Source organism: Populus nigra, chromosome 1 (assembly GCF_951802175.1).
Source record: "Populus nigra chromosome 1, ddPopNigr1.1, whole genome shotgun sequence".
NCBI lineage: Eukaryota > Viridiplantae > Streptophyta > Magnoliopsida > Malpighiales > Salicaceae > Populus > Populus nigra.
Window position 1 is genome coordinate 33,407,643 of NC_084852.1, and position 267,026 is coordinate 33,674,668.

General features: G+C 32.9%; 14 protein-coding genes, 2 long non-coding RNA genes and 2 pseudogenes across 29 annotated transcripts; 8 read left to right on the forward strand and 10 right to left on the reverse strand.

Annotated features, from left to right (window-relative positions):
• Positions 1–38,899: 38,899 nt before the first annotated feature.
• Positions 38,900–44,658, forward strand: LOC133688557 (peroxisome biogenesis protein 2-like). 2 transcript variants are annotated; one of them, XM_062108069.1, is made up of 8 exons: positions 38,900–39,331; positions 39,652–39,765; positions 39,876–40,029; positions 41,258–41,394; positions 41,480–41,592; positions 41,904–42,021; positions 43,716–43,882; positions 44,318–44,658. In XM_062108069.1, the coding sequence occupies exons 1-8, from the start codon at positions 39,227–39,229 to the stop codon at positions 44,445–44,447; spliced, it is 1,038 nt and encodes a 345-aa protein (XP_061964053.1). In that variant the 5' UTR covers positions 38,900–39,226; the 3' UTR covers positions 44,448–44,658. The 2 variants fall into 2 exon arrangements, with proteins under 2 accessions (XP_061964053.1, XP_061964061.1); XM_062108077.1 differs by having other exon boundaries at positions 38,914–39,331; positions 41,492–41,592.
• A 26,957-nt stretch (positions 44,659–71,615) lies between these two features.
• Positions 71,616–75,261, forward strand: LOC133703150 (transcription factor bHLH68-like). 2 transcript variants are annotated; one of them, XM_062127954.1, is made up of 9 exons: positions 71,616–71,834; positions 71,933–72,137; positions 72,539–72,860; positions 73,034–73,105; positions 73,348–73,413; positions 73,653–73,718; positions 73,895–73,954; positions 74,109–74,153; positions 74,788–75,261. In XM_062127954.1, exons 2-9 carry the CDS (start codon positions 71,959–71,961, stop codon positions 74,914–74,916), a joined length of 939 nt encoding a protein of 312 aa, XP_061983938.1. In that variant the 5' UTR covers positions 71,616–71,834; positions 71,933–71,958; the 3' UTR covers positions 74,917–75,261. The 2 variants fall into 2 exon arrangements, with proteins under 2 accessions (XP_061983938.1, XP_061984675.1); XM_062128691.1 differs by lacking the exon at positions 74,109–74,153 and having other exon boundaries at positions 71,617–72,137.
• A 10,304-nt stretch (positions 75,262–85,565) lies between these two features.
• LOC133681446 (probable inactive nicotinamidase At3g16190) lies at positions 85,566–87,273 on the forward strand (annotated as a pseudogene).
• Positions 87,274–99,795: 12,522 nt separating this feature from the next.
• LOC133671307 (protein NRT1/ PTR FAMILY 1.2-like) lies at positions 99,796–103,523 on the forward strand. Its single transcript, XM_062092028.1, has 4 exons — positions 99,796–100,074; positions 100,183–100,400; positions 101,796–102,346; positions 102,436–103,523. The coding sequence occupies exons 1-4, from the start codon at positions 99,966–99,968 to the stop codon at positions 103,346–103,348; spliced, it is 1,791 nt and encodes a 596-aa protein (XP_061948012.1). The 5' UTR covers positions 99,796–99,965; the 3' UTR covers positions 103,349–103,523.
• A 12,158-nt stretch (positions 103,524–115,681) lies between these two features.
• Positions 115,682–122,370, reverse strand: LOC133671332 (3-isopropylmalate dehydrogenase, chloroplastic-like). 3 transcript variants are annotated; one of them, XM_062092066.1, is made up of 12 exons: positions 122,028–122,370; positions 121,287–121,416; positions 121,083–121,194; positions 120,274–120,349; positions 120,092–120,180; positions 119,034–119,120; positions 117,388–117,504; positions 117,149–117,256; positions 116,933–116,986; positions 116,524–116,676; positions 116,147–116,230; positions 115,682–116,043 (listed from the first exon to the last, which is right to left on the reverse strand). In XM_062092066.1, exons 1-11 carry the CDS (start codon positions 122,248–122,250, stop codon positions 116,156–116,158), a joined length of 1,224 nt encoding a protein of 407 aa, XP_061948050.1. In that variant the 5' UTR covers positions 122,251–122,370; the 3' UTR covers positions 115,682–116,043; positions 116,147–116,155. The 3 variants fall into 3 exon arrangements, with proteins under 3 accessions (XP_061948050.1, XP_061948042.1, XP_061948060.1); XM_062092058.1 differs by having other exon boundaries at positions 115,682–116,072; XM_062092076.1 differs by having other exon boundaries at positions 115,682–116,086.
• A 3,821-nt stretch (positions 122,371–126,191) lies between these two features.
• On the reverse strand, positions 126,192–134,747 carry LOC133671316 (probable CoA ligase CCL8). 2 transcript variants are annotated; one of them, XM_062092040.1, is made up of 17 exons: positions 134,360–134,747; positions 133,931–134,100; positions 133,445–133,618; positions 132,784–132,946; positions 132,531–132,619; positions 131,737–131,808; positions 131,541–131,591; positions 131,314–131,421; positions 130,642–130,740; positions 130,306–130,398; positions 130,143–130,220; positions 129,957–130,058; positions 128,999–129,089; positions 127,946–128,019; positions 127,609–127,788; positions 126,889–126,942; positions 126,192–126,786 (listed from the first exon to the last, which is right to left on the reverse strand). In XM_062092040.1, the coding sequence occupies exons 1-17, from the start codon at positions 134,535–134,537 to the stop codon at positions 126,745–126,747; spliced, it is 1,818 nt and encodes a 605-aa protein (XP_061948024.1). In that variant the 5' UTR covers positions 134,538–134,747; the 3' UTR covers positions 126,192–126,744. The 2 variants fall into 2 exon arrangements, with proteins under 2 accessions (XP_061948024.1, XP_061948031.1); XM_062092047.1 differs by lacking the exon at positions 134,360–134,747 and adding an exon at positions 134,240–134,288.
• Positions 134,748–160,230: 25,483 nt separating this feature from the next.
• Positions 160,231–168,016, reverse strand: LOC133692837 (probable plastidic glucose transporter 3). 2 transcript variants are annotated; one of them, XM_062113991.1, is made up of 15 exons: positions 167,736–168,015; positions 167,150–167,264; positions 166,663–166,774; positions 166,499–166,566; positions 166,279–166,411; positions 166,081–166,180; positions 165,843–165,955; positions 165,612–165,705; positions 164,220–164,373; positions 163,995–164,138; positions 163,834–163,907; positions 162,921–163,009; positions 162,443–162,557; positions 161,556–161,740; positions 160,231–160,583 (listed from the first exon to the last, which is right to left on the reverse strand). In XM_062113991.1, the coding sequence occupies exons 2-14, from the start codon at positions 167,238–167,240 to the stop codon at positions 161,558–161,560; spliced, it is 1,470 nt and encodes a 489-aa protein (XP_061969975.1). In that variant the 5' UTR covers positions 167,241–167,264; positions 167,736–168,015; the 3' UTR covers positions 160,231–160,583; positions 161,556–161,557. The 2 variants fall into 2 exon arrangements, with proteins under 2 accessions (XP_061969975.1, XP_061969981.1); XM_062113997.1 differs by lacking the exon at positions 161,556–161,740 and having other exon boundaries at positions 167,736–168,016.
• Positions 168,017–168,797: 781 nt separating this feature from the next.
• LOC133681455 (uncharacterized) lies at positions 168,798–169,477 on the forward strand. Its single transcript, XM_062104508.1, has 2 exons — positions 168,798–169,352; positions 169,436–169,477. Exons 1-2 carry the CDS (start codon positions 168,798–168,800, stop codon positions 169,475–169,477), a joined length of 597 nt encoding a protein of 198 aa, XP_061960492.1.
• A 430-nt stretch (positions 169,478–169,907) lies between these two features.
• On the reverse strand, positions 169,908–181,516 carry LOC133674100 (golgin candidate 5-like). Of its 3 annotated transcripts, none has more exons than XM_062095088.1 (20): positions 181,370–181,516; positions 181,013–181,226; positions 179,652–180,616; positions 178,790–178,861; positions 178,049–178,123; positions 176,711–176,825; positions 176,333–176,394; positions 176,166–176,213; positions 173,802–174,086; positions 173,645–173,704; positions 173,460–173,543; positions 173,083–173,148; positions 172,899–172,997; positions 172,600–172,818; positions 171,990–172,104; positions 171,690–171,910; positions 171,407–171,466; positions 171,173–171,286; positions 170,386–170,460; positions 169,908–170,240 (listed from the first exon to the last, which is right to left on the reverse strand). In XM_062095088.1, the coding sequence occupies exons 2-20, from the start codon at positions 181,164–181,166 to the stop codon at positions 170,205–170,207; spliced, it is 2,925 nt and encodes a 974-aa protein (XP_061951072.1). In that variant the 5' UTR covers positions 181,167–181,226; positions 181,370–181,516; the 3' UTR covers positions 169,908–170,204. The 3 variants fall into 3 exon arrangements, 2 of the variants coding, with proteins under 2 accessions (XP_061951072.1, XP_061951080.1); XM_062095096.1 differs by having other exon boundaries at positions 181,013–181,168; positions 181,370–181,502; XR_009835121.1 differs by lacking the exon at positions 169,908–170,240 and having other exon boundaries at positions 171,363–171,466.
• Positions 181,517–186,300: 4,784 nt separating this feature from the next.
• On the forward strand, positions 186,301–190,883 carry LOC133689542 (protein tesmin/TSO1-like CXC 6). Of its 2 annotated transcripts, XM_062109435.1 has the most exons (8): positions 186,301–186,612; positions 186,911–187,021; positions 187,290–187,467; positions 187,786–188,139; positions 188,551–188,633; positions 188,736–188,827; positions 189,447–189,821; positions 190,431–190,883. In XM_062109435.1, the coding sequence occupies exons 1-8, from the start codon at positions 186,410–186,412 to the stop codon at positions 190,484–190,486; spliced, it is 1,452 nt and encodes a 483-aa protein (XP_061965419.1). In that variant the 5' UTR covers positions 186,301–186,409; the 3' UTR covers positions 190,487–190,883. The 2 variants fall into 2 exon arrangements, with proteins under 2 accessions (XP_061965419.1, XP_061965410.1); XM_062109426.1 differs by having other exon boundaries at positions 189,447–190,883.
• On the reverse strand, positions 190,669–193,683 carry LOC133689549 (protein CURVATURE THYLAKOID 1C, chloroplastic-like). 2 transcript variants are annotated; one of them, XM_062109447.1, is made up of 8 exons: positions 193,560–193,683; positions 193,339–193,450; positions 192,480–192,574; positions 192,181–192,267; positions 191,547–191,609; positions 191,331–191,368; positions 191,138–191,215; positions 190,669–191,010 (listed from the first exon to the last, which is right to left on the reverse strand). In XM_062109447.1, exons 2-7 carry the CDS (start codon positions 193,439–193,441, stop codon positions 191,161–191,163), a joined length of 441 nt encoding a protein of 146 aa, XP_061965431.1. In that variant the 5' UTR covers positions 193,442–193,450; positions 193,560–193,683; the 3' UTR covers positions 190,669–191,010; positions 191,138–191,160. The 2 variants fall into 2 exon arrangements, with proteins under 2 accessions (XP_061965431.1, XP_061965438.1); XM_062109454.1 differs by lacking the exon at positions 193,560–193,683 and having other exon boundaries at positions 193,339–193,541.
• A 15,700-nt stretch (positions 193,684–209,383) lies between these two features.
• Positions 209,384–212,349, reverse strand: LOC133702750 (laccase-2-like). The gene is made up of 6 exons (XM_062127076.1): positions 212,099–212,349; positions 211,798–211,949; positions 211,403–211,647; positions 210,873–211,001; positions 209,820–210,761; positions 209,384–209,661 (listed from the first exon to the last, which is right to left on the reverse strand). Exons 1-6 carry the CDS (start codon positions 212,228–212,230, stop codon positions 209,531–209,533), a joined length of 1,731 nt encoding a protein of 576 aa, XP_061983060.1. The 5' UTR covers positions 212,231–212,349; the 3' UTR covers positions 209,384–209,530.
• A 1,523-nt stretch (positions 212,350–213,872) lies between these two features.
• On the reverse strand, positions 213,873–214,534 carry LOC133702074 (uncharacterized). The gene is made up of 3 exons (XR_009843652.1): positions 214,446–214,534; positions 214,028–214,138; positions 213,873–213,908 (listed from the first exon to the last, which is right to left on the reverse strand). It is a non-coding gene; the product is annotated as an uncharacterized LOC133702074 (long non-coding RNA).
• Positions 214,535–216,203: 1,669 nt separating this feature from the next.
• Positions 216,204–218,549, reverse strand: LOC133705345 (uncharacterized). Its single transcript, XR_009844249.1, has 3 exons — positions 218,461–218,549; positions 216,650–216,741; positions 216,204–216,273 (listed from the first exon to the last, which is right to left on the reverse strand). It is a non-coding gene; the product is annotated as an uncharacterized LOC133705345 (long non-coding RNA).
• A 1,810-nt stretch (positions 218,550–220,359) lies between these two features.
• Positions 220,360–223,251, forward strand: LOC133681472 (BTB/POZ and MATH domain-containing protein 4-like; annotated as a pseudogene).
• Positions 223,252–249,040: 25,789 nt separating this feature from the next.
• LOC133671370 (homeobox-leucine zipper protein GLABRA 2-like) lies at positions 249,041–254,056 on the forward strand. 2 transcript variants are annotated; one of them, XM_062092119.1, is made up of 11 exons: positions 249,041–249,260; positions 249,621–249,898; positions 250,198–250,315; positions 250,432–250,629; positions 250,766–251,140; positions 251,249–251,350; positions 252,128–252,337; positions 252,547–252,721; positions 252,813–253,084; positions 253,218–253,304; positions 253,397–254,056. In XM_062092119.1, exons 1-11 carry the CDS (start codon positions 249,183–249,185, stop codon positions 253,778–253,780), a joined length of 2,277 nt encoding a protein of 758 aa, XP_061948103.1. In that variant the 5' UTR covers positions 249,041–249,182; the 3' UTR covers positions 253,781–254,056. The 2 variants fall into 2 exon arrangements, with proteins under 2 accessions (XP_061948103.1, XP_061948112.1); XM_062092128.1 differs by having other exon boundaries at positions 253,400–254,056.
• A 608-nt stretch (positions 254,057–254,664) lies between these two features.
• Positions 254,665–256,009, reverse strand: LOC133671381 (small ribosomal subunit protein uS17c). Of its 3 annotated transcripts, none has more exons than XM_062092155.1 (2): positions 255,475–256,009; positions 254,665–254,991 (listed from the first exon to the last, which is right to left on the reverse strand). In XM_062092155.1, exon 1 carries the CDS (start codon positions 255,958–255,960, stop codon positions 255,478–255,480), a length of 483 nt encoding a protein of 160 aa, XP_061948139.1. In that variant the 5' UTR covers positions 255,961–256,009; the 3' UTR covers positions 254,665–254,991; positions 255,475–255,477. The 3 variants fall into 3 exon arrangements, with proteins under 3 accessions (XP_061948139.1, XP_061948132.1, XP_061948124.1); XM_062092148.1 differs by having other exon boundaries at positions 254,665–254,959; positions 255,475–256,008; XM_062092140.1 differs by having other exon boundaries at positions 254,665–254,976; positions 255,475–256,008.
• A 2,694-nt stretch (positions 256,010–258,703) lies between these two features.
• Positions 258,704–261,976, reverse strand: LOC133681159 (rop guanine nucleotide exchange factor 12-like). Its single transcript, XM_062104311.1, has 8 exons — positions 261,629–261,976; positions 261,196–261,517; positions 260,892–261,008; positions 260,490–260,644; positions 260,312–260,386; positions 259,915–260,187; positions 259,492–259,812; positions 258,704–259,340 (listed from the first exon to the last, which is right to left on the reverse strand). Exons 2-8 carry the CDS (start codon positions 261,515–261,517, stop codon positions 258,930–258,932), a joined length of 1,674 nt encoding a protein of 557 aa, XP_061960295.1. The 5' UTR covers positions 261,629–261,976; the 3' UTR covers positions 258,704–258,929.
• Between the last annotated feature and the right edge of the window lie 5,050 nt (positions 261,977–267,026).

A 267,026-nucleotide genomic window follows, 5' to 3' on the forward strand; every position in this document is an offset into this window, starting at 1 on the left:
TGTGTTTTTTAATTTGGTCAATTTATTATAGTTGCTTTTTTTTTTATTATCTAATTAAAATAAGACCAACTTATTTAACCTAGCCAGGTCTATAATCCAAATACTAGATTTTTATTTCCTTTTTAAAACGCACTTGTGACACCTAGATATATTTTTTACAAAAAGAAATAATAATCCAACCCCTTAGATGTATAGAGCAATCCTTTTAGTCTACAATTAACTACATGAAGTTCAAAACTAAACATAAATTGCTATGTAGTGATCCTAATAAAGTAAATATCCGCATTCAAAATATTTATTATTCAAAAAAACAAAAATGCATTGCACGGATGCCACTCATAATTCTGAGCAAAGTTGATAAGATAGACCAAAAAATGCTGCAACAAACAAAGAAAGCAATCTTTTCGCAGCAGTCACTGATAAAAAGGACAAGATTTCTAGCATTGAGCCTTTTGAATGAACTGATCTTCTTTTCATTCACACTCTCCTTTCAATTTTTTATTTGTGTTAGCAAAGTGTTTTATAAGAGAAAAGTAGTTGAAGCTTTTTTCCTTGGGATAATAAACCTTTGGAAGTCACATTACATGTTTTAACGAAACCCAACAATATGAAAAGAAACAGCTCAAATGCAAGAAAAAATAGGAATGTAAAAGGACAATTGTAAAACCTAACCAAAAGAATTGAGAAAACATGAATCTCACATTATGTGCTCATGATCAAGGTTGTTAAAATTATGATTTTAACACGGCACGGAAAATACAATACAAACTCGGATCGTAAAAACGAATCGTAAAATCATAAGGAATTTTAAAATAAATTAATAAAAAATTCATGCTTCAAATAAAAATTCATAAATAGTTTAAGCACCTGAAAATACATGTTTCAAATAAAAATTCATACATAGTTCAAGCACCTTAAAATACATGCTTCAAAATAGTTCAAACATCTTAAAATACATGATTCAAATAAAAATTCATACATAATTTAAATAACTTTTCATTAGCCAATAATTAACAACCATCTTAAGAGGATTATTAGTTTACATGACACAATTTGCAACAACCAACTTGCTAACTGAAAAAAGAAAAATTAGCACATAAAGCAATATCAAATTGATCGGGTTAAATAAATGGTTAAAAATATAGTCGAAGTAATCAAATTTATTAAAATTAGTGTTTTTATTTGTATAAATTAAATTATGACACGAGTTAAGCTTTTAATTATGAGTTTCGTGAATCAACCTATTATAATAAATATGATTTTTTAAATTATCCCGTTACTATTTTTATATTTAATTTATATTTATAAAATCTCTTCTACTTGCTATCGTACTTTTAAAAAACATAAGTAATTTAAGGGGAATGAATATTAAAAGACATGGGGAAAAAATTTGAATTAAATTAGAATTTAATATTATTGCCTTGACGAATTTTGTTACATTCTATCTCTGCAGCCCTCTTAATTTCTGACATCCACTTCTTTATGGTATGCACTATGCAGACAAAATTCACATGTTCTGCAGCGAGTGAAGACCGCGTGACTTTGCATTTAATTGCACAACCAGTAGGCGCTGGACAGCTGGAGCAGGGGGAGACATTTTGCTTCAGTGTATGCGTTCTGTTAAAATCGTGAAATCGACCCTAAAATTATGATTTTTTACGATTTCACCCGATTTTAACGATTTCACCCGATTTTAACCCGATTTCATCCATTTTCGATTTTTTCAAACGATTCAGCACGTAAAACATGTTTTGACTCGTAAATTCGTACGATTTTACGAGTTAAAACGCGATTTTAACAACTTTGCTCATGATACAACAAGAAATCCAGTCAACAAAGAAACTGAGTATAAGAATATAGTTATGCGATGGAATATTACCTTTTTGTTGCTTTAATAATATAGCGTTTCTATTCATTGCCTTTTCGCTAATAAGGGCTCCTCAGTTAAAATTAACACATAACCATGCTATTTGGCTGGACTATTTATGCTTTAATGTCTCGGATTTGTCAACAATGGAAGGGCTAAAACTGCATAGATTTGAAACAAGGAAAAAAATAAATGGTTATATTGTCATTTGTGCATGACTGTTTAGAACAAAGTCAGCAAAATGAAATAAATGTGCTTTATTTTTTTTAGAAGCTTAATATTATTTCTTTTATATTTGAAACTATTTTGGGTCTTGTTTGAACCTGAAATGAATTAAAAATACAAAGAAAAGAAAAAAAAACTGAACATCTCCTTAACTAACATATATGCAAAGGTAAATCTTCGAAGTGTTTGAGTCTCGTGGCCAATCAACTCTCTAGATGAAGCTATAGATGTTGTTATGAGTGGAGATTCATGAGTCACTATATGCGGTCTAGCAATGTTTGGAGGGGTAGTAGGGTTCACTAACATGGGGGAATAAAAGATGTTGGTAAGAATATAGTAGAACTGATAAAACTTATAGGATCAAAGCCCTACTTGATGATGTTTTAAAATCTAGTATGCTTAGAAATGAGGTTTTTTTGGTATTCGGATAATGATTAATCATATGTTCATGTCGATATTCAATTATCCAGAGCTTAGAAAGTGAGTGATTAGTAGTACAATACCTAACACTTGTAAAATAAACCAATGTTCGCTTGAACTTAGCACGTAGCTGAACCCAAGAATGTTGGGTATGACACCTTACCAGATTTATGCTCGCTTGGGCTTAGCTCGTTATTGAATCCAAAGATGTTAGGTCTGGCACCTCGCCAGACCTATGTTTGTATGTGCTCAGCACATGACTGAACCCAAGGATGTTAGGTTTGGCTTCTCGCCAAACCCATGTCTGCTTGAGCTCCGTATATGGTTGAACTCAAGGACGTTAGGTTTGACAGCTTGTTAGGCCCATGTTTGTTTGGGCATAATATGTGGTCGAATCAAATGATGTTAGGTTTGATAGTTTACTAGACTTATGCCCATTTCGGTTCGGCTTAAGAGTGTTTGGCCTAGAAGCGAGCTACTTCCATATCTTTTGGGCCTGACATTCTGCTAAGTCTAGATATTTTAGGTATGGACGTAAGCCCTATCCACCTATAATCGGGTTATCACCCTACCTTTGAACCTTCTAAACAAAGATTTAAGCTCAAATTAATCTTTAAAAATATGTTCATCCATCAGTAGCCCCCCTATGTCTTTGTGTATTGAATACAAAAATATTTAAAAGGTTGTCAACTTTTGATGAGAGATTTTTTACCTTTCCTATATGATAGACTATCCCAAACATAATTATTATGATTCTTGTGATCAGGTGACTTGTCCTTATTGAAAGAAAGTCTTTTGGGAAGAAAAATAATGGAGTGCTTTTAATGTAGTAATTGATTAGGTTTCTAGAGATTTATGGTGTATCAAGGGTTATTCATCCAACGCTGGGAATGAAAAGTTATTTTTTTTACAACACTAATTACTCTCACTTTCATTCTTTTCTTTTATCTTCACTCTTGTAACTTCTTTGTTAAAAATAAATTGCTGAAGAAGCTTTGAGCGAGATTTGTTCTCATTAATAAGAAAAACTTTGTTATTTTAGGTATTCCCAACCATAAACTTCCTTATTATTCCTTCTTGCTATTTAGTTACAAAAAATACACTCTAGAAAAGTTATGTCTAATTGTAGGAGTAAAGATGTTGCTTTTTCGGGTGATGAATTTAGCTTCCAATGAAAAACTAGAGAGAGCAATAAAGGATGATAGTTTACTAGACTAGGCCCTAAAACTAGAACATGTGGAACACATCCAAGAGTTGTTATGAAAAAAGTCTAAGGTTGTGCCTATTATTGAAAACTTCTTTCCCTTGAGGTGAGTAACAAACCCCCTCTGAGCTCAATTGAGGAAGAAAGGTGTGTTATATTGGCTCAAACCTTAATAGAGTATGATATAAACAAGATGGCTAAATGGCATTATTAGCTCTTTTGTAAAGTATACAACTTTTTATATTTTATTTTTATGCATTTAAATATTCATCTCTGACTTTGTTTTTGTGCAAGTTTAACATTTGAAGAGGAAGGAGAATCTTCATCCCTTAACTTATCTGGAGTTAGGATAGAAAAAAAGATGGAAAGTAGCCCTATCAACATGGATGGACTTCTTGTATATAAAAAGATAATGAAGGGAGCCACTACTCTCATGGAGTTGGAGGCTAAAACTAGTAGAGGAAGTCGTTCTCTCCTAATTGGGGGTCAAACAGAGTGGAACCCTTATAAAGTGATCGTGGATATTGTTGCCTACTTCAAGAGATGAAGGGTCTCCACCCCTATAAAGTCTGGTGTTGTAGCCTCAGGCCTCTCCTATAATCTCATTGTTAATGCCCCCACCATTATTTTCAATTACAAATACCTCTTTGGTTGGGAAGACTTTTGCCCATGGTGGTCTACTAAGAGCTAGATAGCTTGGGATCAAGGATGATTTTTCCAACCTTGTCCTCAGTCAAGCCCCCTACACTTTCCCTGCATTATCTAAGGAGGAAAAGTAGGCCATAGAGGCTATCCTTGATGGGAGATCTAGCCTTAAAGACAAAGGCCTAGAGATGACACGGAGCCTGAAGAGGCTTTTGATGATTCATTTAGATGTCTAAACAATGTTTAATGAGAACTACAACCACCATTGAAACCATACTGGATAAATTAACTTCCACGTAAGAAAATTTTTGTGTCTAATCTTTTTATTTTATTTTTTTATTATTGTTTTTAATAATCATCATTTGCCTTTATTAGACTTTCATGATGTATGCCCATTTTAAAAGGCGTTGGATGGGTGAGAGAAGCCAAGTGAAAGAGGCCATCGCCAAGCATAGAGCATAACAAATTGCTCTTTAAAAGCTAAGAGATGAGAAGGCTATAGTGGATGCTGAGCTGAGGGAGCTCAAGATAGCCAATGCAACACTGAAGGATGACATGAAATGGTATGTCCTTTAGCTAAACTTTATTAAAAAAAAGCTTCGTCTAACTCATGATGAAATGGCATCCCTAAAGAAAAGGATGATAAAAATGAGGGAATCCCATGAGGCTTTGAGGGTTGAGCTCCTAGTAGCTAGAGAAAAAGCCTACAACTCTCATATGAGGATAAAGGCTTTAAGAAACTCTCCTAAGAAGTTTTAGGAGATGTTTGGAGGGTTTGCAACGTTAATTGAGATGATTGGGAACAAGATTTTCCTTTCCATGTTCAACTTATATTTCTTCAACTTGTTAAGATGAAATCAAGTGGATTTCATTACTGTTTTCCATCCAGTGCTCGTGCCTGACTTCATTCGATGTTTTTCATGCAAGGGTTGCAGCAGCTCAACGCAAAGTCTACCTTTTTAAGAAGCCTGCCCTTGATGTTTAGGCCTTATCTCTTTATTCCTTATAGCTTTGTACACAATCACAGTCTTGTGGGGTTTTTTTTAATTCTGTAACAAATATTTCTTTGTAAAAATTTAAAGCCTCTTGATAAAATTAAGACTTCTCTAAGTACTAGATATCATTGTACACTAAATAAACCTATACTTAGATTTTTTTTTATATATATTTTTGGTCCAATGCCTATATACAGCTTACGAGTTAGACTTATGTAGTCTAGATGAGTCAAACATCCATACTTAACAAAATTTTTATATAGACTTGTTGAAATCTAGAGGTATTTCATACACAGTCTAAATGGGTCCATTTCCCATAGACTAATGACAATTATAATAGGGGACATTAAAATCATTTTCCATGGGATATTTGTAGGTAGTTTGGATGGGTTCAACACCCATACTTAGGAAAAAAATAATCTTGGAGTAACTTTTTTAGGCAGTTTGTATGGGTCCAACACTTATACTTGGAAATTTTTTTAAATTTTGACGAGATTTAAACTTAAACTATCCTTCGTAGGCAGAACTCGCCCTCTACCTAGAATTAAGAGGAAATATAGGTTGCAGGTATACCCCATTATTATTTGGTTGTAATTCAGGAATTCATGCTTTAATCTGGCTATCTATTAGAGTATTCTTAGCGAATTGGTGAGAGACCCTTAAACATTGCCTGAAGAATGTTCTAGTTTATGACTACATTGGAGAATAGAGGATCCAAGATCAACCCCTTATGAATTGGTGAGAGGCCCTTTAGCATTACCTTAACAATATGTTGGTTCAAGACTGCATAGGAAAATTTTATATGCTCCCTCAACTTATTTTCTTATGTCCTCTCTCATTTTCTCATCCTTATTTTCTTACGTCCACCTTCGACTTCAATTGAATTTTTTTCTCTTAGCCGAATTTGAGTATTTTATATCCTCTCTCATTATTTTTTTAAGGCTCACTTTATTTTCACTCTTTAAACCTATAGCCTCACATGATTTATTTGTCTCATTGACTTTTCTTTCTCTTTCTAGCTTTAATTTGTCTTGTTCAAGCCCTAACAACACTGTATGAAAATATTAGGTGATAATAATTTAAGATAAGCATGCCTTACTAACCAATTCCATGCATATTCCGAAGTAAAAAAAAAATCAACGATCAATAAAATAAAATAGAAAAAATGAAACCTTGGATTTTCAGGAATGAACTCTCTTTTGTTTTTGAATCTCTGTCCACCCACCAAAACTTGTTTGATCGGCTACATAACTTTTAACTTACCCAAGACATCTTGCGCAAATGTGAATAAAAAAAATATGATACTTTTTTCATCATAAACTATATAAGAAACCTAGCTAAATCTCTTTTTACTCACAATATTGACAAAATTGAAGGATCAAACTTAAAAACCCTTATCTCTAATTTCTGAAGTCGATGAAAACCTCATAAGCGACAATCATATTTGTGAATTTGCTCTCATACGTGCAAAATATTTTTATTTTAAAGAGATTAGCCTCGACAACTCCCCCTAACAGTAATGGAATGTCCTGAGCAATTGTTGATCATTGTTTAGTGTCACCCTATCAAGAAAAAACTAAATGTTAGATCATTTGAGAAAACACAAGGGAAAGAAGGAAAAAAATTACAACACTATAACATATTAAGTGTTAGAGAATAATATAAATCATATCTTGAGACCTCATCTAACAACTTAAGCTATTGTATTGAGTTGATTTTTTGACATGGTATGAGAGCCTTGTTGATCAAGCGGTCATGAGTTCGAACTCATCATCCTTATTTATTTGATAAAAATTAAGCACAAGGTAGTGTGGACCTGTACAAGTTTCAAGCCTAAAGAACTTTTATTTGAAGAGCTGTGTTAGAAAATAATATAAATTATATTTTAAAACCTTACCTAACAGTTTAAACTATTAAATTAAGGTATTTCTTTGATATTAAAAGATCTATCATGCTAGTTATACTATAGTTTTAAAGATCTCTAAGAAGGTAAAAAAAAATATAGAGGATGCGCAAACATGATCGTCAACCAAGAAGATTTCAAAAAAATTAATTTAAAATTAATCGCAATTGAACTTACCCCTCAACCTTTTTTGGTTTGTTCTATGTTGTTACTGAAATGTCAACAACACAATTAAAATATATGCTTCTACGATTAATGCATAAAGTAGCAGACCTTTGGTAATTGTGGAAAAAACATCTTGCATATACAATATTTTTCATGAATTGGAAGGCTTTCTTTCATGTTAGCAGGCCTGGAATGTTTAGAAAATCAAAGCAGTCGTGTTGATCGCAAAAGCATCAAAATCCTAATTTTATTGTTTCAAGGCATATGAAACTTATTTGAAATTCCCAGTAGGCAGTTTCATCATTGCTTCATCAACTATGCTTTCATATATAGCCGGCGCATTTGAAACAAAAATCATCGATGCATAGTAACTCCATTTCTGAACCAAAGAGGTATTGGAATTCTTCTTATTTGATCGCGACCATTGTGGGTTGCCACCCTTTCCGAATCTTACTGTTACTCTCACACACATATGGTTAATTGAGCTGGTAGGGTTACCAGATGAATAAATACGTCAAGACCACATCCCTAACCAGCCCCCATTGGAGAAGTTGGCAATTTTGCCTGTTGGGTTCAGACCTAGCTCGCCTTTTGGTTTTCTAACAGTGGGGCACCCTGTTGAAAGTAAAGCAGATGCGGTATATTATCAATACAATAATGCAAGTTCAGAAACTCAAAAATAAAAATAAAAAATACTTTTATTAAGTGTTTTTATCTGAACTCTCTTTTCTAACAATGGAGCACTTTATTGAAAGAAAATAGGTGTGGAATAAGATCAATACAGCAACACAAGTTCAAAAACTTAAAAAAAAATAAAAATAAAAGAGAAATATAATGTTTCTTTTTAAACTCTCTTTTCCAACGATAGAGCACTCAGCCTCTCATAAGCCCACATGAATAATCTTTACTCCATGTGCTTTTGGTCTATGTTGGCAAGGACATAAATTAGAGATCAAGTGAAATTATTGGTGAGGCCCATGTGCATATTCCACACATATATACCATTCATTCAATTAAGGTTGCATGTACAGAGGGGGGTCTCTAACAAAGAGAGGACTTTCAATGGAAGATCACGTCAAGAATCTCTAGCCTTCTTAGAATGTGGCCAAAAATACCAAATCTGTAATGTCTGTAATGGAACAGGCACAGAGGTTAACAGAAACTCTCTAAGAGAATTGATCATTGGTTCATTCATATTTTATCAATCACTGACGTTCAAAGTGGAACAACGTAAAATGCCGTGAAACACAAGTTACCTTTTAATTGAGAATGTTCAGTCACTAATCTTGAAAGACAATGATGGAAACCTAATAATACTGCACTGGTTACTGATCCATATAATGGCATCCAGTATCATTTTATGTTCAGCAAGGCTAGACCACAAAACTATAATTGCAAGCAGTGTCAAAGCTATTAATTGACAACCAAACTAAAATTCTCTGCGATGTCCAAGATTTTTGGAAAGTTCAAACTTCAAAAGAACCACCTTGCTTGTTTGTGGAAAGTAATGCGAATAGGGCAACTCTACACTAATTACTGTTAATTACTACGTGTCGAAGTGTGGATTAAAGCACCAAAAATGCTTCTTAGTCAGCGGTTCTGCAACTGCATCAGCTAATTAATCTTCTAGCAGCAGACAAGTTTTTTGAAAATTTAGATCAATGCTTGCCACTTCAAATTCCCCATCAGCATATAATCCACAAGCAGTACTATTTCACCTTCTATTGTGGATTTATACGCATATTCGTAGTCTTCTCTCTTTTTCTTGGTGGAACAATCTGGTCCAGGCCTTCTGTACTGCCGAGCTGTTTGGTTGGCTCCACTCACTGTGTTGAAACATGAATAACCAGAATGCTTGACTAGGATCCAGTCCTTTTGGCGCATTTTCCAACCGTGTCAAAAACAGCCAGCATTAGTTACTCTATAAGGAAAAACTAGCTTTACAAATGAAAATACGTATGAGGCAAGTAATGTTGGTGAGATGTTATTAATTTCAGAATCTTTTTAAGCGCCAAAAGGTTGAAAAGGTGAATCGAAATTACAAGTCCACGTACTCGTCACCAATATATATATATATAATTTGTCAAGATATTATTGAGAGAAAGTCAATCAAGCAGCTTTGGAATTGAGTTGCACATCACTTTGAATTTGTTAGTTTTCCGATGTTGGTGTCGTAAGTGCTTGAAATTGGAGAACATGATAGGAGAAATGGCTTGAAAAATGTATGGTCAAAACACAATTGGCAAGTGCTCGAGCATTTTTCAGATCGACGACCTTCGAAGGTAGGTACGTAACATCCAAGAACCGCAGAGTTCAGTGTAGAAACCTTGATTAATATTGCATTTAATTAGATTGAGCAATGATGCAGATTGAGAATGAAACACATGAATTGGAAATTCCAACCTCCTGCTTAAAAGGTATGATCGATCCATATTAATTAGCCATTCCGCAGAATAAAATGAGACCAATCATGATCCCAGGAATGCCCATCAAGGAATATTTGAGGTCGTTCAAAATTTAATGAGAAGTTATGTCTCATTCCTTGATGGATTCACTGATAATGATGGAAACCTAATCATAACGTGCTGAGAAAGAAAGTTATGGCATGCATATAGAAGGCAAAACTAAACCACAAATCAAGATTACACTGTCAAATCATGGTATAGCTGTTGGTAATTAAGTTGCTGAGCTGGATTTACAAATAAGCAAATGCAGAAGATTGAAGGGAAAAGTTGACAGTAAAGGAGGAAAAGAAGAAGCTGAAGAAAGTTATTATGTAATGATTAGTTAGTTGTATTTCAGTTATTTGTAATTAACTAAGAAAAGAAAAAGTAATTAAATGCTTTTCTGTAGGCCTAGCTGTTAAAGGCTGTAAAAGATCACACAATACGTGTGTTCTCCCCAAATCAGTTTATAAGAGGCATTTTGTCAAGCATGTTGTGTGTGGAAAATATATACAAGAATTACCTTTTTTCTGCAACTCTCTCCATCTTCAACCTTCTGTGCAAACCTTTTTCTCCTACTTCCCAAATCAACAATCAACCTACAAATCATCAAATAAACACAATCAAACACAAGATTAAAAACTTGAACATGGTATCAGAGCAGTAACTTGATCAACAAGGGACTGAAAACACAAAATTCCAGAAAAGATGGTGTCCAGTGGAGATTTACGAACACCTCAGTTCAACGGTGTGAACTATGACTTTTGGGCAGTAAAGATGGAGACAATCCTCATAGCATTTGATCTATGGGATGTAGTTGAGTTTGGCATGAAATCAGGTTCAAGTGTGAAAGAAGAAGAATCTGAGAAAGAAGATAAGAAGAATGATGAAATCGAGAGCAAAGATGGTGAAACTAAGAGCAGCATAGCTGAAGAAGCTGTTTTCAGAGAAAACAAAATAAGAAATGCCAAGGCATTGAGCCTCATCCAAGGAGCCTTGACTGATGAACTTTTTCCTAGAATAAGGAATGAGAATACTGCACAAGGAGCATGGAATGTGCTGAAAAGAGAGTATAGAGGTGATAAGAAAGTGAGGTCTGTGAAATTGCAAGCTGTGAGGGCAGAGTTTGAATACATGAGAATGTCAGAAGGAGAAGGCTTAGAACACTATCTTTTTAAGTTTTTTGAAGCTATAAACAGTCTGAAATCTCTAGGAGAAGATGTACCTGAGATTAGGAATGTGCAGAAGCTCCTAATGAGTTTAAATAGGAGATACAAGTCCATTGTCTCTATCATTGAAGAGACAAGGGACCTTGATGTGCTGAAGGTGGAAGAAGTTATAGCCTCTATCAAAGTATTTGACAAGAGGGAAGACCTGCATGATGAACAAGATAAGATTACAAGGACTGAAAAGACATTTAGTAGTCTCAAAATGGGCTATAATCATGCTGCAAACAAGGCTATGCAAGGGAGATCTAGTCCAAGATGACAGGGACATGATCAAAGGCATGTGGGCTGGTCTCAAGGAAGAAATGTGAATAATCATCACAATTTCAGTCACAACACAAACTGGAATAACAGAACTGGAAGTAGCAGCAGCAGTTCACAGCACAGAGGTGGAGGTAATCAAACAAACACAAAGCCTCAATGTTCTGTATGTCAAAAATTTCATTTCGGAATATGTAGATATAAGGGGAAGCCTAAGTGTGGGAAATGCAGTCGGTTTGGACATTATTCCAAAGACTGTGACAGCAACAAGCAGCTAGCTAATAGTGCAAAGGAGGAAGATGTGTGCACAAGCACTATGTTTTATGCATGTCATGCTGCTAGCATAAAGAATGAAGATGTGTGGTTCATTGATAGTGCATGTAGTAATCATATGACCTCTCAAGAGGAGAATTTAATTGATGTTGATAGAAGTATCACTTGCAAGGTGAAAATGGGTTCAGGAGATTTGGTTCAATCCACTGGAAAAGGAACATTAGTTGTTGAAACCAAAAAGGGCAGAAGATACATAAATGAGGTGCTGCTAGTCTCAGGGTTGGATGAGAATCTACTTAGTGTAGGTCAAATGATGGAACATGGTTACTACATCTTGTTTGGGGGCAACAAGGCAGTAATATTTGATGATGAGAAGCTAGAGAATGTGCTTGCAAAAGTAATAATGAAGGGGAATAGATGTTTTCCCCTTGCACTGGAATCTTTAACTCCTGCAACTATGAAAGCATCAGTTAATGAAGATTCTTGGACATGGCATAGAAGGCTTGGCCATTTAAATTTTGCAAGTATGAAGAAGATGAAACAGGAAGAGATTGTGTATGGCTTACCTGTGATAGCAGATTCAAGGAATGTGTGTGAAGGCTGTGTAAAAGGGAAGCATCACCGAGAGAAATTTGATCAAGGGGAAGCATGGAGAGCCAAACATCCACTGGAACTTGTGCATACTGACCTCTGTGGACCAATGCAGGTAGAATCAATTGGTGGGAATAGGTACTTTCTTACTTTTATTGATGACTACTCTAGAATGTGTTGGGTATATTTCCTCCGAAATAAATCTGACACATTAAGTGTTTTCAAGAAATTTAAAATACTTGTTGAGACACAAAGTGGCTACTCTCTAAAAAAATTAAGAAGTGATAGAGGAGGAGAATATACCTACTATGAATTTCAGAATTATTGTGCAAGTCTGGGTGTGGAGAGGCAGCTCACAATAGCCTATTCTCCTCAGCAGAATGGAGTGGCTGAGAGGAGAAATAGGACCATAGGAGAAATGGCAAGATCAATGTTGATTGAGAAAGGAATACCCACTGAATTCTGGGGAGAGGCAGTGAATACTGTTGTGTATCTTCAAAATAAGTGTGTTACATCAGCTGTGGAGGGTAAGACACCATTTGAAGCCTTCACGGGAAGGAAGCCTGGAATTAAACACTTAAGGGTGTTTGGGTGTGAATGTTACACACTCATTCCAGCAGCACTAAGACAGAAACTGGACAGTAAGGCAGAGAAGGGAGTGTTTATGGGTTATGGAAGTTGTGAGAAAGGATATCGGGTGTATATTCTGGATTCAAAGAAGATAGTGCTGTCAAGAAGTGTTGTTTTTTATGAGAGCAGGTTCTGGAATTGGACTGAAAATCACATGGAATCAGTCACACAGCAACTAAGGTTTGAATGCAACAAAGAAGAGAGTGAAGTAGAAGAAACAAATGTAGATGCTGCACAGAATTATGATGGCATTGATCAGTTAAGCTCACCTGCAAATGGTTCAGTGACAGAATCAGTTGAGAATATTAGTCAAGGATCATCACCTAGTTCAACTCCAGTGAAGTTAAGGAGCATTGAAGACATTTATAATAGATGTCACATGAGCTTCATTGAACCAGAAAATTATCAAGAAGCAGCAAAGAGTAAAGACTGGCAGGATGCAATGAGAACTGAATTAGAGATGATAGAGAAAAATCATACCTGGGAGCTGATTGACAGACCTTCTGATGCGCCTGTGATAGGTGTGAAATGGGTCTTCAAGACAAAGCTCAATCTTGATGGGTCCATACACAAGCATAAGGCTAGACTTGTAGCCAAGGGATATGCTCAAAAACCAGGGGTGGATTACAATGAGACTTTTGCTCTAGTAGCAAGGTTGGATACTATAAGGACTCTCATTGCGTTGGTAGCTCAAAAGGGTTGGAAATTATTCCAACTAGATGTTAAGTCAGCATTTCTAAATGGAATGCTTGACGAGGAGGTGTATGTGGAGCAACCTGAGGGGTTTGAAGTGAAGGGGTCCAGCCACAAGGTGTATAAACTATACAAGGCTCTATATGGACTTAAACAAGCCCCTAGAGCCTGGTATAGTGAAATCGATGCTTATCTTACAAGTTGCAAATTTGAAAGGAGTGCAAGTGAAGCAACTTTGTACACCAGAAGTGATAGTGAAGGAGGCCAGATCATTATCTCAATATATGTTGATGATATAGTGTATACTGGAAGTAGTGAAAGGATGATGACTGAGTTTAAGAGGGAGATGATGCAGAGGTATGAAATGTCAGACCTAGGGCTTCTTCATCACTTTCTAGGGATTGGTGTATTGCAGACCAATCAAGGAGTTTTTATTCACCAAAGTAAGTATGCTAAGTCTCTACTTACTAAGTTCGGACTTGAGGACTGCAATCCAGTTGCAATTCCTCTAACCGTGGGTGAAAAATTAAAGAAGCAAGATGGCAGTGAACCTGCAGATGAAGGGTTGTATAGAAGGATAGTGGGAAGCTTGTTGTATTTGACAGCAACAAGGCCAGACCTAATGTATTTAGCAAGCTTACTATCAAGATTCATGAGTTGCCCTACAAAGAAACATATGGGGATTGCTAGAAGGGTATTGAGATATGTTCAAGGTACCCTAGACTATGGGATTGAGTACACAAGAGGCAAATCAGCTACTCTAATCGGTTATTGTGATGCTGATTGGGGGGGCAGTGAGGATGATAGCAGGAGTACCTCAGGCTATGCTTTTAGCTTTGGAAGTGGTGTGTTCTCTTGGGCTTCTGTAAAACAGAGCACAGTGGCTCTGTCAACAGCAGAAGCTGAGTATGTCTCAGCTTCTGAAGCCACGGCACAAGCCATTTGGCTTAGGTTTGTGCTTGAAGATTTTGGAGAGATGCAGGCTGAGGCAACTCCATTGTATTGTGACAACATGTCAGCAATATCGATGGCCAAAAATCCTGTTTTCCATCAGAAAACAAGACATATAAATAGGAGATATCACTTTATCAGGGAATCTTTGAAAGAAGGGTTGATCAACATGCAATTCTGTAGGGGTGAGGACCAGTTGGCTGATATATTCACCAAGGCTCTACCTAAAGACAGATTCAACTATCTAAGACTGACTCTTGGAGTTAAACCAGTCAGCAACTTAGGAGAGGCTGTTGGTAATTAAGTTGCTGAGCTGGATTTACAAATAAGCAAATGCAGAAGATTGAAGGGAAAAGTTGACAGTAAAGAAGGAGGAAAAGAAGAAGCTGAAGAAAGTTGTTATGTAATGATTAGTTAGTTGCATTTCAGTTATTTGTAACTAACTAAGAAAAGAAAAAGTAATTAAATGCTTTTCTGTAGGCCTAGCTGTTAAAAGCTGTAAAAGATCACACAGTACGTGTGTTCTCCCCAAATCAGTTTATAAGGGGCATTTTGTCAAGCATGTTGTGTGTGGAAAATATATACAATAATTACCTTTTTTCTGCAACTCTCTCCATTCTTCAACCTTCTGTGCAAACCTTTTTCTCCTACTACCCAAATCAACAATCAACCTATAAATCATCAAATAAACACAATCAAACACAAGATTAAAAACTTGAACAATAGCGTCCATATCCGGAGGATAGTCTTTACTGTTTAGTATATTACGATAAATTCATCATAAAAGAAGAAGAAGAAGAAAGAAACTAAAGATAAATTTAAAGGATAAATCATACTATCACAGCCTATAGTTTATTATCTATTTATAATTATAGATATTTCGATCTAAATCAATTCAACCATGGTATCTAATGAGGAAGTTGCAGACACATTTTGTTTGAGTAGATAAAAAGGTTGATTAGCTAGAGTTAATCATAGTCACAACCATAAAAGACAGGTTGGTGCTGGATCTTCAGTTTGCTCTCCATTGTTGATATCCTTGAATCAGTCCAGGAATGAATAATTATATTTCCACCATGTCTATCAAAGTTAATGAATGAAAGAGATGATGAAATAGTGATAGATACGTATGTAGCAGCCATCCTTTGTGTGTGTGTGTGTGTGTATATATATATATATATATATGTTTAGGGTTGTGTACAATAGTAATGGTGAAAAACACTACATAAGATAATTACAGTATGTATATGATAAGTTCTCCGTAATACGCCCTCTCAAGCTGAAGAGAGAGACTCCACTCGAAGCTTGGATTGAAAATACGCAAACAGTGTAGACGATAGAGGTTTGGTAAGGACATCGGCTAGTTGATCCTTCGAAGAGATGAACCGGACTTGAATCTCCTTCTTAGCAACTCGATCACGAACAAAATGGTAGTCAACCTCAACATATTTAGTACGAGCATGAAAGACAGGATTTATTGATAGAAACGTTGCCTCTAAATTATCACACCACAAAGTAGTCATAGGTGGAGAGGAAAGCTGGAGTTCTGACAATAACGAACGAATCCATAGGATTTCAGCGGTGCCATCAGCTAAGGCCTTATATTCGGCTTCTGTGGAGGATCTAGCAACAGTACGTTGTTTTCCAGATTTCTAAGAGATAGGAGTATTCCCGAGATATACCAGATAACCATCAGTAGATTTCTGATCATCAACACTGCCAGCCCAATCTGCATCAGTAAAGCCATGGAGGGATAGAGGAGATCCTCGAGTAACATGTAAACCATAAGATGTTGTAGCTTGAAGATACTGTAAAATACGTTTAACAACCGCCCAGTGGTCCTCAGTGGGAGCATGCATAAACTGACATACCTTATTGACAGCATAACAGATATCAGGTCTGGTAAAGGTAAGATACTGTAAAGCACTGACAATTTATCTATACTTGGTGGAATCAGAGTACGGGGAACCTGACAAGGTGGTCAATGCAGAAGAAGGGGATGAAGGAGTGTCAACCGATTTACAGGATGACAAACCTGCTCGTCTAATGATATCAATAGCATATTTCTGTTGACTCAGTAGAATGCCCATAGAGGTGGGTTTTACTTCAATGCCTAGAAAATAGTGCACCATACCTAAATCCCGAAGCTTGAATTCTGAGCTCAGTAAATTAATCAGTTTGTGGAGTAACTCAGAATTGCTCCCAGTCAACAAAATATCATCAACATACACAAGTAAATAAAATAGAGCACCACCATAAGAGAGGATGAACAGAGAAGTGTCAGCCTTGGAGGCTTGGAAACCAATAGAGAGCAGAAAATCATTTAATCGTTTGTACCAGGCCCGAGGTGCTTGCTTAATACCATATAAGGATTTATGAAGACGACACACATGAGTAGGAAAATCAGAATGAACAAAACCAGAGGGTTGATCCATGTATACCTCTTCCTGAAGGATGCCATTTAGGAAAGCATTGTGAACATCCAATTGATGGAGCGACCACCCATTCGAGATAACAATTGTGAGTACTAGCCGGACAGTTGTAGGCTTGATTACAGGACTAAATGTCTCAGAATAGTCAATCCCCTCTTGCTGAGTAAACCCCTGAGCCACCAGCCGGGCTTTGTATCTCTCAATACTACCATCGGCACGCCGTTTGATTTTATAAACCCATCGACTGCCAACCAAGTTCATAGAGGAATGGTATGGGACTAGGGTCCATGTACCATTATCATGCAAAGCTTGGATTTCCTCTTGCATAGCTTGTTTCCAGGGCAAGGAACGTTGTGCCTCCTGGAATGTGGACGGTTTATGAGCAGAGGAAGAGGAAGGCTCTAGAGCAGAGGTGACACTGTTATTGGCTGTCTTGGCTTTTCGTGGCCTAAGGACCATGGTGTGCTGGCGAGGGGCTAAAGGAGGAGATGCTAAAACATCACTGTCTGAGACCTGCTGAAGATCAAAATGCGAGAGATCAATGACTAAATTCAATGCAGGAGGAGAAACAGTAGGGAGACCTGTTGGGGAATTGGCCAAGTCTGAACCAGCCCGAGAGGAAGTATGCAGCAGTGGGGAAGTCAACACGGGAGAAGGCTGTTGCAACGCTACTGATTTTGGTGAAGCAGGATGAGATGCTGGAGCCACACCTGTACCTGGACACTGATCAACAAAAAGAGATGCATGTGGAGATAAAAGGGGCGGACTAGCGCTCATAATTGGAGTCAAAACAGGGGCTGGTGCAGGGGATGTAGGTGAGGCAGGGGAAACAGAGGCAGGAAACAGTGAGAAAAAGAAGAGGGCTGAGGGAGTGTGGCAAATAGTGGATGTAGAAATGTGCTGGTGGTTGATGGTGAGGGAGAGTTATTTTGTTCAGAAGTTGCTAGAGGGAAAGTGTGTTCGTGGAATCGGACATGACGGGCCATATAGATACGATTGAAAAATAAATTGAGACAACGATAACCTAAGTGGGAGGTGTTGTAACCAAGAAAGACACACGGAGAGGAACAAAAATCGAGTTTATGGACATTATAAGGATGAAGAAAAGAAAGGCAGAGACACTCAAAAGTACGAAGAAAACTATAGTCAGGAGCCGACCGGAAAAGACATTCAGAAGGTGACTTGTAATTAAGAACAGGAGTTGGCATACGATTTATTAAATAAACAAAAGTTTCAAATGCATAACACCAGAATTTTAAAGGGGCTTTACATTGACCTAGAAGCGGAAGACCGGTTTCAACAATATGGCAGTGTCGGCGTTCAACCATGCCATTCTGTTCATGAGTATGTGGGCAGATCAAACGATGGTGAATGCCAATAGATTTGAAAAATGTATTTAATTTTTGATACTCGCCACCTCAATCTGTTTGATCAGATTTAATTTTAACAGAAAACTGACGCTCAACTTGAGTTTGAAATTGATGAAAAATAGTGAAAACATCAGATTTTGCAACTAATGGAAACAATCAAATATACTTCAAATAGGCGTCAACAAATATAACAAAATACCGAAAACCATCAGAGGACAACATAGGGGAAGGTCCCCAAACATCACTATAAATTAATTCAAGAGGAGCCGACGTTTTGTGACCCGTGGGTCCTAAAGACAGACGCGATGATTTTCCTAAAGGACAAGCCTGACAGTCAAAATGAAATTGTTTTGACGTACATGACACTTTTTTATTTGATACTAATAATCTTAAAATTCGTGAACTAGGATGCCCAAGTCGACGGTGCCAGACATCAGCAGAAGTGGATCGACGTGCAGTCAAGAAAGCTTGAGGCAACGAGGTGGCAGAGGACTCAGACATAATGTAAAGACCATCTCTACTATGACCGGAAAGAAGCACCTCTTTGGTGATGAGGTCCTTAACATAAAACACAAATGAATGAAATTCAAAAAACACATTATTTTCTAAGCAGAACTTCTGAACAGATAACAAACGCTTTTTAATGTGAGGTACGTGTAGAATGTTGGATAAAGTGAATGTACGTTTAGGTGCGTGGATTTTAGAATGAGCAATATGAGAGATAGTCAGGCCCTTACCATCTCTAACATGTAGTTGATCAGTGTCAGTATAAGGTTCTGAGCTCGCCATATTTGAAATGTCGGGTGTCACATGCTGATTAGCACCTGTATCAGGAAACCAAGTAATAGGAGTATTTTCAGATTGAGTATTACACACCAGATTAGCATTGGCTTGCGTATTATGATTGGATAGTTGGGGGCATTACTGCACTGAATGCCTAAAACTATAGCAGAGTTGGCATTTTATTTTTCACGAATTTGACCACTGACTAGAGCCCCCAAAACGATTTCCTTGTTGTCCAAAATTCTGTACAGCAAACTGTCCAGACCCAAAACCATTACTGTGAATATTCTGACCAGAGTTATACCCATGAGAACCATGATTGAGATAGCCACGATTATGAGTCTTCCATCCTCCACGAAAGCGACCCCTGCGACCAGAATTTTGGTTATAGTGGTTACCTGGAGACCATGGCTGATGCTGTGAGAAGAAGGCTGAGGGAGGCTGAGATGGTGTTGGCAGCAGTGAGGCTGCCGCAACAGGTTGAAGAGAAGCTTTATGCAGAAACTCATGTGTGAGAAGAAGACTGTGTAGATCAGTGTACGAAACAGGTTCTGCTCTAGTGGAGAGGGTGGTAACTAGATCCCGAAACTCTTCTCTCATTCCACGGAATACATAGTGGTTAAAATCTTCCATGGACAGTGGTCTGCCGGCAGCAGCAAGCTCATCAAATAGCATCTTAGCTTGCTGCAAATAAGCACTGACAGTGCTATCATTCTGCCTTTGAGTCTTGGAAAGAACCATGAAGCTGCATTATTCGTGAATTAGATGGTGAAGCAAGGGCAGTGGTAAGAGTCGTCCACAACGCATGAGATGTCTGGCAATCAACGGCAAGATGTAACACTTCAGTAGACAAAGATGACAGAATGGCACTTATAATCAATTGATCTTGCTGTTTGCATGACAGATATGATGGATTAATGGTGGACAAGGCCATATCAGCAGATGGTATATACGCAGGAGGGCATGGGAAAGAACCATCAACATAGGAGTACACACCTTGGCCTAACAGGTAAGGTTTCATCTGCATTCTCCAGTATAAGAAATTTGTGTTTGATAGTTTAAGAGAGATTATTTGTTGAGTGTTTGAAAGAGGAACAATCATGTGAGGGAATTTTGCTGCTGCTGTGAAATCTGAGGAAAGAACCATTGCAGCAGAGTTGATGTTGAGGAAGGTAATAACCGTGGTGTTTTTGATGGCTGCAGCTGAAGAATGAACGTCAAGGGAGATTGATTCATTACCAGAGGAAGGAATGGCAACAACAGCTGATATTGTTGCAGCAGAAGTAGAGAAGACACCATCAGAAGGAAGATTATGTTCAGCAGGAGAGAAGCCCGGTGTAGCAGAGGAGAAAACCGGTGCAGCCATGTGAGAGTCCATATTTTAGGTGCTTGCAGAATCCATGAGGAAGGGAAATACCAAGTCTGCTCTGATACCAAGTTAATGAATGAAAGAGATGATGAAATAGTGATAGATGCATATGTAGCAGTCATCCTTTGTGTGTGTGTGTGTGTGTGTATAATTATACACACACAAGATAATTACACAAGATAATTACATGTTTAGGGTGGAAAACACTACACAAGATAATTACATGTTTAGGGTTGTGTACAATAGTAATGGTGGAAAACACTACACAAGATAATTACACTATGTATATGATAAGTTCTCCGTAATAATCAACAACATAAAAACCAATTTTTTTCTTCATTATTAAGGTTTTTGTAAAGTGAAATCATGCTAGAGAAATAATGTAATCTATTTTATCATTTATCTGTTAAATCACAAATGAACTAACTTGGTGAAAAGTGTCTACATAAAAGGACAAATTAAGGGTTATATATAGTATAGAAAGTTCTTCAAGACAACAACACTTCCATGTGAGATTTATTTGTCAATCACAAATCATAGGGATAAATTAGTAACCAATCCCTTAAAAAACATTTAGGCCCTGCTGATATTTCTAACATAAATAGTAATAACTTTAGATCTTAATTATCTATAGATCAAACTGAAATGTTCTAAAATATGCTATTTGAAAATGTTATTTTTTTCTTAGTTATGGTTTTAGAATTTATATATATAAAGAGAAAACTTGAACAAAAAAAGCAGAGCTTTAGTTACATAAATTGTAGCTTAGGTCTCAATCTAACTAAAAAAAAACAAACAAACAGCCCTACTAATATAGCAACAACAAAAAAAACCAAATGAAATAAGAACTTAAGCGGATCAAGTCTAAATACATTCGTGATTCTTATACAAATCGGCACTTGTATACTAAAATAAAGAATTCAGATTTCTGATCTAATCTGCAGCAAAGTAAAACAAATATCATAGGATATCTTTCTAGATAAACTGTTTTTCATCAAATATCAAATTGTTACTAGTATTTCTTCATATAGTATAAATTTTGATTGGTTATTTTGATTTAACTCTTATTTTAACTTTATCTAATTATTGAATTTTTTAGAGTGTTCTACCTACCTTATTCGTTATAGCATCATCAAGATAACATCATTTGAGTTCGTGAACCTGCACAATTAATTATGCTAAAAAGAAGCTATTTTGAAATGTTCTTTTCTTTTTAGCTATTTTTATATTATTTTTCTGAATAACTTACAAGAGGCTCGTATTTTACATTTCAAGAGTATCTTCGCGCGAGATATTTAAAAATTCTTTTAACAACACTAAGGCCCCGATTGTTTGCAGGAAAATAGTTTTCTTTTGGAAAGTAAATTATGGGGAAAGTGAATTCCACGAAAGTATTTTCCGATGTTTGGTAGTGTAATGGAAAATGAACTGGAAAACACTTTCCAGTGTTTGGTTATGTTATGAAAAATGATATGGAAAATAATTTATTAATGAATTAATTTTTTTTTAAATTTATCTAATAAATGAAAAATATTTAATATAAATATTTAATCACTTACAATAAAAGAATAAAATCTAAAAAGTGTAATGATGAATTTTTTTTAATTATATCTTATATTCATATATATCTTATTTTATAAAATATAACTATATATGTCATATAATATTATAGAGATATAACCTTGTGAATTGTTTCATAAATAAAACCTTTTTTTTTTTTTTCAATTTTAAAAGCTTAAAATATGTTTTTTTTTCATATGAAGAGAGCCAAATTAGTTTATGGTATTAAGATTTTTTTTAACCAAGTAAGAATTAGATATTTGAGTTTTTTGATATGAAGATTTTTTAAAAAAGATAAATAAATACAAAAATATTTTGATAGATTTTTTGGATAAAGATTGTTTTTTTTTAAGGGTATAGTCAATTATCCCTGTAATATCCCTTTAATATATATCAAAGAAGCATTAAGAAATAAATATAAATATCTTACATCAAACATAATCATATATAAATATTAAGTTTTAATGTAATACTCATACATGTTAGTTCAAATTAACAAACATAAACATCCTAGATCGAATTAAATAAGTAAACATATTTGTCAAATAACAAACATAAACTTTCTTATCATAGTGAAATCATCTTAGCAATCAGGCCTGTAGCTGTGTTAGTTCATAAAATTCTGAACCCAAATTTTTCTCAAATTAGCTTTTTTTACCATAAATATTTTTGCCAACATTTCATGTTGGACCAAGTGATCAAATGTATCCCCAAGAGTGATCTCATCAAAGTCTTCAATTTTCATCACTTTTGTATATAGCTCATTAACATCAAGTTGATTTTTACTGAGGCTTTGGATTGCAAATGCTACATCTCCAATATTTTTAGACAACCTTTCAACACTATCATCTTCATACATGCGATTTCTCTTCTTATGTTGCCTCTTTTGTGCATTAGAGGAAGATGTCCCTTTTCCTTTTGAAGTTTCTTCATATTCCCCTTCATTTTCAATTGAAATTGATTGCTCTTCAGTGTTCTCTTCCAAGTTGACATCAGCATATGATTTGGCATAATTTTCGGTTGCCATATATTTTCAAACAACAATTATCATTGCCTTGTACATATCAAGTTTTTTGTTAAGATACTTGTCATGATTGGGATGTGTCTGTTCATAAAGTTGAGAATATGAAAATTTTTAATTCCTTGTATAACATTTTGGAACAAAAGTAAATATAAAAATTACGAAGAGTATAATATTTATCATATCTTCACTTCTTCATTATAAATATCTTTCGAAACTGTAATCATCTTCAAACAAGCATCCCAACCAAAGCCATTTTTATTTTTAAGCTTGATTATTATTCCCCATTCTTTTTTCACATTTTTTAGATGATTGTCAACATGCTTAGGCTCACATTAAACGTTGAACTTTTGACTAATTTCTATAGCCACCTTAACAAAAGATTCTGCTCTGAACGAGGAAAAAAGTTTGTTTTCTTTAAGTGCCTCCCCAGCTAATATCTCAAGTAGCATGTGAGACATAGGCTTAGACCATGTAAAGTGCTTGCCCTTGCATTTTTCATTCTGTGTGGTACTCATTTCTACAAAAAAAAAAGTTACAAATTTATACAAAATATAATCATACAATATTTAGATTTAATAAATTAAATATAAAAACTACAATTAATATTTAAAAGCGAATACATAAAATACATAAGAAATTATAATAAAGTCAACAAATAATGCAAATACATAACAAAGATAATACAAACTCAAGCAAGACATAATAAAAAAAAACACATATAATTAACACTCAATTACTAGTTTTTTTTTAGTGTTATAAACATTCCACATGGTTGATGCAATCATTTCTCTTTTTGATATCCACTCCCTATTCTCTTCCCTCTCCTCCCATTGACTTAAGTTGATTGTTCATCTAATTAATTCACTTTCTGAACATATTTCTTCCATAAGAAAGTCATTTGGATCAACTCCCATAATGTGATTATGAATAATACAATATGTAAGCACAACATCTACTTGTGTTTCATAAGACCAAAAAGATTTTCCATCAATTGATCTAAAATGACTCTTTAAAATACCAAACCCTCGCTCAATAGCAGTTCTCAAAGAAGAGTGTCGAAGATTAAATAGCTCCTTTTCATTTTCTGATGAATGTTCTGTAAACTCGTTTAAGTGGTATCGAACTCCACGAAAAGTAGAAATGATTCATTTTCGAATACCATAACCATCATCACCAAGATAATATTTCCCTACAAATTAAAAAAAAAACCCTATTACTATCTTTAGCTAATTAAACATTTTATATGTTTATTGTATATAATAAATAATTTAGTATATACCTTCTGGAATTTTTAGACCACTAGGTCTTGATAATGCATCACCTAAAACCCGTGAATCATGTGCACTTCCTTCACAGCCAACTAAAACATATATAAACTTCAAATCAAAAGTTATTACTGCTAAAACATTTTGTGTTGTTTCTTCTTTTCGACCTCGAAACTTTTCTTGAATCTCAACAGGAACATTTGCAGGAACATGTGTATCATCAATTACTCCCACACAATCCTATATAAACATGAAAAAATAATTTATAACCTTTTCTTCTAGATGTAATTAATTAATGTATAAAAATATTGGTATTGTTCTCATACCTTAAAATAAGAATAGAATCTTCGATTATTCAATATCTCTGCAGGAATTGTATCGCCTAGGTCTTTAATTAGGTGTTTATATAACTTAAGAACTGCTTTTAAAACAATTCTAAAGTAACGATGGATAATTTTAACAGACCTATAGTATATACCACTAATAAAATGAAATCTTTGGTTTTGGCCTACAATTTGTAAGAACACAATTACTTGCTCCCTAATAGACACATTTTGAGTTGATCGTAATAGGTCATGACTTGTGAGAACATCACACAATTTATATAAGACAATTGGTTTCATACGAATTTGTTCAATGCAATGTTTATCACGTCGATTCAAAATGCTATCCATATAGAATTCTCATTGAGCAATTGCATTTATACGTGGTTCTCTTGGTATATAATTTCTATTTCTTTCTTGTTCAATAATAGCTACCCCTGTAGCTATAATAGTTATAGCTGCTCCCATATATGCTGCATGAATAATCTTACTATCCATAACAAAAAAGTAAAGTTTTTTTGCTAAAAAAACCTAAAAATTTAGGGAAATAAACATTAAAAAAGCATATAAAATACTTACATAATCAATATAATAAATTATGCTCAAAGAAGCTGATTCCCAACACAAACAATGCCTTAAAGGAAATAATTATATAATGAATTATGTATCCCAAAACAAATAATACAATAATTTATTAATGAATTATGTATATACATATTTAACGGACTCAAGTTTTCTACCTAAACCATTTCAGTTTTTTATAACTGTGTAATATTTCTACCCAACATCAATGCACATAATATTTCACTGTCTAATATTTCTACCCAAACCAATTCCCTTTTCACTACTATGCAGCATCATCCGTTGATTACTATCCTAACCATACACTCTTCACTTATCAAGCTTGGAACCCACATCTTCACCCGGCTTAACCACTATCTAATATTTCTACCTAACATCAACGGGTATAATATTTCACAGTCAAGATTTACCCAAACCAATTCCCCTTTCATCATCAGCATCATCAACACACACATTACTGTGCATCATCATCAACACACACATTACTGTGCATCATCATCATCATCAACGCACACATCACCGTGCATCATCATTAACGCACATACATCACGCCCAAAAAACACAGGAAACACACAAAGCATAGGAAACACATATCATTAACTCATCAATAGAGAAGGAAAATCACATCGGGCGGGTTGGGTTATACTGGAAGAGAAACAATTGAAGAAAAAGAGATGAAGATGAAGAGATGGAGGGGAATTGAAAGCATATGTTTTCGATTAAACAAAAAGAGAAACAGAGCATGGGTTTGCTGTGTTTTTTTCACAGAAACCAAACAAAACAATTTTGTTTTGTTTGGTTTCTGTGAAAAAAACACAACAAACCTGATTTCTGTGAAAAAAGCATAACATGGAAAAAATGGGTTTGGGTTTGGGTTTGCTGGGTATGAGTTGCTAGGTATGGGTTGCTGTGTATGGGTTTATTGTGAAAAATGCAGTGGTTTTGGTTTTCTATGTATGGGTTGCCTGGTGAAGAGGTGGATCGGTAGGGAAGGAAACGAGGTTGAAGGGTGCCTTCGGCTTAATGAAAGAATGGGTTTCTTTGAGTTTGCTGTGATAGCAACAGTGGTGAAACAAAGGAATGGTTTGGTTTTCTGTGTATGGGTCTGTGTTTGGTTTTTAGAAAAAAATTTGGGTTTGTTGTGGTTGATTTTTTCCAGGGATTTGGGTTTGTTGTGGTTGAATGGGTTGCCTTCCCAGGGGTTTGGGTTTACATAGAGCATGAGAGCATGGGTTGCAGTAAAATTAAAAAGATAAACAAGGAAAAAAAAACACAACAAATATATCACAAGATTTATGCTATTAACAAGAGAAAAATAAAAAAAGATGAAAACATAAGATAAATAGACATTTGAGGAAAAACAATTAGCTGGAAGAAAGCTGAGAGATGCTTCCAATTGATCTGTGTAAATTATTTAGGAGAGAAATAGAGTTTTTAGGGATTTGACAGTGCACGTTTTGTTAATAAAGAAAATGAAAGTGTTTTCCTTAGAATAAAGCCTCTTGTTTTCCTTTGACCTAAATTGAGTTTCCTTTGACCAATTTTCTTTATGTTCACCAAATATAAAAAAGTGGGGAAAATGGTTTCCAGGAATTCATTTTCCTAGAAACAAACAAGGCATAAGTTGTTTTTCAATAACTAGCTTGAAATCATACTTTGATATCTTTAAATATCAATCTCTTTACCATTTTTATCTTTATCCAGCTTGATGGTGGGTTTGTCTAGTATGCTTGAATTGTTTTACGAAAATTCCATGTTCAGTTTGTTTAATTTAATATCTAAGAAATGCATATATATTACTTGGTTTCAGCATAACATATTATGCTCTTACATGAAGTGGTATTTTGCTTAATTTTCTCATATTTTATAGCTTAATTTTCTCCTATTTATAGCATAATTTTCTCGTCTTTTAGGAAAGAAGAAAATCATTGAAAACAATTTCATAATTTAATTGAAGTTTAATTAACTCCTCAAAAAAGGAATGGTTGGGATAAAAAAGAGTATGAACAGACTACTAATGAAAATAAATTTGGTTTATTCACAATGAATTATGAGGGCGGTTTCATATCATATATATTAAAATATTTCTTTTAGTTGCATCTCATGTGCTTCGGAATCAAGGAATCCCTATTTTGATGGATTGAAATTTTAAAGTTGTAAGATGCACTTTTCAACAAATATATAAAGTTTAAAAGTTAGTTGTATGATATTTTACATCAAATAAACACAGAAACATTCAAAAAAAATTTAAAAAAATATTTTATGCAAAAAAAACTAATAAAACAACTTCAAAAATCTGACTTTTACTGTTGATCCCATCACAAGTCAATATAGATTCACATAGTGACTTGTTTTTTTTTTTTTTGACCTCTATTTTTCATGCAAGTGATAATTTGTTTTTTTATTATTTTATATATCCTCCTTGATGTTTGCTCCTCACCTTTTCGTTTTCAAATCAGCCATTTGACTTTTTTTTTATTTAGTCCGTGTTATTTTTATTACTATTTATTTATTTAAAATAATTTATATAATTTGAATTTTATTTGAATTTTATTCTTATTTAATTTTTTTATTTGTCAAATTTGATACCCCTTATTTTAATTGCTATTTATATAATTTGAGATAATTTTTAAAATTGGTTTTTTGCTTACGATTTTGTACTTAATTTTTTTGTATCAAATTCCATCCTCATTCTCTTATTTCTATTTTTTTTTGCTTTAAATTTTTTTTAGATTCATATTTTTTTTTTATGATTTCATCATTCAACATGAAATTGGTTTGGATTTGAGATTATTAGTTAAGCTCATGTCTAAGATTTCATAAGTTATAAATTTTGAGAAATTAACCTAACTTTAGGAGATTCAGTTGTGCTTGCTTAGGATTTTTTATCATTTTTAAGCTAATATATTTTTAAAAAAATTTCATCATTCAATATTTATTTAATTGGATATTGATCTCGCTTTTTTTATACGCTTTTTACATCCTTTGTTATATATCTTTTTTTTTAATTTAATTCAGTTATCTTGGGTCTTTTTATTCTTTGTTAAATTAAAAAAATAAATTTTATTCTTGAATTAAATAGAATTGATTGATTGAATATAGTCACGAGATGCTTACTTTATTATGTTTTGTTTAGTTTATTTTTCCAGGTAAGTGCTCTAATGACCCATGCGACTTTTTATGGTGTCATTGTGTAGCCTTTTGTAGCGAGATTTGAACTATTTTGACGAACTCTTTTGATGGTGGGTGATGTCCCTAGTGGAGTGACGATGAGTCTATAGTGGATTTTTTTTTTTGTCTTCTTGGGTATAATATTGACGGCTCATTTTTTTTAGTTAATTATTGCCAAATAATTTTTTTTCGCTCCCTTTAGTTTAGATCTTAAATGTTTTTGTCCAAGATTTTATTTTATTTGTATTTAGAAAGAAAGTCACTAGATAATAACAAATAAGAAAAAATTGTTGATTCTTCATATTCCAGCAATAGAAAAGAATGAATTTTGTATCAATAGATTCCATTCGACGAAAAAAAATTTCATTAAAGTATTTTTGAACCACAATCATACTAGAAAAGGTGTGTTTCTAGGTTAAATGGGTTGAAATATGGTTTATTATGTCCATAAACCCCTCTCCCCAATTTTCCACCCACCTCTATACTAGTCGAATTCTTTATAGGGTGATGACATGATGCCTAATGCAACGAGCAACATATCATTTTTGTTTTTTTTTTTAAAAAAATAAATACATTGTTCCTTTAAATTGAAATGGGCAGGCCCTAATGTATGGGTCAGCGCTAGCAAGTCCACGCATTTAGACTTATTTTTTAAGGCCTAAGCACTAGATCACATAGACCAACCTACTCTGTTATACTATTTTCTTTTCTTTTGTCAATAGTTTAGTTTTATTTAATTAATTAAAAAAAAATTTCTATATTACTTTATTAAATTCTTAAAGTAATTAGAAATATATTTAGATTTTATTTATTTGTAATTGTCTAATTTTTTTATGTTCTTAAAATTATACAAATCTTTTATTTTTTAATTAGAAAATGTTTGTTTTGTACACCTTAACATAATCATTTTTTTTGTCTAGATGGTTTCTTTCCTGCGAGCTTTAATTTTATATATCATATTATTAAATAAAATATTATTTTAAAAAAATTATTAAACTCAATCGAAGTCATAATCTAAATTGCGAGTTTGATAGTATAACAAGAATGACATGGGTTGCTTCGAGATTATGTCATCTTAATATTAAAAAAAATAAAATCTTGAAATATTTTTTTTAATCAAGCCAAGTTTTGAACAGTCATCTCTACTTGGTCATCTCTCTTTTGGATTGATTATCTTTATCTATGCATGTATTTTAACTTCATAACTTAGCATTTGGATAGCATTATAATCTCTTTTTTTTTAGTATTTATTTGCACATATAACCCTTAATCTTTTTTTTGGTTAAACATATGCATTAGATTTTGAATTTGAGATTAGATGTTTTTTGCTTAATAAAAAAACACGTTAACAATATTTAAATAATTTAATTTTTGCGTTCATAAAATTTTGCTTTAAGTCGTAGTATAGCATAGGTTAGGTCGCCACTGATTTAAGTACTTCATAAGTAAATTATCAATTAAGTTATATTCACAAACTAATAACATAAGTAAACTCATTTACTAACCAAGGTAAATTTTAAAAAATACTTAAAACTTTTTTATATCAATCCAACTTACATGGTTAATCAAAAGAAGGGAAAAAAAATAAAGTACCATGATTTATTTAGGGCATATGTATTAATTGTTACCAAAATCTCATTTGGCCTCCTTTAACATAAAACAAGAAATAAAAAAAATTATATTCAGAAAGGAAATTTCTTCTAACATGTTTTGCAAATTACAAATGAAGAACAAAAGAATTCAAACATGCAAAAACACATCTTTAATTTAATTGTCATTCTAAAGAACAGATAATTCAATATGTTCAAGTGATTAAGGAGACAATCTCGAAATCTATTATGATTTGCTTATACAGGTTCAAATGCTGTTGTTAGAGGTTGTTTATCCTTTAATTTCCCCCATCTTTTTTTAGCTACATCTTATAAGATCAGAATTATCTTTTAATACAATAAAAAAAACCTTCCCTCCCTCACCCGATCCCCATCGTCTCCTTTTCTTTTCCATGGCTTCCTCCTCGATTCGCTCAAACTTCTTCATCTCTCTCCTTTTTTTTTGTAATAGTCGAAAGTTTTATTAAAAAAAAGGCTACAAAGATAATAACCTAACTTACATTAGATGAACAAGTAGAGGAAGGGAAAGCACAAAAGTTGTTGCATGAAACAAGGGAGCGCAACAAATAGGGGAACAGAAAAATCATAAGAAACCAACTCCTCCCTACTGAACATTCTCTATATTAAGCTCTAAAGAGCTGGAATCAAGCCTCAACCATAAAATGTTACTTTAGCCCACCATGGAGAAACAAATTTGAAGGTTAGGGGCAGTGTCATTAAAAATGATGTCATTCCGGTGAAGTCAAAGATTCCAAACAACACATGAGAAACGAAGTTGCCATAAGAGATTCTACTGCTTGTATTTAACCATTGAAGACTATTGGTAGCACATATAATCAACAGATTTTGGAAAAACACTGCAAAAGCCCCGATTAGAAAGCAATTTCATCCATATATTTCAAGAGAAGTGGCGGTGAATGAATAGGTAACTTGAAGATTCCAAGCTTTTATTGTAGTGAATGAATATGTGACCTCTCTCCTTTTTTCCTTTCTCCAAAACCTAAAACTCTAACTTTGCAGCCCACACTCCAACTGTGGACATCTTGTCAGAGGTCACAATTAAGCAATTCAATCCCTCAAACCCTAAAACTCTAACCCTCTCAAAACCCTTCATTTTCATTCATATACTTTGAGGCCTAGGCTTTAATTATGGACCTTTTGTCAGAGGTCGCTTCTTAAGCATTAAAGCATCTATTTCCTCAAATATGCCCAAAATGATAAACCAAACCCCACTAAGAATCTCCCAAGTCTAGCTCACATGATATCCTCTCTATCATACACAAGCTTCTACTTCAAGACTTATGCTCCCTCGCTTTTCAAGTCCTCTCAACCCTCAAAGCAGAATACCCCTACCAAGGTGACCTTAATGTATATGCTGACATCATCTTCTCTCCATCTAATAATAAATTGTTTGATGATATTGACCATCTAATTAATGATTTGGAGGAAAGGGAAGGGTGGGTCAAGTGGGGGGAGTGATAAAGGGTTGCTGAGGATGATTAAGAGATTGTTTTTCATAAAAATTCAATTATATATATATATATATATATATATATAAATTTTTATATCGTTTTGATGTGTTGATGTCAAAAATAATTTTTAAAAAATAAAAAAAAATATTATTTTAATGCATTTTTAGATGAAAAACACTTCCAAACACACCCTAAAGGGTGGTAGAGGCTGGGAGGAAGGATGATAAGTATGTGGTCAAGGTGTTACGAAAGAGAATTTGGAAGGGTTTGTAAATGTGTGTTTGGAATTGGAATGTAAGGTGTTTTTTAAAAATTGTTTATTAATTGATAATTAATTAAAATAAAAAAATTGTATTTTTTTTTATATTAGTATATTAAAATTATTTAAAAATATCTAAAAAAACATCATTTTTTCCAGGTGTAAAGCAATTTAAAAAGTGCTTTGAAAAATAGGCTATGACACTAAAACAAACACTAAGGTGTTTTTCAATAAAATAAAACAATTTTCCCTTTTTATTTTTAATTTTCTTCTTTTCTCTGGCTTTTCTTTTCTAATTGAAAAACAAAAAATATATTCATTTCATTAACTTTCATAATATTTTTTCCTACTCATACAAATGAAAAATGTGTTCATATTATATTATTTTTTATTTGGAGAAAATAATAATGAAAATCATGTTCAGAAAACTTGTTTTCTAGGATATTCTTTATATATTAACATAATTTTTTTTTCTAATCCTAAGGGTAATGTTTACTTTTTATTTTTTTTATATTTGTTTTGTAAAAAAGATTTGTCAACCTAATTAAGTTGAATAACAATTTAAACAAAAAAAACTCTACTTATCTAGTTTTAAAGATGAGGAAATTCTTTTAATCATAGATTCACCCTCCTTTCAATGACATCCATTCTTTCAAGTAAATATAAACATTACTTGTTGATCAAAGTGGTGTTGTGCAGATAACAACTGATTTAAATGTTAATTATGAAGGACAAATCTACTTTCTCAATACTTTTTTTTTATTTTCTTGGAAAAATAGAGTAATACTTTGTTACTGAGCAAGCCCTTTTTAGCATGCTTATTTTTGTTTTTTTTAAGGGAATCATAGTGCAAATTTGTTAGCTAATATTTTTTTTTATGTGTAATGCTACGTAAAAAGAAAAGGAAAAGAAAAGAAAAGAAAGAGAGGGTGAGAGAGGGTTGCATATTAATATCAGTTAGGGTCTTTCTTCATGAAAATATTTTTTCATATTTTTTAATGAAAAAAATTGAAAAATATTTTTAATCACTAGAACAATATTATGACAATATTTCTTTACTACCAAGTAATCATTTTAATCTCAAGGAAGGAAAATATTTTGTTTTTTACTACCAAGTCCAATATCAATTAATGTTATAACTTAATCACTTCGACAACGACTACCAATCCAATTATCATCACCATTTCATTGCCAATCACCATTGTCAATGTCATGACATCTATCATCTTATTATCAATGTAGCCATCATTTTATCATAATCTTATCATAACCCTTTAACATCATCCCCGCAACCACTATCATGACGTATACGATGTCGAACGACGAATCTATTTTATAAGAGTGTTGTTAAGAGATTTTTGGTTTAATCATAAAATTATAATTATTGAAAAGGGTCATGAGATTATGTGAATTGGTTGAAACACATCGGTGTGAGGCCCTAAGATCACGTGTTTGAACAATATTCCACCTTTTATATAAAAAAAACAAATATTGGCCCAAACTTGCAGGCCTCCTATGTGTCCGTGCTTTGTTGTAACAAGCCATAAGGTTGCCCTCCATTTTTTATCTTTTTCTTTCTTTCAATTCTAACATTTGATATGGTTTTTTTAATTTTCTTTGGGTTTTCAGAACCTTTTTTTTATTTCTTTTAATGCCATGCCTGTGAATTTTTTAAAATGGCCTTGTAGTTTTTGTTTTTTGGTTTTTTTTCATAATTTGTTTTCTAGTCTCATCCTTTAATATTGAGTTTTTATTAAATTTTATTATTTAGTATTGGGTTTATTATGAATTGGTTTTTGTATTTTTTATTATATAATAAAGTAAAAAAAATAATCTAAGTTGTAGGTTTTCAGTTTGACTAGAGTGAACCTAGCCTATTTCGATTTGCTTTGTGAACCTACATGGTCAACAAAGTCATGTCTGAACAACTTCCAGACGATTTAATTTAAAACATGGGCTAAACAAAGAAATGGGTTAGGATTTTTCAAGTTTGAATTGTTATACTAAGTTTAATAACAATGCAAAAACATTTCTAGTAATCTAAATATTATTTTTTTACATTTAATGCTTTTTTATCCAAGTCGCAGTGATATTGTGGTCATTCAACTAGTTCATCTCTTATCTTAAGTGTTTCTTTTCATCTTGATTCAAAACAGCTTTCATTAAGACCACTAACTTGATTCAAAGTTCAAGAAAAACTAATCAACTCAACACATTAACAAAAGCTAAATTTCATTGGAAAAACATTTTTCACCCATACTCAGGAGTATTGTTTGTCAGAACAATGCAATGATGATTTTGCTTTTCCCAATTGAAATACTTAAACTTGTTATTTGAGGGTAGTATAGTTTTTGCACAAGGACTATTAGTCATTATCAGATTGTACAGGAGTAAGTCTTTTCACATTTATGATGTATAGTAAAACGACTAAAATACCCTTGAAAGCAAATATTTTAAAGTTGGCATCCACGGGTACTTTCATCTTTTCATACTTATTTTTTGTGTTATAATCAGATTAGATAATGAGAAATTTTTTATTTTAATAAATATGAAATATAATTAAAAAAAAAATTAGTTGGCGCATGCAAAATACATGTTAGCACGCTCACACACACCGCTTATTGGCAGCTAAAAATGTCTTTCCACCATGTTGGAATCTTCACCGCATCCTCTTCCTTTTAGGGAGATGCGTGTGGTTGATGGTGGTATCATTTTTTGTCGACAATGTTTTTTTTTTCCCTTGAAAATTTGTGTTGGGCATGAAAATGTTAGAGTTATCATCTTATTTAAAATGACTTAAACTTTGGTCCTTTTTTAATTTCTAATTTTTGTTCCTGAGCCTTTTGTAAAATTTAATTTTTATTTTATTTTCATCATTTAATCTCAATTTGTTATATATTATTTTTTATAATTTGGTCCTTATTTTTTTAATTTATTTTTCTTATTTATTTTTCTTTATAATTTCACCCTTTCATCAAAAATAAATTTATTTATTTTTATTTTTATTTTGATCCTCATTCTTTTAATTTTTATTTATGTTTTGTTTTGGGTCCTTTTGTATAATTAAAATTATTTTTTTAATTTTATCATTCAACATTTGATTGATTGAGAATTTAACTTAGTGATTTTTCCTAATAGGATGCTTTGGTCTAATTAGTCTGATCACAGATTTGAAAAGTTAACACAAGTTGACATCGTTTTTTTTACTTATTTTTTCCAGCTTTCATCATTCATTATTTTTTTTTTGAAAAAAATAGGCTTGGTGATTTTTATTTTATTTTATTTTCTATCGAGTTATCCTGATCTTATGTCTGAGCCACGAGTTTGATAAGATAACATAAGTTGACTCAACCTTAATTACTGAGGTTAGAAGTTTTTCATGTAAACTAGGATTGACTCAGGCTATTTTTTTTTTTATCTAATTTAAACCTCTCTTATTTAATAGGCTTGGAATTGAACTACATAATTTATCCTGTTTAGAAAAATATTTTTTTCATAAGTTATTATGATCTCTCTTTTTTTTTAATTTGGTTCTTTGTCTATTTTTTATTATCATCTAATTAAAATAAAACAAACTTATTCAATGTAGTCGGGTCTATGAACCGAGTCACATATTTGTATTCCTTATTTTAAAATGTGTTTATTGTACTTGAATATTATTTTTTACCAAATAAAAAATGAAAATTTAGCCATATAGCAGGATGTGAGTCCATAACTAGTTTTCTTACTATTTGAGGTAAAAGACTAAAAGTATTTAGGCATCATATAAATTTTGTTGCAAGGAACATTGATGTGAACTATTAGATATAGGGTAAAAAAAAAGAGTTGTTATTTAGTTTTTCAGAGGTTCTGGATAAAAAGCTGGTTATAAAATAGGAAAAATGATCATCACCTTATACATTCTATTTAAAGTAAATTATATTGTTGTTTGTTTTTAATGATAATGGTAGTCTAAAGATATCTTTTATTGTGGAATACAATAAAAATTCTAAAAAATTTAAGTTTTTGGATTAAAATAATTTTTTAACTTAACATTAAAGTTTTAATAACTAAGCAGTCACAAGTTTAAATTATATTATCACATTCTTATGTTAAAGAATCAATATAAAAATCATTACATTAATATCATTACAAAAGTTTCAATGAGCAAAAAAAGTTACAAATGTCAACCTTAAATTCACAATTTTATTCTATGAAAAATAAGTATATGATGGTTGCCCCTTTAAGAGGAATACAAGACCTTTAAATAGGCTAGAAAACTCTATCTTTAATAGAAAACAACTTAAAATCTAAAATATAAAGGAAATTAAAACATAATCTAATAGAAAAACTTCTTGTAGAACCATTTCAAAAACATTTGAACACGATCCAACGATAAGATATTTTGTTATCACAATTTTAAGTTACTAACTAGGTTTGACGCAACTTGACTCTTTTTTTTTCCAGCTTAGATTTGTCTTATTGGTTGATAAAAGCATTTACTAAGCTAACCTTATAATTTTTTTTAGTCAAATCATTATCTAGTTGTGTCAGATTCTTATCCAAATACTCAGAATCTTCAGTTTCTACATTCTAACTAGATCATAATAGATATGAATGTTTCATGTTTTAGGTATATACAAAATAAATATTCATACCCTATCTAATATTTATCGGATAAGAAATTTAAATAATTATACCTAATTTTTTAAGTTTTGGATAACTTGAGTACTGATTATTTTTATTATTCAACATAAAAAAATGTACGTATGTGTGGTGAAATTATAAATATTATACTTGTATATCTATATAATTTTAATATATATATATATATATATATATATATTTCATAATATTTATATATATTCATTACCCATCAAATTACTCATCAAGTAATAATTTCAAATCACTAGACCCAGCCCGAAATATTGACTATCCAAATAAAAAATCCATCTATCAAGTGAAAAAACACATTTGCATATCGAACATGCATTTCCAACCATTAAATGTTTTTTCAACATTCACTCTTTCTTGTCTTTTTTTAGTTCGCAACAATAAAAAAAACTTTTTAATTTTTATTTTCTTTGTGTGTGTGTGTATATATATATTTCATTTATTCTATATTTGTATTTATACTAGTTTTCTTTATTTTTTTTCCTACTTAGAATTCAGTTATTTACCTGATTCAAAATGTTTTTTTTTTTATGAAAATCCAAATCAAGATTTCTCTCTAAGAAAATAAAGACTTCAGTTTTCAATTAAATTTGTAGCAAATTAACAAGACAAACCACAAGTCACATCCAATATTCACTAGATAAAAATAAATAAAATCACAGGCCATTATTTTAAGTTTCACACGATTTTTTGGAAAGGAAAAGTAGTTCTTGTCTGATAATGAACAATTTTGCAATATCACCTTTTGTGGATTTTATTTGGTAGTAATTTTGCGTTTGGGTTATGATGGAGATAATCTTTACTTTTATCTATAAAGACATGCTTCGTTGAGTTTTATAGTCACACGGTGCAGTGGTTTACTAGCTTTCTAACTTGTGACTTGTGATTTGCTGATAAAAAATAAATATGTAAGAGTTTTAATGTATTTTTTTATATAAAAAAATCAGAATTGTAAATCAAAATGTTTAAAAATAAATTTAATTAAATAAATCAAGAATTAATTATATTAATAAATGTAAAACATAAAAAAATCTAATTAAAAATTAAACTAGAAAAATCAAAAGATAGGTGTGGATTGATCTCGCAATATGGCTCAGATAACTAGTTGTGTTTATTAAATTAATTTTTTATTTTAAAAAATAATAATTAAAAAAAAAGACTGCCGAAGAATGTAATTGAATAAAAGTGATTGAATAAAAGTAAATAAAGAAACTTAAGTAGTGCTACTTAGAAATAATGTCTCATAATATCATTAAAAAAAAATACTAAAATCTTATTTGTAAACTATATATGTAAAAATTAAATTGTATCACATTAAAAAAACATCATAAACATTTGTTAAAAATGTGTTAAAATTGAGAAAAAAAAGAGCCAATAAAAAAATTCAATAAAAATCGAATATCTAAGGATAAAATTTGTAGACAAAAAATAAAAATACAAAAAAAAAACCTAGACATGCAAGTCTGGCCTAGATGACCCAACATGTCTAGGTCTACGCACTTTGGCTGACTTTTTTTTTAAAAGGTATATGACATGTCGTCTTCTCCTAATATTTTTTTAAAAAGATAAGTAGGCGATGTGACGCTTACTTCTCCTCAATTCCCTACTACTTAGACAATAGAAAAATTAAGAGTGGTGGATTTTTTTATCTAAAAATTTATTTTTGACCTAAAATACCTATAAAACACTCCATATACCTTGATGAACTGTATGTAATTTCAAATAACTAAAAAACTACTCAAAATATCCAAAATCAAATCGAAACTAAAAAGATTTTCCAAGCTCAGATCTATCGTATTAGGTGATAGTAGTGCTAAAGAACACATAGGTGAAACTCTCCTCATCGAATGGATTTTATTGACATAGAAATCAACTTTTTTCATGGATAAAATTTAAGTCAACCAAGATTTTCTCTTTGTACAATCGAAATCCGATCATTTTTTCTCTCCTATTTGAAATATGGATTGAAAAATAAAGTTTTGTACCACAATTGAATTATTAAAGGACCAAAATATTATAATTTATAAAGTAAGTGGACCAAAATGAAATTTCCCCTATTTTTAAATCTGCCACCCTTTTTCTCCATGTTTTACACTTTGGTCCATTCTTTTGCAATTTTATCCCTCCTTGACAATTCTTGAGAAATTGGTAATGGATCTTGCATAAAAGGATGCAATTGAAGAAAAAAAAGTTTAAGGACTAAATTATAAAAAAACTATTATGAATTGTGATTGTAAAAACACCATGCAGTTTAATATCTTTCTAATCTAATAATTACTAATTTATAATAGAAAAAGGTTTTAGTGCAATGATGGAAGTCAAAATATAGGTTTTGATTTGAAATACCCTTCACCAAAAATATCTAAGATTTTGAGAGAGGAAGAAGAGAAAAAACCGCAAATAGACCAACGATGATAAAAATTAAGTTTTGAAAATTGAAAAAAAAGATTTTAGGACCATTAAATTCAAGAAAAGAAAATCTAATGGCTAGAAAGGCCGTTCCCTGCCGCTGACGTAAGTTTAGAATCTCGAAAGAACTTGAGATTCGAAAGATCAAGGAAGAAGACATAAGCACCTGTTTCAAGTTTAACAAACCAGCAATAAGACAGAAGTACCCTTCTAATCCGTAATTAATAACCGTCACGGCCCTCCCACATCGCCCCTCTGCTGAAAAACAGAGGTAATAATACTGTAGTTGGTGTAGCAGGAGCAGCCTGCCCACCTCTTTAGTTCCTGACTGTTTGTGAAGGTGCTGAGCATGATACAATACATCATCAATACTCTCTTTCAATCTCAAAGCTTCAGTTTTTGAAGCAATCAAGAAGAAGAGATACCATAGCTACTCATCATCATATATATAATGAGTAGTTCTAATCTTTCACAACAACCACCACCAGAGGATGAATGGATTCGCACTTACCTAAAATTGCTTCCTGAATGGCAGCCTCCTGCCCTTTATCACCAGGTACCCTCCTTTTAGTAACACATGTCATTTTAATTCATTAATTTTTGGTGTTACCTGAAGCTCCATCTTGGATTCTAGTTTCATTAATCTACCTGATAATTTAATTTTGATGCAAGAATATTAAGAATTTAATTTATTTGTTTTGCTATTTGGGTTCTAAAGTTGTCAAGATGCTAGTTTGCTATAGCTGAATCAAAATTACATTTCTTAATTTTGTTCAAAATTACATTAGTAAAGATTTTGTGCCACTTCAGTGCACGAATAATTGCCGTTTGGTTCTTTTTTTTTTTTTTTTCTGATTATCTTAATTTCTGTGGCAGTCGATGATACCAATTTCAATATCTAGAGTTAATCAATTTGATGCTGCAAGATTGGATATTGAAATGTCAGCTATGTTAAAGGAACAATTGGTTAAGGTCTTCTCTCTGATGAAGGTATCCTTTTTGGTTCACCTTTTGATTTCGGGACATGATTCCAGCGAATATATTGATCTGATGCTGCTGGTGTCAATCTTTAATTTGTTTCTACTATTTTTTGGGGTTAGCCAGGAATGTTATTTCAATATGAGCCAGAACTTGATGCTTTCCTTGAGTTTCTCATTTGGAGGTTCTCTATTTGGGTAGATAAGCCCACTCCAGGAAATGCTCTCATGAATCTGAGGTACAGAGATGAACGTGCAATGGATTCGATAGGAAAAGGTAGGCAGGTTTGCACATTCCATGCTTATGGCATTGCTTTGTGAAAGTAGCTCGGTGTTAGGTGATTGTTTGACTGATAGATTGGCCTCTATGGTTATGTCACTTGTGCAGATTTAGAAATGAAATATAGGCCTACTTCACAAATTTTGATTACATATCTTGATAGCATGTTTAAAGAATTTAGGAGGGATGGAAGGGAGGGGAAGGGAAATTAATTACCCTTCTTTTGTCTGGATTCTGAAGAGGGTATGGAATCTTATTCTCTCTTGCTTGTTTATTGGATTGAAGGGGAATGCATCAATTACAAGATTATGTGTATCTCTTAGAGGGTGGAAAGGCGAGATTGGTTTTTTATGAAGTAATGAGGTTACAGAAGGGAGTTAAGAAAGCAATTCCATTCATTTCCATTGAATAAAGAAGTTGGGGAGGGGCAGTTTAATGAGAATGGGTAGTAAATTCTTAGCCCTTGTTCCCCTTATCTTCTTACTAAAATAATTTCTTTAAACAAGGTTAATCATTAATCATTATATCTCATCCTGTCCCTTCCGTAATGTTCCATTCACCTCTCTCTCAAACAAATTGTAAGTGATGATGACATAAATTTTCTAAACTCTGTGATGCACTTCTAGTTTATTAGTAAATCAAAGATGCGGCTTGCTGCTTGCATATCACTATTTCCACTCACTCATTATAATTTGAACTTAATTTATGTGATAACAAAAGCTATATATATGTGTCTGTGTGTGTGTGTGTTTTGATGGCTCTCCTTTCTTGTTGAACTAGAATGCATTTTAAAATGTATTTCTGTCTACTTTGATTGCTAACTTTCATGTTGAGTACTGTTGGGTTTATAAATGCTCTTCTGGAAAATTGAATGGATGGAAATGACTGCCATGTCTATTTTTCTCTGTTATAGCTGTTAAATAAATTTTAACATACTTTTGCATGTTCTGTATTAACCATGGTCTCCTTTTCTGGGGCTCATGCTGGAATTGCAGAAGTTTGTGATCTGTTTGCCCCTTTGAAATGATATTCCATACATTTTCACAAACAAATCATGGTCTTTATATATTCTTAAACTAAACTTTCATAACTGATATGCAAAGGAGTGAAATGCTTCAAATTCTAGCTGAAGAAGGCACATATGAAGTTCCCTGATAATTCTTCATATCAGCATTGCTTGGCCATCTTTGTTTAACTTCCACTTGATGTATTATTTTGCTTACAGTTAGAACAGGTTTGGAAGGACCTGGACTGACCATTGCACAGAAAATTTGGTATTGCATTGCCACTGTTGGTGGTCAGTACACCTGGGCTCGCTTACAGTCATTCTCTGCCTTTCGTAGATGGGGTGATTCTGAACAGGTAGTACTATCATCAGTGTGCTTTTTTTTATCATCTAAAGAACAATTCACTGGAGCTGGTGGGGAGAAAAGTATTGATTTCTTAGTGTATTTTTCAGAGGCCACTGGCAAGGCGTGCATGGATTTTGATACAGCGTATTGAAGGACTTTATAAAGCTGCTTCATTTGGAAACCTACTAATATTTCTTTATACAGGACGGTATGTTGTATATGATGGTTTCTTGAATGTTATTTCCACAAGAACTGTTAGTATGAAGTGAAGCTGTGCATGTAAATTCTCTTCGTATGAGAGGAAACAAACACACAACTACTTGGGGAAAGGCATATTCAGTCATTATTTGATTGTTTAATTTCAATAACTGCTATTTTTATATCAGCCTAATTTAATGATCAAATCGATTGATTACTTTTGCATGAGATATCATGATGGGAGTACCCATTAAGATTATTCACTTAATCACGCTATTGGATTTGACGATTCTTCAATTTTTTTGTCTTTTTTTAATGCAGATTTAGAAACCTCATTGAAAGAGTCTTGCAAGCAAGGCTTGTATATGGAAGCCCTAATATGAACCGAGCAGTTAGCTTTGAGTATATGAATCGCCAATTAGTGTGGAATGAATTTTCGGTAACTTATTTTTCTTGTCACATTTAGCATCTCAGGTTTTTTGATCAGTATCTTTCTCCCACTTTTGATGATGTCTTGCTGTTGCTATGATGTCTTGTTTCCCTTTCCATTTGTGGTTGAATTCTTTAATTATTAATATCCAATAACACAAAGGGCAAGGAAATAGTGTGGGTTTTTCAAGAGTTATCTGAAGTGTCTTGTCATGCACTTCTCAAGTGCTGTTTAGTCTGTACTGCAATTTCAGTTTTGTCCTAAAGTAGCTCACATTTGAGCTTTTTTCAATGAAGTTGAACCCTCTCATATGCACCTGGCTGTTCATGGTGAAATTCTATCCCTTAGATATAAAGTTAAGATCAATGTGATGACTGAATTTTGTGTGCAAAGTTATTAATATTTTGAGCCAAGTTTTAGTAAATTTCTTTTCAACTGGATATTGTTGTGACCAAAGTCAAACTATGTGAGCTCACAATGGTGACCAGAATGAGGTTTGTTTGTATGGGTTGAGGAGGAGAAAGTAAAGGTGAAAAGAATAAATGACTAAAGTTTATTATAAAACTCTATTTTGGAGTTCCTGAAAAGATGGTGTATTACATAGAAACTCTTGCTCCATTATTATTTTTGGATTGTGCTCGGCCAAATTAAACATGATAATTTTATATCCCTTACAGAAAAAGGATAACCATTCTTGGGGGTTATGTCTTATAGAAAGAAAACAAACACTAACCTTGGAATTATAGGCTCACAATTAATTGAAGCCAAGGCTGTCTGGTCATGGCTTTTGGAATCAATGAACCACCCATGATAAATTGGCTGAACACTTCTTGTTGTATGTTCTTGAAGACAATGTAGAAAGTATATTGGGTAAACTATATTCTAACCCTTGTAGATTCTGCAATGCTCTACTTCAACCCTATAGTAAAAAATTTCCAATGTTGACCTTAAAGTTTCAAAAAAGTTTCAATGTGGCCCTTTTGCATCAAATAACTAATGGAAATTAATGGCAGGACCACCTTTTGAATTCTTTTGTTGAGTATTTTTGGACTTTTAAGGGTTTTGTGGAATACTAACTCATGTATGAGGTTATGGGAGTAAAATTTAAGAGAAAAAAGAAAATATGACTACGCAAAACTGAAAAAAGTGAGCATTCCATGAGATGCTGCTAGCTATATAACAGCTAGGGCCCAAATTAGAACTTTTGGGGAACTATAGAGTAAACAGTGGGAAATTTTGATCTATAGAGGCTGAACTGGAGTGGACGTGTCTGAACTGGAGTGGACGTATCTGATCAATGAATCCTCTTTCTGTGTGATTGACCAACTTCAAGCTGTATCCATTATCTGCGTTTTACTCCTAGTGTACTTTTCTTAGTTTCTCTGAATTAACAATGTTATGCTGTTTATTTGGAGTGCTATAGCTTGCGATGAACATTTTGGACAATAGATTCACAATTCTCAGTGGTATTTGTGTTAACTCCACATGGTTATGTGAATTAACAGTTAGTGATAATGCAGTTCCATTCCCAAAAAGTTTGTGTTTCTGAAGCAGAACCACCCATATTAAACAGGATAACGTTCTTGCTAGACATGATTGAAGTTTTGTCTTTTGGCTGCTGCTTGAATTGCCAAAGTTTATGTACCAGCCATAACACCATCTGCCCTGGTAATTTGTTATGTATTTCTTTGGCTTATGTGCAGGAGATGTTGCTGCTGCTACTACCTCTTCTTAACTCGTCGTCCATTAAAAAATTTCTTCGCCCATTTTCAAAGGATAAATCTTCAAGCTCCAAAGTAGATGCTGATACTTGCCCCATTTGCCAGGCAATTCCCACTATTCCATTTCTTGCTCTTCCCTGTCAGCACAGGTATACAACTCTTTTCCCCTTTGCTTTGATTACATCAACTTTTAGGCAACCACTTTTTGGGTAGGGCCTAAACAATGCAGATCACATTTTTTTACCAACTTTTTTTTCACACTGCATGACGAAAGCCTAGGGCTTAATTGCAATTTCTCCATCCTTGTAATCGTACTGGCGTTGTCAGTAAATACAGTTACAAATTGGAAAATCCTTAGCATTGGCCGCATTTCGGCATGCCTGGCTCAAATTTTGTTCTACCACAGGCCAAATCTACATTCTGCCTTATTTTTATCCCCAACACATGCCACCTCAATCAGATGTTTGTATAGAATACTCGTGCTAATTTGCTTGGTTTTGAAGTAGATTTTCCAGTTCGGCTGAATTTCTGTGGTGACCTTTATTCTTTTTTGCCTTAATAGACTGAATTTTTCTTGCTGTTAGGTACTGCTACTACTGCCTTAGCACACGATGTGCTGCAGCTACATCATTTCGCTGTCCCAGATGTGGCGAGCCAGTGGTTGCTATGCAGCGCCATAGCGGTTTAGCCAGTAATACAAGTCCCGATCAGTGATTTAGGGTAGTAGGAAGGAATTGTAGACTACTGTATAAAATATGCCTAGAAATAGGCATACAATATAATCAAGTAATCGAGATTTCTCTGTAGAAGTATTTATTCTCCTAATCAAGTTGGGGAATCATTCTTTGTCATCTTTATGTGACCACGAATATTCTTTTCAACGATAGGTCAATTCTTCAAAAACCAGGATTACGATTTCTTTCCTGATTACTGGTTCAAGTGTTCTCTTTTTGTTTCTCTTGGGTCCTTGGAGTTTCGTAATGCTTCTTCTTTTCGTTTTAAAACAAACGAGTCTCTATGAATGGCTGCAAACACCATATGATGTCAGCAATTTGTGGTCAAGGTGGTTGGTTTTGGTTGTTTTTTAAAGTGTTTTTTGTTTGAAAATATATTAAAATAATATTTTTTTTATTTTAATTTTTTTTAACATAAACATATCAAAATAATTTAAAAATATAAAAAAATATTAATTAAAAATAATTTTTTTAAAAAATATAAAAATAAACAGGTCTGTCTCCAATTCATGGTTTATGAGTGGAAGCGTCTGCACAATGTCATGCTATCTGTACCTTATCCAAGGCAAAGACAAGTTTGGGGAGATGGAAAAAATGGTGGGTGGGCTGGCCTCAAATTTTTTTAAAAAATAGAGGTACATTCGTACACTATGATTGCTAGAGTTATATAAAATACCATTGCACTGGCTCTTGAGGATATAATTTATTATTTTTTTTTATGAATTTATTGGTCAGATTTGATTGGGGGTATTTTAATTTTTATATTATTTTAGCACGATGTAATTATTCAATTATTCTTAGAAGCAATTTTCAATTCACTGTAGGTGTAAGAGTGTTTTTGTATTTTTTCTTTTTCCAGCTTATAAAGTTACTAAAATACCCTCAGAGTACAAATTTATTTAGCTAGCATACATGGACGTTTTTGTCTTTCAACATTTTTTTTTATCTATCAAGTTTAGTAAGAGGTGCTTTTGTAATTATTATTATTATTATTATCTTCAAAATTTATTTTATTTTCTAATTTCATCACTCATTGTTTTATTTTATTTTTTTATATTAGATTTGATCCCTATTATTTTAATTGCTATTTTTTTTAGTTTACAATGATTGAGAATTTTACTTTGTGATTTTTTCGGACCTGTCTTTTATAAGGTTATCTGGTCTTATGACTCGAGTTATGAGTTTAAAAAATTAGCTCAATTTGGGTTTTGTTTTTTTTTTTAGTTTTTTTTCTTTCTTAAATTGATTTTTTTAAAAAAAAATTATGTTTCAACATTAGACAATTCAGCTTCAGCCTTGTGAATTTTTTTTGTTTTTCTTTTTATAAGGTTATCTCAATGTTATATCTGAAGTCATGTCTAAGTTAAGTTAACCCGAGTTAACTCGAGATTTTTTTCTAATGTTTTTCTTAATTGATTGTTTTTAGTTTCCCTTTTCATTATTTTATTTGCCTGAGAGTTGACTTTTATTGTTTTATTTAATTTTTTCTACACGGAATCATTTTGGCCTTATAATCGACAACAAGTTTGACATGCTAACTATATTCAAGTGTTTTTTAATTTTTTTTTAATTCGTACTTGTGTTTAATTTGTTGGTGATTAAGTTATAGAATTTTTCTCTCATTTTATGAAGTTATCCCATTGTTATTTATTTTTTGCTTTGTTATCAGATAAAATTATTAGATTTTGTAAAAATATTTAAAGCGTATCTTTTGATAATATTGATAAACCTTTATTTTTTTAATTAGTCATTTTTATTTTTTATATATAATTATATTATTAAATTAACAATTAAATTTATTGAAATTATTCGAATGAATTTCGTAACAGAATCCCATAAATTTTTCGTACTCTTTTAAAAAAACTATAATCACATTAGTAGCATTACTAGAATATTTCTGACAGATAAATGACCAATCTATAGATTATGAGCCCCATGGCCTTACTTTCCAGTCAACAAGGTTCCCAAGAAGCTACAGTACTTGAGAAGAAATCAATGTCTGTTTTGCATCACATCTGGTCCAGAACTGTTATTCCTGACTAGCAAGTTTGTCAAATTATATAATTTTTGTCCATAGACATAGGCAAGTTTTAGAATTAACTATTTTTTTTCCCCCTAAGCTACGTTTGTATTATTTTTTTATAACCTTAAAAAAACATAAAAATGTTAGAATGAAAATAATTTGATGTATAATTGACGAAACCTTTTAAAATATTGCGGCGGTAGCATACTAGATAACATATTTTTTAAAAATATATTAAGATGTCGACAGCGTAAATTAACCAACGCCTATTTAACCTGTAATTCAGGATATGAGCTCGTGATAACTTCATGGAATCAAAATCAAAACAAAAACAAATTAGAAAACTCAATTCTAATTAACTAAATATTCAAAGCTTAAAATAAAAAAAAATTCAATTAAAGAAAAAACCCAAAAAATAAATCAAGCAAATCTAGATTAGAAGCCTATGCTATACAGTGACTCGGATTAAATTGATTCTAACATAAAAAAAGGATGCTCAGACGATGTCAATATATTCAAAGAAAATTTTTTTGAGACTCGAGTCATTGACCTGACTGGATCAATTAAGTTGAGTTAATTCAATAATATGATTAAAAAAAATAAAGAACAAAAAATAAAAATACTCGAAATAACCCGAGTTATTTTTAAAATTAGTAAAAAATCCTACAGAAAGCCAAAAAAAAATTATGGATCCCAATCTTCAAATAAATCAAATGTTAAAGGATGAAATTGAAAAAAAAAAACATGAGCTTAAAAAAAAACAAATGAATTTTTGCCTTACACTATGCCGTGAGCTAGATATTTTTGTTTAATCTTTAAAAAAAATGTAAAAAAAATGAAGATGGTGACATATTAAACACTATTTTTTTTTAATATTGAACAATCAATTTAATTTAATTCAAGAAAAAAATTCTTTAAAACAAAGATAAATCTAACAAATAACAACAAATAAAAAGAACTAGGATAACCCGGGTAATTTTTAAAATCAATGAAAAATCCTATATAAGAAAAAATAAAAATAAATTATGGAGTCCAATATCCAATCAAATCAAATGCTTAATGAAAAAACTGAAAAATATGAGTTTTAAAATAAATAAATAAATAAACTAGGGCGAATCTCCTATACATGAATTAAACTTTCAAATTCACATCTTCTTAAATCCTAAACCCGAGATCAATCAAAAAACTCAATTAATATTGAAAGATGAAATTAAAAAAAAAATTGAAAAAAACCTGGTAAGACACAACAAATAACAATAAAAAAATGAGGATAAAATTTGATATGTTAATATAATACATGAGGATGAAATTGTAAAAAAAATCAATTTTAAAAGTCATCCTAAATAAAATAAATAGAGATCAAAGTAATTGAGACCAAATTTAAAATTTAAAAAATAATGGAGGAAAAAATTGAAAAACAAATTCAATTCTATGTAAAATAAACAAAAATAACAATTAAAAGAACATTTATTAAATTCTAAGGACCAAACAAACTAAAAGGATGATGCGAAATGTGGCAAGGCTAGGCATGAAATCCAAGGAAGAAAAAGAAAAAGAAAGATAAAAAAAAAAGAGAAAGTCAATCGCCATCAAATCATAGATCATATTGTAACACACACCTTTCATAAAGGTTTTAACAACCGTGTGGAATTAGATAACACAAAAAAAAAACTTGTTTTTCACTTACGTGATCCAACACATGAACTATTCAAAGATGACAAGGTGATTCACTTGCTGGTATATTCATTCCATGAATATATCAACAACTTTACTTTTTTTAATTAAATTATTGAATCACCCTTGGGACCACATAATTATTGTAAAAAAAACCCAATGTAAAATAACTAATATGCCCTAAAGTCAAGCCTAAGAATTTCTTCCTTAAAGGGTAATAGAGTAATCACTCCATGCATGGTAAAAGAAATTATCGAAAAACCCCTATTGCTTTTAAGAATAATCAAGTAATCTAGCTGTTTAAAAATTATGAAAAGACTGAAATACCTGAATTAATTCTAGAAAGAAAAATGAACCCTATGAAAAGATTCTTTTACCCTTTAAGAGTAGCTCTTTGGTTTTTCTAGTGAAGAGAAAACATATTAGTTTACTATTATAATTCATAGAAAACAAAACTAAGTGTACAATACTTTTCTCACACCAAATAGTTTCTGTTACACAGTTTATTTTGGCGGCAGGTAATGAACTGACTATACCTCTTTTCTGGTTTATTTAGGCGTCGTTTGATAGACATGAAAAGTACAATCAAAAGGAAAATCACTTTAATCAAATATCATTTGCCCACAGAAGCATTCCCAACAACCATTGTATGGAGCCTGAAAGTGAAACTGACGTAGGAATTCGTATATCTATGGGATATTCTATCTTAGTAGGAATAACTACCTCTTTGTCCCAACTTCAAAAATATGCATGCATTTCCAAGGTGTTCTATGAAAAAACTTCTGATTATATATATTTATATTAAATAAATTAAAAATTATTCGTGCCAATAAAAAAAAAAAAAGATGTTAATGATAAATAAAAACTAAACTTGAAAAATTGAGAAATAAATATAGATTAAGATATTTGATTTCATAACACAGGCTATATAAATAGTTGTGTTTAGAAATTTTTTTTATTTAATCAAACAATTATCCGTGCCAATAAAACGTAAAAAAAACATTAATGATAACTAAATACTATACTTGAAAAATAAAAAAGACAGATGTAGATTAAGATATTTAATCTTGTAACAGGAGCCAAGCGTCTAATAACTTTCTTTTTAGAATAAATTTTTTATTTAATCAAACAATAATAGAATTGGCCCAAGCTACACCACACGTCAAAGCAATTTTTTTCAACACAAAAAAATATCTAGGCATCATTAACATGTTTTCTTAAAAAAAAAAAACAGATTTTAGCTATGAATTCAAAATCAATTGCATAGTGGGTGATATTTTTATTTAATATTATGATGAAAATATGTTGAATTTAACTAGGTTAACATGTGAAACTCGCAGGGATGATCTTGCAAAAAACAAATTGAAAAACTTAATTTTCAATTAACTCAAAGTTGAATAATAAAATTGGTACAAAGCAACACTTAATTAAAAAAAACAAAGTGAACTCAAGTCAACTAACCAAATTTATGACATAGGTCATATACATTATCAGATTTAATAAAATTTTGTATCCAAAAAATTATTTCTCATTTAATTATACGACAATAAAACACATAAGAGTGTTTTTGTATTAAATATTTTTTTAAAAGGAAATAAAAACCAGAACAAACACGTGAGACTGAGATAGCCAAAGTAGATCATTGATAAAAAATGATGAAATTGTATTTTTTCTAGTTTTAAGTTAAATAAAAAATAGATAATTGATAACAAAGGGTAAAATTGTATTTTTTAAATTGAGATTAAAAAAAAGCATTGAACAACGAAAAAGAAAAAAATAGCTAGATGATGTGATTTAACTTGTCAAACCTGTGATCCAGATTATAAACTTAACAAAGTTCAATAAAGTTTTTTCTTGAATTTATATTTAATCTAAATATAAAATAGAAAACATTTGAAAAAAACATAAAAAAGAGCCAAAAAAGAGCCCAAACATGTGGGTTTATAGCCTAACATGTTATAGGCCCCTTAAAAGGAAAAGCCCAAGTGTCTGGGCCTCCAAGCCCAGGCTCGCGTGCTTGGGCTTGGTTTTAGTTTTAAAGGGGTGGATGAAATTTTGAGAAAAGAAGAAGAAGAATCAAACACCACATCTCATGCAAAGGCAGACGACATATTGCTTGCTAGCTCAAATTCTGACCATTAACGTGGTGACCGAAAAATTAGGGCAATGAGTTGTTTTTTTTTAAAACCAATTTTTAAGCCATTTTAACCCAAAACTACCTTATCAAGACCTTTAGAACATCTATAAAACAATTCATTAACCCAAAAAAGGGTCTAAAAACTTGAAATCAAATTAAGTTCTATTTATCTTTCTCAACTTAAATATGTTGCTTTAGGCAACATTAAGGCTCCAAACAACGACCTTCAAACTTCATTTATCTCATGGAACTTATGGACACCAAGACCAACCATTTTAGTAGTTACAGTTTGCATGAACAATGACTTTTCCTCTCAACATTGGAATCTGAACATATTTGTCTCTCTTTTATTTAATCAAGTACTAAAAAATTATAAAAATCATTTTTTTACCAAAATTGAATTGCACAAAAACCTAGGAAATAAAAGGGTATAATTTGAAAAGATGAAGGACCAAATTGAGTTTTTTGCAAGAACTTTGAACCAACAACCCATTTTTAGTGTCTTTTCCACATTGATCCGCATTCTTTCAATCTTGACCTTAGTCAATAAATTTGAATTAATTGTCCTTTAACTTGGCCATAAAAGGATGCAATCACCTAATAAAAAGTTTAAGGATCAAAATAAAAAATTAGAAAACTTTTCAATAGTAAGTCTACAATTAAATACCGAATGTTTTAGTGTTTTCTATAATTATTTATGATCAAAGCCTCTACAAAATCAAGCAATGTCACATCTAACGACAATTGCAAATTCAACAAGATCACCACAATTGCTAAGAGAATTGATAATATCATGATCAATCCTTTTCCATTACTGTTGCTTGTGCACTCTTCCCCATTGAAGAACACTTTTGTAGGAAACATATCTCCAGCAGCAATATTTATTCCTGGTATACCTTTCTTAGTGCCTGTTTGTTTTTGCGTTTCAAAAGTACTTTTGAAAAAATTAAATTTTTTATTTACTTAAAATTAATATTTTTTTGGTGTTTCCAGATCATTTTGATTTGCTGATATCAAAAATAAATTTTAAAAAATAAAAATATTATTTTGATGTATTTCTGAGCGAAAAGCACTTGAAAAAGCAACCGCAACCACACTCTCAAATACCCTATTAGTAAATGAGATTACAATTTTTTGTTTCCTAGGAACCCTAGGATCCTTTTATGGGTTGGCTCTGGAAATTCGGGTATCACCCCCTCTTTTTTTATACACAAAATGTTAGAGTTTAAAAAAAGGATCATCATGCTTATATTTCAAATGTACTTTTTTATATTGTACATGACGTGTTTGATGAAATACAAAGTTTTAGTTGTTTTTGATTCGTAACAAAGTTATAATATTATTTTGATGAAAAAGTTATAATATTAATATTTAAAAGGCTCTTTAGTCATTAAAATAAATATAATAACAAACTTGTAAATAATTAATTTTTTATTTTTTTTAGGTGTAAGAGGTTGAGGATGTAAACTTTTATTTAATACGTAAACTCCAAGATATAAAGTATAATTCTCAAAGTACAGAGGAAAATTAAACGCGTGATCACACTATAGAAGGATTTTTTTGTTGTTGTAATTATCCCTTTCTAATCCAATCTTCATTCCTTTTCTTATAATTTTTTAGGTCTTTTTATAAATTATTTTTTTTTTCAATTTCATCTTTCGGTATAGGGTTGGTTGGGAATTGGACTTCATGTTTTTCCTCGATTGGGTGATCTCTGTTTCATGACCCAAATCGTAGATTTAAAAACTTTACCTGAATTAACATCATTAATTTTTTTATTAGGGTTTATTTTTTAAAACTATTTTCACTTCATTTTCATCCTTCCAAGTTTTTTTTTTAAATCAGGTTTCATGATTTTCTTTGATTTCCTTTCTATTCGGCTATCTCGATCTCATCACTAGGATCGCAAGTTTGTTAGGTTAGTCGCATTGACTTTAGTTCTTTTTCTAGGTTGTTGCTTTTTTAATTTAATAATTTTTCAATTTTATTCTTTAACAATGAGTTGCTTTAGAAATGAAAATCGTTATTTTTCCTAGTTTGCCTTCTATTAGGTTATTTCATTTGCATAATTTAGGTCACAGGGTTTGACAGGGTTGCTCGGTTTGCTTGTGCTTTTTTTTTTTCATGATTTTTTAAAATTGAATTTCTTTCAATTTCATGCTTCTGCATCAAATATTTTAGGAATTTGGCCTCATCATTTTTCTTATTTGCTTTCTCTAGGCTTATTCTGGTTCAATGAAACAGGATGCAGATTTTTCATGCTCGGTCAAGTTTAATTAGGTTGTCTTTTTCTTTTTTCATTTACCAATTTTGATATTCTATATTGGGTTGGGTTTTAACAAAGCTCCATCGTTTTCTCCTTTTGTTGATGATTTTTTTTCTTTAGGTTCTCATGAGTTTTCCATAATTGGTCAATTCAATATCGTTGCATTTGACCAATAGACAAATAGTCAATTGCTTTTTCTTGAAAGAAACACGAAATGATTTTGCACGGTCAAGGTAAAGATCACTCTTTTTTTTGTCACTCAATTTTTTTTTTCAATTTGATCTTTTCCCATTGACTTTATTTGGTATTGAACTAAACATTGTTTTTTTGTTGCCTAAATATAGAGATCCCACGATGTCAATTGAAACACGATTAAAATTTGGTTTTGAAAAATAAAGTTCAATTTTAGTGATTTAAAACAATTAAAGCTTGAGGGACCAAATATAAAATTGAAAACCATTATAGGGATTGGGGTCAACAAGCAGTGAAAAAAAGGCTAGTAAATGCATTGCATGCACCAACATGTGAAGGAAGCCAACGCGATCTGGTGTTGCACGTGTCTTCCTCCGGTCATCTTGGTGGTGCAACATGTATTTTTATAGAGGTGTGTGGAGGATCTATTTTGTTTTGTTTTTTTCCTTCTCCCATCTCTTTTATTTCTAAAAATAAGAAGGGGTATTGTCATTTTAATTTTATGTCAAATTTGTTTCTCATTCATATAATTGTTATTTATTTTTTATGTACTTTTTTAAATGGTTTTTTTTTAATTTCATATTATTTTTTTTCATTTTAATCTTTTAATATTTAGCTGGTTGGGGATTGCGCTTCATAATCTTTGAATTTTTTTTGTAAGGGGTTATCTCAATTATATGATTTGGTCTGCAAGTTTGGCAAGCTGCTCATGTTTTTTTCATCTTCTTTTTCTTAAAGTGGATTTTTTTTTTAGTTTCACCCTTTAACATTGGGTTGGTTTGGAATGTGAGATTCATAGTTATTTTCAAATTTTCTTTTACAAAGTTATCTTAGTCATGTGATCTGAGTCATGAGTTTGAAGAGTGAGCTCAGGTTGACTCTGGTAATTTCTTTCAGTATTTTTTAAATTTAATTTATTTTTAATTTTGATCTTCAACATTTAGTTGATTAGAAATTGGGTTTTGAGATTTTGTTTACTTGCTTTCAATTAAGTTATTCAAATCTCGTGACATGGGTCTCGGGTTTTCCGAGCTAATCTGGTTTGACTCGTTTTTTTTAAATTGTTTCTTCTTTTTTTTTTTTTTTATCCTTTAACAATTAGTTGGTTGAGAGCTGGGCTTCATAATTTCTTCTTCAATTTGCTTTTTATGGGATAATCTTATTCTTATGATTGACTCCCAAGTTTAGTTTGTTTAGAATTGAGCTTCGTGATTTTGTCAATTTTCTTTCTATTAAGTTATATTGGTATCAAGACCTGAGTTGCGAGTTTGCTAGATTGACTTAATTTTTTTTAATTATTTTTTTTATGATTTTATCCTTCAATGATGAGTTGGTTAATAAATGGGTTGCATAATTTTTTTTTCAATTTACTTTCTATAGGGTAATCTCATTTTCATGATTCGGCTTGCAAGTTTAGTTTGTTGAAAATTAAGCTTTGTGATTTTTTTTTATATTTTTTTTCTATTAAGTTATTCTAGTTTTATGACCTAAAATATAGGTTTGTTGGGTTAACCCGAGTTAACTCTAATTTTTTTTTTCATTTTTTAAAAATTACTTCGTTTTCAATTTATCCTTCAACAATGAGTTGGTTTATATATATATATATATATATATATATATATATATATATACATACACATGAATCTGGTCGTAGGTTTAACAAGTTTACCGGATTTTACTTGAGGTATTTTTTTTCTTTTTTAAAATTGAATATTTTTTTTTAATTTTCATCCTTTATAATTCTTGCTTATTAAGAATTTGGTTTTATAATTTATTTTGATTTGATTTTTTTATATGGTTATCATGATCTCATGACCTAAATTACTCATTTTGCAAGTTAGCTACGGTTAGTCTTTGTTGATCTGACATGTCATCATAATGATGTTGTCTAATATTCACCATTTAAGTATTTTAAAAAAGTGTTGCCCAATATGCATCAGAGTTTGAGTTAATGGTTGATTTCTTCATGATAAAAACACTTTAGCAATGTCTTTATATATGTAATAACTTGATCTGCTGCGTAGCGCTGATCAAGTATCTGGTCAAATCTATACCATTGACTATAAATGTTCAAAAACTAATTTTATATTAGCTCACTAGCACATCTTTTTATTAAAATCTCTCTATGTCTCATCACTATTTTATATTCTTTGATCAATAAAGTTATAATATCATGCCAAAAAACCACCTTAATCTATAATTTAAGATATTAAATAAGTTCTTAAAATAATTTTACATTAACTCACTAACAAATATTAAGTCTTAGTAAAAATCACATTTAATTACAAGGGATAGTAGATTTGGAATTGTAGCCACGTTTCTTTGAAATAACATGTTAAAATGATTTATTTGAATTCATGAAATAAAAAGAAGAAAAAAGGAATGATATATCTGAAAGACTGAAATCATGCATATACAAGAGCTTCTAATTTCTCATCCTCGAAAGTATTTCATTCAAGTAATTCCTTCTTTCATATTTTTGGTATATAATAAAAATAAAATAAAAAGGTTTTCTAAGAACGCATACCATGTATGATTTTATTAGAATCTCCTTATTAATTTGAATTAGAATCTCCTATGTGTATGCATGAAGTTAGAACGAGACCAAATCCATTCCTTAAGTGGCTGCAAAAGTCATCCAATTAACACACATTACAAATTCCTAGGGCTTTAATAGTGCCAAATAGAATAAACATCCATTTATTTTTCACGTAAGAAAAATTAGCAGAATGTTATCTCTCATATCAATTATATGGTATTTATGTATAAAAGTCATATATGTATTATAACTCTATCAAATAAGAGTTTTAGATTAAATTGGCTCTTCCAACTTAATCTTATAAAGTTTAGGCTCAATCATTTTAACTAATGCCTATTTGGACATTTATCAACATTTTCCACTTGTACATATTGGGCATTCAAAGCCACAGCCTCGTCCTTATGATAAGGTATCTCTCTTATTCCTTTATTCATATGGAAAATGGAACATGTAACCAAACAACAAAGGTATAGGTGAGGAATGTTATATTAAGCCACCATCAAACTACTATAACTCGATATTTTATTCATACCCCAAACTAATTAATCACACAAGATTAAGCATCTTTTATCCCTCTATATAATATCAAGAGCCATGCATGATCTCTAACTATGCGTATTTGTACTTATAGTTATGTCAAATACTTTTATTTAACATTATTGCCTGAACAATTAGTGACAAATCATTAGTGTGACTCAAAATAGTTTTCCCTTAGCCCCTCGTGTTAGTTAATTTTAGCTTACTTGCTTTCCTAGACATGCTATGCTGGACCGTATAATTCGTGACCTTTGCATAACATGCTAAAGTAATGACATCAAGTTTTCACATCATGACATGGTTCTATGTATCAAAGAGATGGATTCATCAAATCCATAGGAATCACATAGTGATGAAAAAATGATCTATTCCATCACTTCTTTTTTACAAATGTTCAAGCATATATAATATGATTGCATGCAAAAGTGGAGCTCTCACTATAAGGCATGACACACTCATATACTATACGAACCTTAGTTTAAAAGCTATAAAAATCTCATAACTTGAGTATCTTAAGATAATCACTTTTCTAGTATCTTTCTAAAATTCTCACGTTCGACTATATTACATGTATTATAGAGATGTGGATCACTCCACTTTTGACTAATAAGTCTCATCTTAGATTTAACTAAGGCGGAATACATAACATAAATGATTCCTTCCTAGCTCATTATGTGTTAAACATATAATGAGCGTTCTAATTGATGCATATAATGATAGGAATTTGTCTCACTTATTTACTATCTCAGTGATAAGATGATTGCCAGTATGAGAGGGCCAATCTTTGCATTGTGACATTAACATATAACAAGATATTATATGTTAATTAAAATTAATATAATTATGCAAAGAAAATACTCAATAATTCATTAATACAAAAAAGGTCAAAGATGTCCAATCATACAGTAAAGTAAGCATATCAAATCCTATATAAACCTAAATCTTTGATATGTCTAAGAAACATGTCTCTAGAAAGAGGTTTAGTAAATGGATTAACAATAATATCATGAGTGGAGATATGATTAAAGATAATCTGACTATCTGTAATGATGTCTTGAATACAATGGTATCTCGTATCAATAAGCTTTGATCTGCCATGGTATTTATAGTCCCTTAAATAAGCAATTTCAGAAGTGTTATCACAATAAATAATGATAGTTTCATATGCATGTACTGTAACATTCAAGCTTTATAAGAATAACCTTAGCTAGATTACATCTTGGACTGCAACTCTGCAAGCAATATATTTTGAATCCATCATGAAAAAGGAGACACAAGACTACTTCTACTGTAACATAAAATGGCCAAACCTCCTAAAATAAAAGCATATTTTAAGGTGAGTTTCCTCTCATCTCTATAAGTAGATCCATCAACATCACTATATCTAATCAATCTGAGATCACCACTATGGTAGTATAAGGAAAGATTTAATATATATATATATATATATATATATATAATCCTTTTAACTACTTGACAATACACAATATTAAGATTACTTTGATATCTACTAACCATGCCAATTACAAAGCATATATATAATCGAGTACACATTGTTGCCCATATCAAACTACTAATTACAAATGAATAAGGAACATTTGTCATTTTTTTTATTCTTTTCCTCTATCTTATAACAATGTTTAGTATTGAAAATGTAACCCTTTTTAATTAGAGTATCAATGGTTTTAGAATTATACATACAAAAGCATTCCAAAATTCTTTCAATGTAAGTCTCTTGAGAAAAACTTAAAAGCCTTTTAGATTGATCTCTTTGGATCTTAATTCCAAATACATAATCTACTTGACTCATATCCTTTATCTCAAATATAGAAAACCAATTTTGAGTGGTAACTATTAACTCTAAGTCATTTCCAACTAGTAAAATATTGTCCACATATAAAGAAAGAATAAAAACCTTTTTCTCAACCTTTTTTAGATACACGATCTTCCTTTATCATGACAAAACTAATCAAAATAATGTCTTAATGAGACAAATGATACCATTGCCTAGATGATTATTTCAAGCCATAGATAGAACGATTAAGGTGAAATACTTTACGCTCTTGTCCTTCTCCTATAAAATAAATTGATTAATCCATATAGATCTCTTCGTCTAATTCTCTATTGAGAAATTGATATAAAACCCGTGAATAAAAAGATCTTAAAACCTATAAGTAAGATTGACACAACCTTGAAAAGCTAAAATTCAAGTTTGTGATAGATAAACTTTGACCTAGAGATAACCTTGTATCTAAGAATCAAAGGTATTGGAAATTAAATTTACAACTATTGATTACAGAGAATCAAGAACACAAATTATGTAAAGACACCACAAAGTTAGTTATACTTTGATAAATCAAATTTTTTCTTTATCTCAATAAAGAGAAAAATGTTGTATCATACAAAATACAAGTTAATTCAAAACATCATAGTTGAAAAACAACAACTTAAGTACAAGCTAAATAAACCTATTTGTACTAGGTAAAAAAACCCTAAACAATATGAAAAAAAAAGAGTTCTAAATAAAATAGAAAAAAAATCCAAAATCTACTAGGAAACTAATACAAATTTTGCATAGTAGCTTCTGGACCTTATTTAAATGCCTTTTTGATGTCTGATTGATTTTGAATTTTAACCTAATATAAAAAAATGCCTCTAGAAACATTTGATAAAATTTTAGTCTAATCTAATGGTTGTATTGAAAATTATTCTTGTAAGTGTAAAATTATGCAATAGGAAAAAATCGCCCAAAACCAACTTTATCACTCCTAAATAAGCATGAAAATATTTATAATAGCGCATACCCCTTAGTTTCCTTGTAGAATATAGAAAAATCTAAAAACAAAATTGCTAAATATCCTTGTATTATTAATGTCATAACCCATTTCTGGGTTATTCCTCGAATATATCCTTTTTTTATTTCCAAAATAAAAAAAAAACAAATAAATAATAATAATAAGAGGACTGACGATGTGATAAAACTGGTCGAAGAAGATCCCAGGTATATATAGAAAAATCAGATTAAAATTATAAACAAATTTGGAGCAAAATTATACCCCGTTGTACCCAAGACTAAAAAGACAATGCAGATTCAAGGTCAAATCAAATTACTATTGGAAAAATCTGCATAAAAATTAAGCCTAAGGATATAATTAGATTTTTAATAAGACAATTTAATTTAATCATTGGCCAATTTAAAGTTTAATTATATTTAAGAATTAATTTGGGTTCAATTGAAGGATTGGTGAAAAATTAAGTTTGGGAGCCTAATTTGAGCTTAAATGAGAAAATTAGAATTATAGGAGACCAAATTTATTTTTTACCAAATTAATTGGTTGAAATCAAAATTTTAGGGTCAATAAGGTGTCAAATTAAAGAAATTCGTAGCCAATAACTATTTTTTAAAAAAGGTGTTGAACTTTAGAGATCCAATTGATTGAAATCAGGGGTGAAATTGAAAAAATTTTAAAGTTTAATGGTTAATTGAGAGTCAATTTGCATAAACTTTAGAGACCCAATTCGGGGTTGATGTTGAAGCTTTTCAGGGACAAAATTGGATAAAATTGAAAGTTTAAGGTCAGTTAGAGGTGCAATTAAATGAAATTAAAAGTCGAAGGAGCAAATTAAAATTTGGCCAAATCTCTAAATTAAAAACTTAAAATCAAAAAAATAATGTTGTTTCATTTAAATGAAACGGCGTGTTTTGACCAAAATAACATCGGTTTTTACCTAAACAGTAAAAAAAACAGACTAGACGACTTGTCGTGTGGTCTACTATTCATCTTCTTCTTTCTTTTCACCTGAAAAAGTTGTTCGGGTGGCTACTTTCAAGAGTATTTAATGCTTAATCTCTCAACCAACTCGACAAGCATACACCAACATGATGACTTAACTCTTGATCATACCATGATATGGTTTTTATTAGCCCATTGACACCACAACAGCCTAGGTGTCGCCCCAAAGTGACCATCTCAGGCAACTTTTAGCTGCCAAATTTGGCAGTTCATAATACTAACTTGAACCAACGGTTAGGATTCTTCCAGTTTGAATCAAGGGTCAAGATTTGACGACAATGAAGATAACATGTCCCTCCTTCACCCTTTATAAATAGGGGTGGACTCCAGGTATTGAGCATCAAGAAATCTGAGGCCAAAGTTAGGAAAAAATCAGCTCTTTTCCCCAGTTTTTTTCCTTCCTACTAGGCCACCTCTTTTGCCACAGCCTCATCCGTTGTTGCCACCACCAACTACACGCCGGTTGTAAATCCTGAGATAATCAAGACTATATTAAATTAAAGAAAATAAACTAAACTAAAAAGAAGTGGGGGCAAAACGAATACATTTAAAGAAAATGGGGCCTAAATGCAAATAAGAATAATTATAGAGCATAAATACCACTCTTCTTACTAAAAAAAAAACAAATCTGCAACTATCGTGAAGAAAGAAGAGAGGGAGTTTTGGTATCTATTTTTACAGATCAAGAGAGAAACACCAAATTTCAAGAACCCATTCAAGATTAAGGGCTATAGGTAAAAATAAACACTTGTAGGCAAGGGATTAACAAGAAAAATTGAACAAAAAGAGAAGAGGGGAGGGTCGACTGTCATTAGAAAAAAAAGGAGGGATCGAAACCTTGATTCGTATCGGGTAAGATATTCTAAATATGGTCTTACGAGTTGTTTTAAAGTCGATTATGAATTGATGCCTAGATGTTAAATTATAGATTTGAGTCCTATAACTCCAGATATAGTTAAAAATATGAGGAAAGGTCAGACAGTAACAGTTAAAAAACGAGACAGTAACAGTTGGACAGTAACAGTCCAAGTGTTTGTTGATGAGTGATTTTGACTATCTTAGAGGCAGAACTGGGTTCTCCTTAAATCATAGAACTTGTAGCCTCATGTCTTAGCTTTCCAACGACATAAATTTTGCTTGAATTGGAGTTTTAGAACTCTAGATATAGTTAAAAATCTAAAGAGAGGTTAGACAGTAACAGTTCAAAAATGAGATAGTAACAGTTGAACAGTAACAGTCCAAGTGTCTGTTGATGAGCGATTTTGACTATCTTAGAGCCAGATCTAGGTTCTCCTTAAGCATATAACTTCTAGCCTCATGTCTTATCTTTCCAACGACATAAATTTTGCTTGAATTGGAGTTCTATAACTCCAGATATAGCTAAAAATCTGAGAAGAGGTCAGACAGTAACAGTCCAAGTGTTTATTGATGAGCGATTTTGGCTATCATAGAGGCAGAACTAGGTTCTTCTTAAATCATAGAACTTGTAGTCTCATGTCTTATCTTTCCAATGAAATAAATTTAGCTTAAATCGGAGTTCTATAACTCTAGATATAGTTAAAAATATGAGGAGAGGTCATACAGTAACAGTTCAAAAATAAGACAGTAATAGTTAGACAGTAACAGTCCAAGTGTTTGTTGATGAGCGATTTTAACTATCATGAAAGCAGAAATGGGTTTTCCTTAAATCATAGAACTTGTAGTCTCATGTCTTAGCTTTCCAATGACATAAATTTTGCTTGAATCAGAGTTCTATAACTCCAGATATAGTTAGAAATCTGAGGAGATGTCAGACAGTAACAGTTCAAAAATGAGATAGTAACAGTTTAAGTGTTTGTTGATGACTGATTTTGACTTTCTTAGAGGCAGAACTAGGTTCTCCTTAAACATAGAACTTGTAACCTCATGTCTTAGCTTTCCAACGACATAAATTTTGCTTGAATCGAAGTTCTATAACTCAAGATATAGTAAAAAATCTGAGGAAAGGTCAGACAATAACAATTAAAAAACGAGACAGTAACAGTTGGACAGTAACAGTCCAAGTGTTTGTTGATGAGAAATTTTGACTATCATAGAGGTAGAGCTGGGTTCTCTTTCAACATAGAACTTGTAGTCTCATGTCTTAGCTTTCCGACATAAATTTGCCTGAATCAAAGTTCTATAACTCCAGATATGGTTCAAAATCTGAGGAGAGGTCAGACAGTAATAGTTAAAAAACGAGACAGTAACAGTTGGATAGTAACAGTCCAAGTGTTTGTTGATGAGTAGTTTTGACTATCTTAGAGGCAGAACTGGGTTCTCCTTAAATCATAGGACTTGTAGCCTCATGTCTTAGCTTTCCAACGACATAAATTTTGCTTGAATCGGAGCTCTATAACTCCAGATATAGTTAAAAATCTGAGGGGAGGTAAGACAGTAATAGTTCAAAAACGAGACGGTAACAGTTGGACAGTAACAGTCCAAGTGTCTGTTGATGAGCAATTTTTACTATCTTAGAGGCAGAACTAAGTTCTCTTTAAATCATAGAACTGTAGCCTAATGTTTTAACTTTCCAACGGTACTAATTTCACTTGAATCGGAGTTCTATAACTCCAGATATAGTTAAAAATCTAAGGAGAGGTCAGACAGTAACAGTTCAAAAATGAGGCAGTAACAGTTGGATAGTGACAGTCCAAATATAAAGAAATGAATGATAACTAGGATTGGATAAAGAACGACAATAATAATGAGTGAAATGAGAAAAACATAAGGTACTAAGAAATGACTGAAAGAAAGACTTATTAGTTGTTGATATGGTTATTATAAAACATATCCTTGAGTGAGGAAAATTTATGAGATAAACCTGTGATTTGTAGGAGGGACCTCAGGTGTGGTGCAACAGCAGCAACAAGGGAGCACGAGTAGAGCTTCTATTGCAGGTAGGTGAATCACACCTTTACTTTCTAGGTAAATTCCATGTTTTAATATATATTACTGATATGAAATGTGAATTACCGAATGTATGTGTACTCAAGGGGAAAGGTTGTTGTGTGAATTGCTAAGTGATGAAATTATCACTGACAAATGAAATACGATAAGTGTGAATTGAAGCGTAAACTAGCATACATTTAGTGTATATTAGGATCCCGGGTAAGGGGATCGCCATGTTTGGACTAGCATACATTTAGTGTATGTTAGGATCCCGAGTAAGAGGATCACCTTGCATCGACTCCTATGAGATGATGATGATGATACCAGTGAAAGGGGTATTGGTAATGGGTTAAACAAAAATAATCATGTTTAATCTTATAAAGTCTGGAATGGAGGTTAATAGTGAAAGAGGGAACGATTATTAATAATTTGAATAAGGAAGGGATTTTAATGAAAACCAGAAAGGAGAAGTGAACAAAATATGAATGCATGTTACCCTGTTGAAATTGTTTGATATTCGTGTTATTATTTTTTATGTGATAGTCACCTTTTAATAATATATATTTTGTTTCAGGAACATTATATGCACGACAAAAGTAGATCCTAACTTATGTTCCCTTTTTGTAATTTAGGTTATAGGGGGTATACTCTTATATTTTGTAAATATGAAAATGTTTGAATAACTTAATTTGTATAATTAATGTTTAAACTTGATTGAATGAACTTAATCTCTGTAGTTCATGTAACCATTTTTCATGTCTAAGTATTTACTTTTTATTTCATCCATAATGATATTTTGTTATATAATGTATATCATGAATATCGTGGGTAATAGGTGTGAGAATATTATGGAAATTGAAACCCAAGATGATTGGGTCGGGATTAAGTTATGAAATGCGAGTTATTAGAAGTGTAAACAGGTTACATGTCGATAACTTGGGACCTTCCGGTATAGAGGCGACTCCGTCGAAATTTCGGTAAATTTTAATTTGAAAACCATGAATATATATATATATATATATATATATATATAAAAGGGGAAAAAATTTACTCTGTTTTTGGTTGACATGAGTTGTTTTTATCCCAGAATGGGGGATGTTACACCGGTCTTCCTTACACCACCAGGAACGCTGCCAACAAATTTTCTCCTCTAGCCAAACAAGCTTTCCTCTTCTTTCCCCCCCCCCCCCCAAACATCCCTCTATAATCATTTGCATGCAAATGGCAAAATGCCATTAACAACAATGGGTTGGACCTATTTAGCCCAACCTAGATGGCTAGGCCGAGTCCAACCCAAACCCAAAAGAAAAAAAAAAGGGAAGAATATGTTGGGCCGCCAGTCAGCCCACCCTAACTAAGTTGGGGTGGACCCGTTTCAACCTAGCTCAAATGGATGGGCTAGGTCCAGCCCAATATATTTTATAATAGTATAAAAAAATACCCGGTTTTTCCAATGATTTTGTATAATATTGGATCGTATATTTACACTGTAAGATACAGACCCGATATTGAAAATACCCGGTTTTCTCCGAAATGTTTTTTTGAAAAAAAATTGAAAATTCAAAAAAATTTCAAATTAATTTCCTCTTTCCAAGAAAAATAAATTTTAATCTTTATGCATACAGCCAAATCCTTTCGAGCATATTTTTATAAATAACAAAAACTATATCTTTCTCTTGTGTTCAAATGCAAAATGGATATCATAACTAGTTTATAATTATCCATTAGGGTTTGACCAAAATACAAAAAAAAAAAAACCATAACAATTATTCTATTTGGAATGTTATAATTAGTTATATTTAGGAAATAAATGCGATGCTAAAATTTAGATTTTAGAACAGTTAGGTTTTAACTTAATAAAGTAAAGATCTCCTCACGAGAGAAGATCTGCCTTGAACGACGAGACCAACAAATAGAAATTTGATATAGAAAAACAATCAAACAATAATGCAGCTTACCTTAGGTAAGGTGCATTGGGGGTGATTTGTATTTTCCTTGCACAATCAGTCCCCTACCCGGACTCTCATAGACCATAGGTTTCCTAACACTAGGTGGCAACTTCTGAATCTTAAAATCATAATTTTATGATTATATCCAAAACCCTTTTTCACACACATCTTAGGAGGCAAACCCACCGTTCTTTCCACGCATGCCAGCATAACAATTAGGAAAAGAATCCTCTCTAAATAGGAATCCCACAAGTCAAAAGGCAACAAATAACAAAATCTATATTGTATCTGCTGACCTGTATTGTAAGACCTTACCGAACTACAATTGACATGATATTTTAATCCAAAGTATAAAAATATGTCAGGAATCTTCTGATATAATTTCATCCCGATCCAATTATTAGATTGAGAGTTATGTTTGATATTGCAAAACTGGACAATATGCATAATTACACTAGAATATTTATTTCTCTATTTAACCTTTTCTTGGATCGTACTAGAAATGCATTCTTTATATCCATTTGGAATAACTCCCAATCTAAATAGATAATGATAGCTAGAATAAGGTGAATAGAGGCCAATCTCACCACATGAAAGAATGTCTTTTCATAGTCTCTTCCTTCTTTTTAGGTATAACCTTTCACCACCAAACAAGCTTAATTTATACTTATCAATTGATCCAATGCATTGTATTTGATCTTATGGGCCTATTTATTTTCTATAAACTGACGCCTAGAAGGAAGATCAACTAACTTCTACGCGTTATTCTCAACCATTAAATCCATTTTATCTAAAAATGTACCATCATAGACATGACCATATCTAAAAGTGTACAATTTCTTTTCTCTACAACAATATTTTATTGTGGAGTGTAAGGAATTGTCAATTGCCTACGTATCCTTTTTTCCTCACATAGTTCTTTAAACTATTTTGATAAATAATCTCAAGTTATATCAGTGTGAAGAACCTTTAAGTTCTTCTCCTTTTGATTCTCAACTTCTATCAAAAACAATTTGAGATAATCTAAGGATTCTCACCGATGAGATAACAGATACACAACACCATAACATGAGTAATCATATATGAAAGTTAGGAAATAAAAGTGCCATGACATGCTCTTATATTCATAGGTCCACAAATATATGAATGGGCTAACTTTAATGGGTAACTTGCCATTTTAGCCTTACTTAAAGGCTTTCTATAAGATACTTTTCCTAAATATAGTTTACATAACGGCATGGTTACGTTAGTGAGTGAGCCCAATAAACCTTTTCTAGCTAATCTATCTTGTCCTATATGTTTTAACCTTGCATGCTATTTAGTTGAATTAGATATAATATCAGAAGAAAGAAAAGATGTCATCAAAGAAATATCATTGTTAAAATCCAAGTCAAATTCCAACATAAAAAAAACCTTTACCTAACTGACCAAGTCCAAAGAAATTCCCACCTAAATAAATATCTATTTGAGTACCTTTTAAGTGAAAAGAAAAACCTAAAGGAAATAAAGCTAAAACTAATAAGAGATTATAGTGAACATCTAGGGCATACAATATATTATATAAAAATAGGTTTCGCCCAGTACATATACTTAAATGTAATATGCTAACTCCAAGGACATGAACCTAAGTGTCATTACCCATAATAACATAATGGTTGTTTGATGGTAAAAGTTGGTAATCTATATATTTAACTTGATCTCTACTTATATATTTTATTGCTCTAATGTCTTCAATCCAATCAAAGATAATATGAGCAATAAATAAGTGTGAACATACATAAACAGTAAGAGAGTCAAGATAACGTTGTACCTTCTTTAGTTAAGAGCAATCTATATGAAGTGACCCATGTTTCCACAATCATAGGACTTGACCTTGGTCATGTTCTTTTTTTCATGTTTGTCCTTGTAACCCTTGGTTACTCTACCAACTCTTGGTGCTAAATTTATAGCATCACCTGTACAACTATATTGTCTAGTTTGGGTTGCTAAAATTATAGTACTATTCGTCTTTCTATGCTCCGTCTCAAGTTCAAGATGCTACCTAATATTTTTGTAGGTATTAGTACCCTCATTGTGCATTAACACCATTTTTGCATGGCCCTAAAAGGATTTAGGTAAGGACCTAATGAAAACCTAAACTTGTTCATTAGTGAGATTATTACTAGCTACTTGTAACTCTCTAATCATAGAGGACATCACCTTAAAGTGTTTCACCATATAGTGTTTTGGGTCCATTATATATTGATTAAACTTAAGGGTTAGGGCTCGCAACCTAGTTGTTATTGTGCCACCAAATTTTACCTTAAGTTGGTTCCATATTTCCTTAGCAGTTTGATAAATCTCAAACTTTTTAATTAGGTCATCCTATATAAATATCAAAATAGTAAAATGTATAGTCCTATCCTTATTGACCTAAGCCTTATAGGCTTGCAGATCACATTGGTGTTAGGTAGTTATCCCTTTCTAAAGTGAGTTCATACTATTGGTCAAGGTCTCAAGTATCTCTTTCTCCTTTAAATGATATCAAATTTTCCTATGCTAAACATTATAGTTCTTTGCATCAAATTTCTCATCCTTGATCAATTTAGATACCAAATTCTTGGAGGTCATTTTTCCATATTCATTGTACAATTTAAATTACACACATATCTTTCATTTATTCTCAATCTAATTAGGTAATAAAAATTTTCTTACATATTATTCTTTTTTTTTTGCAATGAAAGTTAGTAATCATCTCCCATATATTAAGTTAGAATATTATATCTAGATGATCAAGATTAAAATGTCAAGACCATTCTCTTTATCCATAATATTCCATACATCATTCCATACATCGTATACATTTATTTTGAGTCCCTTGTGGACTCCATTGGTATTTTGGCGCAACATACCAAAACAATTTAAGACTAGAATATTGATGTGAAAACACATAATCAATCATATGTGCGTCGAAAACATCCAATGTTATTTTATCCATTCTTTTAAAAACAATATACATTGATCAATTACAACAGAAAAAATCAGACTCACCTCCTAATGGAGTGGATAAAGACTCTCTTTCTAGAGTGATATAATTTTTTTTTCTAATTTAGCACCTCACATCAAGCAAATAAAATATGAAACATGTATAATGAATATACAAACTCAAATTAAAAAGCATAATTATTTATGAAATTAGAATGAGATCTACTAAGGTGTAGCATGTATTTCATTTAATATTTTTTTAAAAGAGATTCACATTGATATATTTACTAGTGATATAGTAGGACTAGAAGGGGGGAAATGTACTAGAGCACTTCTTGTTGACTAAACCTAAAACACATAGTTATTAAACCTGACTCAGGGTTAACCCACCTAAGGGGTCGGGTCTCTAATCACACAGGTTTACCTGAGTCAACTCAGGAAAATAAAAAAAAATATTTAAGGTTTTAATATCCCACATGAAAAAGTTAAGAAACAATCCATATATATATATATATATATATATATATATATATATATATTCTATGTTCATAAGAAAAAAATTGTGTTTTTTCAATGTGGAATAAGAAACGTTTTTTGTTTAAATACTTCAACTTAAAAAGAGAAGATAATATCTTTTCAATGTGAGATAAATCTTTTACACTTCATAATTTACAATATATATATATATATATAGGCTTACAATCTCATAATGAATTTTGATATGGGCTAGTAACTAATAAGGATAGAGTGGTAGACTTGCGTTTATAAGGTTGGGTCGAGCAAGAGAAAAATCTCTGATTACCTCCCTAGTATGCTTTTTGTACCTTCGATCTTCAGTAATAATTTATTTCTGCTCCTTAAACTAAAATCACTACTTTAACACTCATGCACTCTTTGTTTTTTAAAACACACAACCCATAAATATTTGTTCCACCTAGAAAAGTTGAGACATGCTATGAAAAAATGTAAAACCAGATATTCATAAATTACTTTTTAGGTTTATTAAAAAAAATATAGACATAATAAAAAGATATATACAAAAATAATCTCTTCTAGGTTACACCAAGTCATCCGATTACCATGTTGACATGATAAATTATTCAAGTTTCATCAAGTTAATTAAAAGCCTGAGTTTTGCCTACTTTGAACCTGGCCAAGACTCTAGATCTCATGTTAACTCATTAAGCTAGATTTAATTACTATACTAAAATATATCAAAAGAAAAGAAAGGAAAAAACTTCCAACGGAAATTAAGAGAAAAAAGAAGTGACACGTTCGAGACATGCACAAGGCCACAATCGCCAGTAGCTCAAATCAAGGGGGGCTAATATTGAAGCCTACTCTTCTGTCCTAACATGCTCTTTTTACAAATTAACAGCATAAACAAAAAGGCTAGGTTTCTTTCTTCTTTTTTTTTATTGTTCACAGTAACTAAAAAGGATGCATGGGCCAGTATTGCTATATGATCTGACAGTGTTTTGAGTTAATAATAGCAGTAATGCCACGCATATAGTCTTGAGTCTTGACGGAAAATTAAAAAAAACTCTTCCAATAATCGACTCCAGATGAAACTAAAGCAATTGCCACCCATGGAATCCAGCTTTATTCCATTTCATAATAAGAGTCCATAAGCTATAACTATTTATCTGACTATTTAACTGCTTCAATTTTCACATGAATTTTCAAAGATGGTTTTTTATATAGTAATAATAATATTGCTACATACATCATCAGATTTTTAAATATCAAAAATCTTATTAAGACATTTTAATTTTGATAATTTTTATGATTTTTCTTTTTAATTTTGGATTTCTTACTTATTTCAGATTTTATGTTCTTTTCTTTTGTAATTTTAGATTTTTGTTTTTGCTTTTTAGTTGAGGTAGAGTTTCTAACTTATTTAAGGCTTTATAACCCTTCTAAGAAGATAAATTTCATTTGTAATATTTTAGAGAAAATAAACTTGCGGATTTGAAGTTCATATTTGCAGCTCTTTTCGCCCTTTAAAATATTCTGTATTTTTTTGTTTAATTGTTATCTTTAATTTTTATCTACATTAAAAATCTTATGTAAAGATATTCTTATTATTTTTAGTAGATCATGAATTATATTTTTTTAATTTCTCCTTCTATTTATTTATTTCTTCAAAATGAACATAAGAGAGTAACAAATGTCACTAATTACTTCATGGATACCATAAATCTCCCCCACAAAAGTACATTTTCAACCAAAATGTTTATTTTTTGAAACAATTCTTTTAGAGTTTCCTCAACAAACATGTATTTATTTATTTTAATAAATATAAATTACTTTCACTATTTATCTTTTTTATAGGACATATCTTTTCACTATTGATCTCAATTTATTCAATAAAATCTTCTATAATTTCTCCCAAAAAAAAACTTTTCAATCAAAATGACTATTTTTAAGACAACTCTTTTAAGATTTCCTCATCAAATATGTTTTAAATTTTAATAATTAGAAATCAGTTTTGATATTTATCCTTTATAATAAGATATCATTCCATTAATAATCTCAATTTATTGAAAATTAATCTTTTATAACTTCTCCATAGAAAATACCTTTTCACCTGTAATAAGTATTTTCTTAAAACAATCATTTTAGAGTTTTCTCAACAAACAAGTTTTTAGTTTTTTAATAAATAGCAATTAGTTTCATTTATAGTTTTTAAGAAGAGATATCATTCCATTAATTATCTCAACTTATTAAATTGACTCTTTCATAACTTCTCCACAAACTTTATATATATATATATATATATATATATATATACATGAGTAATCATTGTAAGTAATCTTACTAAAAAATCTACAGGCAATGTCATAAAATTTAATTTATTAATAATATTAAATATCTTTTTGAAGGATTATATTTGAGAAGCTGCCCGCAACGTGCTGTTCATCAATTAGTGTGTGTGTGTGTACATATATAATCCACATGGGAGTAAATGTAATAATATCTGCACACCAATTTATGTCGCAGGTATTCTTATGTTTTGAATCGACCATATATTAATTAACCTGCTGCATCATTCTCATTCAAATTGTGGGCCTGCTGATGGTGGAATTGCATTGTTGTAAGATTTTCTTAAGTAGTCAAAGGATTATTGCCAATATCCTATGATCTTCACTGTTGCATTATCATTACATTGAATTCAACTGGGACAACAAAAAAGTTTTGTTCTCTGTTAAGAATTTTTCCATGCTACAAGGCAACAAATCATATGTTCCAAAATCACATGGCCATTTTCCATGGCTGAAAGCAGCATCCGCACTTCATTCTGTGCTTATCCTTTGTACGTACTGAATATATATATATATATATATATATATATATATATATATACCGATGAACGTGCTCTGGAGATCGCATTCTAATGTAATTTTCATTTCGAAAACGTAACCATTTTTTTTTATATAGAAAAAGGCTCCATTGTTAATTCATGACTTAAATTGTACGTACTTTAAAAAAATAATATCGTGTCCTCACAAAATGTAAAGCATAAAATGTAGGTTGAGCACACAGGTCTCTTACCAAAATCTCATTAAAAAAGAAGGTGCATGAGACATCTTTGATCTCAGAACATATATATAATTGTTGGTTTTGATTATACACAAATTTATGAAAATTCTTCGACTGAAACACACACTAGATCGATTAACAGTGTAAGTACACATATTTAAGGATATTCTTGTCACTTGTATTAGTTTCGAAATAACAGAACGCCCTGTCGTTTTCATCTTGGAAGCATGTGCACAAAGTGCAAATAAGCAACCTCAAAACACAACATAAAGCAGCTCAAAACATAGATATCATATGACATGTGTGGGGGTAAAAGCTTTTGCCAGTAAGCCTTTCGAATTATTGTGGAATTGTTGGGACTCCTTAGATTTGGTGTTTTTCCTTTTGCTCGCTTGCATTATTGCACTTATAAAGAGAAAGCATGGCAAATACTGTTCACACACCCTAATCCTACCCTAACTCTCCTATCTCTCAAAACAATCACAATGTACTGCCCCAAATCAAGGAAGGTGGTATTAATATAAGCTTGTAGAAAACCATTAATTAGTTTATGGTCTGAAAACACAAACCGCCAGCTTTTCTTGCCCCACTTTATAATAAAGGTAAAGCAGGGAATAAAAAAAGAATACTAAATGAATGAAAGAAAGAATTGAAGGAAAGAGAAGGAAACATATGCAGAGCTCCTTAACCCCACATCTCTATAAAAATTCTTTGAGGACTCAGACTCAAAGTTTCTTCAGCCTCATCTGAGAAAGCAAACAGGACACTCAAAGCTTTAAGCAAAGGGATTTTATGGGTGCATAAACAAGGAAATTTAACAAAGTGATCAAGAAAGAGATGTAAAAAAAAAAGAAAAAAAAAGAGAGAGAGCAAGGGGAATTTTCTTTTGTTTTTATGATTCTCTTTTGAAGCATGAATTGAAGTGTGTTTTTTGCAGAGGCCAAGCTCATCACTGCAAAGCTAATGATGGCAGGAAACCCTAGCTGGTGGAGCATGCATCCACCTTCACAGCAAACTTCTGCTTTATTATCTTCTTCTCCATCTATCTTCCCCTCCCAATATGTATTTGGATCTTCCTCATTCTCTTCGAATCCTTTGCCTGATAATCAAGAGCTTCCACTGTCATGGAGCCAACTACTTTTGTAACTCTCTCTCTCTCTCTCTCTCTCTCTCTCTCTCTCTCTCTCTCTGAGCAGTTCATCTTGTTAATACGTAACATGCTACACTTAATTCATAAGTTCATTTGACTTTTTAATCCGCAATTCATATTTCATTTTTGTTTTCATACTATCTTTCGTATCTCCCTTTTTTCTTGTTGATTCTTCTCCTTTGCTTGTCCTAAAAATTCAACGCCTTTCACATAGTACATGAGCTAATTTCCATAAAAAAAAAATTTATCTAGAAATTTAACTCCTTACGCCTTATTCTGTGTGCGTGTCTTCTTTGGAATTTTCCTTACATATAGCTGACAGTCATGCTAATATTTATAGATCATCTTGACTTGGGAGTTAATCTTTCAATAATTTGATTACTTGTTTTTCAGGGGTGGTTCTTCAGGAGATGAAGATAGGTACGGTATGAGTCAATTTCAGGCTAAAAAGTTGGAAAATTGGGAAGACCAAATCTTAAATCCATCTCCAAGTATTTCTGTAGTTGCTGATGTAAAGCAAGAGGTTTCCCACAATAGCAACTTATATGGTCATGGGGATGAAGACTTTCAGGCACTTAGGTCCCCAGCTTGGCCACAAGTGATGCCAGTCTCTTCCCCTAGGTCTTGCGTCACGAGTATAAGTAGTACTAATATATTAGACTTCTCTTACAACAAGGCTGATGGGGCGAATCAGCATCCCGATCAATCTTCCGAGGTAAGATATATGAAGTCTCCATGTTTCATAAAATGTGATCAACTGTTCTGCAATGAATAATTATCATGACATGATCAATTGTTGAATCATATAAATTCCAGCCAGCTAGCCTGCTTGGTGATTTATTCATCTGGGTTTCTCTAATTTATTCTGTTTTGCTCCTTTTCTGCTAGTGTAATAGCACCGCCACAGGTGGAGTATGTAAGAAGGCTAGGGTTCAGCCCTCTTCAAGCCAACCTCTCAAGGTGACAAGACACACAGCATCTCTCTCTCTCTCTCTCTCTCTCTCTCTCTCTGTATATGTGTGCGCCTGCCTGCCTGTGTCTGTGGGCGTTTAGTGTCTTTCTTGATTGTCTATTTCTTTGAGCATGTGTGATTCTTCTGCTATGTTTCATCTATTAAAAATATGATAGTCTTATATATATATATATAAACCTAGCTAGTGCTCTATAATTTACTAATATATATTTTGTTACCACGGAGTCAGGTGAGGAAGGAGAAGTTAGGTGATAGAATCACAGTTCTTCACCAAATGGTTTCCCCTTTTGGAAAGGTAAACAATCCCCTTCTTGATCTACAAACTAAACAGAAAGACTTGAGCAAACAGTTTTTTCTTTTCTTTTCTATGTCAAAACTCATAAAGTTTTTTTCTTTTAAATTTTGCCCTGACTAAACTTCTCTCTTTTTTACCAAAAAAAAAAAAATCGTCCTTTATCTTTAGTGATTTGGCTCTCTAACATTAGAGGATAAAAAAGATGACTTGGGGTGTGGTGATCTGTTGCTCTTTTGCAGACTGACACGGCTTCTGTCTTGTTAGAAGCCATTGGGTATATCAGATTCCTTCAGGGTCAAATTGAGGTGATGTTTCTTCCACATCTTACTTATACTCTCTGCAAGCAGCTCAGAATCAGTGAGGAGCGTGCAGTTAAAGTGTTCAATTATTCATTCTTTCTCTAACCATTCTTTAGTTATGGGAGTTCCAAAATCTTATTCTCTATTTTGTCTCTTCCATGCACCCCCCTTGATTTTTGCAGGCTCTTAGCTCCCCTTACTTGGGTACTGCCTCACCAAATATGAGGAACCATCAACAATCTGTAAGTACCTATACATAACTGTTCCTCATTTCCCAATGCAAGACCAAGATCCTCTCTCTCTCCCCCCCCCCCCCCCCCCCCCAGCATGCACATGACTGACTAGGCAAGTGTTGCGAATCGTGTTTAACTAACGAGGGGAGGAATTTCTTGTTAGGGTCAAGAAGAAAGAGTTAGTGCATTTTCTGAAGACATAGGCCAGGTATTGCTTTATTGGATCCACCACCTCTATAAAAAGCAACTAGGATGGTTTTGTTAAGTGGAAAGAAAGCATATATGCAAAAAAACTTAACAGTATTTTATCATTCATAAAAATAGCAATGAAAGAACAAGGTTCTTAGCTTTATGCACATTTATCTAGTTAAAAGCATAATTTGGGACTACTTTAGAGTTAATTATTAGTTGGGAATCAAAAAAGGGCTGGGAAAGATGGATAATGTTAATATTTTTTTCCTTTTCTTTAATTTTCCATTCAGCTGTTGAATGACATCTGCTTGAAAAGAAAAAGGAGCTCCTAACCAGGCACTTATTTTTCTCTGTCTAATATCTTTATGCTAATTAATAAACTTAATTTCCCCTAATTGTGCATTAATATACTATGTTTTAGTCTATATATTACTTCGCAATCATCACGATTATCCTCCTCATTATGACTCTTTAATTATTGGTTTTGTACGAAAGCTGGAACGTCGAGTTTACATACCTTTGGACATTGGAATTAGATTGCTTGAAGAGCTTGTTTATAAGAAAATGTCATTAATTAGTACCTCCGCTTCTTTTTCTTTTTTTTTCCCTCTGAACTTTATGTGTATATATGCATTTGATAATGTCTGCAGGATAATCGAGATAACCCAAAGGATTTGAGGAGTAGAGGACTGTGCTTGGTTCCTCTGTCTTGCACTCAGCATGTTGGAAGTGACAACGGCGCCGATTATTGGGCTCCGGCTATGGGAGGAGGGTTTTGATGGGTTCAATATTCCAAGGCTGATTCAAACTTTCAAAGAATGACATAACATCATGAGCAATCACTCTGCTGCAACATTCCAAGGGTAATTGCTCATGATGGTATGCAATTCTAATTAAAAATGGCCATTAATTGTTTCTGAACCCTCTAGCTAGCTAGTCTCACCCTTTCTGTCTGTTGATGTTTTGTTCGAGCTATATGTTATAGAGCTCCATGAAAATTGAAGTTTAATTAGCATTTTTCTTTCATCTGAAAATGCTTTATCCAGGATTGGCATTCTTTCTTCTTATATTATTGAAGAATAGAATGGTTTCTGCCGCTGTTTAATGTAACTTGTTTTCCTTGATCGTTTATGTTCTACTTAATTTCTCATTCCCATGAAGGACTTTGGAAGCTTACAAAGGTTTTTTACACCCATGATTCTGAAAAGATTAATCACAAAGATTCAAAAATCCAACAAAAACATTGTTGAAAAAACTAACAATAATTTTTAATATTTGAAATGATAATTAATGGCTATACCTACAAATTTTGATATTAAATAGTCTGTCAATAACTAATTAAAATCAACATGAGATCTGCAAAATGGTAAGAATTAACATAGAAAATTAAAAAAAAAATAAAAAATTGGATAGACAAAAAGGGTACAATATTGAAACTAGAGCTATCACGAAAGGATATGCATGCATTTCAAATCACTAAAATGGCTAAGAAGTTGGCCTTTAAAGGCAATTTTAACTTCAAAAATAGCTTTTGATAGCTTTAACGGGCCTTTGGATAAAAAGTTATGGCATATCAAAGTTATAGTATTCGTTTATAAAAGGGCATTTTCAAGTTGTGTCCTAAGTTGATTAAAAACAAAAATTATTTATATTTTGACTATATATAGATAAATCAAACCAAAGTAATAAAAAAAAATACATTTCTTGATAAGGTTTTTATATTACTGCACAATATTCACTGTAACATGTACATCTCAGCCACACCTATCTTATGGAATGCTAGTGCTTCGATCCCTAACATACATTTCTTGATAAGGTAGTGAAAATCTTTACCGAAAATGTGCTCCTTTTAGGTTGATTGAAGTGGATTATAATTGTAGAGAAATTGAGGTTCTTTGAACAATGAAAAACCTGCAAAACAAAGAGAAGTCCCTTGAAATGATAGGGCAATTCTTTGATGCTTAAGTTATTAATAATGATAGAGGAAAACATCCTTAGAAGGTTGTGTTGTTCGTGTTTATAATATAAAGCTTAAGGGATAAAAAGACATGTGGCTTGTCCAGCGGGATGCACAACCATTCAATTAACAAGGGATGCAAGGTTAATCGAGAGAGGTGATATAGATAGAACCAACACAACAAGCACAAGGAAATTATAATTATGCTGAGGGTCCCACACAAATTTTATTTTGAAATTTTATTATTAAATATTGTCTCTAATAAAAAATCTATATTACAATTTTTTTATGATGCTTATATATTAGGAAAACAAATTCTAAATAAAGATTAAAGAATTAAAATAAATAGGAAAAAAATTATATATCAACTAAAAAAATATTGCAAATTTGAAATAGTAAATTTTGAAGACCTTCAAATTACTACAAAATTTTAACCCTATAAAAAATAAAGCTTTTAAAATCTCTTGATAAAATTTTAACACAATCTAATTGTCAGAGTGAAAGTTATGCCCATTAATATAAAGTTATTTGTTAGGAAAAAAATAATTTTCTATATCAGTCTCTGCAGGTTGCAGAAAACTTGTTCTTGAATTCAAATTGCTCTAATACCAAATGACACATATAGAAACAATATATAAAAATAGCAAGAAAAATAACACAAGATTATGTCGAATAGGGTCATTATACGAAATTCTATTTGGAATTTTATCATTAAATATTTTCTCTTTAGGTAGTTTAATGAAATACAAAATACAAAACTCTATTTCTACTAGTTGTATGACAAGCTGAATAAGAAAAAATTAAATTTCTAAACTGATTCTTGAACCGAATAAAAAATATAACTAAGAAAATAAAATTTCAAAACTAAATATGAAGAATAAAAACACCATAAATAAAACTTTTTTCTAAAATAAATAGGAATAAAAATAACTAAAAAAACAAAAAGCTTATCCTATAATTCCTCATTTATCAGTTTCTTTGAGTTAGAAAGAACTTGTCTTCGAGTTCAAATTATTCTTACATTGATCTTATGAAATTCTAATCAAGACTCTTCAACCCCTTTTTTTTCACTTTAGGTGTATAATAATTTTAGATATTAACATCAATCCTTTCTTATTAAATTTCTCATAAGAAACAACAATTGATAAAAGATTTCTCTTCCACTACCTTCATAAAAAAAACAATAATTGTCAACCTTAAACTTGCTTGCTCAACATATAATGTATGCATTTAACCATTGAACAAATCTATCTTTATAATGATAGTAACTTACAATCATAATGATCAACATAACTTAAAATAAATTTTTTTAGCACCTTTCATATTCTCTTTTCATTCAAACTACTAACTTATCAATGAGAATACATCATCACTCACATCACTATCATTTTTTATGCTATAATTATTGTCATAATTATCATTGAAATAAAAATTATAAATTGACGGAGAAGACCAATTCATGTCTATTTTATTATAATCAGGATCCTTAAAATCTCCATGATACTTATCTTGATTTAAATGTTGCTTCCCCTAATCTAGGTTTTAAATGGGTTTTCTAGTTTAGCCATGAATCCATGATCACACTTCTCATGATTCTCTAGTTTTCTCTTCTTCATCTTTGCTAAACGATGAGATAATTCTTTAACTTGCCTCTGCAATTTTATCATCATTAATTAACAGGTTAACTATAACACCCTCTATTTTATATATGTCAAAATCGTTGAAAAAAATGGGATTTTTTTATATGCTTATATATATATATATATATATATATATATATCATGATCCCTGATCCCTAACTATCCAGACAAAAAATTTTAAGCTTATTATTATTATTTGGCTACCGAAATTTCGACAGAGTCTCCTCTGTAAATTGACCATCCCAAGTGTCGACATCAACCTAAAACACAATTTATCCTGCATATTTATGATCCAACCATTATAGGCTTCTTCAACAAAAATCTGATTTCTCATCACATTATCCACTTTAACTTGTATCTTCACCATTTTTCATTCTACCAGTAGTGTCATATATCTTTTCTCTTCACACATAATATCATTAAAACAAGCATATTATAAAATTATCTACATGCATACTAAAAATTCTTTAATGCCTACCCAAAAGAGATTTAATTAACTAACAAGTGGTATATGACTTAACACTAATTACAAGCCCAAAAGATAACTTTAAATTCTAGTGAACTAGAAAATTACATAATCCACATATCCAAAATATACCTAGTAAGTAACTATCCACAAAAGAAGAAAATCAAGGTTGTCCTGCAGTATGAGAAGGACCTCCAGCAAATACAACATAATTTATTTAATAATACTAATTTAATTTATTTACACACACACACACACACATATATATAGTTTACACTTCTTCTTCTTCTTCTTCTTTTTCCTTTTTACACCATAATTTCTAATACATTTTTTTGTAGACATATTCTTCAAATTTAATTACTTGAGATGACTTCTCCATTACCAAGCTCCATAGTTTGCTTGTAAAGCTTACTCTCTCTCTTCTTCTTCTTTTTTTTACCACCTTGGTCCCCATCTTAATGGAAGTCCAAGTAATAACACAATTAATCTAGGTCTTCCTCAATTCCTAATCAAATTCATTATCACCTTAGCCATTTTACACATGAATGACTAAGTTTTATAACCACACCTTAGTTTTCGTTCTTACGGATGACTAAGTCATTTTTCCATATCACCTTAGCCATGCCTTTGCAAATGGCTAAGTCAAATACTATTCACCTTAGCTTTCCACCACTTTGGAAAACTAAGTAATTTTATTCATCGAATAATTCTCTTCATTCTTAACCATGTGCTCTCATCATTCTCTTACAACCATGACACAGTTCAGTTCTAATCATTATCAAATGTAAATAACAAAGACAACCCAATTACATATAAGAAAAACAAAAGAACAACTATAGTAATTTTACATAGTTAAAGAGCGAAACACCTACCTGTAGCTCCAGGGGTTCGAGCTCGCTCCACTATGGTTCCATCCACGAATGCTCCTCCTATAAATATAAGGAAAGTATGCTTGTTACAATATTCATAGCCAGAATTGTAACACGTATATAATTTCATTGTCACGTTACATATTTCAACACTATATATACAATTAAATCAGGGTTGTAATTCTATAGTTGGATACCCTCTTGCACAATTAATTTGTTTGCACAAACACATGTTTTTCCACTATTTTGAAACTTTGTTGCAAGCTGTATTGATATGAAATGATTTGATAAGATTACCACCACCATGACAGTACCTACCAATAATGAATGCAAAATAAAAACACATTTTCAAAATCATGTATCAAAGCCCCTGCAGTAATATGGTGTCCTGAAATCAGTAAATCAAATAGCTTCACCAATGTAATTCACACAATTAATTATGCAAGCTTTATTACATTCCATGCTCCTTTTTTATTTCAAATGTAACCAGCATTGTTGTTTATATATATATATATATCTTCCATCCTTCATTATTTTACATCATTATCAACCCATCCTAACACAATATATCAATTTCATAATTTTCCCTAAATTCTCTCATAAGAACCCTAATTCAAGAAATATAAGAACAATGCATTAATCTATTTCTTTTCACCCAAACTTGTTTAAACAACTTAGAACTCATTACCCAACACTAAAATGAACTTCGAAAACTAACCTGGTGATGTTTTTCCTCCCCTTCAATTTTTCTTCTTTGCCATGACTTAGGACCCCTTTCTCACCCTTCTCCCTCACTTAGTTTTCTTCTTAAATCCTTGCTTGAGGAAGTGATTTGGTGATTTACACTTTTTAAATCCTTGATTCTACATAATTTCTACTCTTTCTCTCAAGGTAATTTTTTTTTTCATGCGTTTTTCCCTCCTTTTCTCTCCCTCCGTTTCATTCCTCTGTTACCTCTGTTTTCAGCCCTCTATTACCTCTGTTTCTGGCGTCAAAATAAGGAAGAATAAATTGCTGGACTTTGCCAGCTCATCATGTATTTACAAAACTGCCATTGGTGAATTTATGTTATTTACTATCCGACTATTAGCAATTTTTAAAATATCTTCCTGAACTCAAATTGCCCTAAAATTTTAATCATATGTAGAATTATATGTTATAAGATTCCTCCTAAAATTTTAGTTTGATCTAACGGTCGGATTGAGCGTCCTGCTTAAAAGCGTGAAACTATTCAATATGAGAAATATTTTTTCTTTATTTTTTTTTTCAGGGTTTCACATTAACTCTACAATCTATCCTTGCAAGTATTTTTATCACTAGTTTCTGAATGTCTTTTTTTCAAGAGATAATCTTCACATCCCCTCATACATAAGCATGTCTAGTTATGTGACCACCTTTTCCATTCATGATTATTTAACAACATACAAAAACAAACCATCAGGATTTGTTGGGCTCTAATATTAATTGACATAGATGAAAACAACACAAAAAAATACAATAAGCACAAGACAAAATTATAGCGAATATGATCATCACATAAAAATCTTAATTCAAGATTTTATTACTAAATACTTTCTCTAATCAAAACTATATATTACAACTATTCTAGGCTGCTTATATATTAGGAAAAATGTTCTAAAAAAGATAACAAGCACAAGTAACATAAAATTTTGTTGAATTGGATCACTACGCAAAAAGTCTTATTACAAATTTTATTACTAAATATTTTCTTTTTAAGTAGTCTACCTCTCTATGAGTAGAAAACCTGATCCTGGATAGGACTTGACCAGTAGAGAGGGTGCATGCTTATTCAAGATTTAGACCTATTAAGTTTTTTTATGAAGTTGAAATTTCATGTATCATCACTTTTATATAACATAAATTAATTAATTCATAAGAAATAAATGCTAATGATTTTGAGATCCTCTATCAACTAAAACAAATACAACTTATCAATACTTATGTTTGATAATTAAACTTACCATAAAGAAAACAATAAGAAAAAAAGAGATTAAAGCATTTTTTTTCCCTCTTTTCACTTAATTGTTTGGATTTTTTTTACCTAGTATAATTGCTAGCAAAAAATAGGGAAAAATAGTATGAATGACTTCCACTTTCCGTTCAATGTATATTTGTTCCTAACAAAAAATGTGCCAAAATAAAGTGGAAGAACAAAAAAAAGCTCTTTAATAATCATCCTGAAATGATTATGAAAAAAAAAATGGGAGTAAAATTAAGTTCTAGAGGGTGTTATAAGATAAAAAAGTGAATGAAGGAGAATGGATAAAAAATTTAGGAATATTTTAGTTTTTTTATCAAATTTTAAATTTAGTGTTGACCCGATTAATAAGGTGTAATTTTAAAACATGGATACAAAGTGTTATATTTTTTACAAATAAATAAATATATAAAGGAAAGAGAGTCTAAGTTGAATAAAATATTATGCATACCCACTTGATATTTATAAGAGTTGAATATCATGAAGAGATGAGCATGCAATCACTACCTCTTACATGGATAAAGAAAGAAGAAAAATAAACCATATATAATTTCGAAATAGGCGAGGAAGAATGAGAAAATGGTTGCCCCAATAGGCAAGTCTATTTATATTTTTAGGGGTATTTGACGCTACATTACATTATTTATTTCTTCTACGCACCCAATTTATTTTAATTTTTATGGGAGATTTTGATGTCCTTCTTTTATTTGTTTTTAGGCTTTGCATTTCTAGGAAAGAAGAAGTTGGCAAGGGGCTTATATTCAATTGTCTTGGTGGTCAAAAATGCACACATTCTCAATGTTTTGGGGGATTTTTGTAATCCTTTTAATTTTGAATGACATATAATTTAGATGTAATTAGTTTTTTAATTCACTAGGATGATTACTTTTTTTAATTTTGTATAACTGTTAATTTTATTGCTTAATTCTAATAATGATTGATATTAGTGGGAAAACTGAAGTTCATAATGCTTCTCTAGACTATGACTATGTGATGAGTCCTAAAATCTAATATGCTTAAGAATAAGACTAACGTGTTAGATAATTAACTAATCACTTATTTCAAGCAATTTGATTTATTTTTCATAGTTAAGGTATTCGGGGACTTGATATGGAAATCCTAGAAGGTTAGCAACTCGTAACAGTTGATGTCTGATAAGCCAGGTAACCAGTAGTTGATAGCTATAAAAGGTCCCCTTTGATAGACATGGGGATTTTCCGATGGTAAAGTTAATAACTTTATAAAGAGAGAAAGAATAATAATATTCTAGAAAGAGATGTTTTAAAAATATATATGCAGTAAAGAATGAAAAGATTATGAATCTTTGACTTGAAGAATTCATGGTGTATTTATAACCCCTAAATCTTATCTTTTTTGTGGGGAGAAATGGCTGGAGTATAATTTTTTTATTGTGAAATTTTGAGTTATATTTTACATAAAATAGTACATATTAGAACAATATAAAATATTGAGGAGCTTGGACCCAAACACGTTGAGCTCGAGGCATGCTCCATAACCCGAGCCCCCGAGGGAACTAGGGTGCACGCCCACGCTAAGTGTGCACCTTGTATGGGCTCTGGCTTCTTGCTCGAGCCCATGCTTCTTAGGTGTTAGGCACGAGCTACCATATCCGATCCCACTCTCACTGGGCCTTTTATTGTAATTTGGGCTTGGGATACTAAGCCCGAGCCCAAAGGGTGCTCTTGTTAGGTCTATTTTGGGGAAATATTTTTGGTCCATTTTGGGGTTTTTTTAGGTTCATTTTATTTGGATCAATTAGCAGTTCCACAAGTCTTTATGGTATTAATCTGTAAAGACTTGTAAAATTACTCAATTACCATAACAAGTTCGTTGAATTTTTTTTTTTACGAGAAGAGGGGTTCAAACTCCGGGTAATAAACCAGAGAGCCCTTGTGTAAGGGGATGCACCATATTTGAAAAAAATTATAAGTATATAAAGGGGAACTATGAAGGAACCCATACTTAGAAAAAAAAATTAAAAGGGTGAGGTGAGATATAAAAGATTTCATGCTTAGAAAAAGTTTTAAGTGGTTAGTGGAAACTCATGAAGGGTGAGCCTATACTTAGAAAAAATTTTAAAAGGGTTAGGAGAACCCAAAAAGCTTGGTGTTAACCCATGAAGGGTGACCCTTGATAATACCCATACTTATAAAAATTTCTAAAAAGCGGAGGGGAAAATCTATAGAGGGTGGTTTTATTACACCAAGAAAACCAAGTTCATCTCTTAAAGAGTGGTTGCACTAGAGTATGAGAGGTATGTAACCTCTCTAGATGACACGAGACATGAAAGCCTTTAATTAAAGAAAGATCTCACCAAAGAGTTAGAGGTCTGTAGCCTCATTGATGATGACATAAGGGTTTAGGAGCCCTTAAAAGGTCTGTAACCTTCTTTGTAAATGTATGGGGGCTTAAAATCCACTCACTGAAGAATAGTCAATGGTGTGGTGAGATATATGACCTCTTTATGATGGCATGAGAAATTAGGGCCCTCCACTTGATAGTGGTGCTAGTCTAAGACTACATTGAAGAAGTGGAAAATCCAAGATCAACCTCTGACGAATTAGTAAAAGGCCTCTAGGCATTACCTAGAGAATAAGGATCTCATATCAACGCTTGGTGAATTAATGAGAGGCCCCTAAGCACCACTTGAAAAAATAAGATCTTAGATCAACCCCTAACGAATTAGTGAGAGGCCTCTAGGCATCATCTGAAGAATATATCAGTATGATATTACAATAAAAAGTGGGGGATTTGAGATTAACCCTTGATGAATTGGTGAGAGGCCATTTGACATCACTTAAAGAATAAGGATCTTAGATCAATACCTGATGAATTGGTGAGAAGCCTCTAGGAATCAACTGGAGAATATGGATCCCAGATCAACCCTTGGTAAATTATTGAGAGGCTCCTAGGCATCACCTGGAGAAATAGAGGATCCTAGATCAACCCCTGATGAATTGGTGAGAAGACCCTTGGCATCACCTAGAGAATAAATGATCTCAGATAAACCCCTGATGAATTGGTGAGAGACCCCTAGGCATCACCTGAAAAATAGAGGATCCCGAATCAACTCCTAGAGAAGTGGTGAAAGGCCCGTAAGCATCACTCGGAGGATAAGGGATCCTGGATCAACCCTTGAAGAATTAGTGAAAGGCCTTTAGGCATTACCTAGAGAATATAGATCCCAGATTAACCTTTGGTGAATTGGAAAGGCCCTTAAGGAGATCAATGCAAACCCTACCTTGGAAAGTATCCGGAAGCCCTCACTAGAGATCTATAGATAGAGAATGTATGTCAAAGATACATTATTTTTATTTCAAAATTAAACTTACATTTCTATTTAGGATTATTCATCCTAAGATGATTTGAGTGATAGGTACAAGAAAGGTTTTTAGGAGTAACATATCTTGGAGGTGGTGCTAAAGTGTTTGTTTTGACTACCCTAAGAACTTCAAATGAGTGATCCTTAGGATACGCTAAATCACCATGGGTTAATCCCTCATGGTTCTTTCTTGAGCTTTTATTTCTACTAGGAGAATGATTTCACTTAGAAGATTCTTGGTTGTCCATATAATAAGGAAGGGCTCTATGTCATAGCAAATCAACCTCTTTACTCGTATATGATTTTTCATTACTTTTTTCACTTTGAGCAAACTTTTCTCTAATAAAGCATAAAGTTTTCTCTATATGACATGTTCCCTTACCCCTTTTATCAAGGTCTCTAAAACTACTGGCTTAAGCAATTCTTCCATCTTATGCATCTTCTTATTGAACCTTTTAAATTATGACCGTGTAGACTCGATCTCTTGTTAGGTAACACTAAATAGTTTCGTGGAGCTTTTCTTAGTAAGTATGCTGGTGTTAAAGCATGCCACTAGTTTAATACATAGGTTATTGAACCCATCAATGGAATTTGACTTCAAATTATTATACCATGCATGCACAGACCCCTAGAAGATTGTATGGATGATTTTGCACATTGAGTCACTATATTGGATGACCAACTCTAAGCTATCGTGTATTTTTTATACATGCTATCTTGGGTTAATCAAGTCATCATAATTTTCTAGACTTATTTTTATATACGGAAATGTAGTCCTTAGGGAGTCTATTGTTCAATACTCGTTTAGACAAGGGAGAAATCCTTCATTGATGGAGGCTGTGATCATTCTTCTAAGTATGCTCATGTATAGATCTTCTTTTAGTCCTTTATTTATTACCTTCGTGGGAGCCCTAAGAGTTTGACATGGAACGATGGTTATAGTAATTGGTGTCCATCTCACGGTAGCTAGGGGGAGGACGTTTGGAATATCGGTTCTAAACATGAGTATCGTAATTGTGCAAACAACCCATTAAGGGACTCCTAGGATTGTCATTATGTTTAGTCTTCTTTCAGTAATGTAATCATCTACGAGCACCTAGTGCAGCTGGTGGTGTTGGTACTGAGGCATTGTATGTTGTCGAAGGTTTCAAGATATGATAGAGTGGCAAGGTCTAATTTTGACCTTGGGTTGCCAACATGGTCTGAGTGAGATGTTGCACTTGATTGGTGAGTTGTTAAAGGTCTACCTGGGTAGAAATGTTCGTGATAACAAGTAGATTTGTCATGTATCCTGACGTAGATGTGTCTTGGTTGTGTGCCATGGAATGGCCTGAAAATGTCAAAAACAAGTTTTAGAAACTGAAGGTTTTTTTTATTAGTTTCCCATATACAATGCCAATTAATGAGTTCTAAAATCCAAGATGTTTAGGAATAAGGCTGATAAATTGAATAATTGGCTGATCTCTTAGTTCAAGAAATCTGTTTTATTCTCCATAGTTAAAGTATTTAGTGATTTAATATAAAAAGTCTAGAGGGTTGGCAACTGTAGCAAGTGATGTCTGGTAAGTCAGGTGACTGGTAGCTGTAAAAGATCTCCTTTAATGGATGTGGGGACTTTCCAATTGTAAACTCAATAACTTTATAAAGAGAAAAGATACAATAATATTCTAAAGAGAGATGTTCTGAAAATATATATGCAATAGAAAATGAAAAGATTGTGAACCTTTAACTTAAAAGATTGGTAGCCCATGAATCTTATCTATTTTTATGAAGAGGAGAAACTAAAGTGTAATTTCACCTTTGTAATCTTTTGGATTGTATTTTACTCAAAATAATACATATTAGATTAGTATAAAATATCAAGGAACCTGCGTGGGATCTCGAAAAAATCTCTGGTGAATATTGAGCTCGAACCTATTAGAGATGAAAAATGGATCGAGGCACACTGACTAGACTTCAACATTTTAGACTCGGGGTGCACTCTTGATCCCGAGCACATTGGGCTCGGGCTGCGTTCTCGATCCCAAACATGTTGGGCTCAGGCATGGAAGCCTGAACATGTTGGGCTTGAGTGTAGAAGCCCGAGCCCACAGCAGTAGCTCGAACCCAAACTCTTTGGGTGTTAGGCTCGAGCTACCATGCCCGAATCTAAACTTCTTAGCCCCTTTATTATATTTCAGGCTTAGGATATCAAACTCGAGTAGAAGAAATGTTTTTGTTGGATTTGAAGGAGTTTTGTTTTTTTTTTTTTGGTCTATTTTGAGGGGTTTTTATATCCATTTCACTAAGCGTTCATAATGCTTTTCTAGACTGTAACTAAGCAGTGAGCTTGAGCATATTTGGGTTTTGTTGCACCAGGTTCTCAGTGAACATGATCCACAAGGGCGAGATGTTGAAATTTTTCACCGGCATCTGTACTCTTCTGGAAATGTGGGTCCCACCTCTAAGGGAAGTGTGGGAGCGGAGCTGGCTGATGGCCTTGTAATCAAAGAAGGGGATTATAAGCTAGTGAAGACTTGTTTCAGTGCATTCTTCGCTACTCATCTCCATTCATTGCTTCGTTCCGAGGGAACTAAGAGTTTAGTAATTTCCGGTAAATGCAAATTTCGGGACTCATGAACCATATTACTAGTGTATTTTAACGATGATTGTTGAGTACATGAGATTCGAGTGATTTCTGCATGATAACAGTTCGTGATCCCTTAAAATTGTTCATGGAGGGGTTCGAACTCCGAATTGCATTAGACAGACTGTCTTTGATGCAATAGCTGTGGACTACCAGCCTGTCACTGTCATCTTTTTTATGCCACTGCTGCTGCTACACCTGACATACATGTTGGTATGTATTCATTGATAGCTTGAATACTAACTTATATTCATTTTTTATGCTCTCTAATGAATGTTTTCAAGAATTTACTACTATGTTGTTAAATGATTGGAACAACCTTGATAGGATTAAAAAAAAAAGGGACAAGAGAAGAAAAGAAAGAGAAAAGGAAAACCTTAAAATCAATAAAGCACAATAAGTTGGCTCTCCATTCTTTTTGAAACTGTGGATTTGAGAATAAGTATTGATTTCCTGAAGCTCGGTGGGGTCTCATAAAGAGTTCAATATCTTCTGCATTAGGAACTGTACCATGTAAGCTCGTCGAACATGCTGTTTGCCTTATCAGATTTATTGTCCAAAACTAAGAAATCATTTTGAAGGCAATAAGTATCCTGGAGACTTTTATTCTGGTTCTTGGAGTTTGGTACTATGTTAGGGTATGTATAGGCAAAAAATTATTGTATCAGGCTTCTTTTGCCTCAACAAACAAAATGGATGCTGAGAAAATGTAGGACTGTAGATGGTTGTTATTAGAGCAAGGGTTGTAGAATTTTGTGATTTAGGGACTTGGAAAAGGAAGACAGATGAGATATGTACATGAAATAAGAGGTAAACATGATAGAAAACCACTAGCCTCGTGCTATGAGTTTCAAGGAACTACTCTCTGAATGAACACATCATACTTTCATGAAACATAAACCGAACAGCTGAATTGTTCATTAGTTCACTGAGAATTGGAAAAAAACTGTCTCTGCTAGCTGGTCCCTTGTATAAATCTTAAGCTGGTTTATATCACCCTGGTATTTTAAGATCAAGGATGACAAGGGATTTTTTATTCATTTCAGATCGCGTACTCCTTTGTGATGTTAAAAGGAATTGGAAGTAAATATGTATCAGTGAAGCTCCGTCGTGGTGGCTTTAGCCTGAAATTTGATGTAGTAGAATTTGCAGTGCACTAGGGAGAGTTCAAGTCCATATATATATTTGTTAGCAGTATTGGGGAGTTTAAATGATATAGGACAAAGGATTTCATATCTGGCTCAAAATATATTCAAATGATGTGCCACTTAATGTAACAATCATCGATCACTATGCCGCAATCTTTTTGTTGAGGCCTCCCTATGATGATATTCACAGCATCACTGATCTCTCATATCTCAGCTATAAACTAGATGAAAACTTGCTATCTCCTTGTCTTGCGTGGCTCTCAATAATCCTGCAATTGAGAAAGGTGGATAGATCACTCTACAACATTTCACTATCTATGCTTGCAATAGTTAGCATCTTGCAACCGAACCATTAACTTCTGCTAAGCTAAAGCTTCTATGTTCTGCACGGTGCTTACAACATTATCCTGATACATTTACCCTGACAGTGCATGACATTAAACGTAAAAAGATTCTTAGAAAAAGCTCATTAATGGACGAAATTCTTCATTTCATTTTACATTGGTTTTGAAGAACTAAGATGGTGGTAACGCAAAACACACACGAACACTAGAAAAATCTTTTTTTTTTCTCTTCCTACGTTGATAAAATGGATTTCGTATTGTATTGATTGACTTTTAGAGCAATGCAAGATCAATTTCAGACTCATATTTATCTATTATATTTCTGGAGGTCAAAAGTAGCGTCCAACTTGGCGCCTCCTCTTACATAAAAGACATGGTTTGAAAAATTGAGATATTGAAGTTCCCAAAGGAGTACTTTTTCTTGTCAGGTCTGACAGATTTTAAAGGATTATAACTTTTTTTGCATGCTAGCTGTTATCTTTCTGTTGCTGTTGCCAAAGATTTCCGCATGAAATGGATTATGTCTGATTGGGTGTTTGATTGTTGATGTTTTTTTAAAGTGTATTTTATTTGAAAATGTATTAAAATAATATTTTTTTTATTGTTTAAAAAATTATTTTTAATATCAGTTTATGAAAATATTTAAAAATATTAAAAAATATTAATTTAAAAAAATAAAAAAATATTAATTTTTTTAAAAAATATTTTTAAAATACAAAAATAAATAAATCATATCTGATTACATATGCTCAAGCTCTCGCATTGAGTTATGCTGTTCATAAACAACGATAAAGCTATGAGCATAGATGAAATTAACGATCAGATTACAGAGACAGACCACTGGGATTAATAGCTTATAAAGCTATTAATTCTCTTAGCTTTCGTATTGTTGAAAATTAAGAAATATCAGGAGATTATTGAAATTAACAATCACTCTACATCAAAAAAATGACAATCAGCTAAACCCTAACAAAAAAAAAAAGGAATAAATCAGCTTGTACGTAGTAATAACAAAGGTCTGCCTGATTTGTTGCTACTCAATTATTACCAGCGAAGCTATAATTATAGTAGGTTATGAAGGCTTACCAGATTATTTAGAAACATTATGTTAAAAGTTACATTTTACTAATCTCTATATTAACGTGGATTCAATTTTTCCATTAGAACTTTAGTTTAATCTAATAAATTAACTCTCATATTAATATTTTCTAAATTAATAGCGTCGAAGTTATATCAATAAAAATTAATTTAATGAGACTCATATTATATACATACAAGCTTTTAGTCTCTAAGCTTATACACTAAAATATAATTAAGATTTTACCTTCTATATACACCATTAAATTTGAGTATATGAGCTTGGAAGTACTAATATCTTTAAAAATAAAAATAAAATCATTAGTGTTTTTTATTATTGACAAAAGATATATTTTGATTTATTTATTTATCCACATCAGATCTAAATGTAAATTATTTTATAAACATGTTTAGATCTATCAAATCTAACAGTTAATATCAAAGCCTATTACAATACCTTTTCCTTGATATCTATATTGATATATCTGTCCAAGAATTTGTTTGCTCAAATAAATTAATTAATTTGCTTATTTATATTTGTCAGAAAAAAATTTAATCCTCAATTTTTTTTTATTCCACCATGTTTTATCTGCCATGAAAATTTTAGGAACAACCTTAGTTTCCAAACTAAATTAATGATTAACTTGAGTTTATTTATTGATTGAAAAAGTTTAGTTTATGGTGGAATGAGTTCCAATAATTTTCATGAATATGATGCCTAGTAGCAAAGGAAATAATTGTCATAAGCCAGTAGCATAGGAACAAAGTGAAAACTATTGGTGCCAAAAATAAACATTTTAGAGTTTTTATTTTATGAGTTGTTTTTATGCTTTGTATTATTATAAATCATTAAAAAAACTTATTTCTAATCATTCAATGTTTGGACTTATTAGAGAATAATATAAATCATATCCTGGGACCTCACCTAAAAGCTTAAGCTATTGGGTTGAGATGATTCTTTGACATGGTATCAGAGCCTTGATGACCAAGCAGTCACGAGTTCGAATTTCACCATCCTCATTTATTTGATAAAAATTAAGCACAAGGTAATGTAGACCTGTGCAAGTTTCAAACCCAAAGAGCTTTCTCTTGAGGGGATGTGTTAGAGAATAATATAAATCATATCCTAGGACCTCACCTAGCAGCTTAAGCTATTGGGTTAAGATGGTTTCTTGACATGGTATCAAAGCCTTAATGATCAAGCGGTCACGAGTTCGAATCTCACCATCCCATTTATTTGATAAAAAATTAAGCATAGGGTAAAGTGGGTCTGTGCAAGTTTCAAGCCCAAAGGGCTTTCACTTGAAGGGATGTGTTAGAAAATAATATAAATCATATCCTGGGACCTCACTAAAAGCTTAAGCTATTGGGTTGAGTTGGTTCTTTGACAGGGCTATCCATTTTATTCTTAATTTTCATGGATGTCACTTTGATTTGTTTACGCGGTTTATTTCCATGGCTTTATTTTTGTTTTCTTTGGTGTTTCTTTTATAAATTAGGAAAAAGGAAAAATAAATTAGCATGTTATTTTATGTTATATAAAATTATGCCTTAACTTAATGTCTAGTGATTTGTATAATTTTAAATAATTAGGGATTAGCCACAATATCTTTAATTAAATAAAATTATATATTATGCTATGTTAGGATCACATAAATAATTATAAACAGTAATTATAATTAATGTTAAATATAATAAATATTATCCCACAGGAATTTGTCATTATATTTATATAATTGATTGGAATAAAATATCAAATTATTTTTAGAATATACCCACAAGAATTATAAATTAAATACATAATTTGATAGTTTTATTGTAAGGTTTAGGATAGAATATTAAATTATTCTCATAATATATACCCACAAAATCATGAATTAAGCGCATAATTTGATAATTTTTTCAAACGATATATTTGAATCTGTTTCAATTAAGAATTTAGCTCACAGGTAACTTTTATGTCATTAGATTCAATTTTAGCATGAATTACATTGGTAAAGCATGAAATTTTATTTATTCCTTGATTTTGACATAAGCATGTACTTTAAATTTGTTTTTACAATTATACAACCTACTAATTTCTCTGATATTCATTATAATATATTCATGATCTAAAGGATGATAACTATAAAGTATAAAAAGAAAGAATTCTCCTTCATTTAGGATGGATGGACATAGATTATGCAATCACGAAAGATAAACCACCTACTGTTACTAACATCTGTACTTCAGAGGATATTGCACCTTATAAACAATGAGAGCGATCTAATTACCTCAATATGATGTTATAAAAACTAGAATACTCGTTGGTATATGTGGTTTGGTTGATTAGCATGAGAAAGTCTGTAATTTGCTAAAAGTAATTGATGATCAATTTGTCACTTTAGATAAGGCACTAGCAAGCACCTTAATCATGAAGTTCTCATCCATGAGGCTCACAAGTGTAAGAGGTGTGCACAAGCACATCATGCAGATGAAAGACATTGTGGCTCAATTGAAGAATCTTGAGGTTGAAATGTTAGAATCTTTTTTTGTGCACTATATCACGAATACTTTTCCACAACAATATGGACCTTTCTTATACAACACATATAAAGACAAACAGTCAATCAATAAACTCATGACCATGTCTGTTAAGTAGGAATGGAGGTTGGTAATGGAACTAGGAGAAAATATAATGCTAGCAACCCGAGGGCAGGTCAAAACTTAAGCCAATAAAAAAGAGAAAGGTAAAATGCCTCCTCAAGCTGACATGAAGAAGGAATCCATATGTTTTTTCTATAATAAAAAAAATAGACACATGAAGAAGGAATGCACTAAATTTAAAAACTGGCTTGAAAAGAAAGGTATTCTAATCTCATTCGTTTGTTATAAGTCTAATATGGTTGATGTTAATTATAACACATGATGGATTGATTCTGGCTCTGTAATCCATATTTCAAATACCTTGTAGTGTATATGGAACTTCATTAATTTTTTTAAAACTTTCAATTTATTTTATAGATATGATAGTGCTAGAAATGGTATTTTGTCTAATGATGTTTATTGCATTAAATTATACAACAATGACACTTATAGTTCAATGCTTGTTCATACTAGCATTAAAAGATATGTTTCTAAGGTCTAAGAAAAGCCCTCCTCAGCAATGAGTTTCTTATCTCATCAAATTAAAACGTAGTCATTTTAAAGCCTAGAAAAGTATATCTAAAGTTTAAAAAAAGTCCTCCATAGTAAAGAGATTCTTATCTTATTATGTTAAAACCTAACTATCCTAAAGGCTAGGATAAAAAGGTTTTTATTTGAAATTTTGGTCAAATCCTAATGAATAATTACAAACTTATTGTCATACCTATTAACTAATTTTTTTTGTATTTTTTTTTAACTATGATGAAAATGCAATTTTAATTTTTTTATATAAAAATGCATGAAAATTTTTTAATCTAGCTATATGCAGACCAAATAAAATATATTTTTCATCATGTTGAAATGAGGAAAATATTTTAGAAATTTTTTGGTTTTTCTAAAAAATTTAGCGAAAATAAGTATTCTTAATATCGGGTCAATATCTTACGGTATAAGTCTACAACCCCATTATTAAGTGAAATCCTTTAAAGGAAACATATTTTTGTGTTTTTAAAATAAAGGATTATTTTTAGTTTTTGAATTTTTTAAAATATTTTTGGAGGAAAAATCAGGTATTTTTCATACCAGGTTTGTGTCTTACAATACAAGTCTACAGTTTGATATTGAGTAAAATTATTGAAAAAACATACGAGGGGCCTAAAAATAATTTCAAAATGGTCCCTGAATTTTTTTAGATATTTAAGGGTCTGTTTGACTAAACACACAAACATAGACAAATTAAAACTAAAAGAAAAAACTTAAGGCTTGTTTTCCTAACACACCTTTAACCTAAAATCATAGGCATAAAAAATATTTTAAGAACGCGTTTAGCAATCACCCTCTAAAAAGCCAAACAAGGCCTTATTTCTTAAGGGAAAAACAGGGTGGGCCAAACATGCCCTTAAGTCTAGTGTTGGGCTTGGCCCAACCACATGGGGTGGGTCGTTTGAGCTTGAGGCTCAAGCCCAAAAATATGGGTTGGGCCCCCTCATTTTGTTGAGCCGAGAAACAGCTCAAATAACTTCTTTTTTAGAGGTAGGTTGGACCAAGCCCAACCATATAGGTTGGGCTAAAGGTCCAGCCCATATAAGCACAACCATACGGTTTGGTGGGTTGATTTAGGTTGACTCTGATTTTTTTATCCCTTTTTAATTGGGCTTTGTAATTTTTTTAAATTTTTTTTATTGAGTTATTTCGATCTCATGACCCGAGTAATAAGTTTGGAAGGTTGACTCGAGCTGATGTTATTTTTTTTTTGTTATTTTTTAATTGATTTTGTTTTTCAATTTCACTAGTTAACAACTCAATCTTATTTTTTTATTTGTTTTTTATTTTAATTTTATATTTTAATATTAGATTATTAAAAAATTAAGATTCATATTTATTTTATATAGAGTGATACCGATCTTATCATAACAACAACATATGTAGTTAGTTGTCATGGTCAGAGATCCACCACAATCAACTCATTACTGTTAATGGACATGTTAGCATATAATTTTAAAAGAAGAAAAAAAGAAAAGCAAAAGATGTCCACTTCAATTCTACCCACATTATGCCAGTCTCAATCTAACGCCCTTACTATGCATACCAATTATAGAGGAGAAAGAAGATGCTGATTAATTTGTCAAAAACCATTTCTACTTTGGTTTCACAAAACCATCATACTTTTTTCACAATAAAAGGCTGTTTTTGGTCCAGAAAGACTCTTGACTTGGAATTTCTGTTGCGGAAAAACAAATGATATTCTATATTTTATGTAACCTTATTGCAATAATCTATTTATTTGTATTTACAGGGGGGAAAAAAAGAAGCAGAATTCACAATTTCTTTGAGAAATTCAAAACGAGAGCACTGCTGTGTGATGACTTCAAATTATCATAGCATTCTCTCCTCCATGAAATTATTGAAATGCAGCCCTAGGGCCACATTGCACCACACGCAAAGGCCTGAATAGAGGGGCATGAATGTCGTTATTCCCTTGGCTTCATGTCTGTTCAATAATGCATCTCAAAAACAATAAACCATTTGGACCCCACCTAAGAGGCTAAGGTTCAGAGAAAATTGACGTGCAGAAGAGTTAGTATTAGCAACATTTATTGAATTGATGAAGTGATTAATTAGGAGCCTTTTCTTCTTAATTGAATGAAAAAGTGAGGAGGGAGGAAACTGTTTTGGTTAGAGAAGGGTTCGTTTATGGGCACCGCCATTTTGCTTCAAGAAACCGCTTTAACTTTTTTTTTCCCTTTTCACTTTTCTTGGAAATGAAAGCATTAAAAAAATAAATTTCGAAGAATATGTAGAATTGTTTACTTGTTATATTCGTCATTGTCATGGAGCAAGAAGTTTGAGTCAGCATAATATGAGTCAGATTTTCTTAGATAATGTTGGTGCAGCGGTCAAATCTCTCTTTTCTCTACGTTTCACCTCAATCCAATTCACACGTCATTTTTCCCAACCACTGTTTTCTATCAAAATATAACACATAATGATGTATTACGCTAGCTCAAGGATATGAATAAACTGTTGGAAAATATCAGAGGAATTATTTCAATGAATTTGTCCTCTATGCAGCCCTGATGTAGGTTGGTTAAATTGCCAAGATCTACATGCATCCGTGCGTGTCTTAGGTTGGAGTTCTCATGGTGACTTGCATGTCTGTTTGCCTACGCTTCAAGTAGAAAAAGAAAAAAAAAACATCATTTCTTGTACATTTTAGCTTGGACGGCAGTTCTCACGACGCAGATAAAAGGCTCTAACTGTACAGAAAAGGGCAGCTTTAACATATTGCATTGCTACCGAACCAATCACCCTACCAGGCTTGTTGGGTTTGTGCCTTGTAGTGTTGAAAAAACAATGTACTTGATATGGTTATGGGCTTGCATTATGGTGGTGGTGCTTTATCAAGTAAAGTTTCTGGTGGTGGGGTTCTTATGATTTTGAAGATTTTTGTTATTGTTGAATAATTGATCAAAATGATTGATTTGATTTTGGTTGTAAGATCCTAGTTCTGTAAGCTACAATATGAACGTCGCGAAGATTTTGATTTTAATTTTATTTATGAACTTCATTCAAGTACCGTTCAATTCATGAACAAGTTGCTCGAAGACTAGCGACTAATGAAGGCAACCAGTGACGAGTTATTGCACTCTTTCTTTCTGTTTTTTTCCTTTTTAATAAACAAGTAGTAATAATTAAAGGAGCAATATTTTTTTAAAAAAAAAAGTTAAAAATTATCTGTGGACACAGACTCAGGATGATATTATGGATTCTAATACTATAATTATTATTTTTTCCCATCATTCCGTTTGAAAGCTTAGATGTTTTAGGAGGTCATTTTGGATTTTCTGATCAGTTCTGCACGATTTCTTTTTTTTTATTATTGGCGGCATGGCTTCTCCCTCCGCCACCGAGTTTTTATACTTCTTTTCCTCCTTTCATCTAAAGGAAAGCCATAAAAGCTCATGCTAAGTTTTTTACCACCCTTTCCGAGTTGAGAGATAGTAAAAAATCAACGGCAGAGATGGGAGGGAGGGACAGGATGAGGACCAGGGACCTCTAAGGGGAAGGAGGAGTTTTTCATTCTCAATATTTTACCACAGTTAGCAAGTGAAAGACATGGATGGAAAGAGGGAGGGTAAAAAAAGATGTAGATGGTAGGAGACCTGTTCAAGGATATGATTATAACCAAATGACGTGAAGGTACTGATTTAAGGTGGATTTCTCTAACTTTTAAATTAGATTCTTAATATGGGCTTTGATTCTTTCTATTTATAATAATGTTGAGAAATCTTGAGACCTTTATTTAAGAAAAGAAAGGTATAAAAAATGGAGAGTGAGAAATGTCATTTCTATATATAGTATCTATGTCCTATTGTTTATCATATCGATCGGGTTCATGGAGGGTTTTTTGTACGTTGATGTGATTTTTTCTATTCTAGCCTTTTTTCAGGTCAAGATTCTCAATTTATTTCATGCTCTCATCATCACTGATTTTCTTAGTTTGTTTTTGGTTATTTTGTATCCCTATGTATTTTTTTTTTTCGTATATATTATTTTCATTCTGTTTTTATTCTTTCAATCCTATATACTAAGTGGTTTGAGGGTGATCATTGCTAGATTTGTTGTGTAATCAATTTATTTCATGCTCTTTTCATCATTATTTTTCTCGGTTTTTATTTATTTATTTTGTATTCCTAGGTATTTTTTTCCTAATTAGTTTGTTTTTATTATTGCAGTGATTTGAGCATGATATTTGTTGCATTTGTTGTGTAATCGTTGTCTCTTATTTATTTAAAAATTATATCAAAAATTATTGGAAAAATAGAAACAAGTCTAGATATAATTTGATCACTATGAGCAAATCTAAAATCTTTATAGAAAGAGCTAATCATTAGTTCCAAACCATGACCTGGGGTGAATGGAATCCTATTGCTTAAATTATATGAGTTTATGTTATACAAGTTGTTCTAACCAATCCTTGTTGTTGGGTGTTTGTTTTTGATAGGTCTTAGAATTTTTCCTTTATTTAAAGAGTTGTTTACTTTGATATTGTAGTAGAAATTGTTTTTTTCATGAAATAAATTTTTGTTTTCTCCAATTAAATGTCACTTTGGGTTTGTTGTTTGATTCTCTTAGGAAAATGATTTAAAACCTGGTTTTATGAGATTTCTCGCCAGTAGTTCGCTTGAATTACTGTTGAAAACCGAACAATTAAACAACTTATGGTTTGCGACAATCAAACCTTTAAAGAATTATTCAAAACCGAAGAAGATTAGATCTTTAAATAATAAATCTCTAAACAATTCTAGATCTGTATTACAGGATTTCAGGGACTCTCGAATAATTTCATTTCATAGTTTCCACCGCGTGTATGATATTCGAAACCCAATACATGGTAATTGCTATGAATCATCTAATTTTCATGTAAATAAGGTTCTAGAATGAAAAACTAGCATACATGACCAAAGCATAGCATAGGTTAAAAAAGAAAAACGTCTTGATTACGTTGTGTTCGAAAGAGTAGTGGATTTGCCCCAACAATATACAACCTAGAGCTACCCATCTTATAGTAATTACTCCACCTTTATTCCTCTTCTTCTATTCCTTGCCACAAAGAAAGATACCCTTACTAGCCTTTGATCGTGATGGATAGGTTATGGTTACTCAACCACCTGCGCACTTTAAAAAAGGGCACTCAAAGCATTGATGACTAAAGAAATCATACCAGAACACTAGCTAGATTTCAAAGCTCGCAGGCCATAAACATTAAAGGTGATAAGACTCTTCAATATTTCTATGTTACGAATCAAGCCAAAGATTTCCAGATTACACACACACACATTGGCAGGGCCAAGCAACAGCCATACATTCATCTCTATAAAACAATGAACTTAATTGTGTACAGACCATATAATAATAATCCACTTGCACGTGCGCCATTATTAGCAACTCTTCAGCTCTTTCCATATATTGGGTATTTGCGTCTCCTTGGATTTCCATAACTGGCTTTTATAGCTTGAGATTGGTTGATTTCGTCATACGGCCATAGTCATTTGATTATATATTTGTAAAACCTGCATTTGTTTTTGTTTGATTGCGAATTGGTTACTGTTTTAAGTATTACATTTGGAAATTTAATCGATAACATACCTTTTAAATGGAGATAAATCCTCTTAAGTAAGGGTGTGTTTGTTTTGCACTTACTTTTGTGTTTGCAGTATAAAAAACACAGCAAAGCGTTTGATAACTGTAAAAATTGCATTTTATATTATAGGATCCACTAAAAAATTGAGTTTGAAACGCAGTTTTCATCAAGCAGTTTTTACATATTTTTTTAACTGAGTTTCGTAAAACACTATTTGTTTTTATGTTTCAAAACTATTTTTGAAAAAATTTGATAATTTTTTATTTTTTCTTTGCTTCAAATTAATTTTTTTTGTGTTTTTAGATAATTTTAATGCACTAATATCAAAAATAATTTTTAAAAAATAAAAAATACATTATTTTAATGCATTTTCAAGTAAAAAACACTTTAAAAAGCAACCGTGGCCACATAATTACCAAACATTTTATAAATGTTTTCTGCTACACATAAACATTAACCATAATTTTATCAAATACGTATCTAAATTCAATCTAAATCCAACTAACTACAGTTAATTATATTTTTTTAAAACTTATTTTTTTTAAATCATAACCACAAAAACTACCTTGAAAAAAACACAAACTAAAACTAGATGCTCACCGCAAATAAAATGTTGAACTCTGCCCCCCTTTCCCTTCAAAAACCAAAGAATGCATGCACCTCCATGTTTATATTGAATTTTGGTGCATGAGGAATGGTCACCATCTCCAACCCAGCTAAGGGATTGTGGATTCATTTTATATAAACACCTCTCTTTTTTGTCATTTCTTTTCAATATGGAATTTTATCCTGAAGGAATGGGACTGATTCTTTAAGAAAGCAGTAAGCCGACGACTACTTTTCAGTTACCCCATATAGTAGAAGTGTCTTCTTCGCGGATGCAGCAGTCGAGCCACATCGAGAGAGAGGAAAAAGGAACTGCGCCCTCTGTGCTCATGCTGATTGCTGACTTGATTTGGCTAACAAGTAAAAGCAAAAGGCAGCGTGGACCATCTGCCCACTGCCTGCATTGCAGCCTGCCACACGATATCCCAAAAGGGTAGTATGATTGGCTGTACCTTTTATTTTATATTTTGTTTGAGTTTCAGTGCTTTATTTATTAGTAATTATTTGTAAAAGTAGTGAAATTATCCTCTGAAAGAATGTGATAAAGATGTAATGAACTGCATGAAACCCGCGAGCAAAAAGGTGCTAGCTAGCTAGTATCGTGGTATGTTTTCTCTTCAATTATTATCTTGCTCAGAGACTTGCTTCTCTTTTTAGATTAGTTTTTCTGCAGGAAGCCACGCGCTTGGACTGTAGTAATAATTACGATCTACAAATAATATAATGTTTTTCGGATTTCTACCTTTTTCATAGTATTGGAATATATCGTGTAGTCCCGGCTAGTCATTTCAGCTGTCACAACTCACAACTCACAACTCGCTTGCAAAGTCATCTATTTTCTTTGTCCAAACTCCCCAGCTTATTATAAACTACGAAGCCCATGGGGACAAGAGATGTTATAAATCACTCACTCTACGGACTTCCTTCTTTGAGGGGGGGAGGGAAAGAGAGAACGAAAGAGAGCAGGCTAGAGCACTTCAACAATGGAGAAGAACATGGAAGAGCCCTTGTCAAGCCAAAGGGAAATGACCCACCAGCACACTACCCCCAAACATTCAAAGGGTGGTCTCATTACCATGCCATTCATTATTGGTACGTTTTCTGGTGAATCTGATGAGGGTTTGAAGTTTACTGGATGAACTTTCATGATGTTTAATTAGTCTTTGAATCTTGGGTTTTGGATTTTACTACTGCTGACAGCAAATGAGGCATTTGAGAAGGTAGCAAGCTATGGATTGATACCAAACATGATACTGTACCTGATGAGAGATTACAGCGTGGGAGTAGCGAAGGGGACCAGCATCCTCTTCCTCTGGACTGCTGGTACTAATTTCATGCCAATTTTGGGAGCTTTAATCTCTGATTCATACTTAGGTCGCTTCCTCACCATTGGCCTGGGTTCCATCTCCAGTCTCTTGGTACTTTTTTTCTCTTTTCATGTTTTTTTTTCCGATTCCTTTCATTTTCTGGGTCAATATCATCAATTATTTAAAAGTGAGATAGCATGATTGGTGTTAAAACTTAAAAGATGCTAGATGCTTTCATTGCTGTCTTGGATCTCTTAAAAGTGGATTTGCATCACATTCTTGTTTTGCTTACTTGCTTATGGACAACTAGAGGTTCCACTAAATTCCTGTTCTTGGTTAAAGACTTCGCAGCAGTACTTTACTGATATTCTGATACCATGTCTCCACAATATATTCATAAATGTACCAAAAGATTTCATTTTAGCTTGTTTTCCAAAAGACTTTTTTTTTTTTTTGGAAAAGGTTTTCCAAGAGATTAATTAATCTCTTATACAGCGTGTAGATAGCTCTTCACGACTGGTTTAAGCAAAATTGGGATCTTAATTAATTGAAATGCCCAGCCCCACCATAAAGTATGATAAGATAGAATATAATTAGACAAGGGAGGATGTCTTCTTGTTTCTGATATCATGTGTGTGTGTACAGGCAGGTCATGTGATTAGGTATGCACCTTTACCTTGTTGGCATCCAAAGTTAGAAGCTTTCTTACAAAAATAGCACAGTTGCCTCGCATCATCATCATGTGATTCTTACGTGGATAAAGTGTGCTTGGAAGTTGTATGAGAAAATAAAAAAAACAAAAAAAAAAAACAGCATGGTTTATGAATAATGCAAGCTGCAAGTTGAGAAAGAATTCAAACCTTGCTCTATGCAAGGAAGTGTAAACAGTGAAGGTAGACATCGTACAGTTTATTGATCTAGCTAGGATGGGGGACCAGCCTTGGGCTGGCTGTGCCCAACTTATATCATGGTGGGTTCGGCCAGTAGGCCTATAAATTTTGGGATTCTGCCGTCTCTATTGGGCCCAAAATAAAAAGGGTAGCGAGTTGGGGGGTTCTTCTGTTTTTTTTCCTGAATCATAGTGTTTTTGGGAATTTTGGGTCGAGAAAAAAGAGAACCCAAAAGGGACATCTTTTTAAGGGAAGACAGACAAAGATGGAAGGAAAAGGGAAAACAGAAAATTCTGCCAAGTTGAGCAAAGTTGCTATGGCTTGGTGGTCACCTGCACCGCACCTAGCTTTTGTTAAACATAATTTCATTTTTTTATGAATTAAAAAAGTTTTATTTATGAGCAGGTTGCTAAAGATTTGTGTGCCTGCATTAATTAATTAAGATTGCATATTGTCTCAGACCCTGGAGATTAGTTACAGTTGAAGCTGTTCTTAACATGGACAACATTTCTAAAATGCATGTATATTAGCCACTCTCACTCACTATGACCAATTCAGATATCATGTGCTTAGTATTATTATTATACTAATTGAGCACAAGTTTTGGATGATTCAGGGAATGATCCTACTGTGGTTAACAGCAATGGTTCCCAAAGTTAGGCCTCCTCCCTGTGACATAACAACTCAAAGCTGTAAAACCCCAACAACGGGCCAGATGACTCTGCTGTTGTCCTCCTTCGCATTGATGTCCATTGGAGCTGGTGGCGTTAGACCATGTTCCATAGCATTTGGTGCTGACCAATTGGACAACAAATCTAACCCGAAAAATGAAAGGGTCTTGGAGAGCTTCTTTGGCTGGTACTATGCCTCGGCAGCTATTTCTGTCTTGATTTCTCTGACGGCTATAGTTTATATTCAAGATCATCTTGGTTGGAAATTAGGATTTGGAGTTCCTGCAATCCTTATGTTCCTCTCTGCTTTGTTGTTCTTCTTTGCTTCTCCATTTTATGTAAAGCAAAAACCAAGTAAAAGCTTGTTCACTGGCTTTATACAAGTGCCTGTCGTTGCTTACAAGAACAGAAAACTCGCATTCCCGCCCAGAGACTCTGATGGTTGGTACCATCACAAGAGGGACTCAAAGTTTATTGCGCCAACCACCAAACTAAGGTATAATCATGTCATCATCCTCTTAATTAGCCTTTCGTTTTTGTGCATGAATGAAGCATTTACGATTTTATAAAATTTAATGCTACTAGGTTCTTGAACAAGGCTTGCATCATCAGAAATCCTGAACAAATAGCCTCAGATGGATCGGCATCAAATCCGTGGAGTCTATGCACAATAGAGCAAGTTGAAGAACTCAAGGCGCTTCTTAAAGTCATCCCATTGTGGTCCACTGGGATAATGATATCCATAAACATTAGCCAAAGCACTTTTCAATTGCTCCAAGCAAGTTCCATGGACCGACACATTTCTTCCAGCTTTCAAATCCCAGCTGGCTCTTTCGGTATGTTCACAATCATCTCTCTGGCAACATGGGTTATCCTCTATGATCGCGCTATCCTTCCCTTGGCATCTAAAATAAAGGGCAAGCCAGTGCAGTTAGGTGCTAAACTAAGGATGGGAATTGGCCTATTTCTCTCCTGCATGGCCATGGTAGTTTCCGCAATAGTTGAGAGCATTCGGCGAAGGAAAGCAATCAGGGAAGGGTATTTGAACAATGCTCATGCGGTATTGAATATGTCTGCAATGTGGCTTGTGCCGCAACATTGCTTGAATGGATTGGCTGAAGCCTTCAACGCAATAGGCCAAACAGAGTTTTATTACTCGGAGTTCCCTAAGAGCATGTCTAGTATTGCAGCTGCTCTATTCGGATTAGGAATGGCCGTGGCAAACTTATTAGCAAGTGCTATACTAAGCGCGGTTGATAAGCTCACTTCAAGAGGGGGCAAAGAGAGCTGGGTTTCAGATAACATTAACAAGGGTCATTATGATAACTACTACTGGCTTCTTGCCATAATGAGTTCTGTTAATTTGCTATATTTTCTAGTATGTAGCTGGGCTTACGGACCTTGTGTGGAGCGAGTAATAAAGGTCAGTGATGAGGGGAATGGCTTTAAGGAGGAAGCATTATCTAATATAAGCGCTATTGTTAAAGACGAAGTATAAGGCTTCGATCATGGAGATGAGTTATCTCTGAAGTTTAGAACTGGCTTGATTTGTTTTCAGTATTGTTGGTGTGATTGAAGTTATGAAATGTATACATACCTACATGGTGTGATAGTGGTTAGGATATATTATCATTTTTGCAATTAGCATAATATATATATTTCCTGTGTGTAAATGTTTACTCTTTATAATCCTATCTTACCATACTTGAACATGCATGTACCTTATCTTTTATATCAAAGAAATGCAGTGTCTTGAATTGAATGATTGAATTTGATCTTGATTTGTGCATGATTTCCTCATTGTATGAATGAAACCAAGTTTGATCGTTACATCATTTGAAAATCAATACAACATGGCCACCTTTCCAAGACCATTGTTCTGTCCCAGTGGCATCTATCAATCATAATTCACACCCCACGTTCATGGTGTAGCTAGCAATGCCAATAGTTATCTCTCTTCTTCTCTCTATTATGAAGAAGGTGTTTGAACTCAAGATGTTTTAACTGAGAAATGATACTAACATGAAACGAGTTGTGACTCGTAGGCTCTACGAGTCCTCCTTGTTGAATCATGCGAGACCTGCTATCAAAATTGATGAAAGCAGGAAAAACAAAACAGTTGCGTGGTATGCTTCTGACAGCCACAGACTGGTGAAAAAAATTGACAATTCATGGAGCCACTCCTGATGAACGTCTCCTCCTGTACCTGTACTGACCATTTTGAAGATTAATCAAAAGAAAAGGCGGAGTTATCAGTGTCATACTGAGGAGTAGGCCCTCTCTCTGATTATGACATTCTTCAATTATCATTATTATACGTCCCTGTCATATCTGTAGAAAATAAAGGTACCCACTTTCCGGTGTCCCCTTGATTTTTTTTTATTTTATTCTTTTTCAACTGATAGACACTGATTTTCATCATCACAGGACCTCCAAGCCACCATAGGCTTTAAGCCCAATTACTCTATGATTATATTACAATAGAAATATCAGGGTAATCAAAACCCAGCAAAGTGACAGTATTTCTTGTCAAGGCATTCAACATTACTCGAAAAAAAGTTTAGATATCGAATATTTTTGTATTTGGTAAGCTAAGAATTCTTAAATTTCCAAGAATTTGATATATCCGAGGATTTTTACTTTACTTGTAAGATAAAAAATGCAATTCCCTTCTACATCTAATACCAAAATAATTATTCATATCATGTAATTTGTTATTAGATTTATTGTTTTACTTGGAGATCATAATTTTCTAGAGTTAAACTTCATCATATACCAACGTGAATAATAATTTTTATTTTCAATATCAATCACAAATACTACGTGAATAATAATTTTTATTTTCAATATCAATCACAAATACTATCACATTTAAATAGTTATATTCCTAACAATCATATTTCAAGAAAACATCTTAGAATGCATGATAGAAACACCTCCTAAAAGGGGAGATTTTATGGACTAGTGATGAAACTGTAAAGAACTCTCGTTTCTCCTCCTCCTCCTTCTTCTTCTTTGTTCTTGTTTTTTTTTTTTTTTTTGGTTATTTCTATTAAATTAATCAAGTTTTCCGCTCGAGTGATTAGAATAGTACAGCATGTTGAAGGAAGGCAGTCCCAACAGACTAACTACGTACTAGCACCACTGAGTGGTGTTGCAGCTAGCGCAATGATCATGTTCTTCCTTAGCAGTGCATGATCATTTGGCACTTAAGATATTCAAGCACTAACCTGTGTCTGTATCTACCAACTCAACCATCATCGCTGAGTTTTATGCCGGTCCACTTCTACCAACCATCATTTCATCACTTGCTTGGGCTGCCAATAATGTTTTGAAAAGGAATTGTAGTATAATATGTATGACCAACTCACTCGAGAAATACAAAGCGGCAAACCGAGCATGAAAGAATATGAAGAAACTGTCCTTGAATGCTGCCAATATATTTGAATGAACTGTCCGTACAAGTTTAAAAGCTGAAAGAGAACTTTGTACAGATAGTCTCGCTAGTGCCAAAACATCTGCAATATGCTCATCTCAATGGAAGAATGCCTTTCATAATTGACTATCTTTTCGTACAAATGAAGGCAGCTGGACATATATTACTCTTCAAGTTGAAATTGAAAGATCTTAAAAGGAAAATGAAGTTTGAATCAAGTATAAATCACGTTTCAAAGTATCAAGAAGAGTTTATTATTTCTTTTATGTTGAATGAGGAATACAAGCAAATATATTTAGTATTGGAACAACCAACCAGTTCCTACAATTAAGCTATTCTGTCTATAATATTACTTCTGTAATTAGGAAAGAAATAGTATTGTTCCTCTAATTAATCTATCCTACCATATACATTAATACTAAGAAAGGAAAGAATTCTTCGGAACAGGAAACCTGTAGAAAGGGAAAGAATCATAAGGAAGAGGAAAGAATCATAATATTTCAACACTCCCCCTCGAGTTGGTGCATGGATATCCCACATGCCCAACTTGTCTAGAAATTTTGAGAATACTTGCTTTGAAACTGCCTTGGTTAGGATATCGGCTAATTGCTCATCGGTATGAATTTTTGGTAACTCCACAATTTTTCCATCCAACTTTTCTTTGATGAAGAATCTGTCCACCTCCACATGCTTGGTACAATCATGTTGTACTGGATTATGGGCAATGTCACATGCTGCTTTATTGTCACAATATAATCGAATTGGTTGTTCAGGAGGATAGCCCAAATCACTTAAGAGAAGTCTTAGCCATAATGCTTCACAAATTCCAAGAGACATACCTCTGAATTTAGCTTCTGCACTAGAACGTGCTACTACATTTTGTTTTTTGCTTCTCCATGTAACAAGATTGCCACCTACAAAGGTAAAATATCCTGAAGTAGATCATCTGTCATCTATTGATCCAGCCCAGTCAGCATCAGTATATGTATCTATATTTTGACAATCTATATTCTTTGTGAATAATATTCCTTTTCCAGGAGCAGCCTTCAAATACCTCAAAATTCACATAACTTCATTCATATGTTACTCTCCAGGATTATGCATAAATTGACTGATAATACTCAATGCATATGCAAGATCTGGCCTTGTGTGAGCTAAGTACATCAATCTTCCTACAAGTCTTTGGTACCTGCTTTTATCAACTGGTATCTGATTAGGATCAACATATAATTTCAAACCTTCTTCCACTGGTGTATCAGCTGGTTGACACGCTGACATACCGGTCTCTTGCAGTAAATCTAAAGTATATTTCCTTTGGGAAAGGAAGATACCCTCTCTAGATCTAGACACTTTGATTCCAAGGAAATATTTCAACGGTCCAAGATCCTTCATTTCGAATTCTTTGGATAAGTAATTCTGTAAATTCTTCCTCTCCTCGAGATCATTTCCCGTAACCACCATGTCATCCACATATACAATTAGTGCCGTGATTTTATCCTGTTTTCTCTTCAAGAATAATGTGTGATCTGAATTACTTTGGTGGTAACCAAAGTCTATCATAGATTTTGTAAATCTTCCAAACCATGCTCTTGGAGACTATTTTAATCCATACAATGATTTCTTTAATCTGCATACCTTTTGGCTATGTATTTCTGGTATCATGCATCCTGGTGGAAGATCCATGTAGACTTCTTCAGACAACTCGCCATGTAGGAAGGCGTTTTTCACATCAAACTGTTGTAATGGCCAATCCAAGTTCGCGACTAGGGATAACAAAACCCGGACTGTGTTGATTTTTGCTACTGGTGCAAATGTCTCTGTATAATCAATCCTATAGGTTTGAGTGTACCCCTTTGCCACCAATCTTGCTTTAAAACACTCAATTGTACCATTTGCTTTATACTTTATAGTAAAAATCCACCGACACCCAACTGGCTTTTTTCCAGGTGGACATTCAACCAGCTCCCATGTCTTATTTTTCAACAACGATTCTATCTCTTCATTCATGGTTGCTTTCCATCTTGGATCAGTTAAGGCTTCCTGCACACTGTTAGGAATAGATACAGTAGATAATTAATTTAAAAATGACATATTTGATTCAATCAAACGATGGTTAGACACATAATGACTCATGGGGTATTTGACTCTACTTGAAAGTTCAGGTTCATATGTAGGTTTAGGAACAGCTCTGGTATGGCGCTGTGGTAGTGTTTTAATTGACTCATTTATAGGAGCAACCTCGGCAGACAATTGGTTTGGTATGTTACTTTCATCCCTTTCTTGGCTGATCACCTTAGTTTGTGAGTCATCACTCCTAGTCTCCATGATACCCATATCTTGATTACAACATTCATTATTAGTATCTCTATATAGATCCACATTCATCCTTGTATCCACTGTACTACTCTCATCTTGGTTATTCAGCAGAACATCTGTAGGCATATGGATTTTATAGTCTAGAGTCTGAAGTTCATCCTGATACTCCCCTTAAAGTTCAAACTTAGAAAAATACATTGAGTCTTCATGAAAAACCACATCCAGTGTGATAAATGTTTTCTGAGTTGGGGGATGATAACAACGATAGTCTTTTTGATGAGTAGCATACCCAATAAAAACACACCTCAATGCCCGAGGTTGCAACTTGTTGCATTGATGTTTATGTAAATGGACGAATGCCACACATCCAAATACACAAGGAGGTAGGTTTAGGGTTGCTGGAGACACAACACCTTCTATAAGGGCTTCAGATGGTGTCTTGAAAGCAATAGTGCTAGAGGGAACCCGATTGATCAAATAGGCTGTAGATGTGAGAGCTTCTCCCCAATAGAACAATGGTAGATGAGCTTCTATTAATGAAGCACGGACTACCTCCAATAAGTGACGATTTTTTCTTTCAGCTACCCCATTTTGTTGGGGTGTATGTGGACAAGTCGTTTGGTGAATGATTCCATGGGTTCTCAAGTACTGCTGAAGTTCACAACCTATATATTCTCCACCATTGTCACTACGAAGAACCTGAATTTTTGCATTATATTGAGCACTCATCATTTTATGAAATTGTTGAAATAACACATTTACGTCACCCTTGGATTTCATCAAACACACCCAAGTCACCCTTGTACAGTCATCAATAAAGGTAACAAACCACCGAGATCCACTTAATGTAGGTACCTTGGATGGTCCCCAAACATCTGAATGTATTACCATAAAAGGAACTGAGCTTCTATTCAAACTTAGTGGAAATGAAGCACGATGGCTTTTTGCAAGTTCACAAACATCACACTTAAAGCTCAAAGTATCATATGTTGCAAATAAATTAGGAAATAATTTTTTTAAGTACCCAAACGAGACATGCCCCAATCGTCGGTGACACAACCAAATATCTGATGACTTCTTCTCTCCTTGAGAACCATCTACTGCCAAGGCTTGACGCAACTTATCTGAACTTTTTGACGTCAAGTCGAGGTAGTATAACATCCCTCGTTTAATACCATAACCAATCGTCTGCCTTGTTTGGATGTCCTTAAACACACAAGAGTTAGGCCAAAAAATAACAATACAAAATAAGGCAATGGTTATTTGGGAGACAGACAATAAATTATAGTTTAAAGAGGGAACAATTAAGACAGAATCTAAACTCAAGTCATTAGTAAGAGGTATTGATCCTTCCCCTCTAACCGGATTTAAAGTACCATTAGCAGTTGAGACACATTGTTTGGAGGATGGTTTGATTAATGATACTTGACTAGAATCAAATGTCATGTGGTCAGATGCACCAGAATCAATTATCCATGCACTATTAAAAACAGGTGTAGAAACATTAAAAAACTTACCGCTGTCATATGAAGCCTTCCCAGCAGTATTAATTTCGTCATGTGTTTCGACAGTTGTTGCAGTAGGAGTTGTCATCTTCGATGTCTTCTTTCGTGGATCGCGACTATGATCCCACCAATCTGGATATCCCACCAGTTCAAAGCATTTGCTTTTAGTATGACCATTTTGATCACAATGACTGTATTTGTATGCAGACTTATCAGCCCCATTCTTCTTATGATTATACCTTGTTCTCTCCTGCTAATATTTGCTAGATCAGTTTTGGGCCACCATTGCTGAGGTTTCAAAGTGTTTTGTTTCTCCATTCATCATTGTACGTCGGCTGGATTCACGACGGATTAGTGCATAACACTCTTCTAGTTCAGGAACTGGTTCCTTTCTCAGAATTTCTCCACGGATTTGTTCAAAGTCATCATCTAATCCAGCAAGAAAGATATGCACCCTCTGCCGCTAGACCAGTTTTCTATATAATTCAACATCTTTCTCACTCTCCATGATCACCTTATCGCGATGATCTAATTCACCAAAGATCTCAGTCAGTTCCCCATAATACATAGACAACGTTCTGCCCCTTTGTTTGGCAGAGAATGCTTTCTTGTTTAAGGCAAAAACTTGTAACTCATCTGTTCCATCATAGAAAGCTTTAGAGAGAGCCTTCCAAATATCACAAGCTGTAGGTAAGCGCAGGTATCTCTTCATTATTTCTGGAGACATAGACATCAAGAGCCACCTCTTGACCTTTTGATTGTCTGCATACCATTTTTCGTATCCCTCTTCTTCCTCTGCAGGTGTCTATGTGCCACGAATAAAGGAGAGTTTCTCCTTCTCAGCAATATGCATTTCAATTATTTGAGACCACATGTCATAGTTTGTTTCATTGAGTAGAATCCCTGCATTAAAAGAGGATCCTTCTGATTGAATAATAATTGGACCAAGTTTGTTACCAGAAGCTTCAACATCTGATCTGTTCATGGTGGTGTTTGAAAAAGAAAGAAGAAAAAAAGAAGAAGAAGAACCTTTAGGGTAGGCTCTGATACCAAGTTTGAGTCAAGTTTCAAAGTATCAAGAAGAGTTTATTATTTCTTTTATGTTGAATGAGGAATACAAACAAATATATATAGTACTGGAACAACCAACCAGTTCCTACAATTAAGTTATTCTGTCTATAATATTACTTCTGTAATTAGGAAAGAAATAATATTGTTCCTCTAATTAATCTATCCTACCATATACAGTAATACTAAGAAAGGAAAGAATTCTGCGGAACAGAAACCTGTAGAAAGGGAAAGAATCATAAGGAAGAGGAAAGAATCATAATATTTCAACAAATGAAAGAGGATTTTCTTGTCATATAGAAAACAGATAATGCAGGGCTACAATTGAAATCTTTAATGAGCTGAAACCTCATGACAACTCGGCTAGATTCATGCCAATAATAACAAAATGGCAAGACACAGACAATGGTTTCTTCCCACCTAATTAAGCTAAATTCTCTTGATTGGAAAGAACAAAAAATGCATATCAGTTGTAACTTGTCTAAAGTCAGCTTGCTGGCCGTATTTGTATCATTATGCGAGGCCATCCATTGCTTGCTCAGAGCAACAAGTTCCCCGGTACTATTCCCTGTAGCCTCAATGACCACTGATGCTATCCGTCCTATGTCCTCTAAAACATTTGCCTCTAATTCAACTTCTTCCTGCCAGTAGTGAATAAGAAGAAAAGAACTGAAGGAACACGCATTGCATTGTTTTCACTCTAACCTACTTCTCCAGAGTAACAAAAGTTTCTAGCTTTCGTCACACTGATAGAATTTCCTCCTAAAGTTTTGAAGATGAGACCAGGGCCCTTCTCGGGTGAAGTTGGGAATTTTGTTTAAAACATGATTAATTAATGATTATATTTTAGACCAAATTAAAAATGAAATATATTTATTTTTGGTGTTAAAATTTTATTGGGATTTAATCTAAAATATAAGTTTTTTTAACATGATTTAAACAAGTGATAAGTGGATGAGAAATTAATTTAAAAAATCTTGGTGGCTAAAAGGAAAATTGATCTCAAAAAATTTTTAATTGACATGAAAAAATTTAAAACCCTTTAAAAACTTTTATCTCAAATAAAAAAATAAAAATTTTGCTTGTTATTTATTTAGTGGACATGAAAAGGGTTAAAATTAGGTTAAAAAAGTACTCCAGCTCTTAGAAGCATAAAAATTTGGATTTAAACTCATACATGTGCATGGCTCGGCCTTGGCATAAGCTTTTGTTTGCTGCAAAATAATAATTTTTTTTAACTATAAAATATTGTTTTTTGTTAATCTAATTCATTTTTTCAGCTCAAAAAATCTTATTTAAAGTTAAAAAATTTCAAGTTTAATTATGATTTTATAAAAGGTAATCAAAGCTCATAATGAAGGGAATTCTATTGGTTTTGGTTTCTAAAATTCTATATAAAAAAGAGCTGAATAAGAGTATTTCTAGTTGATTTTTTCTGTACTATTTTGGACAAAGTTTCTACAAAAACTTTTACTCCTTTTCGACCCAATTTTCCAACATACTCCTTGTTTTGAGCTCTACCTATGCTCTTTTGTTTCTTGATAATCTAAAGTTAAGTTAAGTTAAGTTCTTATAGAGTATTACTAAGTTATAATTTCTTTGAGTTGGATTGATATTGTTTTGAAATACACCTAAATAAGATAGTATTATTAGAATTATGAAAGTCTTATTGAGATCGATCGAATCTTTTACATCAAATAAAAAGTGATAAATCTTTAAAAATAATTAATTAATTCTTGACAATAATAATAACTTTATATATTTATGGAGATTGAACAAGTATTTTATACTTAGTTTTTGTTTAAGTATGATTAGTGAATGTTAGGATTGTGTTTCAATTTATATATTAATTTACTTAGTAAGAATGATAGTTTTTATAATGGTTATAAAATTATCATATTTTTATAATAGTGCAGTGCATGATCATAAACTAAACATCTACACTAAATTGTCTAATTAATTTAATAATTTTTATACAACAAAATAAGTACTAGATAAAGAAAGTGAATTGGTTGAATCTTGGCGCCGTGGATAAAAAGGAAATGTTGAAATCAGTAGATGCTTTGACATGGCCACCACAGGAGTAAGCAGCAGTAGAGCGTGTTTGGCAGTGTGATTGTGGATGTTTTTCAAATAATTTTTCATGTTAAAATACATGTCAATGATATTTTTTTATTTTTTAAAAATTATTTTTAACATCAGCACATCAAAACGATCCAAAACATACAAACTATATTAAATTTTAGTCAAAAAACAAATTCAATTTTTTTGAAAACACAGCCGCAGCCGCGTTCCCAAACGGGACCATAAATCTATCAACGTTGCCATGGCTCCAACATGCCAGTTCCCATCTGCATCCTAACATAATAAATATTACACATGCAAATCACAATATATCTGTTTGTTAGGATATAAACTAAGAGAAAACAAGAGAGAACGCAAGTTCCAAGGCAACCCACTAAAAAATTTGACAGATAGCAACGACAACGCTGCCGGAATATTTTGGTATTTTAATTCTGATATAAATACCCATGAAAATTCTCATCTATAATTGCCAATGGAATTTGTTCCATTGATAATTTTTAATAAAAATTTTGATAAAATAAAGAAAATAAAAAATTAATAAAAATTTCATTGGGAATACCATCAGAAATTTGACATGTCAATATTTTCCAACGAATATTCTGTTGAGAAAATTAAATAAAATAAAACCTGAAAATTCCCTCACCCTTTTTCTTCTTCTTCCAACCTAAAAAAAAAAAAAAAGCCCCCTCCCCCCGTTTTCTCACAAATCTAGCCTTCATCCTCACAAATTTAGCCATCTCAAACCGTTAGCATCAATCTAAGTCTATAAATAGAGCCAACATCCCTTTTTCTTATTTAATTTCTTGTGAAGTTTTACCACACTGAGTAAAAGCAAACTTATTTATTTTTAAAAAAATTATTTATCTTTTAGGTTAATTTTTTGAAATTCTTTGTAGTTTGCTTGAATATTTAATTGTTTTAAGCTTTTTCGTAGAAAATTTTATTGTATTAATATATGATTTGTATGTTAAGGTTTGTTTGACATTTGAAGAAGATTTCATTTTTCATTTGATGAAATTAAATTTGTAATTGAAGAAATTATGGGTTATTTAAAGGGAATCAATTATATTTGGTCAGTTTTATTGTCAAGTTAAAAATTTAAAAAAATTGATTTTTTATGGAATTGATAATAATAAAAAGGTATTAATTTAGATTGAATAAGTCTGAATTGAACAAATAATGGATAATTAGCTGGTACCAATTATCTCTTGTTAATTTTATTTCTTAGTTCACATTTTGACATAAAATTAAATTTGTGTAGAAATAATAATTAGTTATTGGATTATAAATTCATTTTAAATAAAAAGTTGAATTTTGAATTGATAGTTATATTATTAATAAATATTGTCATTAATATTTTATATAGATTTCATAAGTAATGGATGATCATTCTTAGATATATCAAGATTTTTTTGGGTGGTTGTATAGGCAAGATTATCTTAAAAGGATTGGGAGTTTTATTAATTTTGTACTTTATAATATGAAGAATATTAGTAGAAATAAAATTAGATATCTATGTGCAAAGTGTAAGAATAAAAAATTTCATCATAAAGATGTTGTGACGATATATCTATTTAAAAAAAAAATCGTTAAGAAATACTTATGTTAGTTTGTACACAAAAAACCTTGTGTTCCTTACAAAACCATGGAAGAAATGATAATTGGCTCAACTTCTAGTTCAAACAACATACATAGGTTTACAAATAATAATAGTAATCATTATAGGAGTATGGTGATAAATGCAACGAGAATGAATTGTGATTATTTAGGTGAACATTCATGTAATATCCTTTTAGATAAAGAATACAATTGCAGATGCAACTAGGTTTTTTAAACTTTTAAAAGATTATGATGAACCAGAATAGGTGTAGAATTCACAAGAAATTGTCGGCTATTACACAAGTGTTTGTAATCAAGTTAGATTATGTGTCAAGTGATACCAGTTATGATAACATCCTAAAATGGGCAAAAAACATATTACCTAAAAAGAATAGACTGGAAAATAACTTCTATGTTGCAAAATCTATGAAGGAATCACTTGTCCTAAGATATGCAAAAATTGGTATGTGTCCAAACTTTTTCATGTTGTACAATAATATATATAAAAATTTTATCGAGTGCAAAACTTGTCAGCATATTCAGTATAAAGTCAATAATGAGTAAAGAAATGACACTTATAACATATAAAAAATTAAAATATTTCTTAATTACTTCTAGGCTGCCAATGTTATTTATATTTTCAAAAACTGTTGAGCATATGACATAGTCTCATTCATATAATGAGAGATGGTCTTATTCATATAATGAGATACATAGAGTCATGGTGCATTATTTTAATGGTGAAGTCTTAGTTTGAAACTCATTGATAAAATTTTGAAATGTGTTTCAATGCAAGTTTTAGTTTGAGGTATTTAATGTGCTTGATTTTTACTATATTTGTAGTTTTAATTTTATACTAATTTGTTTCTAATCTCTCTATTTTATATATTTTTATTTATATGTAAAAACAAATAAATTCATGGAATCATGTATGAGAAAAAATTATCATTCAATCCTGAATTTTAACTAAGCCTTAATCCTAATTGGATTTAGACTCCTCTTATTAAAGAAACCTATTTAGAATAATTAAATAAGAAAATTAACATTGAAGAGGTCTGGTTACCTTGTATACATGTTTTGGGAAAAGAAAAAAGAAAAGTGAAATTTTCTATAAATTTATTTATAAATAATTAAATAAGGAAATTAACATTGAAGAGGTTTGGTTACCTTGTATACATGTTTTGGGAAAAGAAAAAAGAAAAGTGAAATTTTCTATAAATTTATTTATAAATAATTAAATAAGGAAATTAACATTGAAGAGATATGGTTGACTTGTATACATGTTTTGGAAAAAAAAAATGAAATTTTCTATAAATTTATTTATAAATATTCAAATTAAGCGGTATTAGTAGCAAAAGAATGATAAGAAAAAAAAATAAAAATTTTCTCTATATATTGCTAGAACTAGAAATCAAGCCAACTATCATTTCTTCTATGATTTCATAAAGAACACAGTTTTTTGTGTGCAAACTAAGTATTTCTTAACAATAGAAAACTCATCTTGGTGGCCAAAAGTTGAGTGAACGACGACTCCCCCTCTCCTTTCTAACAGAAACGGAAAGATAACACAAATGAATTTATATATCAAAATGGATTTTTTAAAATTTAAAGGGACCTAAATTGTATATATTGCGTTATTTTTAAAGATAGAAGACAAAAGTGTATTTTTCATTTTAGTTCCCTTTCTTTCAACTTCACCCTTGACTAAGAATGCAGTCGTAAACAATTAAATCATATAAAATAAAAATTTAAGAACCAAAATGAATTGTTGAAAAATACATAGTATGTCCACGGTGCTTGTGAGTGTATGAACAATGTCAGCTCAACAGTAAACATCCCATGCCTTTTAGATTTTTACTTAATTTTTCCATAAATAATGATATTCATGTCACAACAAACCTCAATCAAGATGTAAAAAATATCTCAATGGGAGACGACCTAACATGGCATGCCATGTCATGCTGTCTTGACCTCATATCTATTTTCCTCTCGAGTTAATGGTTTAGCTTGGCAAAGGGATAAAAATGATGCAGTTTGCAAACCAAACAGAAACTTTGGAAATAGCATCATGTTATTTGGAGCCTAGATATACTCTTGGATAACAAATGATGATGTGACCATGCTGAGAGCTCTTATTTGGTTCTAACCTGGTTCCAGTTCAAATAGCTGCACATACCTGAGAGCCTACAAATCGAAGCATGTTTTCCCAATTACTGCACAAGTGTTACTGCTTAAAATCAATCACAATACGAGGAAAACGTCAAGAACAAGTATCAGTGGCGCTAACCGATTTAATTCAAACAGCAGCAGCAACTTGGGAGTCTACTGATTTCAGCACCTCTTCACCCATTTCCTTGCATCCTACTAATTTCTGTATAAAAGTTACCCGTTATAATAAATCAGAAAAGAAGGTCCTAAATATATATTGTAATCATAAAAATGCATTTCTTAGGAACTTTTTAGGGGCCAAGGTCGAAAGAACTTGTCATGATTAAAATTTTCCTATAATTAATATCAGCAGCAGCTTTTGTTGAAAATAGGCACCTCAGCCATTTTTGTTGTGAGGGTGTTAAACTTGAAATCAGTTGCATTTCTAGTTAATTATCAGTAAACAAACCCCCAGTTACACAATAAAAGCAATGGAATGGAGATGAAGGCACATACATTTCCAGCTGAGTAAATATCACCAGTTCGAAAACCCTTATTCAGGGTATCCAAGACTGCATTCTCAATTCTCTTGGCAGCATTTTCTTCCCCCAGACCATACTTCAAAAGCATTGCAGCACTCAGAACAGTTGCCAATGGGTTGGCCTTATCCTACATATTAGACCAGAACACTCCAAATTAAGAGTTACGTTCACCTTCTATCAATTCTTACTTTTCTTTCTTTTCTTCATTTCTCTTTTTCTATTTCCTCTTGTTTTCTTGCTTTAAAAAAAAAAATTGATATAAATAAACTCAGCATTTAAACTTCAACTCATAAGGGTTGCAAAAGCAAATTCACAATTTTCTTTTAGCATAAAGTACTTGAATAATAGCAAGATGTATTATTAAAGAGAAGAATGAACTCAACCTGGTTAGCAATGTCAGGAGCAGAACCATGTATTGGTTCAAAAAGTCCAGGTCCCTGTGCCATTTTCCAAATAAAAATTAGGTTTAATGTTTTGTCATGTAAAAGGAACACTAAAATTTCTTCAGAAAGGGAACTGAAAGGCACTGCAATAAATTCTTTAGAATGCGACCAAAACTTTGGATTAATTAAAAAGAAGATTTAAGTGATTTTCCATACTGATGAACCAAGACTAGCAGATGGAAGCATCCCAATACTTCCAGTAATCATTGAAGCCTCATCAGATAGTATATCGCCAAATATGTTGTTCGTCACTATTGTGTCAAACTGCAATGTCATTGTCAAACATTGTAAGGCTGCCAATTATCATCAGTTCAACAGCTTTACTTTCCAACCTTGTTCAAAGAGCATCAAATGAAAGTGCAGAGAGTTAATGCCAGTTGGTTCTAAAGGAAAACCTGTTTTGGATTGCGGACAAGCTGCATTGCGGCATTATCAACATACATGTGTGAAAGCTCAACATCAGGATATTCTGCCGCTATAGCGATCACTCGTTTTCTCCAAAACATTGATGCCTAAATTTTTTTTGAAACAATGGCACATTAACTACTGTTTGTAGCATATTTTTGCTTGTTAACTACAGAGATGAACATTCCAGTTGAAAAAGAAGATGCAATTCCAATTCACTGATTAGTGCCAAATAGGATATTGCAAATTACTATACCATAGTTCCAAATACAAACATCATCTGTGCCAAAAATGTGTCAGGTCGACTCAAAATTTTGTTTTTACAAAAATAATAAAGATGATTAACAGCAAAAGCAACACTTTGAAAACAGGTTGCATGAGCATAACATTATAAATAAAAAAATTTGGTGCATGCTTTGCTAAACCAATAAAGGTAATAAAAATTCCATAAATGTCTGAAATAAGAGTAAAATGCCAAAAGTTTAAGTCTTGTAACTGGAAATTATAACAACTAACCCAGACTTGTAAGCTGGAAATTGTAATAAGTAACCCAAAGTAGTATCGATGGATATGACAACCATTTCATGAAGTAGGTCATTGAACTTTGGCGACAATCATATTGGTTTAAGAATCAAACATCAAACTAGATTCATAGAAGTTTTTCCGAGCTCCCTAAACAATAATTTCAGGATATAATAATCATCTAGACATAGCGCCCGCGCACGAATAGGATACTACATGATGACCATTAACTACAATGTGCTTGAGACTGCATTGCAATCATAACCATACTTTGGCAAAAGCATTGACCTCCATGATTTTTCAAAGCAGAGTTGAGATTCTAGCGTATGCCCCAATACCTCATTCCAAACAAGAGCCAAGCCAATAAAAAAAAAATTGATAAAAAAATTGATAAAAGAAACAAAGGAACTGCTCTAAAGATGTGTCGGCCAACTGATGCATGAGCTTTTATGGAAAAATAAAAATTTACCTTGGTTATTTTAATATCTTCTTATTCACTTTAGGAATTTTATTTTGTCCTATTTCAAGAAAATAATTTTTCTATTTAGTTTTCCTATTTTATTTTTTCTATTCAGAATTATTAGGGTTTTCTAGTTTTCCTATATAAATAATTATAATAGCCTTTTAGTAAATGATACTTGGATGAATAAAAATTAAATATTTTGGAAGTCTTATTATGGTTATGATGTTCTTGGTCTTTGAAAGTTTTTGCTTTTACCAAACCCTGTTGATCTTTTAAATGTTTTGACTTATAACAAACCTGTTATCTTCACTCTTGGTTGGGTCACTAACTGATACCAACGCCCGTCATTTTATGCTTAGAAAAACGAGATTTCTCCAACTAACTTCTTGATAACTAATAGATTTAACAGCCCAAAGCTAACTGGGAAGTGATTGGGGGGGGGGGGGGGGGTTGGTTCATTTTCTATGAAAGCAAACACACTTGTGGTTTGCAAACAGAGATATTGATTTGGCTCCAAAAAAGTTGCAATTTGCTTAGAACATAAAACGATAGCCAAAGTTTTCAAGTCCCATGTGTTGCACCAAATTTCAGTACCCAAGATGAATTAAAATATATATATATAAAAGAAGAAAACAGCAGACTGTCACATACCTCCAAGACATTTGCTTTGTCAACTGAGCAAAGTTTTCCATGTCGCTTCCTAGCAGTCTCAAATGCAACACGTGCAATACGATCAACCTGGTTCAAGATTGTTTTTCATATTAGCCAATCATTTATGCAAAATTCAGAAGAAGCTGCTGGACAATAAGAAAGAGGTATCAACTTTCAACAAATGATATTATTTATGAGGCAAGAATTCACTCTGAAAGGGGAAAAAAAAAAGGGAGATTCAAATCTTATTGATGTAGCGGCTTGACATACCATCAGTTCAACAAATTAGGTGGATAAATCCAGACATCGCATCTTGCCAGTAGATTGAGCAAGCACATACATAATATGTGCATACATACATACATGTGTGCATGCCTGTATACATACATATGTCATGTATTTCTATCTTAATATTAATACAAGGGCACCTATAAAACAAAAACCTTTCAAAGGGACCTAAATGATGAACTGCATTGTATACATGCCAGGCCCGAGCAAAATGTATTTCAAATCTTTGTTTCATTTACTAATAAAAAGGAAAGTAGATGCACATCACATAACACAGACTTTTCAATTAAAGTATGAAAAGACTGTTACTATCAATGCCCCTCAACCTTATTTGTAAATTGAACTTAAGTTGGAAGTGCCACCACAACTAGCCTTTTTAACATTTCAGATACCAGAGACATCAGTTCGCAACCTCTTAGTTTCCCAATGTGAAATGATGATCTGATATCTTTGCGCAGATCAACTCAAAAATGCTTAGGAGAAAAAAAAATCATCAATAAATAGATTTTAGGCAATGGAGTTACAGATTGGAAAAATCATAGCTATTTACAATTTGACATAAGCATCATTAAATATATCAGGTCTAGTTGGTATTAACTAAACTGTTACCCAAATGTCATGATCTACAGCCTGAAAATTGAAAAATTCAGCAAAAGGAAAAGGAAAAACATGAAAGTAAATAGTAAATCCTTATGTATGGGCTTAAAAATGGGATAGAAAACCAGGCATTAATTAACTTTACCAGTAAGAGAAGTGTATCAGAAATCTACCTCGTATGTAGCATACACCTCGGTATTGAAGCCTATCTCTTCACCATCTTCATTGGTGCCAAAACCCCTTGGCTTCCCAAAATAAATACCTATTTCCAACAACAAAATAAGTTGCATGTTTACTAGACAAAATGATAAAGAGCCAATCTGTGTGATTCTGATTAAGTTCAAAGAGCACTGACCTCCAGTAAGCTCTCTTACAACCATTACATCAACACCTTCAGCAACCTCTTTCTTTAAAGTTGAAGCATCCACTAGCTGAAAGAAAGCACAAGATACAGTGTCAGATTCTAAATGGGGTCAGGCATACAATACCACCTCTCATAGCTATCCATTAATTCCATTTTTCTTTGATAACAAAAGCAACATTAGACAGTTACAAGGGGCCTAAAGGTAAGCCAGTCTTGATTTTTTCTCAAATGTTTCACATCCAGTAAGGCATGAATTCATTCCCCAGATATGAAGTTGCAGATTAACTCTTAATCATCCAAAAAAGGGTTTAGAAAGAAAAGGAGGACTTTTATCATCTGATATTCTAGTAAAATTTATAAAACAAAATGACTGGTGCCAAAGATTATCTTTTCTGGAGACAAGACTGATCACATACATTAAAGACCTTGAAAGAGTGGTTATTTAACAATGAAGCATGCTTCCACTTCATATATTGATGTGCCTAGCCTCCTTTTTACAAAACTACATCGCACTCCAGATTACTGTAAGATCTCTCACCCACAAAGAAGGCAAAAGGGACAAACAAGCAAACAAACACTTTTCGTATATTTATTTCCGAAACAAGCCAGCTACCATCAATGAATTCTGTAAATCAAAAGCCTGTTTTTTTATAGGAAATATTAGTTATGCCCTTAAGACCACATGCAGAAGACAAGAACTTAAACATGCTTCACTTGGAAGTGATAGAATCACAAACATGCCAGTGTAATACGAAGCAAAAAAAAAAAGTAAATTAAAATCATATCTAATAAAATGCTACCTGTGGCAAAACAGTTGCTGGCCTCAAATTCGCAAAGACCTCAAGACCTTCTCTAAGCTGAAGCAATCCAGTCTCTGGCTTCAGATGTTTTTCATTTTGATCCCATTTGTACCTTCAAGCCAACACATAACAAAGCAAAGCAATAATTTAACAACAATGAGAGAAATGAAAGCGAAAAGAGATAATTTAAAAAGAGATAAGCACCCTCCAATGGCTCCAAGAAGAACTGCGTCAGATTTCTTCGCTGCCAAAAGGGTTTCGTCCGGCAATGGAACTCCAACCAGATCCAAAGCAGATCCACCCATAGGCATTTCTTGAAAGTTAAATTCAATCCCTGAAATATGCAATAAAACAGTTAATTAGGGAAAACCCTAAACCATGGCCTATCAAAATCTTCTGTTAAAAACAGTAGGATAAAAAAGAAAACAAACAATCAAGACTAACCTGGTTAAGACGTGTAAAAAAATAACTTACCAGTCTCAAATAACCCTAATAACAACACATTTCTTTACATTTAATCTCTGTTCTTCAACTTCATTTTATCAGCAAGCCGATCCACACAGACATAGACATCAAACTTTAATTTTTATCTCTTTTCTTCTACTTCATTTTATCAGAAACCCGATACATACACATAGACATTGAACTTGAAAATCCAATCTCTTTAAGAAGCAATGAACATCTGATGGGCTACTTTAAGACTAATAATCAACCACTGATTCAACTAGCAACCAGTTGAAACCCAACTAAGCATAATATCCAACAGGCCATTAAAAAGTGCTATAAATCTCAATATATAAAGAAATGACAGGAAAAATCTGCATTGATGACTCCTTTAACCCAATAAGTACATTAATAAAAGTGTACATAATGGTGAATTAATTAAGATTAAAGTTTCAATTTTCTTCAAACAGAAAGTCGAGGCGCGGGCTAGCAGGTGTTAACCTTCAAGAGACCCAGCAAGGTTGAGTACGTTTTTGGCGACAGAGATGACTTCGGGACCAATGCCATCGCCAGGGAGAAGAGTGATGGAGTAGCGTTTGGATGGCTTGGTGGTGGCAGCGGCGCACCTGATTCTGCTTGGTCTCAGGGAGGCAGGTTTAAGAAGGAACATGGGTTTGATTGGATGCAGCGCATTAATCTGCATAGAGGAAGCAGAAGCAATCATTGGACAGTGAAAGAGGAAGCAACGACGCTACTGTAGTGGAAGAGAAGCAGGAGGGTTTTGTTTTGCCTTTGGGTCGGCTGGAAAAGAAATCGTGATCCCGGGGAAGTAAAGAACCCGCTTGTTTTTTTTTCATAGAAATGTTTTCAAAAGAATTTAAAATTTTTTATTTTTTTATTATTATAATATTTATATGTTAAAAATAAATTAAAAAAATAAAAAAATATTATTTATTGTATTTTGAAATAAAAAAATATAATAAATAATTCTCTTAACCCCATTTATATTAAATTAAACAATAAATAAATAAAAGCATATTTGATCTTCTCCTTTTTCAATCGATAATTTCTCTCTCTTTCTTAACACAAATCAAACACAAAAATCTTGTGAGGATATGAAATTATTGGATAAATAGTAAATCTTTACAAATTATAAGAACCAAATTTTCTGTCTCAAATTGAAGCTTAGAAAGAGCCATGATCCATTGATGTGTCTGTGGAATCCATGATGGTTGGTAAACTTGAAGCGAGTGGGAGATTGGATTTGTCCTGCTAATCGAGGTCCGGTCCGTCCACGGAGAACCGTCGTGTCCCTGAGCAAGAAGACGATTTCCGGCATAGATTAGTCTTCACAAGCCCATCCAATCTTATAAGCTTGACCGCGCCTGTTGGTGGCTCGGACTGGAGTTGCAAGCATGATACATGATTCGAGTACAAAAATTGAAGTAATTGGATACCAAATTATATAGTAAACCAATTACAAAAATTGAGTTGCGATATTAGTGTTGTTGCGCTAAACTACGACCTGCTATTTTCACTTAAATTTGTTTTTTTTTTTTTGTTTAAACTTTAATATTTAAATATTTACTAGATTTTAGTTAATTTGATCAAATCAAGTTGATTTATTAAAAAAAAAAATTCTTCCAATAATTATATATTCTGTATATAAAACTCACACTCCGTATCAAATGACTTGAAAATTGAAATAAAGCACCACCACTGATAAGCTTTATTGCCAAAAGAAAAAAATATATATAGTCGGTTTTTTTCATAGCAATGAAAAGATACTTAAATTAGTTGACTTGCCTAGTCTAGTATTCAGGATATGAATGCTAATATTAATTTGTGGATATGAACTTTATAATATATATTTTTAATATTAAATTATAAAAATTAATAACAATAAATATTATATATTAGTTATAAACTTTATTATTTGGGGATATAAAATTAATTATAATGTAGCCTGATAAAATAAAGATTTTCTTATGAAGAAAAATATGTCTTGAACTTTAAATGAGATTATCAAATAGAAACATGATATAAAAAAAATTATCAATCAATAATGTAGCTTGCTATAGGTAGGGTGTATTAGGGTGATGTATCTTTTCTTTGCACAACTAGTTTCTTTACTCAGACTCTCGTAGACCATTAAATTTTTTAGTCACCGTGATATTAGGTGGCGACTCTTTTAAAATCATAATTTTATGATTAATTCCATAACCCTTCAATTAAGGAAGAAAACCTACCATTCGATGCAGCGCACGCCTTGACACCCTTGTTCTCATAGTTTCTTATGGGTGTAACCATAACCTCATAGAAAATAAATAAAAAAATTATGAAGCCTAAATTTCAACTAACTCAATGTTAAAGAATGAAATATAAAAAATTAATTAGAAAAAAGGAAAAAATGACACGAACCAACTATGGTTATTCTGTTAAACTCGCGATATAAGTCATGAAATCATGACAAATTTATAGAAAACAAATCAAAAAAATCAAGAAACCCTACTTCTAATTTATTTAATTTTGAGTGTTTAAAATGATGGAAAAAATGAAATCCATGAGACTACATAGCCCAACAAAACAAAATTGAAAAAAAATTAGAAGACACAATTATAAAAAATAATCTAATATTAAATGATAAAATTAAAAATAAAAACTAAACAAAAAAAAGCCAAAATCAAATTGCGAAAAAGATATACGAAAAAACTTCTCGAGTCAGTCCAATTTAGTCTGTTAAATCTGCGACCTAAATGATGAGATTGAGATAAATTCTTAAAAAATAAATCAAAAAACTATGAAACTTTATTTCCAACGGATATAATGTTGAAGGTTGAAATCAAGAAGGAAAAAACAAAACAAAATTCATGAGATCAATATATAACCCAACAGGAAGAAAATAAATTAAGTTGTTGAAGAGTGAAATTAAAAAAAAAACTAAAAAAAAACACAACACTATTTCAATAAATAATATTTTATATATGTAGATATAATTATTTAATCACACCCTTTAATATATTGTTAATTAATTAACTAATAACGGGGAAAACCCATAATGATGCCAAAATAATTAGTACAACTTACAATAAGCTAATGAATTTAATGAAACGAGAATTAATTAAAACAATAACTAAAAGTCTATATATATTCACATTAGTTAGTTTGTATGCTGGAGTTATGTTACTAGGTCCATAATTTTTTTAAATGTAAAAACAATATATACAAGTCTTAGAGAATTCTTTAACATTGATAATAAATCCAAAAATAGTCATTTTGAAAGAGAATAAATTCATCAAAATAAATTCTTTTACTAATATATTTCTTATTTATCTTAACAAATACAAGTTTTTTCTTAACTAGAATCATTGATTCTGTTAAAAATAAATATCATATAATTATTAAAATAAGTTAACAAAATATATCAAAATAATATTGTAATTAAAAAACTTTAAAAAATAAGTGATAAAATCATATTTAAAATCTATTTAAAAATTTTAAGAATAGAAAAACAATTTGAATTGAATTTCATTAATAATTTATTATGAGTATTATTATTTTCATATATACAGAATAATTAAAAAAATAATTATTAAAATTCAAATAAAAATGTATAATAATATTTAAAAACTACTTCAAAACCCTAAGGTGCCTAACAAAACAAAACAAAACAGTAATAGCTAACTTTTGTTGAAACTAACAATGCTGGCCAATCGTACAAATAATAGTAGCCATCATCAATCAAGCTATGAGTAAAGCTAAGTAGTAATTATGCCTTCAGTAAAGTTCGAAGTTGTTCGTGCATTGAAATATCGTTTTGAAACTCGGAAATTATCGTGGATGTTGGAGGTGAAATTGAAAGCTGAAAGATAAATTAAACCTTCGACATTAAATATCACCATGAACATGTGTGGGTGAAGAAAAGAGAGAGGAGGGCAGTAGTAGACGGAAGTCGTCTTACATAGGATATCCCCGGTCATGAAGTTTTTTTTTTTAATTAATGAGTATCCAAACCAGCTTGCGTGCATCTTAACTAATCTCATAAATTCTAAAATTAACGATCATGTAAGTTTCCAATAACACTGAAATTTATGGAACTCAAACTGGTAACTTTTAAAAAACAAACCTAGAGCTCAGATGATGTATCTTGTCGTGGAACGGACTAACCCATGTCGTCTCCCACATTTGTGCCAAAGTGCATTGCAACAATACCACCATCGCAAAACCAAATCAAATGTTACATAAAAAATAACTTTGCAATCTCTCTCTAGACCCCCAAAATCATGCATGTCCCTCGCTATATATATCCCAGCAAGTGTATTTTGCGTTTTGCCTATGTGAATGTCACGCTCACACAAGATCTAGTGAGTGTTATGCTTATATAGAGAAAGGGTACCAAGCACTGTTGCTGCACCAGCTTATAAGCAAAGATGTCAGCCTTCTTTCTTAGCACGGCATGTACGTAGAGTCCACTGCTAGAGACTTTGATTGAGGAAGGGGTTGCTAGTTGATACCCAAGGCAAGGTGGGACTGTTCAAAGATTCTCTTTCCAACAATATTGACTTAGCTCTAGCTTGTAAATTAAGTTTCACATGAATAGATGAGTGTGTGTGTGTGTGTGTTCTCTTCGCTTGAGTTTTAATTTTGGTAATCTGCACAATAAAATTTATCAAACTTCTCTAAATATATCATATCAATAGAAAGAATATGTTCTTAAAATCACAAAAATTTAATCTCGAATGATACATAATTAATTTGGTTTAAAGATGTCGCTTAAGAAAAGCAAAATGTAAATAGCAACTGTGAGCCAACACATCTACCTGCAAAACCTACTGTAGCATTTTAATTAATTGTAGATAAAGTTTAAATGAATTAAAACGACATCTGATATCCATGTTATAGCTGCTGTAGTAAATAGATCGGATATTATATTGATAGATTATTGAATATCATCCAGACACAGGTTCTTGGGGAGATTTTGGCTCTACAGAAGGTAGAATAGCATATAGCATAATTGCTCACTAACCCGACCTCCATCATATAAACTACCAGCAACAGATGCAATGCAATAGCTTGAACAATTGATTGCCTTATGTTTTATTTTTAGTCTCATCTGTGTTGCAACGACAGATGTTTGCATTTTTCAGTCTAACTCTATATAGATATGTGTGGAATGCTCCATACATCTCATGCTTTGGCCTTACAACAAGCAAATTTATTATTCAGCCGCAAGAACTTTCTTCAACTCCTTTTTGTTTACCTAAATTGACAAGAAAAGGTGGTAATCAGATGCGCGAAAAAACTCACTTGTGTGGGGAAGCATATGGGCAAAATGTCTAGGAACAGTATGAAAGAAATGCACCTTTCCCATAGCATTACGAGGCAGTGACTCCCACAGAAACAATCGAGTAGGTAGCTGGAAAAATGCAAGAGAAAATGTTAGTTATGAGTTGGGAAAGGTCAAATATTGTTTTCAGCATTTGATGAATTATACAAAGAGCTACATGGATATATGAACTCATCAAGAACAAGTTCTTCTTGATGCTCGACCATGAGAGAGCAACAACAGTAAAACTAAGATAACTGGAAACCTGAAAAGAATACTGATATTGAACGACCTGGATTTCAAGAGGAAAAAGAAGAAAAAAGATTGTTTGGAAAATCTAAAGCTTTAATAGAAGGATAAAAGAGCACTGGCTGTGTTTGTCCAGCATATGCTGAGAACAGCATTGAAGCTTACAGCTTTTGACATGTCAGAATAGGTTAATGAAGCTCTTCTAAACTAAGCTTCTGGTCAGGCTTCGAGTCATGGAAGATAATAAGCACTTGGTAGTGACTTCTAGCGAGCCCAATGATGCATAAATAAGCTCTCTTAAGCTTTATTGAGGTTCCAAATGCAGCCTTACTGACCACCAGTTAAATAATTCAACAAGCTTGAAAACTAGTGAGATTTCAGTTTTTCATCATTCCAAATAAAGACCCACATATTGCGGCCATGACCAAAGAGAGAATTTCTCCAACAAATTGAAACTCCAAATATTTCCTTGGAAACGTGAGAAATGAAAGATGTCTGTTGCAATACCTTGTATGGTGCAAGTTTGTCTTTAGCCCACTCGCGTAGTTCTTCCAAGCTTATAGCAGGCTTTGATGATGACTCTTGTTTTCTCTTTGCTGCTTCCCCTGGCACAATTATAGCACACACAGCATCTCCATAGGTTTTGTCAGGCAAACCCAAAACGCAACATTCTGCAACAACTGGGTGCTGTATAACAAAAGGAATTTGTGGTTACAAAATTTCCCCCTTCTTAGAACATATTGTATATTTCTTCTCTATGCATAAAACAATTGAGAGACAGAATGATCTACAGTAGAGTCTGTTTACGTCCAAAGAATCAAAATAGATGATGAAAACTAATTACCTCCAAAAGTGCCGATTCAATTTCTAATGCAGATAATTTGTATCCCCCAACTTTCATGATATCTGCACTTGTACCTGTATGAAACATTAAAGCCTTATGAGCTTCACTTGAAAGGACAGGAGCAGTATAAGTCTGTCTTATATTCTAAGCCATTGTGGTGCAAACTCGTTTTTCAATGTTTATGGCACACAATCAACAAAATAGCAGCTTCCTCAATGACATCAGGGAGTAACTAACAAAACAAATGATACATAGACAAATATTGCTAAGAAGACTCTCTCCAATTTGACAATCCCTCCCAAAACCATCGCTAGTGGAGACAGTAATGCTAAAGTTTATATCAGCAAGAGGGAAGAAAGAACTGTTGCACACACTCTTAAAATTGCATGCTACTCTTCTAATACATGTTTGAGGGCAGCACATGACCTTTCAAAACCATTAACAGGCAGATCACTGTCTTAGAGTTGTCTAGAAGCAAATATTGATTAGTAAACGAAGGATATGTGGAGAAGATGAAGCTCTAGAAAAGAACTACATGAAATTCAACAGCAGAAGCTGGCGTCTTCGCTATAGAACTATAACATATATCCACACATGCATGTGGGAAGGGGCACTATAACTTTGTTAATATAATAGTTTGGAGATATAATTAGTAATATATCTGGTATTAGTGGACTGCCGACATAGAAATCAATTGTTAGTTAATCATAAATTTTATGGCCATTTTCAATGGATTGAGGGACAACTTAGAATGAGAAGAAAGAAATGGAACCGAACCCTGTAATTTATCTACAGCTGAAAAGCATATCCAAATTGGCTGAGGACAAAAGAAAGAAAATTGAAGACCAGCCATTCAGATAGGAACCAAGCACCAGTACCAAATAATGACCATGTTAGGCATTGCATATTGTAAGAACAGTCAAACTGTGCCATGTAAAATATGCAGCATTAAAAAGGGATAAAAGTGTTCATCTTGTGCAAATAAAGGAAAAAGAAGAGGAAAAGGAAAACATTGGTAAGCGTCAATGTATATAGGAATTTAAATCTCCTTACGTCCCAAAATGATGTAGTAACCATCTTCATCTATTTTACCAGCATCCCCAGTCCTGAAGAAGCCATCATCAGTAAATGAATCCTCAGTTACCTGCAGGATAATCACAAATTAGCAAACTAGTTGGTTAAAATCTAATTACAACTCCATTGCTCTAAATGTTCGATTTTTATCAATCATTAGACACTAATATAGCATAAAACTCCAATAATCATAATATGCACTATAAAGTAATACCATAAGAAAAAGTTTTTAAAAAATGAGCGTTTCTTGTAAAAGATATTCCTGCCCAAAACATTAAAAGAAATGGAATTGAACATGAAGAGCATAATCTAGTTATCTAAGCCAGTTTATAAGCAGTCAAATGATGTAAATCAACATCATAAGTTGAACGAAAGCAGGACTAATTATATGGCTTGCATCTGTGAAATTAGGATCACATTTATACAGACAAAATATTTAGTGCCACATCTACAATCATGGAAACAGCAAGAACAGTACAGAAATTCATTTATGAGTGTTGAACATTTCTATGGTATGGTTGAACTCTGAAATGAAGCTAATGAAACTCTAAGATTCAGGAGACAATTTGAGCTTGACTTGGTCAAGGCTTCTGCAGAATGACTAAATGAAGCTTGGACAGTTGAATTCTTAAATGCCATACAAAATCTCTACATCTGCAAGGAGACAAGTAATTCAACATGAAATAATTTCTATCAGCTATGTTTTTTCAATTCCATATTCAGAGAAGATACAGCATCTTTCTTGATTAGAAAGGTTGAGAAATAAGTATACGGAACTTCACATTGCAGGCATCTTTGAAAATATAAAACAGGTTTAGCTATAATAATAGCATAACTCGTCCATATTGTCCTGAATAGAAAAATATGTTGAAAAAAGAAAATGAAATTGGGGATAGCCACTAAGGGAAGAATAACATGAAAAGAAGACAGGCAGCACCTGAGGAAGTTTCCAATATTCCTTAAACATGGAAGGACTTCTGATGCAGAGCTCACCCACGCCTGTTGTATCATTTTCATTCTGATCTTCTGCAATTTTGACCTAAAAAAAGTACAAAAGAAGATGTTGCTGAGGAAAAGGACTGAAGGATATGAAAAAAAAAAAACCATTTCTTAGCATACAAACCTGCACCCCAGGAAATGGTTTACCCACAGTCCCTGCCTTCCGCACACCTCTTAAGGGATTTGATATTGCCATGACAAACTAAGACAACAAAACCACTACCACAAATGAGAATATTGTAAAACTAATATGCTGTGCACTTTGTAATAATAAACAGACCACTTACCTCAGTCATGCCATATCTTTCCAAAAGGCGATGACCAGTGATGGCTTCCCATTCTTGCATGACAGGAAGCGGGAGAGCAGAGGAGCCAGACATCTGGAAAAAAGGAATTAAGGATTTTATCTTGTGATCATAGTTTTGTTTGATAAACAAAAACTAATGGGATTGGCAGGAACAGTTGTACATTTAGAGAATCCAACAATCTAAAATGCTATAAGTAGAACAAGTAGTCAGGTAAATTCCAGTCAAGATCAATTAACCAAGGGTCTACTCTCCAGCAACTCGTTCCTATGCATTTTAAATGAAAATAAGAAACACTAGATTTTCCAGGGTACTTACCATCAGCCGCAACTGTCTTGCAGCAGAGGCAGAAGCTGCCTGTTGATCTGAGTCCATTGCTCCATAACCTTGAATCAGTCGAGAGTATATTGTTGGAACCTATAAGTTACAAATTCACAAATCTGTAATAAAACCTAACACTGGAATTTCATGTGTACAATTGTAGTTATCCTAAATTGCATACATAAATACATACATACCCAGTAGGAGAAAATCAACTGCACTATTCGCTAATTTTATCAAGTTTTTCTTTTCCTTTTTTTTTTATTGGAATAGGGGCCTAAGCCCAGGAGAAAGGAAAAAAAACTATTTAAGTTTTTTTCTTTGCACTCTAAGATGACTAGTTCCATGTTATAAGCATAAGCCAAATAATATGCCTCCTTCTCACTAATAATGACATCAATGCCCAAAATTTACTTAAAAGCAGCACAGAGACGACCTTAGCCAATCTGCTACCCAATAACAATTTTTCAGGCCAGGAAATTAAAGAACATAAAACCAAATGACCAGTTGTGAGTACAGAAACTAGCAACCGTGATCTAAGACAGTGCACCATGTTCACTATTCAGTAAAAGCATGCAAGATTAAATAAATAAATAAAACAGAAATAGTTCAGTAAGTTAAAAAAAAAGAGTCTAATATATGCATGCTTAATGCAAACAGGAAACTTACCCCAGTGAACACCGTTATAGCATCATCAGCCTTACTCCCATTAGGAGGATAAGATTCACGCCATCTTTGCCAGATTCCCCTCACACTAAATTTTGGCATAAACTCAACCTTCAACAACATGATTAGATATATTACAACAAAACCAATATTACCAAATGTACTATAATGGTTCAAAAGCAATATGTATGTGCATTGTACAGGAACAAAAAAATAAAATAAAAAATTACCGTGGAGCCTGCATAGATAGGGGCAAATAGAGAATTGAAAAATCCATGAACATGTAAATTATAAGTTAAGGATCAATTTCATGTAAAATATTCATATCAACCATAGAAGAAAATAATAGCATTAGCAAGAAGCAATGCTCAAACCATATCAATTGGAAAGCGAAATAGCAAACTAGATAACTGCAATTTGATGGATATGATGTAGCGGTAAACAATTGAGAAATTGATCGGTGGATGAGTATTCCCAAGCTTCTGCCAAAGTTTGAACCTGCAATTGAGCCAAAATTGCACAAAGTCAGCACCAAAATCAAACATTAAATAAGAGCTAAACTGAACTTAAGAAGGAAAATACTACACAATTTACATGTCTTATCATCATTATGACGTATCAGCTCTCACACATACTAATCCTTGAAGTACGCATCACATAATACTACAACTTTTTGGTTAGCAATAACAATCAATCTCTAGAATGTCTGTCCACAATCCATCTTAAGAGATTCACAAGACATCAAGTATTCTTCTACAGCTCAACGTTGACAACTGACATCATTAACTTGTAATTTGCACATACACCATATCTATGATACGAGAACCTGATGTGGGGCTGCAAAATTGAATTTATAGGACTACATATTTTAGAAACACATATCGAGTTTAATTTCAGTATTTTAGCTTTCTTATGGAATTAGGACTATCTATAAGGTTTTCCTACTATTATTGGGATTTCTTATTTTTATTTTGTTTGGTGTCTATAAATATGCACACTAACTAGACATTCACTTTTAACGTTAAATATTGATAATCAAGATAAATTGAGTTTTCTCCCAGTGAACTGGTTCTCTTGATTTGTGTTATTTTTGGTGGTTCTACACCAGTCAACTTCACAATCATTAAAGAGAAGCAATATCTGATAATGTTCAAGATCAGGGGTACTATTTCAGGATGGGATGCCTGAAACCAAGAGGTATGGGACATTCAAATACATGCCTGTGCAGTGATGCTTTTGTGTGTGTGAACTGCGCCTTTAGGTTTCCCTGTAGTTCCACTTGTGTAGATAATTAATGCTGGATCGTCACCTATATCAACAAAGAGCACAGAGTTCATTGGAAAAATAAGTTGGCATCTATATGCAACGCTACTGCAAAATGTAACTTTATGGGGTAAAAAAAAAAAGCAAAACAGTGAACTGTCCAATCTTAATTGAGTTCTCAAAATTTCTCAAGAAAAGAAGAATTATAACCTTTTTCTAAAGCTATTTCTTCAACTTGTGAATGATCATGTACACTTTCATGTGAAGAATTTCTGTGAACAGATGGAATGAGAGAGAATTGAGCAGCACATTTAGCAGCAACATTTTGCATCAACTCCTGATGATCTTCAGTGCTAAGTACCATAGATATCTCCTATAAACACCAAATATAAATAAGAGATCCATGATAATTGGTGCACAGAAAAAATAAAGATGTTAATGAACTTTGTGCAGGAGAGCATGAAGCAAAAACTATTTCAGCACACTGGTTTTTACCCGCACATGCCACAAATTCCACTGTTGTTGTACGACATTATGGAACTTACAGAGAAAAGCCCATTCATGACCGAAGTCATGACATCTTTTTAAGGGGAAGAAATCATAAGGATGAACTGTATAAAAACTGCACGAATGTATTGTTTGAAGGATAAGCACACAATTAGATTTTGAACAGAGGTAACACATAGGGAGCTGGATACAGATTTAATGTAATTCACAACGAAAATTCTGATTTTTCAAATGGACATCTAAAAGTTCAAATATCAAAATCAAGTCCACCTTAGAAAGAACACTGCTGATCTTAAGACAATAAAGTAACTTCACAAAAAATGAGAAGAGAAACTGAAATATAGAATTCAATCCAGGGGCATACAGCATCATTCATCACATGTAAGAGCTCAGTCTCTGGGTAGCTGAGTGCTAGTGGAACTGCAACACCTCCACTAAACCAAGTTGCTAGTATCCCAGCAACAAACTCTGCTGAAGGTTTAGCCACGATTCCGATTCGAGCTCCACCAAGATGTTTACATCCTCCAACACCATCAACCTACAGGACAGATTTTCATGTTTCAGGTCTCCGATTTCTGAATATACAATACACAACTTTAACCAAGTGACGGAGATAGAAAGATGCATGCAGCAGGAGTACCAGCATTATAAACTCTCAATATCATTACACACAGCCTCATAGCCAAAGTTGTTGCGCCAGTTTAAGAAAAACATTTCGTTCATTGATCCCATTTCAGAAAGCCTCAAATTCAAACCATATATCACAAACTCACAGAATAAGCTGTTTCCTGTACAATTTTTTTTTTGTTTTTTTTTAAAAAGGTAAATCGAAAGGTTAATATCTACTCACGGTTTCTAAGCCACTGTTACATAACAGGTCGGATATCTCCCACGCAGAAGAGATGAGTTGTTTGTAACTGTAACTTTTATGTTCCGCTCTGATAGCAATGCTATCAGCAGCTGCAGTCCCTTGCCTATAAACTTTCTTGACGACCTCCATAAGCGTACCGGGATGCGACGCTGCAAAACAAACAGCAACGAAAACGTTACCTTAATTTGAACTTCATCTACCACAAAATAAAAAATTCATTTCAGTATCATGTAATCACATGCAGGATTCTTGAGAGAACATAATTGACGGGCACAATTGATATCCTACATTGATCCATCAAAGCAATGATCACACCAGTCATCCAATAAAACAAACTAAACAGTATCATGAGCTAGGAGTTTCATCAAACAAAAAGCGGGCGAAAACAAAATACAAAGAGATACGTACACGAGAAAGAACGAGAAGGAGAAGAAGAAGAGAAGCAAAAGGTGCGATGTGGGAGGGGAGAGAGAGACGAGGGGTAGAGAGGGTCGCGGCATAGAAGATGAGTAGAGTAATAAAGAGAGGAAGGGTAGTTGATGATCTTCAAATATTTGGACAGAGCTATAAATGAGACGGCGTGCATTTAGGTGATGGAGTGGTTAAAATTAATTTGATGTGTCTGAAAACTACTCTACAGTTATGTTGTTGTAATAAGCTTTGGTTGTGTTATGTTTTTTTGTGGTTTTCGTTTTGTAGGAAGTCAAATCCTAAGTGCTGTTTTTTAAGGCCGCGCGGGTTCAGGTCGGTGGTTGACGGTGTTCTTGATGCGCCGCCATTACAGTCAGGATTCATCATTTTAATTCAGTTCTATCGTTTAAGAGTATTTTTGAATCAATTCATGTTAAAATTGATTTTAAAATTTCTCAAACATGTGTCTATATGGGATTAAATATCATAAAATTTTTAAAATAATGATGTTTATATAATTAATTTTAAAATTTATAAAATTAATTAAAATAAGTACAAATTAACCTGAATATTCAAACTAATAAACAAATATCATAAAATTTCACTCATTTTTATTTTTTTACAAATAAATTATAACAAATGTAATAAAAAGACAGGGTAAGATGCATTGTATCCCCTCACATTTGTTAACAAATGTGTCAATGGTTTTTTTTCTTTAAAAGCATGGGAAGAAATATTTTTTTAATCTTGTATTGTGCTTTATTTTTCTTTTAAATTTAAAAAACAAGAATTAATTATTCTCTTATTAATTAAGAGTATTTTTGAATCAATTCATGTTAAAATTGATTTTAAAATTTATCCCACACGTGTTTTTATGAGATTCAATATCATCAAATTTCATTTTAGCTCTTCACGTAAAAATTTGTTTGTTTTTAAATAAGAGATATTTTGTTTTTGTCTTTTCATTCATAAGTGTATTAGATATTATAAATTTGTTTAAAGATATTTAGTTGATTAAATATATTTATAAGCTATAAAATAATCAAAATACTTTCAAATGTAAAAGACAAGCGGTTTTAGGTAGAGACATTTTGATATTTGTATTTTTTTATACACCCCAGAAAAATTAAAAAAAATATTTAAAATTTAAATATTTCATATGAAAAAAAAATTCATGTGAATATAGACTATACATGTTGTAAATAATAAAGTTTAAAAGAATATTTTAAAATTTGTTTTTATCCCACATTAAAAAAACATAACTTTTTTCTTATGCACATAGAGTATGTGTAATAAAAGGCTTCAAATTCCATACTAAAAAAATAACTTTTTCTTGGAAACATAGAATATACATACTAAAAAGCTTCATATCCTACATTGAAAAGATATTATGTTATCCTTTTAAGTTGAAGTATTTAAACCAAAATTTTTTTATCTCACATTGAAAAACATAATTTTTTTATGGGAACATAAAGTATATATACAAAAGAGCTTCAAATCCCACATTGAAAAAATAAAATATTTTTCTAATATTTATATAGTGAACTTTAAAAAATATTAATAACCAACTAAAAAAATATGAAAAAAAAGGTAAAAGAAAAACCATATTTGAAAAAAAAATCAGGTCTCTCCCGGGTTTGACTAGGTCATTGCACCGGCCAGTCTTTTGACAAACTCAAACCAGTCCAGTCAAGCCGACCCAGATTTAATAACTGTGGTTCAGATGTTGTGGTTTATTGTTGATGAGCCCGTTTGGCAACGAGGTAGAGGTTGTGTTTCTTCAAAAACGCACTGGCTCAGTGTTTGGTTAAGGAAAAAAAGTTGTTCACTGTGTATGGGTCCCACAACAAATTGTGTGCGAAACGCAGGCAATTTGAAAGCAGAAAAATGCTGCTTTTTTGCGCGGCTCTTGGAGAACAACCATGATACACTGTTCAAACAGTGTAGCATGATACACTGTTCATTGAACAGTGTATCATGCCTCCACTGTTCACTGAACAGTGGAGCATGTGAACAGAAAAATTCTTTTTTTTTTTTTCAGCCAAATAAATTTGTTTAACATTTGTATTTAAAAAAAACACTAGTATAAAATGAATTAATTAAATTCACTCGTACTGTAATATCAATTTTATACCTGATAATATTTATCTACGCTAAAAAAATTATGAAAACCGCAATTTTTATCGGATGAATTTTGTACGTAATGGAATTATAAATAGTTTAATGAAATAATAAAAAGTATTTTTTATAAAGTATTTTTTATTTCATGATGTAATAGGAGTAATTAATTTTACAATATTTAAATTTAAAATCATCAATATTAATATATATTTTTTTAAATTATTTTATAACCTCAATTTCAAAAGCATTTTTAACCAAACAAATTAAACTACTTTTTCTTCAATCTCAATTTCAACCATAATTTTAACCAAACACCAATTTTTTTCAAACCAACCTCAACTAAAAGTACTTTTTATAAAACAACTTTTTTCAAATCACAACCACAACCGCTACCGCAATACCAAACACACTCGATATCCCTTTCTTCTTCTTTTTCCCTTCATTTCTATCTCCTAACTTGTTAAATACAATTCAGTCCTCATTATTATCGTGTTTCAAATTCAATCTTCTTCTCTTTTTCAGCACCTCAACTTCATTATTAAATAGGCACTTGGCAGCTAGCTATATAGCTACTACCAACAACTATTTTTTTCGCAAACAAAATAATTACACACGTAACTTAACTGGTTCCAAATATATATTAAAGTTTTGAGATTTAGCAGCCATGGGAACCCGTTTGATTCACATGTGTTGAATGTGACATTTATAGCTTACAAATAAAGTACCAGTACAAAGAATGTGAACCGAATAAATCGAATAATAAGGCTGATATCAGCACAGCAGGCATGCCAGAGTGAATATGACAGAAATTTGTATGCACAATCAAGCTTCCTTCGAATATATATATTTGGTACTACTAAACAACCAGTCACGGGGAAAAACACGCCTTATCATCAACCGGTCCCAAGTTGATCAGCATTCCCTTCATTTATTGTTGGTTCTTGAATATTATTAATACAGCGAAAATAATAAAATAAAATAATTTATAAATTTCTAAGATCTCATTGAACAGATCAAGAGTTATTTAGAAATTTAGTACCTGAAGATCTTATATTCTCTAATTTTAAATAATTTTTTAAATGTTGGGTTCTCGCAAATCATAAGCCATCTAATTGTTTAGCCTTTAATGGTAATCCACATAAACTACTAATGAAAAATATCTTAAATCCTTATTTAGAATAGAGTGATTGTTATGCCTAGAATATTAGATCTTTATTTTGTGACTTACATGGGATTTCTAATCTAACAAATAACCTTTTAAAAAATAAAAGGCATAACTTTATATTTATAAGAAATCCTAAAACCCCTATAAATGAAAAAATATATTTTCCCCTTAAATAATATTTATATATTATTTAAGAATAATTTTAAAAATTTAATCAATCAAGTTCTTACTTCATTGTTCTAGGACTAGAATTATAATCTATGAATTAAATACATTCTAGTGTTTGATTTCTAAAATTATTTTCAATCAAATCACACTTAATTAATTATTTTCAATCAAATGTTGGGTTGTCGCAAACCACAAGTCGTCTAATTATTCAGCATTCAATGGTAATCCACGCGAACTACCAATAAGAAATATGTTAAATTCTTATTTAGGAGAGAGTGATTGTTGTGTCTAGAATGTTAGCTTTTTATTTTATGATTTACGTAGAATTTCTGTCTAACATACAATCTTTTAAAAAATAAAAGGCATAGCTTTATATTTAAAAGAAATCCTAAAAACTCTATAAATGAAAAATATATTTTCCCCTTAAATAATATTTATATATTTTTTAAGGATAATTTTAGAAATTTAATCAATCAAGTCCCTACTTAATTTTTTTAGGACTAGAATTATAATCTATGAATTAAATACATTCTAGTGCTTAATTTATAAAATTATTTTCAATCAAGTCACGTGAGTCTATTCATAGACACATGTGATATCGCCATATGAAATTTTCATATGGGTCAGTTCAGTGAAAATATATTATAACAAGCACTTATGTATTAGTTCTAGGTATCCATTATATCTCACCTTATGAGAATAACTTTTTTTTTCATAAAAAAAAAATATAATATGTACTAGTCTCTATGACTTTAATGAATTTTTAATATTTAAAAAAGTATCGATTAGGAACATTTTAGAAATAACACTATGATAAAATAAGAATCTTATAATTATAATAACTTTATAATTTTCTTTGCAAATTGTTTTTGTCCCATGAACTTTATCTTTATTTTAGATTCATAAATCAAATATTAGATTCATTAATCTACTATTACATGAACATTAAAGATAAATTAAATTTTTATTTATAATAAATATATAATTATAACAAATAATGTCACGTATAATAATGTTTCAATTCATTTCAAGCTAACACTATTACCCATCAAAGTACCGAGCCAAGTACAAAAGCAACCAGTCAATGGGAAAAACAAGTATTATCATCGACCGGTCCACCTTCTCCACCAAGAGGAATGGCATCTAAACTTTCTACACCTAACACTGTGGCTGATAATGCTCAAACATTGAATATCTGCTTGAGAATCCTTTGTTTGAGGATTTCTCATTTCTCTGCATATAGTGAGCATCCTTTGCGGTGATCAACAAAAGCTTGTATTACTACATACAAACAATCATTAGAATCTCTTGAAGCAAAAGCTCTTAACTAAACACAAGCAATGATTTCTTTTGATAAATTAAGAGCTTGTAAAGTAGCATGTAGTCAACAATCAAAATCATTAAAAGCCAGCTTAGACGTCTCAAAATAAGGTCTAAACCCATACCGGCCCTTCAATATATACTCCCTGCCCCACAATTCAAAATTAAAATATAGAAGGTGTAGTTAAATTAATCATGCTCTGGGTTTTCTTCTTAGAGATTACTAGTTCGAGTTTTACAAACTTTAGGGTTATTACAAGTTTACATGGTTGTTAACTTCAGGGTCCGTGAAATTAATCAAGGTATGTGCAAGCTGGTCCAAATATCCAAGTTATTGTAAAAAAAAAGTTTAGAACCAAAACATTGAAACGAAATGTATAAATTTAAAAGCAGCATTAGAACAATGACATTTTAATGGGGACATCATCCATGATAATGTTTATACCTTCACAGGGAAAATTGCAATATCTGCTTGAGAATCTTCAATGGACTGACTCCACACTCGGTGCACGTAACACTGTGGCTGATATTCCTTGCTCGAGGATCCACCAACTGCACCTACTTGTACTCCTCGTCTTCTTTGCTTTCCATTTTCGTGTAAATATCATCCAACTTGAAACCAGCTAACAAAAATCAAATATATAAATAAAAAAACCCAAAATACTTCATTATGCTCAATTTTCAGTGGGGCGCTTTATCAAACACATAGTATGCACCTCCAAACTCGGAACACACTACTCGAGTTAGCTATCAAGCTGGAAAAAAAAAAAACTTAAATTCAACAAAATGGTGCTCGGTATACCCAAATATTGTTTCTTTGACAAGAATTTGCAGTTTAACCCCACAACCTCGTAATTTGAATTATGAACTCCAATAAATTTAGTATTTTTTTAAAAAAATTATTTTTTATTTAATGATTTGATAAAAAAATAAATACTCATAAAATTAAGCACTAATCAAAAGATTAGATATGTTTTGAGACGACGATCATTTCATATAAAACAAATCAAAACAAATTATAAAAATTAATTTAAGATCAACAAAATATTGAAGCATGAAATATAAAAAAAAAGCCAAAAAAATTCAATAGAAAAGAAATGAAAAAAAGAATTTCTTTTTTAAAGGAACAATTCGACATTGTTATTGAAATCAACTTTGAAACCTTTTAACCTGACTCCTTACCTAATTTATATTTAAAATTAACCTGTTTGGAAGTTATCTTTACATGACCCCGTCAACTTAACGGACCTAAAGACAACCTAAATGACAAGTTAAAGCATAATTTGACTTTAAAAAATTTCAAGATGATATATTTTTTATAAGATTGTGATATATTAGATTAACTTGGATTTCATAATTTAACTTGCCAAACTCGTAACCCAGGTTAAAACATATTTTTACTATTTTTCTATTCAATGATATGATAATAAAAATAGATGCTTGCAAAATTATGCACCAAATAAATATCATGACATTTTTTTGAAAGTACAATAACTTTATAGAAAGCAAAATGAAACAAATTGCAATGACTAATTCAAAATCAATAAAATATTAAATAATAAAATTAAAAAAAATAGAAGATGAAATTTAAAAAACAAAGAAAAATAAAGAAAAAAGCCACCTTCATCACTGTTCATATGAACATTGAACAAGGTGAGGAAGTCTTTAACTTTTCTAGTAAAGTAGTGTACTAGTTTACATGGTTGTGCTACACTACACACTCAAATCAATATTTTTTTTAATATAAAAAAATATCTAAGCCACATGGAACTATTTGATATTGTTATTAAACTTGATCCAATAGGTTAACCTTGAAACCTTCCAACATGACTCTTTTCCTAGCCCAGGTTTAAATGTGACCCAAATAATTTGACGGTTCCCGAGATAACCCAAATGAGTAGTAAAAAAAGGTAGTTTGACTTTAAAAAAATTTGAGATGATTTTTTTTTAACATTAAGATGACGATATATTAGATTGACTCGGGATTCATGGCTTAACACATCAAATCTACGATCCAGGTTATGGACTCCACTAAGTTTAAGAACTTTATTTTTTTGTCTCACTATTTTTTACTTAATTATAGGATAATAAAAATATATGCTTGTAAAATCAAGCACAAATCAAATTTTAGGACATTTATTTGAAATTGCGATAACCTTATAAAAAGAAAATCAAAATAATTTATGAAGATAAATTCAAAATCAAGCAAATATTGAAGGATGAAATTAAAAAAATGACAAAAAAAAGGTAGGGAAATGAAAAAAAAAAGAAATGCAAAAAACTATCATCTTTTTTACTGTTCATATAAATACTAAAGGAGAGAGTTGACACTCCAACTCTTTTAGATATATTAAGTAATTATATACATTTTCTAAAAAAAAAAAGTAATACTTGCTTTCATAAAAATATTATGCTGCGAGAAAGTTGATCATAATTTAATTAGACACTTTTAAAAACAATAAACATTTTATTCTTGATGAAAATTCATCAATATCATAACAAATTTGAAATTTATATTGAAATAAAATAAAATTTTAGTTGAAATTACTAAGATAATACATAAATAAATCTTGAACTAAAAATTATCTTGAATTAAAAGCCACCATACATACATTAGAGTCATATATTTGAAAGGAAAGTGTAATTTTGTTAATGAAAATTTACGTTACAATAAATTTGAAACCAAATTTATGGAATTTAATTAAAATAAAATAAAAGTTTGGGTTAATTACTAAAAACCTTATATAATTTTATCGTTTTTTTACTTTACTTTTATACTTTTAAAAATTACAATTTACATCATTGGTTAAATTTCAAAAAGGATACAATAACTAAATTCTCCTCATATGTAATATACGAGAGAACCAATAAAAATAACATATCACATTCTCTCTCTTATCTCACTTTATCTCTATATATTCTTTTCTTCCCTCCATTTGTCTCTTCTTTTCCTTGTTGATTGAAAACTGAAAAATAAAATCAATGTTTGTTTAATCGATAGGTGTTCTTATCTCATGTGAAATCCCTTGTTCTTCACCTCTTAAACTTATTAAGGTTGGGATCCCTCTTATCTTAAACTCAACAATATTTGTAAGGTACTAGCTATTTGATCCATGTTCCACGCAGATCGTGAAGTTTTCTTTTAAAAAAAAAAACTTAAGTATATAGGCTATTTTAATATATTTTTTATATAAAAAAATTTAAAGTATAAATTGAAAAGCTTATGCAAGAATCTAATCAAATAAATTGATAATTATCTATGTAAATAAATAAATAAAAAGTAATTAATAATAACTAAAAGAAAAATAGGAAAAATCAAGATATGAATGTACATCAAGATATTTGATCTAGTCAAATGAGACATTTACTTATTTATGTCTACTAAATTTGTTTATTAAAATCAATAAAAAATAATAGAAACGGAAACACATATTAAACTGATTGAATAAAATAATAGGATTAGAATATTATACAATGCTGAAAATCTTAGAAATATTATTTTAAAATAAATATTATTTTAATAAAATGAAGTTCATATGTATAAAATAAAATAAAAATTCTTCAAAAGTTTAATACAAACAAAATAATTTTTTTTGAAATAAAACTCTATTTAAAAATGGTCTACAAAACTCGTGGTTTAAGTTATGAGATTAGGATAAATTGATAAAAAATAATTAAAGTTAACCGCAATACCAATCTTTTTTTTAATAAAACATAATGTAAAATCATAAAAAAAGTGAGAAAAATGGATGTTGAATTGTATTAAGTTTTCAAACTCATGACTCTTGTCATTAGATTGGAAGCACTACAAATAAAAAAATCATGAAACTCAATCCCCAACAAATCCAGTCGAAGGATGAAACTGAAAAGCCTAATCCCGAATTGGAAAAAATAATATATGACAAATTTAATTTAAGAAAAAAAATTAAAAACATAAAAAAAATTATAAAAGGGTCAAGGATGAGAGTAAACAATAAAAAAACATAAGAAATGAAATTGAAAAACTAAAAGAAAAGATGACATACGTTTACTTTCTCTAGAATAAAGAGAAAAGAATGAAGAAAAAAAAGAAACGATCGGCAAAAACAAACCACTCATCATCCACCCCAACACACCGAACCAGTAGGAAGAGGACATGGTGACACTTTCAAAGACACGATAAAAGGATAGGTTTGGCCAACGGATGCATCACACGCGTCTCCCAAATGGTGGGGATACCACCCACGTGTTAAGACGTAATAAGCATGCTCCAACAAAATTTTCGAGTAAAAAAATATTTTTTTAACTTAAAAAATACCATAATGTCTTTAATCAGCTTGGAAATTACAAAAAAAAACATTTGTGAAATGATAAAAAAAAGCCCCAAGATATATGCCTTGTTGTTTGTCTTTTTTAAGGGTAAAAGTGTATTTTTTTACTGTATTTTAAAAAGTGAAAAAACAAGAAAGCTCTTGGTCAACAACTCTAATTTCTTTGACCTCATGGATAAATAAGTAATTTTATTGTTTAAAAGTTTTTGAAAAGATGAAATAACCCTTATTCAATAGTTTTAGATTTTGTTGAATTTAGGGGTAAATATGTCATTTGAATGTGCAAAAAATCTTGAAAAGAATAACATACCCCAAAATGATTTTAATGACCAATGAGTCAATGGAAAATACCAAATTACCCCACCACCAAGGCTCCTATTTTTCCCTTTAAGGGTAAAATTGTAATTTTACTATAGCAATCCAAAGTAAATTGTCTAGTGCTGCCATGAAAAACTCACACCCTATATATTTTATCTTAATGCTACAATTTTTTCTTCAATTGAGATTTTGAAAACTAGTTTTAGTGTATTTTGTTGATAAAAAACAAGGTTATTTCATTACAATATCATGTGTTTTTACTCGATTGAAAAAAAATTACCAAATGTTTTACTTTTAAAAAGTGAATCCCGATATTGGAAACCATAAAAACTCCAATGTTAGGTTTTCAATCAATAAAAATTAAACTCTCATAAATATTTTAACTACTGTTTAACCTAATTATGTATATTTAATCAAAAACCATGGAAAACCCCTAAGTTACTGTTCATAAAAACCTAATTTTAAATCTTTGTTTATAATATTGTGAATTGATTTATTAAACCCTACCATTAATATTTTTTTAACCATTGTATAGCTTAATTAGCTAATTGAGCATGTTTAATTGGGAACAAATAAAAACCTCAATTTAAAGATTAAAGTTATTGTTCACAAAACTTTAAAATTTAAATTATATGTTTATAACTTGTTTAATTGATCAATTAAACCTTTTCATTAACTTCATTTCAAAATTGTATAACCTAATTAGGCATATTTATTTGGTTTCATTGTGTTATACTACATGGTTTCATGTATAGTTTCATGATGTTATGTTGCATGTTTCATGTAAACAGAATAAGGTTTTTCAAAAGACATTTCATACAATATGAATCATAAATCATTAAAACAACCTTTCATATGCCTTGATCACTAGAATAAGACCCATAAAGCTGACCTCATAAGCCAGCATTAAGGATGATGTATTTAGTATATGAATCATAAGTCTCCACTTTGCTCAAAGTTGTTTCCGCATCGTTAATAATAAATGATGAGGATCAGCTCAACACCAAAATCAAACATGCCATTGACCCTTACAGATGTCAAGTGGGCTAATTACAAGGGTTGTGGAAAAGAAGCTTAAGAAGCATTTAATGAGCTTGTTCAGCATGTTTAGGACAAGATGGACTTAGAGGAGCAAGTGACACCCATGAAGCTTAAAGAGTAGCCTTTGATTCATCTAATCCAAGTGTAAGAAAAGCCCAATCCATGTGCAACATGAGCCTGATGTGTCTGGCCCTATGATAGTCTTGTTTGAGCTAGATTTCTTAATATTACAAGGATTAAAAGTCAATAATTATTCTCTTTTTTGTGCAAGGTAAATCTAACCAAATCAGATCTTTAATGAGAGAGGATTTTGAGTATTCAAAAGAAGACATTTCGTAGTCCGCTAAAGTAGCTAAGGGGGGCATATTTGTTTCTTAAGCCAAGAAGAATTATCTAATGATTCTCCTAGTTTATGAAAGAAACTAATAAAGTTAACAACTAAGAAGAAAATAATCATTATTTTTATCCAAGTAAAGCAAGGAAACTAAACTCTACAAGGAAAATCTAGAGGTGACAACAAAGATTTCCAAGTCAAAATTGATTCTCGTAGTCTATTTGGAATTTCTAAAGGCAGCAACTGATCATTAAGATACAAGGAAGGATTATTCATTCAAGAGGACTATTTAGACTAGGACATAATTTTATGGAAAATAAAACTTTTTTTATGTTATTTTCTTTGTTATTTGTGGCAACATGCTTCAGACCTTTATTTTAATTTTTGTTTTCATGTTTTGGGCTTGATTATTTAGGCTTGTTTAATTAAAGGTTTGGGTTTAATTGTAAGTTAACTTATTCAAGTCCACATCTTGGGTTTTCTAGGGTTTAGCTTAGGTTATTACACATATAAAAACACCTTTGTATCCTAAGTTTCAATTTCATATTTTTGCTTAATAATAATTCAAATTGTTGTTTCTCTCTTTGTGAATGTGTGAGTGTGGAAATTACACTCAAAATTAGTCAAGATCCTCTAGGAATCTTAGAATATATGTCTTAATAAAGAGAATCTGGTATTAACTAACCGGATTCTACAGATTATTTCTTTCTATTTTAGTGTATGGTTCTTTCCTATCTAGTATTTATTTCTTATTTTAATAGTGAATATGTTAGCATTTATTCCCTATTTATTGTACCAAATACTTCAGTTTATGAAATGAAGAAAGAGAAAACTTCTCTAAAAGTTCTTCATGGTATCAAAGTTAGGTTCTGAACCCTAATTTGTTTTTCCAAGTTTTATGACAAAAAAACACCATGGCTGCAGCAGGATGAAGCTCTATCTCTGAGGTTACCTCACAGCTAAAAACAACATCATCTGCAAACAATCCTGGAGGCACTGAAGGCATATCACACCCTATCACAAGACACAAACTTAACAGTGTTAACTATCTTCAATGGTCATCATCAGTCATGATGTTTATTTATGGAAATGACAGACATGACTATCTCACAGGGGATCTCATTATACCAGAAAAGAATGACCCCAAGTTTCGAACATGAAAGATTGAGAATCATATGGCAATGTCATGGTTGATCAATTCAATGACCAATGAAATAGGAGAAAATTTTCTCCTATATGGAATAACAAAGGAAATCTGGGATGCAACAAGAGAAACTTACTCTAGTTCTGAAAATACATCAGAATTATTCAAGATTGAGGCAGTATTACATGATCTATGATAAGAAGAACTTTCTATAACCCAATACTTCAACATACTTTGTCATCATTGGCAACACCTAGATATGTTTGAAATCTACACTTGGAAATGCCCTGAAGACATAACCCTATATAGAAGAATTTTAGAGCAGAAATGAACTTCCAAATTTCTTCTTGGTCTCAACAAAAATCTGAATAAAGTCAGAGGAAGAATAACGGGGATCAAACCTTTTCCAAAACTCAAAGAAGAATTCTCTAAAGTTAGGTGTAGAGGAAGTAGAAAGAAAGTAATGATGAGACCTCAAAACTTAGCTCTAACAATCGAAGGATCTGCCCTTGCTGCTTGGAAATATCCAAACAACAATTATGATAGTCAACATAGAAGGGGAAAATCATGGTGTGATCAGTGCAACAAGCTAGGACATGTCAAAAAAATTTATTGGAAGATTCATGGCAAACCTGCTGATTGGAAGCCATTAAGATCAACAAATAATAAAGACAGACGTGCCAACAATGTTACCTTAGATGACAACTGAGACAAGATCACCAATTTACCAACCGAGACAAGTTCTTTCACCAAGGAACAACTTGAGATCTTACGAAAACTCTTCAGCCAGAATTTATTATCTCAATCAAGTATGTCAGCCTCTGGTTCTGGATCTGGATTGTTAGCACAAAAAGGTAACTTCTCAAAAGCCTATACTGTTTGTAAGAAATACTCAAGCCCATAGATCATCGACTCTAGAGCATCAGACTATATGACAAGAGATGCCACTATCTTTAATGAATACAATCATTACACTAATAATTCTATAATCCGTATAGCTGATGGGTCTTCATCGCAAGTTAAGGGAATAGGCCTAAGCAGAATTTTGGGCGACATGATCCTAAACTCTATTCTTCATGTTCCTAATTTGGACTGTAACCTACTCTCAATTAGCAAATTGACTCGTGACCTGACTTATGTTGCTAAATTCTTTTCTAATTTGTGTATATTTCATGATTTAGATACGGGGAAGAAGATTGGCAGTGCTAAGATGTGTTCAGGGCTCTATCTCCTCAAAGGTGATACTCCTCTAAGAAGACAAACTCATAATGGAATTTATGTACCATCTAAGGGTTAGTTAACTTTAAATTTTCATGTCAATAAAGATAGTGTTGTTATGTTATGACACTATCGTCTTGGTCATCCAAATTTTATGTACCTTGAAAAATTAGTTCCATCCTTATTTACCAATAAAAGTTCACAATCCTTCAAATGTGAAATATGTTAAACTCTCCAAACACATTTGTAGTAGCTATCCCATCATTTCATATAAACCATCACATCCCTTTGTCATTATTTATAGTGATGTATAGGCCCTTCATAAGTAAAAAAATATAACTAGAACATGGTGATTTGTTTCATTTGTTGATGATCACACTAGATTGACTTGGTTATTCCTTATGAAAGAAAAATCTGAAGTTAGCCAAATTTTTCAAAACTTCCATTCCATGATACAAACACAATTTCACACTAAAATCCAAATCTTCAAAATTGATAATGCCAAAGAATATTTCAATTCCGGTCTTAACACTTATTGTCTAAATCAAGGTATTATCCACAACAACTCTTGTATTGACACTCCATAACAAAATAGAGTGGCAGAAAGAAAGAATAGAAATTTCTTGGAAGTCGCTAGATCCTTTATGCTCTTCACTCATGTTCCAAAACAATTATGGGAAGAAGTTGTACTCACAATAACTTACCTTATCAACAAAATACCTTTCAGACTTTTAAACTTCAAAACTCTTAGTCAAGTCCTCTAACAAGTCTTTCCATACACCAAAATACTCTCTTCTTTAGACCTTAAAGTATTTGAATGCTCAGTATTTGTTCATATACATCCACACCATAAAGGCAAATTAGACCCTAAATCCATCAACTGTATTTTTCTAGGATATTCTCCACAACAAAAAGGTTACAAGTGTTATTCTCCTATCACCAAAAAGATCTATACCTCAATGAATGCCATATTTTTTTTAACATTAAGCATAATATCCCAAGTTTGATCTTTGGAAGGAGAATATGAGAGAATACCAGAACTGGGATATAAAGTCTGATTATATAATTCACTCAGAAGATAACCCATAGAGTCCTTCTGTCTAAAGTCATTCCCATATGAGTTCTCTTATCCTAAGTCATTTCCATGTACCTTTAGCCTCAGTTCAATCAGTCTCAGTACCTCCAGACTCAATTCAATCTCATGTCTAGAGTCATCCTACACCAAAACAAATAATACCTGTTACTATTGATTAAAATTCATAACCAAGTCCAAATTCTGCTCAAATATACTCATATATGAAATCTTCTAATTGTGAGAATATTGCATCCATTACTGATGACTCAAATATTCCAATTGCTTTGAGAAAGGGTGTTAGATCATGCACAAGTCACCCTATTAGTAGATTTGTTTCTTATAGAGGGTCATCACCATCTTATCATGCATTTGTTCCAGCCATTAATAGTGTACAAGTTCCTAATTTTATTGAAGAAGCTCTCGAAGATTTAGGATGAAGAAAGGTAGTTAGTGAAGAAATTAGTGCTTTAAATAAGAATAACACTGGGGAAATTTATGAACTCCCACCTAGAAAGAAACCAGTTGGTTGTAAGTAGATATTTTCTATCAAACATAAGGCTGATGAAAGTATTGAAAGGTTAAAAGCATGTTTAGTTGAAAAGGGTTTACTTTGTCCTATAGGATAAATTATCAGGAAACATTTGCTCTAGTGGCCAAACTCAACATAATCAGAGTCCTTCTATCCATGACAGCTAATCAAGATTGCTCGTTGCATCAATTAGACATAAAAAATGCATTCCTTAATGGAGACTTGGAAGAAAAGGTGTACATAGAGATACCTCTAGGGCTAGAAACATCCTTCATCTACAACAAAGTATGTAAACTGAAAAAATCATTATACGGATTTAAGCAATCCCCTCGAACATGGTTTGTTGGATTTACAAAGACAGTAATCTAATATGGATATTCCTAGTGCTAAGTAGATCACACATTGTTTGTAAAGACCTTTCTAGAAAAGAAAATAGCAATTTTAATTGTATATGTTGATGACATAATCCTAACTAGGACTATGAGGAAGAACTAGTGAGATTGAAGAAACTTTTAGCCAAGGAATTTGAGATTAAAGACCTTGGGTACCTCAGATACTTTCTTGGCATGAAAGTGGCACGATCAAGGAAAGGTATATATGTTTCTCAACAAAAGTAAGTCCTGGATCTACTAAAAGAAACATGACTACTTAGATGTAAACCTGCAAACACTCTAATGGATTCAACCAAGAAGATAGGAGCATAAAATGCTAGTACACCAATTGATAAGAAGAGATATCAAAGACTTGTAGGACGACTCATCTATCTCTCACATACTAGACCTGATATTGGCTTCTCTGTCCGTGTTGTAAGTCAATTCATGAATAACCCAACAGAAAAGAATATGAAAATAGTTAATAGAATTTTAAGGTACCTAAAAATGACTCATGGTATAGGCCTTCTATATAATAAAATGAAAATAAAAATGTTAAAATCTACTCAGATGCAGACTAGGTAGAAGATATTTAGATAAGCGATCTATATCTAGATATTGCTCCTATGTTTGGGGAAATCTAGTGACTTGAAGAAGTAAGAAACAACATGTTATATCTAGAAGTAGTGTAAATATTGAATTTAGAGCTCTAGCCCTTGGTATTTATGGAGGGATATGGATACAAAAATTATTTAAGAAACTTGGAGTAGAATCAGTAAATCCTATCATGATGCACTACGATAACAAGTTGTTATAAGTATAACAAAGAATTTAGTTCATCATGACAAGACAAAGCAAATTGAAATAGATCGACATTTCATCTCAGAAAAAAATTGAGAAGAAAATTGATCATCTGATTTACATTTCAACTAAATCTCAAATTACAAACATTCTCACCAAAGCCCTACCAAGAACTAATTTTGAAGAATTGAGTCACAATCTGGGCATGTACAATATATACAACCCAACTTGAGGGGGAGTGTGGAAATCACACTCAAAATCAGTTAGGATCCTTGATTAGTACTTAAAAGTGCATTTTTATCAAGGTTGCACTTAAAGTATCAATAACACCTTAACTAAAGCATGTTTTATAATAACAAGTCTGATACCATAAGATACCTTTAATTTATGGTAAATGTTCATCTTAAATGCAGACCTATCACATAAATGAAAGGATTGATTGATGAGTTTAAGTGCTAAAATTGAAAGGACAAAGAGAGGGCCAAACTTAGAAAAAAGATGTTGGTTCAGTCCAAACTGGAACACTATTCGGTCATCGGGTCATATCTGGAACTATAGATCTTAGATTTAGGTCTGCTTTATATGGATAGAAAGCTAAGACATAGGCCTAAAACTTTCATAGGAGTCCAAGATTTAAAAAACCCATTTTCAAGTCCAAATTGTAGCAACAACAGAGAAGTCCGAATCTGTCCTGCAGCCTTGATACTGTTCAGTGTTCAGCCCATATCTTGAGTTCTAGAAGTCCAAATGACCTTAATATTTTTTCCTGGAAAGCTGAGATAATGTCCTAAAACTTTCATGATTTAAGTCTGTTCAAATTCTGATGTTATCAATGACGTTTTGTTCAGACAAGAAGATAAGAATTGCCACCAAGTCAAGATGTGCTACCCATTCAACAATTAGTCATCAAATCAATAGTTCTAAATTTTAGTCTATAAAAGGAGGCATTTGCCATGCATTTAGGTATCTTGGTTTCCAGATCAAGATCATGTTCTTGCTTTCTCTTTGTATTGTTGTAATGCTGAAGTTTTGTTTATATTAATCTCTTGTTTATGCTTTTCATTCCCTTTCCTTTACTTAGTTAACTTATATCTTATTTATGTTTTTATCTTGTTTATTTATGTTTCTCTTTTTCATTATGTTTAGCTAACTTTATTATGTCAAGGTGAAAAGGTTACACTAATGGTGTAAGAATAAGTATAGTATAAACTCAATATGGACTTTAATATTTGATACTAATATATTTTGTATTTGTTATCTTATTCACTCTTAATACTTTACTTGTTAAATAGTTAATCTAGATTCATGTTGTATAACCTTGGTACAACAAATACTTGGCACTTTCATAGCCCAAACTGTATGGTATAACCGACACCTGTGCTATGAAAGGAACTTGATTTGTTGTTAACACAAGTTATAATCTTGAATACCTGACAACATTTACAAATATTAGCATTATTCGAATAAGATAACTAATGTAATCATGTTAACAATTTATAATCCGATTGGAACCTTCTTTATGTGTGGTTTCTAGTTGAGTAAAAAGATTATATTATGCTTGTTTAAAATACCATTAGTGGATCCTCTAATCTTGACAATTATTTTTATCATTGTTTGATCCTTATATCAATATCACATCTCAAAGCTTTCTTTATTATTACTATTACTATTACTATTACTGTTGTTGTTGTTGTTGTTGTTGTTGTATTATTGTTATTTATAATTTATTTAGTTAACCTCCCTGTGGTTCGACCCCGGTCTTGCCGGATTATTTATTACTTCGACACCCCTGCACTTGGGAGAAGACATCAATCTTTTGGTCGTGTCAATCCTCTAGGAATCTTAGAATATATGTCTAAATAAAAAGAATCTGGTATTAACTAACTAGATTCTACAGATTATTTCTTTCTAGTTTAGTATAGGGTTTTTTTCTATCTAGTATTTATTTCCTGTTTTGATAGTCAGTAGATTAACATCTATTCCCTATTTATTGTACCAAATACTTCAGTTTATGAAATGAAGAAAGAGAAAACTTCTTTCAAAGTTCTTTAGTGAGGGTGAGTTTTCTATTCTATTTTGGTTCTCTAATGAACCAAATGGACTTATCAAAGAACAACTGTTTTGTGGTGTCATCTTTTACTTCCCTTCACAGATTGTTATCAATTAGGTAGGGGTTTCAGATTCCAATAGTGTTGGTGTTTAGGTTCAAGGTAATCTCTGTGTCATACTTTCAAACCTGATTTTTTAGCTTTTCAGAAGTTGCATGGCTTGCATATGGGTTACGTGACCAAGTGCTTATGAGGTTTGCATCATTTGGTATCATAGCTTGGCTCAATTAATCATGTATATCCTTAATTTAATTTTGTTTTTCTCTTATTCCACGTTAAACTACTTGTCCCAATCTTCTTCTCTTTAATTTAGTAATGGCATTTTTTTAGTACAGAAAAAACATTATTTCAATTTGTTACTATCTCTCAACATATCAGTAGCATAAAATATTTTTTTTTTTAAAAAAGAAAAAATCATTCAAAATATCAGTTTCAGATTATGCTGAAAAAAACTAAACAAAGGAAAATTGAATTAAATCAACTCAGAATTATCTTAAACTTTATATTTTAGGTTACTAGAGTCCTAATCACACTATTTATTAAATTTAGGGTCATTTAGACATTGTTTGCTTTAGCTTCCAAATTTGGGTTTTAAAGGGGTTGTTTCACATCAGTTTTGCGTTCATTTATTAAAATGACTTGGAATTAACTTAAATTTTATATACTGTTTAATGGGGTCCTAATCACACTATATATTAATTTTGGGTTTATTTGGAAATCATTTTCTTTGGGTCCAGATTCGGGTTCAAGCTTGTCGTAACATGTTTACTTTATTTTAGCTTTTAAAAGTTGTTTTGTTTCTGTTGATTTCATATCTTTTAGTATATTATCATAATAATTGGCATATTTAGGTGTTATTTTCATCATTTTTATATATTTCATATATGTTTTTTGTTCGTGTCTTGAAGTCATCTATATTTCATATAGATTCGCATGTTACTCATGAAATTGTAATTGTAGTTTTGTTTTTGTTTATTTTCATAAATTTCTTGCTTCTAGAATCATATTTACTCATTTGTATTATGCTTTTAAGTGGTTCTATTTAGTGTTGATTTCATATTTACTCATTTGTTTTTGCTTATTTTCATAAATTTCTTGCTTCTAGAATCATATTTACTCATTTGTATTATGCTTTTAAGTGGTTCTATTTAGTGTTGATTTCAGTTTTGGAAGAGCCAAAATAAGAAGAGACAAAAGGGAAAAAACAGAGTGAGTATATTAGAGTGAAAAATCTAATATTTGAGTAAAACACAACAAGTGTGAGGATATTTTATTACCACTAACCAATGTTAGAAAATGTGCAAATAGTGTTAGGAGACATGGAAAGGTTAAAAAAAGTAGGGATGACATTAATTTAAATAATCATGATGTACATGAAGTAGGGGTTGAAAGGCATGTTGAGGTTGATTTTGGTGATTTTAGGGAGGACAATGATGACTCTAAGGATGGAGATTTTGAGGTTGAGACTGTAAAACAAAGGAGAAGTTTTTGGCAACCTAGAAACTAAAGAGATTTTAGGATTAGACAAAGGCCAATTCAGCCAGAGGGGAAACTTTTGTAACAAAGAGAACCCTGGCGATGTGGATAGAGACTTAAACTCTATTAAACTGAAAATTCCTAATTTCCAAGGTAAAAATGATATTGAGGCTTATTTATAGTGGGAGAAAAAGGTTGGTTGGATTTTTTTATTGTCATAGTTATTTTGCACATAATATGGTGAAATTGATCATCATTGAATTTATGGATTACATATTAATTTGGTGGGATTAGATTATGATCAGTAGAATGAGGAATAAAGAGGAATAGGGAGCGACCTGTAAAGATATGGAAGAAGATGAAAGTCTTGATGATCAGGTGTTTTGTTCCTAATCATTATTATAGGGATTTATATATGAAGCTACAAGGTTTGACTTAGGGTTTTAAGATAGTACATGAATATCACAAGGAGATGGAGATAACAATGATTCAAGCCAATATTGTTGAAGATAGAAAAGTCATTATAGCTAGATTTATAAATGGGCTAAACATGGATATTTTTAATGTTATGGAGTTACAAGATTATGTAAAGTTGAAGGATATTGTACATATGGCAACAAATGTGGAGAGACAAATCAAAAGAAAAAGTAACGTAAGACCACATATCAGTTCAATTTCTTTTTCATCATCTTGGAGGTTGAATTTGAAGAGAAAGAGGGTTGCCCAACCGAAGTCCTTACTGATGGGAAAGGTAAAACCAATTCATAACCTATGTGTAATCATGATATAAAATGTTTTAGATGTTTAGGGAGTGGATACATTGCTTCTTAGTGTTCAAATAAAAGAATAATGATTATGAAGCATGGTGAGATTGAATCTGAAAGTGACAAATTTGATGTTGATGAGATGCCACATTTGGAAAATTATAGTGATACGAAGATTGCATATCCAGTTAAGAGGGAGGCCTTAGTTAAGTCAAAGAACTAATTTAACTCAATAGTTTAAGTTGTTGGGTGAGGTTTCAGGATATAATTTATATTATTCTCTAACACATCCCCTCAAGTGAAAGCTCTTTGGACTTGAAACTTACACATGCTCACACTATCTTGTGCTTAATTTTTATCAAATTATTAAGAAAGACTGCTTCAATTCTGCCTAGCATCAATTCTACCCAGTCAATAGATTACTATCCAAGTTTAGAATTATAGCTGTTACAAATCTTTTCATTCATTATGAATTATATTCTTGCAAATTTACAGAAAATGTACATATGTATTAATTACCTAAAATAGATTTTGTTTTTGTATATATTTAATTCAATAGTCATTGAAAAAGAGTGATGGTTTTTCTAATGAAACCATGTGTAGCTTAAGTTTTTATAGGTTGTAAGGTGTCTTCTGAATGTACAAGTAAAAGAGAATGATGTATATCAACGAATGAAGAACATCTTTCACACTAGATGTCATATCTAAAGTAAGGTGTATAGTATGATAATTGATGGAGATAATTATGCCAATGTAGGTAATAATATTCTTGTTAAGAAATTGAATTTGAATACTATGAAACATCCTAAGCCTTATAGATTGTAGTGGTTGAATGAATATGGTACAGTGAAACTCATTAAGTAGTTGTTGATTTCCTTTGCTATTGATAGATATTCTAGTGATGTTATGTGTGATGTGGTCCCTATGCAAGCTAATCACTTACTAGTTTCATGTTTTTGCTTAATAATAATTCAGATTGCAACATCTCTCTTTATGAGTGTGTGAGGGTGAGTTTTCTCTCTTACTTTTATTTTCTAACGAATTGAATTAACTTATCAAAAAGCATCTATCTTCATGACTTCATCCTACACTTCTCGTTCATAAATTACTATTCATTGAGTGGGGGGGTTTTAGATTCCAATAATGTTGGTGCTTAGATTCAAGGTAATCTTTGTGCCACACTTCCAAACCTGATTTCTTGGCTTTTTAGGAGTTGTATCATTTGCGTATAGGTTATTTTGCTACTATATAATACATCATGGATCTACAAGTCTACCACTCAACTTATATTCCTACCTGGTTGCAACACATTTGGTATTGAAAGTATTCCTGGAATATAAAATCATATTAGATGGTTAGAAAAAAATAAAAATAAAATTTATCCTCTCCATTGGGAATTTTGGTTGTTGGAAGCTAAATATAATTGCGTGAATATTAGTACACTAGATTGTTGCAGTTATAAAGCTAAAAGAAATTTTAAAAAATACAATTTAATTATAGAAAATAACACATGATCACTTAGACATGTATAGTTTGTTTATGTTAGTACTTTATTTTAACCATCCTAATATACACATGCAAGATACAAAATGCCACATATAGTTGCTCATCATGATGATTCTATAAATTTTAAAATAAATTATGGCACTAATTATATGTCTTACATAGATATATTATTTATATGTAAACAAGTATGTGATGTAAACTTGAAGGGGTCTCAAATAAGAGATGAAAAATGAAATACAATTATTGATGATTCCTTGAAATTACATGTATTTAGTGTACATAAAGGTGAAGATTAAATTCATTTATACGTTGATGTTGATCCTATTGGTGCTCCCTTAACAATGAGATTGTCAAAGAATATAATGGTGTGTGTGTGTATAATGATGAAGAAGAAGAAGATAATGTGTTTTGCATTGCTAGTTCTAGTATTGATATGGGTATTTATGTTAATAATGTTATTGGTGATAGAAATGATTGTGGCACTTCTTGTATAAAAGAAAAAAAATAAGGATGATGGTAAAGTTAGGGATGATTGTGAAGATGATGAGGATGAAACAAATAATAATTATATTCCCAATTATAAAGATGAATTTGAATTTTATAACAAATCTAAATATAAGTGGATTAATAACTTACAAGGTGATGTTCAGTTTGTTAAAACTTTGGATGTTGCATTCGACTCGGAGAATGAATGTAATATAAGCAGTGATGATGATGATGCTAATATTATATGGGAATTAAAATTGTTGTCATGTTTTTTTATTTTTTTAGTTTTGTTTACTATCATTTTCTTGACATTCAATTGTTCTAATTTAATTTCTTGTTTTTTATAGGATTATAAAAACTAAAATATCAAAAGCAAATAGAGTTGTACTTTTTAATTAGGAATATGAGTGTTTGGTTATAAGAGAATTAGACAAGCTTGATTTTGATGAAGATGGAGACCGGTAGAAATTAATGTATTTATAGTTTTTGATAAAGTATCTGAGAAAGATGTTGTAAAGCTGATATGAATCTCTTGATCATGTGGTTAAGCAACCCCCAACAAAATAGATAACATTTCGAAAAGCCAAAAATCAGGTTTGATAGAACCTTGATCCAAAGATGGACTGTACCTAAGAACCAAAGGTATTAGAAAAAGACTTGGACCCGAATATAATCTTGTATCTAAGAACCCTAAGTATGCGAATGACACCACGAAATCAGTTAGTCTTTGATAAGTCAATGTATGATCTTTGTCCCTGCAAAGAAAAGTTATTTTGCCACAAATAAACAAAAGAAAAACTATGTTTATTTCCCAACTTACTTCTGAAATTTGCAGCTAAAAAACCATCATATAGTCTCCTCTAACTAACTCTAATGAGTCTCTTTTGAGTTACAAACTAATGAGCCTAAACTAATAATCAACTAACATAAGTCCAATAATAAAATAAACTCTTAAACAATGTATAATAAGCCAGAACAGACCCAATTAAAAAATAATTAAATAAAATATGATAATAAAAACAAAGTTTTCATGCCAAAATTCTTCCAGATAGCTTGAATCTTCAATTTTTGCATATTTTTGGCAAATTTTTAATCCTGACTTCAAACACGTTGTTCTTTCTTGTCTGTATAAATTACTAGGCCTACCTTATATGGTTGGAAATCTTGAGATGTATATTTTCCATCCCAACTTAAATAGAAGTAAAATTCTACATGTAGATCCAAATATGTCCCAAACAGTACACAAAAGTCTAGTTTGACAAATTTGATAAGATTTGTATAGTAACCTCAACCCTATAAAATAATATGTTTCCAAACTCTATTTGACCTGAAATTGACAACATGGTCTCTCCAACAATGCAACAGTGATCTTGCTTCTTTGACGTTTTGTTGGTTCCCAAAACTTACCCAAGCTCCTTATGAGAGCTGGCTCACTTTCAGCCCTGATATCCCTAGATTCTTGTATTGTATTTTTTATTTTTTCCTTTTGGGGTGGATTGAAGTGAGAGAGAGGCGTGGAAGTATGGAGGAAGTGAAGTGTAATAGTGGTGTGTAGTGGTTGTTATGGCTGGCTGAGGTAAAGGCTTTTGGTGGTGACTTGGAGGGTGGGGTTGTTGGTGATGGTGTTACTGGAGGTGTAGAAGTGGGAGGTGGGTTGATTATTTTGGTCTAAAGAGAGGGATGAAGCTTTGTATCAGTGAGAGTGGGTCTCACGATGCTTGCGAGTTAGGGAAGATGATGAAGAGGGTTGCCGGTTTGGGTGCTGGTCTAAAGGAAAGAAGAAAAGGCAGCTGGCGGCTAGTTTTGCTTATTGGTCTAAAGGAAAGATTGTGAGCTGGTGAATGTTCACAAAACACGAAAAAACTCTAATTTTAATTCATACACACATTAAATTTTATAATCCAGAACGACCACACATTAAACATTTATAATTTACATCCAATTTTATTACCATGTAACTGATTGAAGCAAGCTTGAAGGCCTGTAATCATACCATTCAAATACCAACCTGTGACAAACTATATATAATACATACTGGCTTCAAGGCCGTCATTGAAAACAGCACAACCACATAAATATCACGAAACTGAATCACAACACTACATGCAATAAAACACAATATATAATGATCTATGGTAGAGGTTCAAACCATCAAGAAAATGGAATAACCTCTATGCCAGTTAAATCTCCCATATAGCTCCATATGTCTAGTATTTCCTTGTAATATTTCAGCTCATTTCGATGTATGGTTTGATAAGTATATTTGATTTTGTAAAACTAGCCAGCAGATATTTTTAAGGTCAAATTCAAACTTGACTTGGTTCGTATCAAAAGCTGTAATATTTCACTTATTCACTTGTAACATTAAATCAATTATGATAGCATTTTTATAATATTTTTTAATTTTTTCATTGATCGAGTTTGTGTGTCAAACTTAACATGTAAAGTGTTATAAACTATATAAATAGTAAGATATAAAGTGTAAATTTTGAAAAGACAAACCCAAAGCGTTACCATGCTCAAATGTTGGGAGGGTTAGAGTAATTTTCTCTTAAAATAAATTATGAGTGAATATAAAATTAATCTTAAATAATCTTTAATTGGCATGTTTTGAAAGATCCAAAATCCTCTATTATATATTGAAAAAAATAAAAATTGTTATTGAAGCTATATGGTGAAAAGATGAAAAGTTCAAAATGGGTTAGTATGTCACAAAGCTTTTAGAAAATAGAGAATTTTAGCAAATCGGGCTTTGAACTTAAGCAACACAAGCATGCTCACTCGACTTGTCACGGCATGGATATAGGCCTTGAGTTCCAATCCCAAAGCCTCAAACCTTATGTTTTGGATCTTGTATCCTTGGGCTTGAACTTGAGTTTATTGTAAAATAATTTTTTAACTTATGAATAAATAGTTGAAACAATAATTAATTTTTCTTTTTAGACAATTTTATTTTCTAATTAAAATAATATCTAGTTTTTACAGCTAAAGCTAAAACTATCGGGTTTTTATTATTATTTTTATGTAGGATAACTAAAGCAAACAACAATAATTAATTCTAGCAATTATAATAATTAATTTTGCATCAGTTGTGGTTTCAAAAAAACCTTATAAAAAATAGTTGAAATGGAGTCTGAACACCAAATAGTAGCTCATCAACCTTCTTTCCTTTAGTTTTCCAGGGCTCTTATACTTTGTTCTTCCTTTTACTCTAGAGCTTAATTTTGTTATTATAGAGATATTTTATATTATATTTTATAGTCTTAATTTTTGTTATTATAGAGATATTTTATATTATATTTTGTTTAGTAGTGCAAAACTAATCGAGGTAATATTATTAAGATTTTGATAGACTGATTGGAATCATTTTGAGATGAGCATTAAAATTTTAAATATAAATGATTGATCATTTACACAATTAGATCTTCAAGTACTTCAACAAATGTTCTTAAGAATCTAGTTTGCATTTTGTTTATGCAAGCCTACTTTGTGTTTGATCTCATGTATATAATTAATATTTACAGGCATTTGTTTTGTAATTGAACTAAACAAACAGATTAGATTCTATCACTCAAAACATAATATAAATTGAGCAGTATCAGAATTCTCTTAATTTTCTAAAATAATGTTCTTGAATTTCTGCATTTATCTCGCATGGAATAGAGTCAGCTGCTGACAACCTAATATATGTAAAGCATATTATTTGTGGGTAGAATCCCAAGTTCTACAACCTATTCTGCTTCGCTTCAATTTCTGTAGTGGACAGTTTGGAGTATACACCGATGTGCTCGTGAATTATCCTGCTACAAAAATAATAATGCTCCGGCGGTATACATGGGCCTTCTAGAGCGAGCACATTATCGATGTATTTTCCAATTTCTCCACTTCTACCGCTATCTCCAAACTCAACAAGGCAAAATTGGCGCAGAGGCATAGAAACATCCAACTAAATATCCCTTCGTCTTCCTGCAAATCAACATGATTCCCAAGATCAGATTTATCCAAATAATAACAACAACAATAATAAGAGATCCTCGATTTCAGATAGATTACAGAAGCCAGCCAGAATATATTCACGTCCTGATCAAAAACCATTTTAGCCATGGCTGGAAATGTTCTAAGAGGTGAGCCATGCTTGAGACACAAAATAGGAAGAATGGTTTAGTTTTTATATCCAAGTTGATCTATTTGTTGGAACAAATAGAATAATCATCCAAAGTCTGCTCATCATGCCTATGGATGAAAATCATTTTAATCTTCATGCTGAACTATAGGGGGAGATAGAAACAATTACATGACAGATTAAACTGAGAGCTGCCCTTAACTTAAAAGGAAAAGAAACATGTGCAATGTGAAGTAAATAGAGCTATAAAGGGAAGAGTAAATTGTATCCAAACAAAGCCATGATTTATAACACCAAAATGCAAAATATGTGGGTTTCTCAGCCAAAAATACCCTGAACAAAGCCAGCTACTAGTAGGAAATCAAAATAGAATAGAATAAAAAATGAAATAAGTTGCAGTTAAAGTATATCACAAACTGGGTAAAGCGATCCTTTGGCTTCTAATGAAAATTTAAAACTTATCAATAGCGAGAAGCAAATAGCTATTGTGGATAAACATGGGGGTAAAAGGATAAACATGGTGTCGTTTTGATGGTTGAAGATGCAGGACCAAGCTCTCAAATGAACGCAGTTGCCAAGTTAACATTTGTATAAATAATCAAGGCATTTGGAAAGTTGAAAACCATTATGTCAAGAAAAAGCCTTGCGAGGAAAATAGGTCCCATTTTTTAACTTCCATAATAGTTTCTAGCAAACTATCATAGACTAGGTTATTCCAAGCAATACAATTGATTAGCCCTTAAATAATTTTTTTAATTAAAGAAAAAATCTGTAAACAGAAGACTATTCTGGGAAACAGTATGAAAACGATCGACCTTTACTCTGGAGGCATAAGTGCAATCTCAATCTCTTGGAGTGATTTTCCTTTTGTCTCCAACACATTTTTCTTCACAAAAAACACAGCAACCAGACAAAAGCTTCCAAAGACTGTATACAAGACCAAGGGCCCAATTTGCTCCAGTAAACGCAAGAACAAGAGGCCAACAAAGAAATTTATAACCTGTTACAAAGACCTAACTTAATCAGCAACACGATGACAACAAATAATGAGTTTGGATAAGTGATCCAAGGGGAGACAAGAAAATGACCTAACTTATATACTTGGCACAGATCCAAGTCTTCGAAGCTGGAACTAAAATTTACCCAGACAAAAGAACTAAATTCACAAATCAACAAGAAGAAAACCTAAACTATCTCAAATGTGTTGTGACAAAAAAATTCAGTAATTTGCTTTGATTGAATTGTGTTTGCAGATAATATTGTTCTTTGAATATGACAAAATACAGCAGAACTCTCTCTATGTGGAATCAAACTTCAAATTCTTATATCATTATGCTCGTTAGTCTACTGGAAATGCCAAGATTTTCTCCTCCAAGTTTTAATGTCTAGTCATCATCCAAAATGAGATCAATCTATCAAATTGGAGTGATAAATTGCATAGGTGTAGACTTGGCTGTCTCAATGGCCAAAAAATGAAAAATGTCTTCGGTCAGAAAAATGAAGGACAGCCATGAGAGAATTATCCATTGCCAAGATTTTCTCCTCCAAATTTTACTGTCTAGTCATCATCAAAAAGATTAATCTATCAATTGAAGTGATTAAAAAAAAAAATTAGTTGCATAGGTGTAGACTTGGCTGTCTCAATTGCCCGAAAGAAAAGGTCTTTGGTCAAAAAAATCAAGGACAGCCATGAAAGAATTACCCAATGCACGGCCATGCAAACTGCGAGCGCCTTTGCCCTAATCCGGCTTGGCAATATTTCTGATAGTAGGAGACTAGGAACTGGACCAGCGCCGAGAGAAAACATCAATACAAACCTGCACTAGCAGTTTTGTGTTTTAAATAACAGAAACCATGAGGCTTCAAAATAATAAGTTTTCACCTGACAATCTTCATGGAAAAAACTAGTTTCTAAACAACTTATCATTCATATCTCACATGTTAGGAGATTTCCTTTAAGTGTATGCATCTTCTGTTATTCCAATTTTGGTTCCAATATCAACTGATGCTTAATTATAGTATATTTCGTCAAAAAAGTTTCATGAATTCATGCTAAAAGAGAATTGGATTGTCTGAAAGTAATGACCAAGTCATCATAAGCTTGGTTAATATTTTGGTTTATTCATAATGAAAAGTGATCTTTTTCTCACAAGTTCTGGAGTATAAGGATGACTACTTACAGCAGCATGCCTCCAACTGATAGATACAATGCTGCAAAGCTTGACACAAATGACGTAGCTGCAGTTGCTTGAAGACCCATTGAGACTGCCTGCACAACAGAATGCATGAAGTATCGATCAAGCATGTTGTCACATTCTATTCTGCTAATGCAAATCTGTAGCATTAAACTCATAAATTGCATATTGGTACCACAGGAATCCAGTTGCAAAAACAAAAACAGAACTCACAAACTGCTGGACCCTACCTACAAAGCTCCTATTCTAGCATTAACTTTACGCCACCTTCTGGTCTACGTTTTACAATTCTTGAGTTTTTATTGTCAGCACAAATGCATCATTTAGTCTACAGTTATTCACTCAATATTGCCATGTAATAAATCAATTCTCCATAAATTTCCAAAAAAGAGGCAAAGTTATAAGGACTACTGCCTGTTATATTTGATTAATTAACTCATTATCTTCACCTATACGGTTATGATGTTACATTCCACCTTGTTGGTGACTTTCTCTATCAATTAAGAAAACTCTTACTGTTCAAAGACCCAATCACTATCTGTCTATTCCATTGCAAACATACACATGGACCCTGATAAGATTCTATAATGCAATCAGATTAGAACCTGGTGCTAGGAAGTTACAAGTTACACACAGCCTGGTATAAGATCCAGGTCTTGAGAGCAACTACTTCCTGGAAAATGGCAGAAGGGCATGAGACTATCTCCAAATTCTGCTTCCCCACCCCACTTAAATGGGAGAAATGACTGGAAAATGGCTTGCTTGGAAGATCAAAATATGGTTTTAACACTGTTGATACTTGTTTCATGTTTGAACCTACCAATCTTCACATTATAGACATAATCTTCAAGAAAATAAAATAAATAGCAGTTTTCCCACCACATTTTTTTTTTCTTACCATGCCAAAGAAGCTTCCAGTAAGTAGCACCTTTCTTCCCAGTTTATCCATCATAACCATCGCAATTATTGACCCTGAAGATATTAAAAATAGAATCATAATTTGGAAGAGATAGCCAACAATATCCACAAGTCAATGTCTGGGAGAAAAGCCCTCTCTACCCAGTAAATTGCTAACTCCAACACATATGTTTGCAGAGTCTGAAGGTACACCAGCACTTTTAAAGACAGCTGATGAAAAATAGAATACAGCATTTATTCCAGATAGCTGTTGCAAGGCAAAAAGGGCAGACCCAATGAAAACCACTGCAAATGGAGAATTCAAATGTAATTATTTGAAAGAAAACTAATGTGAAAATATAACTGCAAGTTAAAAGAGAAATGCACCTTTAAAATAGCGACCATAAAGAAACTCTGATAACTTCACTTTATCAACTTCATCTCCCCGGTCTGACTTTGACAATTCGATAATTGCAGATTTGACATGTGATCCTCCTAAAAGTTTCTCAAATTGGGCTTCAGCTTCAGTACTTCTTCCCCTCTGAAGTAAATTTAGGAAAATCTATTATCATTACTTACTAAATTACGTTCTATACAATGGCTAAATGAACCAAGATCACACTGAGTACTCATGATAAAGCTAAACATAACAACCTCTATCTAGCTCTGAACTTTGGTTCATTTACTAAACTTTTTGTTCTTCAGAACAACTTTCGAACAATATTGATAACACTTGAATAATTATTTGAAGAAAGAAGCTTGAATGATATATTTTTTAATATTTTGAGCAATTAACAGAACAGAAGTTAGAGTTGCAGAGAAAAAACGCCAGTATCAATTGTAATTTACTTCTAGACTGCCCCAGCAAAAGTATTGTTGCGTCAAAATTGTACTCTTTAAAATATTATGATGGCTTGTTCATACAACATGGAAGAAGGATTCAGTTACTTGCATGAAAATAATTAGAGAAGGGGAAAACTGAATTTGATTTAAATACAATTTGAAAATTTGATCCTAAAGCAATAATTTTAAACAACCAATTTTTAAAACTTAAACTTTTTCGAGGGAAAAATTTATCTTTGAAGTTTTATCATCAAAATTTCTGTTAGGAGTAATGAGTCAAAACTACAAAAAGAGGATGTGACATTGCAAAGGAAAGAAAAGGACAAGAGTCAGCATACTACTTTCCAGCATTTAATATCCAACCATCATAAGAGGAAAGAACCTACATTAAAATTCAAAGGAGCTTCCTAGATTGTGAGATGCAGCCTAGCTCTAAGACCACATGCTAAAGGACGACTTGTTCAAAAATGTTCAACTATTAGAGTATTGTCCATTATTATCTTTGCGCATTTCTTCACATTATATTTGGTAATTAACACTCTTATCTTCCCAAATAAAATAAAATCATATGCATCTTTATGAAATTTAAGATTATTAGTAGATTATGAAGATCTAATCACCAATTGTAACCTGTAACCCACATCTATTCATAGATGTCAGATGAATTTCAATGATGATTTTTTCATTAAATAGCTCTTAACAAGTTAACAACAACAAAGCCTTAATCCAAACTTGAGGGATTGGCAATATGGGTACTTTTATTGAACAAGAAAAATGTGGTGTTACATAACCATGTGCGCGTGTATGGTCACATATAGGCATATTTCTCCCGACTTGGGTGCAAACATCAAGAGGGTGGATCTAAGCTTGACCAATGCAAGCACAAGAAAAAAAATTTGAATTGTTTGATATGCATAAAACTGAAGATCAGATGACCTTTAAAAGCCAGTGAGGACTCTCAGCACAAAACTCCATAAAAAGAGCAAGCATTGCAGCAGGGATGGCAGACACCCAAAAACAAATGCGCCACCTGAGCAGAGCAACGAGTTAATAAGACAACTAATTTGTGTTAATGCGATCACAAGCAATGTACTTGAATGGCTGAAACATATTGAAAGAATTTTTGCAGTGAACAGTAATCTTCAACCTCCTTTCAAATTTTCTTACCAACCCATAGTGTCCTTGGCTGGAATTCCAATAACGAAAGATCCCAAAAGTCCAAGACATGTCGAAATTTGGGTCAAACTCCCATAAGTACCCCTTACATAAGCTGGTGAAACCTATTCATTAGAGTGATATATGTTTTATTCAATCAATAAATGAATGAAAAGCAAACAAAGGTAGGATCCTGAGAAGTTAGCTGGCAATGTATATATCAAAATTATCATTTCTTATACAGCTGTACCTCTGTGACATAGAGAGCCGCAACAGGTGGGCCAATTCCCATCCCAGTGCCAACAAAAAACCTCCCTAGAAGCATACCCCACAGATCTTTTGTTGTTGCACTGCAATTTTTTATTTGAATAGCCTCATTAGAAAGAGTTTTAGACATAATAAGAATTTGGAAAATGAGCCTGAAACAAATACAAGTCCCTATGCATACCTCATTGAAGCCCCAATTATCATTGGTAAAGCACAAAGCTGGAACGCCCTGCGGCGCCCAACACCATCCGCTATCCAGCCACTGAATATAGATCCAACAAATGCACCCCCTAGGCATGTACTTACCACCAGACCTTCAAATGAAAAGAATCCATTAGATTTTTATTTTTTTTCCACTAAGGGAAGATGAAACAAAATGAACAGTTTGTTGCATGAAGTACCTTCAGCCATGGTATTCCCACTAAAGCCAAGGTCAAAAGAGATGCTTTCTAGTGTTTCATTAACTACTCTGAATTAATAATACAAAAATATTAGTAAATAATGTATCCAAAATCATTAAAACTTGAGCAGAAGAGCAAAAGTGAATAGAGTTAGAGGGGCACACCCAAGATGATAGCCGAATAAGAATGAAGAAAGAGTTGCTACCAGTACATGCACCAAAGAATGCCTCCAGTGAGGGTTTCCAGCATCTTTGGCTGTTCCAATCGCTAAATGTCCTGCAGCCAATAGCAGATATCGGGAGAAACTAAAAGCATGAGTAATCAAATCACTGAAAAAACAATGTGATTTAAATACGAAAATCAATGCCTTGGCTCTCTCTCTCTCTCTCTCTCCCACACACACACACACACACACTATATATATATATATACATATATATATATATATATAGTTGATGAATTAGCATAGCAAAAGTACACAAAAGAAAAGGAGAAATAGAGCAGCTTGTGCATTTTTTTATTCTAAATAAGAATATTCACATAGCATCTGCGGTCCCCAGTATGATATATTCTTTCTTATTAGATCACACACACACACACAGCAATATATATATATATATAGAAAGAAAGAAATGATTAAAATTAAAATACCAGAACTTTCTTCTCTATCATAGGCATTAATAAAATCCCTGGACGAAGCCCGTTTCTTGGTCACCACTGTCTCCACATAACGCCCTCTCATTGCAAGATTTACTTTGTCTACCACCTGCAAATCCAGATCAGTCCCTTTTATTTTATTTTAATACAGTATCGTATCAATCATCCTCTCTAACTCTATATATTAATCAAGATTCTATTCTTTAAACAAAATATTATCACAAGTTAAAATAAATCCAAAGAAATAATAATAATAGGATCTCGTTTTAGATCTCATTCCTTGTAAAAACAAGTCTAAGAAACCAACGCCTATAGAACAAACTCGCCATCTCTTTTTGGTAATCGGAGAAGAAAAATAGTAGTAGTAGTAATAATAATAATAATAATAATAATAATAATGATAATGATAATGATAATAATAATAAGAAGAAGAAGAAGAAGAAAGAAAGAAAGAAAGCGCAGCAACTTCTGACGAAGAGAAACAGAGTTTGAGAGAGGGTGTTTGTGATAAAAAAGAAATGTTGGCTGGCTAAATATTTATATTTAGACGTGGAGACGGAATGGATTTCGAGAAGAGTACCCTTCCGGTGGCTGTGATCAACAATTAAATGCGCCTTCTGTTCACGGGGAGAGAGAAGGTGAGCGTCAGATTTAGGAGAAACAACCGTTTCTTAGAAAATGAGAGTTTTGACCGAGTGTGAGTAGGCTATAGCTAATGTGCGCGGGTGATGGGGATGGATGCATAGTATAGCGGTGACATTGAGACTAGACCTCCCTCTCCCTCACTCACTGGTTTTTTCTTAAAAGAGAGCAAGCAAATCGAGAGAGACGACACCTGGCCGTTGGTTGTTGATGGGAAGCAGGATCTGGTGTGGCCGTATTCACGAGATGATAACTGTCCTTGTTCACGTGTTGTTGACACGATAGCATTTGCTATAAATAATAATAATAATTCAAAGAAATTAGGAGTTGCCGAATTATTGAATATAACGTTTTTAAAAATTGTTTTTTAAAATATGTTTTATATTAAAAAAATATTTTTTATTTAAAAAAATTATTTTTAATATTAACGTATAAAATAATTTAAAAATACTAAAAAAATATTAATTTAAAATAAAAAAAATAAAAAAAATTTAAATTTTTTTAAAAATACTTTTTAAATACAAAAACAGGTAAACCTCATGGCAAATCTACTCAAATATCAATACTGTTGAATATAATTTTTTAATTCATTTTACAAATTATAAAAAGAATAAAAGTGTGAGTATTTTTGAAAAAGAAATAATTTGAAATTATTTTGTTATGTTTTTATATTCATATTAGAATTAAAAAAAAATATTATTTTAATATATTTACAAATAAAATTACTTTAAACAATATCTACGTAAATTCAAACATATTAATAAACCAATAATAAAAATGCTACATAATTCAAGTAAATCACTTCCCATAAATGCGGTAACGACTACATCGTAACATGACATCGAAAGTTTTCTTGTTGCTTAAGGATTCCGAACAAACATAGGTTTAACGATTGTGTATATATATGTTTAGTAGCTTCCCTTTCCTATCGCATGACTGATCGGTAGAGAAAATTTACTCTCTGCAGTCGTTTCTGATCCAAGCTAATAAGCTAGGGCTAATGTCAGACTTTGGTGACTTATGCTTTTCTACTATTCCACTGGATTTAGTTAAACCAGGAGATGATTCTGTTCTGTGTAACAAGTTCTGCATTGTGGTTGAAGCAAGTTTCATGCCTCTTGTACTTTTTGACGAAGACGATCTTCAAGATGATGAATCACAGCATCTCTACGATGCGGACTGCTATTGGGTGAAGAGAGATTTCCTGGTTGATCGTGACCAGTTATTGCATGACCTAGAAACATCAAGATTAACCATCCGTAATATCCTTAATGTTATGGATATCCCTGTTAGGGCTTTCATGATAGATCAGGTATTGACTTGTGCTCGTCAAATGGCAAGAAGTGTCCTGCTCTTGGATCGTAAGGTTTTGTATATGAAGGTGAGAGTTGATGTCCCACCAAGTTTTGATGAGTCTTCGGGCGGCGGCAGCGACGACGAAGATGATGATGATGATGATGATGTCTTAAGCTTTGTGCCTGCCACCGCATCGTCTATAGAGAAATTGGAGATTGTGAAGGTTGAATTAGAAGGGTCTGCTAACCAGCCATGCGCAGTTTGTTTCGACCAACTTTTGGTTGGCTGTGAAGCAACTCGATTGCCTTGCTCACATGTCTATCATTGCGGGTGCATACGCAGTTGGTTGGAGAAGAGCAAATTCTGTCCGCTCTGCAGGTTTGAAGTTTCTTAACTAATTGATTAGGTTTTTCTTTTTCTTTTTTTGAGAATGATTAGGGTTTATACACGAAGAATGATGTTTTAGAATTCCTTGTTAAGGGCACAAACCGATTCGGAATTTCTTAAGAAACAGTATACGCTCAGATTGTAGCAGTTGCTGTTTCTCAGTTCTGTTGGGGGCATGGCTAATTAGGAATGCTCGAGTGTATCTTAAATACTGTTTCTCAGTATTTCTCAGTTCTGAATTCAATGTTCAATAAATGTAAATGGAAGAAGCAAGAAACTCACGCTTGCACAGATCATAAAGATTTGCCCGCAAAACCTTCAGATCTCGAGCGTTTTCTAACAGTTATAGCCTCCGAGGTTTTCTGTGATTGATCTCATTATTAACCTTATTAGCTTCGCAAGTTAAAGTGAAAGGTGAAGACTGTAATGAAGAATTTTAATCATAACTAAATAAATCCAAAAATTTATATCATCTTCAAGCTGGAGAAACAAATTTGTCACCTTCGGGTTTCTGCTATACAACAAATTCATCTCAATTACAATATAATTCTAGGTTTCATGAAAAAGGATCTCCTATGAATATATCGCCGCTTGCCCCCGCAATCACAAGTATAGAGGGGGAGAGAGAAAAAAAGGTTCGAACGAACGATAAATCACATCCCCTGCAACTATACCACGAGCTTCACAGTAAATGGTAAATACCACATTCTGTCGAGTCAATTTGTCAGGCATTGCCAGAGGATGTACTTGATATTTGGATCTGTCAACAGATTGCAAGCGTAAGCACAGAAACAACTAGTGAGAGCGACTTCAGGTAAAAAAAATGAAACAGAGAGTAAAAAATCACCACATTTTTTTAGAATGGTACGAAAATGTTTGGGGAAAAGAAGATTGAAATAAAATACCTTGTTGACAAGCAAATTTACTTGCTCTCTGTACATTTCTTTCAAGTCTACAATATCAGCACGAAGTTCCTCCAACTAGAAATATGAAGACACTCAAAATGTCAGGATATAATAAATAACACACAAATTCCACTCGACTATGTTTTCCATTTAACCATATAAGAATAGGGGAAAGGGCATCAAGAAATCCCACTTCCATAATTACAATATGGAAATCACGATAGATAGACAGACATATGCTACTCAAGTATATTTGTTATCAATATATTCTCTCAGTATTTGCATAGCAAGTGGCCAAACATATTTCAAAATCTGGCACAGAATCCTCCAGCACGATTACATGAAAAAACAAAAAAATCAGTCTGAGTGTTATTCTTCCCATTTGTATTGGACAAACTTCATGCTGAAGGCTCTGCTTCACTTCATTTTTCCTAGAACTCTATTCGATTTAGTGCATGCATATTTGATAAAGGGCGGTTTAAAAGAAAGGAAGTGGAACAAGAAACAAAAATCTACAGCACTCCGGTGGACAAATGATTTCTACAACTGTCCACTTTTTATTTAAACAATGAGCACACCATGGAGTGGAGTAAAAATGATCAATCATATTTTGGGGCAAACTTAATTCCAGAGACAAAATGCATTTCTTTTATAAGCCAATCAAAAATAAAATTCCTTCAAGGATTCTGGGAACTTGCTTGAACAATTTAAGAGGTTTAGCACATTTCAATTATGCAATAAGATCTCAAGAACATCAACAGAAAATCAGAATTTATTCCTTACATACCTCCTCATCACGTTCACCCATTAACTCCAGGGCAGCAGAGTGCCTTCGCCTCAGTCCATCTAGTTCTGCCTGTACACCAGGCAAAAGAGCAGACTCGGCCCGTAATTTCTCACACTGCAGCGGATCAAAACATTCATTGAACTCAATGACATGGGAAAATATAGTAGAACAATAATATATAGGTAATTACCTATTCTGTGAATGTGACTCACTAAAGAACATGTAGAAACTCACTTGTGATGTCATTTTGACCAACTCTTCTGCAAGAGAATCACGGACAGATTCCATGGATGCCTGGACCGCACAAAAAATGCAAATAATTGATCAGAGCTGCACATGGATGAAATAGAATGAATTTTAAGCATAAACCCAGATGATTGTCCAAATGCAACATATCCACACAGGATACACACTGCGAAAACTCAGCACCAGAATGCACAATACAGCATACAGCATGAAGATAGGTGATAACAAGCAATACTTTAAGCATGAAGTTCAAGAAAAAAGCAATACATACCAAACGAGACATATATGATGCAAGTTCACCCTCTTTCTGACGAAGGGCAGATTCAAAAGCACTAGGTGTCATGCTCTTCATGTAGTAAGGATTCATGGTTGCCTCTCCAAAATTTCTCTGTTCAGAAAGACTGTCAGATGTGTCCAGAGATGCTTGCAGATAATAGCTCTCTTCCATGCTGCCCAGGCTGCTAGCAGTGGAGAGCTTTCGGGTTAAATTTCCTGCAAAATTTGCAAAATGTAAAAAATATATGAAAGCAATAAGAAGTTAACTGGTGTAAATTTCCAAAGTAAAGCAGACCATTCTCAAAAGCAGAGTTGCTCCTTGCAATAGGAGTTTGATCAGATGCAGAAGTAGAATGGTCGTGCGCTGTCCTTTCCAACTCCAACCGAGCAGCTTTCTCTCTTTCAATTTCCTGAAACAAATCATGAGCTTAAATCACGAATCTTCCAGACAGCATTACACCTTAAGTGCATATGATAAAGTAGGAAGATGGCTTTTGTTCTAGTCTTTCAGAGAAATCTCCAAAACAATAACAAAATTATTCTCTACATAACCATCCAGCTTCATATGAATTCCGAACTTGGACTAAATTAATAAACTTCAAATCAACTTCTATTATGTCTAGATCATCTTCCTAAAAGATTGAAAAATATCAGGTTCTTGCAGGGAAAGTTCAATAACTGAGCAGGTTCTTCAGCTCCACAGACAAAACATCAATAAGTGCCCTTTCCATGGATTCATTTATTTAGACAACTCAAGTTGAGCATTCAATTCTAGTATTGTCAAGACTGAATTGTGTTTGTAATGTAGAAGAAAAACTGAAAAAGGAAGGGAAATCCAGAATAAAAACACATGCAACCTAATTAACCATGATAGTCATGGGTAGAAGGAAACCAAAGGGTGATACCTGTTGTAGAAGTTCCCTGTGTGTTAATGCATCTTGTAACTCTACCTTGTTTTCCTGCCTCAGTTCCTTAATTTGTGCTTCAAGTTGACGGGCACGACCTTCTTGAGTGTCAGCTTCCTCCTTGGCTGCAAGGTATTCCTGCCTATTTTCAGCTGCTCTCTGTCTCTCCTTTTCAAGGGACCTACTTAACTGTGTTTGCTCGGTCCTGAGACAAGAAATCTGAGCATAACCAATTTCAGCTACAATTCATCAAATAGTTCCATCACTAACAAAAATTTGTTCATAGAAAGATGATGAACCTGCGCTTCAAGAACATTAATTCGAGATAATGTTTGAGACAAGCGTTCATTCACAGATTGCTCTCTTTCCTCAGCAACAGCAGCTTTGGCCTCTGCTTCCTGACAGTGTAACAGCTAATAATAAATAGAGATGTCTTTACAAGTTTCACGTGTTATATCATAACAAGAAATAACGTTCAGGCACCTGGAGTCGAGAATTTAGAGATCTCTCCACAGCAGCCCAGGCCTCAGCCCTTCTAGCTGTTGTTTCCTAATACCAAGTGACAAAGAGTTATAAACAAAATAGCTTGGAACTTGAGGTTCATAAGGACACCCATGGCAACTCTAAGGTAGGGTTCGGTTACCGTTCAGGAACAGAAGAGACAAAGATGGTGGGAATAGAAACGTGTTTGGTTGGAAAGACAGAGACATAGAAATAAATATCCGATAGTTTTGGAGTGAATTTATACTTCCAAAACAAGAGATAAAGAGACGTGTCGCTCTTTCCTACCGCCTTTGTCTTTTCTGTCCCGAGACAATCACCAAATGTTACCTAAAGATGGATGAAAATTATAAATCCACCTGCATGGCTTCAATCTGCCTTAGGAGAGGCCTTGTAGAATCAGGAACTTGAGTAATCAGCTCCTCACATCGACGTTCACTTGCCTAGAGAACACACAAAACTACACATCACAACTTGAAGTAAATAGAAAATAATGCAAAAGCAAAAGTAACTTTACAGCAAGGTAAGATAAAGTTCAACATACTTGATAATATTTTTGAAGATCTTCAATGTCCCTGCATAGCATGTCCTCTCTAAAAACAGCCTACAAAACCAAAAGTCAATTAAGAACTTATGCTAGAGAGTCATTTCAAGCATATCAATAGGCACAAATCAACAATGTTAATACAATTGAGTATAACCTCCTGCTCCTTTCTACTAAAAGTTTGTCTTAATTCTTCAAGTGCCTGAACTAGCATAGTCTCGCGTTCCTCTGCCTCTCTTAGATGACTCTCTAATTCAGTTCTGGCCTCATTATCAGCACGTGCCTCTGCTAATGCTTCAGCCTTCTTGGATGCAGATAAAGCATCTGTATAATACTCTTTCTGGGCTGAAAGCTCTGCTTGGTGTTTTTCTATTGTTTCTTGCAGCAAATTCTCTGTAGCTGTCTTGTCCTTTTTTATACTCTCTACTTTATTCTCTTCCACCTGGAAGTGGAACAAAAAAGTTAATATTGTTGATACAATACAGGTTGATGCCAAAACAATGACCAGAAAAGGTAGATATATGAATTGAATTACATAAGAAACTCACATAAAAAAGGTGTTTTAGCAGCAATTCACATGATAATCATAACACAAGGAAGCTAACAAAGAACAGGATTTAATTGCCGAATTTGCAAAGAACATTCCTTCAACTTTCATTTATTTGCAAGCAATATGTATTAGTCGTCCATTCAGATGACATCAGAATCTAAGCACGGCTTAACAAACATTAAAATATTGAATGTAGAATCAAATTTAAAAAGGCCCCGCATATTATCAATGCTCAATCATCTTCTGCAAATTTGTGCAACATATCTGCTCATAAGACTTTCAACAAAAAAAGGCCAAAAAAGTCCAGATACAATAGTCCATCTCATCATATAACGCAGCGTATAGCGAAGATAAAACTAAAGCTCTTGAGCCCTAGGGTAGAGAAATCTAAAGAAAATTCTCTGATATTTTTATTGAATATGAATAATAGTCTTGATCTCCATAAAATAAACTAGACATCCCTATTTATATTAGTGCTAAATTCCTTTATAGGAAGGATTCTTAATTAAAACTTTCCTAACTAATAAAATTCATCTAACATTGGGGTTTCTAAATAGTAAAATACTAATTAAATTATAAGTCCTAAGCTAAGTAGGAAACAAATTATTAAAATCCAAAATTAACTAGGAAAATAATTAAAACATGAAAACAATAATTCCAGGCTTTATATCATATGTTTTCGGGGACTTCTTTTCAGACTTGACCTTGTCAATCTAGTCCATGAACTTTTGGGATAATTGTTCTATGTCAGTCTCCCCCACTTGAGAAAAACCAGTCCTCAAGTTATCTATTAGAAATTGAACTCTTCCACCCCAAAGAAACAAATACTCCGAATATAATATTGTAGTTAACTTATTCACGAAGTAACATGTCTTTGATATGTGAACTTTAAAATTTAATGTTATTTTTTATGTTCATATGTAGTCCACTTGTAATTCTTTCCCATATTTTTTTACTTCAAACTCGAGTTCATCATCTATGTCCTCAACACTTCAACCGTTGTATTTAAAGGAATCCTAAAATAATCTTCAATAATTTCTCCAGAAGACTTGTCATAAATTACCAAGTCTTTCATGTCCTTGTTTGCAAGATCATCATCATAAAAATCTTCTTCATCATCTCCATCAGGTTTGCATAGACATCCTCATCATCGAAAGGTTCTTGCTCATACTAACATTCAATCATGTTGATTGATTTTTGTCTCTCGGGTTATGGTAGTTTGGCTTGATCTAACAAGGTCCCATGACCTCCAAGTTTCCTAAAAATATTTGATGTTATTTTTTTTGCTCGTATGAAGTCCACCTGTAATTCCTTCCCACATTTTTTTACTTCAAACTCGAGTTCAACATCATCTATGTCCTCCAATACTTCAACCTTTAAATCATCCCAAAATAATCTTCAACAATATCTCCAGAAGACTTGTCATAAATTACCGAGTCCTTTATGTCCTTGTTTGCAAGACCACCACCACCACCACCATCATCATATAAGTCTTCTTCATCATCTCCATTAGGTTCGCATAGAACATCCTCATCATCGAAAGGTTCTTGCTCATACTGACATTCAATCATGATGATTGATTTTTGTCTCTCGGGTTATGGTAGTTTGGCTTGATCTAACAAGGTCCCATGACCTCCATCAAGTTTCCTAATTAATAGAATCCATCTAGCATTAGGATTCTTAAATAGTAAAATACTAACTAAATTATAAATCCTAAGTTGTGCAGGGAAAAAATAATTAAAATCCAAAATTAACTAGAAAAATAATTAAAACAGAAAAACATCAATTCTAGGCTTTATATCAGATGTTTTCGGGTTTCTTTGCAGACTTCTTTTCAGACTTGACCTTGTCAGTATAGTCCATAACCCTTGGAATAATTGTTTTATGTCATCATGAATTCAATGTTAACATAATAGCCAAAATATCATGATAATATTACGTCAGCTACATCACAGTTTAGAATCAAATTACCTGAACTTTGGTCATCAAACCTTTCTTTTCTTCTTCAAGCTCTCTATTCTAGACTTTCACAAAAAGTGAAGATACATGCAAAACATTCATTAGATCAGAAAGGCAAGAGTATTGGGATTAGATATTGAAACTTCAAAGTTCAGATAATTAGTAAGCCTACTAGATACCTGAGCTCTTAATTTTCTAATAGTAGATTCTTGAGTAGCCTGCTTTTTTGAAAGCTCTTCACCTGGAATTCATAGGGAAAATCTTCAAATAAGAAGAGCACGTGAAACAAAAACCTCATTGCTCTGCAAACTCCACCAAATTGTTTCCTACCATACAAAAATATTAAAAATAGAGGAAACAACCCTCTACAATTGTTGATAAATCAAGTAGTTATGAATCAAAACCTTAATCCTGACTAGTCCTACAAACCCTCATACTGCAAAACTGTTCAACATGCAAAAAATCATAGAGTGAGAGAAATTATAGTATCTTTTCCTATGAAAGAATCGGCAGAACCATTCATTAAACATGGAATATAAATGTTTGTGCGGCTCTACCTTCAGCCATAACCTGGTTAATAATTTCATCCTTTTCCTTCAGAAGAGCAGCAGCATCGCTTTTTTTGTTCTGCTCTCTCCTAAGTGTATCTCTTTCCTTTGTAAGAGCATAAACCTGTAACCAAACATTCCAAGACAATATTAATCTCGGCAGTAGGAAATTTAAAGCATTACAATTAATTGCCATCGAAAAAGCAAAAAAAAAAAAATCAACTTTAAATGCACATCTCATCAGGCTGAAACTCAGCATGTAAGTTGCAAATCTTTCACGCTACCACAACATACTAGCCTACCAAGAGGCATTGGTACTATGCAAAACTTTCAGGCTTTTAAATATCACCTGTATTCTCAATTTAAACCATTTCTGTTTGGTAAATGATGGATATATTATTATGAGTTTGAATCCCCAAAAAAAAAAAAAGGAGGATAAGCTATCCTCCATAATATGGTACAAAGAATAGGAAAAAAAATTAAAAACAAAACTAGACAAGATGCAACTCCAGTCGGCTGAATATGATCCATAGAGACTCCTTTAAGAGATCGTGAAGCAGAATGCTGTTAAGAAGCCAGCAAAACTCATTGAAAGGAGAGTTCTTAAAATTCTGGAACAAATATTCCAAATCATAGCAAACACTGTACAAGCATAAAACATTTTGTCCTTCCTCCTACCAAAACCCACTAAATGTATCATCAACAAATCCCCCACCCAATCCAGGGACACCCACTGATTCCAAAACAGCAAAAGCCTCTTCCACTTATCTCAAGAACTAGAGGATGTAAGAAATTACTTTGGAATCTAGTAGCTATAATAGTGCAGCATGTGCACATGTGTATTGCCCATATCAAAATGAAAGGTATTGCAGATAAATGATCAAAACTTCTTTATCTAATAAGTGGAAGAGCCAACAAAAAATAATATCATAAAATTGCACCCTTCTGGGATTATGTGGAATATCTAACGGTAAACATTTTTCATCAGGTTCATTAGGAGGCCAATTGGGCTTTATGCAACAGAACATGGGATAGCCTCTCCTTCCCTCAATCCCTCCCCTCCCTGCTGTGAGTGGGATTTGAACCCACGCCACTTGGTACCATCCAAGTGACTTTGCCAGCTAAGCTAGATATATACTGTAGACAGTATTCATGTGCTGATCAATATATGGTTGATAAGTATCAAAGCATGACATCTTAGTTATTACATATACCTCAATTAATAACTGCTCATTCTCCACAACCAATAACTAATCATTCTCTTTTGTTAAGAAATTGCAGAAAGAGTGTGAGTGTGTGTGTGTAAAAGAAAAGGCATGTCATAATTTTCAAATTTTAGGAGCATACCTTTCTTTCAAGAGTTGAAACCCTTTGATGGTATTCCTCTCTCAAAGACTCGATTTCTGCATCATTGGTTTTTCTCTGTTCCATAAAATTCAGCGATAAAAACATCATATTCAGGCTATAGAGAAAGTAAAGAGAAATCATTATCTTATCAACCAATAGTAATATTTGTAAAAACAAGTGGAACCAGAGATCAAAACAGAATAGAGGAGAGTAGATGAGATGAAGATGTTGTAAGTGAACACATACACACAAAAAAATGGCAAATTATTTTTTTGAAAAAACCCAACTCATGCAAGTTAACATGCACACAACAATCAAAGTTTTGGGTCAAATTAAGGACTAAAGAGCAAGTGCCGATGTTATAGTACTTATTATAATATAAAGTTTACCAGACAAGGGATGTTTTACAGCTAGAAGCATAAAATTCCGATAATGGCTTACACATATAGGTGCTTTAGGTAAATATACAACATCATCGTCAAAAAAAAATACCATCAAAATAGCAATCAAAAAGACAATAAGAATTATTTTAAGATAAAAAAATACAACCCATGTAGAAAATATAAGAACAACCTTTGCAACACAAACTAATTGAACTATCCAGATAAAATGTAATTAGCACAAAACAGATTTTCTTTAAAAAGGTACAAAAAATAACCATTCTACCTTAATGCACACATATGCACAAAGTACCTAAACCAAATTAGCTTGAACGTAGAAATAGTTAAAATTTATACAGACCTTCAATTCCCCAATAACAACTTTCAGGTGCTCATTTTCATTGATCAACTTCGCGATCTCATCAGCCTTTGCCTAGAAGAAGAACATCAGAGTTGGATTTTAGTTTAACATAAAAACTCAAAACAGAATTACAACACATTTCAGTTTAGACAACTAGCACTAAAAATTATCAATTTTGTTCATCAAAAGTTCAGTTGTTCAAAATTTCAATAGTCTTCTTAACAAAAGAAGAGAAGCACAAGCAACCATCATCATTGTAAAGCTACTAATGTAGCCCTTGATGAGCAGAAAGGTGAAGGCGATATGCCTTGAGGGCTGGGTTGATTCACTATGCCAGAACAACCATAATTTGAGAAACATGAGAGGACAAAACTTTAATGAAATGTGAAGCAAGAGCATCAGATTTGACACTCACAAATCACAGTGATATTAGTCCATCACGAACAAGTGTTATGCGGACAGGAGAAAGAAAACATGCTAAAAAATCATTCAAAAATAATAAAAAAATCAAGCAACACAGAGGTTGGTCAAGCTTAGTGTAAAACAATGACAACACAAAAAAAAGAACTAATAAAAAACTGGAGAGGATCTTGCTATCCACTATAAATTATAGGGCTATCACGAAGATAAGAATGTTGAATCGACCAGTGAAATATTCTAAGAAAATGAGCAAAGATGTTCCGGTGTATTTTGATTGTGGTATGTATACTGTAAAAAGCTCAGTAAAGACCAAAATTGAATTTTTTGCCCAGCATAAACATATAATGCAGTCCAATTTTGAAAATAAGAGTAGCGATGCATCAATGGGGTCAGTCTGAAGACTTTTTTTCCAGCATAATATATCTGTGCCATGTAGTAATACCTGAGCTTGCCTTGCAGCACCTTGTAATGCAGTTTCCATCATTTTAATCTCAGTCTTCACCTTCTCTAGTTCAAGCATGGAATCTATAGAGTCTGATATATTCAACCCTGAGCTCAGGCGTTGCTCTTTACTGCCAACTTTGCCATGATTGACTCCCTCGTCTCCTCCTACCGTCTGATCATTGCCATCGTCTACCTTAGAAACTGATCCAGAAACCATTTCTGAAGCCTCACCTGAGGGAGATGCAGTGGACAGGGAGAGTTCACAAGCCATGTCACTCACTTCAGCACTAATTATTGGCTGTGAACTGGATGAATCAACTGCAGCTTCAGCTTGGGTATCACTTGAAGCCTCGGCTCGGTTATCACTTGATGCTTCAGCTAGGACATTATCTGATGCCTCAGCTTGCACATCATTCAATGCCTCAGCTTGAATTGAACTTTGTTCTACAGTCTCCTCAGCTTTTGTCTCTTGTTCATCTATGCTCTCGGCATGAAACACATTATGCGAGTCGTTATGTAAGATGGAAGCAGCCTCGACTTCATCAACCCTGGGTGCTTCTGACTTGATCTCCAATGTATCTGAATTTTCAGCAGGCCCTACCTCTGAAATCTCTTTCCCCTGTAATTCATCAGCTGAATCTGGTATTTCAACATCATGGACATCTGGCTCAGGAGGTTCGACAGCCTTAGGTTCTGATTGCAATTTGGATTCGAGTTCAGCTTTGCCAGAGTCTGAAATGACACCATCTTTTTTCTCAGCAATCTCTAGATGCTCGCCATCTTTTTCTCTCTCAAGCATTTGATTTTCTTCTAAAGCTGTGGTTTGTTCAGTGTCAGAATTTTGTGACTCTTTCTCCTCAACAGTTGATGATTTCTGTGGAGATACAGTTTTCTCTGAAGATTCAACTGTACTATCCTCGCTTTTTTCCCCCATAAAGGACATAACTGGCCATAATCCCGAAGCTGGAAAGCAAAAGGAACGAAGATTCTAAATAAAATTGGTCTCAATACACACAAGTTAGAACATTTAAACAGAAGTACAGAACATGCAACCATGTTGTTCCCTAGTTTGTCATTAAACTTCAGCACAATACAACATATTATCAACCAACTTCCATGCTCTAGTGCACGAAGGTCAACATTCTTGCAAAGTAGTGAGATCAACCACCTATTTCTAATCCACCATTATAACTTAAACGCCGTATGCATGAGCTCAAGCATTCCACAAGGTGTAACTTGAACAACTAGGATATTTAAATCTGTCTAATAAACGAATGTAGCCTAATCATTTTACTTGAAAGCTGTAATAAAATAATATAAATAACGAGTAAAAAGTAGTGGTAGTAGTAGGTAAAGTACCTTCAGTGCTGGTACTAGAATCGGGTTTATCTTCGAAACCAAGTGCAGTGTCGAAATTCTTCTCGATATTCTTGACGCTCTCACTGAGCTTATTCACCGCCCCTGCTAGATCAGGGAAGTTCCCTAGCGAGACTTTCCCGCTAAACCAAGCCATCTCTTGTATAACGTACCCCCGAGCACAAAATAAGAACAATAAATCATCAAAATATCGTACCTAGAAAGAAGAACACACATGAAGATCCCATCGGGAAAAACACAAAATTGAATCTATTTGGTAAGGTTTTGAATCGAATGCGATAGAATCTAACTGATTGAATTATTGAAAATTGAAAGTTTAGCGAATGGAGAGAATTGAACCCGGTTGGGGGAATGCGTTTTTGGGCTTCTTCTTGGAGATTCACGTAATGGCTCTTGGTGGTGGTGGTACAGTAAATAGTGTTGCTGAGCTGTTGATGGATTTCGGTGCTATTTTATATATATATATATATATATATATATATATATATAGAGAGAGAGAGAGAGAGAGAGAGAGAGAGAGAGAGACGTGGTGGTTTTCAAAAACGAGGAGGGAGGTCGATTTGATTGCTCACTAAATAAACAGTACATGCACTTGTTTTGTTTTTAAAATTTAATTTTTAATCAATATATTCTTTTTTAATTATTTAATTTAACTATTTTTAAATAATAATTAATCTTTTTGTTAAGAATTACAATTAAAAAAATCATTATCACTTTGCCTTTTGAGTTTCAAAATCACATTTAAAAATATTTGAAATTTTTTTATTTTTTTAATTAATTTTTTATATATTTTTTTAAATTTTGATGTCTTGATATAAAAACTAAATTTTAAAAAATAAAAAGATATTATTTTGATGCATTTCTAAATAAAAAACACTTTGAAAAGCAATCGTTACCACAATATCAAATAAGTTCTTAGCATAGCAAACTAAATTTTTTTGTTCGTGTTATGCCGTATAACTGGTTAATTTTTTTCTAACATAAGAAGAGATATTAAAACAATAATAACTTGAGAGAACTCAGGTTAACTTAACTAGCCTACGACTTGAGATAACACTAGAAAAAGGAAATTACAAAAAAAAAATAGAAAGCTCAAGACTCAATAAAGCTAATTTTAAAGGATAAATTGAAAAAAAAACTTAAAAGATAAAAACCCGAGTCAACTGATTAAACCGATTATAATTTTTAAAAAATTATTCAGTTCGGTTCGGTTTTAGTTCGATAAACCTGAAACCAAGAAAATTGAATCAATTCTTTCTATTCGTTCTTTGCTTCCAGTTGAGCCCCTTATGGAGGAATGTGAGAAGAGGTAGCTCTCAGTCTACCCCTGATTCTTGGCCCTCGTTCCTTTTTATTTCGTTGTTCTAATTCTTTATTTGCGGTTTTCTGAAATCGACTTCATTTGCTCACTCAGTTCTTGGAACATCTTGTGAGTGAGGGAAGCCAAGATGTGTTCACAATGCTCTTGGTAAAATATCATTGATAGCAATAACAACCCAGAACACTTCCTCAAGATTTTTGCATGGAACGCGAAAGAGATAGGCTACTATAGGTTTTTCTGATTTTTATGTTAAAAAAAGGGAACCGGACTGAATCGAAACCGGTCGGTTTAAACCGGTTCCGGTTCAAATTTTCCAGTTTTTTTAAATTTTATTTTGGTTATTTTATTAGATAAAAACCAAATCGAGCCGAAAATGATCACCTCTAGCAATATGAGATTGGAAAAAGGAAATTACTTTTAAAAAAATAACCTAGAAAAAAGGATCAAAGCTAAATAAATAAACATGAAAAAAAAAACCGAGTCGGACAAGATTAACCTAACAAACCTGCAACCCAAGATAACTCTATAAAAAGGAAAAACATAAAAAATAAGAAATCTTAAGATCCAATAGTTCAGCATTAAATGATGAAATTAAAAAAAATATTGAAAAACATCCAGAGAAACCATTGTTAGCTTGATTAACACACACCCCGGGATAACCATAGAAAAAGGAAAGAGGAAAAAATAGAAAGTTCAAGACCCAATAACCTAATGTCAAAGGATAAATTTTTTTTAAAAAAAAACAAAGTTAAATCGAGTTAATCTTTGAAATTAAAAATTGTAGTTATAAGACTGAGATAACCCTACATAAGACAAAAAAAACTTGAAAAAAATTCTTAACCATCGAAAAAAAAACAAATAATAATCAAAAGAATGAGGATCAAATTTAGTATAAAAATTAATGAATGAAAATAATAAGGGACTTAATCAAAAAAATAAAAGATAAAAAGATAAAAAAAAAAAGCAATTAAAAGAATCAATACCAAAATTTGATAAAAAAACCAAATTAATTAAAAATATTGAGACACAAAATTAAAAGAAAAAACAAATTAAAAAATGATAAAAAATAATTAAAAAAATAAGAATTAAAATTAGATAAAAAAACAAATGAAATAAAATGTGGAGGGAATAGTTGAAAAAAAATTCAGAAAATAATAAAAAAAATAACGATGACTCAATATAGAAAGAAAATGAAAAAAAATAAAAGAAAAAAATACAAAGCAAATAATGACCAAACAAAAGAAAAATGATCCAAAATTGAAAGACAAAACAAATAGGAGGACATCATGATTTTTAGCTAACCTGACATCAATTATAAAGTGGAGAGAAAAAATACGAGAGGGAGAAAAAAGCCAACATGCATGTAAACTCTCATGATTTAAGCAACTCGCCTCACTTTATAAGCTCTGCCTCTAATAAACACTTCAGAAGACATGGTAGTTGGAAAATATTGGTCACTAAACAATGTCGCGCGCCACTCGAAAGGCTTAGATGACATTCACTCGATATCGTATGCCCCACATGAACCAACAACTTCTTTTTTTTTTTTATGAAAATACTAATTTGCCTTTAATCTAGATTGTGAATAACATAAAGACCATGAATACAAATACTAAAATACCCTTTTTACTCATCCTTTAATTTTATTGACTGTAAGGACAATGAAACAATTGCACTATTTCTAAAAAAGAAAATTACACAAAAGTCCTTTTAGCCTTTCATTTTTTGTTGCCTTCGACTATGTAAAAACTATAAACTATTAAATTGTGTGCCAATTAATTTGCAAATGATCTATGAGTTTCATGAAAAATACCATTTTACCCCTACAAACAAGACAAAAACTTTGTATAGGGAAAGACAAAAAGGTAATTATATAGTGCAAGTTCATTGTAAATTATCTCACAATCTACAATAAATGACTGAGCTCCTTTAGTTTTTTCATAACAAGGTTATACATACTCCCACAATTCATTTGATTGTTTATTTTATTTTATTTATCAAACTTTTTTTTATTTAATCTTTCTATATTTTGTACTTTTTAATTTTTTAAGTTAATGTTCAAGTTCTATTCATTTATATGAGATATGAAAGTTTTTATAAGATTTTGGGTGAATTTAAGGAGATATGTTTTTAATTTGTAATATTAAAACACAATTAAAAAAACAAAAAATAGGAACAAAAACAACCTAGGTGGCCTATCTCAAGTTCGTGTGAAAAAAATTACATTTAGTCTCTATATTTTACACTGATTTTGTTTTAAATTTCTATACCTTTTAGAATCTTAGTTTTGGTATAAAACCTCATTTTATTTATTTTTTAGTTTTTTGACTTGAGATAGATATAGAAGCTCACAGAAAAATGGTGAGGTAGAAAAAAAATCTTTTGTTTACCACATTTTGACGACAAAAAAGTTGTTTTTGCTATCAATAATTTTTATTTGAGAAGATGAGTTATATTAAGATTTTTTTTCCATTATCTTGATGAAAAAAGTATATCATGTTGCAAGATAATTTTTATCTCTTTTGATTTTGTGCTTTTGGATCAATTTAAATATATTTTGAGTAGAGGGATTGATTTATTGACATTATAAGAATGTTTATTATGAGGTTTTTAGATGAAAATATATTGAAAAATAAATTTTTAAATTCAAAAAACCTCAATTTGATTTTTCAACCACATCTTTAGTGGTTGGAAATTGAACAAATAGACTACGCGTTGTCTGTTTTTCTTTTAAAAAAATAAAAATATTTATAATTTATCTTTATTTTTTTATATTAAATTTGAGATAGATAAGTTGTATTTCCATGATATATTTATAAAAATAAAAATTATATGTGCTTACCAACTACTATAAACTTTCAAAATATACAAAATGAAAATTATAAACAAAATAAAATATTTATGTATTTATTTATCTTTTATCAATTTTCTAATTCAGTTTTTAATTATCACTCATACTTTTTTTTTATGATTTACCCGTTAATATATTTTTTAATTCATTGAGTTAAACACATATATTATTTTATTATTTATCAATTAATAAATTTATTGATCCTGTAAAAAAAACATTCATAACACTAGTGCCTTCTCTTTATACGTTAAAAGGTTAACTTGAATTCTTATCCATACCGTAATACGTATAAGTAGGCTAGTATACTACCGAAATAGAGTGAATTTCAACTCTTTTTTTTTTTTTCTTAAGGCAGCCAGCTGTTTACATATAAGGAATTCCAAAAAAATAAAAATAAAAATCAGAATCAAAACTTTTGAGAGAGATGAATATCAAATATTTTTTAAAAAATTAGAAATTTGAATTTTTTTTAAAAAATTAATATATTTTTAATATTTTCAAGATTATTTTAATATGCTAATATCAAAAATAATTTTTTAAAAATAAAAAAAATAATTTTTTAATGTATTTTAAAATAAAAAATATTTTTAAAAACAATCATTATTATATTTTTAAATACCCTCTTGAACTGATCACTCAAGACTGAATTGATGGTTTGGCTAAATGAGAATATTTATTAATTCAACTAGAAAGGTATATAATTTTTCAAATAAAAATTGAGTTTAATAATATAATATTTTTAAATTTATTATTTTTGTTTTGTATGAATTTTGTAAATTGATGTAAATTAATTTTTTATAAAAAATCATAAATATATTTTGTTTGTAATCATTTTGATTTAAATAAAAAATGTGTTATAAATTTAAGTGAAAGTTTATTTAATTAAAAGTTAAATTTTAAACTTTAACAGGTTAGAACATTTAACTTTTGAATGTTATTTTCAGCTGCACTCATCGTTCTGCAAACATGGTATAAACCGTTGATTAATCCTAAACTTAATCTTCACCGTCGCTTCTTACAGTAAAAGAGGTCATCATGCAGAAATATAATGGAAATACCCCACAGTGTAAGCCATCAGTTTCCTCTTCCACATTTCAAATCTCTCCCTCTCTCTCTCTGAATTTGAAGTGTCGATGGATTGAAACGATAAAGGAGATTACCGTCAAAGACGATTGAATCAGTTGAGAAATCGACAAATGCAATTACAATGACATCATTTTTCCCGCCAGAAACGGTTGAATCAGTTAAAGGAGAACTAGGCAAATCGGATTTCACGCCGAGAAAACTGGTTTTCACGGAGTTCGGCTTGTCTCCGGTCGTCAGTGCCTCTCCGCTGCATACGTCGCCTCAAGAGAGGCTCCTCTTGCAAACCAAGCTACATGTGCTTCCGCGTTCTCCATTATCGTTTAAGTGAGCTCTCTTTAATTATCTTTTTTCTGTTTCGATTGACATTACTTTTATTACTAGTTGATTGGAGGTGGATGTGATTAATCTTGATTTTACTCTCTTTGAGATTGATAAATTGATTGTTTTAGCTCCATTTGAAGTGTTTAGAAGTGTTCAATTTCTTAGTCAGGCTTGCCGTAATTGTTTGCTTAAAATTATAGAATCTTGATCACAATAAGGAATTGTTTAAATCGGAAAGCTTTACAGCATTTGGTTGACATGTTATCTAAAATTGTTTTTTCCTTTTATCTACTTCTTGCAGGAAGTCAGAGTCTCCTAGAATATCTCTGCCACAGGCTCGAACCAAAATAATTAATGGCACTCCAAAGAGTCATAGGCAGTGTCATTGCAAGCAATCAAAATGCTTAAAGTTGTGAGTACTCCATTTGCGGCTTCATTGTGTATTTGTTGATGAATTTACATAGTTATCTTCTTCGTTGTCTTCTGCACCTGTAGTAGGGTTCTTGTAATCAAATTTCAAAAACCTTTTGCCTTGCAAATAGCACTATTCTCATCCAATCGAATACCTCCAAATGGATTTCCTTTACTGAATGCTGGATAACTAGCATGTGTTTTATAGTACGTAGTATTGAAGTGCATTTTCTATATCCGACTAAAAATTCTCGTCCACAAATTGGCAGGTACTGCGAGTGCTTTGCTTCTGGATCATATTGTGATGAATGCAGTTGTGCTAATTGTCATAATAATGTGGAGAATGAGGATGTGAGGAGAGAAGCTGCTGAATGCATCCTAGAACGTAATCCAAATGCTTTCAAACCAAAAATAATTGGCAGTCCGTGTACTCCTCCAGGCGATGGGGTATGTAAATTTCAATTTTCTTGCAGAGAAAGATCTGTTTATTCTGGTTACTAAATTTATCACTCGCCCATGCGCCATTGCAAATTGCATATATATTAAATTATTTAGATAACTTGTATCTCGATCTTGGACAAGAATTAGGATTTTCTTGTTTTATTGTGAATGTTGTATGGTGTTATTCAGTGCAATATCTCTTGTTTCTTTCTTTTCACTGTAGCCATTATTGTGCAATTAGGCATCTTTCTAGTTGTTGAAAAAGATTATTTTGTTTGTGCCTTGATTGTTAACTGCACTGAGAATGCTTTGCTATAAGTGTAGGATGCGGCAAAAGATGTTTTGGTAATGGCTAAACACATCAAGGGATGCCACTGTAAAAGAACTGGTTGCCTCAAAAAGTATTGTGAGTGCTTTCAAGCAAACATTCTCTGCTCTGAAAATTGCAAATGTGTCAGCTGCAAAAATTTGGAAAGAAGTGAGCTAGGAATGGTTGTTACCTCGGAAAATCATTGTAAGACCAAAGCTTACATTCAGCAGGAAAATGCTAATTCATCCAGTGCTGTTGTATCCTCAAGCCATATCTTCTCTCAAGAATCCAGGAAAAGAACATTTCGAGAACTATTTGATTCAAACATGAGAGATACAGAAATTCATGAGTGTACAAAACATCATGCGGTGAGTTTATATTTCACATGCTGACTCAAGTACTGTTGTTACTAGATATTTGACAAGAACATCAAGGTTGTTATTTCCATATCAGATTGATTACAAGAGCTTATTTTAAATGTTGATATGATGAAAATGATCCTTTAGCAGTTAGCCTTGATTTAATGACAATGGCTGTGTACTTGTATTGCATCTACGTCATGATAGACTTCAATTTTTTTTTCATTATATTTATTTCTTGGGATATTATCTTGATCTCAGCAGATTGAATCTCCATCTTTATTGCCATGTTTCTTGAATAGGCTTAGACATTTTGGATCCCCTTTATTTCCTGTATATTATTGTTGTCTGTGTTGACTATGGCTTCCACTTACCTATCTCCCACCTCTTTTAAATTTTGTTTTTTGTTACTCTAATCAGGTGAATCCAGTTGGAGTTCATGTTTCAATCCCAACCTTACGTGCTGATTGTGTTGACTATGGCTCTTCAAAGCTTACATACAGGTTAATATATTTGCCACTGATTCTTTTTTTTTCCCCTGACTGTCAAAGTTTTATGTTTCTTAATCTCAATTTGCTAACTAGTGTTGATGATCTCTATATCAGATCTCTCTTAGCAGATGCTATTCATCCATTGGACACTAGAGAGCTCTGCTCACTTTTGGTGGTTGTATCAGAAGCTGCAAAGTTTCTTGCTGGTATGGACTTGTATAGATAGACCCACTTATTCTTATGAGAGGTGAAGAACTGAAACAGACATGCGCACATTGACCACTCGAACACATGTATACCAAAATATGATCCGGATTATTTCCATCTCTCTCTGCTGAAACCAGTTATTCACTTCCATAATTTACCAATGGGTTGTTGGCTTGTCGCGGAATTGGTTTTTGCATGGGATGTTGTCTCAGAATCATACATTGCCAATCAACTTTATAAACAACGAACATACTGATGAGTTAGACATGTTGCTTGTCACATAGTAACAAATGAAAATTACTAAGCAAATTCATAGAAAAACCTTTTCAAGAATTTCTCATCATGTTCAACAAGCTGTCTACATAAATGAAGGGTACTGCAAAAGTTGCAAAAACCTGATATTCTAATTTCTGCTGGAATTCTCATTCCCACCAATCTAATTTTGTTGACAAATATCTATTTGCCAACCCAAGCTCTATTCGTTTGTACAAGCTTATTTCCTTTTCTATGTTTGTTTACATGCCCAGGTCTTTGTCGTAAATTTTATTGCATCTACTTGTAAGAGTAATACGAGTAATGGAATTTAACACAGTTTAATAATGCATTTTCTCTTTCCAGACGAACATTGCAAGGCACAGATAAAAGAAGTAAAAGAATACCAGATGGCCTGTGATCTTGAGAAAGATTGCAAGAAAGAACCTGATGTTCATCAAGTTGTGCCTCATAACCAATTTCCTGGGAGCCAAACTGATATAAAAGTCATGGATAATTCCAGATCTTGTGACATTGACATGCAGGATGGAGCGCCGTTTTCATCTGAAGGAGATTACTTGATGGGCGACAAGAAAGACAAATTGTTCACAAGATCTGCTTCCCTAGACCAAAATCTGAATCATGGATGCAATCAAAATTTCACGAAGGAGCATGAAAGACTTGTTTTGACATGTTTACGGGATTGTCTTGGAAAGCTCATCGCTTTTGGAACAATTAAAGGTATGGGTCTGCCCTTCATCTTTCTAAATAGATACAAAAACTACCAGTTTGAAAGCTTGTCAACAATTCAACATTAAAAACGCATACTACAATAAATAGAACCTCCAGGAAGTCCATCTACGACTAGCTAAAGTAGAATCCAACAATTTGATGTTTGAGTTGGGAAAAAAATGTGAGAACTTATTTGAAAGTTGATAAAAAATATTAAGCACATATTATCTCCGAGAAGAATTAATATTGAACGAAGAGTACATTAATGTAAGAATTCAAGGATTGGTGACCTTTTATTCTGAAGTACCAGCTTCATATCGATTAGTGATCTGTTTCAAATTTACGTAATCAACTGGATTTAGATCAATAGAGGAAACATGCACCAAGATTCTTTCTCATTCTCTCTAATATTACATGTTATATAAATGAGGCTTTACAAGCGACTCCAGTTTCCTATTCAACACAAGCGTCTTGCTTTTTTCCTTGGTGCCCATCGATATATATATGTAAAGTTAGGTTATTTTTCTTTATTTTTTTTGCCTTCTGTCAATTGACCTATAAATCAAAGTGACTTCATGATCATGTTTTTTGCATTGCTGGGGAATTGCATTTCATTAGGGAGTCGGTTCGAACATCTTAGCACTTGCAACATCAAAGCAAGACCTGAAACCTGATTGAGAAAGCTGCTGCAATGACATGGTAGAATCTCATGGCGGAGATGACCCTGAAGCATTTCGTCCTGAAGCAATGTTATCGCCACCTAGTGGTCACAGTCGACCATAGAAAGCTGTGTTTTTCCATCATCTCATGCACGTTACATACAATCAAAATTGGACAAAATATCCGTGAACTTCAATTGGGACAAAAAGTACTGTAGATAGTTGCATCGACTGAAAACGGTGATATACGTCAACATCTTTTCAACACTGGTTCAATTCAATAGCCTTCTGATGTAATAAAAGTAGGGAATAGTCAATCTCATAGCAAGAGTCTTTTTTGTTAGGAGTAAATCGCATTACAATCCATCTATTTTCCATGCCCTTTTTGTAGAAAAACTTTGATTCGTTTTAATCAATCCTTCTATTCTTGTGTGAATTTCCCAGAGTTTTTCTTACTGGTCATTGTCCAGTACGAGGTCTGGTTCGATGTTAAGCGTTCTGGACTTGCATTGAAGCGTAAGAGCTGGTGGCCTGAAGGGCTGAACGCAAAGTGATGATGACATGGAGGATGGGAGAAGACAGTGATTAAACTCGATGCATAAAAAGCTTGGGCCACCAAATGAAAATGCTGGTACGCCAACAAGGTAAAGCTCAAAAGGAACACACCTGACTACATTTCAAAGCATGATTCACTGGCCTAAGATATCTCCAACCGACTTCTTAATGATCTGGAGAAGCTCTTCCCTATAAGCCAAAAGGAACACCCAAACAAAACAAACCATGTGAAATTCCTGCAAGCCAAGGTATATTTTTGTAACATCAACAGCAACAAAACCAAATAGTCATTGGTTTTACTTACCGATTGGGTTTGAGCAAAAGATATCGATATACAAACCACTGAAATGGATGGAAAATATTAAGGTTAGTATTATATAACAGATGACAAACGAAAGCTTATTAAATTTTTTTTTTTATGAAATCATTTGGTCCACGAATAATTGTTGCAAGAACTTAAAACTTGTCTTTCATTTGTTCTCGCGTTCTCAGAAACCACTAGTTGGGTTATATTACTTACCGAAGAATAAAGGATGCCGACGAATTCTAGTGCACTTGGGACAACAGGCAACTTGTCAACGGCCTGTGCATAGAAGGGAAACCACAGATAAATAATTTGCTTTCTTTTCATGGCGGAAGCCAGCAAGATGATTAAGCTGTGTGCTGACATGAATATTTAATTTCAAAGAACTTGGCTACAAAAAGCACGAAAATAAGGAAGCCATCTGAAACAAGGCAATTCTGAAACCAGGGGGGTCATAAAGAAAAAAGCTTCACGTTGCCTGAACCAGAAAAAAGGTTAGCGCTGATCTATCTCTTGATGCATGAAAAAAAAAAATGAGAGAAAAAGAAACGCAGTGGATGTTTCTAGCAGGGGTGTTTAGGAATATGATAGTGGTTTGTTTTTAAAGTTCTTTTCACTCGGAAATGTATTAAAATAATATTTTTTATTTTTTAAAAATTATTTTAGATATCAACACATCAAAATAATATTAATTTTAAAAAAAATTCAAATTTTGCCCCACCTCCATTTAGAACGCAAAACCAAATTAACAGGGGCTTAATCATCATCGATCTCTATGGTACTTCTTCAATTATAAACTTTAATCACCATTGCTCCTCTAATATTCAAAATAATGAGTCAAGTAAATCACCGTGATGACATTTGCTGATGCCCAAACAGCTACCAGTGCTGCAAAACCCAAACCGACAAGGGGCAGCCTATCTTCAGAATCGTCCCACTGTTTCGGATCAATCAAGAATATATCAGACCACATTTTGAAGATTTCAAGCATACTTTTCTATCACCAACGAACTTGAGAAGATTTCAACTTTACAGAACATAAGAAACCACGACAAGAAGCTGCGTACAGATAAATGACATAGCAGACCACATTTTGAATACGAAGAGAACAAAATCAAAGAACAAGAGAAGGGAGAGGTTAACACTCACAATGTTTTGAACAGACTTAACAATGCTGAGGGAGGTTGATGACTCAGAGCTTTCCCCGGTAGCCTTCACAACAACAGCAACACAATTCTGTCTCTCTACAGTGCAAAATCATCGAGACTCAAGCAAGAATGGCAACAAAAGCACAAGCATCAACACGATAAGAAATTTAACTGGGTGAACTACAACAACTTGCAACAATATTACAGCGACAAAACAAGGATAGGCAGTTCCTTGTGCATACAACAGACTTTGCAAGTTTACCCAGTTGCTACAATCACTCAAGTGTAAAGTCTCGTGGATGAAATGTCGAATCTTAAAACCACAGAAAATCTAGATCCAGACAATTGAAAACTTTGCTCCCAGCTCGCCATGAATCATTTGAGAAAAGAGCCCATCGCTGAGAATGAAGGTAAAGAATTTCCCCGTTCAGCCTGTTGTTTTCAATAATTTGGCCCAATATCTGAGACTTCACAGAGACTAAGGTTCACATGACTAAGTAAATGAAAAACACTAGCAAATTAGCCCAACTCTTGCTCTCCTTCTCACTCTATTTACATTGATCGTGAGACCTTAAATCTCAATTTTTTTCAACATCAGTAAGCAACAGCATACACTCCCTGCCCATGATAACGCTTTAGTTTTCAATGACACAAGTCCCAGAAGTAGCATCTTAGTCATAATCCACGAGCTCATCACACTCCACTAGTAACATTAAATTCTGCTGATGAGCATAACCCGGTTCTACAAGCTACTAATATGTTTTACTGAAATAAGCAAGATGACTTGAACAGTTGAACTAAACCATAAAGCTTATGAACGTAAAATGCAAAGTAGATCCTTTAGAATCCATAATTCTTACCTTTAATGGTAGAAAGTGGGAGCTTTTGAAGAGTCCTGAAAGGGATCCTTTTACCATGGACCAACAACGGTGGAGAAGGCAAGTTTGCATAAATGGAAGCCATGTCTTCTTCCTAAAATAAAACAACAGAAAGAAACTATCAAATTTTGAGAGGTTTATGAGATAAAGCTGAGATTATACTCCATAGTTTAAAAAAGAAAAATGGGTTTCAGAATTTGTACTTCTTTGATTGCGAAAGCGAGAGAGAGGTCGAAGCGCCACACAGAAATGTCTAGGTTTTGTTTGTGGCTAGGAGCTTTTTGCCCTCATTATCGACCAATTTAGTGTATTTTTTTTTAATGCTTTTGCATTGTGTTTTTAAAAATACATTATACTTATATTTTTTTTAAAACATCAACGTAGAAAAATCATTAAAAATATTTGTAAAAATATAAATTTAATATTTTTTTAAAATAAATAATAATATAAAAATACTTTGAAAAAGAGGTTTAACTCCATTACTAAATATAAAATAATTAATAAATATAACTATGTGTCACTTCAAAGAATATAAGTTAATTTCTAACACAAAATAAAAAAAATACCAATATTATAAATATGTTTTCTAGTATTATTAAAAAAACTAGGGTTAATTATACTTTGCCTTTTATAGTTTGTTTTTTCCTTTTGTTTTCATTCTTTCAAAATTTACATCCTAAAATTTATAAATTCATCACACTTTGCTTCTTAAAGTTTACAGGATTACCATTATATTTTATTTAATTATTAAAAAATCATTACAATATTAATATTATAACTTTACCATCAAACATATAATTATAATTTTGTCATCAAATTAATATTATAACTTAAAAAAAATGATAAAAAAGCTACAACTTTTTTTTAATAGTATTTCATCAAACACTTTATTTATAATTGTCTATTATAACTATAACTAAAACGCTCAGTCTTTTACTATGTAATTCACAGTAAAAGCTGAACTGTCTTTTTTTTTATTATTTATTTTTTTAAGTTTTTTTGAGTTGGTTTTTTCCTTTTTATTTGTTTTTTTCATGCCTTTCAGGTTTTTTTTTTGCTTCTTTCTTTGTTTTTTTTCTTTTAATAAATTTTTTTTGTTTGATTTAGTTTGTTAATGTTAAATTTTTTTATTTACTTATCAAACTTTCATGACACGGATCCCGAGTTTAACAGGTTAACTTGATTTGACAAGTTAACCCGAAGTTTTTTTTTTGTTTTTTTTCTTTTTAATTAATTTTTTTGTTTACTTTAGTTTGTTAATGTTAAATTTCTTTTTATTTAGTTATCAGGCTTTCAAGACACACATCTCAGGTTTGATGGGTTAACCAACCTGTCAATTTTTTTTGTTTTTTTCTTTTAATATTTAATTTAATTTAATTTAATTTAGTTTGTTAATGTTAAATTTTTATTTATTTAGTTATCAGACTTTCATGATACGGATCCCGAGTTTAACGAGTTAACCCATAAATTTTTTTTTGCTTTTTTTTTCTTTTTAATTAATTTTTTCGTTTAGTTTAGTTTGTTAATCTTAAATTTTTTTCTATTTAGTTATCAGACTTTCATGACACGGATTCAAGGTTTGACGGGTTAACCTGATTTGAAGGGTTAACCCAGTTAATTCAGTTTTTTTTCTTTTTTAATTAATCTATTCAATTGTCACACTTTTATGACAGGACCTTGCAGCCAGACCCACGTCCAAGGCTAGACCCACTTAAACTTGTGTCATGCAAGTTTAATGTTATTATTAATATTATAAATATTACTCTTAGGTCAGGCGTTGCAGTCAAACCTAAGACTTTTAGGTATAACTTTGCAGAAAGACCTAACACTTTTAGATCTTAGCTTTTTTGATGTTTTTTATGCAAAAACAATTAACCCGCGGCATCGCGCGGGTCATGTAACTAGTAATATAATAAACGACGTGGCTCTTTTATTGTAGATTCTTTTACTATTTATCCTCTCACAATTAACTATGGAGTGTAATAGGTTTTTTTTAATAAATTCTCATTTTGGTCCCACTTTTTCTCTGCACAATTGAGTCCTTTTAAGCACTCAAGTACATGTGTTTTTTAGAGAAAGAGTTGAATTGGAAGATAGAAGACTGGAGTGAAAATCTTAGGTACCATAGGTGATTCTTTATAATTTATTTGAAAAGTACATTTTAGTAGTTATGTTTTTATTATTGTAGTCTAGAGAGAGAAAGTTGTGATTAATATTAAAATCAAGGTTGTTAATTCCGTTCCGTTTCACCTGAAATAGCTGAAACATTTCATACCAATTTAAAAAATAGAATAATTTTCATCTCATTTTAAATCTCGGTCCGTTCCAGAATTTTCGGCTAAATTTCGACCGGAATGTTCCGGTTTCATTCCACATGTTCTATTCCGGTCTTGAAAAGCCATTGAATCAAATTGAACTTGGTTCAATTTAATTAATTAAACCACCCAAGTATAAAAAGTTTTTTTTATTACTATTTTCAATAACAATGATATTAATAATAATATTAAAAATTATTATTACTATTTTCATTAACAATAATATTAATTTTTTAAAATTAGATTTATTACTAATATATATGGTTTATATTCATGTTTATACTTTGTAGGAATTTGAGCAAAATAAGGGATGCTTTAGATCCCATTAGCCTTGATAACATTGACCAGATTTTATATTTTAAATATTTGTGTTAAAACATTTTACTTTTATAATATTTTGATATTTTATTTAAGTTGAATTATTTTAAGTTAAAAATCTATTTAATCTTGACTATTTAGAAATATTTTAAATTTTGAAATTATATTTGTTTGGCATTGTGTTTGTATTGTATAATTTATAATTACTTTATCTTGAATTTGAATTATGTTTGTTGAATATATATATATATATGAACAGTACAACCCTGAAACGGTACACCGAAACACTCCGAAAACTGAAATATTTTATTCAAATTGAAAAAATAAAACACCTACCGAAATAGAATTAACAACCTTGAATTATTATATATGAAGCAAGGTTAAAACAAATCTAATTATTCACACGTCCAGTAGTAGTATTATAATTTTCCATTTTCCTTAAAAAAAATTCTTAAATATAGTTTTTCTTCTTCTTTGTTGTTTTATTAGAGAAAAGAGAAGAAAAACAAAAACCCTTTGAAAATAGTCATAATAAATATTTGTCCAGCATGTAGTCTGTAGAGCCTTAGTCCGTAAAATATACCTCCTCGAAGCTCCTCTAGGCTTCCTGCTACATGCAAAGAACTCTTTCTCGAGGATCCATGGCCCCTTTCTAATGTCATAAACAAATCCATAATTAATCAATTCCATGCTCTTTTAATAAATATTCAAGGTCGGTGACCAAGCAAACCCTAGCCTAGCCAAACAACCCTGGCTGGAAATACTTCCTCCCCAAGGAACTAAGACTCCTCTGTGTGAGTGTGTGTGTGTATATATATATATATATCCTAATACCCCCAACTAATCACATAACATACCAAAATTAATCTTTAATTAGACCGAGTTTTCTTTAAATTTGTCTCCCCATACATCCACATCCACAGTTTTTTGATATATCAAATTTATAGTGATTAATTACCGCTATGCTGCTTTGGTACTGCGGTTCATGCACCAGGCGTTGCCCAACTTTTTGCCAAGAAGATTCCGTGTAAGTGTAATCACACAGGTTCTTATAATTATTGTTCTACTCTTACTGACAAGGCTAAAGGAAATTAATTTCTAATTATTTCTATGATTTTATTTAATGGACTGCACAGGTCATGTTCCATGTGTGGTAAGGTTCTTAGCATGTTGAGTTGGCATAGAAGACTCAATACAAGAAATCCAAGATTTAAGAGAACCTGCAGAGGTAGAAGAAAGAAGATAGAAATAAACGATGATGAATCATGTGCTACTAATCAAGAAGCCTCTGTAAATATTGATCATGAAGCTTTATCGAGTACTGCTGAAAAGCCAGTTGTTAAGGTGAAGGATGGTGAAGCAGATTAGAGGTGGGAAAGGAGGAGATGTTAATTATGAGCATAATTTGGGACCTAATTCTTGATTCTTTTACTGGTTTTCAGAAGAATTTTGATTTGTTTAAAGCCAGAGTACGGCCGGCTTGAACAATTAAATTGTGGGTTATCATTAATTTGTTTGTTTGTTGCTTCTTAGTTTTTATTATGAGCAGCTAATTATCAACTCAGGACAATATTTTTATTAAAATAATATTATTTTTATTTTTATTTTTTTTAAAGTTTATTATTAATTTGACCATATCAATAGAGTTACAAGTTAATATTGTAGATAAGTTGAATTTTACTGAACCAATATTTTTTCCAGTTTAACTTGAAATTCATCATAAATTAAATTTCAAATAATAAATTTTTAGAATTAACCTGTAGATTAACAATTATACTTTTAAACACTAAAAAAATATATTATGAATTACCTTCTCATTTTTCAGCCCTTTTTAACAAGGAAGAAGATGGACCAATTCTTGTATAGCGGCACATTCATGCATTGACCTTAATTTAAGATTGATTCATCTTTCCATATATGCCCAAAAAGTCATGATATCTAAAAAGGGTTGTCATTTATCAGCTAAAGCTAGTCACAATCATAAATAAACCGGCCAATCTAGAGTTAGGTATAGAATTATGCAACAATATTAAATGTATATTTGTTGTTTTTGTAGTTCAAACTACTTTTCAAAAAAAAAAAAAATTTAATTGATTTTTATTTGAAAAAAATATTAATTTTTTTTTCAATAATTTTAATATGCTAATACAATAAATTTTTTTTAAACAATTACTTTTTTTTAAATACATTTTCAATTAAAAAATATTTTTTAAAAACACCTTATACCACATTACCAAACATATGCAAGGTCTTCTCCTCCTTTTAATTCTTCTTAATCATTCATGTTCCAATTGCAACATAAACTTCACCTCAGCTTGCTCAACATTGTACATATATAACATTTGAGCTGACTGAATAAAATAAAAAAAACAGAAAAAAGGAGGAGACTATATTGAGCTGCCATGGAAAGCGAGCCTATATATATTGAACTCATATTGAGAAGACTATATATATTACTTTTAGATAAATCTAGGGAATCAAATGTGTTTTATTTTTCTTTTTTTTTAATCATAATATTTGTTGTTACTCAATTTTGGACCCCAAGACGGTGTATACCAATTTTGAACCGAGTGTAGCTCATGTTTGCTGGAAAATTGATAAAAGCGGAGGAGAAAGAAATATTTTTTTCGAACCCTGTTTGAGCTGTTTTTTACTCTTTTTATCCTCCTTCTTTGCTGCCAAAATCATCAGTTTTCTTAGACTGACTAGGGGTCTTCATAATGCTAAATTTGTTCCTTCGTTATCTTGTTTTTAAGATTGGATAAACCCCTCAAAATTTGCACTAAAAAAACTGATTATGCTGTTGTAGCAATTTTTTGTTCGAACTTAGGCTCTGATTCTGATTTGGTTTTGTACGATATCTGACCATCCTAGCTATATTCTATCACTCATGACATGTTGAAAAATTGACCTAGACCTTTATTGGGTCCTAGGAGTCACTGTTCTTAGGGCAGACTCGCAGTCAGATTTGGATGCTCGGCATTGTCAGATCAAGAAAACCTTTTTGACCAACCAGATCCCTGCTAGATTCTGTTATCTAAAATGATTTTTTCTCACTTTGAATCCTTCATCAAAGCTGTTAGTCCGGGACACGTAGATGAATTTGGGCTTTTGAATTGCTTGATTTTGATATCAGAAGCTCAAGATATTCATGTTTGAAATCTAGCGTGAAAACATAGAATCCTGCCGCGATAAGGTTTTCTAGTTGAGTTTGGTTGCAATTTTGTTATTCAAAACAAATTTATCTCACTTTGAATCCTTCATCAAAGTTGTAGTCCGAAACACGTAGATAAATTTGGGTTTTTGAATCGCTTGATTTCAATATCACAAGCTCAAGATATTCTCGTTTTAATATCTAGTGTGAAAGTAGGGATTCCTGCCGCGAGAAGGATTTTTGCCCAAGTTCGCAAGCCTGATTTGAAGGATTTTTTTGGACCAACGACTGAATTGAAAAGTGATAAAATAAGGGATTCAATTGAAGATGAAATCAGAAGGAAATTGGTTGGAACTAGATCATCATAAAATGACGGGATTTCTATTGCATCGAATAAGGAAATAAGACTTTGCAGCATGCATCCCTCCCAATCTGATTTCTTTCCTTTTTCGCTGTACAACCCTCCCTGTCTGATTTCTTTCCTTTTCTCCACAACTTCCTGCTAGTTTCCATGATTATCTTGTTTGATTTTGGAGCTGCAGATCACGTTTTTGTGCAACTATAATTTATAGGAAATAATAGCTTTTGACAGCTGCAAAATGCCATAAAGAGAAGAACCTCACCATCATCTAATGGCTGGAATTTTAACCCTAACATAGATGGCTGGGATGATGTGTTAATGTTGGAAAGAAATCACTAGAATCAGCACATAATTAATGAGAATATTGTAGTTTCCTCATTTGTATTATTTGGATGCAAATCAGCTGGGATTTGCATCCTAGATTAATGCATTGAATCTTTCCTAACAAGAGCTGTGTATGTCTATATACGCTGCCTCTCCTGACCTAAAGAAAAAGAGAGGATAGAAAGGAGAAAAAAAGAAAAAAATAACAGACAAAAAACAGAAAAAGAAAGACAAGAAAAAAACGCAGGAGAGGATAGTGCAGATAACAAAAGAAACAAAAGGAAAAAAAAAGGGAGATGGAGGCAAAACAAGGAGAAAGAAATGAGGCTTTTCTTTGATACTAAAAAGCCTTCACTGGAATGTGAAAGAGAGAAAGAAAAAAAGGAGCAGAAGCACAAAAGAAAACAGAGAGTAAGATCTGTAGGTATAGTTTCCAACTTCTTTTCTTTGTTATATTCAAACTTGGCATCGTTGGGTTGTTCTATCCCAAAACCCGTCTCTTCTTTTGCTCTAGATATTTGGTTTATGTTTAAACAAAAGGTACCATGCTTGCTCGCTATTTTTTCCCTGATTTTGAGTTGAATTATTGTTGATGTTAAAGCTGCGTGCTCCTTTTCTTGTTCTATTGCTGCGAGGCACTGTGAGTTTTAAAGTTCTTCATTGTCCCTTTCCTCCGTTTGCTTGAGTGTCACTTGGCCACAGAATGTTGCATAGAAAATGTTGTGGCTTATAGGCGTGTTTTTACTCAGAGGAGAAAGTAAAAGAAAAACATGAAGGAGGGTACTTTTCAGTTAAGGAACTTTGTGTTTTTTTTTTGTTTCGGCAGGTTCCGGGTCACACTTTTCCTCTCTGTTTATTGTTAAAAAAATGAGATAGCAAGCATGTTTTTTTAGTCTTAGCATTTCCTATATGTTCTCTTCTTTTGTGTGAAATACGCATGACAGTTTTATTTTTCAAGATCAGGAAAAGGATGAGTGGTGAGTCACGATTCCTGTTATAGGTTTTAGTTTCAGAACTTTGTTTTTATGTTTTGTGCACGCTAACTTATGTTTTATTTTAGAGAATGATGGGTCATATTTGTTCCGGTTTCAAGTTTAAATTGGTGTGCTAAACCTTGTTTATTGGAGATGAATTGTTTTAAGCTTCTTGCGGATTTTGGAATAGGTGAATATTTTTTTTTGTGGTGTTTGTGTAATCGTGTTATTCATGTTTCTGAAAAAACAAAAAAAAATGTTTTCTTGTGGGTTGCATACGACCAATACCCTAACATATTTTGAACGTTCTTTTTTTTAAAAAAAAAATATTGGAAGTTTCGAAAATGTGTTTTCGCATGGATTTCTTAAACACAACAATAATTATTTTCTTGCATTTCTGGATTTTACAATATGTTTGTAATACTCCAAAGGGTATTGGCCAATATTAAAAAAAAAAAAATCTTATTGTGGGGGGAATTCATCTACTATTCACCGTTAATTTTTGGATAAAAAAATCTCAAAGGGATGAATATCCAAAATATTTAATGGGAATAACTTGTTATTATTCACTATTAATATTTGGATAAAGAAACCTAAGTGGTAAATATCCAAAATAATTTTCAAGGGATAATAAGTCACCACACAGCCTTGAAAGAAGCCTTGATTATAATCGAGGACATTTTAATCTTTTACTCGGTTTATGAGTCGTGAGAGTATAAAATACTAAGGCAAAAATAGGCTTTTAAAGCGCCCTAGATTTCTAAATTTTTGTCACTCGTCCTTGCGATTTACGAGTCGCAAACTCTTGAAATACTAATGGAAAAATGAGCTTTTAAAGCACATGGAATCTCCTTGGATTTCTATCTTAATAAATTTAGTTTGAATCAAACCTAGGAAAACTGACGGGATTAGAAAACACCAATACTATAGCAATTATAAGACAAACTAAACACCAAGCAGCTTACCCAAGGTAGGGCGTACTATGGGTGTTAATACCTTCCCTTTACGCAACCACTCCCTTGCCTTAGAATCTCTGAAAGACCAGTTAGTTTAATGTGATATATATAGGGAGGAGGGTGATGGCTCGGCTTGTGCTTGGTGGGGAAGGAGACGCTGCTGCACGGTGGGGTCGAGAGAGGAATGACCGCTACTGGCCGGTGAGGGAGACCGTGGGTTTGTGGGCGCCGCTGCTGGCGAAGGACTGCTGCTGACCGGTTGAAGGAGATGATGAAGAGAGTGGGGGCTGTTGCTGGGTTCGGCTGCCGCTGGAGGAGAAAGGAACTGTTGGGCGGTGGCTGGTGAAGATGGAGACCGTGGGTCTGTGGTCGGGTCTGTTCGTTGACCTGGAGAGGGAGGCCGATGGGTCGGCTGAGAGAGGAGGAGATGACCAGGTCTGTGGGGATGAGGGAGGGAGATCAGCGGTGGCTGGTTCTTTGGTTTGGGGGAAGAAGCTGGGAAAGATGGGCTGTGTGTTGATGACCGGGCTGTGGGAGAAGGAAGGAAAATGAGCGCTGGTCTTCTTCTTAGTCGACTCCAGGGAGAACCAAAGGAAGTGAGGGGTTGGTCTTGGTTTTTTTTCGCTGAGGAGAAGGGGAGATGGTGGAAACGCAGATGGTAAGCGGCGGCTGGAAGCTATGAGAAAGAAAAAAAATGGCCAGCGGAAGGAGGGCGTCTGCTGGCTTTGAAAGTGATAAGGTTTAGGGTTAGTTTTTTTATTTTTTTGTGTTTTTTTCTAATGTTTCAAAATTGCCCCCCATCCCTTTTATGTGTGTTGAAGGCTGCTATATATAGGTAAAATAATGTTTGGGCCTCAAAATTGGTCCCTCAACTTTCTCTTTTTTGTAAATTTTGATTTTTCTTATTTTTTTGTATTTTTTGAAAACGAGCAATATCAACGTCGACTTAAATGAGGAAAATCAATGATTTTAAAAATGACGCGTGAAAAGTCGAACGCGTTCAAAAAACCTTTGAAAACTTAAATTCTTTTTTAGACGACGTTGAAAATGCTAAAAACGATGCAAATATATTAAAAACATATTTTTTTGGATTTTTGTTGTTTTTCGTTATTTTTGGATTTTCTGAAAACTTTATCAAAAAGGTGGGTCAAAAATTGGGTAACAACAGATGCCCCCTCTTTACAATGCTTACGAAGCAAAACTCCTCGATGTTTCGCATAGTAAGCTTTGTAAAGAAAACAAAACGAAAATAATCTCATTATCTTGGATGATTTCAAGGGCTACCTACCCATACACGCTCACAGTGGTCTATTTTCAAAGGTGGCCAGCCCACACATACTCAAAGTGGTCTATTTTCACGGGCGAGCTGCCCACGCACTCACACTAGTCTATTTTCACGGGCGACCTGCCCACACATACTCAAAGTGGTCTATTTTCAAGGGCGAACTGCCCTTTTGATTGGGTTTACATGAGATCCCATCTGGCGATCTAACAAGAACCAAAATCGGTGTGCAGTTCGGTCAACCTGAAATCCCATCTAGCAATTCCCTTTAACCAAAGATAAATTCTGCGTGGTTAGGCTAAACTGAGATCCCTTTGCCGATCCCCTTTAACCAGAACCAAAATCATGTGTGTGGTTAGGATAGAATGAGATTCCTTTCGCCAATCCCCTCTAACCAGAACCGAAATCTGTGTGGTTGGGCTGAACTGAGACCCCTTCGCCGATCCCTTTCAACCAGAACCAAAACTCATGTGTGCGGTTAGGATAGACTGAGATTCCTTTCGCCAATCCCCTCTAACCAGAACTGAAACTCCTTTATGGTTAGGATAGACTGAGATTCCTTTCGCCAATCCCCTCTAACCAGAACCAAAATCTGTGTGGTTGGGCTGAACCGAGACCCCTTCACCGATCCCCTTTAACTAGAACCAAAACTCCTGTGTGTGGTTAGGATAGACTGAGATTCCTTTCGCCAATCCCCTCTAACCAGAACCGAAACTCCTTTATGGTTAGGATAGACTGAGATTCCTTTCGCCAATCCCCTCTAACCAGAACCAAAATCTGTGTGGTTGGGTTGAATTGAGACCCCTTCGCCGATCCCCTTCAACCAGAACCAAAACTCCTGTGTGCGGTTAGGATAGACTGAGATTCCTTTCGCCAATCCCCTCTAACCAGAACCAAAATCTGTGTGTGTAGCTCGGTCAACCTGAAATCTCATATGGTGATTCCCTTTAACCAAAGCTACGTGAGATCCCATTTGGCGACCTCTTTTAACCAAAACATAAAAAATGTAAAAAGTGGTCTCATTGTAATGGGTGACCTACCCAGATGAAAGAATGTTAAAAATGGTCTCATTATGATGGGTGACCTACCCAAGTGGAAAAATGTGACTTACCTGGCAAAAATACTTGGCGGACGAAGTTCTGACAGGATAAGGCTGACAAACGGCGCTTCCTGATTGCAGGGTTGACTTGAAGACTCATCTTAATGACAGGGTTGATCTTCTCGTTTCTTTGAGATTCTCCTACTAGCAGGGTTCATCCCATTCTCTTCTCGTTCTAGGATCTAAACCGGTTATTTGTTATCATCAACTCAATGATTCTTTCTTTGTCCACAATCTTGCTGGACTTCATTGAGGATCTTCCTGTAACAATCACAAGTATGTGCAATGCTTTGAGGTTAGATGACATGCATGCATCCTTACCTGATTTGAAATATAGGTCCCCCCCTCTTTGATGATCCATCGTCATAGGGTGCCTTTATTTGCATTCCAAAGCTTTCTTTGTTCTTTCGATGCATTGGCTCATTTGCGTGCTAGCCTTCCACTCAAATGCAAGTACGATGCCCATCTTAGGTTGTCCACGATGATTACTACTCTCGTTATTGATCAAGCTGCCTCTGCCCCCAAGTGTGGTGTTGTTTAATTCATCATAAAGGATTTTCTCTTTTGGACTCTTCTAAGAATTATCCTCTGATTGATTGTGTGCCTCATGCCAACACCCATCAAGATTGTCAACTAGTCATGGACTTGCCTCCATTTGAAACAATACTTTTCAAGTATATGTTATCATCAACCTTCTTGAAAACTGCCAAGTCATCCGAACATGCATCTCATAGCTTGCAATAAAAAACTCATCGTTGTAAACTCAATGTTCTTCTCCATGGATTCCTCTCAGCTTGTCAAATCAGATCATGAAAAGAAATGCACTGGCATCATCAATGATGTTCATCACCCATATTCATGCGGTGAAGTGCGCATTTGAGCTTCAAAACAAATGGCCCCACAGTCAGTCTTAGTGGGTGCAGCCTTCCAACATTCATTCAAATGCAACTATGTGATAACATCCTTCAAAAGTCATAGCTATGTTGGGGATGATAAACCAAGATAAAGATATGAAATTATCCTTCAAGTGCAGCTTTGCTCATCAATTGCTGCTGAAGTTTACTAAATCATGGACTGTCTTTGAACAACATTCCCCCCAGTTGATCTGAACATGCTCATTCTTCTATCTATAACCAAACGACTTTTGTGATCGCTAAGAATGACTTTGATGGACTTCGCCAACTCATCGTTCGATTCTTTCTTTGCCCCCAGCTAATCTGAATACCTTTTGTTTTCCTTCTCAGGGTCCACTGTATTGCCCCCAGGTGGTCAACTTTTCAAGGAGTGTCAAGAAGTGTTGATGTCATTCTTATCAAGGATTTTGCAAACTCGATCGATATTCTTCTTATTTGACAATCTTTCTATTCTGGAATCAACTCTCATACTCCAAAGATCATGTCTATCCAAAGTCTAGTTGTTGGAATGAAATTAGAGAGATGTCAATTTTGAAAAGTATTTTTGGAAATCAAGCTTGTTTGGTCAAAGATCCAACACACGTTATTCAATGTAGTCATTTGATTGTCTTGTATTTTGAAAACAGAAATTGACCCGTTGCAAGATTAAAATTACTTTTTTCATGGTTCTTTGTGTCAGTTTTAATCTTTGATCTTGGATATATCTTTTGATGGTCTGTGATGAGGTGACCTTCTGTGAATTTCAAGAAAAACAAAAGGCTCAAGTCAAAACTTGAGGATTCATCAAGAAAGATTGTTTTCTTTTTTAGCACCAATTTTATCAGCATGCATAATGACTAGTAGCTTAATTCATGAAGCCACGACTCTTATAGAAAAGCTCTTCAAGTTTCGAGAGTGCCATTTATCAGTTCAAATTGCTCACTTGATCAAAAAGGGCTTTTAAAAGCACGTAATACAGACTATGGTTCATGGCTTATGAAAGAAGGGAAATTCACAAGCTTAAAAGGTGTTTGAGGGTTTCAACGACCTAGGATCAACATCAACTATTAATCAACTCTCTTTCTTGTTGTCATTATGGAGAAAGTGACATATAACGTTGTTAATCTCAAAGATCAGAATTCTCTTAACATAAGTCATAATGCAAATCCACCTTTCATTGATGAATAACCAACCTCAATCATCTGATAACATCAGAGGCTTTATAATGGATACCAAAAGTCACGTTTATAGCTTAGTCTTTTTTCTGCTATTGACTTTTGTTGTGCCTTTCCTTAATTGAAATTTCTTTTGCTCTTCATAGACTTGATAGGCGTTCTCCTTCCTTTATCTTTAACTTGCCTTTAAGTGAAGACAATTTCAACTTCTTCTTTTTTTTTTCAATCTTTTTTTTTCTTTTTTCTTTTTTTCATAGACTTCCTCAAAATTTTCTTATATGCCCCCCAGTCTATGTGTTTTCTTGTAGCCCTCTCTCAATCATTGGACTTTTTTTCTAAGCCTTCCCCTTTATCCATTAATTATATCAATGTCTCCAACATATCTCTCATCTGCCCCCAGTGTGGGGTGTGATCCTAGTCAGGGTTTCTTTTTGAAAGAAAATACTTTACCAGGCTCAAAATGGGACTGCAAGGGATAATATTTCAAGAAATGTGAAAGGATAACAAAGATGGCCTTTTCTCATTTCAAGCAAGGTCGGTTAGAACTGATAAATTTTAACCTCATCCAGTGTAATGATTGGGACTTGTAAAAGTCAATGATTCACGAGTCCATAACTACTGAATCCACTACATGTCATTATGCATACTGTTAAAATTTAGCTACATGATGTGTGGTTCAATTTCAGAAGGTATGAGTTCAAAATTGTTTGGTCACCTCATGTCATTTTCAAGCATCGAGCCATTTCTGTAATCAAAACACTTTTAATCTTCAGGATTGGTTAACCTTTATCGCATGTTGGAGATTGATCAAAATATTTTGTCAGAATAAAATGCTAAACATCTGTTGATTTCAAAACAACAGCCCGGTCTGTGGTCGGGTCTGTTCGTTGACCCGGAGAGGGAGGCCGATGGGTCGGCTGAGAGAGGAGGAGATGACCAGGTCTGCGGGGATGAGGGAGGGAGATCAACGATGGCTGGTTCTTTGGTTTGGGGGAAGAAGCTGGGAAAGATGGGCTGTGTGTTGATGACCGGGCTGTGGGAGAAGGAAGGAAAATAAGCGCTGGTCTTCTTCTCAGTCGACTCCAGGGAGAACCAAAGGAAGTGAGGGGTTGGTCTTGGTTTTTTTTTTCGCTGAGGAGAAGGGGAGATGATGGAAATGCAGATGGTAAGCGGCGACTGGAAGCTGTGAGAAAGAAAAAAAAATGGCTAGTGGGATGAGGGCGTCTGCTGGCTTTGAAAGTGATAAGGTTTAGGGTTAGTTTTTTTTATTTTTTTGTGTTTTTGTCTAATGTTTCAAAATTGCCCCCCCTCTCTTTTATGTGTGTTGAAGGCTGCTATATATAGGTAAAATAATGTTTGGGCCTCAAAATTGGTCCCTCAACTTTCTCTTTTTTGTAAATTTTGATTTTTCTTATTTTTTTGTATTTTTTGAAAACGAGCAATATCAACGTCGACTTAAATGAGGAAAATCAATGATTTTAAAAATGACGCATGAAAAGTCGAACGCGTTCAAAAAACCTTTGAAAACTTAAATTCTTTTTTAGACGACGTTGAAAATGCCTAAAACGATGTAAATATATTAAAAACATATTTTTTTTGGATTTTCGTTGTTTTTTTCTATTTTTAGATTTTCCGAAAATTTTATCAAAAAGATGGGTCGAAAATTGGGTAACAACAATGATGATCAATTATGGGCCTGTAAAGACTAAGCAAGACAATTAATTTGTTCAGATAAACTATATGCATGAATATGTATATATTTTATCAATAGCCTTTGAAGGATGTCGGGGTCAACGAAATCAATTCTTTCAAGTTGATAATCCCCTTTTCTGCATAAATTCTTGCAGAACCCTTAAGAGGGATATAATCTGGAGGAATATTTCCCATCATGGGCATTCAAATAATGTAATGTTGAGTTGCATAAATTAAATGCAATGAAATCGGAGAAATCCTCAAGAACATAGAGCATTATAAAAGTGATATTTTCTATGCCTATAAATAAAGACTTCGACATGTAGAATTGGCATTGAATATATATATATATATATATGAATTGAGAGAAGAGAGGTCTAATTAACATGAGGATCAGAGCCTTGCGTGGGAGCCAAGGATGACTTGCCTGAGCATTTCAGGAAGGTTTCTATATGAAAGCTTTTTATTAGTTTTGCAGGAAGTCAACCTTGGCTTTCCTATAGGCTCCTCTTTCTCACGCTATGCCTTTCTCTTCTTCCATAACAAGATAAAAAACATTTATACATTAACTTGATCGATGCATTACATTGTTCAACAGATTATTTTGCAGAATCCATCAAGGTTTACATTATATTCTTTGATTCAATGGCCTTTTCTGTATACACCCACAATGTTAGGGTAGAATGACACATGAGAGGTTTAGGCTTTTTCAACAATGCGGCACACTCCTTTTACACTTGCATTTTCTACGGCAAAAACACTGAAAATAATTTTAAAAAATCATTTTTAATTGTGATTGATTTGATTAAAATATATATTTTGTTAAAATTGTAAATGAAGTTGTTGTTTAACAGAAAAAATATATTCAGGGTGGTTTTTTTTTAAATTATAGTTGAAATTGATGTTGATAATAAAATGATAAAAAAATATATATTAATTTTTTAATTTACAAATATAGTTATATGCATTTGATTGTTAATACATTCTAAAAACACATATGAAAATTATAACACTAGTTTTTTTTTCATTAAACTTATTGTAAATGTTACAAACATAAGTATTTTGTTGCGATGTACTAGTTATTAGTATAGTTTTTTTAAAAGATAGTGATTATTAAATATCAAATCTATATCTTTCTTTTTCATGGATAAAAAACTTAAAGCTTTCTGATCTACATCTCATAAAAAAAAATTAATTCAAACTTGTAAAAAAAAAGGGGGTCTTAGTTTGCTGGTCATTCATAGACAAGAGCATAGATGACGTGTCAAAAGTACATTTTTTCATGCTCCAGCGAAAGCTCGTTGGTGAATAAAGGATATATACGTGACAAAATGAGATGAGTGAGAGAGAGGGTTGTTATTTCATCAATGAACAATTTTTATTTATGCTCTAAAGAAGAGCGCAATGAACTCTGTGATATATTACAAAACCTCCACCACGTTTTCTTTTCCAGTGAACTCGATAGTCAGCTTGTGAGAATGGCAAGCCAGAAATACAGAGAAATCCAATAAGAATGCTGGTGGGCAACTAACAATTTTTCAACGAAAACATTAGGGAAGCAGCAACAACACAAAATTTTAAGTTAGAATTTGCAACCCAGAAGAAAAAATCATGATCATAGCTAGCATTGGTCAACACTTGGGAAGATCAGATGGTGGAGGAGGGAGCTTCTGACTGGGAAGTGTTCCATCTAAGACAATCCATGCCATCCTTAACCCCCAGCTCAAATGGACATCAAAGTGGCAGTGCATAAACCATACTCCTGCGTCACAACACATTAATTATGTTGATATGATTAAGAAAACGTTAGTAGAATAAACGAAAATCCTAAAAATAATATAATGAAAAAGGAAAGGGTGTGCTTTAACTTATTAATTATTATTATTATTATCATTACTGTTAAGAAATAGTGCTACGAACCTGGATTGTCTGCATGAAAACGAATTGCCACCCAACCAGCAGTAGGCACACCAACAGTGTTCCTTTCAACAGGATCAACAAGGTTAAAGTTCTTGGGGTCATTATTTGGATCAAAATTTCCAAACCCTTCTCCAACAACATAGAAATTGAAGCCATGAAGATGGAGAGGGTGGCTCTCAGCACCGAAAATACGAGTGCCCTGCATCACTACCTCCACACTTGTGTTAAATGGTACCACTACAAGCTTGGTACCATTGGTCACAAAAGTATTATTTGGTGTGGTCCCTGTGTAGTTGAATGGATGGAGAGGAAAGATTGGGAAATCAGAGGTGTAAACCCCATTTGATTTTTTGAAAAAATAGGATTGAAGGAGTGCTGATGAAGGGAGAGCCATGGAGATGTTGTTAACAGAAGCTGCAAATTTCGTGCCATTAGGCCCTTGACATGTCTGGTTTTTTGGGCACGGGCTGTTTCCTAGACCAACTGTGAAGAAAAATTTCTTATCTACTATTTGAGGGACATTAACCGGGAATCGAGAATTAGCCAAACTGCGAAGTTTTCTTGTGAAATTCATGACGACATTTGTAGCATTAATCGGAGGAAGGGTTGGTTTAAAAGCTGTCGAATTTGAAGAAGTTTCATACTCGAGTATCCCTGCAACAGTTGTGTTGTCAAATGTGCCTTGGCCAGTAAAGTATGGTCTTGCTAACATGTAGAATGATGCATTGGGGGCAATGGGTTTGGTCTTCAGAAGAACATTTGTGGTCTGTCCTGCTGTGATAACCAAGAGGTTGGTCTTAAAAGGCTTCGCGTAAGTAGCATCCACTTCAACAACAGTGAAGGTGTGGTTTGCAATGCTGAAAAAGAGGTCATCATTGAGTGCAGCATTGATCAATCGGAGAAGATATGTCTTTCCTGGCTTCACCTTTAGCTTGTATGTATCTGCAAGTTATAAACATATGATACAAAAATAACTGTCCAAGTGCGTGTTTGTGTGTGTAAAATAAGCTTTCAAGTATCAATTGGGTGACCAAAAGAGTTATGATCACTTACTATTTTCTGAGCAATTGTACAATGGACCTGGAAGTCCATTAAAAGTGTAGGCTTCAGAGACATTTGGCCCCCCTCCTGTCTGTAAAGCCTGGCTAATCACTGCCTCAGTATCAGCATTGAACCACTCTCCTGTAGTTTATTCAATCAAATGCTTTTTTAATTAGCTTGTTTGACTTTGCAGAAGATAACAGCCGGTGAGTAAAATAACTGAATTATTTAGAATATTTGTAAAAATCAACTTGAGAAATTAAATCAGAAGATTTGATTAGAAATTTTTTTAAAAAATTGGTTTAGTTTGATTTTAGTTTTAGATTTTAGAAATAAAAAAGATCGAACCGAGAAATCAAATAAAGAAAACCCATTTAGATATTTATTATGTTTTTAAAAAATAAAACTAGAATGCACCTGATAGATTTGGTCCTTTGGTTCAGTATTTGAAAATAAAATCGGTTTTGATTGGATTTTTTAGACTGGATATTTAATCCTTAGAAGATACGAAGAAAAGGCTAAAAAAAAAGGTAAATAATTACCCAACATGATAGTCACTTCCTTGTGGGGTTTGGCAAATGGGTAAGAAACGTTGCGCTTAGGTAAGATGATAAGGGGTCCATAGACAGAAGCTCTAAGCCATGAGAGGTGAGCATGCCAGAAGAGAGTTCCTCTTTGTCCTGTAATAGTGAAGTTGTAAACATAAGTCTGGTTTGTTTGAATAGGGCATTGCGTGATGTATGCTGGTCCATCTGCCCATCCACTTTGAAGTTGTCGAATTCCATGCCTGTTCAATTCAATCCATTTCATCACCAAAAGTAGACGTTAATATTAGTATTAATTACCACCAAATATAGATATAATTTAACTACATGTCATTGTTAATCAATCCATGAATAACAGTGCCATACAACAGAAAACTCGATCACTTTCATACCAATGGATGCTGATATTATTTGGAACATGATTGACCACCTTCACCACTAAACGGTCACCTTCTCTGGCAACTACGCGAGGCCCCGGGAACTTCCCATTAACAGTCACCATGCTCTTAGTGTGGCACAAGCGGGTGACATTTGTCAGTTTTATCTGAAAGAAAATTACAATTAATTAACAAATGTTACTTGCATATGAACATGATGATGAGCTAGCTAGCCAGACAAAAGCATAAAATTAAATGCTTAGCTGAGTGTTAGCATACGCAAAGTGCACACACACACACACACACACACACGTACGTTGAACTTGTAGTGCCTCGTAATGCCTGCATGCTTTGCACCGACAACCTCAGGAAAGGCCCAGAGGCAGCTCATAGCAAAGAGTAGAATTGTCAGAAGAATTTCTGGCGATGCAGGGACTGAAGCACCCATGCTTTACGTACCAAAAGTGAAGTTAAATTCGCTACTGGGTAGAAAGATGGATGGAGATAGGAGCTAGGTAATATTGGTGAAACTCAAAACTTTGCTTCTCTTACTGGAATTATATGATCATTAGACCCAGTGGAGGGTGTTTATATAGGCAAATAGCTTATAGTTAGAGCAGCAGTGTCTGGTTCATTAGGCAATCAGATGTCTCAGATATGACAAAAGAGAGAGAGAGAGAGTTACCTACTGTCGGTTCATGTTTGAGTTGGAGTGTAATCAAAGTCAATTAATTAGTTAATTTTACCTGTGCTTTAGCTTTAGTTTGAATAATATGGTGGACGATTGCCTCAACTTGTTAATTACATAAATATTTACCATTATTGGTTAATCGAAAGAAATGTCAGCATGGCATTTATTTTCCTTCTTCGTAAGTAACCCTTTTTATTGAAAACTCTTCTCGTAGAAAATTTTCCTCAAAAACCTATAAACAAAGTCGCATGCTAGCTTGTAAATGAAATTTGACTTATTATTACCACATCAAGTGATGAACTGTATCTTCCACCAAAAAAGCAGGAGAATATGAGGGATGGGAAAGATTATCATAGTCATGCCAAAACCTATGTCCCAAGGATATATATATTGGGGGCGCCTACGTATCTGCAAATAAAAATGGAAACCTCTATCTTATTCAGCTACAGAATTCGAAGATCAAACCGTTGTTGTGGATGGCCAGGGCAATCAAAGAGATCCCATTTGCCCTTGAACATGTTGTTTTTTAGTAAGTTTAACGTTCCATGCTAATGATCATTTTCATACAAGACTTACGTCCTCACTGGGACTGTGGGACATGTACAGTGGTTGGTGATAACCCATGTGCCAACCACACTTGAAAAATCACAAAGCCAGGGAAGAGAAGGACATCTGATCCACCTTACTTCCAAGCAACAAAAGAATGATCATCGATATATAGAGAATATTGAGTTTGTTTGACATATATAGTCACTTCTTTTTGTAAATAGCGAAGCAATTAATCTCTTGATATTCTTAAACATGAAGTTACAATTATAACGAATTAATTAGAAGTAACAAATATCATGTGGGAGTTAACTGTTGAGGCGTCCATTTTATGCGAATCACATGGTATAGCCCTGACTATTATAATGTAGCAACCAAAAACATTAATGCATGCTTAAGATCTTAGTATACCTTAAGTTCAGCAGTGGAAAAATGATCATACACAGGAAGGATTTTATTTAAGTTCGTGCTTATATATATTCTTTATGGCTTAAGCATGCATGAATTGCCTGAAGTAATTAGAATGTTGTGTTTAATTAACGTTGTGACTGCAAACAAAGGAAAAACGAACTCCCAGTCTGCAGCCACACACATATTTTTTTCATTTATCTGCATGGACATTAAGCAGAATTATTTTAATTAATCCCAAATCATAACAACTGCAATAACTCCCACCCCAAGGAACATAGCAACAAGCTTGAAGAATGGAGTGTCGAAGTACAACTTAGCTTGTGGATGGAATCCTTTAGCTATGAGATATATGGTTGATGGCAACATAGATAAAAACTCTACATGCAAGTCCCAGAGAGATAGCATAGATCCAACCAGCTGCTTGGCCTTGAGTACGTAGTGGCTGTTGAGCCGTGAGATAGCAGTTGAAGATTGTATTCTGTTACAGTTGGTTATAACCAACGGGAATCTTGTATAGATAATACCCAGCTAAGCTCATGTATAAATAGCAACGATTACAAGCAAATAAAAAAACTGAATCAGAAATCATTCACTTACCCATTGTTTCTCTTCTCTATTCCTCTCTTCATTATTCTTCTCTGCAAATCTTCTTATTACTTCAACCATATTCTCTGTCTCTTCTCAACATATGGTATCAGAGCCATATCACTAAAATCAAATAAAGAACATCAAGAAACTGAGTTTTCTTGAAAAAGAAAAGCAAAGCAGAAAAGATCAATCAATGGCAACAGAATCAAACAATTTTGTGCAAGCAGCAATACCAAGATTTGATGGTCATTATGACCATTGGTCTATGCTTATGGAGAACTTTCTTAAGTCCAAAGAATACTGGAGTCTAATAGAAAAAGGGATTGGTGCAGCAAGAGGAGAAGGAGTGCAATCAGCAGCACAATCAACAGCACAACAGAAAGTAATTGAAGAAGAAAAATTGAAGGATTTAAAGGTCAAGAACTACCTATTTCAAGCCATTGACAGAACCATCATTGAAACTATACTCAACAAGGAGACTTCAAAGGCCATCTGGGATTCCATGAAACTGAAATATCAAGGATCCACCAAAGTGAGACGTGCCCAGTTACAAGCACTTAGAAGAGAATTTGAAGTTCTTGGCATGAAAGAAGGGGAAAAGGTTGATGAGTACTTTACAAGAACATTAACTATTGCAAACAAAATGCAAGTGCATGGAGAAAGTATGAAGCAGAATGTAATTGTTGAGAAAATTTTAAGGTCAATGACCTCAAAATTCAATTATGTTGTCTGTTCTATTGAAGAATCTAATGATTCTTCAACCATGTCAATAGATGAACTTCAAAGCAGTCTCCTAGTTCATGAACAGAGGATGCAAGGTCAGAAAGAAGAAGAGCAGGCTTTAAACATTACTAATTCAGAGAAAATAGGAAGAAGAATTGAATACAGAACTGAAGGGAAGGAAAGATTTCGTGGTGGTTTCAGGGAAAGGGGTCGAGGAAGGGGAAGACAGCCCTACAACAAAGCCTTGATCCAGTGCTACAACTGCCAAAAACTAGGACATTTTCAATACGAATGTCCTGTTAGAAACAGAAATGACAGGAATGCATATTTTGCAGAAGTAGATGAGGAAGAAGAGATGTTATTAATGGCCTACAAAGATGAAGGGGATCGTGAAGAAGCAAAAGAAGAAGTTGTATGGATTCTTGACTCAGGTTGCAGCAATCACATGTGCAGCAACAAGGAATGGTTTTTTGAATTTGATGACAAGTTTAGAAGAACTGTAAAGCTTGGAGACAATTCAAAAATGATGGCTATGGGAAAGGGACATATCAAGCTAAACATCAAAGGAATTACACAGGTATTCACAGAGGTATACTTCATACCTGAATTAAAGAACAACCTCCTGAGCATAGGCCAGTTGCAAGAAAAACAGTTAGCAATTCTTATCAAAGATGACAAATGTAGGGTTTATCACCCTAAGAAAGGTTTGATTATGCAATCTCAAATGTCATCTAACAGAATATTTCCCATACTTGCTACTGTGATAACTCCTATGGCTAGTTATCTACAAGCAACATCTGAAGATGTCACTAATCTATGGCACTGTCGATATGGGCATCTAAGCCTCAAGGGGCTGAAAACCTTGGTTTCAATGGAGATGGTCAAGGGTTTACCTGCACTGAATGACTCATTAAAAGTCTGTCAAGATTGCATGAAAGGAAAGCAGCATAGAGAGACATTGCCAAAGAAAAGTCTGTGGAGAGCATCCAAGAAACTACAACTTGTCCATGCAGATATTTGTGGACCCATTTCACCACAATCAAACAGTGGGAAAAGGTACATAATCACTTTTATAGATGATTATAGTAGAAAAACTTGGGCATATTTTCTATTACACAAATCTGAAGCACTGTCTATATTCAATAAATATAAAGTGAGTGTGGAAAAAGAAAGTGGTGAAAGAATCAGTTGTTTAAGAACTGACAGAGGGGGAGAGTTCACCTCAAGTGAATTCAATGATTTTTGCAGCACACATGGAATCAAGAGACAACTTACCACAGCATACACCCCACAGCAGAATGGGGTTGCAGAGAGAAAGAATCGCACCATAATGAATATGGTGCGCAGCATGTTATCAGGGAAGGAATTACCAAAGCAATTCTGGGCAGAGGCTGTAAATTGGTCCATCTATGTGATAAATAGAAGCCCCACCACAGCTGTTCCCAATACTACTCCTGAAGAAGCTTGGAGTAACATGAAGCCTAGTGTTGAGTGTTTCCGTGTGTTTGGATGTGTGGCTTATGCTCACATACCTGACAATCAACGCAAGAAGTTAGATGACAAAAGTTTCAAATGTGTGTGGTTAGGAGTAAGTGAAGAGTCTAAAGGGTACAGACTTTATGATCCTGTGGGAAAGAAAATCATCACTAGCAGAGATGTAGTATGTGTGGAAAATGAAAAGTGGGAGTGGGACAGAAGTGCAGAAGAGTTGAAGCATAAAGAGTTAGAATGGGCAGACATTAATGAGGAAGAAGACAGTGAGATCAGTGGAGGTTTTGAAGGTGTAAACAATCATCCTGAACATGTTGATGGTGTGCACAATGATAACTCATCAAGTAGTCTTGTAGATAGTCTACCTGATGGAATATCACAGAATGACAAGCAAGAAAGGTGCAGAAGAAAACCAACCTGGTTAACAGATTATGTGACTGATGAAGCACTATCTGAAGGAGAAGAAGAGGGAGGACATAATCTTGCAATGCTCATCTCTATAGAGGACCCTGTCACATTTGAAGAAGCAATCAAAAGTGAAAAGTGGAGAACAGCAATGGATACAGAGATAAAGGCCATTGAAAAGAACAATACATGGGAATTAACTGTCCTACCAGCTAAAGCAAAACCTATAGGAGTGAAGTGGGTATTCAAGACCAAATTAAATGAAGAGGGAAAGGTGGACAAGCACAAGGCAAGGCTTGTGGCAAAGGGGTACTCCCAAAGACAAGGAATTGACTATAATGAAGTATTCGCACCAGTAGCTAGGTGGGATACAATCAGAACTATCCTAGCATTGGCAGCTCACAAAGGTTGGTATGTTTATCAGCTGGATGTTAAGAGTGCTTTTTTGCATAGAGAGCTAGCTGAAGCCATATTTGTTGAACAACCACAAGGATTTGAGAAACAAGGAGAGGAGCATAAGGTGTACAGACTGAAAAGAGCATTATATGGACTCAAGCAAGCCCCTAGGGCTTGGTACAACAGAATTGAGACTTACTTTGTCAAAGAGGGCTTTGAAAAATGCTTCTGTGAACATACATTATTCACAAAAACCAGTGACAAAGGCAATATGCTAATTGTAAGTCTATATGTGGATGATCTTATCTTTACAGGAAATAGTGAATGCATGTTTAAAGGCTTCAAAGACTCAATGATGAGAGAGTTTGACATGTCTGATCTTGGAAGAATGAAGTACTTTTTAGGTGTGGAAGTCATACAAAATGCAGAACTGATATTCATCTGTCAAAAGAAGTATGCTAGAGAGGTGTTGGGAAGATTTGGAATGGAACATAGTAATGCAGTGCAGAATCCAATTGTCCCAGGATGCAAACTTACAAAGAATGAAGAAAATGCAAAGGGTGTAAATACTACAGAATATAAGCAATTAGTTGGCAGTTTGCTATATTTGACAGTCACTAGACCCGATCTTATGTATGCAGTTGGGTTAGTCAGTAGATATATGGAAAGACCCACTGAAATGCACCTTCAAGCTGTCAAAAAGATACTAAGGTATCTCAGGGGAACTACAAAATTTGGGATTATATACAGAAAAGGGGATGAAGGAAAACTAAGAGCATATGCAGATAGTGATTATGCTGGGGATGTTGATGACAGAAAGAGTACATCTGGGTTTGTGTTTATGCTTGGTACAGGAGCTGTTTCTTGGTCCAGTAAGAAACAACCCGTGGTGACATTATCTACAACAGAGGCAGAGTTTATAGCTGCCGCATCCTGTGCTTGTCAAGGAGTTTGGTTAAGAAGAATTCTGGGCAATATTGGTCTTGAACAAGTGACTAATACAGTGATCTATTGTGATAATAATTCTGCTATAAAACTTTCAAAAAACCCAGTACTACATGGTCGAAGCAAACACATAGATGTCAGATTTCACTTCCTAAGGGATCTTACAAGAGATGGGGTTGTGGAACTAGTATACTGCAACACACAAGAGCAAATTGCAGATATCATGACGAAACCACTAAAGCTGGAAGCTTTCTTAAAGCTAAGGGACAAATTAGGCATGGGTATGATGCAAAAATTGAACTAATCGACAAATTAGTTCAAGGGAGGATGTTGAGCCGTGAGATAGCAGTTGAAGATTGTATTCTGTTACAGTTGGTTATAACCAACGGGAATCTTGTATAGATAATACCCAGCTAAGCTCATGTATAAATAGCAACGATTACAAGCAAATAAAAAAACTGAATCAGAAATCATTCACTTACCCATTGTTTCTCTTCTCTATTCCTCTCTTCATTATTCTTCTCTGCAAATCTTCTTATTACTTCAACCATATTCTCTGTCTCTTCTCAACAGTGGCATCAATGGCAATGCATAAGTGTGTATTGGAGCTAACAATGAAGCAATGCATGGATCATTTGATAACACTTGCATATAGTTACAAAATCAATAATAGCTCACAAAATCTCACAATTAATTTGACACCCTAGAAAATATACCTAAGCACATATTTACAGGAATATGTTTTAATCCTAATTAATGGGGGAAAAAAAACAGTCACAATGATTTCCATTACTGGCTAGGTCAAACCAATCCTAAGCTTGAAAGAACTCATTGTAAAATCTTTATTAGAATTAACCACATCATAAAATAAAGGAGATGGGATTCAGACTGATAAACTATCATAGAAGTTACCAAAACTAATATTAACAATGAAATCAAGCTACCAGGTCCTGATTGATTAATTAATAGCTTTCCTATCAGCTAGCTTTTGCTGAATATGGAAGTTGCAAAAGATATATAACTGCAATTCATGAACCAGTGGAAGTTCATTAGCGCAGTTCCTTTTATGGCCAAGGATCAACGCATGTAAGAATTCCTATATTAAAGCCTTTTGGGATTGTGTTAGCGATGACGATTCAAAGTGTTTTTCGTTTAGAAATGTATCAAAATAAAAAAATTTTATTTTAAAAATTATTTTTGACATTAGTATATATCTGAAGACATAAAAAAAATTTATTTTAAGCCAAAAAAACAAAAAAATTTCAAAATTTTTGGGAACATGGTTTGCACCGCATTCCCAAACACTCTTTTAGGCAGTGTTGGAAATACGATTTTTTAAAAAAAATTATTTTTTTTATGTTTTTAAATTGTTTTGATATGTTAATGTCAAATTTAAAAAAAAATTAATTTTTTTAATATATTTTTAAGTAAAACATACTTTGAATCATAATACGTGAATTCAAAAACCTTCTTAGCAAACCAAGATAAAAATAAAAAAGATTGGGATTAACAAGCGAAGTCGATTGTGTGAATTCTACCCAGCTGGAGTTTCCCATGAAATTTACATACGATTGGGATAAATTCGTTCCTAGGTTAACAATATGAAATTGTTTTTTTTTTATCATAAGAAAAAATTGATTCTAAATATTTGTAGTGTCTTTAATTATTTTTCAAATATTACATATTTTTATTATTGTTAGAGTATCTTCAAAGTTTTGGACGAGGCAGGATGATCTGAACTTAAAAACTTGAGATCAAAATCATCATGAATCAAGGACCAGGCACAGACCCATGAACAAATTGGATAGATTTTTCTGAAAAGTAGAGTTCTGAACAAAGAGAAGTAAAAAGATGCAAAAAAAAAAAAATCGAGGGAAATCAAGATGTGGTTATCCACATCCTTGTCTTGACATTAAATGACCTTGCCGGCTTCGGTTTGAAGAGCTACAAGGGGATAGGGTTAGGTTAAACTAACATGTATTCAATCATTTTCCAGGTTGTGAAGGTGGCTTTAGTCAAATTAGAATTCTTGTATCAATTCAGTGATTTATAGAAATCAAACGCCACTAGCTCAGTAATTATTTCGAAATAAAGTTAAATTGATGTGAATTAGCAAGATCAAAGTGATGGTGTTCCTATAAGTTTGCTGTTTAATGCTAGAGCTTGATGATGTTCTTTGAATTGAAAAAAGTTACCTGTAAGGAGATCTTTAGTCAGTGTAGTCCAGGTTCTACATCTCCACTGAATTTGAAGGGATATTGTTTGTAATTCAGAACCTGTTCTTCACTCCATTAATTTTTAAGGTACAACTAATCTCTGTGATTCTGTCTCCAATTCTCAAATCATAGAGGTCATAGTAGTCATGGTCGACCCATATTAAGATGGAAATGACAACTTCTACTTCTGTAACAACTCTGTGATTAGCATGCCTTCTGTAGAAATCACTCTTTAAGTATAGAAAGTACACACCAGATAACATAGACCGTTAAATGCTGCTTGACTCTTCTGAAAATTTAGGAACATTTTAGGGTGCTGAATATTCTCTCTCTTTACATTCCATTCTAGCTTATAAGGGTTAGGCTCATCAATGTTAATATTTACCTTGAAAAGATTTTCGAGAACTTATACAATTGAAAATGTGAATCAGCTCTCTAATTGATGGACGTTTGGCATTGATGATTAGGTAAAGAAGAGCACCTTGAACTTGGGATGTTATTCCACTGTGTGATGTAGAGTTTGTGGTTGAGCATCTTACTTCGAGTTTGCTAGATAATCTGGGCACTCCTATTATATGTTTTACTCTAAAACACTTTTGAAGTCTTTGGATCTGCTTTCTTTTGCATCCTGCTTTTCCTCTATTTAACTTTCTTGTTTTCTTTCTCTTTAATGGTTTTCATTCCTTGGATAATTATTTTTCTTCAGAGTGTTCCACTTTCTCTATGCATACTTTCTGTGAACAGGTGTTGAAGTTTAATTAACTGTCAGAAACAGAAAGCACTGATCGTGCACCTTTATGGTACCAGGGCTCTATCCCAGCTTTCTAGTGTGATTTTGCATAGCTTCAGCAATAGTCATGGCTAATCTTTTATATTTGTTTCTTCTGCATTTATGTCATCTTCCTTGCATTGACTTGAGAGTTAAGACTAAAATTTTGATTCATTTTATTTAAGTGGCCCCTTTTTTTACCCTCTTCCCTGCTTTATCTCTATTATTTCCTTTGTACGTTTGCCTCCTTCTGCTTGGTGTGGATATGTAAAATGTTCAATATATTTGAATTTCAACCTCCCAATTTTCCTGACTTTTGAGATATATATTTGAGACAGGCTAGGTCCTTATTTTGAAATGATTCAATGGCAACTTTTGGACTTGGATGTTTATACTGTCTTGTTTTCTTTAATGTAGGGGTTACAAGCGAGTTTTCAGACGAGCAATGCTTGAATCATCCGATTACCTTAAGGATGATTGCTTGAAAATTAATTCTACTGTTGGAGTAGTAGTTTCCGCAACAAATTGTTCCCAGTTAAACTCAATTCAGGTTCCAGAGTCTGATATAGGAGCTCATTTTGGCATGCTGCTCGACAATATGGAAGGTTCAGATGTTATTTTTAACGTGGCAGGGGAAAAATTCCATGCTCACAAGTTGGTGTTGTCTGCCCGATCTCCTTTTTTTCGATCTAAATTTTTTGATGATGGCGTAGAGGAAGATGAACAAGAGATTGTCATTTCTGATCTAGAACCTGTGGTTTTCAAGGTGATTTTTATTCCCATAAGATCGAATCTTTTCAAGGCATATTGGGTCAGGATTTGTGTTCTTGTTGGTTTTCTGTGTTTATTTATTTCCTTATGTGATTCCCTACAGGCTATGCTGCACTTCATATACCAAGATACTCTCACTGAAGATGTGGACATGGCAACTTCTAGCTCTTCTCCTGTCTGCTCCGTGTCTGAAACATTAACAACAAAGCTGCTAGCTGCAGCAGACAGGTGTGGTCTGGACAGACTCAGATTGATATGCGAGTCTCATCTCTGCAAGGATATATCTGTGAATTCTGTTTCCAGCATCCTTGCCTTGGCTGACTGTCATCACGCGACAGAGTTAAAAGCTGTTTGCCTAAAATTCGCTGCTGAAAACCTTGCAGGTAATTTCTAGTCTCCCCTTTTGAATTTCCCTTACCATTCATTATTTAGAGAATTGTATGACTATCAAAATAAACAGTGTTAATTGAGGGGATAGGCTAAGGGCCTTTGTGAAATCCAGCTGTGAAGAACTGTAAAAAAATAAGTCCTCTGCATAAATATGTTGCCAAGTTATCACTTGGTGGTGGTAGGAGAAGGGCCTCACATCAATCACATCAACCTTGTTTTGATGTAGCTTTGGAGGGCATAGATTAACTGCTTGGCAATCATGTTCCACTTCATACATCTGTGTAGCCAGGCAAAATTGTCTTAAATTCGCACATCTAAAATGAAGCTCTTCATAGTGTGCCCAACTTGTACGGAAAGATAATGAGGAATGAGGACAGAAGTAAATGAAGTGGTATTTATGAGGGAAGCAAATGTTCCCACTGGAGTAATGTGTCAAGGTTTTCACTTGAAACTTAAAAGCATCACATAATGCAAACTATTGCTACTATTAACCACAGGTGTACATTATATATCTGTATCTCCATTTATTCATGAACTGCACAGTTGGAAATTTGAGATTTATAGATATGCCTCATTGTTCAATATATGATGAATTGTTGGTGCTTGATACGGTTTTCTCATCTCCTTTGGGCATCATTACTGCAGCTGTAATGCGGCCAGATGGCTTTGCCTACCTCAAGGAGAACTGCCCATCACTGCAACCAGAGTATTGAAGACGGTGGCAGGTTGTGAGGAGGATTGCAGCAGTGAAGGTGGAAAGTCACGGAGTGTATGGGCCCAACTTTCAGATGGTTGTGACACCAATGGCCGAAGAGTCAGACAAAGAACCTAGTATCTGGACATCCAGCTGATCTTTGTAAATGAGGGTGAAGACGGAAAAAAATGCAGAATAGAAAACAAAAAAACGTTGTGTAACATAGGAGGGCCTGCCATGTTTTTCAGTTTGAACTGGTGGTAGGTTGCGGGTATGTATTGTAAGCTGTCATGTTGATAACCATAAGCTGTGTTGTTTACTCATGTTGTGAGTATGTATGGAACATGGCTTGTGAAATTTTCCCTTTCCCTTTTCCCTTTTAACATGCTAACAAATTCTGTGCTTCTCAAATAGAGAGAAACAGCCTTCATTACTTGAAATTCCTTTCCTTTCTGCACTCTTTACTCCCATTTTCCATGTCTGGACTATCGAGTAGGAGCACAAAGTGAACTGGTTGCCATGTCTGCCTAGAGCAGCTCTAGCGAATGTCCCTGTTCTGTGGCTGCTGGTGTGTTAGTTTCAATTCATGTTTGGTGTATACTTGAAACCAAGTCTGCTGCATGGATTTATTTCAGGTCTCAGGGGATGGGAGAGATTCGAAAGTAACCAGCTTTCACCATAAAGCACAGTTATCGTTTTGCTGCTGCATGGAGCTCTAACTCTAATTATAATTTAAAATAGTTAATATTGTTTTATTATTATAATGAGATTACGATTATTTAAATCTTAGTAGTTATGTTTTTATTATTGTGGAAAATGAAAGTTAAAATATTATATGAACTAATAATTATTTTATATCATGCTTTGATTTTTATGCTTTATTGTTAATATATGATCATTATAAAATTGTTCTATTCTATTAATAAAAAAACTCAACTCACATTAATATCAATGAATGAAAAAGATTTAATTCTAAATGGTTTCTTTTGACAAACATTCTTAAATAAATAAATAAATAAAATTGATAAACTCCGATATATTGGATGAAGGAAGGTCATATTTTTGTTTTTTCTGTTCTAATTTAAGAATGAAGAAATAAGCTCATGTTGCTTTGTAGGCAGATACATAAAAAAGAAGAAGAAAGAAGAAGAAGAAGAAGAAGAAGAAGAAGAAAATAATCTTACTACAAGCATCTTGGATTAAGACTTAAGATTTGTTTTTTTTTTTCCTTGAAAAAAACACATAAGAAAAAAAAACATATTTTTAAATTTTGTAATAGATTGGAAAGTTAGAACTTTTTTTTTTATACTCACCGATTGAATTACGGATATAAAAGTTTCCGAATTAAAAAAAAAGCGGGTCGCTGACGTGGAGGTTTTGGCGGGGTTATTTTTACCGACGGAATCACCGACGGATTCGAAATGGCAGATCCGTACAGTGACGTGTCGATTTTTCCATCAGAATCACCGACGACATCACCGACGGATTTTCCGTCGGTGAAACCGTAAAAAAAGTTAATATATGTCCTCTCTACCGACCCTCTCCTCCCCTATTTCTCCTTCTTCTTCTTAATCCCAACTCTTCCCATATGCAAACAACCAGCCCCCCTCCCCCCTAAACAAAAATCTCCCTCACCTCAACACAAAAAATTATATTTTTTGATGTTTTGTGGTCACAACATCCGTGTTCTGATTTACTGACGGATTTTATCAATTTTTGTAAGTAATTCTATCTTTTTAAATTTTAACATTTAATTAAATGTCAATTTTTTTTAGTATATGTATTTTGTTAGTAGATGTACATGTTTTATTGTTATTTCTCAAACAAACTTGTAGTATATGAATGTATAATTCTATACCTGTTATGGTTTGTTTTAGATTTTGTAAGATTGTATTTGTTTGTAAATTGTTAAAACTTTATGGAACTACCAAATTACATGTTCTGTTTTGAAATAATTAATAGCTTGCTTAATGGGTTCGTTTAAAGTTTTATCAATGGTATTGCGGAGTGGTAATTTCCGTAAATTTATATATATTAATTTGTATGGACGTTGATAAATGATAATAAATATTTAATATTTATGAGAAGTTGTGATTGGTTTGTTGGAGTGGTAAAGTAATATTTTTGCAAGTTTATTTACCTAACTTAGTTAATTAATACATGATCATAATTTTATAGAGGTTCGATATAAGTCATGGATGATCGTTCATGGATGTATCGAGATTCACCCTAAGGATTACGGAGGATTGATTATTGTAACGGGGTTCAGGATTTTATTAATTTCGCAACATCTATTCCTAGAAATTTTACTGGAGGTGGTATTAGGTGTCCATGCAGGAAGTGTCAAAATAAAAAATATCTGCATCCAGATGTTGTAATGATGCATCTTCTACACAAAGGGTTTATAGAGAATTACTAGTATTGGTATGCATATAGAGAAGTATTTGTTAGTAAGAGGAGAATGGGAGAAACGATGATTGGGTCTACTTCTAGTGCTAGCAACGTGCATGAAGCGGCAAATGAGAACACTAATCCTTACAGAAATATGGTTATGGATGCAATGAGAATGAATCAAGGTAATGTCAGTCAATGTCCAATCATAGAAGAAGAACCTAATGCAGATGCAGCCAGGTTTTTTGATTTGTTGAAAGATTCTGACGAACCATTATGGGATGGCTGCACGAACCACAGTAAATTATCGGCTGTAGCACAACTGTTCACCATCAAGTCAGATCACGAGTTGAGTGAGGTCGGGTATGATAAGATTATTGAATTGGCAAAAAGCATTTTACCTGAAGGGAATAGGCTAAAAGAGAACTTCTATGCTGCGAAGTCCATGATGAAACCTCTCGGTTTAGGATACTAGAAAATTGACATGTGCCATAACTTCTGCATATTATACTACCTTGAAAATGCTGAGATGACCGAGTGCATGACATGCGGGCATTCCCGTTACAAACCTAGAACTGGCATGGTAAAGACTTTAGTGGCATATAAAAAACTTAGATACTTCCCGATCACACCTAGACTGCAGAGGTTATTCATGTCCCCAAGGACTGCTGAGGACATGACATGGCACCAATTACATGGTGCGGTTGATAGAGTGATGGTGCATCCTTGTGACGGCGAAGCGTGGAAACTCTTTAACAGTGTGCATCCTCACTTTTCAGCTGAATCAAGGAATGTGCGTCTTGGGTTGTGTACAGACGGATTCAACCCATTTGGGTCATTTACTGCTCCTTATTCTTGTTGGTTGGTCATACTCACAGTTTATAACTTGCCACCGGGAATATGTATGAGGCCGGAGTTCATGTTTTTATCTACTGTCATACCCGATTCAAGCAACCTGGGGCGGAATATAGATGTTTGTCTTCAACCGTTGATTAATGAGTTGACGCAGTTGTGGTCCTCCGAAGCTCTGACTTATGATATATCGAGGAAACAAAATTTCCTTATGAGGGCGGCTTTTATGTGGACTATCAATGATTTTACAGCTTATGGAATGCTTTCTGGTTGGAGCATGCATGGAAAACAACAAGGTATTCACGCTAGCAAATGGAGGTAAAGCTTTTTTTTTTTACTGTCACCGTCGCTTCTTGCCACTTAATCACAGGTATAGAAAGAACAGAAAAGATTTCTTTATTGGCAGAGTTGAAAAAGATGTTGCATCCCCGCGTCTTTCTAGTGAAGAATTGCATGATGTTGTATCAGAGTACGATGATATTGTGTTTGGCCTTCAATCAGGCAAGCAAAAGTTTCCTGGTTTTGGTTTGACCCATAATTGGATAAAGCGAAGTATCTTTCAGGAGCTTCCTTATTGGAAGACCAATTTGCTCCGCCATAACCTTAACGTCATGCATATCGAAAAGAACATGTTTGAGAACATTTTCAACACCGTCATGGATGTGAAGGGGAAGACAAAGGACAACATCAAGGCTAGATTGGATATAGCTTTATACTATAACCGTAAAAATATGGAGTTGGTTTATGATGACTCACGGGTCGCAAAACCAAGAGCAAGCTTCGTGTTAGAGAAAAACGCACAACTGCTAGTCTACAAATGGCTTAAGAGTCTGCGTTTTCCGGATGGACATGCATCGAACATATCAAGGCTGGTTAATATAGATGATTGCAGATTATAGGGAATGAAGAGTCATGACTGCCACGTGTTTATGCAAACACTCATCCCATTAGCTTTCGTGATTTGTTGCCAAAGGGAATATGGGATGCACTCACGGAGATCAGTTATTTCTTCAGATATATATGCTCCAGCAAGTTGAATGTTGATCACATTGAGAGGCTTCAAACGAATATCGTTGAGACACTATGCAAACTTGAGATGATATTCCCTCCATCATTTTTTGACTCAATGAAACATCTTTCTATATATCTACCGTTCGAGGCAAAAGCTGGAGGACCGGTCCAATATAGATGGATGTACCTATTCGACCAGTTAGATATTATAGAGACAAATTGATAAAATGACTTTTTGAATAGTATAAATATAGCTTTTTTTTATTATTATTATATGCATTCCAATAGTAAAAAGCTATTTAGAAAAGCCAATTATATTTTAATATATTTCATGTTAAATTAATTTTAATATAATTATATAACTAATTTAGATATTTTATATATAATATAATTATGATATTATTAATTATATAATTAATATGAGCAATTTATAAAAGTAATATAAAATTAATGAAGTAATATGAAACTTAAAAGATATAATTTAAAATTAAATTTAAAATTTATTTATATGAATATTTTTAATTTTCAGTTTTATATGTTACTGTTAAAAATTTAATTTTTTAAAAGTAAATTCAAATTGAAACTTTGAAAAAAACCACCAATATTTTAAATTTTGATTTTCAATTTTTTTAAAAAAAATTCAAGCTTTGAAAAAATGACCACCAAGATTTTAAATTTTAAAATTTTAAATTTTAAAAAAATAACCACCAACATTTTAAATTTTAAAATTTTAAATTTTAAAAAAATAACTGTCAACATTCTAAGATTTCCAAATTTGAAAAAATAATCCATCTATAAATATTCTCATATACCTTAACATTTTTTCTCATTATTTTTTCTCTCTCCAATCTTTATTATATTTCATTAAAATTCATCATGAATCATTCTAATTTTAATTTTTATGATGCTTTTGATTTTGATGATGACACTCCTGTGTTCGCTTTTCATGTTATTACCGCTATGGTTACTGAAAAAGAATTGAATAATTAAGGGCGGAGAACAGGATATCGTGGTTCTATTCTTGGTCACAATATTGTCAATCGTAATAGAAAGGAAGGTGAGTTAAGGTTATATAATTATTATTTTTCTGAAAATCCTAAATTCACTGAAAGTCAATTTCGAAGAAGATTTAGGATGAGTTGTCGTCTTTTTCAACGGATCGCATATGCAGTGAAAGCTCATAATCCATATTTCAAACAAAGGATAGATGCTCTTGGTGTTCTTGGTTTATCTTGCTTTCAAAAGATAATTGCAGCTCACAGAATACTTGCATATGGTATTCCTGCAGATCTTACTGATGAATATCTTCAAATTGGAGAAAGCACTACGATAGAAAGTCTTAGAGCTTTCGTCAAAGCAATCGTAGAAGTTTTTGGTGATTGGTATCTAAGGGCACCAAATGAGGCCGGTATTTGTTGATTATTGTCAATTGGAGAGCAACGTGGATTTCTAGGGATGTCAGGGAGCATTGACTGTATGCATTGGAAATGGAAGAAATGCCCAATTGCTTGGTATGGGATGTATACTGGTCATTGTCGTGAACCAACTATAATTCTAGAGATGGTGGCTTCACAAGATCTTTGGATATGACATGCTTTTTTTGGAATGCTTGGATCATTAAATGATATTAATGTTCTTGATCGGTCACCTATCTTCGATGCACTTGCTGAAGGTCGTACTACTCCTGTCAATTATACAATTAATGGGCATGAATATACAATGAGATACTATTTAGCAGACAAGATTTATCCTAATTGGTCAACCTTTATTAAGACAATCCCAAGGCCATTAGGAGCAAAGAGAGAATATTTTGCAAGTAAGCAAGAGTCTGCAAAAAAAAAAGATGTGGAGCGGGCATTTGGGATGCTCTAATCTTGTTTTGCAATTGTACGTGGACCTGTTCGATACTGGAATGAAGAAACGATTGCAAATATTATGAAAGCTTGCATAATAATGCACAATATGATTATTAAGGATAAAGGAGCAAAGAACCTTGGATTTGACCATGAACGTGAAGTCAATTCCTTTATAACAGTGTCACATGGTGAAATACCAGAACTATATGATTTTCTTCAAACTCATAATCGAATCAGGAATAGAGCAACTAGTTCTCAACTATAAGAAGATTTGGTTGAACATTTATGGGAACAATATGATAACGAGTAGAATCATTAGATTTGAACTTCTTATGTCATCATAAGTTTCAAATTTTTTATGTTTTTTTTCATTATGATTGTTATCTTTTAAGTTAATTAATCCTACTTATTGTTGTTAAGTGTTAGAAGAACTTCAAAAAGGTATAATGAATTGATAGCACTTTTATAACAATATATTTAAAATAACCGAGAAATTTCTACATATTTAATTAAAAATACATTACATTAAACAACAAATAAATCTAGTTAATTAAAAATTAAAACCCCCTTTTTGTATAATTTCTAACTTTCTATTTTGAAAATACGCTACAGAAATTGGATCCAAATTAGAAATATCCATTTTCACAATTTGTTCTTCATTCTCAATCCTGTCCAATTCTTGTTTCTCTTGACTTTATTGAATCATCATAGCTTGTTGCTCTAATAAAATTTTTCTGTCTTGTTTCTTCCGATCCTCAATTTCATCTAGAGTATCCCTGAATTGTTGTAAGAGATTTGTTACAGTTGCCTTCCCAACTTTAGCTTTTCCTTATTTACGTTTAAGTCATTGCTTTGCAGCCTTCTGACCAATTGATCTATCTTGATAAATCAACGGTTCACTATCTTCTCCTAAACTAACAGAATTAGGGGTAGATGGAGTTGATGAAGCCGAACTTGCATTGACATGACTTTTTTTTTCTTGTTTGACCTTTGATGTTGACTTGCACGTTCAAATTGCCATTTAGGTTCTTTTCTTAAGATAACCCAACAATGTTCTAGTTGACATCGTTTGTCAACGCAAGAAGCATACATTTGTCGAGCATCATTAATTTGGTAAAAAAATAGAGAAATTAAATAATGTTAAAATATGTGCTAAACAATTTAACATGAAAATGAATATTAAAATTACCCTTGATTCTTCGGTCATTCCACTTTGCTGACAATTTTCAATTTGAGTAACAAATCCAACAAATTTACCGACTTCTTTATTTATTTCTTGCTATCTACTTGAGATGTTTATTTGGGAACGATTATTCAAGTTTCCTCCATTCTCTACAATGTAAGCATGTACTCGAGCCCAGAACTATTTTGTTTATTGTTCAACTCCTGTAATTGGATCTTTGCTTGTATTTAGCCATGCAGAGACAAGTAAACAATCTTCCTCTAGTGAGAAGTTTTTACTTCTTTGTGATTTTTTTTATTGTATGGACATTTAAATTCGAGTATGTTAAGTCAATTAATTGATTAGAATCACTTGGTTGAGAGAGAATACACTACCAGAAATTCGCTTAATACCAACAGAATTACCAACGGCCTAATTCTGTCGGTAATTTAAGGTCATATTTACCGACAAAATTTTTCCGTTTGTCATTCCGCCAATATATACCAACAGACACATTTGGTCGGTATTTACCGACGGAATGATGGACGAAATATTTGGAAGAAAAAAAGGGCGGTTCGCTGACGTGAAGGTTTTTGCGGGTGATTTTATCTACGGAATCACTGAGGGATTCAAAACGATAGCTCCGTACGGTGACATGATCGATTCACCATTTAACATGCCGACGGAATCACCGAGGGATTTAAAGCGAAATTTCCGTACAGTGACGTGCCTTGTTTGCCGTTAGAATGGCCAACGGAATCACAGACAGAATAATTCTGTCGGTGAATCCTTCAGCAAAAGTTAATATATGCCCATTCTGCCGACTCTCTCCTCCCATATTTCTCATTGTTCTTTCCAATCCCAACTGTCCCCTACTACAAACAACCCCCCCAAAAAAAATCTCCCTCTTCTCAGCACAACAAATCATATTTCTTGAAGTTTTGTGGTCACAATATCCGTGTTCTGATTTACTGATGGATTTTATCAGTTTTTGTAAGTAATTCTATCTTTTTAAATTTTAACATTTAAATGACAATTTTATTGTTTTTTTAGTATATGTATTTTGTTAGTATATGTACATGTTTTATTGTTATTTCTCAAACAAACTTGTAGATTTTATACTTGTTATGGTTTGTTTTAGATTTTATAAAATTGTATTTGTTTGTAAATTGTTGAAACTTTATTGAATTAGCAAATTACATGGGTTGTTTTGAAATAATTAATAGCTTGTTTAACGGGTCCGTTTTAATTTTTATTAATGGTATTGCGGAGTTGTAATTTCTGTAAATTTATATGTATTAATTTGTATGGATGTTGATAATTGATCATTAATATTTAATTTTTATGAGAAATTGTAAATGGTTGTTGGATAATTTTGAGGTAAATCAATATTTTTACAAATTTATTTACCTAACATAGTTAATTAATAAATGTTGTCATCATAGTTTTATAGAGGTTCGATAGAAGTCATGGATGATTGTTCATGGATGTATCGAAATTCACCCCAAGGATTGCGGAGGATGGATTATTGTAACGGGGTTCAGGGTTTTATTAATTTCGCAACATCTATTCCCAGAAATTTTACTGGAGTCGGTATTAGGTGTTCATGCAGGAAGTGTCAAAATAAAATGTATCTGCATCAAGACGTTGTAATGATGCATCTTCTACACAAATGGTTTATGGAGAATTATCAGTGTCGGTATGCACACAGAGAAGTATTTGTTAGTAAGAAGAGAATGGAAGAAAGGGTAATTGGGTCAACTTCTAGTGCTAGAAACGTGCATGAAGCGACAAATAACAATATTAATCCTTACAGGAATATGGTTATCGATGCAATGAGAATGAATCAAGATAATGTTAGTCAATGTCCAATCGTAGAAGAAGAACCTAATGTAGATGCAACTAGGTTTTTTTATTTGTTAAAAGATTCTGACGAACCATTATGAGATGGTTGTACGAACCACAGTAAATTATTGGTCGTAGTAAAAGTTGGAGCATCTTCTCATACATTTACCGTTTGAGGCAAAAGTTGGAGTACCAGTCCAGTATAGATGGATGTACTTATTCGAATGGTTAGATATTATAGTTGCAATGTAATTCATATATAAAAGTTTTTTCTTTTTTTTCTTAATTGAAAATATTTGATTAATTCAATGCAGGTACTTATTCAATCTCAAGAAAAAGGTTAAGAACAAGGTGCATGTTGAGGCTTCGATTGTGAGGCCTATATTGTTGAGGAAATCTCAACATTTATCTCGTACTATTTCAAACCTCAACTGAGAACGGGAATCAATCGCGTTCCCCAGCATGATGATGGCAGTGAAGTGCTTTCTAGTGGGAACTTGTGAATATTCTCCAATCTTGGACGACCCATACCGAAAAATGACATAAGAGAAAGATATTTGTTAGAAATAGAGTTCAAACAAGCACACAATTATGTTATATTTAACTGTGATGAGCTGAGACCTTTTGTTCAGTAAGTATATATATATATGTAATACTAATTAAACTTTGTCAATAATATATATACTTGAGATTATATACCTTGAACATATTATACTGTCATTATCACTTGCAGGCAATATCGACAATATTTGTTGTCCAATAATTCACAGCTTACCGAATCCCAGATCTTTCAATTACAATATGAACAATTTACCATGTGGTTCAAAACACATGTAAGTACTATCACAAACTCATCCTCACTTGTAAAATTACTGTATGCATGTCATTACGAGAAAAATATATATTGTTTATTGATGTACATTACATACAAGGTTTATCAAATGGGAGGAGTGCTGTTAAGTCATTGTCTTCACTAAGCCTGGGCCCTGAAAGAAAAGTTAAGTGCTACAATGGGTATTTTGTTAATGGATATGTGCTCCATACTGAAGAATACGGGCATGGAAGAAAGACATACAACAGTGGTGTTTGTGTTAAGGGATCGACTATTAGTGAGTTAGAAGTTGACTACTATGGTAAATTAGAAGAGGTCGTCGAATTGCAATATCATAGCGAGCAGAATAGAGTGTTTTTATTCAAATGCTATTGGCATGACTGACAGAGAAATCAGAGTTGATCCGCCCTATGGTCTGGTCGAAATCAACTAAAAAGCTAGACTCCGCAACGTAAACAATGTCTTTATTTTCTCAAAGCAATGTCAACAAGTTTATTACACATACACCCCTTCCTTTAGAAAGGATCGATCAAGAGTGGATTGGTTGTCCGTTTTAAAAATGAAACCCAGGGGTCGTGTCGAGCTTGTTCAGGATGAGAACGAAGACACAAGTGTGCAAGATAAAGTCTTTCAAGTTAGTGAGTTGGTTGAACCATATCGAGTTGTTCCATCGATTGACTTTGAAGAAAATTCAAATTTTCGTGTTTTCGATGATAGTCTTGTTGATGTTGACGCATATGAGTTAAATGTTGTTTTGATCTCTAGCAGACAAGCACATGTCAATGAAGACGATGATATCCATATTGAAGATTGCGATGAAGGTGATGATTATTCAATTGACAACGAAGAAGAAGAAAATTCTGACTACTTATCATAATGAAGCCCTCTGAAAAATATTTTTTCATGTATTATATATTATAGATGATATATTTTGTAACACGAAATATTTATTTTATAAGTTTATGTATTGTTTAAGTACTGTTGTTATTGTTTTGTGTGATTGACAGTTTATCATTTAAGTGTTTGCACGAAGGTAAATAGGTAACACAAATATAATCTTTCTTTACATGAACTATCACCGACGTCCTTACCGACGGCCTAAGGTCCGTCGGCATTTCACAGAGAGTTGGAAAATAATTACTGGAAAATGCCACAATCACCAATGAATGTGCAGACGGATTTAAGTCCGTCAGTATGTTGTCAGCGAGTCAATATTACTGACAACATCACCGACGGACTGTGCGAATTCCAAAGGGCAGTGCATTAAATACATCTCTGATCCCATCATTTTGCCGACGGACCACGAAAATATGGAGGGTAATTAAAAAAATGGTGTGAAATTCAAAAGTTACCAACGGATTTTCAGAGCTTCATCGACGAAATAATTTAAATTAATATTAATTTTATAAGTCCGTCGGTGAATTCGTCGGTAAAACTGCACTATAAATCCAAGCGACCGCCCTTTCAGTTCATTTTTTCGCCAGCTTCATTGCACAGTTTCATTTTTTCCTTTCATATCCTTCAAGGTTTTTGTGTTTTTTTGGCTTGAAATCTTTAGTTCAATCTTCAGCAAATTAAAAGGTATGTACTTCCTCTTCTTCATTTCTTAAATATTTTATATTTGTATTTATTTTTTATTTTAGCTATTGTTATTTTTGTTATGTGTTTTGTTTTGGTGTATTTTTATAATGTAGATAAATTCTTGAAATAATCACGTTATTAAGGTAAGCATATTTCATTCCTAAAGTCTATATATTTTTTTAATTTATTGAATATATTTTATTGTTATCTTGCCTTAGAATTAGTAATTGAATATGTTGGAATAATTAGTAATTTTACTCTATTATTGCATGATTTGTGTTTAATTATTTCCATTAATTTTAATTGTTAGTCTAGAGTTTTTTTCTTAATTTTTTGAATATGTTTTATTATTGTGTTGCCATAATAATTGAATAATTTGTTGAATTGTAATTGTTAATGTTGAATTTACCTTGTAATTAGTAATTGAATATGTTGGAATAATTAGTAATTTTACTCTATTATTGCATGATTTGTGTTTAATTATTTCCATTAATTTTAATTGTTAGTCTAGAATTTTTTTTTAATTTTTTGATTATATTTTATTGTTGTGTTGCCATAATAATTGAATAATTTGCTGAATTGTAATTGTTAATGTTGAATTTACCTTGTAATTAGTAATTTTACCCTATTATTGCATGATTTGTGTTTAATTATTTCCATTAATTTTAATTGTTAGTCTAGAGGGTTTTTTTTTTAATTTTTTGAATATATTTTATTGTTGTGTTGCCATAATAATTGAATAATTTGTTGAATTGTAATTGGTAATGTTGAATTTACCTTGTAATTAGTGTGGATGTTATTTGTATAGATGTTATGTTATATACAATATTAGTATAGATGGGGTCAATTGGTTGTGGCTATTGTCAATATTTGCAAGTTTGTGGATTTGGGTAGTCTCTAGTATAGGGTAGGTGCTGTCAAATTGTTTTTTAACATTCAAATTTAATTATATAATTATTCATATAAAATTGTGTAGATACGTAGAACGAAATCCACAGCTCGTCGCTCATGTATGGTCGCAGCTAGTTCTTCTTGCAGCGAGGATGACATATCCTTAGATGCTTCTCAAGAGGAGGCACTTGTGCCGTCAACCGATGTTGCGACCATACATGAGCGACGAGCACAGAGGCGGCGTGCCTTCGTAGCGGAATCAATTCACCCGCAAGTACGAGGCACAGTGGAAGGACGATCTTTCAATGTAAGTTTGTTAAGGTTTTAGTTTTTTTAAAATTATAAAATAATTTATGAACAACTAATCAATATTTCATTAATTTAATTTATTTTCAGGTTCACAAACATTGATGCTGCCCGAGTAATATCATTGGTATTTAAATCATCGATGGAGATTCCATTATTTCAATGGATACCTCAAATCGATGCATGGTTTGACAGATTTGAAGTTGGTGTTAATTTATAATTTTCAGCTTATTTCTAATAATTTATTAATATGATTGTAAATAAATTATTATTTTTATTTACCTAATTATTTATACACAGCACAAATTCACCTAGGATAGGGCGCATGAAAAAGTTGTGAGGAGGGTGTGGGAAAATCACGCGGCAACTAGGTAACATCGAAAACAATACAAGATTTTTTTTAGAAAAAAATTTATGTTTCAAAATCTAATTTCTCTGTGGAAGTAGGGTGCGTGATTTTTTGTATGAATCACAAAAAAGGCAAAAAAAAACCGCAAAAGATAAGGGTCTCCAAGGCTGGAACGACATGGCGGTTTGTAGGGATTTCAAATCGATATACATCCGACAGATATATGGCCGCACTATCTTGAGCACGTGACATCTGAGCTGTTCACACGACGCTCACAATCTGGTGCTGGCAACCGAAATCGACCAATTCATAGCTTGGTGACAACGCACACCGGCGACTCCATTCCGTTTACTGCACATGCGAAACGGATAGTAATATTAATTTAAATGAAATATATTATTAAATTAATTTGTTGTTAATTAATTTTTTTCATTATAGGCTACGTCTCTTGAACGTGAGTCGAGCCCAATGGAGCTGTTTGTTGAGATGCACGAACAGAGTCAAGACTGTCAAAAGGGAGCGCAACAGTTCGTTAACAACCGTGCTCCACATTTTGTGGTATGTTTGTTCAACCATTTTATTTCATAAGTTATTATTTTTATTGAATTGAATATGGTGATTGCTTTTTTCATTTTCAGGAGACCTATAATAGCTAGTTGAGGGAGAGATATGGGCACGATCCTTCGACCCATCCAAATTTCGATTTAGATTTGTGGATGGAGGTTGGATCATCTAGTGGACCCGATAAAAATTGGGTGTACGGGCTCTCCAACACTACAACCAAGAACTTGTGGGCGGCCCGTAGTGTCTCAACCGTTGGGAGTTTCCAATCAGTATCGAGCACCCAGTCTAAGGAGTTCGTGGCCTTGCAGCAACAGACGACTCAGTTCACCGAAAAATACGACCACCTAACGGCAGAGTATACACAACTCAACTTAAAGTGAATCATGAACAACTTCGTCAAATGGTCCTGAACATGGCATCACAGAGTGGTGATACATATGCGCCTCATCCTTTTTTGCCGTATAACAACCAACCTCCTCCTCCTCCTCCTCCTCCAGCTCCACCATTGTGTTAATTTGTAATGAATATTATTAAACTTTAATAGTTAATTAAATTTTTTAAAAAACACATTCAGTTTGTAATGAATATTATTTAACTTTATTTTTTTTTGTTTTTGATGTTTATTAAAAATTTTAGTTGCATAATTAGTTTTTTTTTACTATTAATTTATATAATTTTATATTATTAATTCTAAATAATTTTTTAAAAACATATTTAAAAATAATCACAGAGGGTTTTACCGACGGATTGTATTCGTCGGCATTTGACAGAGAACGGGAATTGTCAATCATTTTAGCGACGAATTTACAGACAGAATTAATCCTTTGGCATTTCACAAAAGCTTGGTGCAAATTTTACAATCACCGATGCCTTTATCGACAGAAATATTCTGTCAGTAGTTCGCACTCACCGACAGAATAAATCCGTTGGTATATTTCAAGTGGGAATTTTTTTTTTGGCGCGCAATTGCCGTCTGTAAAACTATCGGCAATTATTTTTTTTACCGACTAATGTAGCGATGGAATGAGGCATTACCGACGAAAGGAAAGCCGACGGAATTATTCCATTGGTGAAGGCATCGGTAAAAATATTACCGACGAACTATGAATTATATACCGACGGAATATTTCTGTCGGTAAAACTGTGAAATCTTGTAGTGATATCTTCTGACTCACTCATAAGAAAGTTGGTAAAAGAGTTTGGAAAATTTGAATCCATCTACTTTAAAAAAAAACTCAAGTTAAAACCTTATAAGAGAGTGTAAAAGCGCACATTCACTATCTAGCAATTTTATAATTTTCATACATGTGAATTAATAATAAGCATTGCCTCCTACTTGTTCTAAAATTACAATTTGAAAATTAATAATAAGCATTGTCTAGCAATTTTGTAGTTTTCATACATGTGAATTAATAATAAGCATTGCCTCCTACTTGTTCTAAAATTACTATTTGACCATTTTTTGGAACTAAAAGAGGATTGATATACTAGTTTAATTACATTTTCAACAAGACAAAATATAATTAACCTCAAATTAAAATAGATAATCAAAAATAAATTTTAAATATTTCACCCTATATTTTTATCAATATCAGCTATCATTATTACTTCCTCTCAATTTTGTCAAAGATAACAACACAAATAAAAAATTGTCTTCCTTAACCCATATCAAAAACATAAAATAACAAAGAAATAAAAATCATCACAAATATCAAATTAACAACAAAAGGTCTAAAAAATCAACAGATATAAAAGAGAAAATAGAAAAAACTTTTAAATAAACATACCTTTTAATTTCAGCTAATTAGCACAACCGATGTTATTAATTAACCGGAGAATAATTGATTCTTGTTTTTCTAAATTTGAGAGAAGGGTAAGGCATAATACAAGATTTTAAAATTTACAAGTTTCTTTCCATTTGCTTTTAAAGGAAAAAAAATTGTTGGCCAATGGCTATAAAAATAGTCGTTGGCAATGGTAATTTTATTTGGCCATTTCTATAAAAATATATAGAAATGACTTTGTACAGGTTGAATAGCTATTTTAGCTTTTCATTTACCTGCGTCGTTGGAATTGTTAAAAGAAGAAACAAAAGTTAAAATGATGTTCTTTTGAATTTAGCTCTTCATTTAGCTCTCCGGTTGGAGATGCTCTAATTCCCCTCGAATATAACTTGAGGTTTTTTAATTAATTATATAAGTGTTATATAACTTAGAAATGTAAACATTTGGATAGGATCGAAATTATTATATAATCCAAAACGGAAAAAGAAATGGCGATGAAGGTACAGTCGATATGCTTCCAACGGACTTATGGAGACTTGCTAAAACTACCTAGGATCTGACTATCTAATTGGACGGCTTGTGGTTTGCGGTAATTAAGTTTTTAAAAAATTATTTAAAACTAAAACAAATCAAATCTTCAAGTAATAAATCTCTAAACAATTTTAAATTTGTCTAACAGGATTTTAAAAACTTCTAAATAAATTTTTTATTATTTTCACAACATGTATAATATTCAGGAACCAATGGTGGTATTATATTAGATGAAGAGGCATTGAAATTATCCTCCTACAGGCATAATTTCTTGAGAGAAACCAGCTGTGAGAACAACAGTTGGTATTTGTTCAGTTCTTTTCTTTATTAAATCTTTTCTGCATTTAATATATTAAAGTCCATTTCTTGGTTTCTGGGAAGTTGCAGATTAAATGTTTTTGATTGCAACATGACATGTAACATCGTCTAAGCTCCATTTGAATCCATTTAAACTAGTACTTTTGCATAATTTGTGCTAGTCGCTTCCTTTGATATTTTCCTGGAGACTTGCCAGGAAAATATATTACACACATGATTGATTGTAGCTTAAATTCTATACTTGGCATCATACTATACGATATAGCTGTATGTGAAACGAACCAAAGGATGCTTTCCTGGAGACTTGCCAGTTTAAACACATTATCATGTCCCAGTTGCTTTTATTTATCAGTTCTGTTGTCGGTCCAAAACTATACAGGTAGATCCATACTTGTTGCTCAATCTAAGGATGGGCGGTTCCAATAATTTCAATTTGTTTTTTGTTTTTTTTATCCATAATTTCTCTAGTAATGTTTCTCCTTGTGTCTGCCGCACACTGAATTATCTTCTCATACAAGTGTTTGATGGTTTATGCCTGATCTGTGTGGACAAGATTTCATAGGACTATTGGTCACAGTACGTAGCTTCAAATGTGTGTTTCATGATATTATAAACACTGTTCTTGTAAGAATCCAACTGGCTTTACTTCCACCGCTACTACAAGAAGTGACATGCATTGATGCATACTTGACCTAATTTTGTAGACTGGTAGTTGACGAGTTCTTCATATTCATTGATGATAGGATGGGCTTTGGTGACAATGACCTGTGAGTTACCTCATTGTTCATTTAACTGCTCTTTGTTTGGTACTGGTAAACTGTCACATTTTTCTTCCAACCAACCATGGGAGAGAGAGGGAGAGGGAAGATGAAAGAGATGCTAAATTCCCTGATTGGTGCAATTACTAGTTCAATAACGAAGAAGAGACAAGTAGATCAGGTGGAGAATCTAATCGCTCTCTGCCGGAGACTCACTTGACCTCTGTGTAAAGACTAAAGAAATAGGCATTCATGATTAATGATTGACATGAAAGCGTGTAAGCATAAATCAAGACTAGCTCTGACAACCCTACTCCATTAAAGTTTTGTTAGCATATTTATTCATTTTCATTGTCTACGCAACCTCGCCTGCCACTGTATGGCGCTGTTGCTGTGACCACCAATAATCACTATATATTTCATCTACTCTTCAACATCTAACTGTCTCCAAAAGATGGATAGAAACTAGCAGCTAGCAGCCGTGCCCTCTTATAATGGAGATATGTTCGTTGAGCTGAACCAGTCTGTCATGGCATCCTTATTTGACTCGATTTTCAATACAACAACATCCCTTTGAGGATTTCCTGGTCCCAATGGCTTTGTCAGTGCAGTTCCATGCGGGTTGCGTGTTGTGTTAGGATTTCTAACTTGATTCAGAGATTGCAAATTTCTAATTAAATGCCATTTTATTAGTCTTAGCAGCTGCAATTTACTTTATTGAAAGGTGCTCATTTGTGTTGTGTCTAGATATCTTAAATGTTGTGAGATGTACGATAGCTTCGAAAAAACAAAATGAGTAGAGAAAGAGGCAATTAAGTTTTTATGAGATGGTGGTTGCCACGAAGAATCTTGCCAGAACATAATCCATTTCTTGGCATGACTTTTAGCAGATTTTATGCAGAGTAATCGGGAATTCTTGAATCAAGATTTATTCTAATGCAGACTTGTGTTGTGTTGCATGCATTAACTGTTGTTTATAATTGTAAAAGCGTATTATTTTTTAGATTAACGTGAATGTTCAGGTTTATGCTTAGACTTGTGTTGTATTACATGCATGAACTGTTGTTTATAATTGTAAAAGTGTATTTTGTTTTAGATTAACGTGGATGTTCAGGTTAGTTTGTGTGTACTTCGACTAATCCACATGCTCTTAAGTTGACGACCATGTAAGTCTCCAATAGTCCTGAGAGGACTCGAACTCGTAACTATTAGGAAACAAACCGAAAGCCTGACCAGTTGAGCTACCTCTCATGCAGGTTGTAAAAAGTGTATTCTTGACTGCATACGTGAGGAATCTGCAATAAAAAATATAAAGCTACTGATAGAGAATAATATAAATCATATTATGATAATTTTTTTAAGTTATTAAGTAAGACTTCAAGATATTATTTATATTATTTTATAAAACACCCTCTCAAGCGAAAGTTCTTTGGGCTTGAAACTTGTACAGATTCACATTACCTTGTATTTAATTCTTATTAAATAAATAGAGATGGTAAGATTCGAACTCGTGATCGCTTGGTCATCAAGACTCTGATAAAAAAACCAATTCAATCCAATAATTTAAGTTGTTAGGCGAAGTCTCAAGATATGAATTATATTATTCTTTAACACATTCCCTCAAGTAAAAGCTTTTTGGGCTTGAAACTTGTACAAACCCACATTATATTGTGCTTAATTATTATCAAATAAATAAGGGTGGTGAAATTCAAACCTGTGACCACTTAGTTATCAAGGTTCTGATACTATGTCAAAGAACCAATTTAACCAAAAAGCTTAAGCTTTTAGGTGAGATCCTAAGATATGATTTATATTATTCTCTAAGATACCTCGTCAAGTGAAATGGTATCAGAGTCTTAATGACCAAGTGGTTATGAGTTCGAATCTCACCAACCCTATTTATTTGATAAAAATTAAGCACAAGATAATGTGAGTCTGTGCAAGTTTCAAGTCAAAAGAGCTTTCACTTGATGGAGTGTACTAGATAATAATATAAATCATATTTTGGGACCTCACCTAATAGCTTAAGTTATTAGGTTGAATTGGTTCTTTGACATGGTATCAGAACCTTGATGACCAAGTGGTCACGAGTTCGAATCTTACCATCCCTATTTATTTGATAAAAATTAAACACAAGGTAGCACGAGTCTGTGTAAGTTTCAAAACCAAAAGGCTTTCACTTGAGGAGGTGTGTTAAAGAATAACATAAATCATATTTTGGGACCATACCTAATAGTTTAAGTTTTTAGGTTGAATTAATTTTTTAACAGTTACTATATGCAATCTATCTGTGTTGAAGTAGAGACTTGAGGTTTACAAACATCTAGCCAATACAAACTGAATACTAGCTAGAGTTGAACAAGAAAAAGAGTTGGAACTATATTTCACGTGCGCTTCATCACAAGCTAAATGTTTTTTTCTATAAAAAAATTATATATGTAGGTTGAGGTTTTTTCAACGTGTTTTTATACATAAAAGAATTAAGTGTAAATCAAAAAGTTTATGCATATATGTAATCAACTAAATTAATAACCATGTGTGTTAATGAATAAAAAATGTCATTAACGATAAAAATGAAAAAATTGATAGACATATATAGATCAAGATATTTGACTTCGGAACATGGGCATTTGACCCAGTTGGGTTTAATAGCTTTGTTTGTCAAAATTATATTTTTATTTAAGCAAACAATAATATAAATAGACACGAATGAAATTGATTGAAAAAAAATAAAAGAAAAAATATATTATGTAAGGTTACATATATTATAAATATTATTCAAAAATAAATATTTTGTATTTATACAAAACATAAAAGATAAAAATATAGATGAATTAAAATAATCTTTTCAAGAACTAAATGTATATAAAATAACTAAAAAACAATTATTATTTAAAAGGGGCTAAATAAACAAAAGAAAAGAGAGAAGGGATATTAATTTAAATCTAAATTGAAAAAAAAACATATAGAAAGGCATAAATAAAAAAAATTAGAAAAAAAAAAAGAAAAAAGGCCTGTACCCATTTAGCAAGGGAACCCCGCGCTTGGTCCTTTAATTTTTTTTATGGTAGATGTATTATCCACCCCAATTTCTTTTGAAAAAAAAAGTCAGACAACGCGCATATTCCAACCACCATGGTGAGTGAGAAATCAGGCTGGAGGTTTTTTTACCCAAAAGTCTATTTTTTATACAAAACATCTCAGACACTTTAATAAATCCATCATTGGCCTAAAAAAAATTTCAAAACTCAAAATCAACCTAAAACAAAAACTCAAAACTCAAAATATTCCTAAGCTCATATCTATTTTTTTAAGCACTTTCATGGTAAAATAAAAACACTTAAGGCAACCATCTAGGTGGTGCCCTAGTGGTAAGAGCTTGGGACCAAGAGGTTTGCTCCCTCTGTGGTCTCAGGTTCGAACCCTGTGGTTACTCATATGATGGCCATTGGAGGCTTACATGGTCGTTAACTTCAGGGCCCGTGGGATTAGTCGAGGTGCGCGCAAGCTGACCCGGACACCCACGTTAAACTAAAAAAAAAAAACACTTAAGGCTATGTTTATTTTCCGAAAACTGGTTTCCAGGAAACCACTTTTCAAACTTTCCTGTGTTTGTTTGCCATTAGAAAAATTGGCAGGAAAGTGTTTTCCTTTTATTTTGGGCGGAAAACACTTTCCGTAAGTTGTGAAAAATTTAGAAATGTCATATTATTTGCTGATTATATCAAATTTGGTCCTCAAACTTTTAATTGCTATATATATATATATATATATATATATATATATATATTGTTTTGAATATTTATTTTTAATTTCATCCCTTAAAATTTAATTTTTATATTAATTTTGATTCTTATTTTTATAATTGTTATTTGTGTTTTCTTATCATTTTTTATTTGAAATTTTTTATTTATCAAATTTGATCCTCATTCTTTTGATTGTTACTTATTTTATTTGAAATAATTTATGAAATGTTAATTATTATTATTTTAATTTCTTCATCTTTTAATTTTTTTGTTTTTTAGATTTGATCTTTATTATTTTGATTATTATTTATTTTATTTGAGATAATTTACTAAATTATATATTTTTTTAATTTCATTCTTATTCAACTTTTTAATTTGTAAGATTTGTTTCTCATTATTTTAATAAACTTGAAAAAAAATAAAACATTAATAAGTTATTTTCCAGCTCATTTTCCATGACATAACCAAACACTAGAAAGTGTTTTCCAACTTATTTTTCATTATACTACCAAACATCGAAAAATAATTCACTTTCCAAAAGAAAACTACTTTCCAACAAACAAACGGGGTCTAAGTTGAACTCCATTTATAAAATGAAATCATTTGACACAAATATCGATCGTTTTGTTGCTGAAATTAATGCCAACGATATCTTTTTGTCACTATTACCGAAATCCAGCAGTCTCTCTCTTCTCTCTCAAACTAAAAAAATAACTAAAATAAACTTTTGTACCAAAATTGAATTGAAAAAATACCGAAGGAACAAATAGGTATATTATGTGAAGTTTGAGGACTAAAGTAAACTTCTTGTAAGAACTTTAAGACCTTCATGTATATGTGGTGTCTTTTCCACTTTGGTCCCCGTCTTTTAATTTTGTTCTTAGCCAACAATTTGTTTTTTTTATTTTTCTTTATTGTGGCCATAAAGAAAAATGTGGTGCCTTTTCCACTTTGGTCCCCGTCTTTTAATTTTGTTCTTAGCCAACAATTTGTTTTTTTATTTTTCTTTATTTTGGCCATAAAAAATGCAATTGTGCCAATAAATAAATAAATTTGAGGATTAAAAATAAAAAAATAAAGATTTTTGAATTGTTCACGGTAAAATTCGAGGGAGGGAACAATATTTTTACAACAAAAAAAAAACTACACCTCTTAGTGTTTTATATGTAATAATATAAATATACTTTGATATGTGAAGAGCGAGCAAAGGAAACTAGAACAAATCTATAATCTGAATGAGAAAAACTGGAAGCAGTGATCCTTAATCCTAGATATGTTACCATCATAGTTAAGGGCAGTGCTGAAGGCAAGGCTCAAATTTTGGAGCATTTCCTCTGCTGCAACTATCATCGCTCTGTCTGCAATATTTCTATATAAATTTTGGTAGGGTGGATTAATGTTCAATTTTACAGCAAGGTGGTATGAACTACTCTCATCTCTTCAATTTGTCAACTTTATACAAGGATCTATCCCTTTTTTTCTTTGCGAAAGTAGCTGATGCACTGATATTTTCTTTGCTATTCCTGTCTTTGTTTTAAAGCTTTTTCAAACCTTTCTTTTTGTAGCTTTTATGGTCGCTTCATCATTCCAATTTCATCTTTCCCACCTGAATTAAAGCATCAAAACCTCCACCCTTTCCCCAACTTTTCTCCCAAAACTCTCGAAATCCTTTCCGTTTTTTTTCCCTCTGGTTTTTGGGGCGCCTCAGCCTTGATTCATAAGAAACCTCGAAAAGCAAGCGGTCTGAGACGCTTGCTTGTGAGATTTCTTTCCCTCTGCTTTTCTCCTTGATGGAATGCGAGGGAAAAAGGAAAAGAAGAGGATAAAGTAGTGAGAGAAATCCAAAAGGAACCGCAACTCAATTAATATTGTTTTTATTGGGTTCGTTCCACATCATGTGATTGCTTTATATTATCTACCATTCCTAGCTAACAGCAAACAACGAGATCGTAAATGGAGAAGTAGAAAACTCAGCACTTGGAATTATTCGCAGATGGCTTGAGGAATGGTGGATGAGCTCTCAATCATAACATATAAGACACCAAAACTTTAATTATAGAAGATGATGGCTAATAATGGCTCCAAGGAATACGCTCTAGATCCTGTGCACCAGCTGCAGTCAAGGTTCTTCTTCAAGAACTGTGCACATCAGGAAATACAGAGGTCAAAGATTAGCTGATGGAAGAAATTACACGACATGGTAAAAGGAATCTCCTTTATAGGGGGCGGATTATGTGAAGACATGGGGAGTCCATCATCGCCACTGTGCTCGCCACCCATTTTCTTACACCCCACTCTATGAACACAATAGAAAGAAGATACAACAACAACGAACAATGATATCTGTTGGTCAAACACCAGAATTATTTATATTCACTGCTGATGCTGTAGTGAAATTGAAAATGGTAAAAGGAGTGAGTGGTAAGTAATCAATGTGATCCTCCAAAGTAGTAGCTGCTACTTTTTGGCTTTAGACGACATGCTCCCTCGCCCCACAACTGAAAGGTTTGCCTCCTGTTCGGTGTTGCGTTCTAATCAGAACCGGGTAAAATTTAATTTTTTTTAAAAAAATTAATTTATAATTTTTAAAAATTTAAAAACATTATTTTAATATATTTTCAAATTAAAAACACTTTAACAACAAAATAACCATTACCGAAATCCGAACAACCGTTATCATAAGAAGACGTTCAGGTCATCCTTCCGGCCAATCAGCTTTCTCCGGACCCACATTCTTGATTGGAAATCTTCAAGCTCTTCATTTCATTGCGGAAATTGCTAAAGAGGTTTTTCCCTAGGTAAAAAGTCCCCTCCTTTTCTTTTTCCTGGTAAGGTAAAAGCTAACAGGGACTTGTTCTCTAAAGCAAATATATATATATATATATATATATATATATATATATATATATATATATGGCCATTGAGTGTATTACATGAAGACATATTTTACAGGGAGCATATTCGCAGATGAAAAAAATCACGGTATTCTGAGAGTAATTATTAACTTTTTATTTTTTTAAAAAAAAGAGATAAAAACTGATGTTATTCTAATTTAAAAAAAAATAAAAATTATATTTGTTTTAGGGGAGTAGGATTTGTTTTATATATGTGTCTCGAACCATAGGATGAAGAGCTATCCATGTCAGCAAAATATTTTTTAAGGCTTGGAGACAAATTCATTAATTGTCTAAATCCAGCATATAAATGATGTGAAGACACGACTATACATGTATGTATACACAACCATACAGCTAAACTGCTCCTTCAAATACGGCTCCGCTCGGCTTGCCTAGTTCAACCTTATTTCTGTCTTCTAGCTGTCAAGTACTGCCTGTGTTTTGTTTTGTTTTGTTTTTGCCCCCTTCCTGTACGGAATAAATTACAAGAGAAAATATTTATTTCTTTTTTCTTTTTTTTGGTAGACAGATGAGAGGAGGAGGGAGCACCGACAATTTATTGTTTTTTTATATATATAATTAAATTCAATAAATTATGAAAAATAAAAAAATAAGCTGGAATTATATCATTTTTTTAAAAGTACTTAGAAAATCACATAAGTTTAATTACATAAATCATTTTATTACAGTTCTCAATATTTTAACATATTTAATTCTTGAAATTAATCTTCTCAAGCTTGGATTAAACTGATAAATTTATATGTTTTTTAGGCCACCAACAAAATTTGAGATTATTCCAAATTATTTTCTTTTTTTTCAATCTTGTTATTGTTTAATATTTGAGAAAAATAAAAAGAAAATGCTTCCTTACCTTAACATTCTTTTGAGATTTATGTTTTATGTAGATTCAATTTTTGTTAAAAATTAAAATTTTACAGGGTTTTTTTTTATTATCAATTATAGCAGTTCAATCAAATAGAGGAAACATATTCACCTAAATACTGGATAATTCAAGAACAACATTTATCACATTAATAGCACATACTTCGATGTGCCACAATCCAGTAATTCAAGGATAAGCAATGCCACTAAACTATAATTTATTGTTGTTGAAATGTTATGATTTATACATTATTTTTAATCATTTTTAAATTATATATATATAATTTAGTGGCAAGCTTATGTTGACTACAAAATATATATAGAAATACAAATTTGTATTCTTTTTTTTTATAACCGCACAAAACACCCTTTAGGAGGAGGTGATTTCTTTTAAGTAAATATAGTGGAAATTTGAATTTTTAAAATCCAAAAACTCGAATGATAAACTTTTCAATTATTAGAGATGAACTATCAAAAAATTATCAAATATAAACAAAAATATTGACAAAAATAATAGTACTATTGATAAATTACAATAACATTTACTGACAGAATATTACCTTACTGTTACAGTAGAAAATGAAAAAATAAAAAAATAACATGTCAATATTTTAAACAGAAATATTAAAAGAAAAATACCTTTATTTTTTACAAATTAAGTTCTTATCATCACAAATCTCATCATCCTAATACTTAGTCTACTAATATTCCTATTCTAGTTCAATTTTTAATAAAAATTCACCACATAAAATAAACAAAATTATCCATTTTTTATTTTAACTCATTTTTAAAATGTTAATTTTTTGAAATTTTAATGTAATATATGTAGTTTGTTTGTATGTTTACTTGTTTTATAATTTTTTTTCAGAAAAATTTGTTGTATGAATGTATAATTTGTATACATTAGGATTTATTTGAGATTTTAAAATTTATTTGAGATTTATACATTAAAAATTAACTTGGAACATTACTCGTGTATAACATTTAGCTAGTTAAATACTATTTAGCAAATGTTCTTGTATGCTAGACACTTTTCTAGTAATTGCCATTCAAGAATCGAGAGGACTACAACTTCAAATTCTGTATATTGTCAAGTAATTTCAAATTATTGAAGATTAATTCTAACAAGTGTACGTAATAATTAAGTTGCAATATATATAGGGCAAAGCTAGCCGTTATTCCTTTATTCAAATAATTAAAAAGCATTATTCTTCATTGGCATACAAATTTCCTTTGATTCGATAGCAAGAGTATTCTCAAATTAATTTATATCATAACTAGAATAAAATCTTTTCATCAACGATGTTCTTGGAAACACTCTCCCATAAACTTGATGCATAAGAGAACTGGCTAGGCTAGGCTAGGCTACAAAATGATTAATGCTAGCAGGATGGATACCTGAAGTTCTTGCTCGAAACGGTAAACATCATCGATAAAAAGTAAAGGGAAGGAGTGGAGATTAATTTGGTAGCTTAGGGCTAAGCCACAGCTGAGCTGAAAGCCACCTGGTAATTGGAAACTGAAAATACCGTTGGAAAGCGTAGATTCAACTGCTTAAAGTTAGTTGGACGTCCACATATTCCACTCAAAGCAATATCTAACAGTCAACTCCTACCAGCCTTTACTCTCTCTACAAAATCACCTCTTCAAGACTTCGTTTTGTTTTTATATCCTTAAATCAGCAAGCCCCACCTCTCTCTCTCTCTCTCTCTCTCTAGCCAGCAATAGTATTTTGTTGCCTTGGCTAGCTAGCTCCTCGAAACTACCATTTCATCGTCAAATGAAGAACAACCTCTTCCGGACTGGCCATGGGCGTCGACATGTCTAATCCACCCAATTCTCATATCAAGGACTTCTTTGCCTCGCCTGCTCTTTCTCTTAGTCTTGTAATTCCCCTTTAACCACTGCTCTTCTTTTTCGATATTTAGTTTTTCTCGTATTACATACAAACACATCTTTTCTTGTCTAACTTAGTGGTTTTTCTTTTCTTTTTGAGCTTTTCCGGCCACCATCTTCAAATCCTACCAATATTCTTACCTATCCAGTTGTTGTGCATATATATATATATATATGAAAAGGAAAATCTTTTACTTGTTTGATCGATGTGTGTGTTGATTTCATAAATAAAATCCCTCATGCATAACTATACATATATGCATGGATGCTGTGCATCGAAGTTTAAGTACCCTTGTGACACACTTACTCTATCTCCCTAAACATCTTTGTGGTTTTATTTATTGTTGAAGGCTGGAATATTCCGGGGAGCAAATGTGGGTAATGGGGAAGCAGCGGCAAGCATGGAGGTGGAGGAGGGGGAGGAAGGAAGTGGAGGAGGAAGAAGGGAAGAAACAGTGGAAATTAGCAGTGAGAACTCAGGGCCTATGAGATCAAAATCAGATGATGATTTTGAAGGTGAAGGAGAGCATGATCATGAGGATGATGAAGATGGTGATGACAAAAACAAGAAGAAAAAAAGAAAGAAATACCATAGACATACCGCTGAGCAAATCAGAGAAATGGAAGCGTATGTATTTCTTATCTCTTGCTATTGTCCTTTATTTTGTACGTACGGTAACGGTATGCTCGCGAAGATTAAGAGAAAGAAAACAGGATTGTAAGGCTAAAAACTAAAAAGACGACTCAAAAAAGTTTATTTTCCTTGTTCAACAGTGCTCAACACACAGATTAATTAATAGGATTCCTAATTTTAACTTGTTAATTAACAAATGTGTTTATGCTATGTATCTAAGACCAGGATTGTGTTCTTGATCATCCATGAACGTTCACTTTAATGACTCATGTGGATTAATGATTAATGCTCAGGCTATTTAAGGAGTCTCCTCATCCAGATGAGAAGCAAAGGCAGCAGTTAAGCAAGCAACTTGGCCTTGCTCCTAGACAAGTCAAGTTTTGGTTCCAAAATCGCCGTACTCAAATCAAGGCACGTACGTTGGTGTTATATGTAGGATAGATCAAATTAAATAGTTCCCTCATTAATACAGTTGGTTAATTATCTTGCTGGTTTAATGACCATGGCGGTTGCTAATTGTATTGCAGGCTATACAAGAGCGCCATGAAAACTCTCTATTGAAATCTGAAATGGATAAACTCCGGGAAGACAACAAGAGCATGAGGGAGACCATCAACAAAGCTTGCTGCCCAAATTGTGGTACTGCTACCACTAGTAGAGACGCTGCCTTGACAAGCACTGAGGAACAACAGTTACGTATCGAAAATGCAAAGCTCAAAGCCGAGGTTAGAGATTAAGATTATAATAATGTGGTCCTAATTAGTTAATTAATATTAATTCTTACAGAAAATCAAACATTTTTTTTGTAGTACATTTATCAAATCACATGCTTAGCATAAGTTTGATTGTCATGATATGTAGGTAGAAAAACTTCGAGCGGTCGTGGGAAAAAGTAGTCCAGGGGCAACCGCATCATGCTCAGCTGGAAACGAGCAAGAGAACAGAAGTTCACTCGATTTTTACACTGGGATTTTCGGACTTGACAAGTCTAGAATCATGGAGACTGCTAATCAAGCAATGGAAGAGCTCAAGAAAATGGCTACGGCAGGCGAACCACTTTGGATTCGAAGTGTTGAGACAGGTCGTGAAATTCTCAATTACGACGAGTACACAAAAGTGTTTGGTTCTGAAGATTCAAGCATTAATGGAAGGCCAAAGAGATCCATTGAGGCTTCAAGGGAGACCGGGGTTGTGTTCATTGATGTCCCAAGGCTCGTTCAAAGTTTTATGGATGTGGTGAGATATTATAATTATTAGCAATATACGACATATAATTATTAATTATAGATTAGTTCCCTTTAACTAATTATGTATTACCAATAATCTTTTTTGCCCTTTGAACAGGATCAGTGGAAGGAAATGTTTCCATGCTTAATTTCAAAGGCAGCCACTGTTGATGTTATCTGCAATGGTGAAGGAGCAAGTAGAAATGGTGCAGTGCAATTGGTGAGTTACAGCTCTAATTAACAACATGCATCTCATATTAAACTAGCACTAGTACAGCTTGAATGAAGGTAGAGATCTCTGCATGGGAAAAGCAGCATCCATTTCAGTGAAGACGAAAACCATAGCACATACTTGAAGGAGAAGAAAAAAGGCAGCAGCTTTTTGTCAATGAACTATGACTGTGTTTTCCCTATCTCAAAAAGGCTTTCAACCTCAAATAACAATTAACTACAAAAAGAAAAGAAAAGAAAAAAGAGTGGGAATATTTTTCCTTTTCCTTTTTAACATTAAATATAATGTCCACGAAATTAATATTTTGAAAGAGGCCTGGGAGTCTCTTTCTTTCAATCTGCTTTCTGCAGAGAGGATGGCTACTGTGGAACTGTCCTTACGTTGTATATTAATAGCACCCAGCTGTCATAGAAAATGAGTTTTTTTCTTATTTATTTATGTGGGACCTTGTGTTTAATGGAGATCTACTTTTCCTCAGCTGGTTCAGCTGGAGGTCCAACTCTTGGACAGTTTGACACTACCCTCTTACTTACGGTTAGAGGTGACTACTTGGGAATCAAAAAGATTAAATGCCTAAAACACCCCCTTATCTGTTTTGATGAATGAAAAAAATTAATGGATAAAAAACTCCTGCTCCTGCTCAGGTTTGTTAAAACATCAATTTCTTGACTTTATTGCTTTGAACTGTGTGCTTGTAAGCATTCATTTCTTAGCTTAGACTGTCTGCTCTTACCAATTATTTGTTCTTATTTTTTTTATTTGCAGATGTTTGCAGAGGTCCAGATGCTTACACCCATGGTGCCCACCAGAGAAGTTTATTTTGTGAGATATTGCAAGCAACTTAATGCAGAACAATGGGCCATTGTTGATGTTTCTATTGACAAAGTTGAAGACAATATTGATGCTTCACTCGTCAAATGCAGAAAACGCCCCTCTGGTTGCATCATTGAGGATAAATCAAATGGCCATTGTAAGGTACATGTGCTTTGGGTTTTGAACATGCTTTATCCTCAGGTTTTTTTTAAAAAAAAATGGAAACTGGGGAAACTGAAGATGAAAGAAAGAAGAAAAGAGGCAACAATTCATATTTATAGGGACAAGTATATACGACGATGCTATAATGCTAATCCTCTTCTTTTCTTTTTAACAGTTTAACATAGACAAGTTTATAACAATATTTTCAGGTGATCTGGGTAGAACACCTGCAATGCCAGAAAAGCACAGTTCATACCATGTACCGGACAGTAGTTCATAGCGGTCTAACCTTTGGAGCAAGGCATTGGATGGCAACATTGCAACTCCAATGTGAGCGGCTTGTTTTCTTCATGGCAACCAATGTTCCCACCAAGGATTCAACTGGTAAGCCACACTATGTTGCCATATTTTCCAGTGGATTGTCTGCTATCTATATAAATAACAATGTTTATGAAAATAATTTGTAAATATCTAGGTGTTGCTACTCTAGCTGGAAGGAAAAGCATTCTGAAACTGGCACAAAGAATGACATGGAGCTTTTGTCGAGCGATCTGCGCATCAAGCTATCACACATGGAACAAGGTCTCAAGCAAAACAGGAGAAGACATAAGGGTTTCCTCTAGGAAAAACTTAAATGACCCTGGTGAACCTGTTGGAGTGATTTTGTGTGCAGTTTCTTCTGTATGGTTGCCTGTCGTTCCTCATATTCTGTTTGATTTCTTAAGAGACGAAGCTCGTAGAAATGAGGTACAGCAAAAAAATGCCATTGCTCAGTTAAAATCCTATCAAAATGGGATATTGCTGCTTTGAGTTGCTCAACTTAAAGAGTAAAAGTTTTGTCAGGTAACTTGTCTGAAAATATTTTTTGCATAAAATGTAGTGGGATATCATGTCAAATGGGGGACCTGTGCAAACCATTGCAAACTTGATTAAAGGACAAGATAGAGGCAATGCAGCAGCTATTCTAGTAAGTTATCTACACCTCAGATAAGAGGAGACCACGCATTTAATCTAATGTGCATTTCTCCATTCATGGTTCTAACTAGCTGTTTTCAATAGCAGAAGATGAAATCGAAAGAGAACAACATGTGGGTACTCCAAGATAGCTGCACAAATGCTTATGAATCCATGGTAGTGTATGCTCCAGTGGACACTAATGGAATGCAATCTGTGATTACTGGATGTGATTCAAGCAACCTTGCAATATTACCTTCAGGATTCTCAATTCTTCCAGATGGACACGAATCAAGACCATTAGTGATCACTTCTAGGCAAGAGGAGAGGAGCACAGAAGGAGGATGTTTGCTAACAATAGCATTCCAAATCCTAACGAATACCTCTCCCACAGCCAAACCAACCATGGAATCTGTGGATTCTATTAACACACTTATATCATGCACATTGAAAAATATCAGGACAAGCTTGCAATGTGAAGATAGTTGATTACAGTAGCTTTTTAGTTAGATAGACACAAATTAACTGTAAAGCTCATATAGGTTTCTAGTTTTTTCCCAGCCCCTCCATATTTTATATCTTAAATTGAGGGATATCTTTATGTGAGTTTGTATGTTATTTGTTTGTGGTTAGAACTTTTAAGTTAAGGGCTTGAAGTTTGGATAAATCTTTTATTGGCATTCCGTAGAATGAGAAGGGCATGTGATTCATATATATATACAAGTGTAAGCATCTTCATGAATAGATTTAACACTTACTAACGTAGTTTGCAGTTTTTTTTAAATGTTATTTCATTTTTTTAAATGGCCACTCTCATTAACAAAACCTCCGCTTATATTAAACCCATTAACTACATTCACGCTTTATCGCCAAAGCCAGTAAAGCAACCATAACTATTAACACAAGGAATAACCAATCCACAAAATCTGTAAGAGAAATCACAAGCCCTAGATTTCAAGCATATCTAGCATAAAACACTCATACCAGCAAGTAACATTCAAACAACTCTTTTTAACTTATCAATGGAAACTCTGCAGCATATCATATAGATCTCCCGCAAAATCTGCTGCTTCTTGGGCCAAAACGAACTAGCAGAGACATGAAAATCTTGGCTTAACACAAACTTGGATTCAAAGGAGATAGAAAAATATTGGTCAGAAAATATTGGTCAGAGCCAAACACATCACCAAAGAAATGGCACCACTTTAACACATTCCACAGAACCTACAACTAAGTTCAGTTCTCCATTGCTTACTCATCAGCAATCCCATCAACATAATAGCAATGCCAAACACCAAGGTAAGTTCACTTCATACCAATCACCAAAATCTGTCAAAGCCATGATATCAACCCCACTCAAAATGCACCACCAATTCATTGAATTATTAGCAACTTGCATTTATTTCACTGCAGAAACACAAAGCCTGTCCATATTGTACCTCTTATACAACACTAACAAATCAGATACCAAATATCAAGTTCTCAAAATCACAAACAAGCAAGAGCATTTCATTCTATGAAATTGCTCCTGCTGAAACTCCAACAGAAATCTTAAGCTCTTTGGGCACCCCTTTACAACCGCACTTCAACATTTCCATTTCCTTCTCCCTTTCCTTGCTCTTCTTGACTAGAAACATCTCTGCTTTGAATCTCTCAGCAATTAACCATCTGCTAATTCCAAAAATCTGGACAAATCAAAACTAAAAGATTCCAATCATGTCTACAAGAATCACCAAAACCCATCAAAAAACAACTCTAAGAATACAAGTTAACTAACATAAAATGGCGAAAATCAATCCTAACAATCAAACACCTAAATTCAAATATCACCGCAAAACCAAGGCACCGATATGCATTTAAAAATCGCTAATGAACAGCACAACAAATAGTATCAGCCGAAGATAGGAACCCAGAGCTCCTTTAAGCAACTTCTCTTTCACTGAAATACCAATCACGAATTCCCAACAGATGAAATGTACTAATTATTTATTTATTTATTTATTGGGGGGGGGGGGTTAAGAAGTCATGGCCAATTCAATCGATGCTGAAATTGAAAAAATCATATCAATTTCACAGCCATTAAATTACACAAAAACAAAACATCATCACAGTACTAAACACCAAATTACATCCCAAAAGTTCACAAAACGAAGCAAAATCATTACAAACAACAGAAAACTCACACATTAAGCCTGCAGTTCCTGTTGAGACTCCAACGGAATTCCAAGCTCTTGAGACCCCACTCCTCCTTCCTCACCCTCTTTCTTCTCCTTCTTCTTCCTAGCTGGTACAGGCACAGCAAGAAAACTTTTAGTCTTGCTAATGGGTTTGCTCTTTTCAAGCTGGACCAAGTCTCCAACTTTGAACTGATTCTCAGGGTCATGAGCCTGGTACTTCTTCTTCTTCCTCACCCGTCTCTTGTACTTAGGATGTGGGGCCAACCTTGTAACCTCAACAGCCACAGTTTTGTCACTTGTTGCACATACAACTTTGCCTTGCAATGACTTCATGGCCCTGATTGGAGGGAGGAAAGTGAAGGGCTTCGTGGGTCGGAGAGTGAGAGAAGAAGTGGGTTTTGACAAGTGAGAAAGTTGGGTTGTTCCATGGAGGAATGGAGTGGAGAGAGTAAGGGAGTTGAATGAGGATGTGAGGGACATTGTTAGCAGCATCGTGCTGTTTCCTGGAGTTTTTGGGGATAAGAAGAGGAGTAGAACTTGGGGGGTTTCTTTTATCCTTGTGGATTGAGTGTTTGTGTGGGAGCGTGAAGGTGCGGGGTAAAACGGTCTTCTTCATCAATTTTCATTAAAAAAGAAAAAGAAAAAGAAAAGCAAAGAGAATAAGATTTTAATATTGGTAAAGCAAGAAAACTATATTTGATTGCTAGCAAACTCACTGTAATAAATACTTAGTATAGCAAACCTAATTCATTTGATGAGAATATATATATATATATATTCTTCATTAATGCTAAAGGTTTTTCAAAGAGGTAAAGTATAGTTATTCTTTTATATATTTTCTTGCATTTCATTCAACTCTATTATTTTAGAAAACTAGAATTGTTTGCACTCGATCGATAATGAATATAATAAATCTAATTATTGTCACTTAAGAGTAAAAATTTTTAAATTTATTTTTGTATTATTAGAATAACTTTAGTTACCACTTTTATTTGATAGAAAATTTGTTAGAGATTTAAAGAAGCTAATATATATATATATATACACGATGAGGAGGTCAATTACTTTTCTATATCCTAGTATTTCTATATCATCAATCATAATCATAAATAGAACTTTTAGTGATATGTGATATAAGAATGAAGTAGCTTTTTTTAAAAGAAAAAATTCTATAAATTAATAATGTCATTCATAAAGTAAAAATGAAACTTTAAATTTAATTTGAGCTTTTCATAACTATTTATGAGCTTAGGTGTTTAGACTTAGTTTTTAGACCAAAGTGTCTAGGCTTAGTTGTTCTATATTCTTCTACAAAATAAGTTTTGTATATGGTTAGGATCCTCTAATACTTAAGATAATAAAATAAAGAGAAGAGAGAGAGGTAAACTAAAAAAAAAAAGACAATAAAAACAGGAGAATAAATTTAAAGAAATAGTTGTATTCATCTAGAACTCTTATGTTGGTGGTCTTGGGTATCTATAAGCCCTTGGTCACCCAAATCCCCTAGCTTACTTGACGAGGAGTGAAAAAGAGTAGGCTATTAGGCTTTGATTTTTCTAGGAGAGATCATGACGAGAAGTTATGTTGTCATTGAAGATCATTTTCATTGCCAATGAAAAGAACATTTGACCATATAATTTATCCAATTGGTAATAAAAGGTAATCAAACAAGTATTCTTCAATAACTAATAAAATGATACTCCCCTCACATATATGGCAATCGGGTGGCAGATATGGTGGGGAGAAATAACACATGAAAATGGGAAGACGTTGCCCATCTTCTCCCCGTAAGAGTTCTAATGGCTATTGCTAGTCATCCTGTGCCAAGTACTATGATGGGGACAAACAATATGTATTGGAAAGCATCTTCTACTGGCCAATTCACAATTAAAACAGCTTATAAGCACCAAGCTAACAACGAGTTTCATGGTACATTAGGGGATCCAACTTGGAGGATGGTATGGAAATGGGAAGGACCTGAAAGGATTAGAAGTTTTCTATGGCTAGTGGCTTATAATTCATTATTGACAAATGAACGAAAGGTTAATTGCAAGAAATTGGTCTGACAACCCCTACTGTCATTTGTGCCAGTCAAAAGTAGAAGACACCACTCATATCCTTCGAGATTGTCCAACAACTATCAACATATAGAGACAGTTACTACAACAACACAACGTGGATGATTTTTTCAATGCATGCTTAAAACCATGGCTTCTCAACAACTTATGTAGTAAAATTATCACTATGGATGGATGGAAATGGTTCGTAATCTTTGGGGTAGCAGTGTGGATCATTTGGAAAGAGTGAAATAATTCTATTTTCAGGCATCAAAGACAACCCACAGGTAGTATAGTTACAACTATTAAAGGGATGCTAACAGATATTGATCATGTGAAGAAGTTTGCTCATACAGATCAAGGTAGCAATAAAAAACGAGTGCAGTATGTAAGGTGACAGTATCCTCCCATGGACTGGATAAAATTAAATGTGGATGGCTGTAGCAATGGCAACCTAGGAACCGCTGGAGCATGAGGGATCCTAAGAGACAACTTGGGTACATGGTGTAAAGGTTTTGCTATTAATATAGGTATTTGTTCATCAGTCAAGGTAGAATTGTGCGCTGTTATCACTGATTTGGAACTAGCCTGGTCTCTTAGGATTAGACGGGTCATTTTGGAATCAGATTCTTCATTGGTGGTTCAGCTAATTACAAGGCTAACTGTTAAGGTAGATGCAAATTATACCTGTATTTAGAGAGGCTAATACAGCAGCAAATTGGTTAGCAAATTATGGTCTTACTAGAAACCCAATTAATAGAGACAATTGAATTATTTAGGATTCACCAACAGGGTTGTTTTTGACCTTGTACTATGATTTTATTGGATCCACTCTTCCTCCTTTAATATAGGTTTTTTATCTCCGGGCTTTAAGCCCTGATTTTCAAAAAAATATCCAATAAAATGATATAACATGTGAAACTTTTATAAGCTATAATGACTTCTAAATCAAGCAATTAGGTGTGCTCACAGAAAATACCATGCACACGTAAACATTGTTTTGAGTGCTAGCAATCCTTTTGGGCCTAGGCTTCAGCCTAATTATGTTGCTGTTTGGTATAAAACCAAGCTTATTGATTCTCAAACACAGATATAATTACTGGAGAGAACAGTTTAGAGCATATTCGAAAATGTCTTGGAAGATAAGGAATGAAAGTAAAATCAAATGGCCAAGATGCTAAGGAACTACGAATCCATTTCTTGTACAAAATGTTTCAAATCACATAGTTTTGCTCTCATGCTCACTCTTCCTAATTACAAAAGGAAGGAATGGAATGAAAGCAAGTCGAAATACACAAACCAAAAAGACCCTCTTAGTTAAGGTTCTGAAAATACACATTCAGTGTTCGGCTTCCTCACTCTCTCTTTTCTGTACGTGTTCATCTTTCTCCCCCTATAATGCTATTAATGGCGAGCTGTTGGGCTTCGTAAAGCTCCTAAATTATCAAGATAGGAAGGTTTCCTGTTGGTTGATATTTTAGTGAGTTTCTGTTTATATCTATCATCATCTTTCAGTAGTTCATCTGATCCAAATGGATCCTTCTTTGCCGCACTCTCATTTTGTTCTGAACCCCAACCCATAAAATCAGACAGAGTCATCGAAGCATTTGTATCTTCGGAGTTCTTCTCCGTCCCTTCTCTGGGCGATGCCGGTACCTGTGGTGCCTCTTTTAACGTGTTCCTCTTATGTCCTGCCTGTGATGGATTTCGAGTAACATAATCAGCATCGAGTACATCTTCGATTCGAGACAAGACTGTCGAGGCCAAGGTTTCTAGAATTCTCGAATAGCTTTCCAAGATGGCGTGCCCCACATCCTGTCAGGACAAGAATATATCGTTAGCCCCATGGTTTGACAAAAATGACTAGAATGGCAAAACAAGTATTTATGCATTCGGCTAGTGCTTTTTCATTCAGCTCCATGTGTAATATGAAATAGAACTCAGATGAAAGGGGATCTATTCTTACCTTGTTGTATTGAATTTTGCTGACATCTAGTGAAGATTGAGGAATTCCAGGGAAGCGCTGTTTGAGAAGGAGGAGGATAGTTTCTGCCCTCTCTTCAAAGAGTTCTCTCTTCTCCAAACTGACAGCAGATCCCCATGCGGATTTACTATCTTTCTGATTCATCTTCCTTTTCCAAATCACTATTGAAGCCTCTATTCTGTTCTTGAGGTCTAGTATCTTATGTTCTGATGATATGTCCATGGTGCTCAGAAATTGATCAGGATCGAAGTACTCAAGAGTAATGCTCCTGTACGCTAAGTCTCCAAGGCTTGCCCTCCCGTTCTGCCAAAGAACCAGAAAGAAATGCGATCAGAGAGTTAGCAAGGCACTTAAAGATTCTGTTCTATGCAATGTTTTAATAGGAACTGTTGCATTTATTCTTACTTTGGGAAGGGATTCAATGTAGTTTTCAGGAATCTCCATTTCTGAAAGTATTTGAGCATTTATCGCCATGGCTGCTTTGAGAACTTGGTTCACACTGTCTTTTTGGTATTGAATAAATTTTGTGGCCCTTTCCGATAAACCATCTGGAGGAACTTTGACAGTAGGTAGCCACCATTTATCATCTGTTCTCTTGGTGCCTCCTTTTTCTGACTCGGGGGAGTCTCTTGAAACATAATAAAACTCATTTTGGTCTTTGAAGTTATCTAGGGAGTCCTGAATTAATATTGAAAAACCATTATCGAGGGATACACTAAACCTGTTGCAATCCACATTTAACAACGTTCATATCTAAAGCTCAAATTAACTAAGCGAAACTACAAAAATCTTATTTTCTTACAAGAAGCATTGCGTCAAGCTTGCGTAAGGCTGGGATGTTCATATGAATATCATTTCGTTGTCTTGTCACCATTATCTATTCAATCAACAAACACAAAATTCTTAGCTTGCATGATGATTCAATGGGGAAGAAGAGTACATTCAATTCAAGGAATCCATTAGAGAGACACTGCTGTTACCTCCATATTTGATCCATCCTTGGATTTTTGTTGGGAAGGAACAAGTTCAACAACGTGATCGGTTACAGATAAGAGCCAATCAATTTCTCTTATCCACCTTGCTTTTCTTTCTGGTGACATAGGCTCTAGACGCCGTTGTTCGCCAAACACAGAAGCTGCATATAGGAGAGAATAAAACGAGGGATCAACATATGCATTAAGACAGACAAAATTGTGGCTTGCCAAATTTCATACAAAGGGTTTAAGAAAAAATTGAAAACCATCTGAATTCAATATAACTCACTATACAGCACCACCATGTTTGTTGGGGTATCTGCAAAAATTCGATGGTGTTGTTTTCCAGTTGATGTTGGAGATCATGAATGATTAGAAAATTGCAGAGAAGGGAAAAAGTCAACCTACCAGCAAGATTTGTAATTGCATTTGACAATGCCAAAGCTGAGGAGACACCCTTTCCTCCGCCAGACATATCCTCCCCAAGAAGCAGTTTAGCAAACCTTTCCTTCATCTGTTCCATTTCTGAATCAAACCCCAGGAGAAAACAAAAATCGATCCTATTAATTTCCCAAATCAAATAAATGTAAATAACTACCTTTTAATGATTTTCCTTTTAATAAACAAGAAAAGATGATGCATTGAATCTGATAATACATTATTAATCGATGAAATAAAATATTTGTACACGAACTTAAAAAATTAGACTTGCCTAGATTTTTATTATCTTTTCCTGAAGGAGCAACCCCGGCTTCATCCTTTCCTATCCTTGATCTAGGGCCCTTATCATTCCTATAAGGTGAAGTCCCCACTTTCTGTTTATGATCTGATGCTTGGTCATTTAAGCGTCTTGGAGCCTGATGGTTTCTACATGTCATTCTGTCCTCCATTGAAGAGTATTCTTCAAAACTAGAACTATCATCTGCGCTCAAGCTCTTAACATGCTGACCCCCGGCATTCTCATTCATCCCTTTGAAATGATACAATCTAGACCTATAGTCTTCTTCTTGTTCTTCTCCGAGAGCACGAACCATCTTTAATGTTCAAAATACAACAAAAATCAAGAAAAGAAAAGGTTCCATGCAATGAACAAGAAATTTACTCGTGACCAAAACACAACGTAAAGAGTTAGGAGGTGCTTACACCTTGTCGTCCTTGGTAAGAGACAAGGATGGAGAGAAAAAGGGAGAGAAGCCCAACTACCAAATGATTCAACAGATTGGTGTTCTTTCAGAATTTACTATCTCTTGGAGGAGATGGTATTGTTTTTTCTTTTAGCATCTAGTTTCCGTCTTGCGCCATGTAGCATGTGTTGGTGGATCGTGGGGTGCATGTTTGGATGAATGAGGTGTAATAAGAGGAATAAACTAAAATAAAGTGATGATTTATTTGGATCTAAAGATTGAGTTTGTTTAGGGATACAAAAATTGAATGGTTGTCTATTGATTATGGAAGGTCGAATATTGCAAAGAATCCGGGAAAAACAGGCACATACTCTCAATCAACTTTGTCTCTCCCTTCCCAGCGTAAACACTTTTTAATAATCAAATTCACAATTTAGTAAGCTTAATTATATTTATAATTAGTTATAGTTATATTATAAAGAAAACAAAAACAGCTCGGACATTCACTGTTGTCCCATTTGTAGCTCCTCACATGGATTTACTGTGGAGACACTGCAAAAATCCTAAGATGTAATGACATTCTTAGTGTTGTTGTTTCCATGATCCTCTTTCATTATCCCACTGCCTCGGATTCTCTTCATTGTGTCCTCGATAATTGCTATGTCTTTATTATTTCCTTCATTTGCCCTCCTTTCTTCTTCTTCAATATTGGTGCCTTCGTGATTTTCTTGGCAAATCATGCCTTGTCATTGATGATATTCTAAAAACTGATATACTCAAGATTGAGTGTTTTTTATATCTAGATGGTGGGTAATAATATATTCATGTAAATATTCTCTTATCTAAAGTTCAGAAAGTAAATGACTAGTAACAAAAAGTTTAACACCTGCAAAACAGTTTTTTTTTTAGGGCTTTAGATCAAATGATAAAGTCAGTATATTTTTAATAAAAGATTGCAATAAATGAGAGAATGAGCTTTAAATTTCAAGAACAAGAGTGCATGTTCTTGTTCTTGTATGATAAATGCTATGAGAGTTGGTTTAAGAGGTATTTATAGCCCCTAAACCTTATTATGTTGCTAAAATGAAGGGGTTAGAGAGCTATTCATCATGATAGCATTAATGAAGGATAAATATCTCTTATACAATATTAAATAAAAGAAAAATATCTCTTATAGCATATTAATAAGAGATAAATATCCCTTATTAGTTATAATGGGAATATGGTAGGCCCTTAGAAGAATTTTATATACCTAGACGTGTAGGGAAATGGATATCCTTGACATTAATATTTTATGTTAAAAGTCATAAGAATAAACAAATGAAGCCTTATGGCCTAACATGAGGCCTATAATAATTGTATGACTCATACCTACTTAGGCTTGACACAATGCCAAGCCCACAGGCGGTATGTTTGGCAACTTGTCAAACCTATATTTGTTTGTGCTCAACGCATAATGAACTTAATGATGTTGAGTCTGGCAGTTCGTCAAATCCATATCTATTTAGGCTTAGTGCGTAGCTGAACCCAAAAACTTTGGGTTTGGAAGCTCGCTAGACATATGTGTACTTGGGCTTAACACGTAGCTAGACCTAATGACACTTGGTCTAGCAACTTGCCAGACACACGTCTTTTTAAGCTCAGCGCATAGTTGAACCCAAGGATGTTGAGTTTGGTAGCTTGCCAAACTCATATGTACTTGGGTGTGGCACGTAACTGAACTCAAGAATATTGGGACTAGCAGCTCGCTAGACCCATATCTATTTAGGCCTAGCGCATAGCTGAACATAAGGATGTTGTGTCTGGCAACTCACCAGACTCATGTATACTTGGCTCAACATGTAGCTAAACCCAATGATGTTGGGCCTGAAAGCAAGCCAAATTCATGTCATCTAGGCCTGTCATTCTGCCACGCCTAAGGATGTTAGGTATGGATGTAAGTCCCACCCTTCTATCATTGAGTTATCACCATATCTTTTGCCCTTTTAAATATGGAATTAGGCTAAAAATAAAATTTTAAAATATATTGATCCTTCAGTAGCCCCCAAGTCTTTGTGTATTAAATACTCGAAGATTTAAAATGTTGTTAGCTTTAATGAGAGACTTTTTACCTTTCTAATGAGAGACTTTTCACCTTTTCTATGAGATAGACTATCCCAAGCAGAATTGTTGGGATTCTTATGGCCAAGTGGCTTATCCTCATTGAAAGAGAGTTTCTTGGGAAACAAAATAACGAGTGCAATCTATACAGTAATTGAGTAGGTTTTTAGAGATTCATGGTATCATCAAGTTTATTCATCCAACAATGAGGATAAAAAGGTATTTCCTTTATAACCCTGGTTGTTCTCACTTCCTTTCTTTTCTTTTACTTTTACTCTTGTAATTTCTCTGTAAAAAAAATTATTGAAGAAGCCTTGAGTGAAATTTCTTATGTTAAGAAAAAGTTGTGTTATTTTAGCAATTCCCCACTTCAAAACTTTTTTCTTCTTTCTTCTTCCTTTTTATTAGAAAATGGATTTTAAAAGAGTTAGATCTGACCCTAAGAGTAAGGATGCCACTTCCTCTGATGGTGAGTCAAGCTTCTAAATAGAAACTAGAGGAAGTAGTAAGAGATAATGGTTCAATAGACTAAGCTTTAAGACTAAAAGGGGTGGAACTCCAGCATCCACCTTTAGAAAGAGGGAAGGTAGTTCCCAACACCAAAGAAGTTCTCTCCTTAATACCTCTAGGGAACCTTAGGGGGGAGAGAGAGAGAGAGAGAGAGTACCTCAAGCCACTAAGGATAATGCACCTAACACCTTAATCATTGATAAGATGGCCTTTGTAAAGGTCTGCAACTAAGAGAGTATATTGCTAAACTGCCTTCTAAGACTAAAAAAATTAGCTAATTGACCTTGAACATTGCCTAGAGATACTATGAAATCATTGCCCTTTATATATGTATGAGTTGGGGTATACCCAAGGGCAGAGGGGCATAAAAGGCTAAGGTGGGTTGTAGCCAGGTAAAAATAATAGATCCTAAAAAAACCAATAACCCACCTTAAAAAAATTTACCTTATGTCCTTTACAAAAAAAAAAACCATTTGTTAGGTGTTGAGAAGTTTTTTAAAACGTAAGTTCTTTGACCTAAATTTCTATTTGTTGTCATGTATATTTTATTTTGAGTTTAAATGCAAAGGGAAACCTAAGATCAATTATGTTATAATCTTTATGCATTTAGGGTTGGATGAATTCCTAAAACAACTTAGAGAATTTGCAGAGCTTGTGCTATTTACTATTAGACTTGAAGGTTTGATTATTACTTTACTATATATTTGGCTTTTATACTTGCTTTATTGGCTATTATCTTTTCCCTCTTTATTGATATTTTTTCAGAAAATTTGATATACAATGTTTATAGGTTATGCTAGTCAGACCACTTATTGATATAATAGATACAGAAAATCTATGTAGTCTACATCTTTATCTATTTATTAGCCTTCAACATCTAACACGTAAGCACAAGTTATTATGTTCATATTTTTCTAGTCTTTATCACCTTAATTTCTTTTTTTCTTGAATTTTTAATTGTTGTAAGCATACCAATTATTCAAAATTTAGCATATGTAATTCTTTAGATAAAAAAGCCTCTCATAAAGACAAGTTGAAACTTAAGTTCTTTGACAAAAAAAAAACCCCCACATTATGCTGGGTGTTTAGAAAGCTTTTTGAAACTTAAGTTATTTGACCAAAATCTCTATTTTCAGTGTGACCATGCATGGATAATAGTATTCAAGAAGTATAATAAGTTCAATTAAAATGTTGATTTATCACTTTATCCTTGTGTAGTCTGCATTTCATGAATATCTTGTTGTTGCATTAGTATTTCTGCATTTGCACCTGGCTTCCCTAATCCTCTGTACTTGAATAGATTATAAATTATAATGGAAAATCAAGGAAGCAAGAAAGGAAAAACTATGTTTTCATTCTTTAAACCAAGTGAACAAACATCAACCAATAAAGGTCATTCTCCATCAAATGTTGATGTCTCAAATCGTAATGACCAACCCCCTTTCAAATCTCAAAGAGTTGAAATTGATGTTAATACTCTTGAACGAGATCTTAAGATGCGAATTCCATTGTGGCAACATCTTATTAATCAATCAACAAGATGAAATTAGAAGAACTTATATCAAAATAGGTTCATATCAACCTAAGTTAGCATGGTATCCGAGAATTGAATTAGGAAAACTGTATCATTGATTTCAATATACTTGGCTTGATCAATTTTCTTTGTTACAGTACTCTCCATCAAAGAATGTAGTATTTTGTTTTCCATGTTTTTTCTTTGAAAATAAAGTGCCTTATCATCCCACATTCATCATCAAAGGCTTTAGAAGTTGGAAGAAAGTTAGTGATAGGGTTAGATGTGTATTTTTTTTATGCATGTGGGAAGTCTCACTTCACTACATAATAATGTTGTGAAATTTGCTGAAAATTTAATGAAATTAAATAGACATATTGATAAAGTGATGAATGCAAAAACTGTTGAAGAAGTTCAAAAAAATTGGTTGCGACTTACAACAACAAATAAAAGTGTTCAATGGCTTGGTTTGGCTTACAAGCATGTGCATTTAGAGGTCATAATGAATCTTTAACTTCTAATAATCGAGGTAATTTTGTGGAGAGGATAAGATTTATGAGGAGATTAAATGTTAACATTGATGATATTGTCTTAGAAAAAGCTCTAAAAGATGCATAATATACCTCACTAACTATTCAAAAAGAGATTTTGCATATTCTCATGAACAAAGCGAGGAAAAAGATTTGTGAAGAAGTTAAAGATGCAAAGTTTTGTATTTTGGTTGACGAAGCCAAAGATGCATCAAATAAAGAACAAATGGCTATTGTTTTAAGATTTGTTAACATTTAGGGTTTTCTATGAAAGTGCTTTTTTGGTATTGTGCGTGTTTCAGATACTACTTCTTCAACACCTAATAAAGAAATTTATAATGTGCTTGCTCGATATAACTTGCATATCCTCAATATATAACGTCAAGGGTATGATGATGCTAACAACATGTGTGGCGCATGAAACAAACTACGAGCTCTATTTCTTAGAGATTGCCTTTATACATATTATGTACATTGTTTTGCCCACCGATTACAACTAGCATTAATTGCAACAGCTGGAAATGAGATTTCTATTTGGTTATTTTTTTCTTCAAAATTGACAATCATTATCAATCTTATTAATGTTTCTCCCAAACATCATATCGAGTTACATTTAGGCTATAGAAATTGCATATATAGTAGCTACTAGAGGACGTGAGACTGGTAGAAGGGCTAATCAAATTGGTAATATACACTGAAGTAGAACTATTTGGTGAAGCTCTCATTTTGATTATATTTGCAGCTTAATAGATATGTATGGTGTAAC

Excerpts from the sequence above, each read along its gene's own strand:
- LOC133671316 (XM_062092040.1), bottom strand. The coding sequence starts at position 134,537 with ATGCACGCCGTCTCATTTATAGCTCTGTCCAAATATTTGAAGATCATC. Across the intron at positions 130,059-130,142 it reads AACCATTTCCTGGGGTGCAG|GTCAAAATTGCAGAAGATCA; the intron begins GTTTGTATGCTA and ends TACTTTTTTTAG. Across the intron at positions 126,943-127,608 it reads ACAAACTTGCACCATACAAG|CTACCTACTCGATTGTTTCT; the intron begins GTATTGCAACAG and ends GCATTTTTCCAG.
- LOC133692837 (XM_062113991.1), bottom strand. The coding sequence starts at position 167,240 with ATGAGAGGGCGTTATGTGGAGACAGTGGTGACCAAGAAACGGGCTTCG. Across the intron at positions 165,706-165,842 it reads GCCAAGGACACTATGGGTTG|GTGGCGCATTTGTTTTTGGG; the intron begins GTAAGAAAATTT and ends TGCTCTGCTCAG. Across the intron at positions 161,741-162,442 it reads TTTGCATGGCCGTGCATTGG|GTTATAAATTTCTTTGTTGG; the intron begins GTAATTCTTTCA and ends TCTTTGTAACAG.
- LOC133702750 (XM_062127076.1), bottom strand. The coding sequence starts at position 212,230 with ATGGGTGCTTCAGTCCCTGCATCGCCAGAAATTCTTCTGACAATTCTA. Across the intron at positions 211,648-211,797 it reads AATAATATCAGCATCCATTG|GCATGGAATTCGACAACTTC; the intron begins GTATGAAAGTGA and ends TGAATTGAACAG. Across the intron at positions 209,662-209,819 it reads TTTTCATGCAGACAATCCAG|GAGTATGGTTTATGCACTGC; the intron begins GTTCGTAGCACT and ends GTTGTGACGCAG.
- LOC133671332 (XM_062092066.1), bottom strand. The coding sequence starts at position 122,250 with ATGATTGCTTCTGCTTCCTCTATGCAGATTAATGCGCTGCATCCAATC. Across the intron at positions 120,181-120,273 it reads TGTAAGAGAGCTTACTGGAG|GTATTTATTTTGGGAAGCCA; the intron begins GTCAGTGCTCTT and ends TGTTGGAAATAG. Across the intron at positions 119,121-120,091 it reads AGGTGTATGCTACATACGAG|GTTGATCGTATTGCACGTGT; the intron begins GTAGATTTCTGA and ends ATCTTGAACCAG.
- LOC133671307 (XM_062092028.1), top strand. The coding sequence starts at position 99,966 with ATGGAGAAGAACATGGAAGAGCCCTTGTCAAGCCAAAGGGAAATGACC. Across the intron at positions 100,075-100,182 it reads TACCATGCCATTCATTATTG|CAAATGAGGCATTTGAGAAG; the intron begins GTACGTTTTCTG and ends TACTGCTGACAG. Across the intron at positions 100,401-101,795 it reads GTTCCATCTCCAGTCTCTTG|GGAATGATCCTACTGTGGTT; the intron begins GTACTTTTTTTC and ends TGGATGATTCAG.
- LOC133671381 (XM_062092155.1), bottom strand. The coding sequence starts at position 255,960 with ATGCTGCTAACAATGTCCCTCACATCCTCATTCAACTCCCTTACTCTC.
- LOC133674100 (XM_062095088.1), bottom strand. The coding sequence starts at position 181,166 with ATGGCTTGGTTTAGCGGGAAAGTCTCGCTAGGGAACTTCCCTGATCTA. Across the intron at positions 180,617-181,012 it reads TTCTAGTACCAGCACTGAAG|CTTCGGGATTATGGCCAGTT; the intron begins GTACTTTACCTA and ends TTTGCTTTCCAG. Across the intron at positions 171,467-171,689 it reads CATCATATATGTCTCGTTTG|GCATCCATGGAATCTGTCCG; the intron begins GTATGTATTGCT and ends TGTGCGGTCCAG.
- LOC133671370 (XM_062092119.1), top strand. The coding sequence starts at position 249,183 with ATGGGCGTCGACATGTCTAATCCACCCAATTCTCATATCAAGGACTTC. Across the intron at positions 250,316-250,431 it reads ATCGCCGTACTCAAATCAAG|GCTATACAAGAGCGCCATGA; the intron begins GCACGTACGTTG and ends ATTGTATTGCAG. Across the intron at positions 253,085-253,217 it reads ACGAAGCTCGTAGAAATGAG|TGGGATATCATGTCAAATGG; the intron begins GTACAGCAAAAA and ends CATAAAATGTAG.
- LOC133688557 (XM_062108069.1), top strand. The coding sequence starts at position 39,227 with ATGAGTAGTTCTAATCTTTCACAACAACCACCACCAGAGGATGAATGG. Across the intron at positions 39,332-39,651 it reads CTCCTGCCCTTTATCACCAG|TCGATGATACCAATTTCAAT; the intron begins GTACCCTCCTTT and ends TTTCTGTGGCAG. Across the intron at positions 42,022-43,715 it reads TAGTGTGGAATGAATTTTCG|GAGATGTTGCTGCTGCTACT; the intron begins GTAACTTATTTT and ends GCTTATGTGCAG.
- LOC133689542 (XM_062109426.1), top strand. The coding sequence starts at position 186,410 with ATGACATCATTTTTCCCGCCAGAAACGGTTGAATCAGTTAAAGGAGAA. Across the intron at positions 186,613-186,910 it reads CGTTCTCCATTATCGTTTAA|GAAGTCAGAGTCTCCTAGAA; the intron begins GTGAGCTCTCTT and ends TACTTCTTGCAG. Across the intron at positions 187,022-187,289 it reads CAATCAAAATGCTTAAAGTT|GTACTGCGAGTGCTTTGCTT; the intron begins GTGAGTACTCCA and ends ACAAATTGGCAG.
- LOC133689549 (XM_062109447.1), bottom strand. The coding sequence starts at position 193,441 with ATGGCTTCCATTTATGCAAACTTGCCTTCTCCACCGTTGTTGGTCCAT. Across the intron at positions 192,268-192,479 it reads TTAAGTCTGTTCAAAACATT|TGGGACGATTCTGAAGATAG; the intron begins GTGAGTGTTAAC and ends GATCCGAAACAG. Across the intron at positions 191,369-191,546 it reads TCGGCATCCTTTATTCTTCG|TGGTTTGTATATCGATATCT; the intron begins GTAAGTAATATA and ends CATCCATTTCAG.
- LOC133703150 (XM_062127954.1), top strand. The coding sequence starts at position 71,959 with ATGATGGCAGGAAACCCTAGCTGGTGGAGCATGCATCCACCTTCACAG. Across the intron at positions 72,138-72,538 it reads TCATGGAGCCAACTACTTTT|GGGTGGTTCTTCAGGAGATG; the intron begins GTAACTCTCTCT and ends CTTGTTTTTCAG. Across the intron at positions 72,861-73,033 it reads ATCCCGATCAATCTTCCGAG|TGTAATAGCACCGCCACAGG; the intron begins GTAAGATATATG and ends CTTTTCTGCTAG.
- LOC133681455 (XM_062104508.1), top strand. The coding sequence starts at position 168,798 with ATGTCAGACTTTGGTGACTTATGCTTTTCTACTATTCCACTGGATTTA. Across the intron at positions 169,353-169,435 it reads CTGCTAACCAGCCATGCGCA|TTGGTTGGAGAAGAGCAAAT; the intron begins GTTTGTTTCGAC and ends GTGCATACGCAG.
- LOC133681159 (XM_062104311.1), bottom strand. The coding sequence starts at position 261,517 with ATGGTTCGTGCTCTCGGAGAAGAACAAGAAGAAGACTATAGGTCTAGA. Across the intron at positions 261,009-261,195 it reads AAAAGATAATAAAAATCTAG|AAATGGAACAGATGAAGGAA; the intron begins GCAAGTCTAATT and ends GGTTTGATTCAG. Across the intron at positions 259,813-259,914 it reads ACATTGAATCCCTTCCCAAA|AACGGGAGGGCAAGCCTTGG; the intron begins GTAAGAATAAAT and ends GTTCTTTGGCAG.